This window comes from Colossoma macropomum, unplaced genomic scaffold (genome assembly GCF_904425465.1).
Source record: "Colossoma macropomum unplaced genomic scaffold, Colossoma_macropomum, whole genome shotgun sequence".
In the NCBI taxonomy this organism is placed as follows: domain Eukaryota; kingdom Metazoa; phylum Chordata; class Actinopteri; order Characiformes; family Serrasalmidae; genus Colossoma; species Colossoma macropomum.
The window spans coordinates 43,419,481-43,707,838 of NW_023494791.1; the positions used below are offsets into that span (position 1 = coordinate 43,419,481).

Genomic DNA, 288,358 nt, shown 5'->3' on the forward strand with positions numbered 1-288,358 from the left:
CATAATTTTAAATTTTAATTTGAAGAAAAGGTTTTTCATGATTTAGCTACTTAATTATATTGTGTATATTTTTATATGTATAATATATTTTAAGTAAATATATTAGTAAAGACCTGTGGCATAAAAACATTCCTATGTTTATTGCAATGTCAGTTTGCTTAAATAGTAACGGCTTTTCATTTGTATTGTCTGTGTGCAGTACTAGATAACTGTTCCTGGCCTCCAGCCACAGAGTCTACAGTTTAAAATCAGCCAGCTGGTTTAAAAAGGCCACTGTGGGATCAGCCATTTTCGTTGTTTTGATTTCTGGTGATTCAGTTTGTTATTACATCTCATTTTTAACGCTCATTTGAAAGGCAGTTTGACATATGCTATCTGGAATCCAATTTCCTGCATTTTTGAGAGCGTTTATTTTGCCAGGGGATGGAATGATAATGAATTTTTTTTTAAACCTTTTTCAACCTTACCTTTTACTCTCAGGGAAGCGTCTCCTCGAGCTCCCTGTTACACTGAATGTTTTTGTGTATTTATGATAAAGAATATCGCATGCTGTTAATGCGAAGAGCCAATTTTAACAAATTTGTTTAACTTCCAACCAGTCCATCCAAGCAACTGCACAGTTTCACTCTCCTGATGTCTATTTTGCACATCTCTGATTTGTTGCTCTCCATTTTTACCACATAAATCTGGCCAATTACAATTTATAGCATAATGTTAAAAAACACACTTTGTTTTATAAATGTTATGTTACTGCATATATCGAACAGAAAAGACCAGATACAGCAAACCCAACTTGATCACAGCAGAATTATGTGCACTCGTCCTGTGGAGCTGGTCCAAGTGTAGTCTGATTGTATAAGGCTGGGCTCTTGGCATTTTGGTTCCATTTCAGACAACTGTGTCCCAAGCAGGTAAGTACAATAGGTCTGATGCCACAGGTACAATAGTAAGAGATGAAAAGGTCACTCTCCATTGGGTATTCATCTAAAAAATGGTCAAGGAAAAGGCCAGAGATATAGTCATTAGGAATAAAAACCTTTGCGGTACACAGGAGACAGCAGTGTTGTCTGCCGTGTCCATCCTAAATCTGTCTCTGGACCTTAAAATGAACCTTTAGAAGTTGTGGCTACCTGCATGCTGTAATTTGATATGAAGAAATTCTCACTTGTAGCTCATTGGAATATTGCAAGTTTTGTTGGAAGTGCGGACTCTAGACTTTCAGTCAATATCACATTTGTGTTTGTAAGTGGGAGATATTTTATGATATTTTGAATGTGTTCTGAATGTAAATGTCGATTCTTATTATTACATAATAAACTACACAATCAAATAAGCAGTTACATAATTAAATCTGAAAATTATAACAAAACAAAATTGATGTATATCATCTAAGGATTAATGGTGTGGTCACTAAGAGTCAGTGAAGATTCCTGTCTTCTCACTAAAAGTCAGAACTGAGCAAGTTGAGGAAGAGGAGGGTAAAAGATTAATCATTCTCTACAAAACTACATTGAACTTTGAAAATTAAGAAAAATTTTAAATCACTCTTAAAACTCTTATAACCACACAAACTGAACGAACCTTTTCTATTCCACTCTCACTGGTGAAGGGAAACAGCAGTAAGGGTGCCGTGTTGCTGCACCGTATGGGTTTGGTAGGCCACAGTGGCTACATACTGTGCGGTATCAGGGAGGGTCTGAGCTAGCTGAGCATTTTACTCGATGATAAGTGGGGGTAGTTTGAGTGGGAGGTGAAATTTCATACTGTTTGTTATGATTGTTGACATAAATCGTGCTATAAGCAAAACTCAGATGTTACTGAGCCAAAAAAAGTGACTACACTTTGATCAAATACAAGGGGAAAACAAGAATTTTGTCTTTTAATCGATATAATGAATGATTGAATGATGCTGCATATAACCTGAACTACAAAGGTAGAAAAAGGAGTTCAATTTATCTAATCAGAAAACACCAGATTCAGTGGTGAAAAATCATATGTGGGCCATTTTGACCTGCAGTGTAAATATAGCCAAATAGTGAAACGGCAAACTAATATTTCCTTATTTAATAAGTGCCTCAAACCAGAAGGCTGAATGAATGTTCCATCACTTCTGTCAGTCTGATCCAGTACCGTTACTTCACCCATGGTAAAAGACCACAGTATAAGGTTGGATGAGTCAACATTTTAATCATTGTTTTCATAGAATACTTTTAACGTTTTCACAAGCTAGGAAGAAATATGTCAGATAGCTGAGGAATCTTTTATTTATAATCAAGAACAAGTCCTCTGTTGTAATGGCCGGTATGATGTGGATGTGTAAAAGAATATTCAGCTATTTCTTTTTTTAGATGACCATTTTCCGACTTTCTGTTTGTAAAAAGCACATTCGGGTGTTGCAGCGTAACACTGAGTATACAAAACACCAGGGCTGACTGCTCCTTAAAACAGACCATCTGAAAGCTATGAATTCTAATTGATTTCGCTGTTAAATCCACTTAAATCAGTGTGGATGAAGGGGGAGGCAGGTTAAAGGAGGATTTTAAGGCATGTGACAGCTGAGACGTGTACGTAAGGACAAAACAAGCAAGAAAAAAACGGCTGAAGAGCCGTGATTGGGTTTTAAGCTTAAAAGTCTCGGGCACTTATTTGGAATTGTTTACCACTTCAACAGATGTTAAGTCAATGGCTGGCAATCAGTGGAAGCAGTGCAAGGTTGACATGAATTGTGTAGATCAGCAGAAGATCTGTAACGAGTCAAGTGACAGCCTAACAGTCTAAAGTGCAAAGCAAAATAAGAAAGCCATCCCTAATGTTTTGTATACTCAGTACAAGCCTTGCTGCACATGACAGGCGACAAGCTGCCCTAGGAAATGCCCATCTAGAACTGCTACTACCGTGTCTCCAAAACCTTTATTGCAATTACAACCCATGCTATATTTATAACTCCGTTGCTGTTCAGTGTGGTAACATGGGCGAGGGATACAGAGATAAAACAGAATGCAAAAGATACAAAAATAAGAGCTCTTTTCTTTTAAGCCATTAAACAATAGAACTGTATTTACTTAAATGTCTGTAGAACAGTTTGGGGTACCATTGGGGCAGCAATCATTCCAGATGTAGCCTACTCCTTTAAATGATGTATACATATTTACTTAAAAAAAAAACAACAACATAGCCTTATTCAGTATGATAAGACACAGCAACATCATCTCTAAACTGAAAACCTTCTGTTAAAAACATCCAGTCGCTTTTACGATACATATATTTTTATAACATCTGGATGCCTTCTAAATAATATGGAGTACAATACATTAATTTCTTGTTCAAAAAGCTACACAAACCATAGGAGCATGTCATAAATGCTTCAAGTGTGCAACGACTGAAGTGGTTAACTGCACATGCTTCATGAATGTGTTGCATGACTGTTTCATTGGATACATTTTCAAGTCAAAGGGAACTTCTAAATCAAATCTGCTCCAGATAAATCAATATCAAGATTATTCTAGCAAAATTACACCTTGGTTTGACATATAGACATGATGCAGCCATGATAGATACCCCCTCTGTAACTTTCAGAATAGACTTACAATACAAAAAAAGACTAGAATATACATACAGGACTCTGTCATATTTCATTTGGACTCAGGGGTCCAAGCACAGTCTACTGCGACATTGTAAAGGCAATATGAATGTACACTCTTGAGGACGGATGAGTATCGGGCGGTTTGGCAAGGTGCATGATGGGGTACAATTACAGCAATGGCTTGTAAGAGAGAAGATAAGGGTTTATGTCTGATTAAATCAGAAACAACACTGTCAGTGACTGTTCTGCATAACAGGCTTGGAGGCACTCTGCTCTGCACAGTTCCACAGGTCCAGATACCCAGCGCCACTGCTCAACCGACTCAGGCACTGCAACATACTCTCACTCTCTCTGCCACACGCCTCCCTCAAACTAGGCATTATATGCATTCAAAAACCAACCTCTGCCCATCGCAACAATTCATTAAAGCTCTGACTGCAATCATCCTGTAGGAATACTCATTACACACCGCTGAAATCCTACCCAGCCGAACCTTCCAAGCAGGTCTCGGACGCACTGTGAAAGTGAGCTTTTGATATGTGTTATGCTGAGAGCAAGGAAAAGGATTGATGGTTCTATGTGTCCTGGAAGAGGAGCACGGTCAGGAGTCTTCATTGAAAGCCCAAGTGACAGTGAGGAATAGCGGACAACTCTGCAGCGTGCCACTGAGCTCCTTCTGGGCTTTCTTTGTGTGCCGGTCAATGCGTATCATATCAGTAAGCACACAAAATACGCCAACACAGGTGTGATTCTCCAAAACACACTTAACAAAGCCGCCTGCACGCATCTCAGTTACTGTATTTGAAGCCACTGTAGACCATCTGAATGACCTCTCATCCACCAAACAGCAGCCACTCGAGAACACCCTGTGGTCCCTCCTGGAATGTTGCCTGGAAGACCTCCAATAAATCTCACACTTTCCGCGTTTCTTCTCCCAGTGAAAAAAAAACAAACAAAAAAAAGCAGGGAACAGAGAGAAAACTCAAATACACCGAAATCACTTTGTTTGTTGCGTCAACACAGCATAAACCAAAGCTCCTAAAACCCAGAGCCATAGGAAGAGGGATAGAGAGAGAGGAGACAAAGAGAGAAGGTGAGTACAACGGGTGGACCGGAACAGAGATCAATTTTGTACAAATTGTGAGCGTCCATGTTTTGCCTTTGCCAGGTGGCTACAACTGTGCCGTGGAGGCAGGTATAGGCGTGAGGGTGCAGTGCAGGGAAATGGCCAGCAGCAGCAGTAGAGAGCTAAGGCCCGATGGAGACGCCTGCCGCTCGGAGGAGTTTCCGGAGATGGTGTTGGAGGAGCTGGGGTCGATCTGCAGATCCTGGGAGAAACATGAACAAACTTAGGCAAGAGCATTTATGTTCTCATCAAGTAAGATTAGATCACATTAGAGAATGAATTAACCAACTGTACATGAATTACAGGGCCAGTTATGGATTCCCAGACATGGATTAAGCCTAGCCTGTGACTAAATTGCAAAGCTAGTCGTGAATCGCCATTGAAAATTAATGTCAGTCTAGGCTCAGAGTTAATTAACAATAGCTATGTTTACACGCAAAGATTTTTGCCAATCCAATTGTATTCAATTTACATTTACAGACTCAGACTGAGGTGTTTATATGCACACTCTATTCAACAATTTGATGGAAAATCTTCGTTTACGTGCTCACTACAAGTAATCTGATGCAAAATGATGCACGTGTGGAGTAGCGCTTAGAGTAAACGTTACCATGACAGCGAACATCACGTGAGGTCCAGTCCGAGTGAGATGAGTTTCCAGTTGGCGCGCTTGTGTTTTTAACTGCTTTAAAATTATGTCAGAACCAGGAAAACGTGCTTCACATGTCCTTACTAAAGAAGGCCGAGAGGAAGACGTCGTGTTCTGAGACACATAAGCTGGACGTCCGTCCCACCGCCGTCTTTTAAAGTTCAAAGCATAAACTTCGTCTCCACTGCAGACCAGTTTCTGCTCCGCCATGATGAACGTTATCAACTTTCACTATGACGCGACGCACATGCGCAGAACGTATTTACACGTTCCGATTGGAATGTAATTCAGACGTTTACACAGATATTATTCTTCTATTTAACAGATTATTTAGAGGTTTACCCACCTCGTTCAATCAGATAGAAACTGTATTCTGAATGGCCTCAATCGGACTAGACTATCCCGTTTGAGGTGTTTACCTGGACGTATTCTATTCCGATTGAGCTATTAGTCGGATTATTAACGGATTATTAAGATGCATGTAAACGTGGCTAATGGTGGCATAACAATGTGATCTGAAAAGTTTTTTTCTTAACCAGGTGATTCCTCGCAGGTTAAATCCATTACACAATAAGTACCTGCACATGTAAAGGGGTGTGGCCAGAAACAGTAAAATACTTATACAATCCCAAACAAAAAGTATCCCACATTTAAAATGGTTCCTACAAGACCTGGTTCAGAAGAATCTGAACAAAAAATTATCTAAGACCTTTAAATATAAAACTGGACTTAAAAACATTAAGCGGTCTAAACACCATCTTACTTGTCTCAGGATTTGGGCCAGCTATGAGTTTCTTCAGAGTTAGTGAGCAAGTATGTGTGGGGTGATGATGCGGTATTAACAGTGTACATCTGAAGCCTATATAAAAGGATTCTTTAATTCGGTGATTTGCCTGCTCAAATGCATCCACTAAATCTGGCAATTAACAGATAAGTTAAAGGTTAACTCCACCAATTTTTCAAAATTTCAGCATAAGTAAAAGGCTAAGATGTAAACAAAGTCATTCAGAGTGGTTTGATGTGAATTGCTCTGTTCTAGAGAAACTTACTAAGTCAGAATTGTTCACACTGGTGATGATAGGAACCAGATGTCTGAATAGTTTAATGCCCCTAAAAGCTCAATAACAGAAAGGTGTTACATAAAATGGTTATGAATACGCTGCCTGATGCCTAGAACACTGTTTTACCATAGTTTTGTTTTGCAAAAGTTTTGGCCTAAAACTTTTTGTTCATCCATTCATTGTGAAGGGATACATGCAGGGCATTGTAAGGCAAAACAGTCCCCCAAAACATAATTTTTTAAGATTTTCAACCATTTTGCCATCATAAAAATTACAAATAAAAACTTAGAAGATACGTGTAGGTTTACAAGTGGTTTTGTATAGTGCATAAAAGGGCTATATTTGTGTTGCAGACATTGTGACCCCTTTTTCCTATCACCACCACTGTAAAAAAATCAGAGTCTATAACTTTCTCTACAACAAACCAATTTACATAAAACCACCCTGAATGACTTTGTTTACATCGCAACAACAGAACTGTGCAAATTTTGAAAAACTGGTGGAATTCCCCTTTAAATCAGATATTTTTAAAGAAGGAAGTCAGCAAACTCTGCTGAACACTGGCCCTCCAGGACCACAGCTGAAGAACCCTAATCTATATTTACAGTGCTGTAAACAGCGCTACCATCTGTAATAATGATTAATGCTTGAGGGCTGAATTTAAGATTTTACACGCTGTCATACCACCATTGGACTTACACAGCACTAATGCCCCAAAATCCTATAAATTGACAAACTGTACAACTGAGAATGCATTTTCAGTTGGGAGAAGATGTAAAAATGCCATTCTGTATGTGATATACATTATGCAGGTTCAGATGAGATGAAGAAAGTTCTTTCATGCTGTAATGAAACGTTGGGCTGAAAAAGGGCCGTTACTTTTAAGGCTGTTTGGGCTGCTGCAGCAACACTAAATGTCACTCCGGTGTGTAATGCTGCTTTTATTATGTACAATGACATTTAGTGAACTTTAAAAGGCAAAAGATAAGCAACGCTCACATTTCAGCATCACCCACTACAAAGACCACGAGCACACTGGGCAGGAAGCACACTTGAGGACAAGGTCAAAGGCCAGCTGAAATTCTCCATCGGGTTGCAGTGTCACAATATAACTATTGCGTTGTGTCTGTAATTTTCTGTCACGTTTATTTCCTACAAAAGCCATTGATACACTGTAACAACACTACTGTGGAAGAACATATTTTATGTAGCTAGATCTCTGCTGATGCACGAGACTGGTTTACATCTACCCAGCATGACTTCAGTTTTATTAGAGAGACAGAGTCCACTTACCACACATAACACATCTGTTGTATTGTTGGTCTTCAGCTTCTGAGCCTAGAGACAGAGAGAGAGAAAGAGGAGAGTATTATGGCATGGTAATTTGGCCTTTTACTCAAGATAATGACACGGTCCAGGTGAACTTCAGCAAGTCACTGTCCTAAACCTGGATGACCCAGAAGATGCAGAAGCCTCAAGGCAGGGCTGAGAAAACAGAGGAAAACTAGTGAAACCTGAGGAACCCTAAATGCCATTATCAGACCTGAAGGAAAGTTTTAGGTGCAAATTACTTGAGTGCATTTTCCTGATCGCTCTTGCTGGCACAGCTTTCTGCTGTGGTGTTCTTTTGTTTATTACAGACATTAAAGAAGCGCGGACACAGCCCTGCCTAATGCACCAGGCTAAAACATAGCTTTATCAGCGCCGTCTTAGCCCATTGCTGCTCCCGCCACGCAAATGGAATATGCATTCTCTTAGTGCAGCCTGGTGAGAAGGTGTTTTGGAGGCTGGGATTACATACTACCCTACAAGTTTCTAGAATAGAAGCCAGATCCCAATGATGAATCAAGAACTGCTGCAAACCAAAGGTCTGACTGGCTTTACATGGTGAAACTTTGGTGCAACTGGTCACAGGTTGTGAGTTGCATGAAAAAGAATTCTGTGCAACTTTACAGTTAAACAATTAAAAAATAATGAAAGTAGCTTGTAACACATTTGATCGCTAGTTAGGACATTTTTTCACTAGTTTGCAAGATTGCAGCTAGTATTTTTCATTTGTTGTATCGTTCCATTTATATAAAATCATCTGTGATGTATTATTTAGTGCACATTTGCGTTATTTGTATGATTTGTCCAAATTTTGTAGACACCACATCTAATTAGAAAATTCAGCTCATATAATCTCCCTGAAAAAGCATCGACCGATAGAATGAGATGCTCTGAACAGCTGTGCAGGAGCCTAAACTCACCAAGTCCAATGCTGAGCGTTGGCTATAGGGGTATAAAGTCCCCCAGCAGTGAGATTTAAAGCTGGGGAACTTTGTTCTGTGCACTGACAGACCTCTATCCAATACCATTGGGATGAGTAGGAGTGGTGTTTGTGATCCAGAACTATATATCCAATATCAGTAGCTGAACTCACTAATGCTCTTGTGGCTGAATGCAATCAAATCCTCACAGCAATGATCCAGCATGTGGTGTAAAGCCTTCCCAGAACAGTAGGGGCTGTTACTGCAGCAAATGGGGTGGAAAACTCCCAATTAATACCCTTGATTTCAGGAGAAAAATGGGATGAGCAGGTGTCTACAAACTTTTTGACATACAATGAACATAGTTCATGATACAGCAGGCGAACAAAGTAGTACAAAAAGCTGGTACAAGCAGTTGTTCAAACAGCTGTCATGTTAAACGTACCTCTCTAACAAGCTAGATAATTAAGACAAATAAGCAACTTTATTCCATACAATCATGATTTATTTTCTTACACACAGTGTTTTCATTGAAATCAGTCGAAATGATATTATTTTATGTTTTCATTCTTTGTTTCTGTAATTTCACAGCTCTGGAGTGATGCAGGTAACTTTGTCTAATTTTGTGGTCATTAGTTCAAATCTCTGCAGGAAGCACTCACCCCCTGCTTGCGGACATCATGCGAAAGAGGGAGTTCTGACCTACAGGCTGGAATTAGCAATAAACAAACTGAGGGGGTGGAGGACACTGGATAAAGATCCAACAATACATGTAAGCAATTTCAACTGCTTTTTTAATTAAAAGCTCAACTTAAACTGTATTTTTGATTTGAGATACAAATGTAAGCAAAAGTTTGGGTGCCCCTGGCCAAATTACCCTTTTTTAAGGAAGCACAATCACTGCAGTAATCTGTTTTAATTAATTAATTAATGTATTAATAGTACTTGTATGTGTAAAAGTTTTGGACACCCTATTAAGTAAGTACTTAGTAACATCCCCTTTGGCAGATATCACAACTATGCAAACACTTTTTATAGCCAGCTAGGAGTCTTTCTATTCTTGTTTAACAAATTTTCACTCCCTCTTCTGTGCTGAATGCTTTTAATTCTGCAATTTCTTGGGCTTTCTTGAATGCGCAGCAAATTTAAGACCTAGCCACAGATTTTCAATGATGTGCAAGTCAGGGGACTGTGAGGGTCATTCCAAAAGCTTCAGTCTGCTTTACCTACTTCATAGTGGATTTTGACATATTTTGGATCTGTGTCCTGTTGTAGAACCCAGCCTTTTTCAGCCTCAGTTTCTTGACTGACTGTCTCACATTTGTCTCCAGAATTTACTGCTATTTTGTGAAACCCATCTACCTGTGCAATGTTTCCTGTACCACTGGCTGCCACACCACCCTAAAGCATAACAGATTCACCCCCATGCTTAACAGCTGACAAGTTGTTTGTTTCATCAAATGTTGCTCCTTTTTTGGCCAAACATAACCTTTATGTACATCGAGTTCCATTTGTACTTCATCCAGCAGCACTTGTTTCAAATGCCTCTGGCCTTTCTAATTGTTGCTTTGCATACTTAAGATGTTGACATTTGTGTTAAGGTTGCAGGTCGGGTTTCCTTCTGATGACTCTTCTATGTAGATCATATTTGTCCAAGCAACGCTTCACAGTAGAACAGTGTCATTTAAACCTTCTCACAGGTCTTTTGCTGTCATATGGGGGTTTTGCTTTGCCTTTCTGGCCAGCATATGAGCAGTCCTGTCTGAGAGTTTTCTTGGGTGTCCCAGATGAAGCTGTGACTTCCACAGTTCCCCTTTAACAGTCATTTATTACTGACATGTTGGACAGTGGAAATCGTGAGCTGGAAATGCTTTGATATCTTTTTTATAACATTCCCTGCTTTGTAGGCATCATTTATCTTCATTTTCAGATCCTTAGCCAGCTGCTGAGAGGAGCGCATGCCACCAGCTGACATTTCCTAACAAGTTAATTAAGTTTTGAGACTTTACAACTGAAAGGCTATCCAAACTTTTGCATATGACAGCTGTTTTATTTTTTGTACTTTTTTTTATTTAATTAAAAATAAAATAACAGTGTGATAACATTTGCAGAAAAATGTTGTTTAAAAAAACAGTTTACAGCAGAGGCTGTGTCTATCTTGTCACTTCAAAAATCAACAAAACAAGTAAAAAAGCCTGTGAAATAAGTTACCATTTAATTGTATGTTGACCTAACTTTACATTTTTTATAGTATGCTGGTGGACATATTGTTGAAAGCAGCAGAGCGATTTGGTCTGAAAGAAGATTTAATGAGATATACACATATGCATCTGATGGATGTGAAAAATCTGAAATTGTGTTTAGATTACTTCAAGCCTCAAAACATGTACGCACGCATACAGATGCACAGCAGTGTGTGGCAGCTTGCCGTTCGGTTTGTAAAATCTGGCCGTGAGCTCTGGCTGCATGGCGGCTGTCGTCACTCTCAGGGGAAATGAGTTTTATGCAGATGAGTTAGAGCTGCCCATGGCCCACCCTGCTGAAGCCCTGCAGCCCTACAGCTTCTGCAAGCCCACTGCGTTTGGCACAGGCACAGTGTGTGTGCACAGTTAGCATAAGAGGAATAGTGGTGGTGTAGGAGGCTTGGTGACAGAATAATGAATGGATTCCTCACTGAGTGTGTTAGTAGAACTGAAGCTGGGCAGGAAAGGAAGGAGCCAAAGCTCAGAATGACGAAGCGAAAACTGTTTTAATATTTACAATTTATGATTCACTTCCTCAAAGAGGACTCGCCCCCTCACTTCTTGCCTCTGAATAAAACAAATGGAAACAAACATTCCAATACATCTATGAGTTGGATAATTTTTCACCTGTGAGGAAGACTATATCCTTCCTACGTTTTTCCTGTGCTTTATTTTCTGAAATGTTCTAAAAAATTGGTCCACTTACACCATTTGTGTAGGTTATGTACAAAAACAGTCATAATTAATTCGACCATTTCCAACCCCTCTTTATCTCTTAGAATTAAACAAGCTGTTTATGTTACTGTGATTTTGAGACTGTCATGTCCATGGCCACCATTCTGATTGGCTGACCTGTATTGTGCCTCATTCATAAAGGCTGAAACACTCCTCATAACTTCAGTGTGAATGGGCAGAGTTTAATTGCCACAGGCTAAATAAGTGGATGTATGTAAATGTGTTTATTTTTGTAACACATCAGAAAAAAAAACGGGGTTGTTTTTGCAGTTTTGTGACTGCATGGACAGGAATAAATAGTACCCTTGAAAATCTGACAGTGTTTACAGGCTACTTTTAAAAAAAGCGTGACGAAATATTGATTTTCCATGGTCCCTTTAATAAATGCAAACTGCCTGTGAGTTTGGCTGTGTAGCCGTGACCTAGAGTAGTGACGTTTGTTCATTGTGAGTGAGATCTGTTTGGCCTGCTGTGGGAATCTGCAATCGATGCTCCAGACTGACAGGCTCTTCCCATGAGTCTGCCACAGCTCTCTCTGTCTTTCTGCCCTCTTTCTCTTTCGTTTTCTATCTCACAGCTGCTCCCCCTCAGAGGACTGTATGTAGCAGAAACACAGAAAACTCACTCATTAACTGACTCAGTACACACTCCAGTGCTGTGTCTTTCTCTTCTAAAAGTATGCATCTATGTAATTGTACAGTACTGTGCAAGTCAGAGACCACCTTTCAGTTATTTTATGTCCACTCAAAATCAGCCACTAAGTGCAAATGATTTATTTTTCAGCACCAGGGAAAAAAGCAGAAAACTGCACAGAAGCCTTGACAACAAAACGTAATACCCTTTTTTCTGTCTTTAGTGTGTCCACTCTGCCTTCATTACAGCTTCCATTCTTTTGGAGAGACTTACTTTAAGTTTTCCAAAGAAATCTTCAGTGATATTTTTCCACACCTGTAAAGTTCAGTCTTAGAGGTTGGCTGCACTCGCTGTTTCTCATGATCCAAGTAATCCTAAGCACATTTCATTATGTCTGGTGTGGTGAGTTTATTGTTCTGTGAGCACCAGAAGCTTCTTTGTTTGATATGCATATTTTTTGTCCTTTTCTCGGTAACGGCTTCTTCACAGCTACACATCCTTGCCGACCCATAGAATTGAGTTGTCTTCTCACCGTGGAAGGACGGACAGGTGAAAGTGCTGTCTATCTGATGGGGACAGTTTTGGTGGTCTACCGTAGTTGTAAAGACTTTCATATTCTCTGTATCTTTTAATCATTTTTTAAACTTTTTTCACTTATTTTCCTTTCCTGTTCCTTATGCAAGTGGATTGTCTTATATCTGATATTCACAGAAACATTTTCAGAAGAATGAATATCTTGTACTGAGTGGCTGTTTTGGTTGGAAGTGAAATAAATGAGGGATGGTCTCTGACTTCCACACAGTACAGTACTGTACATATATGTGTTTTGGTGAATGAGTGTTTGTGTGGCGGTGACTGTACATCAAGCATGTGTGATTTTATTTTAAGAATAAGAAACAATCTTGTAACAGCTGTTTATTTTTGCAAGCCTCTCTCAGAAATAGATGAAGTGCTTTAAGCCTTAGAAACTTTGAGGAGCATTTCTTAACCCTATCAAACCGAACATGTTTCCTGCGATCCAGAGACTTTGACAAAAATCCCTTTAACTCATGTAAATCTACTGCCAGAGGAGTTATAATATGTGCGTGTTCATGTTGGTCATAGTAAAATAGATCAGCATCTACAACTAAAGCTTTCTGTGTGTCACTGTTTTCTATCCCTATATAAAAGATGCCAAAGCTTCCTTTATTGGTGTACTGTGATTTGCGTTTTTTTTCTTAATGAGAATGCAAGCTCATTCACAGTGTAATTTTTGATCTGTTTAATTTGAGTAATGATAAAAAGTGACTGAGGTTTGGCCTATAAATCAGGTAGTTTATGACAAAAACTAAACAGTATTGAGAAGTCATATTAAAGGAGAAGAGCAGATTAACCAGCCAAAGAAATAAGCATTTTTTTTTGCCCACAGCACTGTACAAACCATCCCCTGCCCAAACACACCTCCTGTAGCTCATGAAGGCCTTGATAATCAGCAGATAAGCTGGATCAGTTGTTGTTTTTGGGGCAGGGAAAAGCTGAAACCGCAGTGCTGTGAGTCATCAGGAACTGAGTTATTATTGTCCTTGTGTTCTTTTTTTAAATGTAATAACAATTACATAATTTATTACACAGTAGTTACAATACATATTCAGTTTACATTCACTTTACATTCTGTATGGACCGGTTCAAGTATGTACTTTTTCAGTTGATTTTGATGTTGAGTGATGACAAATAAATGGTATAAATGTTAAAGATGGTGTTTCATACTGCAACCAATACTGTACACAACACTAACTTTTCATAAAATAATAATAAAATATCTCTTCTTCTACAAACACAATTTGTAGTATTGACTGAAAGTTTTGAATCTGCACTTAAGGAAAAAAAATCTTTTTGATTCAGTGAGCTATGTGTGAGAAATAATGAATATCAAATTACAATAGTACTGTTACAGTGGTGGTAGAGTGGCTGTGATTGACAACACAGATTTGATTTCTGTGTTTATAACACAGTTATGTAGTATTCGTATCACTTTCTGCACTGAAAATGGCACTTTGAATCTATATTATTAGAATGTGGCAAGTATTTGCTCACAAATTAAACATATCAACACAATTGTTGTTTTTTTTTAATTTGCTTGTTTTTGCCTGAACTGTATTGATGTAAGAAAGGGCTGTTTCTGCAGTTTTCGTTTCTGTGTAGGAACTGTATGGACTGAGGAATAAATAGTATGTTTTGAAACTTTAAAAGTTTGTAGGCTACATTAAAAAAAATGACAAAATACTGATTTTCCATGGTTCTATTAATAAATGCAAACTGTATGTGTTTGGCTGTCTCCTGGAACATGTATTCTAACCAGTATATTCAGGTGGCTTTATTCCAAAAGTATCTGAAGTGCTGAGTGTTGATGTGTTATTAAAGCTTGCATTTAATGCAATGAAATACTGCTTGTCATGCAGTGATAAAATAATGTAGCTTCCTTTTGGCCTGAAAGTGTCATCTGTTTATAAAAACCTGTTTGAAATACCTGCTTTATTTAATTTTAATAATGATTTGACTTACCCTATTTTCATCATGGACCATTTTTTCAGTGTCAAAACACTCAAATACATAAGTGGTTTTAATGTGTTTGGCTAACTCTCTGATAAGCACAGTGACTGACCTGCAGGCTTCCACAGAACTGGTAGAGAGAGTCTTCAGGCTCCAAGACATTGGACAGTCGGTCCCTGTCACGTGCTCTCTGGGACGGGGTGGTTATGGAGGTGGTGGTCTGTACCGGAGGCATGGGCTGCCACACACTCACGTCCGTCCCATTTCCAAACGCCTGGATGGCATTTCCTACAGACACAACAGAGACATATCTTCGGTATAACATATACTACTTTATTCAGTTTCCAGTCAAAGTGGTCATTAAGTACAAGTTATACATTTTTCAATGTCAGAAAAACAACTAAAAAGATACAGTGGGGTTCAAAAGCCTGAGGCCATGTTGAAAACATGGGGCTGTTTTCGACAGAACGTTTTAGATTTTTCTTGAGATTTTTTTTTATTTTTTAAAGCCTCAACAAGTATATCATAACGTTTTTAGTATTTAGTGTCCACACTATTTTTCTACACCTCCAAAGTTCAGTCCTAGAAGTTGGTTGCACTTTCTGCTTTTCAAGATCCAAGTACGAATCTAGGTTTATCAGTCTAACTTATCAGTACAGTTTGGCGTTCTAGTGCAATTTTTATTTGTTAAATTTGCTACACATCCTTTCAGACTCATAGCACTGAGTTGTCTCCTCACAGTGGAAGGATGGACAGAAACACCTGTGGATTTTTTCAGATCTGAAGCAAGAAGGAAGTGCTGTTTATCTCATTTGGACCAGTTTTGGAGGTCTACCAGCTCTTGCACAGTTGTTAAGACTCCCATTTGCTCTATAGCTTTTAATAATTTTTTGAACTCTCGTTTTGGGAACACTTGTTTTTTTCATTTCTTTTGCTTTGACTTTCCCCTTCTTTATGCATATAGATTATTTTATATCTAATCTCCTCAGAAATATCTTCTTAGTCATTTGGATGACCATGAGAGAGAAATTTGCAAGGCAGCTTGTGTAAATATTATTGTCTTTTTGAAGGGGAACATATTATGATACATTATGTCAGTGACTCCTTTGGGAACTTGTTGCTTGCTGCTGGTTTGGAAGGCTGCTGGTTTTGATTGGAAGGCTGGAAGAGTTAATGTGACAGTAGGTACAAGAAAGTAAAGAGCTGACAAATTAAATACTGATATAGTATTTTATGTAATTAGAGGCTTTTATGTAATTGTGTGTTAAATATACATTATTAAATATACATTGTGTTGTTTTTTTTCTGACATTGAAAAATGAATAACTTGTACTTAACAGACTTTGGATAAACAAGTTAAAAACAGAAGAGTAATCACTGACGTTTGCACAGTATTGTACATGCTCAGACAAACAGAAATTAAGATAATGGTTCAAATTTTTGAGATTTGTTGGTATGGGAGAACAACACATTGGTCTGAGGTGCAATAACACATAATCTCAAATTTGCTCCTTTTATCTGCTAGATGTCTTGACATTTTCAAATGTGAGCGATTGTATTACATATATACACCGATCAGGCATAACATTATGACCACCTCCTTGTTTCTACGCTCATTGTCCATTTTATCAGCTCCACTTACTATATAGGTGCACTTTGTAGTTCTACAGTTAGAGACTGTAGTCCATCTGTTTCTCTGCATACTTTGTTAGCCCTCTTTTACCCTGTTCTTCAGTGGTCAGGACCCCCATGGACCCTCACAGAGCAGGTACTATTTGGGTGGTGGATCATTCCCAGCACTGCAGTAACACTGACATGGTGGTGGTGTGTTAATGTGTGTTGCGCTGGTCAGAGTGGATCAGACACAGCAGTGCTGTTGAAGTGTCACTGCTAGACTGAGAATAGTCCATTAACCAAAAATATCCAGCCAACACCGTCCTGTGACCACTGATGAAGGACTAGAGGATGACCAACACAAACTGTGAAGCAGCAGATGAGCTATCGTCTCTGACTTTACATCTACAAGGTGGACTGACAAGGTAGGAGTGTCAAATATAGTGGACAATGAGTGGACACAGTGTTTAAAACTCCAGTGTTTGATCCACTCAGACCAGCGCAACACACACTAACACACCACCATCATGTCAGTGTTACTGCAGTGCTGAGAATGATCCACCACCCAAATAGTACCTGCTCTGTGAGGGTCCATGGGGGTCCTGACCACTGAAGAACAGGGTAAAAGAGGGCTAACAAAGTATGCAGAGAAACAGATGGACTACAGTCTCTAACTGTAGAACTACAAAGTGCACCTATATAGTAAGTGGAGCTGATAAAATGGACAATGAGCTTAGAAACAAGGAGGTGGTCATAATGTTATGCCTGATCGATGTATATATATTTTCCACAGTCCTATAACTGGTTATTCTACAATTGCACTAATCATTGTGAGAGACATTACGGGTGCCGGAGTGACAGAAATAAAGCAAATGTGATGCACTCATTATTAAGGTACATTACACCAGGGGAGTGTTATCTTTTGCCTGGCACTAGGTATCCAAATCAAGGCTGAGGATGAGATTCACTGTGTACATTGTCTTAGTACTATCTTCCTAATGCTTGTTCCTGGACATATGTGTGGAGTGGGTGTCCATTTGCATGTGAACATGGTGCTGTTTCTCCTTTCAGGATTGCTAGAATGTCCTTCTGATATATGAGAAAAAGCAGTCGTTTACCAATATACATATAACCTGCTCCTGCATCTAAGCACGGAGCTGTTTGAATTAGAGGGACAAGCAGAATGAAATGTCTATGGAAACCGTGTCATGCATGTAAATATGTAACCTCTGTCCCTGAAATGTGTCCTGTTTGTGACAAAGTCTGAACGACCAGCCAGTAACCTTCAGCTGGGTAAATACAGCACATGTAAATATTGGGTCATACCCCCTTCCACTTTGATAATTAATCACTGCTGATTGTACAGAACGACACTGAAACTTCGCAGTTTGATTATCGACTGTAAGTTGTCCGTGAACATCAATCATGGATGGAATAATCTGCAACAGGCCTGGTTACTGATTAACGTAATGTTTATTTCAAAGCCTCTGTGCCTATTTCTCCTAGAACATGTGTTTTAACCAGTATACTAAGGGCTTTATTCCAAAAGTATCTGAAGGGCTGTGTGTTGATGTGTTATTAAAGCTTGCATTAATGTACTGAGATACTGTTTCGTCATGCAGTGTTGAAAAATGTAGCTTTCTCTTTGCCTGAAATGGTCATAAGAAGGAAGATCCTTCAGTTATTTAATGTTAATAATGTTTTGATTAAAGGGCCTACTAATATTACAGATATTTCCTAGCCCATAGTAGTAATTTATTATATTTCTGTGTATAGAGGTGTTAGGTGTTGGTGTTTTGTAGGTGTTATTTACATACACAATATTGTTTAGTGAAATAAAGAGTAATACCAGAGTGCACAGTACTCAACTCAGCATTGCCCGCCCTCCCATCCAATCAAAGTCCTTTAATATGGCGTATGATCTGATGCTTAGTCTAATCCAAGGGTGCTTAAACTTTTTGTCTTGGTGGCCAAAGTGCAATGTTTGTCGTGGGCCGAAAGCCAAAACGAAAAAACAATATATAATTTAAAAAGGTAGACTTTTAAAAAATATATCTTGTCACTAAAAAAAATTAAAAAGAAAAAGAAGAAGCCGAACACTCACTTTTTCAAGCCAGTGTTTAGAGGAAAGGTGTTTAATTCAAACACAGTAGAAACACAAGCACTGCAGATAATGCATTTTCCACCTTAAATTAGTTCTACACTGCTGACATTTAAACCACTTTGTTGCCTCCTGAAAACGCACCTCACTGCTGCAGGTTGTAGAATAAAGTCTGGATTCCTGATCCATTACAATGTGCTGTGATCAGACATCCTTAAATAGAATATCTGTTAGGGCCAAAAATAAGACAATTTCCGACATTTTATGTCCTTAAATTTTCAAGTCAACATTAAGATTTTATAAGGCTTTTAAGTATCCGCAGGAATGCTGTGTGAGTGTCTGAATGGCCCAGTAAATTCAGCCAGCGATAATGGAACATGACTCACTAACAGCAAAACAACCAGCTCTGAACGCAGAAATGCAAGCATCTATATTTTAAAGTATACAGAAAAATCACTGGTTATATGACTCCTACATAGCACATTTAACCCTTGTGTGGTGCTGATGTGTTTGTTACTCAGTGGTCTGGTGGACCCACCGCATTTTGTTTTTTTAAATCAATACAGCCACAACAATTTATGTAAAAATACCAGATGTTTAAAATATCACATGTGGCCAGCGTAGGGTTCTCCTTTAGCAGCTGTAGCCAATCAGCAGCCTGTCCATGTTGTCCACCCTCACACACACACACACACACACACATATATACAAACACATACACACACAGACACACACACACAAACAGCAGGCCATGTAGGAGGAGAACAGAGTGAAGGACACAGCACCTCCACACTTTTATTTCCCGTGAACAGTGTGGGGTCCCACAGACCCCAACACCACACAAGGGTTAAACCTGCACAGCCCAGAGTGAGCTCATACAGGCTCTGCATCATCTAAGTAACACTGGGACTTTTTATTCAAAACAATGAGATTCTAGCTGATTATGACCCTTAAAAGTTGCATTTATCATCAGCAGCAACAAAAGCGAAAGTGTATTTTTTAATTGATTATTTCTCACTTGTGCTCTCTCAGAAAATAATCTAATAAACAGTCACTGGTGCAGTACCCCTCACGTCACTGAGGTGGTACCCCTAAAGGTCTTCAGTACCTTTAATTAGGGAATGTAATTGTGCCATATTCCATTGTAGTTATATTATATATACACACACACACACATATATATATATATATATATATACAAATTATATATATAAATATATTAGGTTTGATTTCATGAATTCATGCACCCTGGCTTGACTTCATGCTTTTTATTTATTTACTTCTTTTATTTATTGCTACTGCAAAACTTTAAGAAATGAAAATTTACAAATATGCGCTTTCCCCTGGGAAACTGAAGGTAGTGTACATTTAAAATTTATTTAAGGTGCTAAATAAATTATTGGATTAATTAAATAAATCCATCCAATAAAAAAACATCCTGTACATTTTTTGTGATTTCTTGACATCTAAACAAACACAAAACACTCAGAGATTTTAAATGTTTAACAGAGTGTTAACGTAACTTGTAATTAATTACATAACTACATTTACGTAAATGATACATATCAAATGCATAAAAGAATGACAGTCATAGCATTAGACTCCTGTGTTATGACACACTGAGATTCTCGCTGACTGTTACATATTAATTCAGTGCTGCTGGTGGCCCTGTTTAAACTGCTGTATCACAGAGTACTGGTGCATTACACTCGTCGTAGCTGCAGCAGCAGACAGATAGATGTGTGTGTGGCCCTGCGGGCAGGAGAGAGGTGTGAGGGCCTGAGAGAGGCTCCGTCACCGGCTCTGAAACACTTGCACGTTGACGGCACGGGCCAGGCGCCCCCACACCTGTCAGCACGCTTTAACACTGAGCTCCACTAATGAGACACAAGAGAGAGAGAGACAGACAGAGAGAGAGACACAGAGAGAGCTGTCCATCTTTGTGCCCTCTCAACCACCTTTGTAGGTAGGACCCCACTGAGGTAAAGAGTGAGAGTGTGTGTGTGTGTGTGTGTGTGTGTGTGTGTGTGTGTGTGGCCGTTCTTGTACATTTTCAGGTCAAAAATGCACTGATTTTATAAGAAACACGGCCAGAGAAAAAACGGGACCAACAAATTGGTCTTGACTTTGTACACTCCATTTTAAGAAAAGCTCAATGGCATATTTTGCATGGGCGTGTAAAATGGCTAATGGACATATTTCCAAAATTGGAGTTCAAAAAATTTACTAAAAGAAACAGAGAAAATGGGACTCCTAACAACCATGCAGGACCTGACAGACTACCAGACTTTGCCCATCACATAAACAGCACTTTCATCTTTGAGAGAGGAGAAAATCAAGCTGCTTCCAATCTAAAACTATCTTTTGAGAACAATGGATTGTGAGATACAGAAAATTTAACCAACATCATTTTTGAGGTGTGGAAAAATATCCTTGCAAATTTCTTAGAAAAACTGAAATTAAGTCTCTCAAATAGAATGGACACTGTTATAAAGACAAAGAGTGAACACACTAAATACTGAAAAATCTGATATTATATTTAGCTGCTGAGGCTTCTGTGTAATTATCTGTCAAATATATGTTCTGCTTTTTTCTGACACCGAAAAATGAATAACTTACATGTTCTCCCCGTGTCTGCGTGGGTTTCCTCCGGGTACTCCGGTTTCCTCCCACAGTCCAAAAACATGCAGTCAGGCCAATTGGACATGCTAAAATTGCCCCTAGGTGTGAGTGTGTGTGTGTGAATGTGTATGTCTGTCTGTCTGCCCTGCGATGGACTGCCGACCTGTCCAGGGTGTATCCTGCCTTCCGCCCAATGACAGCTGGGATAGGCTCCAGCACCCCACCGCGACCCAGAAGGATAAGCAGTTTAGATGATGTATGTATGTATGTAGTGGAAATTAAATAAATGGAAGGGTGGTTTCTGATGTCTGCACAATATTGTGTATAAAATACATATGGGACAAAAAACAAGAAACAAAATAAGTTTCTGGATGTGGTTCTGTCCATACTAAGAGCAAGAGACGACTGTGTATATGTGTGTTTGTGTGCGGTACACTGGGTGAGAGAGAAAGTCAGAAAGCAGTGGAGACGGAGGGTAACCCTGTTTAACCTCCAGAGCTGCGTTCTTCAACTCATCCTCCAGGGCCACAGTACAGGCAGAAATAAATCTTGTTTAGCACAGGACCCTCACATACAGGCTGGACCTCCACTCAGTGGTCTAGCATGAGAGCAGGGAGTCAGAAAACTGACCAGGGACTAAACACATCCCTCCTACTCTGCCATTCTAGAGTACACCATTCTCTTGACTCCTGTTTGGTCTTCAGCATTCACTCATATTACCAGTCTCTAACTGCTAGATGCCACCATTAGAGCTGACTCAGAGTATTTGTATCAGGGTGACATGAGCAGAAAATACTGGACTGGATTAAGAAAGAATGTATCTGATCAGATTCTGTAACAAATCTAGCCAGAAATATCACAGAATCGCTTGGCACGTAGAATTAATATTTAATCCTTATTTTAAATAGTCTAATTTTGCATTTGTACTATATGTGATATGTTTAACTGAATAAAACTGAGATTCTAGTCTGAGATTCTAGCTGATTATTAACCCTAAAAACCGAGGTTATTACTGGTGTAGTTAATAGGTGTTAATAAAAAATGGTCTCAGTATCACCAAATAGTCAAGGTTTGAGTATGGCCTTTGGAAAAGAAAAAGTGGTTATCATGCCATGTTTGGCTGCAGAGCCTCATGAGAAGATCAGAGGGGTTTCAGATATCCATTAACAGAGCTGATAAGGCAGATCATGGGCTCAAACAAATGCTGAAGCTCCAGTGCTGATCTTTTTATCTACTCTGCTGAATCCACAGCAGCTCCAAAAGCCTGTCTGATCCCACTGTATTAACAGACCTGATGTTGAGTACAGCTTTAATTAAACGAAGCTGAAATGTGACAGGATGGCTGGGTGGCTGCAGGCAAGGAAGAGAGGAAGCATATAAAAAAAAACTTAAAATGAAATGCAACCAAGGACGTGTAGCTACAGGAAAGTGAACAGGCCTTATAGAGAAGAGCTGGCCGAAACACAAATATACGAACTGACAGGTGGTCGAAAGCAGCTGGAAGCACAGAGAGAAGAATGAAGGGTAGACAAACAACAGCGAGCATGAAGAAGGAAGAAGAAGTGAAAGCTGAGTTAGATCAAATTGCAAGATGCTTGGTAGAAAGAGCGGACAACCAATAGTAGAGAGAGATAGATAGAGTGAGAGACTGCAGATGGTGCTGTTACTCACGCAGGCAGACGTTGTCGGTAAAGAATTCGGTGAATCTGTCACATTCCTCTTTACTGTTGCCGCTGCTGCTGCAGTCACAGAAGGGCGACACGCTGATTTTGGGGGAGCGCAGGTAGTTTGGTGTCATCACTGTACCTGTGAAGGAAAATTATACAACTTAAATTCTGTAATTTGAGCTACTTCTTTCTTAGAACAGCTTGGTTTTAATGCTTCAGATGCATCAGATTTAAAGGAAAAAGTCTTGCCTAAATGTCTCCAGCAATAGTGTAAACTAAATGATTCTTCATTCGCATTGCTCCTGCTGATTTTGAGTGCAGCTCTAATCAAATGCACCTGATTCCACCACTCAGATGCTCCTAAAGGCTTTATTAACTCAATCAGATGTGATACATTAGGAATTTATAAATCACAGTTAACCATAAGGGACTGTTATTAAAAGAGCACAAAGGCCTTTCTCATGTAATACGCGGGAGTAAAACTGCAACCACACTAGAGATTTGCAACTTGTGTCATCTTAGGAAAGAGGCATGACTATGGCGGGAGAGGAAGACTAACCCTCCACTGTGGTGCAGTTGTCAAGCTAGATAACTCACCAAACATAAATAGTAAAAACAAAAAATTAAAAAGTGGCCACAATAAGTACTTGGCATTCATGCCAAATTCACAAATTCAAAGTTCATTGTCAAAATGTATTTTAAACAAGACCGTTGCAAGACTTTTTGGCCAAGTATTCTTTCAAAAAGTGTCCAGTACGTGTCAGATTGTTATGGTTTGAGCAGTTTCTTTACAGACGTCTGCAAGTTTGCATCTAAAAAGCATTTGTAAGTTCGTGATCCCATAAATGAACACAAGCTCACCAACACAATTGTAAGAAAAACAGCACTGGACTTTGCCGCAGTTTCCACCTGCTTGAACAGCTTTCAGGCTTTCTCAACAGAGTCTACCATCAGTTTGATGTTGTGTTAAAAGTATTTTTCTCTGAAACAAATATCATTTTGTTGAACATTTTATGGAGTAATTTAAAGAACTAAGAAAGTTTAACTAATAGTTAAAGTGTCCAAATCCGTTTTGGGGCCACTTTTTATGTGTTTGTTTATAGCCAGGCGGAAATAAATGTGTAAAAGGTTGTGTTTAGACACTGCTAATATTAATGCTTCCTTCATTTTGAAGCTGCTTTATGAAGCTCTGGCTGTTCAAAAATGGGTCAACATGACCAAAGCAGTAGCAGCAGAGCGAGTTTAAGGGGAGCTCAGCCACTTCCTATTTCTACCATTATATCAAAAAACAACTGAACTGTCGAAAACATGCTAGAGGGTGCCTGCCAATGAGTCCTCAGTGAATGGGGGGTAAATGGAGCTAAACGGCTACAAACTAAACGTTTCTAATTTATGTGAAGACAAGAATGATGTATTCTATTAAAAATCATAATGAAAACCTATCAACATCTTTCCATTTTTCTACAGGCTTCCATTTTTCTATGGCTTTTGGGTCATAGGATGTGAGCATTAACGATACTAAGTGCTGATAAAAACGCTGATAATTTTTTTCTGTATAAAAATGATTCAGCATTTACAGCAATTTTGCACAAAATCGCCCTAGAAACCTATTCACTCTGGACTCGCTCGGGAGCGCCCTCTTGTGTCTGGCAATCCTGTAAGATACAACTGACTGACAGTCCTTCTCACTACGTATTTTGCGGTAGCGCTATTTGACAAGGATGGAAACTCATGTTCACCACATCAAGTTTCGCTTCACTCTGGACGCCCGCAATGCAAAAACATTCATCGCTGCCAATTCCACTAAAAATTAATGTAATTTTGCTTGTGGAATTTCCCTGACAAAAGCTAGCATGAGTGTGCCTTAAGAACACCAATGGAATATCCATTGGTTTAGTTTAGTTGCCTAAACTAGATATCAGTAAACATGTGCTGTCTTGAGTTGGTATATCTTTGAAACTTTAAAAATAATGGCTTGCTTCCATATTTTTGGCTCGTAGTGTGGATTATTCTGTTCTGTGTTGTGCTGTTGCTCTATGATTGTTACGCTTGCTCGACCTGATCAGAAAGCTGTGTAGTGGAGGTTTGACTGCTTCCTCCTGTGCAGAGACACAGTCTCCCACTGCTAGAGCAACAGCACGAGTTAATCACTGACTAATACCTGCACTGCTGTGTTCCACTGTCCTTGTCTCCTGTCTCTGTTACAGTGCGCAGAAAGCTTGGAGAGCAGACCCGGACTCATCCCTCTTTTACTTCAAAACAAACAGACGTGGTTTGAAATCCTCTACTTCTTTCTGCCTTCACCATGTATCTGGCAGTGAGCCAGATGCACTGGTTTTGTTTTACTGCAGGTCGGCTCAGAGTTTGCACCAGTTGCTGCGTGCAAGCTCTTCAGCAGCTGCGTTCTGGCAGGATGTGATAGATGAAGCAGGCAAGTTTGTCTCAGTTGATGAGAAAAAGGGACACAAAAGGATTTGTCTGCCTCTATGTCCTCTCTTCGGTTTCCGAACGTGTGCCCTGCAGTTTCCCCCCTTTTTTTTTTTACTTCATTGCTTCCTTTTCTGCGTATTCTATTCTCTTCCCAGTTCTCTGCACCACAGCCTCTGTCTCTCCGCTTTCGCTTTGGCTGCAGGATTTGGCGGCAGATCTAATGGCTGGGAATGATGAAGGATTTTATAACTGCTTCAGTCTCATTGTGTGGACTCGATTGGGGACGAGAGCCTCTAACTGTGCATGTAAATGAAAAGTGGGCATGGGGGAGGAATTGGACACATTACGGTTGTCTGGAAAAGACACAGATTAGTTTAGGAGCAGCAGGAGGTTTATTGCCGGAGCATAGGCAATGGCTTTGGCAGGGCTAGGAACGTTCGCGGATGAGTCGTGCAGCACTACGGTAGTCAAAGTTGAGTAAGGAGAGCGGTCACTAATGAGTTTAACAACAGCAGAGCAGAATGAGCACAGAGAGATTTGCTGTTCAGTTTTAGAGCAGTAGGACTCATTACTGACAGTGCAGCCTGTAGACAGCCTCTCTTACAATTTAGCACTTATATATCTTTGGTGATACATTCTGAGACTTTGTCCCCTTTACCTCATTAAATTCTGCCTTCAGAGTAGCTGGTGAGAGAGCATGTCCATGTTGGTCATAGTAAAATGGGTCAGTGTGTGGAATTGGAGCTTTCTGTGTGCTACCGTGTTTTCCTGGGTCATTGGTTGTCCAGGTGTCACTGGTGTTACCGATCCTCATTGGTGTTACACATGTGAAAGGTAACACCACAGACAGTAACATCGGTGACATTTTTAAGGAAAAATGCATTTTACAAAATGGCTGCTACAGACCATCAAACCACATGTGGTCAGTCATGGAACATCCACTAAAATATGTAATTTAATCCATTTGTATTCTATGTTTTCACGATTACATAAGAAGAAAGTAGGTCACACCAGTGACGTCAACTAAAAGCTTCATATTTCTCAGCGAGCAGTTAGAACAAACTTTTTAAAACATTTTTGAATTCTTTTTTCCTGCTTGTAAACATAGTCACTAAAGGAGCTTTTTATTATTTGAGAAATATGGAAAAATTAAAGTGCCTTTTTATCCATGAGCGATGGAGCACGACTCATTCATGCATTTGTTACAAGCAGAGTTGATTAGCTTAATGTTCTTTTTACCGCCTTTCTAAGAAAACTTTGACTTTTAGATCTACAAGGTGGACCAACAAGGTGTGTCTAATAGAGTGGACAGATAGTGGACACAGTGTTGAAATACTGCAGCAGCACTGCTGTGTCTGATCAACTCGTACCAGCACAACACATACTAACACCACCACCACGTCAGTGTCACTGCAGTGCTGAGCATGATCCACCACCCAAAAAATACCTGCTCTGTGGTGGTCCTGTGGGGGTCCTGACCATTTATGAATGGGGAAAAGGTCGGTTAACAAATTACGCAAAGAAACAGATGGACTACAGTCTATAATTATAGAACTACAAATTGCATGTATATGGTAATTGGAGCTGAAAATAATTCTAGATACAAGGTAGGTGTACCTAATAACGTGAGTATCTCTCTCTCTCTCTCTCTCTCTCTATATATATATATATATATATATATGTACAGAATGTTCACATTCTTCGCTGAATACTGGATGTATACTCAGTCTCACCACTGAGTTTGTAACTCATTATTCCTAGCTAAGAATCAGAACACATGGCATGCTTACCAATGAGCCCAGAGTAGGACAAGAGGCAGTCCGCGTAGTTCTCTTTTAGACAGCCAGACAGAGAGCGGGGCTCAGGCTGACAGTTAGCGAAGAAATCTGCCAGACGAGACCTGAAACACAGACACGTAAAAACATGAGACTTCGTTATCCATCTAGTAATTACTGAAAACTTTAGGATGAGTTTTAACACTCTTGGTCAAATTACCCTTTTAGATGCTTAAATAAACCTGCACAAAAACTTAACAACCAGGGGAAACCTGAAATATTTTATTGAGCACCATAGTAAAAACAAAACTGATCAAAATATAGATAGACCTGTGTCAGTATTGCTTTCTGGCAAGAACAGAGTTAAATGTTGAGTCACATCTGAAGTTGGCTTTGTTTGATTTTTCCAGTTCACCCTAAAAGGAGCAGCAGTTACGTTTCGCCACCTCTACAGACACGTCAGTGTAACTCTAGCAAATTAAAAAGTAAAATGCCAATTTCAGCTCATTTGTCTATCATGTGTCATTTGTCTCATATGTGCGTCTCATGTACTCATGCTTCCAACCATCAGACACTGCTGGAACTGGGAAAATATTGCATTCACGATATCAGTGCCAGCTGGTTCATGGCTTACAGCGGTGAGACTGCAATGCCATCTGATGCCGCTGACTCAGTCAAGTGGCTCCTCAGCCAGGCCACATCACTCTGGTGTCCATGCTAGGCTAAGGCTAACTCTTTTATTGCTAAGGCAATTCTTTTATATTTGCTGCCTGAAAAAACAATATGTACTATTTAAGATTTAATGGACTAGACAAAGGGAGATCAAGAGACGTGGATGAAACATTGCATTGTTTGTACACCACGGTATCAGTAACAAGAAGACAGTGTTCACAGGAGAATTATGGATAAAGTACTAAAAAAGCAGCAGCAAAGTGGAAAAAATCCAGTTCCCCTCAAAACAAGACATAACAGTAGCTGTATGAGAGTGAGAGGGCTAGAACTGTGGAAGGGTCGGAACATGCAGCCCTTGTCCCTCTCACTGGATGTCGGTGATGAAAAGCGCAAAGTACAATCAGCCCATTTTCTTGTTTTTCCTGCGTTTACATTTTTTTATTGTTCAGGTTCATTCTGAGTTACTGAAGGTATTAAATACATTCTGCTGAAGCTTATTTTGTCCATACAGCTATAACAAAATACACTGCTTTTTAAATGGAAACCAAATTTCTCTTAAGGGCCAAATTTGAGCAAATAAGACAAATGTGATTAATTGTGATTAACTATGCAAACTAATATGATTAATCACATTATTATTTTTTTTAAATTATTTATTTAACAGCCCTACTTTTTATTAATCGACTAATCATCCCAGCCCAAGAATAAATTCTCTTTAGCGCAGGTATTCTACACACAAGCTGCAGAATCTCTGTGTAGACTGCTAAATGCATACTCCCACTTTCTGAAGGATCAGAGCAGCACTCCAGTGCTAAGCACAGAGGAGGAGAAGCTGAATTAATGTGATGTGCTGATGCTCCTGACATATGGTGTGGGACTAGTGGGAGACTGATGGTGTCAATCCATCTCCACAAACCCAGAGAAGCCCCAGTGTGCTATACCACCCTCTACCGCCTACAGTAACCTCCAAAACTCATCTGCCTGTAGACTCACTCTGCAAAAACCCTACAGTCACCAGAGAGAAAGAATGAGAAGAAGTTAACTATTGGAGGTACCAAGGGGCAGCAAACCAAATGTCCTCCATTTATTTGTGTGTGTGCTTGCAGAGTGCTGAGCGGTGGGAACAGTTGCAGATGCTCCGATTGAACAGGGTCATTAACTCCCCCCCACACTCAGCCTGGAGACTTCACACTGCTGTGATAGAGCAATGATACATAGAACACTTACACAAACCATATCTAATGAATCCTTAACAAGCCATTTACAGCACTTCGGGGCAGGCTCCAAACCAAGCAAACTAAATTTGGGCTCTGCTGCTTTATTGCTAGACTTCGATAATCACAGTAATTGTCCTAACCGTATATGTTCGGCGTTTTGCGCTAATATGCACTTTATTTCCCAGCAGAAAGGCATCAGCCTCAGAATTAACGCTGGCTGTCCCTGCTGGTGATGCTGTGTAATCACAGGTGGCGTGTTTTGATTTTAAAAGTGTCGTCTCCTCGCGTGAGATATTTGTTAGCACCTCTAAAGCCTCCACTTTACACTGTTTTGTTGTGTTAATATCTACTCATATCAATGCTGCCATGGACTACCACTTGCGGCTAATTTAAGTGTAGCAGCGATTCACAACTTCTCACTGCCAGCTGCATAGAAGAACTGTAACATTGTTTTGAGAGATAAGTATAGTTCTCACAAAAGTGCAAAAGTCAGAGAAAGCACTTATTTATTTAATTTTTTTAGTAAAGATTTCCATTAAGCTATTCATTTTTCAGCAGATATTTCTAAAGGGATATAAAAGATATAAGATAATCCACTTGTATAAGGTAGTGGAAAGTCAAAAGATAATAAGTGAAAAAAAAAGTTTTCAAAACTGGAGTTTATAACATTATCAAAAGAAACAGAGAAAATGAGACTCTAACAACCATGCAACACCTGGTAGATCACCAAAAGTGTCCCCTTCAGATAAACAGTACTTAAAGCTTTCATCTTTGAGAGAGGAGAAAATCAAACTGCTTCAGATCTGAAAAAATCCACATCCATCCTTCCACTGTGTGAAGACGACTCAGTGCTATGGGTCTGAAAGGAGGTGTAGCTGTCAAGAAGCTCTTACTGAGAAAAGAAAATAGACGAAAAAGAAGAAAAACTGCAAATCAAAGAAACTGCTGGTGTTCTCCGAACAATGAACTGACCACCTCAGAGTCCAGACCTCAACATCACTGAAAGTGTTTGGGATTCACTGAGTCATAAGAAGCAGAAAATGCAACCAACTTCTAAGACTGAACTTTGGAGGTGTGGAAAAATAGACTGCATTGACTGATTTCTTTTGAAGAACTGAAAGCAGGTCTCCTGAAAAGAATGGAAGCTGTAATAAAGGTAAAGTATGGACAGTAAATACTAAAAAAAATGATATTATATTTAGTTGTTTAGGCTTGTATAATTCTTTCCTAAATATGTTTTCAGCTGCACAATCACACGGTGCTGAAAAATGAACGACTTTCACTTAATGGCTGTTTGACTGGAAGTTGAATAGATGAATGGTGGTCACAGACTTTTGCATAGTACTGTATTAAACTGAGGGTCTGCGTTTCTCTTTATATTATGTTCTTTGAGATTTTGTAAAACCTGCCAAAGTTTTCTCCTCATCTGTGAACTGCGTGTTTGGGCTTGTGCAGGAGTTGTATTTAAATTCTACATGGGGGGCTATGCACCTAAGATTTTCACTCACTTTCCACCTATGTAAATGTGATGTGACAATAAACGTGATTTGATTTGATTTTGAGTTTCATAAATATCATGCAGGTTTTAAACACTTCAAAAAAGTAAAGAAAAAAAAAATCAGGCTTTGAGATGTCTTTAACTATGTTATATACTTTTGTCTATTTGTATAGATAACTGTATCATACACTGTCAGACATCATGTTGGGAAATCTATTTGAGAGTACTTAACAACTCTACATGGTTTGAGGCAAGCATTATGTACAGTGTTAAGTGATGGATTATAAACTACAGTTACACAACTACAGTTGCGTAAAACAAGATTTTTTACTGAACGATTACTTAAATAAGCAATGCTGACAAGCAAAAAGGGTTGTTATGTGCAGTAACTGTGTCAGAGTGTTGTGCGGTTAAAAGCAGAGAATGGGATTGGACACCTGCAAATGTAGTTGCTCTTGCAGGAGGCTTGCAGTGCCAGGCAGTTGGGTTTCTCTTTGTCCTCATAAGAGCAGGCCGGGACGATGGTCTGGCGGCGGCGCTCGGAACAGGCCGACGTGTCGCCCACGGGGCAGGAGCAGTAGAGCATGCCGTAGCTGTGCTTGGGCGGTACCTTGTCAAAAAACTGGCGTAGGGCCTTGTGGCACTTGCGCTTGTTGCACACCTCGGCTGTGGAGACCCTGCTGGTGCATGGGCTGATGTAGGCCGAGCGGTACTTCTTACATGTGTCGTTCAAGTTGCAGGCTTTGGCCGCGTTCAGGCAGTTGTTCTCCTTAGCCAGCGCTGGCTCCCCTTTAGAGACAGAAAGGAAGGAAGGAGATTACGCTGTGTTTCAGAAAGCAAGACATATGTACATTATTGGCTGATCAATATGTAATTAAAAAACTTCAACTTCAATAAAGAACTTGTTCTGCACAAAAAAAAATGATAATAATACTGAATTGTCCCAGTTTACTAATTTAACCGTCAATTGCCAACTCTGAATTGTCAAGTATGATTGCCTGTTCTTTATCATTTTGAACAAGCTTCTTACAAATATTGGTGCTTTTTCAGCTGGATTTGAATGAATGAATCTAGGGAACCTTAAAGGAATGCTTCAGTAAAAAAATCTAATTTACCCAGCTTTTAGGTTGACAGACTTCCATTATGTTTCAGCTACATTAGCTCCAGTGCAAAACTAAAGAAGTGAACTTCAGACATCAAGTATGTCTCGGCTAACTGGCATGAATTTATCGATATCTCAGAAAATTTTCCCGATTATCTGTACCTGAAAAAATCCACAAATACGAGCCAAAAAAAAACCCCAAAAAAACAAAAAACACTAATGCTTACAAGAAGCTAGTAATCTCATCCGACAAGTCTGAATCACAATAGACTACTGACAGTCAGTAAATCAATGCTTAAATTTTAACATTCAGCTACTTAAAATCAGTATCGTAATATCGGTCAGGCTCTGTGCATGACTTCAGGGTTAAAATTTGAGAGTTAAGCTGCTTAACACACAGAAATGGAAAAACTGAACGAAGAAATGAATTAAATAATTCCACTTTTTCTTTGTTGTCACTAAGAGAAAGTATTAATCCTGAAACTGAGAGAGAGAGTAAGATGTACTTGACACTGTCCAGGGCACTAAGCTTTTCTCTGTCCAGAATCTCTCATTTGAATACACTGGCAGTCCTGACAGCAATATCAACTAATGATCTTTTCTACATGCCTGTCGATACAGGGTAGAGAAAGCTGTGTGGTGTAAACCTGCATTTTTTTGGTAGCATTAAATCAAATAGAGCCCATCCCTTTGGAACCCTGCAGTCTAAAACAAACAATCGGCTTGGCCGAACAGCAGAGTCATCAAAGCCGCCTGCACTGCACTCTTCTCGCCTGTCAGCTCCCGCTAATTGCCGGCTTTCTTACAGATCCTGCCATTAATTACCATTTCTGGAGACTTTTCAGAAAAATGGAGCAACAGCAGCAGTTTGGGCCTTAATGAGGGCCAATTAAAAGCAGAGAGAACAGGTTTGCTGGAGAGTGCGAGAGGAGAGGGTTTATGTGTGTGTGTGCATACAGTATAAGTGCGTGTGAGTATAAGAGTAAGTGAATGTGTGTGTATTTTCAATGCCACTTCTGTGCCAATAAGCTACTTGTCTTGGCTGGAAAGTCCAGAAGAGCTGGCTGATGGAGCGTGCACATTCCTCAGTGTCTCTGGAGGTGATGGGAGATGCGCTTGTTGTCAGTTTGCTCATTTCAGGCCGGCCTAATAGCTGACAGAGCCTGTTCTAGATCAGTCCTTAAAAGCTGTGTGATTAAGTGGATCTGGCATGCCCTGCGCCCTCACTGCACCTTCCTCTCCATGAAAGCAGATGATGAAGGTTAGTGCTGGTCAGGAGCCAGTGCAGTTTTTGGTCCCTAATAAAGAAGGCCTGGATAAGAATGAGAAGAAGTAATCCTGACTTCTTACGCTGCTTACTGTATGATAAGATTCATTAAAATTAACTTGTTGCACATATACATGTGACTTATTGGGAGACCAAGTGCTGGTTTATAAACGTGTCAAAAAAGTATAATCTCTACTGTTTGGACTTCAAGTAAGACAAATAAGGAATGGAAAAAAGAGGATCCTCAATCATAGATGACAGACTTTAGGATTTCATTCCCATATTTAACAACAAAGAATAAGTGAGGGCAGGACAGTGTTCACAAGACCTGAAAAGGCTTTAGGTCTGAAGGCTTCCGCAAGCAACTCGGTACTCGTCCACTTGCGCCTTCTCTCACCGCATTCTGCCAATGCCGGATCTCTCTGCTCAGCACTGGTGCGCATGCCTATGTCATTTCTGGTATGGAAATGAGGGAACCGTATCTGAGGCTGTGAACAATCTGACACGCTGTTTTACTGTTTCTTATTTGTTTTAATGTTACACGGAAGCTTACAATGAGCATAAAACAGACATTTTATGCTTTTATAATTTTCAGAAAGCAAGTCCATTTCAGTAGTCCACTCAAGCTAGAACGTCAGCTCACTCAATCTAAGTAGCAAGCCAGCTACCTTAGAAAGTACATACAAGCTTCTCATAGACATGTAAACTTTATCCAGTCAAACATTCCAAATCTCAAATTTATAAAACCAGATATTTTCATTATTATGTTGAACTGTCATTGATTCAAAGAAGAAAAAGAGCTATTCTTGCCCCTCTCTACCTTTTATGTTTGCTCTGTGCAATGAAGACCATTCTGCTGTTGCCTGATTGGCTAAATGTTATGTAGCAGCCAGACTTATTAAAGTAGAAATCTGCTGAAAGTTTCAAGTGGACACATATCATGATTGTTGCCTCCTCGATTCCTCTGTCCTACCTCCACCAAACCCTGACCTTCAAATCGTTTGCATTCTACCATTCCATCATCTGTGTTTGAAGTATGGCACGTAATGTAATTTCTCCACCTCTTCCCTGAGTTTTTATTGAATGAATAAAGTTGTTGGCGTGCTACTGCAAAAATACCATGAGTGTTAATTAGATCACTGATGTGGTTGAATTTCAATACAGCATTCTCATGCGAAAAGTCCATAAAGGATATCGCCACCGTTGGGAAAAAATCTCACATCTCTAAAAAAGTAACTTTACTGGAGATGGAAGAAAACAAACAAAATGGATACTAGATGGTGTTTAAACTGTGATACCATCAGATCTATTCTGCCCAGTAACAGAAGAGAAAAGACTGAGTGAAGGGCATCTCATTTGAGACTCCTCTGTCCTTGAATCTTATCACTGCATCTCAAGTCCTCAAAGGAAGGAGCCAAGGCACAATGTGAAATCAGCATACACAAAGCGTATGAAAACATGTTAACACACACCTGACAAAGCAAAAAAAACAGCCATAAGCCAACTAAACATTCAGTTGTTAGTTTTTCTGATGGCAGTAGAATTGTGTCTAGCAATCTTAGCACTGATGAAATATGACCGAAGCCACGTTAGGAACAACAGGGAAGCAACTGTGAATGTTTCTCTCATTTGCTTGTGTCTAAAATTTTTCTCCATGGTTTATGTTAAAAGGACATGAATATAAACTATGAGACCTGAAGCAGTTTTCACCATTCTGATTTGCATCATTTACTGAATAGAATGTGTCAGATGTACTTTGAATGGTATCAGTGGTAATACACAAGGCATGCTTTAGTAATTCTCCAACTGAATGTTCCAAACCTTTGCCATGACGTAGATACCGCCTGAACAAAAGTAAAGAAACTTTGGACAAAGGAAGGCTTACAGAAGGGATAAAGAGACAATTGTTTAGACGGTTACTTCCAACAAATGTGCTTAGACATGTAGAAAGTATATGAAATAAGACTGACGAACAACAGGCCTCTTCCCAGTCCCACTAAACTTATCTTTTCAGAAATGTGGCTCAGATGGAGCCTAACTCTTCAGCTGGTCTGGAGTGCTTTACTCTTTTTAGGTTGTCCCATAATTGGAGGCAATATGTTTCTAAGAAATACTGCAACCCAATTAATTTGACAATTCTGGAAGTCTTAAATACATCACTGAGTGCGGTCACTTGTGTTAGCCTAACCAATGTGTTTGAAGTGAAAAAAATGGCAGCTCTATGCCAGGTCTATTTACTGAACTGCTGCAAGGTAAAATGTACAGTGCCCTCCACAAATATTGGCACCCCTGGTAACCATGAGCAAAACGGGCTGTAAAAAGCATTTATTGCTTATCGTTTTCATCTTTTCTTCAAAATATTAATAAAATTGAACCTTTCTTTAAATCAAGCTTAGATTTGTGTTAATATTTTGAATGATCAAAAGTAAAAGCAAAAAAAAATGTTTTTTTACAGGCTGTTTTGCTCATGTTTACCAGAGGAGGCAACATCTGTGGACAGCACTGTATGTTAACCCCTAAAATCCCAGGGTTATTACATACCAAGCCTTACTACTGAGTAAATACAGGAACTTCAGTGCAAATTGGCGAGGCTATTCTTAGGTTATAGAAGTGTGTAATAAAACTTTGAGTCCATGGCCATTTAAGGGGTTAATATGTCAAGCTTCAAACAAAACAGAGATTGTCTTTAACAAGCTTCAATTGTGCCTAAAAGACTGAATGAAACTCCCTACACCGTTGCCCACACAGTGTGAATCATTTCTAAAGAAAGGAGACAATCACCCTTTAATTACATTCACTCTCAGAGCTTCTTCTGGAGATGCTGTGCGCTCACTGTCTGGTCTGGTTCCTCGATGTCTGAAATCATTCTAGCTATTCATTTGTAGGAGTCTTCAACTTTTGCTGCTTGACAGAGAAAATCATTGGGAAACTCTTGTTTTTGATGTGTTTAAAAGAATCGAAATCTCCAAGTTGTGCAGGATTGTTAGGAGTGCATCCACTCCTCTATACAAACTGCATTATTTCGAGCTCCTCATCTACCTGAGCCTTAAATGGTGCCAGTATTGACTTCTCTAAACTCATAACAATGGCCACAGCTTCATAGCTGGAGTCATTTAGCTCTACAAGGTTTTTTTGTCTTGGGTTCTAGCCAGAGCTCAGAACACTTGCAGGATGTGGGTTCTCTAAGCTCAGTGTTAGGGTGATTGAAGATGGATCTACAGAAGTGTCTAAGAGCAGGCTAGCCTCTGCTGTGCCCTTCTCACTTCCTCTGTAATGACTGGCCCCATCCTTTATCACTGACTCTGTGCTACAGTTTCTGTCTTAAGAGAAAAAAAGTTGAAAGGGGATAGAAAAAAACCCCAAAAGAAGCCATAAAATCAGTCGAGGTCATTAACAACTCTTTAATGTCCTTTCGACTGAATGTCTTGTTAAAGTGGCAAAGTCTTGCCAGAGACTGTGTCACAAATAAATGCAGCAGCCCTCTGGCTTGTTGTGTGATTGTAATCCATAGATCTTCAGTCACCACATAATGTGTATGCCTGAGAGGGCTCTTAAGGTTTCCATTAATCTCAGGTTTATTATTTGCACTAAGACACTAAAGCAGCTTGTTCAGTCCTAGCATGCTAAACTGAATGATTTGGTCACTGCAGACACTACTATGTTAGACGTTCATTTACATTAGGACTGTCATTAATTGATGAAACTTGATTAGTCAAGTTAAAATCATGTACACACTGATGAACACACTCATTTTGTTGCTTCCTAGGTAATCATTTCTCAGTAAAGTATTTTGGAATCTTTAAAAGGCTATGTGTGGTTTGTTATTGTTTGATTCAGTCCATTTTATTGTTTGTCCTTTTTAAAAACTGTCCTTTATCATTGCATTGTCCAAATAGTCAATAGTGTATTTGTTTATTATACATGAAAACTTTCTATTGTTCAGTGAACATGCATTCCATGAGAATTGAGAGTTTTTAATCGTGTGTGTATATGGGGGATTGGGATGGGGAGGGGGGGTCTGCTGCCAGCAAAGCGTTTCATAGTCATTATACAGCCAATTTATTTCTAGGAGCCTTTTATCAGAACTAAGATAAAGATAGATCTGTAATGCCTTCCCAAAGATTTGGAGCAGGTTTCCATTAACCTGTTTTTTTGTCAGATGCTACAGCAAACTGATTTGGAAGTAAGCTTCCAAATTAACATTCTGTCTAACTACAGTAATGGGTTTGAACCGTTTTGCATGGTTAATATGTATAAATGATTATTGTTTGCAACCAAGACAGTTATGTGCAACCTAGGATTCATCTGAAATTAATGGCAGTTTTAATAAAACACATTCATATCTATAAGCCGTCATAACCGTTGAGCTGCTAAGGGTCTGTTGACTAATTACATTACAGTAACACAGATGCAAGCGGCAATCGTCGGGGCCAAAGCACAATGTGTCAATATGGAGACTTTTGAGCCAGTGTAGTGTTAACAATAATCTCAATTTATAACCACTGTTCTTGAAAGAAACAAATTTTGTAATAAACTTGGTATGGTGAGCAAGTCAAAATACTTGGAAAGTGCACAATAATGCTTAATTTTTGTTTAGTTAATTTAGTGCCCCTGGAGACTGTGAGTTTAATCCCCTGTGATTCCACAACCATCCATGGCTGGGAGTCCAAGACAGGATTACTAGCCTTGCTTCACTTGGGTCACCAGGATGATCCTCCCACGTCCCCCATCCAATGCAATGCAAGCCAGTGTGGACGTCTGTTAGCTGACAATTGGCAGTTAGTGTTCTCCTCTAAGCGTGTTGAGTCCAATGATGTTGCATAAGCAGCAGTTCAAAAACATGTGGTGATGCCAAAAAACTGTCCAGTCCACAACTGGACTGTTTTTTGGCAGCAGGATGACTGAAAAGTATTCAGCTGCCCCATGAAACATACTGATAAGAGTTAACCCCATAAACTGCAGCCTTATTATTCAGTTATTAAACATATTCTGTAGCTACTATGAAGTGAATATTTAAGTTGTAAGAATAAAGAAATGAAGGATGGAACTATATACAGGTCCGTGCATTGTAAATCATATATTATATTGGGTGCATCAGCAGTATGTATGCTTATGGTGTATAAACATTTATGACAAAAACTTCTTAATTCTCTTGGGAGGTAAATGCCAAACAAAAGCAGGCACAGGAGATCTCCATCTTTTGAGTAATTACCATTCGGGATGCTTACAGAGGTTCATTAACACACTTTACTCGTAACTGTCATTACACACACATTTATAAACTGCCTTCTTAGCCAAGAGCAGATCTCAATCAGAGTGTGAAGCACTGTAACCTTTTGAACTTTAATAGACTGCTGTAAGAGCACACCACACCAGTCCATCTGCTTACTGTCTGGAGAGTAACTCAACACACACAGACACACACACATACAATGGCATCTGCCCAGCCACTTTCAAACAGGCCTTTTCTTTTCCCCCATGCCTCCAATCTCCATCTGTGGGAGCGTGTGTGTGCGTGCTACTGTCCAGACACTAGGGCAGATGGAGCGGGTGAAGAAAGAAACAGAGACCCTCGAGCATTACCAGCAAACCTTGGTGAATCTGATCTGACCAGTCACTGCTGGTCACTGGGGCCCGACTGATAAGAACATTCTGTGGCCAATACTGATATAATTTTTAGGGGGCTAATCGGTTCTGATAACCGATAATAGAGGCAGATATAATTTTGTAATCATTTTACAGATTTTCATTTTATACTCCAATAGGTTTAGTTCTGTGACAATTCCTATGAATCCTGTATTAACAATGCAACATAAATGTGTTCATATATAATGCTCTATATAGCATATGTAGCACCTTATAATGCCTGGCATAAGCCTGTGTAATTGCTCTTAAGTAGTTATAATTACATACATAGCAGTTTCTAAAGAAAGAGCATATGACATCATGAAGTCAGGTTTCATTATGCAATATAAAATACGTGTTTATATAAATGGTGTAAATGTGACATAGCATGTTATGAAACAACTTTTAGTTCAGTGTATTTTTGGTATGTCAAATACAGAATGGTGATTATGTGACAAGTCAGGCTGACTGCAGGCCTGAGCAAATGTTACAAACCTGAATTTATGAAGTTATATATGCTTGCTTTACAGCATTATATGCATGCATTTATAACCACTTAGGATCAATTGCACAATTATGCCTGGCATTGTAAGGCATTATATATATATTAAATAAGGCATTACACATACATTTGTAATGCATTATAGATACAAAAGTCATTACTGAAAAACAGGAATGTAACACGTTACTGTTCCTAAATCCAGTAAAAATCAATTAACCTCTCATTATGTGGCTAGAGTCGCAGGAGATAGGATAAAAATGGCAAAGCGGTCTACAACTTTTAAGGGGTGGAGAGATGCACATTACTACACAATTTCTTGCATGAAAGGACAAGAATGTGACAGTCAAGTACAAACTGACCCAGTCCAGAAACTACTATCCACTACTGTGAACACAAATCTCTTCAAGCACCTGCAAAGGCAACATGCTTACGCAAAGATGGTAGAGAAAGACCCCCAAGCCAGAGTGATGCTGAAGCTGAGTGTATGCTGACCCCAAACAAGCAGTCAAAGCTTGTTTTTTTAACAGGTAATAAAAGCAGATATTAACTGGCTTATTTTTCTGTGAGGCGCTCTTTGGGCTGGTTTCCACCAACTTTGCTGTTGGCTTTGTTTACTTTACCCAAAAAGCACAAAAGAAAGAACTTGTCTACATCCTGCTTATTAGGATAGGGATGTGTGCTGAGGCTGAAGTCAGCTTCTTATTTGCCAGCTTCTTGTTCAGATTTTTCTGTTCAACCTTAAATGGTGCAGCAGGTATTATTATAATGCCTCCGGTGGCAGAATGGAACTGTTGCACGATATAAGGTGGAATAGGAAAATTCAAACAAGAAGCTGGCGAATAAGAAGCTGAATTCAGCTTCGTGACATATGTAATGTTAATATTGTTTAATGTTATGGGCTGTTGTTAACTGGCAATTACAGGAGCGATGCATCTCGGGCGATGTTGTGGAGAAACGCCAAAGCAATGTAACGAATAGTGTAACAAATTACTTTCCACAGGCAGTAAATAATTAATGCAGTATTTGTTTTAAAATCAACAAGTAATGTGTAATATATTACTTTTTTTAATAACAACCCCAACACTGGTTTGTCTTAAGTTGTGCTAACCAACTAATTGATTTTCAGAAAACTCAAAATTTTAAGGCAGCCTGGTAAATTAAAACACTACAGTTTTTTACAGTGTGTGTGTATATATATACACGTCGTAAAAAAAAAGACTTTCTTTCAATTTTTCAAATTTGCTTATCGCCCCAGTGCTACAACCCTGCTGCACAGCCTCCGAAGTGTGTGTCAGAAGATGGCACTGACACACATCTATCAACTGGTGACTCATTGCAATCTACTCCACAACAAACAGCACTACAGCCGTCCCACCATCCACTCACTGACGCCAATGCAGAAAACAAACACTTACAGTCCTGCCAAAGCAACTCTTTCCTCTGTGCCAACACCTACACATCTACTGACATGCTACCTTTACCTATGCTGAGGCCATCCAGCGTGGCGGTATGATATGATCAGAGTGCGTTCTTATGCAGTGTGTCTTCCATTCACAATGCATCCCCAGCTGTCTCTCTCTAAGAGAGACAGGAGAGGAGAGAAAGCGCACAGCCACCTCTCCTGTGTCTGGAGTGGGCTCGTGTCTTCACTGTGTCTATGTGTCTGTGTGTTATGCGCGCAGATGGCTCTGTCTCTCACCGGTGTCGAGCCCATACTGACTGAGGAGCTGAGCCAAATCTACAGAGGATACAATGTCATACCCTACATTCACTCTCTCTCTCTCTCACTCACACACATACATACACACAGAGGTCTTTGCTTTTACACAATAGCAGTGGGGTCATGTAATTAACTACATAATAAGAATTTTCTAAGCCTAATCTTAAACCTAACTCTAACTTTAACCTTAACTAAAAAGAAATGGCTTTGTCTTCTTTAAAAAGTGAAACAGAAATTTGTAAAAAGCAATGAAAATTCAATGAAAAAATTTGACTGAAACCGGAACAAAAATTCAGGATACTAGGCCAAACTCCAAAACAACTCCAAAACAAAAAAAAATGAAAAGAATCTGACAGTAAATAACAGTTTACATAAAAGTAGAAGGGGAAAACCATTGCTTTAAAATCCTAGGTGGTTGCTAAGGTGTTGCTATGTCAGCCAAGGTGGATACTAAGAACTTGCTGGGCAACTGATATGGAATTCCGGGTAGTTCCTAAGTGCTACACTCAAGATGGTTCTTCATAGTTTCTTTAGTAAAGAAAATTTATCTATAAAGAACCATAAACACTCAAAGCAGCTTTTGCATAATTAAAGGGTTCTTTGCATCGTGAAAGCGTTCTTCAGATTGATAGAAAAGTGCTGCAGATGGTCCTATGTAGAACCTTTTTGAAAAGGGTTCTATATAGCACCAAAAAGAGTTCCACTCTTGTTACAAGTCAAAGAATCCCTTTTTTGGTACTATATAGAACCCTTCTTGATAAGAGTGTACTTGGCCACTGCTATGTTATCCTAGGTGGATGCTAATATGTGTATATGTAATTGCTTTGAAATATTGTGTGTGAATTTTTTTTAATCACTATTTTTCTTATCATTAAAATTATCTGTATGGTCAGAGTTTCACACTTTGCTGCAGGCCTATTTAATATTTGCAGGCCATTCTTGACCTTTTTCAGCCAAAAGTTTTTCAATGGCTACAATTTCTGTTCACCCCAAGTAAAAAGCCTTTAACAAAGACAGGACCATTTTTTACTCATTAGCCATGTTTATCTCTGTATCTCTGGTTTCACTACACAGTCAGGACATTTTTTCACACACACACACACACACAAACAAGGCCATCTGGTCATGTTGGTGCAGTCAAACCCCCATGCAGCAGCTTTAGTTTCTTATGCAGCTTCAAATCGATTAGCGTCGCCAGTACCCTCCCTCCCCCAACACTGCCTATTCTCTAATTTTCGATTATCAGGAGAACGTGTCTGAATAATGACCTTGTCTGCTACTGGGGTGAACCAAAATAAAAGGCACTAAAACAGGAGGTCCCAGGACATGCTAAGAGTAGCCATTATGGGGAAAAATTTAACAACAATTTCTGAAGACATTTTCACAATATATATCACAATATTTAGTTTTTGTGAGGTTGTGAACAAACTGGAATGGAGGAAATACACCAGCAAAACAGAAGCACTACAGATATGGCTACATTTCAGTGTTTGCAAAAATAAACTACTGAACAAAATCAAACATTTGGTAAAAATGAGATACAGAATGGGCTGACATCCAAACAACTATTTGTCACTATGTATGTATATTTATGCAGTTACTATAAACTGGTTGTTGTTGTTGTTTACAGGCTGTAATTGGTCTAAATGTGTCTTTTTATAGTATATGAAGTTTATTTTTCTAGACATACTGATGATCCCCACCATATTAATTTATCACAGTGACAATGACATATAGTCGGCCTGTCCACCTCAGGACATGCTTATGATATCAATGTAAAGGGTTGTGTTTCTGCTTTGAACAACATGAAAGTTATTTAAATGAACCATCAGTGTTTCTCATAAATCCGTTCTTATCCGCCAATGAGTTGTCCACCTTTTGATGGAGATGTTGGCTTTCTCTCTCTCCCTCTCTCTCTCTCTTTCTCTCTCTCTCTGATTAAATCTCAATAAACGTCTCACCTGTGGGTTAATGGGAAAATGTGCAGTGAAATGAGGAGCGAATGGGGGCTTTATTTGGCCCCGCCATGTCAGCCGTCATTAGGAGCCGAGTCGAGGGCTCGATTAAGCCGCCATCGTGATTACAACCTGATGCTGCTGAGAGGCACAGTGTGTGTGAGCGTGCATGTGATGTGCCATGTAGTGCTGACATGCTAGACTCTATGGGCCTAATGTACTGATGCTTTTTGCTCAGTTTCAGGCTCAAACCTGATGAATATTGCCTGCATGATGTGTACAAAACACAAAGTTTAAACATAAAATCTATGGCCATGTGCATGGTAAAACGCAACATGCGCTTCCCTTTCTCATCCATATGCATCTGAAGGAGGGCTGTGCAATGTATAAAATATAAAGTGGCATATTCTGCTTAATTTAATGAAGTTTGAGCAACTTGCGGTGGCTGATTTTGCAACTTTTCATTCTTTTAAAATAAGGCAAAATTTGCACCTGGGTCTCAAAAGACATTTTATTGAGAGACTTCCTTTAACAATGGCAGCGGACACAGGGGTTAGACGGAGGCACAAGCATTAAACACGTGCTGAAAGAATATTTACCATCAGAATAAACTGCTTAAACTCTCAGGACCAGATGTACATATATGAGAAGACAAGCTGCAAATATGCCGCACTGTGGCTGCAATATGTGCACACAGTCTGTGTTGTTTCACAGTATTTTCTTAGCCAGAGTAAAATAACACCCCTGTGGAATGTTTTGGTGGAAAAGAATCACTGTCTTCATCACTGAGCTTTTATTTTCTGCTTTGTCTTGAGCTTGTTGACAGCTCCATTATTTCACTGTGGCTTTTAAACCCTGCACCACACCAGCAAGCAGTTAGTGGGCGGGGCTAAAGATAGTTTGCGTAAAAAAAAGTTGCATGCTGAGCTTGATGCACGCCAACAAGAGACAACTATTAAACCTTAGAAGTCTAGAGTTATTGTCGTTTTACTATACTACTTAAATGTAATTATATAGTAATTACAGTTATGTAAAAAGTAATGTTCACTCTACATTTGGTATCAACAGATTCAAGCCTTTTCTGTTTGTTTTAGTGCTAAACAGTGACAAAAACATGGTAAAATATAAAGAAGACTGAGATATTTTCATTTCCATAAAACAAGACTGTACACACAATAATAACTTTAGCAAATGCAAGTCATTCTACTTACAAACACAACTCTTCTAAATCCAGGAAATTTTGACAGAATTTCTCCACTTGTTTTAGCTACAAGAAACAATAAATTAAAAATTACAGCATACTTTATATATCATCAGCGATAACTGACTTCTAAGAGTTAATAACAATTTTCCCATTCAAATGGTCGTTTGCTTGTGTCTGGTTGTGCAAACTGAACACGCACACACACAAACACAGGTAAACTAATTTGGGTCAGGGATGTTGTCTGTCGTGGTAACTGGGTGAAAGAGGTCATGTAGATGTTGATGGTTTTGACTACAGACAATGGCTAATAATTCAGCAAACAGATCCACTCATCTACCGCTCTGCTTCTGTTCTGTGCTAATAACCAGAGAATGGTTTCCTGAGGAAAAGCTTGTGGAAATGAGAGCGGAATGAGGAGCGCAGGCAGGAGCCCCCGGGCCCCATGGGGCGCACTGTGTTCTCTGCAGACGAGGGCGACCGGGGAGTGTGTGCGTGAAAACAATGAGTCTAACAGCTCTGACAACGCCCCGCGTGTAGTCCCAAGCGGCGTAGACTCGGATGATTTGTTTGCATGCGTGTGTTGATGAGTTGATGATACTCTCTTGATGAGTGAGTTTTGGAGAAGTGTGATGTAATGACTGTGACTGTTTCACGATATGATATGAACTGTACGATACCATATTGTACCATGATGATACAAAATATCTTTGATACAAAAGTTTAAAAAAAGGCCAGCATGATTAACACTTCTTCTCACTTTTATGGGTGTTTCTTTTAGCAATGTTTATAATGGATGGAATCTGGTGATCATTTTTTTTTATTATTTTTTGTGTAATGTGTAGTCATCAAGAAACCTTTCACATCAAATTTTTCTTACAGGTTTAAAAGGAGGATGCGATTTTTAACGTGCTGAAACCTTTATATCAAGTCCAGCATGCTTTTTGTTATTAAGCAAACACTCTGAACAGGGGAGAAGTGGATCCATTAAGTAGTAATAGCAACAAAGATGCAAGCACTGGGTATTTTTGAGGCTCAGCTTGGAGCTCTGAGCACTAAAAGGAGCAAGCAGAACAAACTGCAGGAGCCATCACGAGCTCTGAAGAAAAAGTAAACAACGTCTACAGTGTTAATGTTAACGACTTTTTTGTATGCATCAAAATTCATTCTGAAGCGGCTTTATAGGGTTGTGAACCCTCTGGTGGAAACTGAAACTGGCCTAGATATATTGAATATGTGCCTAAATTATACCTGGGGCTTTAAAACTATCAATATATCTATCAATAGTTCTGTTCTGATTTATCGATTTTTTACATTTTCTTATTATCCCAGCCCTGGAGGAAACCATGCCAATGTAAGTGTAATGTCACAGTTGTATTCCATTCACAGCATATGTTGTAAAAATAAAAAAAGGAAACATTAATATGCATGTCGTAACACCCTTAGTAAGAGATGAATGTGGAGATATCTTGGTTCGGTGTTTGGAGGTGGAAGGCACTGCGGCTTTCTTCCTTCTGCTCAGTGCTGCCTTCATGGGCCGTAACTCAGCTTTATTGCCATGATTGCTGGCTTTCAGTGTTACTGTAGATCACACTAGTGCATTTGTGCAGCAGAACTGCGGACATACCTCAGCTTTGAAGTGCCACAAGTATCTCTCTCTTTCTTTTTCTTTCTCTCTCTCCCTATTTCTCAGGGGTACTCATCCTTGTAGTGTCTCCAATACCCAATACTAATTTTCTCTCATTTGCCACTCTCTCTCTCTTTCTCTCCCCCTCTCCCACTAATAATACCTCTCTCTTCATAGTGAAACCGGCATGTGTATGTGTGCATTGCCTGTGTTCTCCTCTCTCAGGGTAGCTTGGCTTTTGAGGAAGGACAGCCGTCATTCTACCGTGTGCAGATATTGCATTACGCAGTGCTGCATTCATGCTCGGGGGATGATTCCTACTTGGCCAGCAAACGGCGGCGGAGAACGAGTAAGGGAAGCCTCCTTTGGGACCAGGACTCGAGGAACCGACAGCAGCATGCCTTTAATAACATATACACACTCTCCCTCCGGCAACTTTCAGCCCAGGCCACAGATTGATGAGGCTACCCGTCCCAAACCTGCCGTGCGTGATGTGGACAGCCTCTCCACGCAGCTCCAGGCCTGTCATGCAGATTTACGCTAGCGGCCCTCCTGTGGCTCAGGGGCCTGAGGCCACGACTACATCAGGAAAAGGGGCTTTAAGGGAATAATTAGTTCTGTGGCTGCTCTTTCTTACACCGAGCTCATAGACTGAGAGCTACATATTTTATTACAGTTCTACTTTACAGTTAATGCCAATGGTTTCGACCAGTGTTTGAACTATTGCAGCATCTGGTATATTGTGTACAAGTTAAGCTAGGTGATATGACAATATGTCATAGTTATCACAATAAAGAACATAACTATACAGTTTTCTAAGAATATCATGGGTATTGACCGTACTTCCACAACACTGACCAACTGTATATTTGACCTAAAAAGAGGTTTAGATGCATGTTATGCTACACGGCATGTGAAATGCTGGAAGTAGAAATTGTGGTTGACAGCAATTTGAAAATGTGTGAACTGTCTGTAAAAAATAAGGTCATACGATTTATACAACACTTAGTGCTTACAGCACAATCTGGTCGAGAAGCGTTTTACCCATGCTGTTATTTGTGATAACAGCATGTTTTTTCACAATAACTGTATCATTTCTTTACAGTTTCTAAGTAACAATTAATCATTACTCCTTTCTACTTGTCTTTAGCACATAAAAAACAGAAAACTACATCACATAACTACTATAAGTGGCTCATTTGGTCAGATTCTAAAGAAAAGTATTACAGCAGGATTACATCAAATTCCAAACCTGTCACTGCTCCTAGTAAGCTTTTCGGTTTGCAGCTGCGACAGAATAACTAAACATGCTAAACAACTAAACTTAGCCAGAAACGAAAATGATTAGATGATTCGGCTGACAAGATGGGCTGTGACATGCTTTACGGACTGGCTGGAACAAAACCACATTTAGGTTAAACTGGCAAGTATTGAAAAAGCTGAGCTGAACCTGATATTGGGATCTGCGATCCATGTGCCAAAATCAAACATCTTCGCTATTATTTTATTGTTTGTTGGCTTTTATTAGCAGCAGCTCGTGCTGAAAGAATGGTATGAGCGCCTATGAAGAGTCAGATGTTAAAACAGGCATATTATGGGGATTATACAGCGCTGATATGCTGAAAAGCATGTTATGATGTTGAATTGAGTCATTTGGTGTGGACCGTCATAAAAAAAATGTTCCCACAAGCAGCAAACTGAACCAGGGCTCACTTTCAAGCGGACTGCAAAAAGAAGCAAGTTTGACAGGTCAACAACGAACAACTTAGGTATGAAAGCACCTTCAACTTGTGCCTGCAACGGAATCACAGCCATGATGTTATTCGCGATTCTCTCCCTCTAGTGTTGTAGTGTACTGTGTCTCATGTCTTCAAGTACCATGGTTTTTGCCATATCGCTTACTCTTACTAATCAAGTCCTGGTAAAACATTTTCCCTGCTTTTTCAAACAACTGCAGGGTCTTTATGTCAGACTAAGGCAGTGATTTGCTATCCTGGTCCTGGAGATCCCCTCTTCAGCACGTTTTTTCCTGCCCTAACACATCTGACCCAACTATTCAGCTACTTAATGCTAATTTAATGGCCGTACCTGAGTTAAAGTAGGTGTGTTAGATCAAGGAAAACACTAACGTAAGCAAATCTCCAAGGCCAAGATTGCTAACCACTGGGCTAGAGTGACAGCCTGAGCTGCTGCTAAAGCTTGGACCACCCTCAAGCATCTTGAACTCATGCATACACACACATACACATCCATCATTCCATCCACCTGTCACTCCTTGTGTCGTATCATTGGTGGTCACAAGTCAAGTCAAAGCGGAGTAGCAACAGTAAGTGAGCCATATGTCAGTCAGACCAGCTTACATGCAAATCCCCTCAGACATGAGGGATCATGTTTACCCAGAGCTCAGACAGGGAGCTGCCTGAGAGCATAAGGGTAAGTAAGTGAGACGTCAGCTCATATGTTACAGCAGAAACACACAGAGGATCACTCCCCCCGCCCCAATCCGTCCTGACACATGCTCAGTTTACACAAATACTGTGATCTTTCTCTCCTGCAAAATATGAAAAGCTTCTTACCAAATGTGTAAAGAGGATTCAGAGGGTTGATTGCATGATTTCAGAGACTCTACAAATGCCACATCAAACACTGAACTTCATATATCATTCACAGCACAGCAGGGACACTAACAGTAGTAGCTGGTGTATCAGGCACAGCAACATTGCAGGAGATTTTACACTCCAACTACAGGGAGATTCACTCGAAAGAGGCCCTGAATATTCTGTTGTAACTCCGGTTAGGATAAAGCAATCTGAACCGAAATAATCTACTACATACCTTTGTGTAATCGATTGCATTACATGTGATGTTGGAAGTGATCTCTGTTTTCTGCCAGACACGTGAAGGGGTATGGGGGTATGCACCCAGACGTTGCAAACGGAGGTTAAACGTTGCGACGGCTGTCCGTCGTCTACTTCATCGCTCCGACACAGAGGCAGCCGGGCTTGTTTGAAGCTCCATATACTGAGGAGCACGTTGTTTCGTTCAGACTGCTTCGCTCTAGTGAGAGGTATTACAGAATATTCAGGGTCTCTTTCGAGTGAATCTCTCTATATATTAGCCAACTTTTTAGATACATCTGTATTACTGGTACACCATGTAAGTGTAATGAGACTAAGCTTATATCTTTTTGCATGCACAATTTGAGCTAGCCATGCTTTAACCTATGAGTGGTAAAGTTTGGTAGTACAGGACTTTAGGACTATTAGCTGAATGTTGAGCAAGTACTTGTTACTTGCTCAACATACAAGTAACAAGTAACACTGACTGCACATAGGTGGGCCTATAGTGGTCCCTTTCCATTAAAGAATAGAGTAGTGCTAATAAACTGTGCAGCAAAAATGGGCCTCTAACTGTAGACAGTAATCGTAAAGTGCATCTATATGTTAGGTGTTACGCAATTCCTGAATTTTCTGGGGTATAGGCAAAGGGCAGACACAATAAACACTGTATTATTCTGATGTTTAGTTGAATAAGTCTGATGTTTCTGTGTATTTGTCTGTTAAAAATATGTTTTCTGAATTTTTCCTGATGCAATATATGTATATATAAGATGAAGCTAATGGGTAGATCTCAGTTTAAACAGGTCATTAAAGAAAGCCTGCCTTCATTTAATCTACTTAATTAGGTGTTTCATTACAAAAACATTCCCTTTTGTAACATAAGGACTGTAATGCACAGTGCACCTGCAGTATCATATATTGTTCACTCAGCGTTACTTCATTCCGGCAATGTAATCTCCCACATCCTATTCTCAGGTTCAGAAACTTAATAACCATTATTGTGTCAGTGTTATATTACTACCTGACATCTCTGACATGCTTTGAAATGACAGCTTTCAATCAAACAGGACAGAGTGGAAATGGAAAGTCTGTTTTAAAAGCTGTGGGTTTTATTACAGGCAGGAACAAGACTAATCTCATGTCATTGTGTTGTAAACCCAATAATGACACATCCATCACACCATCTGTTAGTGATTCTGTGCACAATATTCATAATTACGGTGCAGTAGCGTGTAAGATGTGAAATCAGCTTTGAGCCAGTGTCCTGCAACACAGTTTGGAAGGTGATTAAAATAAAAGCTGCTGGGCATTTCTGACAAAAAAAAGGAGCAGCTGAAAGTTGTTTTCCCCAGTGGCGACATCACTTTTCCGATAGTTTGTGTTTGGAGAAAAAACACTGTCCCTCCTTATAATTGGCCATGGCAGTGCTGAGTAGTATTCACAAAGCACTGTGGACTCTCCTCCTTGATTGATGATGTTCATTTTCTAAGCTGTGTCTTGAACACTTAAAGTGCATATGACCCAGTTCTCTGGGCTATACGTTTTTAATTTAACATCCACTGTGCCAAAGTCTGCCCTGAAGATGGATGACTAGTGCTCCTTGATTCCTGGCAGGTAAAGCACTGCAACACGCTGCACAAACAGTCGGGCTTGGCAGAGAGATTCATGGGCATCGGGAAAAGCTGAGTGTGCCATACTGTAGTAAAGCAGCAGCTTTGCTGGAGATAAACGCAGGTAATATGAAGGCATGCAGATGGAAAGGAAGGGAAAGAGAGAGAGCCTGAGGTCAGGGTAGAGTGAAAAAGTGGAAAAGTAAAATCCAGACAAATCAAGAAGCTTTGTTTCACAGCAGTGTGTGTGTATCTGGTTGACAGAGCAAAGACACTGCAGAAGGAACCAGGGGAATATCACCACTTAGATATCGTATTTAAAGCAGCCTTTCTTCCAAGACAGCCTCTCTTCCTAGCCAACGTTCGCTAGACCTTCTGCAGCTGGGAAATGAGCTGTCGGTGCAATCGCAGTTACGTGACTTGGTGGCTCCGGATAAGGAAGTGAATGCTGCCAAATCTGGCTGAACATTCAGTATAAAATTCTTGGCTGCAAAATGCATCATACAGGGAATTTCAGCTTTCCACACTGAATACGCTCACATTAAGGCTGCAAGATATGGAGAGAATAACAGTACTGCTACATATTTCAACAGCAAGATGACATGCAATGTATTAAAAATCACTGATGAATCAACATTATGACATGGCTAAAGATTGGCCTGCATGATTTTGACCAAATATTTCACTCTGTCAGATTACATAAATACCGTGATTCATCAAGAGGAGGTAGGTGAACGTTACCAAATCTCTGACTAGTGCCAGTATTTGGAATATTCACTACATATAGTAATGTTATCATAGACACTTTAAAATACCTCCAGCATTTTAGTCAAACAAGCTCCAGTTTCACCAGATTTTTAGAACTTTTGTCACCTTCCAAATATGTACTAATATTCAGGCTAATCCAGTAATAGTTCCATAATATTCAGAGTCAGATGTTAAGTTGAAATGTTTACTGAAGGATTCAACATAAAGTTGCAACATACATAGCAAAATAAATTGCCTGAATGTTGGTTGCACGTTTCAAATGTCTGTGCTGTACTGAACTTGTGCTGCATTCATGGACAACAGCAAACCAGATATTCCATTGTTTTCAAAGGAACTGAGATATAAAATTCTGCCACTGCAATCGGCAACTTTCCACAGACTGCAGTGGTTAGCAGAACGCTCTGTCAAGTGTTCAATTTTCCCAACTTTTGATTTCGACTGTAGTGGTGGAATAAACCGGATGTTAATTTTTTTGGCTGCCTTGGACACCAAACATATTGTTGAGTTCCAGATGAACCTAGAATTATACAACAAAAATAAAAGAGTAAAGAGCGTCCTCCTGCCTTTCTCTTAAATAAACTATCTACACTACTAAAGCTATCCTCTAATAATCATCCATTTTTTGCCAGCATCGTGGTCACCATGAAAACATCTGCGTGGCTTCATGCCACTGTCATGATATGATATTGAGCACCTATGAGGTGCTGAATGACGTTTCTTTCAATGCAAACATGTGAACACAGCATCAGTCAGGGAAACTGAATAAAGCTAATATACACCACCGTTAGCTTGGCACTTACATAACATGGCAAATTTCAAGTGCTTTCAGAAATCATAGCGGCCACATTACACAGTCATATAATGATAAGAGCAGCTAGAGCATGGTCATGATAAAAAAAAGTTACAGGTACAGGTTTTAGCATATTCATTACCACCAACACAGAACTGATAAAGGTGGTTTATGTTTAAACATATACAGACAGTTACTCAGACTAAGCCTAGTCCTGGACTGTTTTTGTTTTCAGTGGAAAGTATCATTCAGAATATCATTCAGAATGGAAGCCAACCCTGGCCTAACATTTTTATAAACAAACAAATGCTTAAATCTCAGTCAGCACAGCAAAATATTCAAAAATAAAATTTTAGCCTGGAAAATACATCATACAAAGAATTTCAACTTTCCACAATACACCCAATTATGGCTGCACAATATGAAAAAAACAGTAGAACTATGATTATTATATCAGTACATACTGCAATCGCAATATGCCTTGTAGAATATTATAACACATTTGTGAATCAACAATGTGACAAGGTTAAAGATTGGTCTGCGTTGTTTTGACCAAATAATTTACTTGTATTATTTTGTATTCACATGGGAAAGCGATTGATCAAAATGTTCACAGGACACAACACAAGTTTAAGTGATTAACAAACACTTTATTGTGCAGTCGTAACTCACATGGATTCTTCTGTATTGATGTTGGGTCAAATTCATAATTGCATTTAAGCTTTGTTTTATGACTGCATAGCAACAGGGGTTCCAAAACAGGTCATAGAGGGCCTGCAGAGATTTCCATTTGCTCTGCTCTAGCAAACCTAATTCTGTTCATAAAGGTCTATTTATTGGGAGAAATGCTGCAGTGCTCTGACACCCCCTACAGATGATACGCCAAATGTTTGTTAAATTAATCCAACTGTCGTCACAGAAATGAATCAAATATTAAATTATTGAGTTGGGGTAAAATTCGCCTGAGAGTGTGCTCTCAAGAGAGAGCAACTTCGCTCTCACAGAGACTACGCACAGAGTACTATTCTGCAACAGCCTATTTTCCCCTTTGCATCATGCTGTTCTTTTGAAAGTTAAAAACGGCTCCAGATTCAATTCAGTGTCTCTTTTGTGTCTGACTGTTGTGGCCAAAACAGAATGGATGGGTGGCGTGAAAAAAACAGACCCCTATGACATCCTGTCCTCCATTCTCATGCTGGCCTCTGAGAGGCCCCTGGGCTGGGACGTAAAGGAACACAGCCAGTGAGGTCATTACTACCTAATGAGATTACCTAATGACTTCACAGGGGTTCCAGAGCCATTTGCTGCCAGATTACTTCCCCTGTAATTATTTGGAAACGCCAGGGCGTGTGTGCGTTCTCAATGTTGGGCCAACATTTTAATCACATTGTCTGAACGCTTTGCAGGTCACGGTTAGGCTGGTTTGTGTGAGACCCCTTTGGTCAGCTGGTTAACAGTTAGCCAGTGCTATATGACCTGAGCCATTAAATTGAAGTGGAAGCCTATTCCAAGTATGTGGGATGGGACAATGGGACTTTGTTTACCCTGCAGAGGAGACAAAACAGAAGCTTATTTGATGCTTTTGGCAGACTGTCTGGACTGATAACTGACTGTCAGCAGTGATTAAGCATAAACCAGCAAGCCTAAAATCACGGATGTGACCCATCAAAATATCAATTATAAAACGGGCAAGTCCTGTTCTGAAATCTGATTGGCTGAGTCAAACTCAAAGCCTTTGCCAAATTAGACATATACTCAGTCTTATGAGCGCACACATCAATTCTGTATTAATGCACTGAGAAATTTAGTGTTCCTTGTATGGAACGTGAAGCACAATACTGATAGGTGGGGCCAGGAATCAGCATGCATATGAAGTAAACAGCCCAAAACTGTGTCAACATTAAACACACCCTATGTAAGAACCTGATTTAGTTTAAACTGTGGGGTTGACAACTATAATATGGTCACTACTATATGATTAAAAACTAAAAAACAAAGTATATGGAATATAAAATGATGGGAGACTTAAAGTTCTGTATAAGAAAGCCCTATGAAAAAGTTATCCCCCATTGCTAGTCAAGGTAATAACTAACATAAATGCCATGACCAGCAATAGGTTTAGCTCAATGTAGGTCAGTACTTCAGCTGTCTTCATCCATCCAAGTTTTTATGAAATCTGTTCATCACATCTCGATAATTTTGCACAGCCATCAATGTTTCTCAGAGTACATGGACTTTGTCTTAACGCTTGTAGACGTTTGTCTTTGATATGGTACATCATTGCAGTCATGCTATCATCTAGTCATGTCACAATCAAATAAAAAAAAAATGGCAAGTGAGTAATTGCCTCCAGATTTTTCTGTATTCCCTGAATCTCTGTAGAGCTGTAGCTGTAGCAGATAGATCTAAAATCCTTGCAATCTCTGGATGATGAATGCTGGATTTTTTGCTGATGCATTTTAGGCAAAGTGGCGAGCCTTGACTCATCCTTGCCCCAACCCATCAATTTCAGAATGGGTGTACATATACCAAAAAAAATGAAGTTGATAAGTTAAAACATTATATATCTTGTCTTTGTACTGTTTTCGTTCAAAAAAGGTCAAAGTATATTTATAAATCACTGTTTCCAGTTTTTATATGCATTTTGCCTGCTGTCCCAACTTTTTTGCAACTGGGTTTGTAATTGCAATCAGGAAATTATGTAACAACTGTGACAGGCTTACTACTGTCCTTTCAAAAAGTGGTCCGGAGCACCACTAGTTTTAGCTTCGCACTGCATTTTCAATAAGCCTATCTAGTGGAACCAATTGCCTATTGCACCCTCAGGTGTACAGTTCAAAAATGTTCCTCAGCTTCAATGATGAAATCACTTTCAAATATGCATTGTTTTTACTGGAAATGAATCCGACAGCAGATTTGAGCCAGAGATGTGACGGTGTTTGTCAGGCCTCTGTGGAACTGTGGGTTTTTACTGTGGTCAGGTAGAGCACTCATTAATGCCCATTACACTGAAGGTTACCCAGGACACATCACTTTTATACTACAGCCCCATAAACCACAGTCTGTCCATCTGTCTGACAGCTGCCATCATTCGTATGGCCCAGAGAGAGAAATAGAGTCAGGAAAAGAGAGAGGGTGGACGGCTAGGCCTATATATCATAATGAGACTGCAACATCAAAATCAAAATCCTATCCGTCACACATTCGTACGTTCATATTGAACAAATGAGAAAATCAATAGCAGCATAAAAATATGATGAAAGCATATCAGATCCAAAATGACGAGTGCTACTCATCCTGCCTGAAATAATGATCAGATAGAAAACTAACGGAGCACAGTAAAACTGTTATTGATTGAAACCACAACTAACCAAGTTAGGCCAGTAAGAACAAGACAAGTTCTATGAAACCACTTTTCTTTGTGTTGCTATGGAACTGTGCAAAACTCAGAGACCACCTTTCATTTATTCAGTTTCCAGTCAATATAGCCTTTAAGTACAGGAGATGTTTCTGCTGGGAATAGATATAAGGTAACTCACTTGCATAAGAAAAGGGAAAGTCAAAGGTAAAGTAAAAAAATAAGTAAAAAAGCAGACTTTCCAAAACTGGAGATCAAAACATTTAGGAATCCAAGAAAACTGAAAGCAAATCTTAAGAATAAAAGCTGTAATAAAGGCCACACTTTATTGGGTGGGCACACTAAATACTGAAAAAAGTGATTTTATTTTGTTGTTAAGCCCTCTGTGTAAGTTTTTATTAAATTCAACTTCTTTTTTTTCCTGGCCCTGAAAAATGAATAACTCGTACTTAACGGCCGTTTTGACTCAAAATGAATTCAAATGAAAGGTGACTCTGACTTTGCACAGCACTGTGTATCTGATTCAGTAACATATCCTAGACAAAAGTGTAATTTGTTAGTTTTGTCCATTTAAAACCTGTAAAATACCAGCTCACTAGGATATTCATCATGTGCCTGTCCTTGGCTAGGTTATTGGATTTGGCCAAGGCTTCTGTGGATGTAATTTAGACCCCCTAACTCAGGAACCCCTATGTAGAACTTTGCATTCGGTGTTGAGGACAATCTCAGCATGTCATGATGCATGGTGTCATAAAAAAACAAATGCGGCTATGGTGGCCTCATCATGACTGGAGTTCTACAAGGACACCATCTATCACACACACACACACACACACACCACCACCAGCCCCATTTTTATATTTTTTTATCTGTGAAAGTGTATGTGTGTGGGCTGCCAAAGGTGAAGACAGTGCTCTAAGGGCTTAAATGTTAATTTGAGGTCACTGAATGAATAGAAGGGGTGGTATTCAATGAAAATAGCCCTAGAGAGGCAAAAGACTGCAGCACAATAAGAGGCTGAACTTGGTTATGAATAAAGGGTCAGCAAATCCAGGGAGTGAAAATTCTGTTCAAGGATCTGTACAATCTACTTGCTTTTATAGTCCAGTGCCCTTTTTTTATGTTTATTTCTCCATGTTTCAGTCAAGCTTAAAGAGCTACCACACTGCAGACTTGTGCCACAAACACTCAAAGCTGGAAAGTCACTGGAACTCAAGTCAGTGACTTGGACTGAAGTTGCACTTAACTGACAAGTTGACTAACTTGCGATGTGACTTGGACTCACCCTCAACTGATGGTTTGTGAATCTTATGACTGCCCACCTTAATGTGAAAAATAAATAAAACCATTTATTCTAACTTTATGGCAATGCTGTTCTCCCGCAGCTTCTGATGGCATCAGGTTTGGACTTGAGACTTGTTTGTTTCTTGCAAGCTGACAGTTGTTAAAAAAGGATGTTTACTTTTGTACAAAGAAATGTCAGCAGTTAATAGCGAGACTAAACAAAAATTCTCTACTGAAGACTCGAGATTCGACTGGCCCCCCAGAGTCTTGAGACTTGACTTGGACTCACACCCCAGAGACTTGAGACTTGACTCTGAAGCCACTCGTAAACGTCTTCGGCTGTAATAAAAAACCCTTTTCTTATCTCATCTCTGTTTTCATCCTTTACAACGTAAGGCCGTTAGTGATGGAGATGGACCTCACATAGTCACTACCAACCAGCTGAACGATTGTGGAAAAGTCACAACTATTTTTGCACTTCCCCAATAACAGTACTGATTTCTCCATAACAATTAAGCAACAATATACTGGGCAGCCCTGGCGAGCATCTTCCCATCACATCTGATCCTGTCTGACAGTAAAATCAGACGAAACCATTGTTTTCGGTAAGTGTTAGCGGTGACGGCCCAAGTCCCCATCTACAGAAAGACTTAAAGTGGAGATTAAAGATATAGAAAGAGCTCAAGGCTCAGCTTTGTAGATGCGGAACCAGCACTAAGTGCCAACCCTTGGGAAGCGCATACACATCTTTAGGGTGTTTTAAAACGAGTGTCAGGGCCTTTGATTTGTGCTTAGAGCTAAGTGGTCAGACCTAGTGATGTATATTTAAAGACTAGCCTGGTACTTAGTGGCAGCAAAAGGGGAGAGGGTCTGTATAGACCTGGCGTTGATGGGCTTATTTGTTCTTGATGCACACGCTTTCCTCTTTGCATGGGAACGCAGCACATTTCCTCTGAAGCAGACTGTATGAGGGCAGCAAGTCTAGCTGAGAGTGAGGAATTGACTCTCATAAACAGATCAATAGTCTGGCAGTTCTCATCTGATTGAACACACCACTCGCACATTCAAAGATTACTGTTCACAACAGAAGTGTGATAAGGTCAATTCGTGCTGTTCCACACAATAACTCTTATTAAGCACAACTTAACATGCCACACAACTCACTAAATGTGGATAAAGCATTCAAACTACTAGCACAGTGACAACTGAAGTATTTCAGAAACCCTAAACTCTTAAAAATAAATATTCTTAAATGGTTTTTGGCTTTAGTTGAAGGAAAAACCTTTCACTGATATAGAACTTTTACATTATCATAGGTTCTTTTAAGGTTCTTTACATTTCTGCACATCTCCTTTACAAAAATGGTTCTTTATAGGAATAATTTGGCGAAAAATCAAATCTACACGATTTTCCACTTACCCCAGATAGCTGATCAGCCAAGACATGTCTGGTGTCCAAATTTTGCTTTAGTTTAATGCTGGAGCTACAAGGCTAACATTGCTAACAAGTAATAGAAGTCAACTGTCCACCAAAGCTATTCCATAAATACATCCCCAAAACTTTCAACCTGCTCAAACCACATCCAGATCTTCATTAACGTCTAGCAGACCAGTCAGTGTGGTTTAAGACACAGTATGACTTACCATGAAGTATAAAATGAGCAAAACCTCACCATGTAGCAGAACATAATGGGGTTATGGACAACACGGGTGCTGTGTCGAAATCCAGCTCCTGTTCATATGCACAGATTACCGTTGCAATTTCTGTTGATTCTATTTAACTTATTTTAACTGTTCTTGAATTTTATAAATGATGATATATGTTTATAAAAAGAAACTACAGAAGTTGTGAATGTAATCTAGTCTCCATGTGCCTGTGTGATGTACATGAGTCGGCTTCATTGAGGGAAGCAGAATTCAGCATGTCAGTTGTCTTAAATAGCTGTCTGCGTGTTCAGCTACACGGTAAAGTTTTGTTGTTGTTTTGTTAATTTTTATAATTCACACTAAATCATACGGTTGAGAGAATTTTGGGGGATGGATTTCCAGAAAACATTTGGGTGTCTATTGACTACGTTAGCCTTGTAGTTCCAGCACTAAAACCAAATCTGGACATCAAAAATGTCATGGCTGATCGACTACATCTGGAGTAAGTGGAAAGAGTGTATATTTGACTTTTTCCCAACCCTGAAAGGTTCTCTAGGGATCCAGAAGTGCATTTTTAATGACACTGCTCCAATAAACACTTTAGAGCACTGTTATTTTTAGAGCAAATGATGGCTTTATAACACTGCTTCTCATTTTTGTGGCCAAAGTCTAAATCTATTTGTTCCACCATGCCTTATGGCTCTTCATTGGTTACTGGCACCTCACTGGTCATCTAATTAGAATGCCCTAATCTCTGAAGGTGTCTTATCATTTCTTTCTGTGGTTAAAGCAGCTTGGTTGGAAATTCCACAAGGGACATGTAGCTGAATTCTTCTGTATCCTAGGACTATGTTCCTGCTCCAGTCACCATTCATTCTTGATTGCTTGGGTTGACGGACAGGCAGGCTTGAGTCTTTTAGAATGGGATTATTGATTTTGTGAAGGCTGTCAGGGGTACAGCTCTCTTGGGTCAGGGATGTCACCAGCTTCATCTCAGTATGAAAGCTCCATTTTCTCCAGGAGGTACAGATCTTCTCCATGTTTGCTGGAGGACTCTGACAGGCCTACAGCATTTGAGGACATAACTCTAATGAAGCCCTCCATTCAGGTTCAGGGCGAAACAGCCGGCTTGTGTTTGCAATGATGGGCGAATGTTCTGGGGAGTTTTACTGTGATTTTGTGGGTTTGACACCTCCAGTACGGCACAGTGCTTTTACACCGGGTCAAAGGTCATTTCAGCACACACTCTAGAGTAAACAAACGCAGCTTTCACTCACTCTTCCTCTCCACCTTTCCACATCTGTGTCTGAGGTCATCTGAGGCCACCAACTATGGTTTTTACATGCACTTGTTTGATTTATATAGCATACATGTTTATCAAGTAATATCTAGGGGTGTAAATTATTGACCTCATAATGATTCGATTCAATTTCAAATTAGAAAACGCAAAATTATTTTGTTACAATTTGAAATTATTTAAATGAATACAAATGTACCAAAAAAAAAAAAAACACAAATGTAACAAGCATTTACACAGTAGTGGAATATACAGTACTGTGCAGAAGTCAGAGACCATCCATCATTTATTTAATGTCCAGTCAAAACAGCCATTAAGTATTAAGTTATTCATGCTATGCGCTAGAAAAAAGCAGAAAACATAAATTTAACAGAAAAATTTACAGAAGCACTAATAACTAAATACAATATCTAAGGCTGTAGAAATTAATGCCATAATAATGCATGAACGCAATCTCACTTTAACCAAAAAAATAATAATAATTGTGCCATTAGTGCAGGTTATTTTTGACCCTATGAATCACCCGTAGTTCGAGCTGCAAACTGAATGCACACCACTCTAGCCTTCAAGTGAATCAGATTTCTCTAAACTCTTTGAATTGGTGAATGATGGAGAAAGGCCTCTTAAATGTGAAGTTCCATTTCAAAACTTTGGCAGAACTAAGGCTGGGTGTAGTTACTGCCAGGCTGAGTTAGCCTCCCATATCACATGCAAGCCAAGCACACATCTAACACCAAGAGCGTTAACCCTGCTAATATGCAACAGACCACACTCAACAGTGTTCGGCGGAAAACAACAGACACCCCAACCTCCAGCAAATTAACGGAAGCAATTGCTAAATGGATAGCCACAGCATGCAGGCCAATATACATAGAGGAGGATGAAGGCCTGTGCAACGTAATTCGGATTGCGTCTGACGATTCAATGTATGAGTTCCCCTGAGAGCCACAGCCGTCACAAGCGATATGCGAAAGAGAGGGCAGAACTAGCTAAGGAGTTGGAGCTAACAAGGATGGTCATGCTTTCTGGTGACTACAGGATATCACTGGGGAATCGTAGCTACCTCCATGTTACAGCCCATTATATCAGTAAACAGTAGAAATTGCATTCACATACTTTGACCGTCATGAAAACAAAGGAGAGACATCATGCTGAGGCGTTCTCAGAACACTTTATGGACATAGCAAACCAGTAGAAGCCAGTTCTTTCTTCCTCTTGTTACAATTACACGAACATGTTAAGCAAATTTGTATATTGTGTCCACTATTTTCAATATAACCTCACTGCACTTAAAAATCTTTCATTGGGATAAAACAGATAAAAAAATGAAATAAATTTGTGATTAATTGCAATTAACTACAAAGTCATGCAATTAATCGCAAGTACATATTTTGATTGCTTGAAAGCCTTAATAATATCCTATTTGTCCACTCTTTGCCTTCATTACAGTTTCCATTCTTTTCAGTTTTTTGCATACATTTCTTTGAAAGAAATTTGTCTTAAAAGCTGGTTGCATCTTCTACGTCTAAGTAATCCCAAACACATTCAGTGATGTTAAGGTCTGGACTCTGGGATGGTCAGTCCATTGTTCTGAGAACACCAGCAGCTTCTTTGTTTGATTTGCCAATCTGTCTTTTATTTCCTTTTCTCAGTGAGGCTTCTCGACAGCTACACATCCTTTCAGACCCATGATGTTGAGCTGTCTTCTCATATTGGAAGGATAGACAGAAACAGCTGTGGATTTTTTCAGGCTCTTACACTGTCAGAGAAAAAGGTTCTGTGCAGGTACATTTTTTGGTAATTGAAGTACAAAGAGTGTAAATGTACCCTCGAAGGTACAACAAAGTGAACTGCCTTCTAACATGATTTTACTCTTAAAGATGAAAGCCTTGAGCACTGTTTATTTGCTGGTGACTCTGTGTGTTTGGTGGGCTACATGGTCCTACACAGGTGTAAGGACCCTCCTTTTCTCTCCATATTGTCATTTTTTAAATTTCAGTTTTAGAAATTCCTGTTTTTTTACTTATTTCTGTATGACTTTCCCTTTCATTAAGAAAGTGCACTATCTTATGTCTAATCTCCTCAGCTGTATCTCCTGAAAAATGAAGAAATTTTTGTTTTGGTGGAAATTAAACAAATGAAATGTGGTCTCTGACTCTTGGACAGTACTTTAGGAAAACTACATAAAAAAGAAAACAATACAAAGTTGTTGTTATACATATTTACTTCTTGGCAAAAAAAAAAATATTGCATGCTTTATTATAATTAACTGTAATCGATTCTAACATTCCAACCTCGTGCAACCGAATCAGCTCCAGACTGATGCATTGCGGTGCACTGATGCATTTTTACACCCCTTGTACACTCTCAGAAAAAAGGTACTATACTGTCACTGGGGCAGTATCCCTCTTGTCACTAGGATGGTACCCTCAAGGGTACATCTCAGTACCTTTAGTCAGGGAACATAATTGTACCATAATCCACTGAAATGATATTTTCTAAGTTGTATTAATCCACACACCCCGTCTCGTCTCCAGGCTTTTTATTTTATTGTTCTGTTTTAAAACATTAAGTTATGAAAAGATACAAATATGAACTTTTCACCTGAAAAAACTTATTTAAGGTTCACAATTGGACCTTAAAACCACTGTTGTACCTTTGAGGGAACATTTACATTGTTTGTACCTTCATGAACAAAAACTGTACCTGCAGAGAACCATTTCAACATATATCCCACTGAAGGTTCTTGTGCAGGGTGCCTCCATGATCAACAAAAAATTTCAGATAACCTGTCATATGTTTTATAGAGTTTTCTTTGTGTAAAGAGACTCATTGCAGATTACAGTGTGGATGTGTACGGGTGAGTTTGAGGACAGGGAAAGGGCAGTTCTTTTGATCAGTGGCCATGCTGAGACCGGGAGGTGTGGCGGAAGGCACTCGGACAGGGGAAGAGAGCAGACATTCCGCTCAGAGAGCAGCGTCCACCTCCCACTGCTTTCACTCCCTCAGTCTGGCTCTGGGTTCCTGAACACAACATCAAATACAAGCCAACTTCTTTCTAGCTATTACCCTGCAGGCTGTCTAGGTGTTGGTTATTTTGTACTGCATTTTTTCCAACGTATGTCTAAAATTAGCTCTGCATTTAAGCATTAAGCAGATGATGGCTTGGTTTACATAACACTGACAGAACATCTGTCTTTTCCGAGTGCCATAGTTCTGCCTCGATGAATCAGATTTAAATCAGATCGGCTGGTGTTACAAAGGTCACAGCAGTCCCAGTAAGCAAACGCCATTAGTTGAAAAAGGGTGCTATTTCCTTTTGATGCTGTGCAGATGTAAATGCGGTGAGTCTAGCAGGTGGCTTTGTATACATTATGGCTTTAGTTGTGTTTGAAATGTGGAGCGTGGTGATGGAATATTCCAAGTGCGTAAAAAGCCAGTCAGTCAGTCTGCACCTCGAGCACTACACCACACTCAATTCACTGTTTAGAGAAGCACCTCCAGGTCTGCCTAAAGGTTTGATGGAACAGGTCACAGGGCATGACCCCAGACAGAGAGAGGAAGAGAGCAAGAGAGTGCCATGGGATAATATCCAGATGTTGAGCATTCTTTTCTCTGATAGTGAAGAATGATAGTTCCCATCTTTTTCCCCTCAGGTTGTAAAATGTAGATGAAAAAAGAGTACAACCAGGTGAGGATAACAACAGCCAGCTTTCAATGTTAAGAACAGCACGTGTTCCACAATCCTCAGCCTCTAAAGTGCAAGACTGTTCATCAAGGCTGAACAATATATTATTTGCTAATTTTTCTTTGCAATATTATCCTTCACAATACTGATAACCCATATGTCTGAGCTATTCAGATTCAATTTTTGATCACATAAGTTATGTGAATGTTTGGTCATCATTGTTCCAACAAACCTAAATCATTCTGGTCCAAAATAACGGATGCCAATCTTAAACCACATCAAAGGTTCTCAAATGTGAAAGAGTTATCATATTACAAGGCAGCACAGCTACAATATGTAGCAATATAATCGCAATATAGCATTTTCTCCATATCATGCAGCCCTACTCCTCACATTGCTGACCGATTCCACTACTTTATGAAACTCTGTTGAAAGCAAAATCCCTTGCCCTGCCCACTGACAGCTAGAAGCCAGCAAACACAGGCAAATGATTTGCATCAACAGCTCATATTTAGAAATTCTCTTTTCTCCATCTGGTCCATATGTTGGTTATTTTTCATGATGGGCAGTTCCCATTCTGGTCCTAGAGGAGCCACAGCCAGCAGACATTTTGTTCTATTCCAGCTCCCTGAACACCTGAGCCAGGTAATTGGATCAGGTGTGTTGGGATCTGTAACAGAAAATGGACAGGCTGGGGGTCCTTGAGGATTGGGAGGAGAACCAGTGCCACGGATTTCAACATGTTTGTTGCAGTGCTGCGAAAAGTAAAGTCAATGCTGCCTATTGGTGTAAAAGTACATCATGACTAGGCTCTGACCAATACGTATTTTTTGAGTATCGATGCGACATTGATTTTATGGACCAAAAAATTCTAATTATAGAATCTAACTAACTAATAATACTGGCTGATATGATTTAATTTAGTCAAACAATTAACAAACTCCAATAGTTTTTGTTAGCTTTAGTGCTTCGCTGACTGATGTTTGCCAGTTGTTAACCATGAACAGCTAAATATGAGAAAAACAGTTCAGAAACAGTTCTGAACTGTTTTTCTTATAACCACAGAAATGCACAGTCCCAGGTAATACAGTTGTCACACAAGGGGGCAGAGTTTTGGTTAATATTAATTAGCTTTTACATTTCATCAGTTCTCATCACTGAAAGTTTTTGTTTGTTATAACTTATCATTGTCAAAGCTTACTTTGAACCCATTTTAGCCACATTGTTATTATTGTGTTCAAATTTACCGGTTCAGTTTGTGTTCCTGTGACAGAATGTGGTGACTTTCAACTAAGAAGTCTTTATAATGACCAGCATATGCAATAAAACCATTAAAATATCAGTGCTTTATTTTCACAGATTCCAATATATACCCAACATATGATCCATTGAACCTATTGTGGACCGAATCAAAATGCAAGCTTAGTGAATCACTGATAATCCCAAGTTGTGCTGCCTAGTCACATCTTAGCCCACAGTCAAATCTATGCCTTCAGCCCCATTTGGTTGGACCATGTGTTGTACATTGGCTGGTAAACCTGACAGTTTGGCACTGAGGAAGCCTGGCATAAGCCTTGCTGAAGCCAAGCAGTGACTGTGATGGTAGTGACAGTGCTCTTGGTGATTGCATGCACTGACCCACATGGCTTCAAGCCCACTGTAGGAAGTAGGGGGCAATGGGGGTGTGAGGGTGGGGGGGAGCTGTTAAGGACTGATGATGCCACCACAAGGACTTGTGGTATCTATCCTCTAAGCAATCAGGAGAAGCTCACGGCCGTGCACCTTAATGGAGGAAAAATGGAAACAGATAGTGAGCGTGTTCCCATTACTCTGTGTAACCAGAGAGAAAGAGAGAGAGGGAACGGAGAGAGATTTAAGTGTCTGTTAATCTGTTTGTGTTCCACCTCAGTGCAGACTGATGAGGCTCAAACTGAGCGAGATAAGGAAAGGGGCGAAAGGAAGAGAACACGAAAGAGACGGGGTGGAAAGATGGCGCATTAATCTTATAGACGGAAAACTTCAAGCTTAGAACAATTATCTGATCTCATTGTATCAATATAAGCTCATGTGAACAGCTACATGTGACATTTCGGTGACATTTTACTAGTGTAAACAGGGGTCCAGAGAGCAAATGGACGTGTGTACATACAGGAAAAAAAAAAGTTTAAATTGTTTGTTCCATTTACTAAAAATCACAGGTTCACAAAGTGTGATTTAACATTCTCCCATACAAAACATCTCAGTTTAAGAATCTGAAAGGCTCTTTTTCCAAAGAGTATGACTTTCTGACCAAAGCTTTCAGCTCTAGGGTGCTGTATGATGGAGAAATGGACACAAAGTAAGGGGCCGTGTTTGCTTTCTGCTGTGGGGGAAGGTGATGGGCATGGCGCAGTATGTAGTATTTGAGGCATCGCAAGCCAAAGGCATAAAACACTTGCACTCATTCTACCAAACATATACTTAAATGAATTACTGTGCAGCAGTGCTATTTGGGTAGGAGGTGGAAAAACATCATAACATCGCAAGATTTATGTCATGGTAGGGGGCTTTTTGTTGCCATAGTAACTTGGAATAAAACTACTCTGAAATGGATTTCATATTGGAAATAACCTCAAGCTACCCATAGGCAGATGATCATGACAAGCTACGTATATTATAAATCCACTCTTTTCATCTGAAATTGCATTTCAAAGCGCACTACATGACAAACACAAATCACACGCTATGAAGTACTAATATTGTACAATCAGACCCAGAAAGTGCTCAATATTAGCGCAGTATGGTATGCAAGAAACGAGGTCACTGGAACAAAGCCTGTTATGGGATTTTATTGGAAATCAATGTCTGAATGATTACTTCTGCAGGAACCTACCACTGTAAAGCACATGCTATTGATGTAATGGGGACTTTTTATGCTTTTCCAACTGCGTTTCAATCTCATTTATTAGACAATCAGGGCCAAAATGAACTTTATAGACTGAAAGTTGACTTAAAAAAAAAATGTACAAGCTTAACCTCAAGAGTTGCCAGTCCTCACATTCGAATCATCAAAGACAGAAAAAATGTATCTTTAACCAATTCTATTACACTGTTGAGGCTGTCGAGTGTACTGAGATCTATTATGCAGCCATCACTGTGCACTCCTATTGCAACAATAGTTTCATGAACTGATGTTACCTGAATTGAAGCTCTTTGTTGTTTAGTGTATCTCTACATCAAGTAAGCGCTGCTTCAAAACACTATTTAAAAGAGCCATTTTTGTGTTGAATAATCTATTTATTATAAATAGGCTGTGGAAGTAGTGAGTTTTAACCCCTTTAAATCTTATTACACACTAAGTTGTCTTATTCAGGAGCTACATAGACTACAATTCGAACTGACTGAGTTTATTAGGTTAAAGAAGGGCATAATAAAAGTCTGGACTCGCCTGTAGGTCCTGGCCATTTAAGAAGTTAAAATCAAACATAAAGAAAAATATGATCTCCATGTGAGATGGAACACAGTAAATACAGTAAAACTGATAAGTTCATTGAAGACTAGTAATCTTCTATCTATTAGGGATGAATCTGAATTCGCTGCTGTCGGAACAAAACCTTGTATCTCCAGAAAAGTAACTTTACAGAACAAGGAAAAAACATTCTCAACGTTTAATGGTGGTAAATGGAGAAATAATTTTTTCAAAGTAATTTTGGACCATTTCTGTCGGTCTGTTCATCATGAGATTTTTATCTAACATAAAGTTGCCTTTTTCAAACTATGTCGAAAATGACAAAAATGGAGATATGAGGTTTTGTCCCGACAGCAGCAACTTATTACAATTTTAAATATGCATTCACAAACTGAATAGCAACATACAATCAGCAATATAGCTTCTCTGTCTCTTACTTCAAAACCATGAGATATTCTCTTTTCTCCACAAGAGGGTAGTGAAGAGCCTGTGTCTACGTTTTGGTTTCTTACGCTTCTTATCCATTAGATCCAAAGAGAAAAACATAGAAAGACTACTGCAGCCAGCTAAAGGCTACTGCTCACCAGATGCACCACCCCACAACTATAGCACATTGAAAGCACTGATAAACATTCAAGCTCAGGGTCATTTTACACTGAACTGGTATAGATTTAATGGCTTAAAACTTTCAACATCATTTAGTGATTTTTTTTTAGCTATAAGGTATAAAGTGAGACAAGTTAAGATGTGAGTAGGCTACTAACATTAGCTGAGGTGAAAACAGATGCTTAGCATTTGTCTGTTTATCTTAAAGACTACACTGGCTGCCTCTCTTGGGTATAAATTTCAAGTCACTTCATCTACTGTGGATTTTGGGTCTGTGTTTAATGTAATACAGTAAGATGCTGATTGGCACTTTTTGTGGATGCTTGTATTGTCTGCCTGACGTGTTTGGTGTTTTTTTGGATATAGCCTTACAAATTCGAATATCACATTCGACTGAAATGCCCATCCCTACTAGCTTATTGTATTGTCCCCTTCTGTCCAGTAAAGAAACAAGATGACATCCAGCATTGTTTCAACGAAAGGCGCTTATTACAGTAATTGAGTTAGCTGTGTTTGTCTGATTAAAAAGGAAGCTAACAAAACAATGAACGAATTCACTTTTAACTGTTGCCAGCATGCATAATGGCTCCATGCGCATAAATATTAAAAGCATCCACACATTAATTAAACTCGGAAGGCCTTCGCACAATTATAATTCCCACACAATGGAATTCATTCATTGGCCTACAAAAATAATTAAGCAGCGCCGGATCTCTGGGCCTCAACCTGACGTGAGATTTCCTTTCATTTATTCCGCCGGCCCGTCTCCTAACCTGCGCCTTTTCAGAGAAAACACACTCTATTATTTACCAGCGCAGAGCTAGTCTGCTGCAGAGAGGCAGAGATATGGAGATGACAAATGAGATGAAAAGAAAGAGAGAATGCTAATCATGTGTGAAAAAAGGCAGTGGCACTAGCAAAAGGTTATTATTGGTGAAGATGTTGTAAAGGAGAATATAACGGTTATTTCATGCTGTAATACAACACTGATGTCATGTGTAATCTCATTCTGCCTTGGTGCCCCCTTGGTGGGAGACCTTTTCAGATGTCTTCAGAAGACTTTTCACATGTATGGGTGTGTTACCCCCATGCAGGCATCCTTAGCTTATGACTTTATGGATCAGTAAACAGGCAAGACACACAAGAGCAGAGACCGTATCATGATTACAGAGAATCTCAGAGACTGGTACTAAGAACTTGTACTCAGGCAGGGATAATTTCCACACATCCTTTTCACTCCTATATAAAATTCTACAGGCTTTCTCAGTTAAGTTTTTTCTTGGTTGACCAAAAGGCTTGATTTCCCCCTGACCCCTTCCTATTCATTCCCTCTGGGTAACATGCTTAATAAAGGAACATGGCAACTATGAAAGATTTAGCCAACACTACATCTGCTGTAAACAGTGCCCTCTACACTGGTGCTGCCGTAGTCTCCAGAGTTTTATGGTGTAAAGACTAGGAAAACCTGGACCGTCATTAAATGGAAAGAACAGATTACTCAGACAACAGTAATGACTCGTTAAATGAGCAAGACAACAAGCTAAAATCCACAGTTAGCAAGGGACCTGGCTATCAAGACACATTACCTCAGTTTGGCTTCTTTTCTCTGATATTCTTCAACTGAATTGTATCTTTGATGAAGAAAAGCTTGTTAAACAACTGAGGTAAGAGTCACACTAATGCTAGCTTGGTTGTATCTATTAGCCTATAAATCAGACGCTAGGTGAGTATTCATGACTGGCTGAGCAATGCAAGCATTCCCAGTGGCTGTATGATGTATTTGCTTAATGCATGCTGGGTGTTGTAGTGAGAAAAAATTATGAAGGAAAATACGAAAACGATATAAACTCATGAATTCTGTCATGCTGTTCTCCAGAATACAGCATCACTGTATGACAAATAACATATTAAACTAGTTTTAGGCTGAAATGCTGCTTAATGGAAAAGAAACACAAAACAGTGGGCTACAATTAGTTTGTACCTTAAACGGGAGCTTTCTTTTTACTGTATATATTCATGTACAAGTTTTTATTACACTGCTTACATTTGTTAATTAACAAATTAACAAAGTCAACACCACATTGCTACAAATTGCCTCTATCTATAAAATGCAGCCTAGTCTACTATGTGTTTATAGGTTAATTACGAGGGAAACTAAGCATGGACGCTACAATTTAGCATGATAGTGTCTCACGTAATTATGCTTTTTACGTGGTACATCACATTCGAAGTTGCACTATTAAAGTATTTAAGTATTAAGTAAAACACCATTTGCAGAGTTTACGTTCCAGCTTCCAAACATCTATTAGAAAATCTACAGATTTACAGATTCACTACATGCTAAAAAAATACACTACATGCTTGTTAAAAATAAACAAGAAAATACTTAAATAAAGTAAAACAGTTGACTTTTTACATATTTTATTGATGCTTTTGGCAGGAAATTCCATGTCAAATCACTTAAGAATGGAGGTGTTGGTGCCACAAGAAGACAGAAAGCAATGTCAGCGGCATCAGCCTAGAGGGGACAGCCCTAAAAATTTCATGACAACCACGAAAGTGACATGAGCGTCATATCAGCTCCTGCAAGAGAGCAAGACAAATACGGGGGGTTGATAACAGATCTGGGCCCTGGGTTAGGAGGTCCTGTCTGAGTGCACAAAGTAGCACTGCCAATCTGGTTAATCCCAAATGTATTCTCTGTCCTTTCCCCCAGGTCCAGCTGCATGTACTGAGAGGCACTGGACACGGAGGCGTGCTGAAAACACCAGCCATAGCTTTTAGCTGCCTTATCTGCTTGAGGCACAGTACGATTTCTCCTCAAGGAAATTTTGAAATGATTACACTAGACTGGTGCTTCAAGTTAGAAAGCTGCAGCAGGTAGGCCAGGGACGAAGAATTACACTTTCTGCTATGATGATGATATATTATCATAAGATCTACTTATCTCTTCCTCACTGATGTGTTGTGAGAACAAGAAAAATCCACTTATTAAATCCACTATGTCCTAGAACCCAGCCAATGAACCATTTCCTTGGTCATATACACGTAACTAACAATGGTGCATGAGGTCCTTGTCAACTGTAAACAACTATCATGACCAAATCATATAACTACCAAATAAATCATAAATAGATTTTTGTAATTTTACTATAAAGAATCTAATGTGATGCTCCAATGGTACAAAATACATATAAGCAAATATATCTCAGCCGCCGGAACAAAGCTTTGTATCTCCGAAAAGGTAACTTTACAGGACAAGGAAAAACTTTTACTCAAAGTCAATGGTGAAATATTATTTTGGGCCATTTATGTTGGGCCATTCATCATGAAATTTTGCCAAAATATAAAAGGCAACCACCTTTTGGAGATTATGTCAAAAAATGAAAAATGGAGACACAAGGTTTTGTCTCGACAGCAACGATATACAAAAGTCAGGGCCAAATCTTCATTTATTTAATTTCTAGTCAAAATTGCCATTAAGTACAAGTTCATTCAGTACCATGAAAAAATGTAAAAAGTAAATACTTAACAGAAAATTACACAAAAGCCTCAACAACTAAATATCAAAACTTGCAGTAGTAAGTGTGACCATTTTATCAAAACTTTCATTCTTTCTGGGAGACTTGCTGTCATTTTTTCAAAAAAATCTGCAGGGATATTTTTCCACACATTCAAAGTTCAGTCTTAGAAGCTGGTTGCATTTTCTGTTTCTCACGATCCAGGTAATCCACAATACATTCAGTGATGTTGAAGTCTGGACTCTGGGGTGGCCAGTCCACTGCTCTGAGAACACCAGCAGCTTCTTTGTTTGATTGGCTTCTTTGCTGTCTATTTCCTTTTCTCAATAAGGCTTTTTGACGGCTACAAATCCTTTCAGACCCATAGCATCAAGTTGTCTTTTCACAGTGGAAAGATGGACAAAAACATCTGTGCATTTTTCCTTCTCCTTATGCAAGTGCATTATCTTACATCTAATCTCCTCCAAAATATCTCCTGAGAAATGAATAACTGACTGGAAATCGAACAACTGGCAGGAAATTAAACAAATGAATGGTGGTTTTCTGATTGTTGCACAGTACTATTTACATATAGCTGTTCAAGTGCAGTTCCTTGTGGTTACAAGGACTATCCAAACATCGAAACTCATCGTTAGTGCACTGAACTGTTCTGTACTGTTTTATAGGAGGCTTGCCTGCACTCTTCTACGTTGCTGTCCTATGGGTGTCAGTTAGAATTAAGATAGGGAGAAACTTTAAAACTTACTCACTTAAACAAGGATTAACAGTGTCATTGGTGCAAAGCACTGAACTTATAAAATGCCAAAAGCTATCTGAGTGCTGATAGCTATTTGAGTGCTTCCCCTTATAGAGAACTACCTGTTAAACATGAGTGAGTGAGTGGTCAATGAGTCAGTGAGTGAGTTATAAGCCCATAGTTACAAGTCCATGAGGTGCTCTGCATCTAAAAAGTGCACTTGGCCAAAAATCCTGCCCACAATTGTTGATAGCAACTAATGTATGGAGAAATAAAAAATTACTTAAAAAGCCCAATTGGCCAAAATCCTGTTGCATATTAATGGCTTCTGAAACCTAAAGGAACAGTGTGTTTGAATAGTCAGAAGTCTACGGCAAACAAACACTACTGGCTTAAATGCAAGCAATCCAGTTCAATTCACTGATCCACGGGGGTTCCCAGTATGCACTGGTTAATTCAGGGGCCCTCGGGGTGTTTGTGCCCGCTGTTTGCAGTCTAGGTTGAAAGAGTGGAATAATGGAGAGACTAATTGGAGAAGCCACTCGTCTATGGCCAGCAAAAATAGAGAGAATGGAACAGGTTAGGGGGTACGTTAAAAAGCAGGGAGAAGGGTAAGGAACGCAGAACAGGCAATGATGCCTGAAAAATTAGGCAGTGAATTAAATGAATATATGACTGAGAGAATAACGAAGAAAACGTGCAATCGTGAGCCGAAGGTTGTGTTTCTGTGTCTGTGCCTTTCTTAAGCTGACAACAGCATTGCAGGGTTCATTTTAAATTCATAGTGCTTAATGTTACGAGGCCTCTTAATCCAGAGAAAATCAATGCTTAATAACCTATGAAACTGTACATTTTCTCTTTATCATTGCCAGAGGCCAAGACATGGACCCCATGGGGCTCACCTCTCAATTCTCCCACATTAGCAGTAAAAACCATAAAAAAGCATTAAGCACTCAGGATTTGTGGGGAGAAGGTAATGAGGTGGATGGCCTGCATGGAGACCACTGGGGACAGAAAAGGATCAGACTGGGTTTGACAAATGAAATTAGAGACTTGGGAACATCTCTTTCAGAGACAAATCCATTGCCAGAAACTGTTGTCTGTGTCAGAGAAGAGTATATAAGAGCATGTATCAGTGCTTTTCATAGAAAGTTGGTGGGTGACATTGGTTTTTGGGGGTTCTTTGTTTAGGGGCTACAAGCTAGCTTGCTGTATCTAGTATAGTCTATATCACTCTATAGTGCTGCTGCGTTATGACCACAAGTTGAAATGTAACCCATGTGCTGTACTGTACAAGCCAAGACTACACAATATAACACAAATATTGTATTATGTAGTTTTCTAGCTAGATACATCAGTGAAGCACGCATTAAAAATAATTCACACATGACAATTTACCTTCTTGATCAATCAGCTTAGGGGTTAGTTTGCAATGTGAATAATAAACAGGACCTCCACAGTTTTATAAAGGGTTGTTTAGCACAGTAAAGATTCAACACTCAAATTGCTTTTGTGTGCATCATTGAATGAGATGAAACCCACACCAGCAGGATCTCATAAGCATATATGTTTGTAGATATCAATTTATATGATGGAAAATTAAATGTTTGATGTTCCAAATTGTGTCTACAAAAGTGTATATTAAATAAAACCTCTTCTTTAACTAGGTGAAGACTGAATGGCTCATCAGACAGTTAACAGGCTAAGAAGCTCCCTCAATAGTATTTAGTTAAGCTTTACTTTTCTGTTAAGAATTCACTGTAAAACTTTCAACTAAAGAATAAGCCTCAAACTCTTTGAAAGTCTATGTTTAAGTGGAGCCGGCCTATGTGGGAAGTGAATGTACACCTTTGCTAGCTTGGTGTTAATATAACATTGAACTTCCCATAGAAGCACCTTCACAAACTAGCAATACTGTCTACTTATACTCAGTATACTTATAAAGTGATGATTTCTGCATTTAACATTGCTATATAAAGATATGTGCTGTCATGAGAATGAAATAACTAGCTCAAAGCAGCATTAAAGATATCTAAAAGTTTCTCATAATGGCATTAAAATGGTCAGAATCATCAGCAGATTACTCAGCTACTAATATAATAAACATTGATGGCCTTAGTATGTATGAAAAACAGACCTGAAACATGGAATACGCTCCATGAGCTGCTGGCCACACACAGCCTATATAAAAAGCCACACAGAACATATTGCGAGCACCACAGCAGAAGGGTGGTTACTACTTCTAGTCTAAAATGGGCTTTATGGGCAACCAGTAAATCAGTGCAACGAATGCCAGAATAAGAACAGAAACTTGAATGTAAACAATCAAACACCATGGACAACAATCAGCATGATCTTGCTGTTGTGGTTACAGTGTCAGTTTCCGTTTGCAGAAGACATGGAAAAATTAAATTAATGTTGATGGAATTACTGGCATGGTATGGTGTGGGAAACATTGGTGGATTTCTAGATTTATGCATTTGTACACTCCATTACTTTGAATATAAATCTGTGATATTGTGCATGGTGCTTGCATGTCACCGTGTTGTCCCTGATTTTGCAAATGGCTCAGAAGACGCCAATAAACCATTCCACTCCCAGTGAACGGCTGACCTGTTTCCATGTAAACATGATGGACTGAAGGCTGAATGCAGAATGGATTGGGAGGGTGGTGGCTATGGCTGCCTGAGGATGAATGCCTCCGAGGCTTAGGGTCCTTCATCTCCCTGCTGCAGAGGCACCGGACCCTGACGGCCGCCTTCCTCGGTGCACGCCTATAATTACCCAGCAGAGATGCATATACATGGTTATTGCCTGCAGGGCTGATCTCCAGCAAGCGTGATATTAACTCCAGCAGGTTCCTTCGTCGAACAGGGCTTTATCCCCGAGCTCCGAAGCAGCCAGCCCTGCCCAGGCATCTCCTTAATAACACAGAGGGCTTCTCCTCCACATAGCCGCTGCTGCCTGGCCCTCGCTGCTGAAGAAGTGAAATGGTGCTCGTAAAAAGATTGGGGTTGGGGGGGATCGATGTTCATATGGTTTGGTGTAAGTGTGGGATGAAGGGGTTGTTGAGTACGAGAGTGTGATTCATAGCCAGAGAGAGAGGGAGAGTACCTGAAGGTGTGGTTGAATGCGCATTGTCTGTGTGCAAAATCTCATCAGAAGAACATCACTTTTAAATGTGCACCTTTAAAAAATGCCACTCAGAATAATGATGCATAATGTTATAGCAGCATAAACCTTCAACCACACAGTCAGGGACATGAGCCAAGTCCATGCAGAGAGAGAGAGAGAGAGAGAGAGAGAGAGAGAGAGAGAGAGAGAGAGCGCTGTGCCAGTGATTCAAGTACTATATACCCTAACATCCTGTACCTCTACCATTTCTCAAGAGTTTAGATACTTTCAAAAAACATCTATACACAGCATAATCTTTAACAGCAATCTTTAACAACCTTTGCAGAGACTACTGGTGCTTACTTTACTTTATACTTTATACTTTATGGCCAAGACATTTACCTTTCAGCCATTCAAAAGACTCTCAACAATATATCAACAATCTGATATGTCTCACAAACACTGCCACACTCATAACTCATATAAATGGCTTCTGGCTGAGACACACTCTTCAAAATCTTTTGAATTACAGTGCTAAACAGTTTTAGTAAATAGAATCAATGTCTCTTTGGTTAGCTAATCATCCTCTGAAGTTGTGGTCTCATGCCCATATTAACCCTGGATCTAAGCAATTTTTCCTCTATCGGTAAAATGAGTAGCATTTTTGAAATTACCCCTATTGCATTCTGTGGTAAATTAAAAAGTTCCAAACCCAATATTTTTGGTCTTGTGTACATTTATCCCCTGGATGTCACTGTATCCTCTAAGTTACAAGGTTGTTAAAGAGTCAACATATGAATGGCATGTAAGCTATCACTCCTGTACTGGTTACCTCACCAAACCTACAAGCGTTGTTAAGTGTGGGAGTTAAGTTGCTTTAGCAGCAGTAGCCTACAGTTAGAGTAGCTGGTGTTATAACAGTAACAGTATCTGTAGTATATAGTATTGCAGTCAGCTTACTTCATTATTTCAGTGAGCAGGAATCTTAGCTTGCACCGACTCCTTAATGACCTTGTAATTCAAACAATCCAATGACATTCAGGGGAAAACTGTATGTGTAACAAAATTCATCAGGTTTGGAACATTTCAATCAACACCATTAATTTTCCCCATAGGCCAAACCAGCTTGAGTTCCCTACTACACAGCTTTACACAAACTGTGCAGCAGCAGATGAGCTATCGTCTCTGACTTTATATCTATTTGGTGGACTGTCAAGGTAGGAGTGTCTAATAGAGTGGACAGTGAGTGGACACAGTGTTTAAAAACTCCAGCAGCACTGCTGTGTCTGATCCACTCGTACCAGCGCAACACACACTAACACACCACCACCACGTCAGTGTCACTGCAGTGCTGAGAATGATCCACCACCCAAATAGTACCTGCTCTGTGAGGGTCCATGGGGGTCCTGACCACTGAAGAACAGGGTAAAAGGGGGCTAACAAAGTATGCAGAGAAACAGATGGACTACAGTCTGTAATTGTAGAACTACAAAGTGCACCTATATAGTAAGTGGAGCTGATAAAATGGCCAGTGAGCGTAGAAACAAGGTCATAATGTTATGCCTGATCGGTCTAAATGTAATAACTTACCATCTAATTACATATGTGAAATGTAAAATATAAACAAAATATAATCACTGCAAAGAAAAGCAATAACTACCAAATTCTGGTGGTTAAAATAGCTTCTAGTAATTTTATTTTGTGTAAACAGCACTGTCAGTAAAACACCATACATGTCACTCTTGAAATGTTCTTCACCGCAATGCCTGCAGGGATATCAATCTTAGTAGCTATATTGATCGACATTCAGATCAAGGAGGGCTCAGAGGACTCTGGCGATTTGTGTGTGACTTATGAGCAGTGTTTGGTGTTTGAGAAGTGAGAAAATGTGTGTATGAGGTTAAAAGAGGGAAGGAGATACAGATAAAGAGGAATTTCAGTTGCTTTTGAAATTCATTCTGTTTCTGTTCCAGCACAAATTTGTCCTGTTGCTGTTCGACTAACTCACTTAAATGATCCAGAAACATTCCAGACTGCCTGCATTGCTGAGTCTTACTGCATAAAAATATTCTAAACAGACTGCTCCTCCACAGGCAAAGTGCTACATACCACTGAATACAGATATTAACTCTAAATTTCAATGTTGGCTTCAAAAGAACTATCACAGTGGACTGACGCTCATTCAATTACCACTCAATTCAAGTTCAACTGCAGTTCAATCTCACATTTACCTTTCACCTACAGATAGCTCCTCTCTTCTGTAAACTATCCAAGAAGCTAACAAGTTCTCCTTTCCCATTTCTTTTTATGGCTATGATGTCATCAGTGTCAGCACCAGGTTAAAGTCCCAATTACAGCTGGATCTTATTATAGAGTAGTTTTGTTTGTCACAGTAGGACTGAAGTGATTCCTCAACAAAAAATCAGGAAAAAAAAATCAGGAAAATTTAGCTTTCTGGTACAAACTAGAACATGTAGGTTGCTGGATTTGCTCTCAGAAGCCATTATATCATTTTTAAGATACATATTAGGCACTACTACAAGTTCTGTACTTTCAATGCTGCTTGTTTAGTTAACATCACATCTTAGAGCAGATCTACACCAAAGGCAAAAAGTTTGAAAGCATGCAGTGCTTTTTTTTCATTTCAAAAAATATTTTACATTAAAATCATTTACATTTACAATTTTATTATTTTAGCAATTTACTGGTATTTAACTCTGAGAAGAATTAGTGCTTGTCTAGATTAATCAAACGGTTTGCAGTGCTGTTTACTGATAACAGCTCCTTATGATGCAGTTTGCAGCCCTAAGGAGCATCTGAACAGGGGAATCGCGTGAGTCAACAGCTAAAAAAAAGTCTACGTCACACAAAACATTTTTGGCAAGTTTAGTTAGATCCCTGAGGAAGTTGCTCTCAGTCTGCTTCCAAAAATACTCCGGAGCGGTTTGTTTGTCAAATATGAGTGCAATGTGGACCAAATATGTCTGTACTAGCCAAACACAGACTGTAAACCATTGTTTCTTTGCTGCAGACCTACTTTGGTTTGTGCAACAGATGAATTCCTGACACTGGCTAGACACATAATGGAAAACAAGGCTGGGGCCTCACACATGACCCCATACATCGACTATATTAATTAGTAATATAAGTTTTCACTATACAAGCAGAAAGCCACTTGAGGCTGCATGCTTACAGTGATTTTGGTGATTTCATCCTGATTGGGAAAAGCATGGTAACATGGGCCTCTTGTGGCTTACTGCTTTAGAATATTACAGAGAAATAAGACAAATATGGAACTCTTGAGCTCACTAAAGCTGGAGAACAGTGTGGTTCAGACAGTTCGGTGGATAATATCTAAGTTATTGTCACAAATAAGCATCAGAAAATTTTCCCAATCAGTTTTACCTCATATGACATTTGTTAAAATCGTTTGGGTCAATGTAGGACTGTTAACAATTAATCAGTGGTGGACTACCTGTCATTAAGAATTCAGTCCACTGCATTATTAAATCTAACAACTTTCCATCTTCAGTTAGGCTAGTTCAAATAAAGTGTAAAGTTGTGTATGATTTAAAATTCTACACAAAGGAGCACTATGTAATGGTTGATCATGCAATGCAGCGAAGCAGTGAGATATGAAGCTGCGATATGGAGTCTTGTAGGAGAGCATTTTTACAAAAAAAAAGCTGCTACTGTGACACTGAAATATAATTCCATTAATATAAGTCCATTAATGTACCATGTAAAAAATAAGCATCCAGCCGTGTTGCCAGCGGTGACACATCACAGCCAACCATAACTTTGGTACTTGCAATGGGAACAAAATGACAGAAACAGATATGGTGCTAACAAAAACCTTCAACAGTGAGCAGCTGTTTAACTTTTAGCTTCAGTCAGTTCTGCAGCTTAACAACCGACTGCTGGACTACTCTGACCACAGCGAATTACATGAATTACATGCCACTATGTTGAAACCGGCAAAAGAAATACATCCTGCACAGAGAAAGCTTACCACAAGAGTGGCAAACTGCAACCCTGGAGGGGCAGTGTCCACTGTCCTAAACCCGGCACTTAGCTGCTGAGCTGAATCAGGTGTATTTGAGCAAGAACACCACCAAACTGTTTAGCACTTTGGCCCTCCAGGACTAGAGCTCAAATACCAGTCAGACACACAGCTGAAATAAATGTATGTCAAAGGGAAAAATATGAGCTTTGTATTTTATATGTTACAGGTCTTGCTTGTTTAACATTCATTAATAATTAACTGATAAATGTTCGTCAACGTTAGCAACAATCCATCAAGGAAATTCCTTAATTTTGCAGATATTTTGCAACCCTAGCCTGATGTCAGACACCACATTATGAACGCTAAGCAAACCTGAACTAGACCTCTCTTTAATTAGCCCCAATGTAAAAGCAAAAAAGCAAACTTCTGACACCAAACATGTCTTGGCTGATTGACTATGTTTGGGGAAAAATGGGGTACATTTTTTTAACCATTCCTTTAACTGGTTTGGTCAAGACTAGTGCAATCTATGCTATAATCTAAGAGTAATCAGCCTGGGTTATATTTCATTCCTTTCCTGCATCATTTCCAGTCAAATACACTCTGAACCACGGTACAAGATGCAAAACCTGAAAGCCTGTGTTTAATGATCCTGCTTAATGACCTGGGCTGTAATGATGTTGTTATTGACTGAACTGTGAGAGTGTGTGTGTGTGCCACACTGAGTGACTCAGTGCTTCAGTGGGGTCAGTCCACAGCAGATGGCAAACGGTCACATGACCCATCCATTGCATTCAGTCCGACCCTTTCTGAGGGGAGAACAGGTGCCTTGGCCGATACGCAACTTGAGCCGCCGCTAACGTTTCCACAGACGCATTTACACAGGCGCTCTGCTGCTATACTTCACGGCTGGCTTTTACCAATTAGCTTCACCTGTGTGACTGCCTTCTAGTGTCACATGAGACGGCATATGGGCCATTGTGGCTCGGAAATCCAATTTGCCACAAGATGCCGTGTTTAACAGAATTCTGTTTCCAACAAAATTGTTTAAGCCCTGTGTACGCGGAAAGAACAACAAGTGCAGAGCAGTTGTAGACGTATCAATCAATTAGTGTCCCATTCAGGGGTTAAATTCACTTCTCGCGGTCTGAAATACAAGATGATTTTCTAGTGCTTTATGTGTAACCAATGCATCACATGAATTTGTGATGCAGGAGGGCTGAGTTTGCACACACTCAAGGATTTACACAAACACACTCAAAATTTGAGGTGAAATGCCTCAAAAAGAACATTATGAGCATCTGTTTTGCACAAATGATAAACCAATGGTGTGTTCCAAATGCAGCAACACAATAGCAGTGTCTAAAAGTAAGTTAAACAGAAAAAATAAAACAAAAAAGAATGCATGAACTGAGTGTAATGATAATGTAGAGCTAATAAATGAAACATCAAAGATTGACATCTATCATGACAATTTCTGGTAGCGTTATATTACAGGACATAATCTATCATGATGACTCATGACAGCATATGACATCTTCCATGACATGTTTATGGCATGGCTATGTCAGCGTTATACGGCCCAGCTCAATTAAAGCGTTATTAAAATTTTTATCTCTGCTTCTGAAAGTTTTTTTACTGCAAACGTGTGCTCATTAGACCCTCCTGAGGTTTATGGCTGTTTCATCTCTAAACAATGAACACTTAAGTGTGTTCTAATACCTCCATCATGATCATGAGTTCACTCCCTGGACATGTCATAGCTAACATCACAGAATTGGCAGTTAGTGCTCTCCTCCAAGCACACTGAACTGTCCAATTTGAAAAGATGCAGTGGCTTCACATGTCTCGGAGGAAGCCAGCTTGGTGGCATCGTCTGAAACCTAGCCAGTGGGTGGAATTGGCAAAGACCAAAATTAGGGAATAAAAAAAAAAGAGAGGTGCTTCTGTCATAGTAGCGAAGAGGCTCTCAAATTCTGCTTTTGATGCCTTTGGGAAAACATGAAATATTAAATTTTCAGTATTTTACAGCTTCTAATTTTTAGCATTCTATTTAAAATTGCGTAGTCTTCTAGTTCTCTCTGTTCACTTTTCCAACATGGTGATTATGGCCTTTGCAACATTGTCAATTTTATTACATTAATTCAAAAGCATAATTCCTGTGTTTCGGTTTTGGTCAAGAATTTTCAACTTGATGCATCACTGACCACTGCCCACAATATTTACAAAGGGTAAGCATTATTGTTAGCGTATGTGTTTTATTTGTCTTGGACAAGGCATTCCTGAGGATAGTGATAGACTTAACAATAGCGTTATTTTTCAGCTGTTCATTTTGAAGCTCTCTGCATTTTTATGGTTCTAGTCTTATTATGTTACCCATTCATGCACACTAGTCTGCAGAGTGGAAGACTGCACTGGTGCTGTGTGTAGGTAATGTATCTTTTATCGGTGGCCTTTGTGATGAGTTTATCGTGGAAACTCACATCATGATGATGATACAATTACAATTCATCTCCAGCCCTATAACCAACCACATAAAAAGAACCCAGTCATCAGCCACGTCAGACACACTGAGAGTCCTGAAATTCAATGCAATCCATGATTTGAAAGTTTTCCAAAAGATTTTTACCCAATCACACTGTAAGATATGAAGCATGGCTCTTATGAAGAACCAAAAAAGCTACTTTGCCCACTTTCAGCTTGCTAAACATTAGGGAGTGAGTGAGTGAGTGAGTGAGAGAGTGAGTGAGTTATAAGCCAGGTCCATGAGGGGCCTGGCATCTAAAAACAATAAAATAAAAAAATAAAAAAATCTGCATCCTGAACAGAATTTTCATCTGTTTTCAGTGACCTAAAACACTGAGTGCGTTTACATGCACGCATTGATTATTCAAATGGTCACGTGAACAGCACACTCCGATTTCTTACATTGGAGCAAGGTCTACAAATCTGATTAAGAAATCTGATAAAGAGAGCTGGACTTTAGCTCAGTAATCAGATTTCTCAGTGCATGTAAACTCTTACTCTGATTTCTTTCAGATTTCTCAGTCTGTGGATGTGTAAAAAACAGACGACGGTACCGGAAATAAGCAAGCTGCGTTGCCGCAAGAGCAAAACACTTTTGGAGTGATGCTGATCAGCTACATGTTTGACGAAATGAAGGATTTAAATATTCTTCATCATCTAGATGATGCATGTTCATATTTTCAGGTAAAGTGGCGCGGTGTATCTAAAATAAAAATAATCCGTGGCATGATATTTGAGTTTTATATTATGTTTATGGGCTGGTTGCAAAACAGAAACCCGATTACTGCCTGACTCATGTAAACCCGGAGTTTCCCCAGTATCTGATTACTCAAGTGCATGTAAATGCGTTATGGATTAATGACAAAATCTGATTTTCTGCAATTGGAGTATAAAGCGCATGTAAACGCACTCACTGTTTCCATGTGGACGGGACGTCCAAATCCGTTTTCAAAAAGTACACGTTTGGACAGGGTCTTCACAGCTCAGGTTTCTTCACAGCTTAGGTGTTCTGGGGCAGTAGAGCTCACTCTGTGAGCATAGTGCTTGTGTGATTTGTGGCTGTACTTAAACAGATGGAGATGGGGGCTGGGGTGAGTGGTCTACACATTAAAACAGTGTGGTCACCTTTCATGATGGCACTAAATTCCCACTAACCACAGTCAATTACTTAACTTGCTCCAACTACTGCAAGCTGTGCGCATGTGTCAGCTACAACTCAGTGATATTTCACCTAAACTCAATCATAATTTACACACTCTCCTATACCAACATTAACCCTTAGGAGTACAGATGTTTGCTACACTATGTTAATGTAATCCCATAATTGCATATTTAACAATATACTCTGGCTACAAATACAAATTGGGACTCAGCTGAAAGTTCAGAACAGGGGTCGGCAGCAAAAGAATATTTTATTATTGTTGTGATAAATTATGTCATAATAAACATTTCTATCCAGTCAGTATTTAAAGAACTGTCTGGATGCATGTTTCATTAGTCTTCTTTAATTGGATTTAATGCAGCGTTCAGTCAATGCTGAATAAAGACACTGTACTTTTTGATAGGGTTTTTAAAATGTGACACGTGCATCGTGTCTGTTCCAACTTCTTCACAAAAATATTGTGATACGTAAAAACATCTTGAAGTATCATGTTCTATTTTTCCTATATTGCCCAACTGTAGTGTAGATTCTGTAGAGAATTTCTACACTTGTTTCAATGAGCTATGAGTAAGAAATAATAATAACATTATGTTTTTTGTTATCATGTGTGATAACTGCAGTTTCCAAGGGTTATCTTGCAATATCTAATGCAGAAGCACATTTGAAAGCTAATAAAAAAAATGAAAAGGTAACATTTGCATGAAGCAAGTAGCGTGATTTATCCTGCATCTTTAAATATACAAGAAGACTTCAGGTTATGCCAGAGAGTAGAGTGACTAATAAACACACTAAAAAATATTGCAGAGAAATCTAATAAAGGGGACAAAAAGTAATTAAGCTCCTGGCTGGCGTTTCCTGGTACAAATATTAAACCCAGTTTTGTGTTGTATTTAGTCTGCCAGCCAGCACGCTGCCTAAGCACGGCTACATTTCAGCCTCCACTGCTTCCGTTAAGAGCAGACGGCCGCCTCGCTTTGCATGTAAATCTGTGATTTAAGCGCAGCTCTTCGGTAAAGAGCCAGGGCAAATCCTTTGCTGTCTCCCTGTGGGGATTTGGCCTGTAATACGGGACAGTCCACCATGACTCACTACTTCAGGAAGGGAATAAGAATTAAGAATTAAAGAAAGAAGCCAAGCAAAAAGAGATGTTTAATTTTTATAGAAAAAATTAATAAAAATTCTCCTCTTGTCCTCTCGGTGAAGAGCTGTTCAGGTGCTGAAAGGTGGACGGGTCCACGTGTCTGTTGCTGCGGTGAGTGAACGCACACGCCAGACCTCCGCCAAAGTGTATCTACAGTAGGAGGGTGGCGGCTGAAAGCCAAAAAAACTCCTGCCTGGCGGCAATCAGCGTCTGCGGGGAGCTGTTTGAGGGAAATTGCTTTGCCCGTCACTCAGTCAGCAGAAAGGTGCAGCGACAGGGCAGGCAAGCAGTCTATTGAGCGTCTCTGTGTGTGGCTATAAATGATTTAAGTGGAAAGGCCCCCGTGGGGGGAGCGACAGAACGAACATGCTGCAGCAAAAGGCTTCAGAACGGAGGAACTAAGCGCTAGGAGAGTGCTGGGGTTGGTAACAATAGACAAGAACACACAGATTCACACATGCGTGCGCAATCCAAGCTGTGAAGATGACAAGAAATAATGCAACAAAAACTGGAGTGAATATTACAAAAACTGGGATTTGAGTGAGGATTTAGACAATTTCTGTTAAGCCATTAAATACATACGCAGTCAAAAGATAGAGCAGGCCCAGCGGCATTCTTACATTGATTTGTCTGCTCACAGCTCACTGAGATTGTTTGTTTTCCCACGCTTTCTTCATCACTCCTGATAGTTGCGCAAAAACCTGCATTGTTGGTGAGAATCTTTTTCATCACATCTAGTACAGTTAAGCTGGGCCAACACTACATGTTTTTTTTTTTATTCTAACAGGTTTTAAAAACGGAGAGCATCACACTTAACATCCGACTTGACCTGCACACCAGACAATAAGGCAAAAGGAGGGTACAACACCTAACGAGTTTCAGCTACGAAAAGCGCTCAAAATCCCAGATGTACTGTTATTACGTGTTACAAACAAAGTTTAACTGGACTAGACCTGTTCCAGCTTTTATGTGCTCAGAAACACAAACTGGGATGAATAGGGGGTTGAAACACAGCTATGTTTTACTGCATACTGGCTGCTGATATGAAACTGTGAAGAGAGTGATTATTTGCCTGAACTCCACAAGTAGCTCCTCTGACTCTGTGGCCTGCTGCTCACATGGTGGAGTGCGTGCACGTCTCTCTTCATCTTTTTTTCTTTCTTTTTGCTCTACAATTAGTCACTTGTTGAGTTACATACAAACATATTGGAAAATATCGTAGAGCTTTAAATCACTTCAGAGCTTGGTCGGATGACTACAGAATGCCTCGTTTCTCCTGCCACGCTACCAGATCAACCATGCCATCAATCGCTTCCGATTAAGCTCTCGACTTAAAAAAATTGATTCAGATTGTGAAAATTTGTTTGGAAGGGGTTAAAGTCAGGCTAAAAATTGTGTAGTTTTAGTGTACATTGGGACTAGAGCTTGAAATTCTAGCCCCAAACCAATGGAATCAAATGGGACCTGATTCTTCACACTGAGTTTGGTTAGATTCAGACACTGTTTTGCAAATATTTGCCAGGCAGGATTTCATATTGAGGTTTCTTAGAGTCCCTTTGTAGCCTCTTTCTGAAGGTCCCTTTGAGGCCATTCCACTGGTGGAATAGAAATCAGAAATATCCTAAATCATTATAATAATATATTAAAATATTTTTTCCTGTTATCAGATAAACAAGGACACTAAAGGCTCTCTGTGTACGAAATGTTACTCTGTGTTGCACTGCTAGTGAGCAGAGAGGGTTGAAATCTACAAAAAGACAGGCATGCAGAGATAAAACAGACACTACAAATGCAGCTTTCTTGATCTCATCAATGTCATGTACAACTGCCATAATTAAAACATAATTTAAGGGCAGAAAATACCCTTTTATAAATCTCAACTTGCTTGCTCACCTTTATCGAAGAAAAAAAATGCATAGTTCAACTGAGGGACCTCCAAAACAGGTGAAAACTGTTGTTTATGGCAACTGGGAAAATGTACCAGCGCTCTGTTAAGGCAAGTGGGTTTTGTGGTACTACAGTTCATGAACATAAGTATACAACAGACACTATCATAAGAAACACAGAGCTTTATTTGGTCTATAGTTGGTTGTGGTTGGGTCAGTTTGGGTGCAGTCAGAATTCTGTCAGGCTCAGGTTGATTTCATATGGTCCGATCCAAGCTAGCTTTCAAGGCTAGTTAATCTGATAGCCGTCACTGAAAATGCACCTTAATACAAATACAGTGATTCACTCCTCACCGGTCATACACTAACAGCAGCCCACTCTCTCCTTCTCTCCTGCTCTCTTTGGACTCCTCAGGTTTCAATCAATCAGGATTAGTGAATTATGTATAAGGGACAAGCTGTGAAAGCCTGGTCGCCACCAACATCAGGCACAAGGCCTTAAAATACAATACGAGATGTGGGGACCCAAATTGCATTCCAGATGAGTTTTTCTGTGGGTATTTCAATGAATGAAGGTTTTAATGTAATCCAACAAAAGTAAAAAGATAATGCAAACCAATCTTAAACCAAGTCACATTAACGCGCCACTGCATTTAAACACACTACAAGGTATATCACAATCACAGTATGTGGCAATATAATCACATGACTAGAAGCCGTATGTAGCCGTATCGTAATGACCCATTTGTGTAGAAGGATTTTAGATAAAAAAAACTGGCCTGTTTTGCTGTCTTACTGGTTTCTGAGTGAAATAAAGTCTTTTAATACTTCTTAAGTCTTAAAATATCTGTCATTATTATTGTGAAATTTAAACAAATCTGAAGCTCTTAACTAAGAAAGGAAAATAATGCCTTTCAAGGGAAAGTAGTGTTTTGCTGGCTAGCTAGTTTTCTCTTGGAAGCTAATCGGCTGTGTATTACTCTATCTCACCCCCCTTTTTTAATTACAACTGTTTGCAAAACACACCTCTCAGTCAGTAACAGACGTCTCTAAGTACTGCTTCCTGCGTCGAGCGATGGAAAAACTACTCAGAATAAACCTGGAGTGAGAACAGGAGAAGCAGTAAATTAGTCAACATCATTAGGCTAAGACATGAAAAAAAGTTGCTGGGGAATGTTTAATTCATGGAATTGCTATGTCATCAGCTGATTTTGTTTTCATTTCCTTTCCAAAGCTGAGAAAGTTTGAGGAAGATCACACTAACAGTTCAACGTCAAAACTGTTGCTCATGTAGCTTTAGGTTAGGGTAAACTTGATCTGGGTAGCTTTACTTGCTAACACTCATTTTATATCATGTCTAACAACAGATAACATTACTAAACAATGTTAAAATGAGCTTGTGCGTTAGCTTTAGCATTAGCTCTAGAGCTAACTCATCTGAAAGGGTGAGCTGTCTGTAAAACTTTTCTTATTAGATGTAAAAATCTGAGTTTTCAAATGTACTTTGTGTGCTTCTCATTTGTGCTACTGAACTTGTTAGCACAAGTGCTAAAGGTGCTATCAGGTGTCTTGAGCTGAAAGTTTGACGGCACTGATAAGGAAAGTAGCTAAGTCTTTACTGACCCTTTAAAACACCTGATTAAGGTGTTAAATGCAGAAATAATCAACATGGTGTCACAACAAACAAGCTTCTCATTGTCATGGTAACAACTAATATTGTATTGCTCCACGCATGAGCATAACTTTTTCCATGTACATACATATATAACACTTTCACCAGATTGCAGAGATTATGATAAATAAACATTTCTTTCTTTTGTTTTCTTTGCATCTGCAAACAAAATTGTAAATACGGACTGACAAAAATCTCTGCATAGAACAATGTGGTTCTGGTTCAAACTAGGATTGAGCAAGTGATCAGATTTTGTTTTCAATTACAATTTTGGTCTCAAGTGATTAGTGTGTCGCTTTGCATTGCTCTAATTTTGTCTTGTATTATAAATTCAGTGCGCCCCTTCCTTTTACAGTGGTGCGCTTTCCCACCTCCCTAAAAGCTTAAACTCATCTCATTTATTTTATATCTACCTAAAAGAATACTTCATGTGGTAACAGGTAAATTAACTAGTTTAATTCAACCTATATTTTGAATGAATGATTCAATCAATATAGTTTTTTGTTGAATAAGTTGAATAAAACTAGTTCAATTGTTTGTTACCACATGAAGTAATTTTTTTAGGTAGATCTGACGAGCCACTTTTAGTAGTTTTCAGTGGGTTGTGGAAAGTGCAATATAACATAGTTGATCAAATTTATTTTTATTTATTATTTTATATTACTTATTCAAATGTATTAACATTTATATATTATTTATTTATTTATTTTTTGTTTTTCAGTTGAATAATATTTCAAGTTCAAGGAAATCAACTTAAATAGACAAGTTTTTTAAGTTCAACAACAGCATGATGTTTCCAAATCGTGTTAAATAACCGTGATCTCAATACTGACCAAAATAACCATGATGACGATTTTTCCCATAATCGAGCAGCCGTAGTTCAAAGTGACTCAAAATGATAGGGCAAGTCACATTTCATTCTCACCAAATGCCTGGATTCATCTGGGCTTGTGTCCGTCCCTGTGGTCAACAGGTGGCCTTCATAATGAAGGGAGAATTGAAGCTCTCTGGTAATTTAGTGGTTGAAAAATTTTGGGCATTTTATTGGCCTGAGCAACCCTGTACAGCGTTCCCAAACAAACGCTGGCCAGTACCTCCCTCCCTCCCACCCTCCTGCGCTCACACCCCAATTTCATTACCCCCACCGCCCTGCAGGCTGACCGCCACGCCAGCTTGGATCCCGTTAATGCTCTAAAACTGGAACATAATTTCAAGGTCTCCGGGAATAACCAGCCCGTTCTCTCTCTCACTCTTGCTTGCTCGTTTATTTATTTATTTTTGTGTGGAGTAGTCACCTGCCTTTATTATGCATGCATGAGTGGGGCCGGGGCCGCGCAAATCCTCAGGGCTCTTTTTAGCCCGGGGCTCGCTGACCTGCTTAGCACTTTCATCCCTGCTCTAAGTACCGATCACAAATGGCTGGCGACTTAAATCGACGGCACATGAAAGGGTGGGTGTGGAGCGCACACGTGGTCGAAACAATCCCTCCACCATAAACAGCTTGGAATATTCACATATTCACGCTGGAGCCGCCGCCACTGCACTGTCTGTTATGCTAATAGAATGAATTTAATTTCTGCTTCTACTGTTCTCGCTAAAAATACAAATATTACCAAGCGCGGCCTGTGTGGATATTTGCCTGTCTGGAGGGGCTGTATGCTAATACGGTCGGATATAGTTTTAAATATTCATGGACAGTATAGAGTTCCGCAAAAGTCTGTGATCAAATAAAAAAAGGGTGCTCCATATACATTGTCATCCTCAGGGCTGGATCTGATTGGTATAAATGGAAAAGGAAAGAGGTTAGAGGCGCTAGGTTTGCGTACCTGTGGAAAATGCTCAAGGAATTCAAGATGCAGCTATGCACTTAAACCTGTTAAATAAAGTGGTGTTAAAGATAGCAGTGAATTAGGTGCAAATGAATGTTCTTGAGGGGGAAAAAACAGCTCTGATGCACAGCAGCAGACTTCAACTCAGTACGCACAATAAATCCAGAGGCTGCTTTGTGTCTTATATCCTTAAGTATGTGCTTGATTGAATGATTGAATCAAAACTCCAGTGTGAAACAACGTGAACAATGCCAAATGATAATTGGGGAGAAAAGTTTTAATTAATTTGTGCCTCCTTCTGAACTCTATATGAGAAAAGGCTTCTAGTCATTTTCATGACAAGGAAATGTGTTATTGCAGAGATGCCCAGAATAATACAATGAAACCAAATCTCCCACTCATAAAGTTTTCAGTACAGTTTAATATTAATGGCCAAGTCAGAATGTTTTTTTAAAGCTGAATTAGATGTAAATCAGTCTATACTGCCAAACCATTGGAGATCAGTTTACTCAAGGCTATAAGCGAAAGATAATGTTGTTTCAGCTTTGAATTTTTAATGAAAATAAATAATTTGGCCTCATTTGTTTTTTTGACTCATTCTCATGGGTGATCTATGTTGCCAGCGTTGCCAGCCTGTCACATGTAGATCTGCACCTTTGTGTCTGTTAGCCTCGTGTTCTGAACACTGGACTACCAACGCACTTGTTGCACTGGCTGAGTGGTAAAACAAAACACACAGGGACAAACCCCAAAAACACCCCAACTACGACCTTATTCAACCCAGCATTACTGATGCTATCTGAAAGGAGATGAAAGAAAATGTTCTATTTTAATAATAAGTTCTGGATTCGGTTAGCATTTTAGTGCTGCTAATTTGTGTTACCAAGAAAAATCTAACACCTACTCCGTTTCAAAAACACAAAATAGGTTCTGCTTGTTTTGCTTTGTAGCAAGCTACAAGCAATCCAAATAATTAAATGCAAATATGGAAATTCTGAGGGAAGACAACTTTTACAAAAAAGGCCTCCTTTGCTATTTGCCAGAATGAAAATGCTCAACTGCCACATCTGATTTTTTACTGTAAATAATCTGTAAATAAAACAGAGCTGGAAAGTCTCTGCAATGCACCATTTCATGTCAAACCACTCGGAATGACCTTGTTTTATCGCAACGATTGAATTATGTAGAAATTTTGAAACTGAATTTTCCTTCAGTGGATATTTCCTGAGCCATTAGCCACAGCTAGTGATGCATCGATACATGTTTTTCAGTACTCGGGGATACCGAGTCCGATACCATAACAAATTAAGATTAAATCATTAAAATCTACCTGTTTTTAAATGATATGGATTAGCCAGCTATGCTACATTAGTTACCTTGGATCGCGTAGTGCTGCAGTGGAGAAGAGTGGGTTTTGTTCCACATCAGAAAAGCGCTTCTCTTTCAAAAACAGTTTCTGTAGCACAGTGATAGCAGATGACAGAAATCACATCTGAGGCAAAACGCATCTGAGGAGCTTACTTGTAGAGTTTTACATCTGATGAACTTTGTTTGGCGGGTTGAGCTCTAAATGAATGTCCTCTAAAGCCAGACATACGCTGTGTATTTTATACATCTCCTTTGATGAGTCATAGTAGGAGTTTGAACAGACCATTATGTATGGACAAAGCCTACAATTTATATACTCACTGTACGAAAACGCTCCGTCCATGCTACATAAAACACAGCCCCTACAGACAGCTCTGTCTATGAACAATTTCAAATGAAGCTGTTATTTCAGAAAAACATGCTACACACAGAGTGCTCAGCAAACATGCTGAGAAAGTCAGCAGCGATGCTAACGCCAGGCACTGAAGCTAAAGCCAGGCAGTGATGTACACGGTAGGACAATACAGTCTCTCTACAGCCTGTTTTACAAAGACAGTTTTAAAAAAATCTTTTATACTTCGCAGTTTTGCACAGTGATTCCTTGTAAGAATTCGCCAAGGGAGAATGTTTAAAGTGACCAGTGACTTTGCATCCGACCTCCACAGGGTCAGAAACACTTCGCTGTGTGAGCAGAGCCTCCTTCACTGCCAGCTTGAGTCGTTTGTTTATTAGCACGACAGCATACACTCAGCTTATATCACACGGTATCAACTGGTATTGGAATGTGAAATTTTATGACTACGAGTGCGATATCGGGCCGATACCCAATACCAGTATTGGTAGTGATGCATCCCTAGCCACTGCATTCTGTCCCCACATTCTTACAATGTAAAATGCAGCCATAAAATCAAAAAAGACGTCAATGATAAGTTTCTCAACATTAAAGATTTCGTGTGACATAGTTGTATTCTCTTGTACAGAGCTGATGAAAACAGCCTTATTCACAATTTTTCGCAACATTTCAGTTATTTCCTTGAATTTAATTCTGGCCAAGTTTGGTCATAAGCAATTCCCACCTGCTCTTTAAATCTTCCCTATCATATGGTATCTGTTGTACAGGAGTGTAAAGGCAAATTTGTGTTTCCCTCAAGACACAAATTTGTGAAAAGTATAAAACTGTATCTTTTCAAACTGCTGCTTATGCAAAGTTGTAGGGCAGCTGAACACACTTGGAGCAGTGGAGTGGTCAGCGGCCAGCTCTGCAGTTCTGTAGATGTGAGCTGGAGGATGCCCAGCACCACTGCAGATTGACAAGAGAGAGAAACTAAGCCATCAGGTCCAATTTTGCTCTCTTGGACTCCCAGCTACAGATGGCTTTGGAATCATCGGGATACAGCTGAAGTCCTCGCGATAGGACATAACCCACTTAGCCAGCCCCCAATTGCCATTTCCAAATGGTAACTCTAATGATATGGCCTAGAATGGTCCCTGTTTTCCACTCTAATTAAGCTTAATCAAACACAATCATTTAACCCTTCAGCAGTCGCTGTAACTGTTACTCTAATTTGATGTTAATTATTTGTCATTCGTAGCTCACTGAAACCAGCAGCATAATTCTGCCAAATACAGATTCTAAACATTCACCTTATTCGTGTTTAGAAGGTTTGAAAGGAGATCCTTTATTACGATTTAAGTTTGATAAAATGTCTTTATGTTTTTGTGCTTTGTTGAAGAAACAAACAGAAAGAAAGTTTGAAGTACAAACTCAAATCTGTCTGATGTACATAAACATAATCTTAATTCATTACGCAACTATGTAATTAGTCATGTAATACACACACACACATTTTCTAAACCGCTTATCCTTCTGGGTTGCGGGGGAGCTGGAGCCTATCCCAGTAGTCAATAGCAGAAGGCAGGAAACACCCTGGACAGGTTGCCAGTCCATTGCAAAGAATTTAATAATACAGCAAAACAAAAATAAAAACCCCTTGAACCCTAAGGGTCTACATTTTAATTCCACAATACATTTCAATTGCTTTAATTTAGTAACTACATAACTCAGTTTCTTAATAGTTACAGGGAAATTTCTATTAGTCACTGAATAAATCTCAAAATTATAACTATAAAATAAACCGATGTCTCTAGAGGTTAAAATTTTCTTCACATTTTTGCATAATCAGGACACCAGTAGTCAGCAGAACCTGATTATGGGTCCACACTTTAAAGAGCAACACCAACAGCCTTTTAGCCCCGCCTCCCATCTATGAGCCCCTTCGGGGTTCTGGTGTAACGGTCGCTGGCTATTGTGCCGTAATTATGAGCATTCGTTTTATGGAAAGACGTTACCCAAACAGCACAACATTCGCTAGGTTAGCTAGCATTGATTGTGTTCCTGTACAATGGCCCTTTTTACCAAGAGTCGTGCTTACTTCCAAATTAAGTGTTAGCAGGGTAAAAATCACAGCCACTTTATATAACTACTGTACTGTAGAGCTGTTGTAACTCTGTGTTTAAGCCCTATGGTATGTGGCAATAGCAATATGTTGCCATTGCTGCAATAGTTATATGGAGCGGCCTTGTCCTTTATTCATTACAAATTAGTTTCTTAGTTACAGGGACAATTCTATTAGTCACTGTATGTATATATATATATGTTATATATATATATATATATATATATATATATATATATATATAACAAACCTATGGCTCAAGAGTTTAAAACTTTCTTTACATTTCTGTATAACCAGACATAGTAGTCAGCAGCGTGGGGCACCATATCAGTGATTGTTCAACATGTCAGTGCAGCACAAACAAATCAAACAATAGTGGCTGCTGAGACCTGGGCCAGGGGCGGGAAAATGCCCTTGTTCAGCAGGCCAAAAGGAAAATGTCTCCTCTTCCATCCGCATAGCTCAGAGTCTGCTAAAGGCCATGAATAATTCAAACTCTATGAGTATGGGCTTCACCGAACAAACATAGGGCCAGAATGCTGGTCCTTTCATCTACGCCTCACATTCCATATCATATTATAGAGCTCTGTTTACTCTGAGAAATAGATAGGTTTTCTTCTTTCTACAGTGCAGCGGTCTAGATTTGAGGAAGACTGAATAGCATAGGGCTCAGACCCTTTCAATTAGGGAGAAAATCCTAGTTAGATTTTGGAAATGAACATCCAACCACAGGCATTTAGATCCAAACTTATGCCCCTGTTCTTCGAAAAGAACCTACAGATCATGTGTTGGTACTCTCTAAACAAATACACACTCAGACTTTACAGAAGATTAAAGGCTGGTGGTACATGGTAGGTTATTTCCTCCATGTTTCAGTGCTATGGTCTTTCCAACAGTCCACATAAAAGTGAGCTAGTGCTTCTTCACTGTGAGTGCAGAGTGTAGGGGTCAAACAATGCCCCTGGCCTAGCTGCACAAGCTAACAGTGAATCAGAGCTACAGCGACGTGATCTCCCCTACAGCCATAGCATGTACTAGCAGAGAGAGAGAAAGAGAGAGAGAGAGAGATTGAGAAAGCGCATTTGTATGTAACATTGACCCTTAGAAGTCAAGTTATCACTGTCTTTTTCTCTACTATTCAAATGTAATTACATATGGAAATAAATTCAAGATGTAAATCTTTTAAAATCATTGTTTATAAATGTCTTTTCATAGTCAGTTTAGGTGATTTACTGAACAGATAGCTAAGGTCATATTCCATTGCTAAAGTGGCCCAAATCTGATTTTCTTACCAAATCCGATTTTTTTTGTTTGGCTGTTCACAATATCTTTTAAATGTGACCTGTATGTGACACAGTCGGAACAGATCAGCTCCTAAACTGATCCACATGCGCAAAAGAACAATACTTCACAAGGCTTGTCCAGAGGTAAACAATCATGACGGCCAGCGAACGCCAGTCGCTCCCGGAACCTTTAGTTTTGTCTTCGCCAGCATCACAGGAGCAATTATGAAGTTCCAGTGGTTGACAGCTGGGCTCATCACCCACAATGTGTTCGAGTTCGCCATAAAAAGTGCACGTTATTCGGCCTTGGGCACTACTTTGGTTCGTGTCCTCGGATTCTTTAAACTTTTTTTGACGCTGCAGCCTCGGTCTCCTCCGGCCACGTTCGGTCGTTTCATTTGAAATGTCTTCGAACACGGAGTGGTTGCGGTAAGCAGTAAGTAAAAATTTTTTGGTACAGAAACATCAGTCTAAATGTTTATGAATCTCAGCAGCATGAAATTATGACGAATGTCGAGTTGGATTGACGTAAAAGTCGCATGAATTCCGATCTGGCTGTTCAGACTGAGTTGCATTGCCGCAGATCGGATATGTATCAGATTTCAGTACCACATATGAATTGAATTGAAAATGTCAGATTCAATGCGCTTTTTGCTGTTCACACTGACACATCTGTGTCACATACGGAGAAAGAGATTGGATTTGGGCTACTTTTACCTGCTGTGTAAACGTAGCCTTAGTGGTCCAAGATAAAACTCATTTAAGACTGATGACTCAAAAGTTAATTAAGTTTTTTTTATTTTTTACTAAATTTATATAGATGTACGGTTATTCATATCTTATAGAAATCAGTTAATTCAATTAGCTAGCCTGCTTTCTCTGTTTGTCTCCGTCTCTCAGCTCTAGGACAGCTAAACGAGCAAACCATTTCTCTTTTTTTAAATGTTGTTTTCCATTTTAATACCTCCCATTAATCTATCTTGCTTTAGCCTTTGAAAAAACAGGGGTGACTTGCGAAATACTAGGGGGGTATGGCTGTGTTCAGCCTTGAGCTAATTTACTTGGGACTTGATTTTTCTTATAGCCTAATATTGGGTCCAGTGTTAAGTAAGTAATTGCCATTTCTCCTGGCTTTATGATAAAACATTTTATTTAAAATCAATAATGTGTGTTTAATAATATTTTGAAAAATCCAAGAATCTACAAGAATTCTGGTGACTTTTAAAGTGCCTGGAAATTAATACATCATAACGAGGAAACAAGAATTCAATTTATCCGAGCCTCTGACTCTAACTGTTATCACCTATGGATCACCACTTCAACAGCTTTTGACAGGGATTAAGCATGTCAGAATGGTTTTGGAGGATACAAATTCTCAGTCATACATGCAAACTCCCTTTCATGCTCACTCCCACTCACAATGTCCCACTTCAACATAGTGAGTTATTTACCCAGAATAGCCCAATTGGGGTGTGCTCTCCTGTTTCTACCAGGGTCCTGAGGCTCCGGTGCTTTAGCCCTGCCAGAGGCCCCTCTCCCAGGGGCCATGGTGACTGGGCCGCTCCAGGGACCGCTGCTCGTCCCTCCCTCTGCAAAAAGACTCACTAGATTCAGAGCCTGCACCTCCTGCTTAGTGAAGTGAAAGCTGCTCTGAAGGCAGAAAGATTGTAAGAAAGAAAAATGAATGTCTATGTCTAGGTAGATGCGGCCAATATGAACTGATAATTTTATCACAGTATTTTCACCTATCCAGATAATAACAATATACACCGATCAGGCAAAACATTATGACCACCTCCTTGTTTCTACACTCATTGTCCATTTAATCAGCTCCACTTACTATATAGGTGCACTTTGTAGTTCTACAGTTACAGACTGTAGTCCATCTGTTTCTCTGTATACTTTGTTAGCCCCTTTTACCCTGTTCTTCAGTGGTCAGGACCCCCGTGGACCCTCACAGAGCAGGAACTATTTGGGTGGTGGATCATTCCCAGCACTGCAGTAACACTGATGTGGTGGTGGTGTGTTGGTGTGTGTTGCACTGGTCTGAGTGAATCAGACACAGCAGTGCTGCTGGAGTTTTTAAACACCTCAGTGTCACTGCTGGACCAAGAATAGTCCATTAACCAAAAATCTCCAGCCAACAGCGTCCTGTGTGACCACTGATGAAGGACTGGAGGATGACCAACACAAACTGTGAAGCAGCAGATGAGCTGTCGTCTCTGACTTTACATCTACAGGCTGGACCAACAACGCAGGTGCGTCTAATAGAGTGGACAGTGAGTGGACACAGTATTTAAAAACTCCAGCAACACTGATGTGTCTGATCCACTCATACCAGCACAACACACACTAACACACCACCACCACTACGTCAGTGTTATTGCAGTGCTGAGAATGATCCACCACCCAAATAGTACCTGCTCTGTGAGGGTCCATGGGGTCCTGACTACTGAAGAACAGGGTAAAAAGGGGGCTAACAAAGTATGCAGAGAAACAGATGGACTACAGTCTGTAATTGTAGAACTACAAAGTGCACCTATATAGTAAGTGGAGCTGATAAAATGGACAATGAGCATAGAAACAAGGAGGTGGTCATAATGTTATGCCAGGTGTACATCAAGATAATAACAATAATAATAATAATAATAATAATAATTGTTAGTTGACAATAGGCATGGTGTCCACAGTATGTTAAAATCATGGGACAATGGCTGCCCACATACTTTTATATCAGTCTTCAGCTCAGATGATGCATCTCATTAATGTATGCAACCAGACAACACTACTTTGCTCAAGCTAGACTGCACTCAAAAAAGCTAAATCACTAACTGTAGTCTGAAGGAGTCTGCTCTAGAATGCTTAAACTAGAAGGGCTTAAGTAGGATATAGGAGAGGAGAAGATAGCAGTGTTCAATACAGTAGGAGAAAAGACATGACACAAAGGGTACTGGCAACCAAGATAATCCAAAATGCACAGCAAATGACCCCATGATGCACTGTGGATCATTGGGTTAGTACACTTCAAGATCTCACAAAAGCCAAAGCACAGAATTAGGGGTGGATCAAGCCTTGGAAAAGAGACTGGATGACAGGGATGTTTAGGGAAGACAAAGAAAACGGGAGTATAGTTCTTGGAGCACATTCTCAAAAGGAGACAAATATGCTACAAGGTAAGCTCAAGTGTTTTTCACACACAATACAATTACAATTTCTAAGTCTTTATTCAATAAGGATTATAAAATATATATTAATAAACATGTTTGTAATTTTCAAATGGTGCATGTTAAATCTGTTTCCTGTGAATAAGAATTCTCTGTGGTAGCGCTGCATGTTTACCTAAAAACTGTATGAATATTTTGGGCTGACAATGATGGTGTGCTAGCTAGTGTTTCCCAGCTCTAATTGAAAGAATGAGTGAAAAGGGAGGATAACAGGAGTGTGCAATGGAGCGCTTGATAGCACGGCTGAGGTGAAAGGCTGGAACGGAGCCAGGAACAGCTGGATCCCGAGGTGACTGTTTTGTTTTTGTTGTGCTGTTTGCGTTTCCTGGAAATTTCCACAGCAAAAAAAGCTCTGACTGAAGTCAACAGAGGGCAGAAGAGGATGCTTTCTTAAGAGGAGGCTGATGGCGTGCTGGTTGTGATGGGAACAGGGTTTAATCTTAACATCAAGATTACAGGTATTACCGTCATTTTGCTGAATTATTTATATGTAATTACTTATTTATTTATATAGTTACACAACTGGTTACACAGCTACATACTGAATTACATTTACATTGATGACATTTTTGTACCAACAATCTGCATATTCAACCTTTTCAATCTATTCTGCCATGTTTTATCAAATAATGATGACCAAATAACCCCGAAATGTGTAGTGAAATGTTTTTAAAGCATGTAATGTGACTCGCCCTTTTGTAGGTGACAAAATACCTATATAATTTCCCCAATTTCCCACAGATAGCCCGGACTAAAGGGTCATAATTGTTGTGCCAGATGTTCATGTCAGATTTATGCCACAGGCACTATGCTCAACAACAGTACCAACTATTCTATTAGCAGGCTTTGTTCTTAGCTTGAATGTGGATTGGAACAGGACAACTATTTCTCTAGGTTCAGCCAATTAAAGAAGCCAATTAAAGAAGCCCATTCACTCCATGATTATTACTGTCACAGTAACATCCCATGTAAAATGAATGCAGCTTGAATAGGGTTTAACCATTACATTGCTTCTTGACCTGAAAGTGGTGCACATTAATACTGAAAAGTGAAACTTTCCAGCTCCTCATCTGCTTTGCCTCCTGACTGGCATGCTGAGTGGCACTTGTTGCCCTGGTAATTGTGTAAATTTGCATGCATCTGTCGCAGTTGGCTGGGACTGGAGCTGGCACGAGTGTGGCCCCTGCTGATTCCAGCTGTCAACAGTGTCTATTAACCATGATAAATCACCCCTCCCACCTCTGAATCCAATCAGAAAGCCCTCAGGAGAACTCCACGCTGGTCACCTCATGCTAACCGATTTTTGGACAGTGTAGAGCTAGTGCCAGAACTGAGGGCAACGCGACACATCTGTCTGTGGTATTCTGTTATGAGACTAGAGCTGGGAGATCTAAGTCTGGTGAAGAGAGAACGTTCAGGTGCACAACTTCATAAACCAATCTGCTGTCGCTGAAAGTTTTAAAAGCTGCACATGTAGAAACAGAAGCTCAATGGTTTGATCAAATCGATAAATGAAACTAAAAATGGGAACTGAGCAAACAGTCTCTGAGCTCTGTTTCGGTCTTGTTCTCAGTCCTTTTCTTGCAGCACGTACACACGTAGACATTTAGACACAAACGATCGCTTTTCCTAATAAGTGCGTTTGTTTGATGATGTTGTAATCGAGGGGAATTGCTCTATTACTCTGAGGCTCAGCTTGGCTCAGCATTGTGCTCTAGAGGACTGTAATAAAGCAACATGAATAAATGATGAAGAGGAGAGGGGACGGCCGTAATGCAAACTTTAACAAACTGCAATCTGCACAGTTTTGTTCAAGCACCAACTTTGGACCAAAGAAGAATATGGCTGCACTTTCTGTTTAAATATGCAAATGCTGCTGTTGATCTAAGAGCATCAAATGTATTAGCGTAATACAATGGGACATCTGTATTATGGCAAATACTTACAAAGAATATACAAAAATAGCACGAGAAAAGTACAAGAACAAAACAAAAAAGGAAAGAATGGCACTTCCCACGTCACAGTCCACCTCTGCCTAAAGCAATGGCTTCCAGACTTGGAACCCCTGGCTGTTGATCTGGCCTCACCATCTTTGCTTTCATCTCTCTATGTGGCCTCATCAGGTTCACAGTCAAGGTCAATGTGTATCAGTCTTTCACTTTCCTCTACACTTTCTTTAACTTGCCACATGTTCCTTCTGAGAGCTCCTTTTCCCCCATGCACTGCTAGCGCAAGAGCGTTTGACCTCCAAAACTGCAGTCAGCCAGATGGTGGGCTGGGTGTGGAGGGAGCTGTGGGAAGCCTCAGGTTTTTACAGATAAAGGACGAGCTCTAATGTTGCGCGAGGCCTCATTAACACTGCGCCGCGCTGTGTTAACATCCTAACATTCCCCCGAGGAGCACCTTAACGCTCCATCAAAGCCCTAAATGTTCTCCGCAGATCTACACACTTCATCAATAGCACTTAGCCAATAATAAGGTCTGTGTGAATGGCGGTGAGCCATTTTCTTAGTCCGACGACATGTGGCCCAACGCTCCGTTTACCTTCCTGGCGCTAAAGGACACAACGAGAGGAAATCTTTTGTTTAGTGGCACAAAAACACTTGACATTTCCCTCTGGTTCTGGAACATTGCGCTTGATGATGCAACAGTATACCTGAGCATTAGCAACAGAGGGATTATCCTTTGATCCACTTCAACAGAAGAGCTTGGGTGAAAAAAACGCGGGAGAGAGAAAGGCAGAAATCAATAGTTTCTTGTACGCACAGCCTCAAGTTTCTATTTTAACATGGCTCTGTATTGATTTGCTTTCGCTAGAGATGTCTCCCCAAGCTGCAGCCAGCTCCAGGAGGACAGAGGAGCGTTTACCAGAACAAAAAGCCCAAAATAGAGAAGGGGGGAGCTGGGGAATGATAGCGCCGCACTCTGCAATCGCTAACAGAGCTAATGGTATAAGAAGCCCATTCTCAAGAATGTCTGGACTGTAGTTGCAGACAACACAAAAAAAGACCTTTGTGCGTACAATGAGTGATACTGCCCAGGCAAGCGCCATGACACACAGAGCTGCTACTGTGGAAGCCTGAAACCTCTTCTTTTAAAAAGTTGAACTGATTAGAAGATTATGCCTTCAAACACTGTAGTCTCCTTATCAGTTTAAGCGATGCAAAGTCTGGAAAAAAGATGGGAGAAAGTTGTCAAACTCCTCCTTATCCAGAACAGATAAATTAGCAAATGCACGGCACATTTTTGGTCTTCTCAGTAACAAGGAGTTCCAGATATTCGCAGTCTGAGTTAGATTTGTGCCTTTTCCTCAAAGTGAGTCTACAGAGCTCAATTCACAGTATTCGATTACATCATTAACAATGCCCTGCCGCCATCGTAGTAGGCAACCTGCAACTCAGACACAGCTTGTCTTAACAGTGCTGCTGCAGCTACAAACCTGCAGATGGATGAAGGCCAAACAATATAACCAGAATGGCAAAAGATGGCAAAACAGATGAAAAGATATGCAGACACTTGTCACACAACCTCCACAAACACTGCGAGAAGATTTAGCTTGATTGGTGAACAGGATTCATGTAACCTGCATATCTCTCAAGTTCAGAAAATTTCAATAAATAAGATTTTACAAAAGCTAATAAAAAGGCTACCAAAACTGTCAAAGCTCTTAAACAATGACACATACGCACACTGACCAGCGACTTCATTGCGTACACCTCAATGTACCATGTAGGTGCACTTTGTAGTTCTACAATTACAGACTAGAGTCCATCTGTTTCTCTGCATACTTTTTAGCCTCCTTTAACGATGTTCTTCAGTGATCAAGACCCCCACAGGACCACCACAGAGCAGGTATTATTTAGTGGATCATTCTCAGCACTGCAGTAACACTGACGTGGTGGTGGTGGTGTTAGTGTGAGTTTTGCTGGTACGAGTGGATCAGACACAGCAGTGCTGCTGGAGTATTTAAACACCTCAGTCTCACTGCTGGACTGAGAGTAGTCCACCAACCAAAAATATCCAGCCAACAGCGTCCTGTGGGAAGCTGCTTATGACCACCGATGAAGGACAAGCTAGGATAACACAAACTGTGCAGCAGCAGATGAGCTACTGTCTCTGACTTTACATCTTCAAGGTGGACCAACAAGGTCGGTGTGTCTAATAGAGTAGACAGTAAGTGGACACAATGTTTAAAAACTCCAGCAACACTGCTGTTGCTCTATGGTGGTCGTGTGGGGGTCCTGACCACTGATGAACAGTATGAAAGGAGGGATGCAGAGAAAGCAAATGGACTACAAAGTGCACCTATATAGTAAGTGGAGCCGATAAAATGGACAATGAGTGTAAATACAAAGAGGTGTACTTAATGAAGTGGCCAGTCAGTGTATATATGAAGTTTAAACATCGTCACAGATTTTTAAAGTTGAAACTTTAAAACTGCTTGTTGCAAAGCGTTGTGGTTTTATTCGTGACGTCATCAGCGATTAGTCGACTCGACTTTCTTCACATAACTTTCGACTTGTGCAACCCCTACAGTCTAAAGGGTCCAGACTAGGCTAAGGTGATTTGACTTCATCCCTGCAATGTAAGTAGCCAAAAATATTATTTCTGTGCTGATATGATTATCGGCAACTTACATGTTTAACAGTGCAACAGAAGACGACACTTGTCGGAATAAGCCTTTATAAATGTTTATGCTAGTTGTAATGAAAGGCTTATGTAGGTGTCAATGTTATGTAGGAGTTAAAGTAGGCCTATATTTTAGATATGAACAATATCATATACAGGGAAACTGTGAAAATGAATATCTCTCAACTGCAGTCTAGAACAAAACCACCTAGGTTCCATTAATACCTCACCACAACAGGGCTCCATTCAACAATGTTCAGCAAACCTATTACTATCAGCGTCAACATTTCTAGCTGTCATCAAGACATGATGGGTGCACATGTAACATCATTTTCACTTTCTCACAAGTTCACATCAGCAAGAAACATTTTGGGCTCAGTTGTGCAATGTCAGCAAGAATGAAAATCTTTTGAGAGAGACTCTGTATCTGGAGCTGATTAGCACAACCCTGCTGTAGCGTGAGGTGCTGACGGCCTCTCTGTGCCATGTCAGTGTCGGGATGTGCAGCGGAGAGCCGTGTTGCTGGCCTGGAAGGTTGCCACTACAGATGTTTTCACACACACATGCTGCCCAAGGTTGACACCGCACACACAGGAGAAAGAGGCAGTGCTATGCTCTGGCTGACCCGGGGAAGTCTGGCTCCTACAACTATACGCACATAATAATGAAAGCATCCAGATCAGCATTCCTTACCGTCATACGGCTGAGAAAGAAAAGGAGAAAGAGCAGGTCTTTTTCTTAAAAGGAAATAGTAGTAATGTTTACTTTGGATAAAGCTTTGCCACGGACCACGACACGCTGCTACTATGTCAGACAAACAGTTGTTACAAGAAAAAATAGAGGTTCCAGAGAGGTAGAGAAGCGGCAAAATTATACGGAGGCTCATCTTTATTCATAGTTGTGCTTGCCCAGATTGTTTGATGTCCTCGTCCTTTTCTTACCACCACCCCGTAATTTAGGCAATTTCAGCCCAGCCAACTCAGGCAGTTCAGCAGACTGGCTATTACACTTCGTGTCACATTCTCTTCCAAGCCCCATTTTTCTCAAACGGGGCTACTGAGCGGTAAGTGACAATCGGCTGACGTTACCGATGACTTTATCAACAAACTCCAACAATGCTGCGCTGCAAATCCTCCCCAAAATACTTGTCAATGTTTTTGTTTCAGGAAACGTCTACATTTTCATTACACCTTGTTCAGAATGAATCACGGCCTTGCAGGGGTTTATGTATTTCAGGGGCTGTATTCGCGACTGTGTGGGCAGCGATTCTTCAGCTTTTCCGGCTGAGTGGTTTTAGAGGGGCACGTTACTGAAATGGGCACGTGTAAAATGCGGATGGACAGTGGGTGCTCAAGGGAGCGGCGATGTGAGAGTGAGTTGTATACTGTGGGTTTAAGCTTTCCTTGCTTTCTGCTCTCCTCGTGGAAAGCAGTTAATGGTGTGGTGGTAATACAGAGTCAACTCACATCTGAGAGAAAGAGAGAGAAAGAGAGAGAGGGGGACAGAGGAATGGGCAAAATGGATTCTGACTGGCTTCTACATGGATCAGTGCTTCACTGAAGAAAGCAAACTATGTGTAAAAAGAGGAACTGTTTTATCAAACCTTTAGCAAAAATGTGATGAAAAAAGTTTGGCCAAAAATTAACATTGGCTCACTTTAATTTTGTATAATGCACACTATATATATATATATATATAGATATATATATAATATATATATATATATATATGTACAAAAATTAACAAAAGTATGGATGACTGTGTGATTTAGTCATGGAGTACATGATGTTAATGGTGAGGTATAAGTCTCCATTAGTCTAGCTCTAGTGGAATACTACAAAAACAAACCTCAGACACCAAATATGTCTTGGCTGATCGACTACAACAGGTGTAAGGGAAAAATGACTCATATATCAACTTTCACTGGATCATCCCTTTCATCTGACCAATGTTCATTTCACTTTTCGATTTCTTTATGCATCATTTAATTATTAATTCAAGGACTGCTCTAACAAATTAATAACAGACACAGAAAGCATGTTTTTTTCTGATGGGAAGGTAAAAAGCTTCTACAGGCTTTAAACTACCATCTACACGCTCAGAGGAGAATGCTAAGCATACAGCACTGCTATTGGACAAAGCACATGCACAGTTTGGGTTGCCAGTATCCTAGTAGTGGAAGAGGTGAGCCATAAGAGGTTAGAAAATGACCATATAAAAATGAAATGCTCTCTTAAGTCAACAATAATTCCTATCACTGTCGTTGGAAGAAAACCTTGTATCTCCGAAATGACAGGTTTACAGGAGAAGGAAAAAACCTACTTTACTTTTAAAGTAAGTCAATGGAACCAGACTTTTTTCAAAGTCATTTTAGTTCATTTCTTTTAGTCCATTCATCATGAAATTTACACACAGTGTAAAGGGTAAAAGGTATTTTCAAATTATGTCAAAAACTGAAAAACGTCAAAAATGGAGATACGAGGTTTTATTCCGACAACAGTGCTATGTTCCCTTTTTTGTGTTCATTGCCTTTTCTGAATCCTCTGCACTTTTAACCTCTGTGTGCTTGTCTTTCCTTCAGAAACAGACACAAACAAAAGAGCAGGGATGTCTGAAATAAACCTTGAGCTGAGCCAGGTGAATCAGATCCTACTCAATTCTAAAACTAAATTTAGCCTTTCCATTAATTCACCGCAGCCGTTTACATTTCAGCCTGTTATAGAGCAGAGGTACATATGAGAGTGGAGCACGAGAGCACAGCTGTCAAGTCACTTGATCCATACTAGTCCATCTTCCTACTGACCAACTTGACCTTTAACCCAGGGAACACTCAGATTTGTTTGTTTTACTGGCTCTGTGTCGTGACGTGAATAAGGGGCGAAAGTCTCCACACAGAGAGGAAGCCTCAGAGCATTCAATAAGCCATTTAATTGAGTGGAAAAAACAGACATCAATACAGTACAGAACTCAGTGAGAGACTCAGCAGGCAACAGAGAGGAAAGGAGCATTCATACAGACTCAAAATACTCAAAAACACACTCAAACTCGTACAAACCGAGCCTCACTTTGGTGTGTCATTCACCACCACTCTCAGATTTCAATTTTTCTTCACTTCTGCCATTTTTTGGCTTAAACGTGTTTGACTGGCTTACGCTATTAAAAAATAAAGATGCCTAAAAGGTTTTTTAAGGTGATTCCATAAAAGAACCACTCTTGGTTCCCTGAAGTACCTTTCAACTGATGGTTCTTTAAATCATCATTTTTTGTAAATGAAAGTGTGAAAAATCTTTCTCAGTCTCAAGAACCTCCTCACAATATAAACCTTCTTTAAACTCTCACATTTCATCCACCTATTTTTTAGGGAACCAAATACGACTGGGGGGGTATGATGGCAATACTGTATACCATGGTATGTAAAAACGATGACGATATTTAAAAATGATAACAGTATTTCAAAATTATGACGTGTCTAACGTCTATTCCACGTCTGTACAGATAAACATATTCCAACCATTCCTATTTTAGAGGGCTCACTGATAGGTGGTGCCAACAGAAAAAGGGGGGAAATCAGAGCCAGGAAAACTAAGCATGACAGCAGATCAGCCACACATAGAGAAAAATGTATGAAAACCACTCATTCTCTGCAGACTAAACACAGAACACGTTTGATTTCAGCTTTCACTCCAACAACAGTCACTCGACTTTGCACTCTCCTCTAAACAGGTGTCATTTTAGCATCAGTGAGGCATGTTTGGCCTGCTAACTAAGCTCGATTTTGGCTTACTGACACTCTACTTTTGTTTTCTCAAAAAATTTTATGATCTACATTTGTTTCAACAGACACCAATTTTCAGAATGCAAATTTCAGATCCAAACATCACAGAACAGGTTTAATTTCGTCTTTCTGTCTCTTTAACGGTTGCTCAACTTCACTCTCTCAAATTTGAATTAGTATTTTTAAACATCTAAACTTGTGCCAGTGCTTTAGTTCGCTACAATCAAACGTTTTGCGGTGGGCAAAGTAGGCATGTTTGACAGATGGTTTGACATTTATTGAATGTTGAATGGTAACCATGTAAAGCGAACTACTTTTTTTCACTTTTTTTTCATCTCACTGGTCACCCCAGTAATACTGTATATTGTGTAATTGTTGGAGACGGTCTGAAGGTATTAAAAAAGGGGATGCTGCCTAACACTAGAACCGAACATGGTTCTTCTATAGCATCACTCCACATAACCCTTCTGGCACCTTTATTTTTAAAGGTATGGTTCAGTAAAAAAAGCACAAATTTGTACTTATTACTCAAATGTAGGCAAGATATATTTGGTGTTTGGTGGTCAAGACGATTTTGCTTTTTTTTAAACCTGGAAATTCAGGGCTATCGCTGCTAAAAAAAAACAGTCAATAGTCACCCAAACCAACAAGTCTGTGCAACTTAATGAAGACCTGGAGCAAGTTTGTGCGGGATCGGAGACATTTTGAGGATGTATTTAAGGAAAAGAACTGGGTGACTATTGACTTCTAGTGTTTGTTAGCAACATTAGCCTCGCAGCTCCACTTTTAAAGCAAAGAGGCACATTTTGGACACCACACGTCTTGGTTGTTGTACTGAATCTAGGGTAAGTGGAAAATTGTGTAAATTTGATTTATTTCTTTTTAGGAGTGCAGTTGTGTGTCTTGACTGGGGTGGGCATTTTGACAACATTTGTCATTATCATGATAAATGATGTCACAATACTTCGTCTAAGCATATTATGGATATTGTGATTACTTTAAAACTTTAACATCATGGACCAAATGCATGTTTCATTACAAAGACAGCATTAGTATTAGTGTTTAATTGGATTAAGTGTAGCGCAGCATGTGAAACACTGAAAAAATGACACTTCATTGTACGTATTCAATAATCAAAATAAAACGTTGTGTATTTTCAATGTATTTAAAAAAATTAATCAAACATACTGAGATATTTCTGCATATTATTTTTTCGTATGATTATAGCTTTTCAAACTGCTTAAAATATCACACATGTTTAGAGGTATTTAATTGTACTGTATTTCATAGCTAACACTCCCTCAAATAATCAAAAAAGCAAAACAAACCATAATTTTTTCCCTCTCCCGACGGAGCCATAAACAACAGCAGCGTACGCCAGAGGCCTGGAGCCTCCAGACACCGTGAGTGTGGTGTGCCCTGTCTCTGACTGCGTCTGCCTCGTAAATCCCTTTGTAGGAAAGGGATTGATGCTCCGTGGGGCTGTCTCTTAGCCATGGAGCACAGCCGTCAATCAAAGTAAAGAGCTTTTCAATGGGGAATAAGGAGCAATCTCTGATTCCAAGCACTTTCCCATAAATCTCTATGTTCTCACAGCCGCAGAGAAAGAAAGAGAAAGGTAAAAAATAGAAAGGTGCATGTTATTTTAATTACTGTAGTGTTTACTCCCTGACTCCGGATCCCTTAGGGGAGCTCGAAACAGGCTCTGTGATTCTTTCGCTTTCATTATTTTGATTGACGTGACTTACCAGTGACATTGAATTAGGAGGGTGTAAGTTTTCCCTTCCCTTCACTTCCATGAATGCGAACAAAAGTTGAGGAATTGTTTTGAAAAGTTAAAGCTGGGATCATCCTCCTACTTAGCAGTCGCCAACATAAACATGGGCATGTTTTTCAGCGCCTTTTCAACCCGCTTAAACTGAACCACTGGACTTTGGCACTGATCACTGTAGGACTGAAAGCAACCTGTAATTTTCTGCTTTAAAAACGTTCATTCAATTTATTATAGCTTAAATACTAATAGCACTGCACCCTCAAAAGAATTAGCCCAAAACTGGTTTTCTTACATACAGAAGGGCGACAATCTAAAGGAATTAAGGATAAGACAGAAGGAAATGATATGATACAAAGGTGCGACAATTCTCTGAGTAGAGTAGCAGGTTCCCTTTTTGACTGTCTCAGAATGAAATTTAACTACTACAGATTATTCTATACTACATTAGTTCTAAGGCACCTAGTCTATCTTTGACATAAATCAGATCATTTTACGCTATTCTTTCTGTCCAAACTCAATGAACATGTCAGTTTCTGTCTCTGAGCATATAGACTTTAGGCCCATTTAAATCTCATGCGTCTGTCTCCCTCCCTCTGTCTTCTTCTATCTCTCTCAAGGACAACATTTAGTCTACTTGACATGGCAACTCAAAGCTCCCTCCGTTTGACTTCACTTGGTTCCGTTAAACCTTTGCTATCACCATCTGCTGCGAAGCACCTTAGACAGGGCATCATAACGGGATTCATTGCAACGGTTGGGTTTACTACACAGAGAACAACACTGCCACCTAGAGGCTGACCATAAACGAAACTTTGAGAAGCAACACTCACAGAAGACAGCGTCCCAGATCCCACATCAAAAACAGTTAATAAAACAAACTTGGACTAGGTCATGTCAGCTTCGGTCAATCACCATGCCAAGCTTCCTGTAAGGTGGTAAGGTCACACCGTATTTAACGGTCCACTGACATGCAGAACTATATCTCCCCATGCGAGATCAGACACAGCATGCAGAGGTAGGGGGGGTGGGTAGGGGACACAGAAAAGGATGAGAAGGAAGAGAGCACAAATGAAAGAACGTCCAATAACCAATTAACATCAAATATAAATAGAAGTATGAAATATCAATGACTACTATCCCCGAGTGTGTTTTGCAAGTGGAGCTGTTTGTTGAGAAAAGCTCTAGGCACAAGAATGTAATTTATTAAACAATCCCTGATCCTACCTGAATAGATAGGGGCCAATCGAAATATATCTGAGAGGCGGCTGTTCACAGGCTCGTACGGAGAATCCTCAAGAAAATCATTCCCTGTTGACCAAATAAACAAGCCATTAACTCAAGTAAGTGCAATGCAGATCTCTGTAAAAACACTCAAAACGTGGGACTTGACCATTCATTCTGTGCCGTAAAGTGTCCCTGTTGATTTGCCTGGGGGGAAACTGCTATTTGGGTCACTCATTCACTGCGTTTAGACTCTTATTTAGACAGCCAGTTTCTGGTTGATCGAGCAAGCACAGCAAACCCCCCCCAGTGCTGCAGTCACTCTTAGGGTGATCGTTTGGGTCCGGTTACCTTTAAATGACCACTGTATTTGTTACTTTTACACTGCTGGTGTTTAGTCAACACTGTCGGTGTTAATTTAACACTGTAGGTGTTCATTTGGCGCTGGAGATTTTGCTGTGCATTGACCGCCTCATACTTGAGAGGAATATCAGGGCAAATCAGGACTGAGAGATCAGACTACTTCACACTTGATTAACTCAATAGATGTTCCTTCAGAAAGGCATTTGGAGTGACCCGAGCTGAGGGCAACTTGGGGACATTTTCTGTGTATGTGCTACACAAGTGTCTTGTAAATAAACCTAGCAAATAGCTCAATAACTAAACAGCAAAGTTCACCACCAAATTCCCAGTGCTGAATTAACTCTGTGTCCATTTGGGTCCAGCTGCAGTTAATTGAACGCAATGGGCCAGTTTCCCAGACCCAGATTAGTCCTAAGGCTAAAGTAAATTGAATTTTTAACAGTGAAACACCACTGGCATTGCAATTTAGCCCAAAACTAGACTTAATCAGGGCGCACAAAACCATCAACACAGGGGATTTGTGTTCATCACATCCAGCTAATCTCAGCCATCTAACCATATTCATCTAAACAAGCTGGAGAACAGGTGAAGAGGAAGAAGGCGCACCCTGCAGATGTTGGTAGATTCCCCAGTAAATGCGCAGGCAGTTCTTTTCCTTCTTCATGCCTCTTTTACACCTGCAGTTGTACAGTGGACTCTGCTTCAGCGCATCCAAGGCACTGCGGCATTCGTCCCTGGACTCCAGGCCGGCCAGCACGCTGGAGTTGCTCTCTTTGCCCGCCACGCACTGCCTCATGGTCCGGTATTTGGTGCTGCACGCCGGCTCCTTCAGGCACAGCTCGCTGGCCCTGACGCAGTCCAGCCGGCTGGCGGCAGTGAACATTGGCTCTCCAGCGCACAAGAGCACATCTGTGTGGAGAAACAGTTCAGGAACATGATCCTCAACACCTCAGCAAGCCACCACAATGCAAAAACATAAGCATCACAACTCATCACAACCTTAAAAATAAATCTGTGTGGTAAATAAGTCATTTTTTCCCTCCCCAAATCCCAAGTACCTAAGACTGCGTGCATTTGTCTGCACATGAGGGGATTAAGCAACACTCAAGCTGCTTTAAAGATTAAAATATCAACGCCTGGAGATTTTTAAGCAGCACAAAGAGCTCGCTCTCACTAACAATTACAAACACAGAGCTGTGGAGTCAAGACGTGGCTGGGGAAACAAGGGATGGCACTACAAAGCAGACTGTACCACATTTCACCTCGAGAGCGCTTTGTACAGTCATTACAACGACTTTGAGCACTTTTTGGTGAATAAGATTGTATTTCTGTGCCTGTCTCAATCCACCAGTTACGTGTATTGTTGAATACAATGATGGGATAACTCATCACAAGCAGTATTTAGCTTTCACCAGTTACATTTATTTAGGTTTTACTCCTCGTGTGTGGAAACTTTTGCAAAAGTACACTAAATCGAAGGCTTTTTGTTGCAGCAGTAGCCTGTACTATGCTTCACACTAGTAACTGACATTTCTAAGGCTCTTATAAGGCTCTAATGAACATTTTATGGCATCCTCGCCACTGTAACGTTAATTTATTGTAGTTACCTCAGTCAAATTTACCTCAACAGTTTAGAGTAAGGCTAGGAATATTAAACAGGGCAGTGTTTAATTCACTTATAGTGTTCATTTTGGTCCATATGTGTTAAATAAGTGCTAATTCTGAACTTATTTTAGGAAACACAAGTTAGCCTCTTTTACGAATTGTCCGTTCCACCTTAAATAGTGCAGCAGTTACATTCTGACGCCTCAGGCACTAGAAGGTAAGTGCTGCGCTATTTAAGGTGGAACGGGAAATTCGAAAAGAAGCTGACGAATAGGAAGCCAACTTCAGCCTCATACTTAGCTGTTTTGCTGTGTAGCAGAAATAAACGACTGAAATAACAGAAGTTATACGTCATTTATTCGCTTGAAAACGTTTGTTTAATTTATGTGAAACTTACCGAGCAGTGGCAGGAGGAAACACGCCGTGGCGAACAACATTTCGACTCGAAAGGGCGATTTTTTTTCTTTCTTTTTTCCCCTCAATGTTCGTTTGCAACTTAACCTCACAGCTTCTACCGCCCTGCTTCACTCATCCGCCCGAGCATCGTCACATTAACGCTCCCACTAAATATCTTCCTCCAAAGTACTCCGCGGCCGCGACTGTCCGATTTGGGATGGTCTGCTGGCTGTTATTCATGGGCGGCTAAAGAAAAAATACGGGAGAAACAGACAGAGAACCATAAAAATAAGACAAATAAAACATACAGGACGCTCGAACGGCTCCAAAACTCCGTATCCAAGGAAACCTGCGTTCGAGTGAGCGCGCGACAGCGGTGCTTGTGCGCGGCGCGAGCGCGTTCTTTTTTCCGCACCCGTATTCCGACAAGGCCCGCCCCCGTCAAGCTGGGATTGGCCACAGCGATCTGAGGTTCTGCGCAAGGACTGCCTAGTGCTTGTCCCGCCTCTGCGAAAAGCAGGTGCTAGCCAATCGTAGCGCAGAACGCGGGATGCCAGTAGCCAATCGTTAGCGTAGAAGGCGGGGGCTGGCGGAAAACAGGTGGAGAGTCTCAGTGCGATTAGACAGTGATAGAGCTCCACTTTTCTAACCTTAACTTCTTTTTACACTGACAGAAACATAGCCTGTGTGTGTTTATCTACAGGCTAGAACGTATTGCACACTCTTCCGCTGGCCTTTTGCATGTCTGAGCGCTGGTTTTGGTAGAGAATGGGAATAAATCGCGCCGTCGTGGTCGCGTCTATTGCTTGGGGATGTTAGAAAGGAATTTTGCTATTAGTTTACTTTGCCATGTAATATTAAAAGGGTGAGTTATGTAATAAGCCATTAGGGGCTGTTCAGAAACTTAGCATACATATTCTCCCCTGCGCATTCATGTTAAGCACGCTTTCCTGTGAGGAGGGTTTCCTTAGCTATTTTTCTTATCACAGGTTTTGAAGGTCTTTCACCCTAAATATTACATCTGAGTGCCTAAAATGGCTGTAAAACTTATAAATTGTACATGAAACATTATGCATCTTTGGCACTACATTTTAATGGAATTAAGCTCAATAATAAACAAATAACCTCGATAAACAGATGCAGTAGCGTTTACACACTTAAAAAGGTTTCAAGGGTTCTTTGGTAAAGGCAATGGTTCTGTATAGCAACACAAAGGGTTCTGCTATTGTGACGATGTCAAGCTTGTAACAATAGCAGAACCCTTTTTGGTGCTATATGGAACTACATACAGCACACTCTCCTTCAATCTGAAGAACCATTTCACCACGCAGAGAACCCTTTAAGTCTGAAATGGTTCTAAGTAGAACACATGGCTCAAAATAGAACCATTCCCTTTACTAAAGAACCCTCGAAGAACCCTCTTTTTTAAGATTGTAGCCTAGCAAAATACGCTACAGTGTTGAATTCACGTGCTGTGCCAATTCGGGCACAGATTTTGCTTCAGCAGAAAAAAAAATAGTATCTTAACCTTAACTTTCCTCGCGGAAGTCACGTGCCAGCTGACTAATGACCACAGATATGTCCTAAAACGCCCTTCAGCACTCCAATCAGAAGGCTACTGAGAGGATAAATCTCGGTTTTGCGTGATTTTTGCCGTTTCATGTCAGCTAAGCTGAAGAAAACACGAGGAGCGGATCTGTTAAAGGGGAATGCCACCGAATTCTCAAAATTTCTTCATATTTAAATGAATGTAAGCAAAGTCAGAGTAGTTTGGTGTGAAATGCTGCTTTTTAGAGAAACTTACCGAATCAGAATTACTCACAGTGGTGGTGATAGGAACCAGACGTCTGAAGAGTTTAATGTCTCTAAAAGCTCCCTCACAGAAAGTTATTACATGAAATGATTGTGAATGCGCTACAACAGTTTAATTAAGTATAAAACTTATATTTTTAAAAACATATTAAAATAATTAAAGACCCAAAGTACCCTTTTCCCCAAGATTTAGCCCCGTATAGGTTCACTAATCGTTGTGGATAGTAAATAAAATGGTTATATTTGTGTTGTAGACATTGTGACCCCTGGTTTCTATCACCACTACTGCAAAGAAAGAGTCTGTATGTAGAAATTTGGGAAAACTGGTGGAGTTCCCCTTTCACAGTGTGAGGGAAAAAAATTGTCCAAGATCGCCCTCTACTGGTCTACTGGTGCATTTAGATTCTCTCTCTCTCTCTCTCTCTCTCTCTCTCTCTCTCTCTCTCTCTCTCTTTCTCTCTCTCTCAGTTCACTTAAGAGTTCCTTATGTGCTGCATCGTTATGACAAGCAATGTATCTGTACAGCGTTTGATGAATAATGAAATAGAAATATGTAAGCGTTTTATAACTGTAAAATGAAAAATTGTCCAAACATCAAAAACGCTGCAATAAAAAGAAAAGGAAAAATATAGTAATGTCTAATATAAACTAATAGGATCTCTCTCTTTCTCCCCCTCTCTCCTCTCTCTCTCTCTCTCTCTCTCTCTCTCTCTCTCTCTGGATGGAGGGCGACAGGCTCCATTTAATCCCACTCATGCTAACATTAAAGTGTACAAACTGAAGTCTGTTAAATGCCTATTTGCATATTTAACATATTGAACTTTAACATGGCAAATATAATTTACACACCATTGATTTGCGTGCTTGCGATCTGGATGGCTTTAAGGCAGTTTAACAGTTTCAAATGTTTTACATCATTCAGCCGATCGACTGCAGGCCCGCGGTCAGCTGCCATGTTCTTTAGCTCAAACGCACTTATAAATCAATGTGACTCCATTCTGTTCTAATAGAACTGAGTGGGAGGCCTGCACGCTTCCATTCTTCTTCTCACGCAGGGGTCAGAAAAATTAACCAGAATTTAATAACTAGACTGATTTGTAAGCTTTGGTATTGAGCTTACTGACAATTCTGCTTGTGATTTAAGACTCTGTGTTGGGGGGGCTGGGTGTTGGGGGGGGCTGGGGTTGGGGGGAGGTGTGGGGGGGGGTTAACTGTAAGAAAATATAATATGATGAGTAAGCAGGTTTGTACTGTGAGGCGAAACTGCCGGCTTTAGGAAGGAATGCGACATCAATCCTGAAACATATGGAAAGCCTCAATCAATATTTACTATTAATTTTGCAAATGAATGTCAGAGTGATAAAGTCTCGGTCGCGAACGAGCTGCGTTCACACTTTAATGTGCTTCATGGCCCCAGATCAAAACCATCCCTTCCCACAGTGCTCAGGAAATTGGAGAACGTAAAGAATGATGTGACAAATCCTGACGGAGCAAATGGCACCGAATTAAAATTATTGATTGCTGACGGGGCCTACAAACGTCAAACAATACAGAGGCTGGCAGCTCTAATAGCTCTTTGAAGCAGGCCTGTGAGGAATGACAGGCAGTGTTGTGGAGACGCAGGGAGAATGTGTAGTCCTTCAGACCATGGAGCTGGAGTGAGAGAGTGGGTACGCCATCCCTGCTCCATTTCATACAGAGCATCTGCTCACATTTCACTTACAGCAGCCTGACTTCACTGCTTATCTCACTGAAAATAAAAGCCCTGCATTAATAACACAGCTTCTGTTCATGGTTTTCTGGCCTCAAAACTAGGTAGGCTATTCACAAACATTGTTCCAAAGCATTTTTAATATAGTCCACACAGAGAAAAATAAAACTTTAGATCATATTTATACTGTACTTCTATGTGTACCACAGCTTATGCAATAGTAGCTCCTCACTGCTAGGTACATATGTGTTCTTACATCTGCACTGCAGTTGTGTCGAGTCCAGATTTTTAAAAATCTGACTTTATTGCACCACACTGACTGTAAGTACTTAAAGTATTTCAAATAAACATATTACAAGGCCAAAAATTGCGAAGCTAACAACATAAGAAGTTGTATAAAATTACATGTTTTCTCATTGGTTGATGGAGTGGGTGTTGGGTATCTGGTCCAGTTTTTTTGAGGCCAATTCAAAGGACACTGTGAGCCTATTATGCCAGTCCTGCTCTATTTAATCTGGTCCCCTTTATGTTTTGCACAAGTATTTTGCAATGTAAATAAATGCTGGAATATTTAAATATTAAGTATTGTTTACAATTGTGTATGTCTGTCTGTCTGCCCTGCGATGGACTGGCGACCTGTCCAGGGTGTATCCTGCCTTCCGCCCAATGAAAGCTGGGATAGGCTCCAGCACCCCACCGCGACCCAGAAGGATAAGCGGTTTAGATGATGTATGTATGTATGTATTGTTTACATATTTTTTGTTATTTCTTCCACCAAAACCAAAACAAAAAACTGGCATCATGTTTTTATATAACGGCAGAAACAGAAATTGGTCCAGCTCCCCTTAAACTGACTTTGGCCTAGCCTAGCTACCAGAGCCAGTTTAAGGGGGAACTGGTCACTTCTTATTTCTCCCGTTATATAAAAACATGACTGCAAAATTCCAGAGGGCGCACACGAGCGAGTCCTAAATGAATGGGGGTGAATGAAACTAAACGGTTAAAAACTAAACATTAAAATACTTTCTAAAGACTGGTTCAGGACCTTCCTTTAATTTTGGAACGTAGAAGGATGTGTTTCACTAAAACAACAACAACAAAAACAAACAAACAAACAATCAAAACAATGAAAACTTACCTGTATATTTCTGTTTTTCTACAGCAAATGAGTTTTGGGCAAGATGCTAGCATTACTGCAACTGAGTGCTGATTGGTTGACATTAACGTTACTGAGCGTTGATTGGTTGGTAAGCTGATCATCTTATTGATTCAGTGAAGCACTTTGCGCTCGCTGACTCATTAAGCACAGTTATAAAGTCCTATAACTGGAGTTCAAAAGCTCTCAAGAATGTCAGAGCGGTGTTAAAAATGTATTCAGAAAATAAATGCATTGTTCTACATAAAATAGTTAAGCATTTTCAAACCATGATTTTGCTCAAATGCTCCATATTAACCCATTCATTTTGGACTCGCTCGGGAGCGCCCTCTAGCGTTTCACAAACCCCGGACACATTACTGAGCGGCAGTTCTCCTCTCTACAAATTCTCTGGCCTAGCTACCTTAAAGGTGCACTGTTTGTAAGTATGAACCTTTAGCCAATCCTAGCGCAGGATATCGTATACTACCAGCCAATCAGAAGAGGGGGCGGGATTCGACCAGTCAATCGTAGCACGGGAAGCGGGACCTGAATACGGGTGTGGAAAAAAAATGATCCACTCCTTCTCAACACGAATTAACGTTTACTTTGGATTTTTTCTGACCAAAACCTTTCTTTTGAAACATGAGTCTGGATTCTCTGTTTCAGCAGATTTTACTGACTGAGCAACAGGTGTCAGAGAACACTCGTCAGCTTCATGAAGGTAAACAACGTTAATGTTGAGTAACGTTGTTTTAGTGTGGACTAACGAAAAGCAGGCTAGCTAAGCTACTTAGCTAACCTAGCTAGCGTTAGCTAACGAACGTTTGTCCGAGACACGGATTTGTGGATGAATAAATGTGTTAGAAACGTTACAAAAATAATGACAATTAAATCTTCCAGATACACAAATAGGATAGAGTACTCTCAGATTTTCAGTGTAAAATCAAGTTAACAAACAACACCTTAGTGCTAATGGAGGACAGTGTAAACAAACAGTGAGACAGTGTGTATTTAATTGTAGGTTAAAGGGGAACCCTACCGAATTTTCAAAAAACTCTACATAATGAAATGGTTGCGGTGTGAACAGAGTCGTTCAGAGTGGTCTGACGTGAAACGTCCTAAAGAAACTTACCGCCGTGGTAACCGTGGAGAGAGAGAGTGTTCAAAATGATGGTCTCTCTATCATTTAACTATGAATTGTTCACAGTGGTGCTGATAGAAACCAAACAACTGAAGTGTTTAATGTGTCTGAAAGCTGCATCACAGTAAGCTGTTGTAGGACATAGTTAGATACATGCTGCCTGATGTCTGTCACATTGTTTTATTATATCTTTGTGATGAAGTTTTGGCTTAAAATGTATTTTAATCCATTTAGTTTAACCCATTCATGGCGTAGGGATACATGCAGGATGTTTTGAGGCAAAATAATCCCTAAAGAAACATTTATTTAGGTTTATGACTTTTTAGCATCATCAACATCATCTCTAAAAACTCAGTAGGCACGTGTAGGTTCACTGGATGGTAAATAAAATGGCTGTATTTGTGATGTAGTAGACATGGTGACCCCTGGTTCCTATCACCACCACTGTAAAGAAATCTGAGTCTCTGCGTATGAACCACTTAACACCATACCACTCTAAACGAATCTGCTCACATCTCAAGGACTGAGTTATACAGAAATTGTGAAAAATTGGTGGAATCCCCCTTTAAAAGCTTCATTTTACAGCTAAAATGACAATGTGTTACAATTTTGACATCACAGGTTCAGAGTTCTGTGTACATCTAAGTGAGTCCCTTACCTGATTTTGATATGACCCTGTGATAAGTATTATATTTATCATATTAAGCGAAATCTGTATTCCATTCAGTAAAAGCTGCTATCATCAGGACTCAGGAGAAGATAAAGTGCTTTACTGAAAAGCTGGAAAATGCACTTATTGAACTGGATGAGAAGGTAAAGTACCAGAGATTTAATGTTTTTTCCTTGTTTTCCATATGTTCAATAGGGGCGAGCAGAATGACGATATCGTTATCATAATAAATTACATCACAATACAGTTTTCTGAGCATATTGTGGATATTGTCAGTACTTAAAGAACACTGAATAACTACATGTTTCATTACAAAGTGAGCATAATTAGACATGTTGTAGTGCAGTGCAATATGTAAAACATTGAATAAAAACGATTGGAGTTGTAAGATGACTATTATCATTATATAATATTTTTATATATGGCATTACAGGTTCAATTTGGTCTGTTCCAACTTATTTAATCTCAGAAAACGAAATATTTCGAGGCCTATCATGTATCGGGAAAATGTCTTATTTTTGCCATATCGCACACCTCTAATGTTCAGTGTCCAATGTGGTATGTTATTTATTGAGTATAAAACTATTTTGTATTGTGTGGTGTAATTACCTGTAATCCATAGACATTGCTGCTTCATTACTACATTGTCAGACTGTGTGAGAAATTGATGAAGACTCACGTGTGCCTACACTTTCTACTTTAACACCGTTTTTGTGGACAGTGGCCTCATAAAAGGGTGATTTGTTTCATGATTAGAACACTTAATCTATCTGGAAGGCTTCATTAAAGATGAAGAGGATCGATGGCAAGCGGCACTGCAAAATCAATCGCTAATTTCCGTTGGATTACATTAGTTCAGTTTCAGCCTTTCAAAAAACATTGCATATCATGTTTCATGTGATTACATGAATATACGCTCAGTGGTCACTTTAAGGTGTCTACCCACCATATAAGCTGTGTAAAGCATGAAGCATGACCTAAGTAGACCTCTCGTTAGGTTTGCTTTGTCTTTCTCTTTTAATCAGTGACACCCTGCAGACGGGCAGTGTTTTTTCTGTGGATAGGTGCACTGCAGGTGCATTTACAAGGGAGATGTGCATTATTTGTGAGGACAGGGTTTCATTTCTTGATTCCATTAGTAATAATCATGCTGAATGCTCAAAAAAATCAATGTAAACTAGACATGTGTTCAGGCAGCATCTGAGTGCAATGCTGGTGTCAAAAATACACTCACCGGCCACGTTATTAGATACCCTGTATCGACGCTCACTGTCCATTTTATCAGCTCCACTTACCATAAAGGTGCACTTAGTGGTTCTACAATTACAGACTGTAGTCCATCTGTTTCTCCGTATGATCATTTTATTTTGTGTCTGCTCACTGTCCACTCAATCACACACACCTCCCTTGTTAGACCACCATGTTAGAGACAATAGATCGTCTGTTGCTGCACAGTTTGTGTTAATTATCCTCTAGCCCTTCATCAGTGGTCAGTTTTTGACCACATGATGCTGTTCTCTGGATATTTTTGGTTGGCAGACTATTCTCAGTCCAGCAGTGACTCTGAGCTGGACACCAGCAGTGACACCCAAATAATACCTGCTCAGTGGTGGTCCTGGGGAGGTCGTGACGTCCTCCAGCATTTGCTAAACTGTAGGACTGTATTTATGTGGCTGTCATTGGTTACAAAATTTTCAGGCAAGATTAATAAAGGATCACACAAAAAAATGTGACGGCATATCAAAAGGAAGAACAAAGGTCACTCATAGGTGATGGCTCAGGCTCAGCTAAATCTCTTTTTTTTAACTCCTATCTAAAGCTGCAATAAGCTATTCTATATTATATAGCTGTACCAAATAAAGGGGCCACTTAGTGTATGAATTAAAGTATATTAACTGTTATATTCATTATAAATCTAGCTATGAGTATATTATATGCTCACAGCTAGAGCTGGATATTACTAAAAACACTTCAATATTGATACTAATGCTGTGACCTCAGTACAGATTCCTAAATGATAGTTTGATCGATATGTTTTATATTACAAACTGAAAGTGAGTGTGGCTTAATGGCAAAATGAGTGTGAGATGATGGAAGTGTATTTTACCGACTGCAGACCGATCAATGCTGATATTAATAACATGTATACGGAGGGCATGACATAGGCATACTTATTGGCTCACTGACGCTGGGACCAACTGCTTAGGCCTTACAATTTAAAAGACGCAGAATATTTCAACACTGTAGTACTGAAAAGAGTACTCTGTAGTACTCTTTTTCAAGACTCTAGTCTATCAGTTGGTACCATAAAAGTACTGCAGGTGAATACCCAGCCCTTCTTACAGTCATATAATATGCATTTAATGTTCGTATTATATACTTCCTGCTTCTGTCTGTGATGCTAGACTGAAAGCAATTACCTGAAGTCTTTCACACTTGAGTGACACTGAGGCTTGAATTCACAGGTCATCATTATTCCAATTACAGAGTGACCTACAAACAAAATGATGTGAATGAACACCACACACATCTTTGAGATTTCTCATTGAGTACTGAGGCTATTGGCTCTCCAGGAAGACATCAGTCAGTCTGGATCACTAACGCTTAACCATGCCGGCGAATGGCCAAATGAATTGTCATGTAGTCTAAATATTTAGACATGTGACAAATGGCAAATATCCAGACACCCCTTCTAATTCAGCTGCTTTAAGGTGCACCCATTGCTGACACAGGCTTTCACATACAGCTTGTATAATCTCCAAAGAAAAGCACTGACCAATAGAATGTAATGCCCTGGAGCAGCCGCACATGAGCCTATGATTACCATGCCTAATACCAAGCATCAGCCAGAAGGGTATAAAGACCCCAGCACTGGCTGTGGAGCGGTGGAACTAATGCTCTTGTGGCTGAGTGCAATCAAATTCTCACATGTTCCACATGTGATATAAAGCCTTCCGAGAAGAAAAGATGCTGGGGGGGGGGGCAAACTTCAATACCCTTGATTTCAGAAGAAGCAGGTGTCTACAAACTTAGGGGACATCTGTGTGTCACTCATGGCCATGTTTAAAGACTTCCTGGTGTAACTGGCAGAAGTTATCATAGTAACACAGGATAATTCTGTTGTGACAACAGGCTCAGCTCCAGTCAGAAGCCACTCTGCAGCTGTATCTGATAAAGAAGCGGCAAGAGCAGATAGAGAAGAAAAGAGAGGACTTGCAAAAGCAGCAGAATGACCTCAAACAGGAGCTGGTATGTATACGTGAATGTTAAAATTAGATTTAGCAGTATGTTCTGAATCTCTAAAACCGAAAGTAAGTTGTCATGCGTGTACACTGCCTATCAAACTTTTAGGGACAGCTTGTCTCCTATTGAAGTTGTCTGTTAATTCTGAGTTAAGTAAGAAAACAAAACCTTTGGAGGCATTTTAATGTGAAAAAACTTTACTTTACTAATCCTATGGGCATGTTTATCTTCTACACTCAGCTTTATGTTAATGAAGGTGTCTTCTTTTGTTTAAAGAGCAGGTTTTGCCTAAATAATGATTTGACAGTTTTCAGTTTTCTTTTCCAAAGTATTTGTAAGGCACATGTTGACAGATCTTTTGGCCTAAAATGGTTTAAACACCTGAAAGGTTTAAGTGCTGATGGATAGGGGATAAAGTGAATGAGATAGCGCTGTTACTAATGTTTACATGTGTTATATTATTGTTATCTCACTTATATTACTTGTATGTATTGTGTTCAGTTATTGCAATCCAACAAAGAAAATATGCTCATTTTAAAAAGCTAGGTGTCCCCAAAGTTTTGGCCAGAAGAAAGCACAATTAATTTGGCTAAGAACTTGTTTTATTTATTATTAATAGGTTTGTCATTATAATCATAATAATAATGATTCGTTTTTGTTCTCATTTCTTCAGCCTTTCCTGCATCTCACTTCCTCCACCATCTGCTGAACACACTCTTCCACTTTTTCTTCTCTTTCTCCTCTTTCCCACTGCATGCTTCCGTGGAGCTTCTGCTCTGGCTCTGCTGGTCTTCTCCTGCTCTAAGGTTGTCTCTGTCCTCTTTGGCTCTCTTCTCTTTCCTCCTCTGCTCCTCACAGGTTCTCTCCCTCCATCCCTCCAGCATTGGTCTGCGTGGTTTCTCAGCTTCTGCCTCCACTTCAGCAAACGCCTTTACAAACTTGGCCTCCAGCTGCAGTTGGTGTAAAGACTTGATCCTCTCCAGCTTCTGCTGCCCTCTCTCTCTTTCCTCCTTCGTCCTCCTCCTTTCTTTCTCCACCTCCATTCTGATCTTCTCCATCTCTATCTGACTCTCCCTCCTCATCATCTCTTTCTCTCTCTCCCACTCTCGCATTCTCGCCTGCTCCCTCTTTTTGAATTCAATCTCCATCTTTTCTTTCTGTATCTCCAGCTTTTCATCAACCTCTCTCCTCAGCTCCTCTATCTCCCTCATCCACACTTCCTGACTGTCTTGGTGGACCTTTAACTGTTTTTTATCCTCGTTTCTTTCGCTCCTCATCCACCAGATCATTCTCTTCAGCTCCAGCTTCTCAGCCTCCTCCTCCTGCTTGTATTGCTCCATCCACGTCTTCTCTTTCATCCACTCCTCCTCCATCTTCCTCCTCAATTCCTCCATCTGTTTCCTCTCCTCCATCATGATTCTACTTTCCTTCTCCCGTTCCTTCTCTTTCTCCTCTGCCTTCTTTATGTATTTAGCCATCTCCTTTCTCTCTTCCTCTCTCAAAAATAACGAAATAATAAATAAAAACATCAGTTAAGAAAGAGGGTTAGCTTATACCTTTAGCCAGAGCTGATTCTTTTCCGTACAGTAGGAAGCAAATTGTTTTGCTGTTGTAGTTGATTTTTTAATAGCTTTAATCTCCACAAACCTCTGGCGCTCAGCTAAACACAGAACTGAAGTTCCAGCTCAGCACACACTGTGTACACACAAGTGTCATCCATTGTGATGTCATCAAGTTCTGTTTTCCTTAGTTACTGTTTCTATTTATGTTGCCAAAGTGTCACCCATTATGATGTCATCAACTTAATAGCTTTGATGTATGTATAGTTTTAGTATGTTAACGTAGCTACCCCTAACATCGGCCGTCCCCCAATATCGGCCACTTGCGCGCATTGCGCAATTCCTCTCTCTCTCGCCGCCAATTGCTCAGGCGAAATTCAAAACACATAAGCTTGCGCCTTACAAGGGCATCTAAACTTTATTCTAGCAATAATTCATATCTGAGTATCACTAATCATGTGTGAAAGTATCACTAATAATGTTGTAATTCTGCGTGTACAAAACCGCATGGAACACACAACCCATTTTCATTCCGCGATGGATATTGGTCTGTGTAGAAAGTTAGCTTATCGGTTAGCTTTCTCTTCTCTGAGGTAAAAAAAAAGTTTGCTGCCATCGTCGTGTTACGTATATGGCGTAAGGGTGCCCACAGAGGACAAACTTAACCTCATTGTGAAGCATTGTAAGGCATTGAGTCTGGTAGGAATGATGCGTAAACGCCATTTCTCATTTGACTGGCACAACCAGGTGCGCAGCAAAGAGCTGTGCTCCATACTTAGTTAAACAAGCAAATCAGGCTGAATAATGAAACAATACAATAACATCACATTTTACTAATGAATATATACATAATTTTTATGTTTTTACAATTATGTACGCTGAATTCTAGACTGAAAGATGAGTTATGGAAAACCGGAGGTGAGGTGGCCGATATTGGGGGGCCCCCATCATTCTAGCAATACTAGTGTCAAAGTAAACAAAAACGTTATTATTGAAAAAACTGTTTTCTCATCATGTCAAATGACTCTTGGACATTAATCTACACACGTATCTCTCCCGAAAAACATTGATTTGGGTGAGTAAAGTGCCTTAGTTTATTTACAGTTAGCTTAGATTCCTGATGTTTTGTTTTGAGGTGGCCGATAACAGGGGTACCTACGCTACGTAATATTTATAAATGAATGTTATCAGTATAATTTACTTAATTGAACAGTTAATGAAGTACCTTAATGAGTTAATGAAAACCTTTTCACACAGTATTATTAGTGACTGCTATTTTTATAAATAAATAATAGTGTTGCTATCTGACGGTATACAGTGTCCAATGTAACATTTTTTTTCCCACTGGCCCTCAGGCCAGTACATCAGTGTTTTACTGGCCCTTTGTATGCAATACTATTAAAGATTAGACACCCATCATTTATTTAATTCCATCCAAATCAGCCATAAGAAGTACAGTTTATTCATTTGTCACTAGATGTATCTGAGGAGATGTGTAAGGTAGGTAGCAGTTAAAAAAAAATAGTGAAAAACCAGGATTTCTGAGAAAATAGAGCTTCTAACGTGTGCAGGCCAGAACTGAATGAAAGCTTTCACATTTGAGAGAGAGGAGAAAATCAAGCTCCACTTTTGCTTCAAGTCTGAAAAAATCCACTGTGAGAAGACAACTCAGCGCTATGGGTTTGAAAGGATGTGTAGCTGTCAAGAGCCTCACTGAGAAAAGGAAATTTCACTAGAACACTAGGAACAAGACATCTAAATTGCAGAGTAACTATGTTTTTATAGACTAATGAGTTTACATTGTAATTGGGATTACTTGGATCTTGAGAAACATAAAATGCAACCGAACCTCTGAAGGTGTTACAAGAAGCATGGAAAAATATCTCTGCAAATTTTTGTGACAACTCCCTGCATGAGCCCTTAAGGAGTAACTGAACATCCAGTTTCAGCTGTTCTCTGCCCCCCCCCCTTTCTTTTTAAAAATGCATGGGAAGGGAGAGATGTGTGGGTTAGATTATTGCTATTCTGGGATTTAAAGAGGCGTGACATCAGCACAAAGCTGTGAGAATTCATAACAGCTGCATTTTGATGCAGACTAGAACTAAGATTGTAACGTGCAATATGCATATCTTAGTTTTGAATATCAGTAAATGGAACACACTATAAGAAAAGTACAAAGTGGAATCTAAAGGGATTCTATGGAGTGATGCCATAAAAATATCTGTTTTTTCCCTAAAGATCATTGCAGTGTGTTTGTCTTTGAAAAGCATTTTCATAAATGAGATGAATGAGTGTGAAGAACCTTTTTAAAGTTAAGAACCTGTATATAATATGAAGGTTCCATAGCAATTAAAGGTTTTAACTAGGACTGTACGTCCAACACTTTTTATTTTTTAAGTGTACTTAAAACTGAGTAATGAATACATGCCATAAGGACCCTTAAAGCTGTGGTTGGAAAATTTGCCCGGTGGAAAAGCCAGTTCGCTATGTTGTTAGCTTTGGTATCTTCTTTCCTACAAACTAAATGAAGCAACTGCTCCTTTAACATGATGTCCAGTTGGAAAAAAAGAAAAACACTTAAGTAGCTTATGTTAGCTGGTCACTGAGCTTTATGTTCCCCCCAAAAACTCATCACATCACTGCCCGTACTTGCCTAATTTTTTGCTTTATTCATTCTAATCTGTGATTGCGGATTAAGAAGCCATTAGCACAGTATATCTGTTTAAGCCTTTGGCTTTACTTAAGTGCACCAGTATTGTTTATATGTACCAAGTATAAGGTTTTATCACTAATTGTACTGGGCTTGAAACTAGTAGTGGATGGTATGAGCAAAAATTTATATCACGGTATAATTAATATTACTGATGGATTCGGTTTATATCGTAATATAGTGTGTTCATGTATAGTTTTTCAAATACAACCATTTTGAACGCCAAAGTAAACGTTGACATATTATTCTAGATGCCCCCTCACTTTTAATAAGAACCATATTTTACAACTAAGGGTAAATCTAAATTATTTTTATTGGGCAAAGTAGTATAAACAGAAACGAATATTTTAGACAGATGACCTCTAACCCTAATGAGATTAAGGTGAGTGTGTGTAAAGCCCACAGCGGCTTCTCTGAATGTTGTTTTACGTCCGAAAGTCATTTGTTACATATGACTGTCTTTTGCACTCGAGCTTTAATCTTCAACTGTCAGACGCTACTTACCCCCCAATAAGCCCATTTAGTCTATCAAAACATCCTAGTTATTCTTTTACTGCTGGTAACATTTTCTGATAAGGACATTCGCTGACTTTTTGTCCAATTTTCCCGTTCCACCTTAAATGGCGCAGCAATTACATACTGGCGCCTGAGACTTCATAGTTTAACACTGGCAGGAATTTTTGAAAAGATGATTTAAGATAACAAGATATCCTACTTGGAGTTTTATGCACAGAGCTACCTATAACTATGGGCTAAGGTAGAGCGTGGGTAGCGCAGTTCATCAGAACACCTGGCTGGTCTCTACACTATAGGTTATCTGCATTTATTTGCATACTGGTATAATGGTAATGACAGCAGTAATACCTTAAAAAAGAATTTCAACTGGGATACCGAATGAACCAGTATGTCGCCCACTCCTATTTGAAACACTGCAGGTCAAAACCTGGCCAGACTACCAGTCTTTGAGTTAGACATTATTATGTTAATAGTATGTGCAGGAATAGTGTTTTGAGGGTTATTAACTCTTATTTTGTCATTATTACAAGAAAAGTATAGTAGGGTTCAGCCTGAAAGCAGGGCTGTGCTTTCTCCTCTTCTCCATGTGCACTGAGGCCACTGACAGTACTGTAGGGATTCAGGTGTTGTCACAGGCTTCAACAAATGAGAGAAGCTACAGTAAAGATTAGCCATTGCTCTACCAGGCCAATGATGGGATTCAGCTGCTGCCAAATTATCTGAATTGGGGGAAACTGTATGTTCAGAAAAGGCTGCTTTGTTCAAAAGAAGATGTTTACAGACTGCAGGCACACATTGTTAAAGTGGTGGTTCGGACAGAAATCTTATTCACACAGTTTCCCCCTTACCCCAATTGTAGTGGGACGCTTATACCACTTATCGTTGTATTAACTGTATATGTAAATGATCACACTTTTGTCTCAAAGCTTATCCAATTGTTTAGTGATCTCACATAGATTTGCTTACAGGGCTCTAGACTGTACCATTTTTTCGGAGTGCACAAGTTAAAATTTCACGTGGTCGCATTCAGACGAGTATGATGATCATTGGGCTGTTTAGGTGCCCCTCCGGCATGGGTAAAGGACTTCTTTTCTTCACTGGCTCAGTCGGTCTCTCTACCTGCACTTTCATCATCAGCTACATACAGGCGCACAGCGCACTGATGACGCAATATGCAAAACAATCCAGTTAGCAATCCAATTACTGAGTTCCAAAGATGAAGTGGTCCTGGCAGAATTTGACTCCCAGGTTCGTCATACAGGCATATGAACGCTACAGATTACACTGGTGAATTCGGGTGTTTTTGTGTGTAAATAACCTTCAAAGTAAACAGTAGAACAGGACCTAAAGCCAAACATAGAGACTCACAGTGATTTAATGACATATTATTTAAGAACGAACCGAAGACCTTGGTTGGTGGGGCGGCGCTCAGGGATCTGAACGCCTTTCAGTCATAATGATAAGCATTATGAGAACACAGTTTGCTTTAATGTGTTGATTTGAAACCTGTAGGACCGACTGAAGAGAGAATCTGCGGAGGAGAAAGAGAAATTTATGAGGGAGATCACAGCCTTTAACAATGACTTTAACCTGCTGAAGAAGAGGGATGTTGTGTTCCAAAGCCAGACCAGATCTGAGATACTGAGTCTTCAACTGGAAGCTGACACACTCAAGAAAGGTAATGTTAGATGCTTCCTTTTATTCCTTCTGTACACCATGATTTGTGAGATACAGGCCCAATCCCATTTCACCCCTCACCCCTACCACTTAGCCCTTACCCCTCCATTTTGCACGTTCATGCCTAGCGGTAGGGTGTCCTGATTTTTGTTGAGATTGAGGGGTAGTGCGAAGTGTTAGGCCTACATGGTTCTCAAAACGGAGGTTTTTCAGAGTCACACTCCAAACAGAGTGTTATGAGAACAAAAGAAAAACTGGCAAGTTGGCTGAACAAGAGAGCAAAGAAACCAACATTATCTTAGTTTAATGTTGTTTCAATGTATTTTGGACCTTTTCTTCATAACAAGCATAAAAAATCGCTAATAGTAATAGTATTTGACACTCAAAACAAGGGGTGGGGGTAAAAATAAGAAATGGGATTGGACCATAGTTCCTGCTGTTAGGCCTAAATGTTCATTTTATCAACATAGTGCTCTGATGTGTTTAGAGATGCAGATGATGAGGCAGGAGAATTCATGGCTGGTTTCCATGCAGGCAGAGCAGGGAGCACTGGAGATGGAGCTTCAGGAGGTGCAGTCAAAGCTTGCAGGTAGAGGAGGAAGGAAACAGTATGTCACACTCTGTTGATGCTCAGTGGTGTCAGACTAAATAAACCAAAATAAATAAACTGTATTAGTTGATACTAATGATAAAAAGCAGTAAGTTAGTTAGTATTAGCATAACAGTGGTTGAAATGAAATGATAGCAAAAATGTGGCATGCAAGCTCCAGAAAATTTAACCCAAATTGCGCTAAAAGTATTACTCCTGGAAGTGGTTCCAGACGGATATTAAGCCTGGCACTGGACTACATATTTCTTTCAGTTGAGAATCAGCTCTGGACACTGGCCAGCAGTTTTATATTGGTGCATTACTGTTAAGGTCACTGTGCTTACCATAGTGGCCCCAAAAAGTATTTGGACATTTGTACTTAAAAATGCGTTAAGTTCATTGTGTTAGGAAACACAATGTCAAACCAAGTGACATGTATTTTATACAGACTATTGCAAACTGTAAATTTATTTTTGGCAAGTATTCTTTCAAAAGGTGGCCAGTGTTTTTCTGATTATCATCATTTGAGCGATTTCTTTGTAGGCTACGGCAGGTTTGCATCCAAAATGCCATTATCCCTATAGTTCATGATCCCTACATTGAACACAAGCTCACCAACAACATTGTAAGAGAAATAGCCTTAGACTTCAGTGCTTCCACCTCTTCACAATAGGCTGAGAGCAGTTTGGTTTGGAATTCTTTTCCACACAAAGAGTCTACCCTCAGGTTAATGTTGTGCTAAAAGTGTTTTTTTCTGGAACAAATAACATGTTGTTAAATATTTTATGAAGTAATCTAAAGAACTTTATTGTTGTTTACCAGATAAAGTGTTCAAAATTTGGACGAACTGTATGTTACTGTTCTTTTTCTGTTCTATGTTTTATGTAGAGCTGGAGAGAGAGCTGGATGAGGCACGAGCTCTGTCTGAGTCTCTGAAGGCAGAGAGGCTCACAGCCAGTCAGAAACCACTGACAGACAGCACCTGCCTCAGGTTAGCAGCTAGTTTTTATAGCATCAGGTTTTGATCGGACTTTTCTGTGCTGTGTGTATTTTTCTGTGAATCTCTATAAAAGCTGGTTGGCTGTAAAACCCTCTATATCACTGGATTGCGTGTAGCAATGCAATGCTTGTCTTTTTAGCACATTTCAGTTTTTCCTGCTCCAAAATGCACCCCATCATGCACTCTAGTGCTATATTGGCTTGTGTGGCTATCATGTGTTTGCAGGAACACTGAATTAGCAGAGAAGGCCTGAGGAAAAACTTTAATGAAATGGACCTGGCCTAATATAATACCCATCAGACTGGACATGTGATTTACTTACACCAATCTTTTTTCCTTTGACCCAAGAGTAGCCATTCATTCATCTCTCTGTCCTCTCCACCTCCTTTCACTAAGCGTGTAAATAACACTACATAGGGCCCATCCCTTTAATTAAGCCTTTGATATGGCGCCCACACCATCCGGTCCATAGTCAGGCAAACCTATAAAAAAAACATTCTGAGCAACGTCCGGCCGGTATGCGAAGATCCAGCTTAAAGACAGGGGATCAATAATTAGCCTGTCTTGGGCAGGAAGCTTCCTCTACAGCCATGTAAATCATATGTGTGGGCAGCGTGGAGAATGAGCTGGGTGCTCACACAAATCTCTCTCATTAGTGGCAGGCAGAATTAAAGCCCCTGGATGTGCTGAAGATGGGGCTTCAGGGAGGAAGAGGCTGAACCCAGGATAGGATTATTCCTCCTCTGTGTAATCATTAATCACTCTTAAATGTCTGCCCCTCCACGCGATGCTTCGTTCTTTTCCCCTCTCTGTCTATTGATTGTTTGAAATTGAATGCCTGAAAGCTGAAATGAGAGCCGTCTTTGAAACAGGCATCGGCAGCATGTTAGGCTCGACAAAAAATGGCCGTAGAAGTGCTTTAATTAAAAGTATCGCAGACAGGGACGAAGTTATTTGTCTGAAACGAATGCAAATAGCTCAGTGCTCCCGGTAACCTTTTGTTGTTCTCTGCTGGTGTCAGTAGGATGCAGAGAAACCAATATGGATAAAGCTTTGTCAGGTCAATGATGCTTTATGAGAGTAGGAATATTTTTCTGATTAGTTATTAGACGAACTTTGGCAGCTCGGTTATCTCACTGATTCTCAGGGTGGTCCTGTTATAGGATCCCACCTTTCCAACATGTTGGTTCATCAGACTTTTGCCGCAGTCAACTGTAAGTGCTGTCACTGTCCAGGAGTAACAACAGCTCGGCCGTCGAGCAGTAGGCCACGTAATGTGCCAGTGCTAAAATACACAGCGAGAAAAAATAGTTGTTTGCATTAATTGTGTGCATGAGTAGCTGCACACAAGCCTAAGAGCACCACATGCAGTGCAAGACACAGCTGAAGTGGTTTAAAGCAAAGCACCATTCAACTCTGGAACAGTGGAAATCCTTTCCGTGGAATGATGAATCAAGTGTCACCATGTGTTACGTTCCCCTCAGATGTAGCTGGGGTAGAGAGGAAATAACGTGGCATGTGATGGAAGAAGGAAGGGAAGGACACAAGGACACAGTGCTGCGATTTCAGTCGTTTTTTTTTTTTTTTACTTTGTTTCCCTCTTGCAAAAAGTATATGATACAAGAATAATATTTACAACGAAAGAACAGAAAACATGATACAAAGAGTTGAGCTAATACGCAGAATGAGTGTGGAGTAAAAAGATCAGAGAATCAGTAAACAAGTCTAATCTGCCTAGCCAGGTTTAATCCTCACCAAAATACAGCGGGTGGCACTCGCCCCTTGCCTGTCCACGTATCAGGAGGGAGAGAAAAGCGAGAGAGAGAGTTAGAGAGGGAGTAACATGAGACTACCATTTACAGGCTACATTTTCAAGTCTATAAGGTAGCTGAAGTAGCACAGCTTAACGTTACTGCCAGCGTCATAACTCTCAAGCATGCTGAATACTCCCACACATGACTCCTCTCAGGTGGGTCCTTTTATTTGCCCAGACCCACCCCTCAGCAGACAGCAACAACGCTGATTGGTGACTGGCTGACTGGCCTAGACAGAGCCCGGATCTCAACCTGATCCAACATCTTTGAGATAAAATGCTTCTGTGTATTCAAATGGCAGGCATTATTACCCTGCATCACTACCTGGCCTCACTGGTGCTCTTGTGGCTGAATAAAAGGGAATCCACAAAGTCATATGCACTCACAGGGTTGGGGGAGGTTATTTGAATGTGTAGATATCAGAACTCATCAGAGCATTTGTTGTTCTGCCTTATTCTGGGATTCGAAAAAGGCATCAAACAAGTTAGCGTAAAAGCGTCCATGTTTTTCATATGTAGTTTTTGCCATTATCATAACTTAACAAGTTAACAGAACAGAAAGAGAACAATATACTGAAGAGATTAATTCATATGTAAACTGTATGTTTTGCTTACTTCTTAATTTTAACTAACATTTTTTTCCTATGAACATTTTGAAAGGAAACTTTTTTTTAAAAATTCTAACAAAAATTGACTTTGACGATAAGAGGTGTGCTTAACTAGTTACAAAACTAAACAAAACTACATTTTTCAAGAGGCCCAGCCTGAAATTGGCCTAGAATTAATTACTGAAGTGATTTGAGACCTTTTTCTTTCAGCCTGGGTCCAGGATGTGCATCATTAGCTTTGCAAAGTTGATTGTAATGAAATGGCTTTCAATTTGGAAACCACTTAGAACTACTTAGAACGCACATAGCCTGGAGTAATCTGCACAGAAATTAGACCTTAGAGCAGTGGAAGAATGTAGTCTTACCTAATGGTCACGTTTAATTATTTTCCTGGCTGCATTTTTACTCTGTTGCAGCTAAAGAAGACTGAAACGGGCTATTCTAAAAATGCGGCTATCTATTCTAATATTGGGTCTGCACTTCTTAAGGAATATTCTAATATTTGCTTTGTAGAGCGATGGTAACCTGATGTTTTGTTCCTGACATATTCATATAATAATTTGTATAGTAATCTGTTTGCCTGCACCAACCCCACATACGATAGTACTTAAATACGCTATATATCCAAAAGTTTGGAGACACCTGAATATCAATAGGGAGATTGTCCCCCTTTGCTACAGTATCATCCTCTACTCTTCTGGGAAGGCTTTGTACTAGATGCTGGAACATTGCCGTGAGGATTTGATTGCGTTCAGCCACAGTAGCATTAGTGAGGTCAGGTACTGATATAGGGTGATTAGTTCTGGATCACTCAGACTCCTCCCAAATGTATTGAATGGAGCTCCATCACTCCAGAGAACACAGTGCCACTGCTCCACAGCCCATTGCTGGTGGGCTTTGTGCCCCTTTTGCTGACGCTTGGCATTGGGCATGGAGATCTTAGGCTCAGGTGCAGCCGATCCAGAAACATTGTATTCTGTTGTCAATGCTATTCTTTTGAGATTATACAAGCTGTAGTGCACCTTGAATTCACTAATTAGAAAGGGTGCCTGGATACTTTTGGCCATGCGGTTATGTGCAAAATCAGAGAGCTTTTACTTGTAATTTATTTAAAAGCTCCAGTCAGCACAGACATTAAGTACAAGTTATTCATTCTTCAGCTTCTGGAAAAAAACATATATACATTCAAGAAAATTACACAGAAGCTTCAACAACCAAGCTGCCTTTATTGCAGCTTCAGTTTTTTTGTAGGCTTGCTTTTAGTTTTTCAAAGAAATCTGTAGGGATATTTTTCAACACCTCTTAGGTTCAGTCTTAGAAGCTGGTTGCATTTTTGTTTCTCATGATCTCATGTAGTTAAGTAATCGCATGTTAAGGTCTGGACGCTGGGGTGACCAGTCTATTGTTCTGAGAACATCAGCAGCTTCTTTGTTTGATTTATCTTATATATGATATCCTCTGTAGTATTTCTTGAAAAATGGATAACTTGGCCAATTTAATTTTAATGGCTGGAAATAAAATAAACAGTGTTCTCTGACGTTTACACAGTTCTGTGTACAGTAGATACTGTTTTGACCACTAATTGGCTATACATTCTAGCTAAAATGTAACTAGATCAGATTGAGGTGTAGTCCAGATGTGACAAACTGTGTGTGTGTGTGTTTCTGTGTTTGTGTGTGTGTGTTTCTCTCTCTCTCTGTGTATGTGTGTGTGTGTGTGTGTGTGTTTCTGTGTGTGTTTCTGTGTGTGTGTGTGTGTGTGTGTGTGTGTGTTGTGTCTGTGTGTGTGTGTGTGTGTGGGTGTGTGTGTGTTTCTGTGTGTGTGTGTGTGTTTTTCTCTCTCTCTCTGTGTATGTGTGTGTGTGTGTTTCTGTGTGTGTGTGTGTGTGTGGGTGTGTTTCTGTGTGTGTGGGTGTGTGTGTGTTTCTGTGTGTGTGTGTGTGTGTGTGTGTGTGTGTGTATACACACTCTCTGCAGACTGAAGAAAGAGCTAGAGGCGCATAAGGAAGGAGAGCTGGAGCTGCTTCGTGAGGCCCTCAGCACAGAAATTCAGTTCCTCCGTTTGGTAAACACAGTTTAATTGGTCACAATGTAGAGCAGTGGAGGTTTTTAGTTTCCATTTTGTTATAACAGCAGATTAGAAAGTAGGGCTGCATGATATGGACAGAATACCATATTGTGATTATAGCATACATTAAAAACACTTTTGTGAGTCAATAATGTGACATGATTAAAGACTGGCCTGCATTATTCTCACAAAAAGTATTTGTTTGTTGGATAACGTGAATGCCTTGACTCATCCACACACACAGAAGCAGTGATCTGAAACATTCCATATTGGTCAGAGTTCTCAGGGAGGGCACATTTGCATGTTGTATACCAGTATTGCAAATCCAGTATCACTAAGAATATGTTGTGCAGCCCAGTTAGAAAGTAAACCTTTGACAGTTTTACAAGGTCATGAATGTAGCAGCAGCATTTTAATAGCCGTGTTTATTTGAGCTGATTTTCAATCATTTATGGGCGTTCATAAAATAATAATGACCTTCTCTTGGCAGAAATTATCACAGAAGGGCAGCGTGTGCTGAAATCTGTTTATTCAGACAGATACCTGTGATGTTCAAAGGTAAGTTGAAAGCAGAAAAATCTAGACAGCCTGTTCCATTTTGATGTTTTCTGGTCTGCAGTCCAGACAGCTTGTTATGAAGTTTGATGAAACGTCCACAAAACCTTTAAGTGAAGGTCTAGAGAATGGGCTGTACAATTCATCCCTCATGTGCCTGAGCTCATTTCTCTCTCCCACACAAAATGTCAGGCCGGTATAGCTGCTTCCTGAGTGGAACCTAAGTTTCTGTCATTGTGAATCACTCGTCCACATAGTATTCCTATACATCATTGCTTTGTTGAAATCTGTAGAGACCTCTAGTGGCAGAAGCTAAGATTGACAAGGATTCAGTAACCACCATGACTGACCAAATCGCAATGAGAAGTGCAATTTGTCACGGTCCTGGTCACAAATAACTAGATATTTGTGTGTAGTGTAGAACATTCCTCACTACTAAAGCAAATGCCACCTGATAGGAAAAACAATGCCTTCTCTTGTATTCTTCTTACTGTCATTGTTGTTATTATTAATTTAGTTTTTATGTTGCATTAGTGAAATGATTTACAGTTTTTAAACTGCATCATGTTAAAGTAACTGGCCAGCTAATTAGTGATGCAAAGGACACCATTTTTCAAGTTTGAAATGTGATGCACATTGGATGTTCAGTGTATTCACATCTTACCAGACTATGAGCAATAAGAAATACATCCATATTCACATAACATACACATACATACCATATATCTTTGTTGTTGCTAATATAATCATATGAATAATTTATTTGCAGGCAGCTGTGTCCAAACCTGGAAGGTTTCAGAGACAGTAAGGACATATTTTGTACACAGCACTAATGTAGTAGAACTGAATCTTTTCTTTTTTATTATTATTATTTGGTTATAAATTCGCTATATCTGCATGCTATTAGATTTAGAGAATTGACCGTCTTTAGTACTGTTCTGTCTTTCAGTGCAGTGTCTGTTATTTAAATACAAGTTTTCTGTGTTTTGCCTTTTTCGATGCATGAGCAGGCCATCTAGTGGCCATTATCTAACAGTACATCACATACATTTGTGATTGTGGTTTGGCCTTATAGTGCACATTAAACATCACAGATGCTACTTGTTTATATACTACTGATTTTTGAAAATGCATAATTATTTTGTATTTGACAATTTAAATAGATCAGGCAGCACCAGCACACTGTTGCAAACTTCAAATGCAGATATTCATACCAGTGACAGAAACCAATTTGACCAGGTATAAAACATACAGGTGAGCTGCAGCTAGAGCACTGAACAAACTTACTACTAGAGGGTAGTGCAGGGTATTGGCAGCATCTCAATGCAAACGTCACTATATGATACATTACAACAGTGCTTCATACCCGTTGTACAACACATTTGGTTTTACTACTACAATAATGAATCAATACATAGTGTTCTGGGCTTGTTTACTTTAATGTTTACCTTAAAATTGGTTTCGAAAAAAAAACTACAATAGTAGTACCATGATTAAAATATATAATCTAAATAATATTGGGGGGAGCTTCTAAGGCCTGTTTTACAGTTATGGTTCACTGGAGTGCTGGTCAGAGCAGAGCAGAGTTGATGATGCATGGCTTTCTTCACTTTTAATCACAAGATTAATGGAGAATGTGCGATAGATGGTTCTATATAGAACATTTTGAAAAGGGTGCTATAGAGCACCCAAAATGGTTCTTCTATTGTTACAAGCTTGGCATTGTAACAATAAAAGAACCCTTTTGGGTGCTGTAGAGAACCATTTTTGAAAAGATTCTATATAGAACCATCTATAGCATATTCTATCTTATCAATCTGAAGAACTCTTTCATGACACAAAGAACCCTTTAATCATGCAAAGGGTTCTTTGAGTGTGCATGGTTCTATATAGAACCATTTTCGTTACTAAAGAACCATTGAGGAACCACCTTTTTTTTTAAGAGTGTAGGCTTTACATGTGTGAGCTTGTGACTGTAAAATTAAGAGCAAACAACAAAATGTTTACTCCTGCACCCAGTGCTGAGAACAGAGTGAAACATGTTCTTCTCAAACGCGTTCATACACATAATCATGAAGATAGAGCAGACATGTTGGCCACATACTGGGTGTTATATAGATCGCAGTACTCTCAGGTTTGAATGGAAGATCAGTTTCACTCATTCATACACGCCACATTTAAACGTAGATCTATCACAGCCTTCGCTGTATTGGTACGCATGTCGCCACATGTTTGTCACTGATACATTGGCGTGTCGATATTTTGAATACAGCTCTTATACTTGGTCATGTTGGAGGGTATACATTCGGGACAAGATAGTAATACACACACACACACACACACACACACACACACACACCCTTCTGGGTCGCAGGGGGAGCCAAAGCCTTACTTAGCAGTCATTGGGAGGAAGGCAGGATACACCCTGGACAGGTCACCAGTCCATCGCAGGGCAGACAGACAGACATTTACATTCACACACACAATCACACTTGGGGGCAGTTTAGCATGTCCAGTCGGCCTGACTGCATGTCTTTGGACTGTGGAAGGAAACCAGAGAACCCAGAGGAAACCCACGCAGACACGGGGAGAACACAGTAAGGACCCTGGTCGCCCGGCCGTGGAATCGAACCCTTCTTGCTGTGAGGGACAGTGCTACCCACTGCGCCACAATGCCGCCCAAGAAAGTAATAATGCTAAAATAATAATTAAAATCAAATCAGTAATAGATAAACACAGTTTCACAAGACAAAGCTTAGTAATAAAAGCACAGATATGTGGCAGAGTGCCATATTCACAGTAGCAACGTAGAGAAGAGTGTGAGGGATGAAATGAAAAGCTTTGAAAAAAATTGTAACTAGTTGGGTATTACTTCTATTAGGCCTACTTGTTAGCTCCATTAGCTTTTTTTCTCCCTTGAACATACGTAAACTTCAGGAAATCATATCTTGGCTGATCATTTACATTTGTAGTAAAATGAAGAGCTGTGCATAAACTTTATCTCTGCAAACCTACCTAAAGTATCTACTACAGTCATAAGTAATACTGTAGTAATACTGCCAAGTTCAGACCTTTGATTGACCTAAGCCTAATTCGGACAGTATTAAGCTTATATCGAGTCCACGGTAGTTTCTTATGTTATTTTATTACAGCTCAGATCAGTCGTGTCTGATTTACAATAACATTAGGTATTAGCTTCCTGTGATCACATAAACACTTGCTGTCCAGATGTGAGAGTTTTATCACTGAGGAGACGTGTAAATTTGTTATTACAGACACCCCCATGATGAACTCATCCAATCTGAATAGGGCTTTAACCAGATGCGTATTCATCCCAATATGTCACATTAATTTGGAGTGAAACTGGGCAGACTGAATATGACTAGACTTAGTTTTGAAGACTTATAGATGACTGTCTTACTGAGAGACCCTGAGAGCATAGATGGTCTACAACTACTGCTAAAAGGTGTTACATAGTTCCAGATGTTGGTGTCTACTTTAGATCCAACACTTTTTTTTGAATATTTTGGCAGAATACCTACTGTTAGGCAGTAAAACTCATTAGTTACACATTCTGTAAGTAAACATTTGTGTCTGGGTAGCATAACCACCGTAATATGTAGCCATCTGACTCGTTATGACAGCCAAATTGACTTTAATTCTACCTGGGAAGCTAAACTACTGACTAAATGCTGCCAGCGAGTGGTGGACTCTGTATCACTCTATCTGTGATGACTGTTTTTGCTCATTTTGATAATTGCTTTATATCCTACCAGGTTTTTTCCTCCTAGGATTTGCAGCCAGCAGAGCTGTGTTGGTAAGCGTGACTGTGATAATGCGCTCCTCTTGGGAAAACATGCCATTACAAAAGACTGATGGACTCACTTTCATAGATTTTGTTTCATCAAATTTTACTCAATTACCAGGTTAAATTTGTATTTAAATCATGTGTTTTTGTCACTAATTATTTTGACTAAATTAACATCGACTTTCAGTGGACAGTCCACAATGATTTGTAATTTAGTCGCAGGCCAAGCTTAATCTGTTCAGACAACCAACCTGCTGATTTGCTGACATCCAGTAAAAATGGCTGGTCTGAATACTTATGAAGTCCATTGCTCTGCTCTGCCTTCTGCCACCTGCTTCTGTGCTGGATAATTGCCTGGACACTGTTCAGCTTGGCCAGGTTTCATTAGACGAGGGGTGGGGTGGCGGACGCTTTGCGGAATACGTAAGAATGTAGCACAGCAGAGTCCTGGTATTAGCATTCCACAGGCTCCTGAGAGAACGGCAGTGTCTTGAAAGAAGAGAAAATTACAGGAAGGGTGATCCAGAGGATTCGTCTTTTTGCCCTGGCCCTGTCCAGCACATCAAAAAGCCTGGCTGCTGTTATGGCTTGCCAGGCTACTCGTATTTCTCTTTTATCTGGAAACAAGCGAAAAACATGCTCTTATCTTACATAATATGGGGACGAGTTTTTCTAAGGTTGAAAGGCACAATAATACAAAAAATATATTTGCAGGGCACTGTGGTTCTCGAAGGACTGGGATCGGAAAACATTTGTCCAGATTCGCCGACCACAATCGATCAGACATCAAGAATCATTGTACCCCCTTCAGTATGCACTCCCTCATGGTAAAATAAATTGAAATGAAGCGCTGTCGTCTCACGGCAAGAAGGGCGTGGGTTCAGTTTCCTGGCTGGGTGACCAGGGTCCTTTATGTGTGGAGTTTGCATGCAGTCAGACCAATTGGAGACACCAAAATGCCCCTAGGCAACCTGTCCAGGGTATTTCCCGACTTCTGCCCAGTGACTGCCGGGACAGGCTCCAGCAGCCCCCCATGAGGGTAAGCGGTTTAGAAGATGGATGAAATTTGGGTTCCTTTACAGAAAGGTAATTTAGATTAAAGCTAGCACCAGTACACTTCTGTGTCTTTTAGTTTTCTCTGTATTTATTGTCTATTGTTGATTGTTATTGTATTTTTTTATCATTTTTTTTAATGTTTAGGTATATATACGGTTATTCTACTAGTACACGTGCACTCGTGTCCGTGCCTCAATGTTTATGCACCAGAGAAGTAGCCCGAATGTGTTTCATTACACTGTACCTCCCTATATATAATGACTAAGTTGAATTGAATTAAATTTAATTGAATGGTTGAGAAGGGAGGCACGGTGGCGCAGTGGGTAGCGCTGTCGCCTCACAGCAAGAAGGGCCTGGCTTCGATTCCCGGCCGGGCGACCAGGGTCATTTCTGTGTGGAGTTTGCCTGTTCTCCCCTGCGTGGGTTTCCTCCGGGTACTCCGGTTTCCTCCCACGGTCCAAAGACATGCAGTCAGGCCAATTGGACATGCTAAATTGCCCCTAGGTGTGAGTGTTTGTGTGAATGTGTGTGTCTGTCTGTCTGCCCTGCGATGGACTGGCGACCTGTCCAGGGTGTATCCTGCCTTCCGCCCAATGACAGCTGGTATAGGCTCCAGCACCCCACCGCGACCCAGAAGGATAAGCGGTTTAGAAGATGTATGTATGTATGAAACCTCTCAAGGAAGTATTGGTATTATTTATAGTCATTATCCGACTCTTTTTCCCACTAATCAGTACTTCATTAACTTAAGTCAGATGTGCAGGTGGTGGATTTGAGCATATCTTTGTGATGGCGGCTTTTAAAGTTATGCTGGTGACTGCTAGCTTGTGGATCCTTTTTTTTTTTTTATTTGAGCATCATATTAATGAAAAGCCTTAGGCCTGTTTCGCACAGCCTGACTGCTGTAGCTCGCATGCACTGGCCAGTCGTACATGGAGTGGTCCTTTTTCCAAATGGATAAATAGTCAGATCAGTCTCTCTCTTGAATAAGATATAATTCATAAAAGAGCACAGTACCTGACAGCATTCTGAGTAGTGATTGGGCAACAGTTTCAGGCCTAGTAGATGTACCAGGACATCTGTATGTATGGAATGTTTGACTAGTATTTGGTTTGATGAATTAGATTAAAGACTTTGTGTTTTTTTTTATTTTTATTTTGTTTTCTGTTTCATTTTCATGGCTTATTTCAGTGCTTGTTTCAAGCAGAGCTGTTTTTTACCTGTTCTCTAAATACCGTGCTGCTTCGCTCGCAAAGACCTGTCAACATAAGTGCTGAAAGAAAAGCAAGATGTTCTGCATCACTCACGCTGCGCAGAGGTAGTATGTGTGAAACAGGCCTCAGCCATTGTGAACAAGCTGCTGGGGTTTATTGCTTCTGCACTCTGCTGCTGCACTCACTCTGTCCAAATAAACTGGTTTCTGCTAATCTCTGTCTCGTGCTCAAGTCATTTAATGTTCTTGTTGTATAACGTTTTTGGCCTTGGCCCATCCCGTGTTTCAGAGGTGTACTTTACACCATCTCTGGTCAGTTTGCTCATCTCTTGTCAGGGGATAGAGCTTATTCCCAGATTGTGTGATTGATTAAAACATAATTACAAAACAAAATGTAGGAGATGAAACACCGTTCTTCCCATGGTAGTCCCTCAATTGTTGTTTTAATAACGATGGTGGAGAGCGCTAACACGTCAGTCTAATGTCTCCCTTTGGTGTACAGTTGAGTTGAGATCTGGTGATTCTGAAGGCCTAAGCATATGGTTCACATCATTTTCATACTCATCGAATCTTTTAGCGACTTCGCTTGCCCTCCAGTACAGTTCCAGAGTCTATGCCAAGATGTGCTGAAGCTATTCTGGCAGCTTGTGGTGGCCTAACACCTTACCAAGACACTTTAGGTTGGTTTTCCCAACCTAATATACACCGATCAGGCATAACCCTATGACCACCTCCTTGTTTCTACGCTCATTGTCCATTTTATCAGCTCCACTTACTATATAGGTGCACTTTGTAGTTCTACAGTTACAGACTGTAGTCCATCTGTTTCTCTGCATACTTTGTTAGCCCCCTTTTACCCTGTTCTTCAGTGGTCAGGACCCCCATGGACCCTCACAGAGCAGGTACTATTTGGGCGGTGGATCATTCTCAGCACTGCAGTAACACTGACATGGTAGTGGTGGTGTGTTATTGTGTGTTGCGCTAGTCTGAGTGTATTAGACACAACAGTGCTGCTGCACTCTCCACTCACTGTCCACTCTATTAGACACTCCTTCCTTGTCAGTCCACCTTGTAGATGTAAAGTCAGAGAGGATAGCTCATCTGCTGCTTCACAGTTTGTGTTGGTCATCCTCTAGTCCTTCATCAGTGGTCACAGGACGCTGCCCGCAGGACGCTGTTGGCTGGATATTTTTGGTTAATGGACTATTCTCAGTCCAGCAGTGACATTGAGGACTGCTGTGTTTGATCCACTCAGACCAGCGCAACACACACTAACACACCACCACCACATCAGTGTTACTGCAGTGCTGAGAATGATCCACCACCCAAATAGGACCTGCTCTGTGAGGGTCTGTGGGGGTCCTGACCACTGAAGAACAGGGTAAAAGGGGGCTAACAAAGTATACAGAGAAACAGATGGACTACAGTCTGTAACTGTAGAACTACAAAGTGCACCTATATAGTAAGTGGAGCTGATAAAATGGACAATGAGCGTAGAAACAAGGAGGTGGTCATAATGTTATGCCTGATCGGTGTATATGTAATATATCTTCTCTATAAAGTACTACTCAGTACTCAGTAAGGAGTTCCAGGGATTTGGTGCACAGTAACAGAAGACTGCTACACCAGTAGTAATGCTCTTCATCCTTGGAACTTTCAGTCATAGCTAGAGCACCCAACAGATTTTTCTGTGTAGGGTTTAACTGCCAGTCCACCCCTGTATCTGTCCCACAACATTTCTTTCAATAGTAAGACTAGATTTGTATATAATAGCTGGAGTTACCTTACTCTTAGATGGCAACCTCAGCTAGTTCGAGTCACTGTTGCAGCTGCTTCTCTCTGACACCCAATGGGGCGGATTATTCCGGCACCGCCAGAGCCCGCTGAGACCCGCTGTGATGTTGGATTGCTTTGTTTCTCTGTTGTCTGCGTGTAATTAATGGGGTGTAATCACATCGAGAAACATGACTGATGTGTCACGCTCTCAGAGAAACTCCCCTCCCCTGCAATTAGAGCCATTATACTCGCAGCAATCAAACCTGCCTCTGTAAACAGCAGTGTTTACATTTATCCTGTTGCTTTTAACTGTGTAATTGGGGCAAGGCATCTTCTAATAGCTTTAGATTGTACAAATTGCCAAGTCAAACCTTGTTTCATTGTTAATGGTAACCTCTTGTTTACATGGAGTAACTGTTCTGCCTTGAGTTTAAATGCAAGATAATAAACATGTAGATTAGTAAGCTGCATTTTGAATTGCTGTTATGAGCAAAGCATATCTCGAATTGGTCACCTTAACAAGGTGCATCTCCACCCAAACGATGGCCAGTATTAGTGGCATTGGGTGGTAACAGACTACATGTAATTTTCTATCTTAGAAATTGTTAAATAATTATGTTAGTTATTTTAAGGCTATTTTTAAGGGTCACATTTTTGATTAGACAACTTCATTAAGTCAGTTTGTTAATTCTCAGTTTACTGACTATGCCTATGAGCCTCATATTGTGTTTTTACACTGCATTTTTAGCCATTTTTTGTAATCTGTAATCCAAAAATACAGTTCTTAAGCAGTTTACCCAGTGCTGCTTGTCAGTCTGCTAAACTCCCTGTAGTTCGTATAATGAGACTTTAACATATGGAATTGTTTGAAATCCAATTTATGTGATTTGTAAATAAATCCAATTTGGATAAGGCGAAACAATCTTCAAATCTTACTAAACAAATCCAAAGGTCTGTCATCTCCAGCACAGTTTTCTGAGCTTCTTCAAAATGAAAAATCCCATATAATGCAGAATGTAATTGTTAAACTCTTATTACAGGAAAAAAGACGTCACACACATCTCCCATTCAGAAGAATACACTGGCTGCCTTTGTCATTGCAAACTGATTATATGAAGGTATGACATCATACCCAGCACAAAATGTCTACAAATGTCTGTGTCTACAAAAACGGTTTTAAATATAGATAAATTGTTAGTTGTTAAGTAGTTCATCAATTCTAAAGTTCAGGATCAAAAGTTAATATTTCTAAGTAATATTTGCCAGAAATTAGCTAGTATTTGCTATTTATTTAGTATTTAGCATTTCTTTCCCTCTTTTTTTAGTAAAGTTATAGTTGATTCAAAAAAAAGCTAACATACTTAAATTTTAAACATTCAAGTATACTATGATCATTTACATTGTACGTGGTTGATTAATATTTGTTTCCAAAAATAGTCAAACTAAATGTTTTTCTAAGTGATTTTCTAAGTGATTTCTTCTAGTTTTGCAAATTTGACACACTTTGTTTTACATCTTCAAGTAAAACTTAATATAAGAGAGAAACAACATGAGCAAACACAAAGTACTGTTTTTAAATGATGATTTCATTCATCATTTATTGAAGGTAAAGGATTCTCACATTTGCCAGACAACACCTTGGTGATCCCAAACCTTCTGGAATAATGTTCTGTAGACTGATGAGTCCAAAGTGGAACTTTTTGGAAGACAGGAGTCCCATTACATCTTGCATTAAGGTGACACAGCACTCCACAATAAGAACATCTCACTAACATTCAAACATGGTGGTGGTAGTGTGATGGTGTGGCAGTGCTTTGCTGTCTCAGGGCCTGGGCGACTTGCCATAATCGAAGGAACAATGAATTCTACTGTCTCCCAAAAATCCTGCAGGAGAATGTTCAGTTATCAGCCTGTGATCTGAAGTTATGCACCATGGCAACAAGCTAAAGTTGAAGAGCAAGGTTTTTAAGTGGCCTAGTCAAAATCCTGACTTGAGCCCCATTGAGATATTGTGACATAACTTTAAACAGGCAGTTAAAGCTCAAAAGCCCTTCACTGTGACTGAATTAAAGCATTTCTACAAACCGTGGGCCAAAATTCCTCCACAGCAATGTGAAGACTGACCTCCAGTTTCTTAAGGTGAAGTTAATTAGGTTTAGGAGGTAATTACTTTTTCACATGGATCATGTAGGTGTTGCATTTTTTTTTTTTCTTGACTTAAATTACATTTCGAATGAGGAATGATTAATACATTTTTCCAGTATCATTAAAGAGAGTGATTCCTGGTGATATTTAAATTAATAAAAGACTCCAGATTATAGAAGAGAAATAGAATAAGCTGGGGCAGGAGTTTTCTCCTGAAGATCAAAGGCTGTCGCTTCATCTAATACAGTCAGATGGTCAGAGTTGTAAGGCTAGCTTGCATCTGGACTGTCTGGTTCATCTGCGAGTTGGCCTATGCCTAATTAATCAAGCCCAATAATTAGTTGCATTTTTAAGTTGCACCAAATGAAGCTAACTTTTATGAGATACTCAGCACGCTGCAAATACAGGACTAGTCGAATGTTTTGACACACCTACTTTTTTCACACATTTTAGAGTGATTGTAAAGGTGTCAAACTTCAAGATTGCACATACTGAATTGCTACAATCCGAGATATTGGCCTGTCAGAAAGGACTGTTTAGCTCCACCCTGCCTCACAACGCAGCTGATTGGCTCCAACACAATGGCAAAGACTCACATTCCAGTAATTTTAAATAAAAAATTAGGATGATATGATTAAGGTACTAAATAAGAACTACAGGTTGGGAGAACATTTATCCTGTCATTTGAAGAAAAGGTCAAATTCTGATGTTGATTTTATACGCTGATCACTACTACTACTCTCATTGGTGCTTTCAGGAGTAGGGGCGGGGAAATGGGTGTAACCACTGTGTGAGAGAGCGTGTATGTTCTACGTCCTAAGCTTGTTTACACTGAGAGCCAGGTAGTCATTAAGTCTTGAACCTGTGGTTGTTACACAGCAGTGCTTAATGCAGAAGCCTTGTAATTCAGTTCAAATGTAGCTTTTGTTTACATGTTTTGCCACCACTAACATAATGGGGATTTCAATGTGATGTTAGCAAGTAACATATTCCAGAGACATATTCTTCACTTTGGAATATTTTTTTGGTAACACTTTCTATGAATGTCACCTTTGTAAGCATCTATAAACACATTCATGTTATAATACACTCATAAGACATTTTAAACATAGCTATAAATATTTATAAAAATGCATTATACATTATAGCCATGTTTATTATGCATTATGAATTGTTAACATAATACATTATAAGTACTGATCATAACAAATTATAAGAGCTCATAAGTCATATTTGTCCGCTCTAAGTAAAGTGAAGTGTACTGTACTAAAGCCTCCTCCAGTGTTCAGAGTGAGGCTTCAAGTTGAAGTATTTACTGAAGGATTTACTGAAACACTAAAACATTCACAGTAAAGCACATTACAGGCTTCAAATGTCAGAGTTTAAACTAGTGCTGCCATCAGTGCTTTACCCAATGTGGGAAAGTCAGTGTACACCACCGTTAGCTTGGTGTTTGTCTTTACGCTCTCCAAGCTGGGACTGACTTATTTGGCACTGACATTATAACATGTTATTAACACTATTTATAATGCATTATATTAACAATTCATAATGTATAATAAACATGGTTATACAGTGTAATTCAGTGTAATTATTTTTTATAAATATTTATAACCATGTTTATAATGCCTTATGAATACATTATAACATGTTATAAATGTGTTCATAGATGCTTACAAAGGTGACATTCATAGAAAGTGTTACCGTTTTTTTTTTTGAATGTTTGAACTGCTACTTCTGAAAATTATTGAAGCCTGTCAGCTGTTTTAGTGAGGACGGAGTGTTGCACTTTTAGCTGTTAACACAATGAAGGAGTCTCTGAATGAGCCACAAAGACAGATATTTAATGTTTGCTGTATGTAAAATTACATAGCAGTTTTCACTATTCTGTCAGGAATGTCTGTGTGAATTAAAATCACCACGTAGTTATTACTGTCAGACTGGATAAAAGCTACTCACAGTGCAGATTCATACTGGAAAATAATCAGTGAAATTTAATACATCTTCAGATAGCACTTATCCAACTAGGGCTCTAGATACGTTCTAGCTGTGTTGATTTTATCCACATAGAAGACAGCTATGTGTGAAATGGCCTTGGATGTTGTTATCTCTCAGCTCTTTCTGAAAAGTCTCAATGACCTTCTTCTCTAAGGCCTGGTCGCTCTTAGTCTTCAAACAGTCCTGGTCTTTAGGGAAATAGGCTGAAGGAGCTCCTGAAATCTGGATGTCAGACTCTGCAGGGTGACAGAAAGAAAGGAAAAGAGTCCAAAGTTACTACAGTTGGTGAAAAAGCTGAAGAAATCTCATTGCTATGAATGAGATAATCTAAATTGCAAGCTGTCTTTCTATGTGATATTAATACAAATGTAACCATACTTTTACTGTTACACTTTGTAATGTTACACTATGAATTAAATGGTAGCTTTTTCCACATTTAATATCTTCCTTTCCTTTAACAATTTGATCTCAGTGCTGCTATTGTATTTATTTGATATGTAAATGAAGCAGTCCAACAAAGATGAGCAACCCAAAAAATAAATTGTGATTTACTTCACGCCTCAGTCACATTTTGTTATTCTAAAGAAACAAGTTCCTAAGGCTGCATTCACATTACAAGCCTCATTGCTCAAATCCAATTTTTTCTCAGATCCGATCTCTTTAACATGATGGTTCACACTTGTTTAGGAAAGTGACTCAAATCTGTCATTAATGTGAATGAGCCAGTGTCCTGAAATGACCCTCATGCGCACATCCTACTCAGTAACGTCATTATGCATTATGAACAGCAATCAAACTAACGAGCAGAGCGAGCCTTTACTGCAAAGATAATTTACTTTATACAGCTCTCAGCTGTTCATTATTAGAGCGAGACGAAGGTGAAAAGGGTGAGATGTTGTGCTTTTTTGCCGTTTACAGGCTTTAACTTCTGTTCGGCGCTGCTACCAGAGTAATGCTGAATGATGGTTCATGCAGAGGGGAAAAACCACATGAATTCCGATCTGAGCATCTCATTAAGGCCGCATGGCCACAAATCGGATACGTATCTGATCTAGGACCACATATGAAAGTGACTCAGGTCGGATTTTAATAGATCAGATTTGTGCATCCGTACAGCTCTGAAAACACCAGATCTGAGACACATTAGGGCATGATATCAGATTTGTGCCCGTAATGTGCACGTAGCCTAATAAACCCGTAGTCACGTGAACTGTCTTCTTGAGAAAGGTCCTAAGAAAAAGTCTACATCAGATTCATGACGTGTTCTTAAACCTCAGAACCTTTGTGCTCTTGAGTGTGTGAAGATTCTGTTCTTACCTAAGAACAAATCTCAAATAAGAAAATATTGAGGCATGTCAGAATCTCCGTATGAACTGCATAAGTAGGTTTTTAGAAGATATTTCGGTAACACTTTATATGAATGTCACATTTGTAAGCATCTATAAACACATTCATAACGTAATGCATTCATAAGGCATTATAAACATGGCTATAAATATTTATAAAAATGTATTACACGTTATAGCCATGCTTAGTATGCATTACGAATTGTTAACATAATGCATTATAAGTACTGTTCATAACAAATTATAAGAGCTTGGAAGTCGTATTTGTCCGCTCTAAGTAAAGTGAAGTGTACTGTACTAAAGCCTCCTCCAGTGTTAAGAGTGAGGCTTCAAGTTGAAGTGTTTACTGAAGGATTTACTTTTTTTCACATTACAGGCTTCAAATGTCAGATTTTAAACTAGTGCTGCCATCAGTGTTTTACCCAGTGTGGGAAAGTGAATGTACACCACCGTTAGCTTGGCACTAACTTGACACTGCATATCCAATAGAATGCTAACAATAGATGCTTACACACGTGACATTCATAGAAAGTGTTACCGAAATTTCTTCCTAAGAACAGTTGGCGAATGAGGCCCAATGTTTGTTGTTCAAAATAACCACATTATGCAATGGGATGCTCTCTCAAAGAGATGATCACTGTTTTATTGGTAGGATTTCTGAGGTAATGCATTAGAGGTCAGAGTTACTCTCCACAGGCAGTTGGTACTGCGCCAGATGCGACACTTGAGTGATGAGTCTTGTAGAACCCAAACAGAACTGCCAACTGTATTTGCTGAGCCTTGCCCCACTGAAATAGATCTTGAAGAATGGCGGAGGCACTTCTACAGTTTGAGGGCAAAGGGGAAGGGTCTCAAACTCCCTGGTGTCTATCTGTGCATGTGCCTGCCAACGGGTATTGGCACAAGGTGGCAACTCTGGCAGGGCTGCCAGAACCACGGGTGTAAATGGGCATTTGAGCCACCACTTTTCAAAGCACTGGGGCGACGACCCACCACTTTCTGACTGAGTTCAGTGCGCTTAAATCAGAAAGAAAATATCCGCTCCCTCTCAACTATGCAGTGCTGACAGATAGAAATGTAACAGAAGCTGTAGTTTGGTTTGTTTTGACGTGTGAACACGCTTGAGGAAATGCATTTTTATGAAGGCCCACCCCAAACGAGGGGATTCAACCCCAGAGCACGCTTTCCTCTGTGCACATCAGCACTGTGCTGCTGCCAGAGTAACTCTGAATGATGGTGCATGCAGAGGGGAAAAAAAACATGAATTCCAAACTGAGCGTTCTCATGAAGATCTCATGGCCACGAATCGGATACGTGTCCGATCTAGGACCACATATGAAAGTGGCTCAGGTCGGATTTGAAAAGACCAGATTTGTGTGTCCATACAGTTCTGAAAACACCAGATCTGAGTCACATTAGGGCAAGATATCAGATTTGTGCCACTTCAGCCTGGTAATGTGAATGTAGTGATGTGAACTGTGTTCGGAAAGTGACGTGTGAACACTTCACTCGTATTCAGGACCACAGCAAACACACAAATGGTGGTCTGGCAAAACACTTCTGTGTGCTTCAGTTTGCTGCTTGAAGAAATTTTTATGAGGGGCCACACCAAATGAAGGAATTCAGCACCAGAGCACGCTTTCCTCAGTGCACATCAGCACTGTGCTTCTTTTTAATGTTTTACTATTTACATTGTTGTTGCAGCACAAGCTGCTTTAATAACAGCAGACAAACAATAAACAGTGAAGATATGCTTTCGATTTTGGCACATGGATCGTGGAATGTATTTTTTGCCAAGCATCAGTGACCTGATTGGTTTACCAGGTTTATTATTAGTGCTTTGATTGTTATTCACATCAACGACAAGTGTCTCTGTTTTCTGTTTTTCTGTTTTTATGGTGGTAAGTGTGACAGTAACAGAGCCTCCCTGCGAAATGTCTGTCCAATAAACAAACACCTACTTGTATGTGCCGCTGCAGTGTGAATGTATCTGAGCCAAGTAAAAAAACATACAGTATTACCAAAACTTTGGTGTGAACTTTAGAAAATGAACCGGGTATGAAAACCTGCCTGATGTTTTTCAAAAAGCTAGTAAAGTTTGCCATCTGAAACTGAACCAGGTGAAGCGCAAGGCCGAACAAACACTGTCACTGTTCATCAGGTTTATGGAGATGGGTTATTAGCATGACATAGGCCCAATCCCATTTCACTCCTTGCCCCTGCCACCTAGCCCTAAGCCCTCAGTTTTGCGCGTTCATGCCTAGGGGTAGGGTGTCCCAATTTTCGGTGCTTTGGTGCTGTGTTAGGGCTATGTGGCCCTCCAAATGCAGGTTTTTCTGAGGCTCACTCCAAACAGAGTGTTATGAGAAAAAAAAGCAGCAAGATGGCTTAACAAGTGACCAAAGAAACCAAAGAAGACCAAATATTTTCTCCATTCTGAAATTACGATAACCATTGTTTTATCTTAGCTTAATGTCATTTCAATGTATTATGGTCCTTTTCTTCATAACAAGCATATTGGTATGCTGATGTCTTGGTAGCTAGCTGGCTAAATTTCCTGTTCAACCTTAAATGGTCCATCTCAGGCGTCAGACCTGCTGCACCCTTTTACGGTGGAACAGGAAAATTTGAACAAGAAGCTGGTGAACAGCTGACTTTAGCTTCATATCACTGAAGAATTAGGGGTGGGTGATAATAAATAATTGAAAGCATATGATGCCTAAATGTAACTAAAGCCCAGCAGTGAGGAGCTGAACTTTACCCTCCTCTGCTGTCACTGCAGACTGGCAGGGTCACCTACAGAGCAGCTGCTAATAGCTGTTAATGAAGTAATGTTCGTCTTTATTTGAGGGTCCTATTTCATGGGGAAGATTTCAACCACTACCCCTTGTAACTCAGTTCCAAGGGGTTAGGGTGACACTCGAAAACAAGGGGTAGGGGTAAAAATGAGAAATGGGATTGGTCCTTGGTAGTAGTAGTATGGTAGTTAGTCAGTCAGTGGTCTAGTTGCAGTTTGTCACTCAGTCAGCTATGTTTTTTTAAATAATTGTATTAATTAATTTATTTATGGAAACTATAGGTTTTGGGGGTGTGGCGCCACCCCTGCTCTGTGGAAGCTTTAGGAAGAGTTCTTGACTACATAAACCTTCTGGCAGAAGAAGAAGAGAGGAGTGGGCTGGATGGAAGTGTCCAGAAAGCCACTTACTGTTACAGACGGCCAGCTTGTTCCCACCCACGTATTGTGTTGTCCACTTTTTAGTGGCGGCACTGCATTCTTCATACACCCTCGATCTCCTCAGAAAGGAGAAGTCCTGGCCCTGGAGAATATGAAACAATACTGGCTTACACTCTCAGAACTGTTGTATTAATAACAATAGTGTTCTGTCTGTCCACCCATTTTGATGTACTTTTAAAGAGAATGTATCCTACGTTTTCCTAGTCTTATGTTCTCTTAGGTCCACTTATGTTCTCTGTGGGCTTTTGTGTAGCAAAGACTGTCATAATTCATTTTCAACATAACAGTTTTCCAGCCTCTCTTTATCGCTTTTAAATGAACAGGGCTGGGTTTCCCAAAAACATCTAAGCACAAAGAAGACTTTAATGCTCTGTCTGTCAGTTAAGACATGAAGACCAGGCGTGTCTAGTTTTATCTGCAAAGGGCTGATGTGGCTGCAGGTCTTCAGTCCAAGCAAGCTGAAGTACACCTGATTCTACTTGTTTAATCAGTTGGTCTCAGTCTTCAAACATTTCATCAGGTGACCTCCTGCTTTGCTGGAGTGAAAACCTGCAGCCACACCGGCCCTCTGTGGATAAGATGGGACACCCCCTGATTAAGAGGCTTTAGGGCTCAGTTAGTGTGCCTTTAAGACTGATGTATGTAAATGAAGTCTTTTTTGATTGGCTACCCTGTATTGTGTGTCATTCCAAAAGCAGTTCAGGCTGAAACACTGATACACTCAACACTCACTTTAACATGGGGGCGGGTCTAAATTGCCAAGTTTAATAGGCATATGTATGTAAATGCATTGTTTTTTGTGAAATCACAAACCTATGCATACATTATCAGCTTCATTATTATTGTTATTTATTATTTTGTATTAAAAGTTTTGTAGGTTTAAACAGAATTCTGAATTCAATTCTCAATGCTGTTATGTGTGTGTATAAGCCATCTATGTAGCTCTCAGTCCAAAACGAAAAGGTCTTAGGGCAGAACTGAAAAAGCTACCGGATAGTTACTGTAATTAGTATTTACAGTGCCAGAGATATCAGATAAATAATGTAATTATCATTTACAGCGCCAGTTACCAGATAGTTACTGTAAATAGTGTTTACAGCATCAGAGTTGTCAGATAGTTACTGTAATTCATGTTTACAGCGCCAGAGTTACCAGATAGTTACTGTAATTAGCATTTACAGCACCAGAATTACCAGATAGTTACTGTAATTGGTGTTTACAGCACCAGAATTACCAGATATTTACTGTAATTAGCGTTTACAGCACCAGAATTACCAGATAGTTACTGTAATTACCATTTACAGCGCCAGAGTTACCAGATATTTACTGTAATTAGCGTTTACAGCACCAGAATTACCAGATAGTTACTGTAATTAGCGTTTACAGCACCAGAATTACCAGATATTTACTGTAATTAGCGTTTACAGCGCCAGAGTTACCAGATATTTACTGTAATTAGCGTTTACAGCACCAGAATTACCAGATATTTACTGTAATTAGCGTTTACAGCACCAGAGTTACCACATATTTACTGTAATTAGCGTTTACAGCGCCAGAGTTACCAGATATTTACTGTAATTAGCGTTTACAGCACCAGAGTTACCAGATAGTTACTGTAATTACCATTTACAGCGCCAGAGTTACCAGATAGTTACTGTAATTAATATTTACAGCACCAGAGTTACCAGATACTTACTATTATTAGTATTTACAGCATCAGAGTTACCAGATAGTTACTGTAATTAGTATTTACAACACTCATACTGTAATGTTTGTTTATGATAATGGCATATTGTACTGTAAACTGTTTCTACATCTAAGACATTGGCAGCAGTATATAACTGCAATCAACAGTATCAATCATTTCAATTTTTCAAAAATACAAACAGCTGTTCTTTTAAAAGCGAAGTCTTAATAAAGCCTGGAGTTTAAGAGTTCAAATGATGTTCTTTTCTAAACTCTAGGTTTTCAGTTTTATCAGCGTCCACATGAGGGTGCTGGTGACACATTGCCTCGAGTGTTGGGCTTTATGTGTCAGGTGACTGTTGTGTCATACAGTGTGGGTTCTGTGGGAATTCTGCTCATTAATATTATGTTTTTTCGTACCTCATTGCACATTGGTTTGCAGTAAACCTTCGTTTCAACAGATACACACACCAGTCCTCCTTTACTGGGAATGACTGGAAAAGGACAGTCAGCAGGCATGACCTCTTTACATTCTGCAGATCAGAGAAGCACCACAGGTTACTCAGAAGTGAGAGAGGGACGTTTTAAAAAAGAGAACCGAAGCAGCATTTATTTTTATTTACCTTTTTTCTGCTGTTTCTGTAAAACGTCCGTCAGCCGGCGCAGGTTATCAAGTATAGCTGCAGTCTGACTGTCATTCCACTTGTCAGCAAGCGACTCAAAGCATTCATCCGAGACCTGATTTTGAAAAGAAAGAAACAGTGAGGACAACTTTAGCATCTACTGTGCTTTAGCCATATTTAATAAGATGTGTACAGCAGCGCAGCTACAAACATGAACTGTAACTGTTCATTCTTTCTTTAAGGTCAACTTGAAATCTTAATAGTTCTGTTTTACTTTGTTAGTTCAGGCCATGCCAAGCATGATTCCTCATATCATTTAAAAGATAAATTTTTTGTTTTCCTATAAACTTCCATTCCAAAACATAAAGCATTTTGCCATCCTGAAACATCTTCTGATTTTTGGTTACATCCCCATGCTCTAGCGGTCAGGGAAAAATAATAGTAGCCAATAATATCCCCCCACTCCCACCGTTCCCACCTACCATTGAGAGAAAACACTCAGCTAGACTCCCTCATATCCAGTTTTACCCAGAAATATTTCATGGTGTGGGAGAAAAATGTGTTTTATGATTCACACATTATGATTTATGATTCATGATATTCAGTTTACGTTCTGTAATGAAAGGTTCGCATCTGAACTTCCAGCTTTTTCACTTTGTTTTGATGTTATATGACAAAATCATGGCAAAAATGTGTAGGTTTTCATTCCACAATGCAAGACTATACATTTTTGTATTACTGTTTGAGGTGCCTGTATTTACTCATGAGAAAACAAGGTATACAGTTTAAAACAATTTAGCAATTTTATGTTTTACAGGACTGTAAAATGTGACAGTTTTGCTCTTATTTCACTACCCAAAAAACAGTAAATATTTTGGTGGCAGGGCTGCCAGACAACAGTTAATCAGTGATGGTAAAAATCTGTAAAATTACATTAAGTTCATTTCTTTTAATAAAGTACTGCCTTTTACTGTAATTCAGCCGTTTTAAAATACAGTATATGTATGGTGTATTTACACACATTTAACCTTAATCATATAAACATATTTCTGCTGTTGGAACAAAACCTTATTAAGGTCTTAATTTTTGTCGTTTTTCAGTTTTTGGCGTAATTTGAAAATACCCGTTGTCCTTTATGTTGTGTGTAAATTTCATGATGAATGGACCAAAAGAAACAGCCCAAAATTACTTGGAAAAAAGTCTGGTTCCACTGAATTGCATTAAAAGTAAAGTATGCGTTCTGACAACAGCGATATGTTTAACCTTAAAAAGAAATGGGAATTGACCATTAAATTTTACAGTATTTTGACAGTATTTTTTTTTTGTACTTACATTACAGACAAGTGTGTTGTTCCTTTAGAGGGTAGATAATTAAATATCAAATTTATTCAGTATATACATCCCTAGAACAAGTTCACACATCCTCTACAGGGCACAAACTTAAACATGGCATTTTTCTGCAAATTTTATTACGTAAGGTATTTTACTGAATTTAACATATTGGGAAAAAATAAGACCTAAAACATAAAATGTGACAAAACTTTGGCACACGCCGCTCATTTTTTCCCCAAAATGTTCAATTCAGCATGTAAGCAGTAATTGTGGGTTAAGGTGTACAGAAGTGTGTTCCCTGTTGAGGATGTTTTAATGTACTTTGACTTTGCAAATCAACAAAACCATGTCATTCGACCAGAGGTGACCAAACTTTTGCATTCAACTGTAAAATCACCAATTTGCATGTGTTTATTATCCATAACGCTAACTGTGACCCCTGAAGGTTGAAGTCCAGTTGAAAGGTATTAAATGTGTCGCAGCGCCTGCCTGTTGAAGCACTGTTCTACCTTCAGGTTTTCCAAGACGTGCTCAAAAGACCAGGCCGGGCAGCTGGTTGAGTTGATCGTCTGAGCACCACCTGAGACGAGCACTTCAGAGAACACACACGACAACAATCATCCAGTTTTCACAAAGTGGAGGGTGTTTTACTGCCTTGATATTCAGCTTAGCTGAGAGCCTTTGCAAACCAGAATGTACTCAAAATGCCTGGCTCTTTTTTGGCTTACGGTCACATTCAGCGGCAGTTTCTTACACAAGAGTGAAAAAGTGACATTCAACTCATTGTACATAAATCAAAGTACATGTTGTGGAATTGTGGAGCAGCCTACCTAGCATTAAACAAAGCCATTTCAAAGCCCTCCTCGTCATAGTGGCCGTCATGGTCCTTGTGCTGCGGCGTTTTCTGCAGTTTTTCAGCGTCTAACCTCCTCCTGTTCTGTTTATTAGGTCACTGTATGTGTGTTTGCACTCTTTTACTGGACATATCCATTTGTACGTGATTACGCAAGGCTTTGTTTACTTTGTAGACCTGATTACAACACATGCAAACTCTGACCAGAGGCTGACAGGAATTGTGATTTCACAATAGTAGAAAAATAATTAGCTTGAGGAAAAGCCCAGTTTTCACAATATACCAAATGTACTCTGTCAGCTGAGATATCTTTGGTGTCTGAAGTTTTCTTCTTTAGTTTTGCTCAGGAGGCTAAAACTAATACAGTCTTATTAGCGTCATGCAAATGAAGCTGTCAGGATGGCTGCTAGTGCTGTTTTTAGCTACACTGTGTACTTTTGTCCATTTTTAGAGAGAACTGTGTGCCGTACAGTGTCAGAAACCACATAATCAATCAGTTTATTAGCCATTACTGAACAACTCGACACAGTTTAAGGTGAGTGTGAGATGATTCAGGCCAGAGACGGGGACTCAAGACAGTGACTAGAACTCGATCCGGACTTAAGAGTTACGACTCGAGAAACTTCAGCCTGAAAAAAACACTTGAACAAAGCTGATTTAATTAGGGCTGCCAACCATCATGTGGTAAATGAGGAAAAACTCTCATTTCCAGCCTCACTTGTGTGACTGTCAGTTTTGCTGGGCCAAGCACAGTCATCACCGCAATGCTGTCAGGTTCAATACAGCTTCAAATAACGAGCCTTTCATTATAGAAAAAACCTTCAGTCTGCTGAGCAGAACGAAGTGCTACATACAGTAAATGGCTCGTTTCTAGGAAAGAGACAAAACAGCTTGAAACGACTGGCAGGCGTGTAGTTAGGATAGCAGAGAGCTTGGCTGTTTTAGTTTTTCAGCTGAGTCATAGATCACAATCCTGCAAAACTTAGTAAAACTTTAGCTTGTCTCCACTTCAAGGGGAATTCCACCAATTTTTCAAAATTTCAAAATAATTCAGTCCTTGAGATGTACAGATTGATTCAGAGTGGTTTGATTTCAAGTGGTTCATTGTAGAGAAACTTGCTGAGACTTTTGTTTACTATCCAAAACCACCAGTAAACCTCCATGTGCCTTCTATTTTGCCTTACAACACCCTGCATGTACCCCTCTGCCATGAATGGATTAAAAAATGGATTCAAATACATTTTAAGCCAAAAGTTTATTTAAAAAACTATCATAAAACAATGTCTCAGACATCAGGCAGCTTGTATCTAACCACTTCATGTAATAACGTTCTGTGAGGCAGCTTTAGAGGCATTAACCTCTTCAGACGTCTGGTTTCTATCACCACTACTGTAAAAAATTCTGGTGCTGTTAGTTTCTCTAGAACAGAGCATTTCACACCAAACCACTCTGAATGGCTTTGCTCACATTTCAATCATTTATTTATGTAGAATTTTTGAAAAATCAGTGGAGTTCCACTTCCATTCTAGCCGAGAAGGTGCCAGAGCCAGTGATAAAGGGATGTAACAGAGATTAAACACCCCCCCAAATATGCCCAATTTTTCGAGTGGATACAGATTATAGTGATGAAAGTTCATAGATTATACCAAGTAATATCAGGTAGCTTGACGAATGATTACAGCTGACAAAAGTTTCAACATATCATCAGCTTATTTCACGTAGCACAGGGCGAGGAGAAACTCGGAGTGAGAAAGTCATTACTGTGGTCTTAATTCTTTGGAAAGGAATCAAGTTTTCCGGAGAAGTTATCCTGTTCCTCTTTCCACAAGGCTGAAGTCTTCATCTTCACCAGCTTCTTCTTCAGCTTCTCCATTCCATCTTAAATAATGCAGCAGTTATTTTAATGGTGTGCTGACACCAGGTTGTAACGGCAGCACCATTTAAGGTGGAACTGAACATTTGAATAAGAAGCCAACTTCAGCTTCATCCTCTTTTCCACAGCGTTCTGTGAAAATGATTGTGCTTTGTTTTCTTTTTTGATCTTTGTACTGTTTCTAATCACTGCTTATTGCAAACCTATGAAACCTATGAAGGAAAGGTACAGTGGGTGCAGAGCGGTGCAGCACATATAAACAATGTTTTTGTGACTGGAGTTTGTGCCCACAGTGGCTGGTGAGCAGCGTTGGCGTTGTTGAAAGACTGGTCATTAAACAGACTCTCTCTGCTCAAACTCGGACTCTTTCCTGCTTTACACACGCCTCCGTCAGAATGTTTCTCGAGCCAATTATAAGGTTTCAACGTGTTCAGAGAGTCGAATCCAAGCGTTACGACTCTCAGAGTCATTGGTGATGAGTCAGCCTCGACACAAAGATGTGTTGGAGTCAATGAATCGATTGTTTTGGAATTGACTCTCTACCATTAGGGCATTGCGGGGAATAACCTAACGCTGGGCACAATCTAACACAGACTTTTTATGTTGTTATATAGGGTCAAGCAGCGTGTGCTTGTGGCCACATTACTACATTTCCTAGCCACGGTCTCCCACCAAAAATCAGAGCGATTCATGTGCGTTTTAAAGAGATCTGTGTCAAAGAGTGTTTTCAGTTTTTTCGGTTACTGAGCTGTTTGTGTAAATCACTAAATCCAACCTTATATTACTTTAATCACCATCTTGTTGTCTGTGATGCAGCACCGTTTTAAAGCTGCTGACAAGCTCTCAGCAAGTGCTAGTTAGGCTTAAGTACAGCCTCCTTACCTCGGGATTAGCTGTTACACAGCATTACAACTGAACCACCTTTAGTAAACAAAGACAAAGTAAACTTTGTCTTTTTGATCCATATTTTTACATATATTTTAAGATGGCAAACAAAATATCTGAAAACAGGGACTTTCTTCTACTTTATTAGTATCTTGTAGATGTCAGTGTTTTGATTGTAAATAAGTATGTTAATGAAATTGACATTAACAGTTGGTAAAGCTATAGTTATTGAGAAACTCTGCTGGAAAGTGCTATTTTGCAAATGACAAAAAAAAAAAAAGACAACCGGAGTCGAGGTCTATCAGAAGGCTGTCCCTGTTTGGTCAGAAGTTCAGCCCTGATTGGTCCTAGGGCTGTTTATAATCTAAAATCCCAAATTTATCCAGTCCTGAAGTAGGTTAGGTGTGCAGTTTAAGCTGCCATGGTGACCCTGGTGGTCCAAATGTGATCCACCATTGTGAGAAAATTCAGTAAGCCTTCATTTGGAGTGGTCCTCTGTAGATGACTAATAAACTCTTAACAGAATATCAGTAACACATCAACAACTTATCAGTGAAGTAGCAGCAGTGAAACATCTGAATACACTGTAGTAAATATTTTGTAGATGTTCTGTTGATACTGTTGAACCTGAACCCAAAACCTAACCCTAACCTTAACCTCAACCCAAAACCTTAACCTTAACCCAAAACCTTAACCTCAACCCAAAACCTAATCCTAACCCCCACCCTGGCCCTAATCTTAACCCTAACCTTAACCTCAACCCAAAACCTAATCCTAACCCTCATATGTTTTAGACATGTTACTGAGAGTCTGTTGAGTGTTTGTTTCATCTAAAAGGAGCACTCAGAATAAAGTGTCACTGAAAATCCAGGGTCAGATTAAACTAAGCCTAAAATTAGCTGGCCGAGCAAGAAAGTCCTGCTTTCTGAGACAAGCACCTGCTTTAGTTTAGCTGTAGGGTTTGGGTTGAGGTTGAGGTTAAGGTAAGAGTTAGCATGAGGACTAGAAACACATTTAGTGGTTTGTTCTAAAGTGGACCATCAGATTAAAGCACTGCAGAAATTGCACTCTTGAAGATCTCAAGACTGTCCAAAGCTATCATGCAGCACGCTGTTTTTGTTGGTCTGTGGAAATTCAGCCCAGGCTGAGTGAGTGTTTCTCTGGTTTTCTGACAGCTGCTTGTGTGTGTGTGTGTGTGTGTTTCTGCGTATGTAGGTGGATGAAGCTCTGCTGAGTCTTGGCTTAGTCTGACAGTGGCAGGTGGGGAGGAGCTGACTCTTTTGGCAGGGCTTCTCTCCTAGCGAGACTTCTCCCGAGCATTTCTGTCTGTCACTGCAGTCAGGGACACACAGCACCCTGCCAGAGACACAGCGCATGTGTGTGTGTGTGTGTGTGTGTGTGTGTGTGTGTTTTTAAATATTTAAAACCATTTCCTTTTTCCTTTTTGCTTCTGAGGTTCAACTTAAGGTTAGTGCTGTTTACATTTATAAGATGCACATGGGGCATATTGTAATTACACAGAGGTACTTGGTATATGGAACATATTACATATGGGTACTTGCATACATATAGGCCATACAGTGCTGTGAAAAAGTATTTGCCCCTCTCCTAATTTCTTCTAATTTTGCATATTTGTCAATGTTGCAGATCATCAAACTACTTTTAATATTAAACAATGATCATCCAAGTAAACACAACACACTGTTTTTAAAATATGATTTCATTCATTAAAGAAAAAAAAAGCTGATCAGCCCTTTCTGACTCTATGTGAGAAGTATTTGCCCCCTTAGTTACTAAATTAACCAATTAACCAACTTGAATAGACTGTTAGGTTCAATTTGACTAGCCACACCCAGGCATGGTTACTGCCAGGCCTGTTGAATCTAAACATCACTTAAATAGAACCTGTCTGGCCATGTGAAGCAGGTAGGAAGGTCTAAAGACAGAGGAGAGGAGTGGCCCGCGAGGAGTGGCCCGCGTACCAAAATTTCACCAAGAACACATCAACAACTCATCCAGGAGGTCACAAAAGAATCCAGATGGCCATGGCACCCCCCGATGTGCCACGTCACACATTGTCACATAGAGCGCAGCTAGAATGCCAGCAGTGAGAGCCAGTAAAAGCTGGGTTCAGGTTCATTTTTACACTCTACTCATATAAATAGAATAAAATAAAGCGTTCAGCATCACTTATCATGCTTGGCATCTGTTTACTACCCCTTTACACACAGTTTTTGAGCTGAAAGATATAAAAGGCTAGTAGCGTTAGCTGAGGTAACTTACCATTAGCATTTGTTTTTTTTCATTGAGAAGACTGTTGGAGTTGCCGAGCACCGCTGCACTTTGCCTTTTAGTGCGGGCGCCAGCGAGCGGACCTTTAATAAAAACAAAGGCTTTGAATTTTTGGACAAAACACGGTGTGTCCGGTATGCAGTGGCCTTAACTTGTCCTTGCTAGCGCTCGCCATTGTCACATTGGAGTTGAGAGAATGTTTGTTTTTGGGTCCCCCTCTGTTCGACAGCTCATATTTGCATACAGAGCGCTGAGAGGCTCCAGGGAAATTCTGTAGATCTGAATGTGCAATGAGCGTGTAGTCAGCAGCACAATAAGCAAGTTTTGGAAAGTATAGGAATACTTATAAATAATATATATATATATATATATATATATATATATATATATATATATATATATATATATATATATATATATATATATATACATTTTTTCGGAACAAAACCTCTTCAAAATGATAACTTTACAGGTGGAGGAAAAAACCTTCAAGTCAATGGAACCAGACTTTTTTCCAAGTAATTTTGGGTTGTTTCTTTTGGTCCATTCATCATGAAATGTACACACAATGTAAGGAGTAACAGACATTTTCAAATTATGCCAAAAACTGAAAAATGTAATGACAAAAATGAAGATACAGCACTTAAAGCTCTGAGAGAGAGGAAAAATATTCCTGCAGATTTTTTGAGAAAGTAAAACTGAGTCTCCTGGAAAGAAAGGAAGCTGTAATAAAGGTAAATAATGGACACACTAAATACTGAAAGGAATTATTTTATTGTTAGTTGTTGAGGCTTCTGTGTAATCTTCTGTTAAATATGTGTTTTTGCTTTTTTCCTGCTGTATGTCTTGAAACACATGAAGGGTGGTCTGTGGTGGTCACAGCACTGCAATGTATGCATATAAAAATGTGTTTGTGTGTGTGTGTGAGGGGGGGTATAGAGGGGGGAGGTGCTCTGTCCCAACACCTCCACTTCACCCCCATCTTATTACAGGCAGCCAAAATAAACAGTTTTACTCCATAAAACAATGTAATTTAACCACGACTGCGTCTGTTATGTAAGGGAAAAAAACAGGAGAAATGAATTATTCAGTATGAGGAAGAGGAAGATAGCGAGCTCAATAACAGAAGACAGCTGGAATTGTTTAACTGGATAAAACAGGGGACGTGGCTAAGATTGCATAAAAAATAATGCAGCCATCATCAGAGACGCTCATTATGATTACAGTGAACGTTAGCTTTCACTGGCTAATTATTTGAGCTCAGTGTGCTATTAACTAATCTAAAAGGACAGCTTACCAGAAATCTTCATTTATTCGTGCAGTAATTTGTTGATGAGAGAAGCCTTTTAAGGTGCATCTCAGAGCCTCCTGGTTAAGGTTGTCCTGATTATGTAACAGATGATTATCCATTTAATTGTCAGACTGTCCAAGCAGGCCCACGGCTGTGTTAGAGCGGTTTAATCAGATTTAAATACTAAATCAGCCATTATTTAAGTGGAGAGAGTTCAGACTGCGAGATTTGAATGAATCTGCTTGTAATGCCAAAAGGATTACGAGCAGATGGCTGTGGACAAAAGGACCACCACACTCTTTGGTGCACTTTTCAGTGGATCGTGTCAGGCACAGTGGCAGTGTGTGAATATTTTCTAGCATAACGAGCTGCCATATATTTGACTGCGGCAGCATCGACGAGGGAATCTGAGGAAGGCAGGTTATTTCTGGCTACCGTGTCCATATGTTTTCATCCCATTGGCAGTCACTGTTGTAGTTGGCTGTAAATGTTTTGTCCATCAGAGGATGGAGGCTAATTCCATTAGGCATGTTTCCACCACAGGAAGGTTTTCCAGAACCAGAAAGGTTTTCAGGAATGTGTTTCCACCAAACAAAGCATATTGGTAACGCTTCTGTGATAACTAAACACACACACACACACACATACACACACACACACACACACACACACATACACACACACACACACACACACACACACACACACATACATATATATATATATATATATATATATATATATATACACCGATCAGGTGTAACATTATGACCACCTCCTTGTTTCTAAGCTCATTGTCCATTTTATCAGCTCCACTTACTATATAGGTGCACTTTGTAGTTCTACAGTTACAGACTGTAGTCCATCTGTTTCTCTGCATACTTTGTTAGCCCCCTTTTGCCCTGTTCTTCAGTGGTCAGGACCCCATGGACCCTCACAGAGCAGGTACTATTTGGGTGGTGGATCATTCTCAGCACTGCAGTAACACTGATATGGTGGTGGTGGTGTGTTACTGTGTGTTGTGCTGGTACGAGTGGATCAGACACAGCAGTGCTGCTGGAGTTTTTAAACACTCACTGTCCACTCTATTAGATGTTTTTAAACACTCAGTGTCCACTCTATTAGATGAACCTGCGTTGTTGGTCCACCCTGTAGATGAAAAGCCAGAGACGATAGCTCATCTCTTGCTGTAGAGTATGAGCCAATCATCCTCTAGTCCTTCATCAGCGGTCACAGGGCGCTGTTGACCGGATATTTTTGGTTACTGAGGTGTTTAAACTGTGTCTGATACTTGTTCAAATTTTTCCGTTCCACCTTAAAATTTGCAACAGTTAAGACTGCATTCTGGTGTCTCAGCTTCTTGTTCAGACTTTCCCATTCTGCCTTAAATTGTGCACGCATGCTGTGTAGGCAGTCACTTTCTGGGGAGGGCAAAACAAAATGTGGGGAGGGCCGACGTTTCCACAGGGTGGGACTGACTTCATTCTCGGCTCAGGACACCATTACTCCACTATGTCTTTACACAGAAAATAGTTGTTTGCTGCTATATTAATGTTTAAAATAACGTAAATATCACCTTTAAAGAATAAGTTGGAAGTTGTAACCATAAAGATGCTAGATATGACCAGATTGAAGAACAGGGCTGTGGATGATTCCACAACAACTGAGAAAGCTTGAAACCAATAGAACACTGAGACTGAAGTTATAATAACATTAACATTCAGAGGGCCTCGCTTTTGAAACGTAGTGATCAAATCTCAGATAACTCAATAACTGAATTACAGTGTATTATTGATTCATTATCATTTTATGAGCTAATTGGCAACACCCAGCTATACTTCATGCATAGTATAATAGATGGACTTTGTGTTTCATGAATGGTTCTGCTTTCATACAGTAGCAGAAAGACTTACTGCAAGTTTTCACAAGGATTTTTCTCTGTGTGAAACCCGAGTGCCCTAGAGCTTTACTGAGGTGTGTAATTTTGGTTTGAACCCAAATACAGTTAGAGAACTTTCTGTCCGACCTGTTTTTACCTGACCAAGATTTTAGTTTGAACCCGACCCTAGTCCAACAAAGTTGTGTCTGACCCAAACCACATCATCCAGGTTCAACTCTGAACCTAACCTAAGCCTGAAAATATTCTGTCCGAAACCGACCCAAACCGACCCAACACAGGCAAAATAAATACAGTAGTGCCAGTTAAATTGCCATGTAGTGAAAATAATGACTCCATAACATGTAGATGATTCTGTAACAACTGAGGAAGCTGTGAAACCAACACAACACTGAGACTGAAGTTATAATAACGTTAACATCCAGAAGGCGTCACTTTTGAACCGTAGTGATCAAGTCTCAAGAAAGATAACTCAATAAATGAATTACAGTGTATTATTTATTCATTATGTTATGAACTAGTTGGCAACACCCAGCTATACTTCATACATAGTATAATGGACAGCCTTTGTGTTTCATGAATGGTTCTGCTTTCATACAGTAGCAGAAAGACTTACTGCAAGTTTTCACAAGGATTTTTCTCTGTGTGAAACCCGAGTGCCCTAGAGCTTTACTGAGGCGTGTAATTTTGGTTTGAACCCAAATACAGCTAGAGAACTTTCTGTCTGACCTGACCCAAACGCATGAAGGTTTTATTCTGAACTTGACCTGAGGCCGACAAAATTATGTCCGAACTGGACCCGACCTGAAACACATCAGCAGGGTTTGTCAGGTTAGGGTTGGGTTCGGAAAATGTTCGGAAAATGTCAACCCAACCTGAGCCATGTCAAGGTTTGAGCACTGCAGTAACACTGACGTGGTGGTAGTGTGTTAGTGTGTGTTGTGCTGGTCTGAGTGGATCAGACACAGCAGTGCTGCTGGAGTTTTTAAACACCTCACTGCTGGACTGAGAATAGTCCACCAACCAAAAATCTCCAGCCAACAGCGTCCTGTGTCCAGGATGAAGGACTAGAGGAAGACCAACACAAACTGTGCAGCAGCAGATGAGCTATCGTCTCTGACTTTACATCTACAAGGTGGACTGACAAGGAAGGAGTGTCTAATAGAGTGGACAGTGAGTGGACGCAGTGTTTAAAAACTCCAGCAGCACTGCTGTGTCTGATCCACTCATACCAGCACAACACACACTAACACACCACCACCACGTCAGGGTCACTGCAGTGCTGAGAATGATCCACCACCCAAATAGTACCAAATACCTGCTCTGTGAGGGTCCATGGGGGTCCTGACCACTGAAGAACAGGGTAAAAGGGGGCTAACAAAGTATGCAGAGAAACAGATGGACTACAGTCTGTAACTGTAGAACTACAAAGTGCACCTATATAGTAAGTGGAGCTGATAAAATGGACAATGAGCATAGAAACAAGGAGGTGGCCATAATGTTATGCCTGATCTGTGTATATTTGAGAAATTATGTCCAAACCTGACCAAACTCAGCGAGAGCAGTCAGAGAGATATTTCAAGCGCTAGACTAAACTGAGGCAAAGAATGCGAAGCCCCCACAGAAAGGTGCTACTAATGTAATACAAATATATTACATGTATTTCACAGCTAATACCTGGAACGCTCCTGTTGAAGTTGCTCTCCATGTTCGCTCGATTCCATTGACATTCATCTTTTGAGGATCTATACCACCTTAATATTTATTATGCTCTGCTGTTGAGCTGCGGAAACAAGCAGCACTGCTGTCGAAAGGCCTCGCTTGAGTGAATAGCAGTTCCTGGGCTAATAAATATTCACGCTGCCATGCTACCTAGACATTATTTGTTTCAAATCATGCCTCAAAGGATAGTTTACTCAAACAAATTAAATGGTAATAATGACTTTCCCCCTCTAATTGCTCCCTTCAGTTTGAAGATTAAATGTAGCTGCAAGCAGCAATTGCCGGGACCAAGCACCATATGACAGCATTTGGCCTCGGTGTATTGGGAATAGCGCAGATGATGACGAATTTGGATTGGACCGTGCGCGTTTGTAAGCAGGAGCTCTTTTTGAGAGCTCAATTATCACAATACATTTTGCTGTCATCGTAACATTCATGATAAGTGGTTACGTAAAGCAGGGCAGAATAAATAAATTAGGCACATACATTAGCAGAGAGGTTTGCACAGATGTAGCCAGTAGGTCAAAAGTTTATTATTGTAATTATTCAGATCTGTGTATTGCTGGGGGTTGGCTGGAGAGACCTGGTCCTCTTCTAATGGGCTGTGAAGATCACACGCTACAGTTATTTACGAGGATGCAACTTTAGTCTGAAAAGTGGGGGACCCATGCTGCGAGGCTAAGCTATTCAAATGTGAAACTAGATGAAAAATATACCTGCAGTTAGAGTTAGCGTACTGTTGGATATCGCATGGCTTGTAAATCTATATAAAACAAACAAAAACAAGCCACATTCTTAACAGGAATGATATATTTTCTGACGCATATTCAGTAAATCAGTTGGTAACACTTTCTATGAATGTCACCTTTGTAAGCATCTATAAACACATTCATAACATGTTATAATGCATTCATAAGGCATTATAAACATGGCTATAAATATTTATAAAATGCATTAGACGTTATAGCCATGCTTACTATGCATTATGAATTGTTAACATAATACATTATAAGTACTGATCATAACAAATTATAAGAGCTCATAAGTGGTATTTGTCCGCTCTAAGTAAAGTGAAGCGTACTGTACTAAAGCCTCCTCCAGTGTTAAGAGTGAGGCTTCAAGTTGAAGTATTTACTTAAGGATTTACTGAAACACTAAAACATTCACAATAAAGCACATTACAGGCTTCAAATGTCAGAGTTTAAACTAGAGCTGCCATCAGTGCTTTACCCAATGTGGGAAAGTCAATCTACACCACCGTTAGCTTGGTATTTGTCTTTACTTTACGCTCTCCAAGCTGGGACTGACTTCTTTGGCACTGACAGTAAAACATGTTATCAACACTACTTATAATGCATTATATTAACAATTCATAATGTATAATAAACATGGCTATAAAGTGTAATCCAGTGTAATTCAATTTTATAAATGTTTATAATCATGTTTATAATGCCGTATGAAGGCATTATAACATGTTATAAATGTGTTTATAGATGCTTACAAACATGTCATTCATAGAAAATGTTACCAATCAGTTTCTTGCCTTTTACAGTGGCAGGTCTTCTTTTATTGCTTGTCATCAAAATATATGTTGTTAATGATAAATGTGACAAAGTGAAAAAGAAACAACTATAAATTAATGCAATTGCACGAACCAACCAATCATTATAGTACATGAAATAAATAAGTGTTACGAACAGTTTATAAAGAGCAGGTCAGTGCTTCACTTCTGGAGTCTGTTCCCTTTAATGCACATAAAAACATTTCTGTGCAACGTCATCACAGAGATGTGTGTGAATGTAGGGGGTAGAAGGCACCAGAAAGCTGCACTCTTCATGGCATAAACCAGCAATGGCAAGGAGTTGTTATGCAGTAAAACCTTTTCTCTTGCAAATGACCACAAAGAACATAATTATAGGCATCTAAGGATTTGTGTGCACATGGTTTTTCTTTTGTATAAACACTGTCTGTCTGTCTGTCTGAGATAATTGTATAATGGTCCCTGTGATTGCTGGCCACTTGGACATACAGTGGTACTTGAAACTTTGTCAACCCTTTAGAATTTTCTATATTTCTGTATAAATTTGACCTATAAAAATTTCACACAAGTCTTAATAGTAGATAAAGAGAACCAACTTAAACAAATGAGACAAAAAAATTAAATTCGGTCACTTATTTATTGAGGAAAATAATAAAATATTACATATCTGTGAGTGGCAAAAGTATGGGAACCTTTGCTTTCAGTATCTGCTGTGCCCCCCATGTGCAGCAATAACTGCACCTAAATGCTCCGGTAACTGTTGATTAGTCCTGCACATCGGCTTGGTGGAATAGCCCATTCCTGACATTTTCCTTTAGAATTTGCTGGTATAATTCAGAGTTCATTATTTTATCAATGATGGCAAGCCATCCTGGCCCTAATGCAGCAAAACAGGCCCGAACCATGAAACTACCTCCACCATGTTTTACAGATGGGATAAGGTTTTTGTGCTGGAATGCAGTGTTGTCCTTTTTCCAAACATAATGCTTCTCCTTGTGTCCGGCTAAGTTACCATAGCGGTTTTGCCCCCTGGTTGCGTGCACACCCTGTAATGTTTGTAAAGAGAAATATATGCTGACCTTCATAACTGTGGGTCATCAGTGGGTCATTGTAGCTAATCAGATTCACGTTTTTCATGACATGCAAACTCAAACTCCTCCAAGATTGCATTCTTCACTTATTTACCAAAGCAGTATTTTTGTAGTAGGTAGTATTGCACAGAGTTTTGCTTGCAGTTCATGCTTTTGTTCTGTCTAGGCAGAGAATAATAACACTCTTCTGTGAATAAAACTGTACAAAATCTGAAGACATGGCTGGTCTGGGAGTCAGAAGGCCCATGCCTGATGCAACTAGTGTGCGAAAGCTTTAAGCAACTGTATCTCACTCTGTCTTGTGTAGCTAGATGTAATAGATCTAACTGAAAGTGTAAGAGGGAAGAGGATTGATATGAGGTTCCACCACCCTGTGTACTGAGCCAGACTCTGAGAGAGAAAGACATCTCTCTCCCTGAGCATGTGTGGAGCCCTGGGGCCCATGCCAGCTCACCGTCAAGACAGAAAGCGTAGAATGTGCCGGGTAATATAGCAGAGAGAACGTCAATGCTAATGAGAGACTGAAAGACTGTTTCAGATTAATATTTTAAAAGAAGCTTAAATGCAGCCTCACTCCCTGCGGTGTTGCTGAAGGAGCTCAACCAATCCTGGAAGCTTCAAAAGTCCATATTTTGCTTGAAGACAAACATGATAAACGGAGAGCTTCCTTTCACTTCCATTCAACTTTTAACTCTGAGTATTCAGATGTTATCCCTCGTGATAATAAAAACGTGGAGGGATTCTATATGAAATATTTCTTACTTGTAATCATCAAAACAGTCCTGGAAATTTTTAAAGTGCAGATTCTGAATTTATTAATGCTGTGTTTGTATTTGTAAGTATGAGATAGGATGAGATATTTTATTTTGATTTGAATTTGCTGGAAAGTTATTCTTGTACAAAAACTCTTTCTTTACAGCAGCTGCCTGGGATACCATAGCAATGGCCTGCTAACACTTTAGCAATCATCATGGCTACTAGAGCAGTGCCCTAGCAATGCTTTAGCAACCACTTGGGATACCATAGCAACGGTCTGCTAACATTTTAGCAACCACCATGGCTACTAGAGCAATACCCGGGATACCACATAGATATACATACCTAGATGCCACGTTGGGTCCAGACAGCCATATCAACAGTGCCGCCATTTTAGGGCAGTCAACATCGCTGCTGGACAGCATTCAGTACCAATACATAGCGGCAGTTTAAGGAAGATACTGTCCAAAATTATACTATTTCAAGAATGTTGCTCTCAGAAAATAGGATAGGATTATATAACGGAGGGAACGCAGTGATCCACGCTCAGGTTTGTGTGATGTTTATGTGTAGATATGGCCGTGTGGTTAATGAGGCACAGAGAACCTGTTGATGTGATTGTTTTTCCTCTGGTTTTATATTAAGCTTATTTTATTTAATAGTCTATTCAGGGGATCTTAATGTAGTAGTTATTTATTTACAATGATGGTTAATTCTTTGTAGCTATGTAAGTTATAGCATTCCTTAATCCGTATAGATATTCATAGTAGATTAACATTAGCACCTTACATGAAGCTGAAGTTAGCTTCTTATTCGCCAGCTTCTTCTTCGAATTTTCCCATTCTACCTTAAATGGTGCATCAACCAGCTTCTTGTTTGAATTGTCCCTGTTCCACCTTAAATGGTGTATCAGCCAGCTTCTTGTTTGAATTGTCCCGTTCCACCTTAAATGGTGTATCAGCCAGCTTCTTGTTCGAATTTTCCCATTCCACCTTAAATGGTGCAGCTTCAGGCACCAGAAAGTGCACCATTTAAGGTGGAAGGGGAAAATTTGAACAAGAAGCTGTCGAATATAAAGCCAACTTCAGCTTCGTCCTTCTTACTGTGTTTTGGGGGGTTTATTTATTTTTATGTGTATTAAGATTAGAAGTGATTCACACATTGATGGATTTGCTGATGTGTGTGTGTGTCTGTGTTTCTCGCGCTAAACTCGGTTTTTAACATCAGGTGCTGACTGAATACTTTCCTGCTGGTCCATGCGGCTAATTAGCACGATCAGTTATTAAAGAAATAAAAGCTACCGAGAGCAGTCAGAGCAGACTAGATTAATCTATGTCTGAGGATTATAACAAAACAAATTTGGTGAAATTCGGTTGAGTAATAAGGAAAGTTGTGGCCGATTTAATCCTGAGACTCATCATCTCTCAATACAAGTCAATGTGTTCTTGACCGCTCCAACATGGTGGACGCACAGACATATCGCCTCAGATAGAGAACAACAGGCAACGTGGCATCTAGGTATGTATATCTATGGGATACCATAGCAACAGCCTACTAACACTTTAGCAACCACCATGGCTACTAGAGCAATGCCCTATCAATGCTTTAGCAACCACTATATCAATGCCCTAGTAGCCATACTTCAGCAAGCATCTGGGATACTATGGCATCAAATCCAATTCCAAATTCGCAAACTAGTAAGACCGTTCTCGCACGAGGAAAACTACTCTCGCGTGCACGAAACACTTGCACGAGGAAAAGCATGCTTGCGTGCATGAAGAGAAGTGGACAGATACCCATTTGAGGAGCTTTTAAATTGATTGTGAATGTAATTAATTGTATACTATGTAGTAATACTATGTAATTGTGTAATGATAATCAAATGAAAGTAACAACTTTGCGAGAAGAGAGAATCGGGGGGGAGGTAAGCTTCAGACGCTTATTGCTGAGTTGTAAATTTAATTTACTTTTTATTTAATTTAATAAAAAGTTATTTTTTATTTACTATATCACTTAAATGTAACTCGATAACTATATACATAACTAGAAAAGGAAAAATCAGGAACAAAGTTAGCTTGATAAAGTGAGCTAATAATACATAACAAAAGTTCAAGCTGTTGTAGAAAACTGTTGACCGTTTTTAATAACTTAATTGGGTTAATAATTTCAGGCAGTTGCTCTGGTGGAGCTATAAGTTTGCTACGGTATTCCAGCTTGTTAGCGCATAGCTAAGCCATTGCTATGTTATTCTTAGTGGTTACTGAGGTGTTCCTAGGCCATTCCTATGATGTCTCAAGTGGTTGCTAAAGTGGTAGCAGGCCTTTGCTATGGTATCCTATGGCGTCAAATCAAAGTTTTGTCACTACAGTACCCAGCATGCAACTACTGGGAATTCCCCCTACGGTGATAAAGAAATGCATGGTTAATACAAACACAACGTGATATTCTGCATCCTGCTGGTAATGTTAGCTATGTGGCTAACCGTTAGCCTGTTTGTGGGAACTAAAAATTCAAATGTGCTCCTGAAAATGTTTGTAGTCTTTCAAAAGTTCCTCCCACCTTCCAGAGACTTTATCAGAAGGAGGTTTTTCTAATCTTTTCATTGGAAAATGTCCCTTTTGGGAATGTTCTATCCACTGTAGGCATGTTCAGAACAGTTAATAGCCATGGGTAAAGGTTTTGTTTTGGCCGGAGAACCACTTTAAGATTATATTTATATGTAAAACACATTTTGGACTGCCTAGGCCCAGCATGCATGGTTCCACTAGAGAAAATGTTGAAAATAATCTTGTTTATTTTACAGGTTGGTGATGGTCTGTGCAGTGTTCCACTGATGAAGGTCATAGACACCGAATAGGCTCTATTCGTGTACATACAAACTACCCGTGAACTATATGGCCTTTTGGTGTGGGTCAGTCGAGCACAAAGTCTGTGATAATGAAACAAATCGCCATAAATATAAGCCCCCCCCCTGCCCCCGCCCCTCACACACCACCAGATACACACAGAGTACATTCTATCTCTAATGGGCATATGAGTTATAGGTTTAATTCCAATCTTTACACTGCTATAAATGAAGCCATTTGAATAAACCACAGCGCCTCATAAAAGTGCCAGACAGGAGAGAGAGAGAATCCTGTTAAAATCTCCTCCCTATTAGATTCTGTCTCCTCTTTATGGCCTAAGATGGAAGTGCATGAGTGATCCAATGTGACAGAAAGAGCATTAAAGACACTGCCATGTGTTTTTTTTTTTCTCCTCAGTGAAATGAAGCTGCAAGACAAATACCTTCTTTTTTCTTCCCCCGCTCCCTCCACCCCCCATCTCTACCCTCCCTTTCTTTTCTTTTTACCCCAAAATAGAACGGCTGCTTCGGATTTCGTACCTCGATGAGGTTCTGGTTTCGCCCGGAGTCCTCCGTGATTATTTCATGAATCAAAACAACGAATTCACCCTCGTCTTATTTAGGAAGAAAAGCGCTCCTCTATCTGCAGTAATGTTAAAGAAAGGCATTTTGTTTTTCGCTGCATTAGCACAAGTCGTTCTGGATTGGTTTACTTTGTCTCTGCCTTTTGTGCTCGCCTCTAACTACACTTTAATCATTTCAGATCCAAAGGGATTCAAACTTATTGCAGTTCTTCATCAGCAGGACGTGGCGTAACGTGCTGAACTGGTGCTTTTTTTTTAATACGCGCTACTTCATTTGTAGTCGATTATACCCACGAAATAGACTGAGGGCATTTAGAATGGTGGAGTTAACAGAATACAGAATGAGTGGATGTGTGATACAGTACTGTGTAAAAGTCAGAGACCACCCACCCTTCTGTTTACTTAATGTCCAGTCAAATGGCCATTAAATTACAACCTATCCATTTTTCAGCATCAGGAAAAAAACAGCATTCAATGGAAAATTACACAGAAGCCTCAACAGCTAAATATAATATCAAAATTACCTTTATTACAGCTTCCAGTCTTTTCAGGAGACCTACTTACAATTTTACAAAGAAATCTGCAGGGCTATTTTTTCACACCTCCAAAGTTCAGTTTTAGAAGTTGGTTTAGCATTTTCTGCTTCTCACCATCCGAGTAATCTCAAACACATTCAGTGATGTTCAGTCTCAGGAAAAATGCATGAAACATGTTGATATATTTAGCAGAAACATATATATTCAGCAGAAAATTAGACAAACGTCTGAACAACTGAATATGATATCAAATCTGTCAGTATTTAATTTGTCCACTCTTTACTTTAGTGCACCTGCTGCCACTTCTTCAACCTTCAAACAATCTTTAAACCAACCAACTATGAGCAATGAGTTCCCAAAAGAGTCACTGACATGATACTTCCCTTTAAAGAGACATTAACATTAACACAAGCCAGAGAAAATAGGACTCACAACAACCGTGCAAGACCTGGTAGACCATCAAAACTCATAGGATAAACAGCACTTAAAGCTTTCATCTTTGAGAGAGAGGAATAAATCAAGCTGCTTCAGATCTGAAAACATCCATCCTTCCACTCAGCTCTCACTGAGAAAAGGAGACGAAAATGTAAATGTGTGTGTGAATATATATATATGTATATATGTAAAACATAGTAGATAATTAGTTGGTAAAGCTATTAATTTTCGGTAAAATGCATGATTTTTTTTCCTAAAACTGAAAAAATAGATAATATATAAATAACTTGTATTCAGTGGTTGTTTCGACAGGAAGTAAAATACATGAGGGGTCTCTGATTTTGCATGGTGTGTAATAAGGCTGTCAGGATTTGAAATTTAAATATTCAAATTCAACGAAAGCGCACATCTGAATGTGGAAAATCCCTGTTTGAATGTTAAAAGCTTCCTCTGCTGTGATTCCTAGTAGTTCCAGTATGATTAGTAACATTATCATATCGGTAGCTGCCCAGCTCAGTCACATCGGTTGACAGTTCCCCTCCACGCCAGCAGAGGTCTCACTCTCCTGAGTACTGAGACTCATGCTGACACCTGTTCTAATCAGAAGCCATTTTGTAGGGTGTTTAAGAGGTATTCTGACCGATGTTCTGTGCGAAGTTTTGTTTTCCTTGTGATTCTGACCATTTCTTGTGTGTCTTCTATGGTTGTGACCTTTGCCTTTCTGTTTTGTTGTTGAGCTCTGGATTGTGTTTTTGGACTGTTCGCCTGATTCTATATGATGTCCTGACCAATTTGACCCTGTCTGTTTGTGTTTAACACTCTTCTAATAGTTCAGTAAACCTGCACTTGATTCCAACTACCATTTGGGGAGTTAATCGTTACACTTACAGAGGAACATACCATTGCTGACCGTAACTAAATGAAACAGTGGCTATCTATTTTGGCTACGATTAGAATTTTAAATGTATGGGAATATTTGAAAGCGTCTACCAACATTTTAGCAATTCAGCCATGGAAAATTATGTTATATGTTTACTTTTTATGCAAAATAACAGTAAGAGGCAGAAATATGTTCTCCAGTGAGATAACTGAGTTGAAGAACTTTCATAAACTAAGCTGAATGGTGGAATCAACTGATTACAGCTGCAATAAAACTGAATGAAGCATCAGTTATTTGGCCAAACTGTTGTTCTACAGTGTATTCATTTTTACATATATGATGCATGATGTCTGTTGCTGGCATGCATTCAATACACATCAGAGAGGACCTAGAAGCAGGCCGATATATATGCCAGGCTTACTTTCAAATGCTGCACCAAAGAATCCAACTCCCACTACACACTGGCATCTCTCCAAACAGCAATTAGCTCTTGGACCTCATTAGAAGGCCAATGAACATTTCATGTTTCTTTTTTTAATAATAAATGAAAGTTATCCAGTTACATAGTAAACTGTGGGGAAACTATGAGAAGATAAAAAGCTCCTGGATAAATAATGACCAAGGAAGAAATTCAGGATGACCTCACTTCCATAACAAAATATGCTGTGGGAAAAAGTCTGGTTTTATGTAGGTATGTAATGGACATTTTTACATCCAGTGTGATTTTCAATTCTGAGGTCAGTATTCATTTTTATTCTTTTTTAAACCCAGTTTTGCTCAGGTGAAGGCTAGCACAGGCTCAACACGCGTGGAGGAGAGCACTAACTTTGGATAGCCTTATGCTGAATGAGAGGGAGGGCCAGAACAGGGACAGAACAAGGCCAATTATGCAGTTTTGGACACCCGGTCACTGATGGCTATGGCATCAGCAAGGATCGAACTTGCGAAATAAGTGCATGTGTTCAAGAAACTCTCTCTTTTCTGTTTCTAAACACAAACAATGGCAGCCATGTTAGCTCCAAAAGTAAAACAAGCATTTCACAGGCATTAGGCACAGTCAGTATTTACAGTCGTATTAAAAAACTTGGATGTCCCCAGTCAAACGACTCTTGTTGATTTTCTAAGTGTAAATAAGTTAACGCATCCTCTACAGAGAAAACACTGTGGTATGGTATTATTTCGCTAATTTTAGTGCACAGTTTCTGTTTATTTGCTTATTTTGACGAGTCTAACATGCTGGAAAAAAATCAAATACAAAATATACAAATGTGTTCCCCCAATATGTTCAATTCTGCAAATAAACAGTGCATTTGACTGTAGATAGTGAATCCTGAGAGCCACTGCAGGATTAGTGATGGCACAAAACGTGAATAAATCTGCCCTATTGATTCCAAACTTGTGACTTTTGGTTAGACCTTTTTGTTGCACGTCTTTCAGGATCAGGTCCATTGATTAATCCATTTATTATTGCAGTCTGTCCTCTAGCTCCGAAGAAATAGCTTGTTAGCACCATGTATGGTTCCCATTCTCCTCTTAGATCAATGCAGTGACTCTGTGTGTGCACAGCTGTAATCAGAATCAGTCACCCCATCAGTGGAAAAATAAAGTGTGAATTACATGCGCGGATAAGAGTGGAAAACCGCTCTAATACACACTTGGCAGCCTGTGATAATCATCAAGCTGTTTGCCTCCGTTTAGTTATGATGAATTGTGCTAATACTTTAGCTATTCCCACCTCCATATGACCTGCATCTGTACCAGTGGTTAAATGGACGTGTTTTATTGGCAGCGGTGGTGGGATTGAAGATATTAGTAAATGCATTGCGTAGGAGGCTTGGCAGCATTCTCAGATGAATCATGATGCTCATACAAAAATGCTTTCCAGTGTCTAAAAGTATAGGAGAGTGGGATAGATTCGCTCGGCTGGCTGGAGGCCACCAAATATGTGTGTGAAAATCAGGAGCATATAAGTTATTTCAAAGGAGTGAGAGGAAGCAAAGTTAGGCAGGGTTACTTATTATGAAAGATTGTTAGCTCAATATGAGTTTGAGACATGAAAGAGAAAGATTGAAAAGGAGGCCCACTTAGAGACTGATGCTTAAATGGGATAACATTGCTGTGAGGGTGATGGCATGCAAAGAAAACCTTCATAAATCTTTGCTGGTAATAAGAAGCAGAACGTATCATTATTGCACATGCTGGTATCCTTCTGGTAGTGCTAGGAGGTATTGATAATTCAGTATATCGGCATAAAATGTGGAATCAGATGATATTAAAGTTTGGATTAGTGACAATAATGAACAACCAGATGTGGCCCAGATGTGATTTCATAACGAGGCTGTGCTTCTGAGGAAAAACATTTGGTGCTGAACTGCAGCAAAATCTCTTTTAATGTCTGGATTACTATCGATATCACAATGGATGTGCCAATGGATGTAGCCATTGTGCAAATTCCCGCTGGTATTTGGGTATTTGGTCCCATGTTGGCTGGCTATTCCAGCATTGCCTGACTGCTAACTCACCACAGTAGCACTGATGTTAGCTTCAATGGCAGCTAAATGTTCGCTTTAACGATTCTTCTTTTGGAAATGCTCGTTTCTAGTTTAGTAGTGCTCTCTTCCATATAAGAATTGAGATCTTATACGGCTCCTCTTTAGTCTTTGCCTTGAGAAATGAGTAACAGTTCACTCTTTCCAACAATCTCTTGGGAAACTGGGCCAGTTTTCAGAACCAGTTTGTTACAGCGCCACCCTGAGGCAGACCAGAGCTGCATTGCTAGTTAGTTTAGAATACCAAAGACAGAAGCTTGCTGATTGAGGGTGAAGCAGACTAAACAATGACCTTTCCCTGAATTTGCATTTGAGCATCTATTTTTCTCTAACGGACAGCATAACGTCATAATAAGTTGTCAGGGACCCCCATAATTTTGATTTTGAGACATTTAGAGGGTCCAAGAGGTTGTTCATGGGGTCCCAGGACCCTCGTCTTTCGCACCTTGGATGCAGCGTAAGTTAGCTTGGCTGACAAGTTTCCCCCAAAGACTCCAAATAAGTATGTAGATGTGTGTGGAGAACACATTACATGAGATAAAAATAAGCATTCCCTCTTGTAAAGAAAAACAATGAACTTCTGACCTATGACAAAATTAAATCAAAGTGTTCCTGAAACACTCATTTTGAAGAATGAACATTGCTAATGATAACGTTGATAGCCAGCTTTTTTTGTTTGTCATAGCAATTGTAGTCACAGACCAGAGGTGTGGCCATGCCAGTACCACGCCTTCTGGCCTGCCCAATAATGGAAAGTGAGAGAGTCAACCATCCTTTAGTCAGCCATCATCAGTAAAGCATCAGTCATGCTCTTTGGTAAAAAATCTGCCATCGTGGTAGTTACCAAGCAGTTAGGAGAATCTGATGATGGTGCATAGACATATTCAATTCCAACCACTAGTTAGGACTCCCCCAATCACACGATACCACCAGCGCTAGGGGGCAAAAGGTAGCACAGGCTTCCTCCGAGAGCTGTGAAGTGATACCGCATCTTTTCGAACTGCTGCTAACACATCATTGGACAGCTGGATGCACTTGGAGGAAAGCGCCAACCGCCAGTTCTGTCACGTCAGCTAACAGACGCCTGCGCTAGCTAGCATCGCACTGGGGGGAGTGATGGGGGGGAGAGGCGGGGTCATCCTACCCACCCAGAGAGAGCGAGGCCACTTGTGCTTTCTTGGACTCCTGGCCACGGATGGCTGTAGCATCACCAGGGATCGAACTCATGATCTCCTGATGATTGTGCTGACGCTAAATTTAATAATTAGCATATCCTGCTGTGCTTTGCTCAGCAAACAGGTGAGTGAATGTACACTGGGTCCCTTCAGCAGTGCTGCTCTGTGAGCTACATTATGAAGTTTGGCTATGCGATGGTAAGATGAGTTAACTATCAAAAATGAGTTTATCATGCTTTTTGCTTTTTACAAGTGAATGCATGCATGTGTTGTTTGATACACGGTGCTGTGTGGTTATTTTTCTATGCAACACTAATGGTGTTTGTTCCTATAGTCTGGTAGTTATTAGTTGTAGACCAGCTTTTTACGTAAGCACAAAAGACAAGTCAAGGAAGCAGACAGTTTAAATGGTTTTATGAATACAATCTGATTAGCCTTGAGCCTTTGCCTCTGCCTTTGTATTCCCAACCAGAACCTCCTGTGAACCCTATAAAGGATTTTATGAGTTTTAAAAGAAGAACAGGTCTAGGAATAATTCATTTAAAGATTATAAGCTTACCTCAAAAGGATAAAACGGATCAACTGAAAGTTTTGATTGCACAGTCTGATCCAGATATATTAGTCTTAACAGAAACCTGGCTTAGGCAGCCCATAAGTGATGCAGATGTAGCTGTAAATAACTTCACTCTTTATAGAACTGACAGAGAAGCAAGAGGAGGTGGAATGGCTGTTTTTATAAGAACAAACGTCCAAGCTAAACTACTCATCGCAGTTTCAAAAGAAAAGTGTTTTGATTTCCTTGCTTTGAAGGAACCTCTAGGAAAAAAATTGTATTAGTAGCAATCTGCTGGCTTCCTTCTGCTCCATCATCTGTAACGGATGACATAGCCGATCTTCTCGATCAGGGGTCAGCAACGTACGCCTCCGGAGCCACATGCGGCTCTTTTACTGCCCTGTTGCGGCTCCATAGCAGAATTAGATTTTTAGGTAAAAATGAAATAATCCTCCTTTGCAGTAAAATAAAGCTCTGCTGATCATTGAACTCCATTTTTTTTTTTACAATAAATAGTCTTAAACGCTGGAGTTAATGTAAAACTTCTAATTCACCCTTTAACCCTGAAGATTAGTGCAGGCTGCTGGTCACCATAGCAATGCACACAATAGTCTCACCTAGTTAGTAGTTAATGAAACAGCATAGAGAGAGATTTAAGACGAACATTTATCATTTAGAGGCGAATGGACTTATTTGCATTTATAATCACTCAAGCTGGTTTCCTGATATGTTTGATCAGTTGCGAAGCTGAAGTCGCTTCTCGTTCGCCAGCTTCTTGTTTGAGTTTTCCCGTTCTACCTTAAACGGTGCAGCAGTTACATTCTGGCACCTCAGGCATCACTTAAGGTGGAACGGGAAAAGTCAATTAAGCTGGCGAATGAGAAGTGACTTCAGCCTCGTAAAATGTCGAATATTGAGAGACTTTTCACAAGAAACAATGCCACTTTCGATGAAAAGTTTCCTGTTGGAGATGTGAGAAAAGCAGCTATAGCTGGGCTAAAACTTGAAGTAGAGCAAAGTAAGCCTGCGTTTTCAGCCATATTTCTTAGCCTATACTAGGACATCATCACATACTGAGACATTTACAGCTGAGATGTCACGTCAATAAAATGGACATGAAATGTTGTGACTCCCAAAGTGTTTTGACTTTTATTGAAATGGGACAAAGTGGCTCTTCTTAACATTTGAGGTTGCCGACCACTGATCTAGTGCAACATACTGCTTCAGAAATGCTGGTCTTTCCTGGGAATTTAATCTCAACTGGTTGTCTAATGAATCCAATCATTGAAAAGAAATATGCGGCAGTCTTACACTCACACAGTTAATCACTGAATCAACTCACCTATCTTACTATCAGTCCTGGACTACAGCGATGTAGTTTACAGACATGCGTCCACCAGTTAGACTCAATCCCGCTAGACTCAATCTGTCGCTCTCCTTTGAGATTCATTACTGGAGACCCTCACAACGCTCACCACTGCAGACTGCGTGAAAAAGTTGGTCTTCACTAGCAGCACCACACACTGGCTTATTTTTATTTATAAATCTCTCTGTGGCCATATGGCAGCTTATATCTCGTCTGTGATCTCTATAAATAACGGTAATGGTAATTATCAGACTCAGTCTAGGGACTGGATCACATGTCAGGTACCTGGAGTGAAATGAACACCACCAGTGAAGTGGACTTCACTTCAGGAGTCTCCAGAACTCAGCTCGCTGTTGTCAATCAGTCGTTTTAACCTTTTAATCTCCAGCTACCTTCAGACAGCCTGGAACTGTTTTAGCTAAGCTTTTACCTTTCTCCTTTTTATTTAATTATGCTTTGTATTATTCGTTTGTTTTACTAATTATTTTTTTTAATTATTGACTAATTAAAATCTTATTTTTTATTTGATCTTAATTTTATTACTGTTTATTTCATCTTATTACTTTTTACAACCCTTTTACTTAATTATATTGAAATGTATTAGATGGGTTTAACTACAATAAACTCCTTTTCCATTTTTCCTGTTTAATTTTGTTTGATTTCACTGTTAATTTGTTCATGTAGATCTGTTTCATTTTAGTATAAACGGATTCAATTCCATTTTGATTTCCTTTGCATTGTAAATGCTTGGCTGCTTTGAAAATGAGGGTCATGCTCAGTGTATTTCCAAGTGAAATTAAAGGTTGATTGATTGATTCATTGATTGATTAATAACCCGTAGAGAGGACACCCAAAATTAACGTCATAAAAAAACAGAAAAAACAAAAGAACGTTTACGGCCTGTGTTCTAGGTAATGTTATGCACTGAAAAAAATGATGCATTAATTTATTCTACTCACATACCTCATTTCCTTATGACTAAAATACGTCACATCACAACACAGATTTGTCTTTCCTTCTACTTCTGGCAGTAGTTGTATAGATATAATGTCTTATTCATGCGGAAATGATGGACAGATTTAGTTATGTAGAGATGAAATACAACATAACAGTAATACTACTTTTTTTCTAGCAGTGTGCCACCCAAATAAAATGTCTAAGTCTGGCCTGGCCATCCTGTTGTAAAAGTTCTCTGCCCTTTGCACAGGCTAAAGGAATTTGGGAGCAGGTTTTAGATGGGTGCACTCTTGTTGTCCCAGACATTGTGAGATCACATCTGGCCTTGCGAGACTAGTATCAATGGCCTCTTTTCCCCTGTAGGGCCAAGCTGTGAGCACAGACAGTAACTGTTTTAATGGTATCTTCACACAGACACGGTGTGACTCGAAATGCATACAAACGGCACTCGGCACAGTTTCCTCGACACGGTTAGCTGCTTGTGCCTAGTGACGTAGCTATTTGTTGATTGGTTCTATGTTTATGTCGGTATCGTACCACTTTGTCCTGCGTTATTTCAAAACCGAAAACAAATAAGTTCAGTTCGCTTACACAGACCAAATAAATGAAAGCAGTGCATGATTATCAATCCATCACTCATTAAATCTAACAACAATTGCTAAATGTTAAACAGTGCTGCTAACTAGGAGAGAGGAGCTGGTTACCATTAGTAGTACTATTAGTAATACTAACTAAAGCTTAGTAATACTAACATCTCAGCTCACCACAAAACAGGTTTGACTGAGACTGTCAGAAGTTACTCTGATGCAAATTTAGATGATAACGACAAACCTAAATAAGCAAAGTCCATCAGCTGGTGTTGAGATTAAGAGACCCTTATTAGTCCCACAATGGGGAAATTTCACCTCCGCATTTAACCTATCCATGAAGTGAAACACCACATACACACAGTGAGCACACTTCCCTGGAGCGGTGGGCAGCCCTATCCGCAGCTCCCGGGGAGCAGTTGGGGGTTAGGTGTCTTGCTTAAGGGCACCTCAATCATGTACTGTCGGCTCTTGGGATCGAACCAGTGACTTTCTGGTCACAGAGCCAGTTCCCTAACCTCTAGCCAATGTGTGCTGTGGTGCATCTAGCTGTTGCCGTGTTAGCCATTGCTGAGTCACTCTCGTGTGAATTTTCTCTTTGGAAATTCCTGATTAAGCAGCACATCAGGAAAAGAACTGAGCCAGTGTCTTGTGTCTACACCAGTATAATACTGCAGTTAGAACCTTGTGGCTGTACAGTAGAACAGAGGCCAATAAAAATCTTGGTGTATGCACATGGTCCAAATCTGAACTGTAAAATGTCTAGACATGACCTAGACCTGGCCCCTCTGTGTGCATCCCATTCTAAATCCATAGACAGTAATATGGAGTTGTTCCCTCTTTTGCAGCCATAACAACTTCCCCTTCCTTCTGGGAAGCTGTCTACAAGATTCTGTGGGAATTTTCGCCCATTCATCCAGAAGAGCATTTATGAGGTCAGTCACTGATGTTGGACGAGAGGGTCTGGCTCACAATCTCAGTTCTAGTTCATCCGAAAGGTGTACATAGGGGTTGAAGTCAGGGCTCTGTGCAGGCCAGTCAAGTTCTTCCACACCAAACTCACCTATGTCTTGCCTTCACAGACCTTGCTTTGTGCCCTGGGTCTCAGTCATGCTGGAACAGAAAAGGTTCTTCCCCAAACTGTTCCCACAAAGTTGGAAGCATACAATTGTCCAAAATGTCTTGGTCTGCTGAAGCATTAAGATTTCCCTTCACTGGAACTAAGGGGTCTAGACCAACCCCTGAAACATAACCCCATAGCATCATCCCTCCTCCACCAAACTTTACAGTTGGGACACAGTGCAGTCAGGCAGGTAACGTTCTCCTGGCATTCGCCAAACCCAGACTCGTCCATCAGACTGACAGATAGAGAAGCGTGATTCATCACTCCACAGGTACATATATATATGTATGTATGTGTATATATATAATATATATATATATATATATATATAAACGAAAGTATTAGGATACATCTCCTATTTATTGAGTTCAGGTGTTTCAGCCACACCCACTGCTAACAGGTGGAAAAAATTAAGCACATAGACTTGCCGTCTCGTCCACATAGCGTTCTGGTCCATCCTGATCAGAAATTACATCAATAGTGACCATGGCAACAAACCTGAATCAGGCCAGCCTGCAGATGATGGATATTCGCAGTGTTTCATTTCTTGTGCTGGAGGAGACAGTACGTAGTATAATACAGTACAAAATGTGATAAGATAATTGAAGCCCTTGTTGAAGGACAGCCATAAACTTATATCTGAAACATCTTCATTTTGTGATGGATGCACAATGTATTTTTGCGTATTCAGCCATCATTCAGCCGCCAGCTACTTCGACAACCTCTTGATCTGTCTTAAATTTAATTCAGCTTTGGAGTGCTCTTACGTGGAAAGCATCTTTCTGAATTTATTCCAAGGACTGTGTGTTCTCTCAGACTTTTCAGGGATTAAATCAGGTACGTAAAGTCAGGTGAGACTGTCTGAAGCCTGAAACCTGACATTTTTTGCTTCATTCTTTATATCTTTCTTCTTTTCACCGCATGGAATGTGAAGAGATTGTACTTAGCTCTGGTTGGCTCATGGGAAAGGCCTACCAGTCCATGGCAGTAACTATGGAATGACCTTTTAGCGGCTCAGGAGAAATGGTGTTGAGTCATCTATGGTGCCATAAATTTGTACGTTCAATTCAGTATTTCAGAGCTTCAATAATTCCATTCATAACCTTCCAAGGTTTTCCAAGGACTACTTCCGTTTTACAGCTTAAAGTCCATTCAGTGAACAACATGTATAGTTGAAAGTAGCTCTTCTAAAACATCTCCAGCCAAATTGTTTTGTGCTGTAAGGTATAGAATGCAAGTCTTCCGCTCTTGAGTTGTTAAGAGGGCATTTTACAGCTCCAAACGGCTTCACATCATTATGCTAAGAGGTTCTAAAGCTGACAGCAAGAAGAACAATGGATATGAACCCATTTTCCTCAACTCGATGTTAATGCAAGTTGAATGACAAAGATAAATCTAGACTTCTAGGGTTAAAATACCCATTTTTTGTCATGCTGCTGAAAGGTGTAAAAGCTTTCTGGACTTGGTTTGCTCATAGCGTAGGGGATTTGAGTGCCTAGGCGAGAAAATGTTGTTCAGGGCTCGTTAAGAGGGTCCATAGGTGGTCGACCCCAGAACAGCAGGGTGCTTCTTCTGATGCCTGCTCTGATAAAGAAGCCCAAAGGGAAGAAAGAGAGGTTCTGGAGATCTCTATGCGGGCTCAATGCAGTTATTTTTCTTTACAGTCTTCTTTCTCTTTATCAAAGCTTCACTGCATCTTTTTAAGCCTCATAAGCACGCTTCAGTAGAGCCATGATGCTTTGCCCTAACCCTGTTGAGATGTGAGAAAAGATTGCTCTGTTAGCGCAAACACTGAGTGTGACAGAAGCGTCCAGCATTTCTGCTCGTTTGCACTGCTCTCACGTAGAAATGTGTTAACCAGATAGGAATTGTTCTCTGTCTCGGTGAAAGTGGTTCTTAGACTGAAGAAAAAAGGTGCTGGAATTGGCATTAGATTGATAGTAAAATACATATTTCAGAGAAGCTATGATCTGTGCAAAGCAACATAGGCCACACTGTGTGCACTAGACTTTGATGATGGAATATTCACCCAGTGCATATAGTGGCCAGAGTGCAGTTATGGGATCCGACACAGCCACAATATGATATCACCATGTCTGGAGTCAACTTTCAGTTTACTGCTGTGCATATGAATTGCGCTATGATTCTCAGGGGCGGGGTTTAAAAATGCAGCAAAATAGTGGAGCCCTCAACAAGCTCAGGACAAAAATTGAAAGTTCATTGATGGAGAGAACAATGGGCCTCATTCACCAACTGTTTTTAAGAACTTACGCAGTTTTCACGAAGACTTACACAGTTTTCCACTTGCACAGTTTTCACAAAGATTCTGACATTCACCAGTGTTTTCTTATTTGGGATTTGTTTCAGGGAAAAGAAAAGAATCTACACACACTCAAAAGCACAAAGGTGCGAAAGATTCTGCAGCTGAAGAACAGGTCATGAATCTGACGTCGAATTTTTCTTAGAACCCTTCTCAAGAACACATTTAAGAAAAAACTTAGGAAGATATTGAAGAATGAGGCCCAATGTTCTTTCCCACCAAAGTGTTCTAGAGGGATGTTATTCCTGAAAAAAGTAGAATTTGGGAAACAATAATATGGAATGTCAGTGCTGTTTGGAGGAGTTGTGAGAGTTCTCTGGCTGCCATTTTTAAAAGAAAGTCTCGCAACAACACATTTTTGAGATACTGCTGCTAATTTATGCCTAGTTTTAAAGGCAGAGCAAATTCCACTCAAAACTGGCTGTTGGAACGTCAGTAAATTGTAATCAGTCACACATGCAATATCTCCACCCACTGTTTTCAGGATTCTCTCTCAAATGTTTGTGTATGAGGGACAGCATTTTTCTGTGTATCTTCAGCGTAAACTCCATGTGTAGGCTAATGTACCAGTTTAGTACGTAATATGAAGGGCTTGATTTGAGAGGGGAGGCCACTCCCCAGTCAGAAAAATGGAACAATTTGCCTTTGCTCTTTCCCTTTGGATCAATGTTGTTATATCACCTAAGATATTTGTTATCTCTGTTTTAATTCTGCCATGTCCAAGACCATCCTTTCATTTATTTAATTTCAGTTCATTTTTAAGTGTCAAGAAAGAAGGAGAAAGCCTTAACAACTAAATATAACATCACGTTTTTCAGTATTTAGTGTGTCCACCCTTTTTATTTATTTTTTTTTCTTTGGTAGACTTGCATTCAGATTTTCAAGGGATGTTTTTCCACACCTCCAAAGTTCAGTCTTAGACGTTGGTTACATTTTCTGATTCTCACAATCCAAACATATTCAATGATACTGAGGTCAATTGACAAATGTTCTTCTTTTTTGTCTGTTTCGTTTTCTTAATGAGGGCTTATTCATAGCTACACATCCTTTCAGACCCATAGTGCTGAGTCGTCTTCTCACAGTGGAAGGATGGACAGAAACACCTGTGGATGTTTTCAGATCTGAAGCAGCTTGATTTTCTCCTCTCTCTCAGAGATGAAAGCTTTAAGTGCTGTTTATCTGATTGGGCAGTTTTGGTGTCTAGCAGGTCTTGCGTGGTTGTTAGGAGTCTCATCTTCTCTGTAGCCTTTAATTACTTGTGGTCCTATATATCATGTCTAAATTTCATGATGAATGGACCAAAAGAACTGACCAAAAATTGCTTGGAAAAATGTCTGGTTCCATTGACTTACATTAAAGGTAAAATTTTGATTCAACAACAGCATATATATGTGTATATATGATATTTTGGTATATATGTATATGTATGATATATGTATGATATATGTATAATATTTTGGTTTAAAGACTACAAAACTCCCCTGCTGATGATGTATCTTGAAGAGGGATGAACTTTTGAAAAACAATAAGTGCTTTAAAGTGGACACACGTCCCCACCAGCAGTAGCTACTGCTAGGAAGCCAAATATCACGTCTGTATTTTTTCATTTATTATCAGAACCAGTAATGAGGGATACGATGCTGCAAAATGCTGTATAACATGTCAAACTGGAAGAGTGCATTTCCTAAAGAAAATGAAGTGCGATTGTGCAGCTTAAGCAATTTCAGAATGGTTGCTAAGGTGTTGCCAGGCAGTTGCTGTGATATTTTATATGGTTGCCAGAGTGTTGATGGGTAATTGCTATGGTATCCAAGTGGTTGCTAAGGTTTTGCTAGGTGGTTGCTATGGTATAACAGGTGGTTGCTAAGGTGTTGCTAGGTGGTTGCTATGATATCCCAGGTGGGTGATATGGTGTTGCTAGGCGTTTGGTATGGTATCCTGAGTGGTTGCTATGCGGTTGCTATGGTATCCCAGGTGGTTACTAGGGTGTTGTTAGGCGGGTGCTATGGTATCCCAGGCAGTTGCTAAGGTGTTGCTAGGAGGTTTCTGTGGTATTCAAGGTAGTTGCAAAGGTGTTGATAGGTGGTTGCTATGGTATCACACACTTTGTTAAGGTGTTCCCAGGTGTTTGCTATGGTGTTGCTAGGCACTTGGTATAGTATCCCACATGGTTGCTATGGTATCCCAGGCAGTTGCTAAGGTATTGACAGTTGGTTGCTGTGACATCCCAGGCAGTTGCTAAGGTGTTTGCTTGGTGGTTATGATAACCCAGGCAGTTGCTAAGGTGTTGCTAGGGGAATTTTATAGTATCCAAAGTGGTTGCTAAGGTATTGATAGGTGGTTGCTGTGGCATCCCAGGTGGTTGCTAAGATGTTCGCTTGGTGGTTATGGTATCTCAGGTGGTTGCTGTGGTGTTGCTAGGCACTTGGTATGGTATCCCACATGGTTGCTATGGTACCCCAGGCAGTTGCTAAAGGTATCGATAGGTGGTTGCTGTGGCATCCCAGGCAGCTTGGTGGTTATGGAATCCCAAGCAGTTGCTAAGGTGTTGCTAGGCGGTTGCTATGGTGTCACAGGTGGTTGCTAGGTGGTTGCTATGGTATCCCAGCCAGTTGCTAAGGTGTTGCAAGGTGGTTGCTATGGTGTCTGAGGTGGTTGCAATGGTGTTCCTAGGTACTTGCTATAGTATCCCAGGTGGTTGCTAGATGGTTGTTATGGTATTCTAGCAGACAAAAATCTGGCAGAAAAATAAGAAAAAAAAGAAGAAGAATATAAAACGGATAACAATAGTGTTGTGTGTGACAATAACTAATAATATGTCCTAGTTTTGCAAAGGCAGTTCATACAGTTGATTGTGTTGGCACATTAACATTGCAACCTTCCCCTCCTAGTCTAAGGTCAGGGTTCCCTCTAGCTGAATGACATTACTCAAAGCATATGTGAGCTACTTCATGGCCATTTGGCTATAAAAACATACGTAGAAATTCTCACATGAGCGGACTCGCGCCATAAGCACGCTTCACTCAGCGTTAGCACCGCACGGTTGACGAGCCTATTAAACTCCACGGATTTGGACACTGGCCTGTGTCTGTTTTCTCAGCATGCTCCAGTGCTGTGACGTTCATATTAACATATGACTCAAAAGTACCGGGAGGCATCCTAGCATTCCTTCTCCATATGAAACGTGCGAAGCGGCAAAAGACCATGCAAACGGCGGTGTCAGGGCAGCTTTGGCTCAAAGTAGAGATAGCGAGGAGGGGCCCTGCAGGCGCTGCAACACCGGAGCATCTCGACGGATGCATATTCAAGTTTCTTCCGTCAATACCTTCCTGTTTCCAAATGTCACCCCTGTCCTCTGTGTTTGAACAGCCCTCATCAGAAATGCCATTTCTTCAGGATATGACCTGATTGGCCTTTTTTCCCCTCACACTGCTCTGGATCCCATTTCCCATTTCTTCATTGACAGACTTTCAATTTCTTCACTGACTTTTCACCTCAGTAGAGGAGTGTGGGGTCCAACTGAGTGTGAGGTAAAATGTACTGTTTTTATGTACTTAAGTATAAACGGAATGAGTTTGTGGTCTTTCTCTCATATTCTTATAGCGGTCATCTGCAGATTTTGACTGCTGACAGATACACTATATGGACAGAAGTATTGGGACTCACCCAGCCATGCCTTTATGGACCTTGCTGTGTGCACTGGGGCTCAGTCATGCTGGAACAGAAAAGGTTCTTCCCCAAACTGTTCCCACAAAGTTGGAAGTGTACAATTGTCAAAAATGTCTTGGTCTGCTGAAGCATTAAGATTTCCCTTCACACCTGAGTGTCCAGATACTTTTGTCCATATAGTGTATTTCTCAAGTTTCACCACAAACACTTGTTGTACCATGAAATCAACATTTATTTGGTTATTTGTTAGTCAAAGAATTCACACTGAAGTGATCTTATTCACCCTCCTGGTGCCTGTAGCACTGTTCTGAAGCACAATGAAAGCTAGTCTGGCTAAAGAACAGCATCCACAGGGTGGATTTAACATGGTAATACAACTAAGCTGGTCAAAGTAAATCGTGAGACCAGTGCCTATCCCCACCACCAATTTAAAACAGTTTTTTTGCAGCTAAATAAAATATATTTATTTTTTTTATGTGCTGAAATTTGCTATTTTACTTTGTGGTCAAAAATGTTTTTTTTTTTCTCATCACTCCTTTTCACTAAGTCATGTTTATTTTGAGCATATATTTTTATGTATTTATGTCATGTGCCAAAGTTTGAACACCCTCAGTCAATATACGCTTTGTTGATTTTCTATGTGAAAATAAGTGAACACATCCTCTACAGAGAACAAACATAAATATGACATATGAATTTGTATTTATATGCTGAATTTAACACATTGGAAAAAAATAAAAAGTAAAATATCAAATGTTCCATAACTCTTGCACAGGTCACATTCTCTATTTGAGTAGTGACTCAAATAGTTACTCAAATAGTTTAAAAATGATTTATGATTTTAAAGATAATTTAGTTGATACACACACACACACACACACACATATATATGTATATATATATATATATATATATATATATATATATATATATATATATATATATATATTTATATATTAATTATATTGCTGAATCTGAAAGTTAATAATACAAAGTTTTATTCTATAGATCAGCGAATGAGAAAAATGTGTATGAATGCAGTAATGAGTTTTCAGTGAAGGCTGTACTGGTCATGCCTACATGCCAAGTGATTGTTATATAAAGAAAGAAGCCTTTGACTTGAGCAGAAGGAAAAATGTAATTCAGTGGTTGAGTGACTCATATGGTAGAGGTAGTAACCTTTTATGTGGCTTATTAAAGTGATGTATGGAGTGAGTGTGTTAAGGGTTTTGTAGGATAAGGCTGAATATTTGTCTATTGCCCTAATAAAGTGCCATGTGTAGCAACAAATGTATGCTGAAGCTATAAACCATGACATGGGACCCACTACACTGTGTTTGTAAATAAAACAATGTTATTATTATTACTATTATTTATTTAATAATAATAATAATAATAATAATAATAATAATAATAATGTCATGGTGTTATAATGAAAAGTGTTTTTATATGAGCAAACTATAAAATTGGGCTTTTCTGAACAATAACAGATCATGCAGGACTTTTCACTTTTCAAGTTTCCACCAGTAAACAAGTCATTCAGAGTGGTTTGGTATGAAATAGTGGATTGTAGAGACAGTGATTTACAGTGATGGTGATGGGAACCAGGGGTCACCATTTCTACATTACAAATACAGCCATTTTATTTACCATCCAAAACCACCAGTGAACCTCCACCTGTCTTCTGAATTCTTATATGGAATGTTGATGATGGTTAAATAGTGCCAAATCTGAAAACAAACAGCAACCTGCATGTATGTCTCTGCCATGATGGATTTAAAAAAATCCAACCTGATACCAAACTATTGTAAATCAGTGTTTCAGGCATGCAGCAACATTACCATTTCATGTAGCTGCTCTCTGTGAGACAGCTTTTTAACTCTTCAGACATCTGGTTCCTATCACCACCACTGTAAACGATTCTGCCTTTTTTTAGAATGGTGCATTTCACATCAACTCATTCTGAATGTTTGTTTGATTCTTAATTCAGTGGAATTTCCCTTTAACATTTTACAGAAACAGATAAAAAGCCTTCAAAGCCTTTAAGAAGCCTTAAAAATGCTTCATATCCAGAACCAGTTGGACAGTGTTAAAATATACTTTGTCAGTATCTTCAAGTATTAGCAAGTACAATTCAATGCATTTATTCATTTTAATACCATTTTGAGAAATCGTTAATGCTGCTTTGAGCCAACGCATTTATGACTGCATATATCATTATATAGCATATATATTGTTCAATGCAGAAATCACTGTGTTAAATAATGCAGAAATTCACTTTATAAGTAGTCAGAGTTCCCAGCTGTTGTACTGCTGATTTATGCTGGTGCTTCTATGGAAATTTCAGTGTTTTATTAGCGGCAAGTTAGCAGTGGTGTTCGTTTATCACACAGGGTTTAATACTGCTTTGATTTCATTCTTGTAAAAGGATTTTTTGCAGGATTGTAGAGCCTCTACAGGAGTAGTGGACTGGTGCTTTTGGGACCAATCGCTTGTACAGTTTTCATACAGCTTTCATTCGTTTGCATTAGTATAATAAATGAATGGGAGAATGTTGAGAATGTGTATATTTATACACTCATTGTCCATTTTATCAGCTCCACTTACTATATAGGTGCACTTTGTAGTTCTACAGTTACAGACTGTAGTCCATCTGTTTCTCTGATACTTTGTTAGCCCCCTTTTACCCTGTTCTTCAGTGGTCAGGACCCCCATGGACCCTCACAGCGCAGGTACTATTTGGGTGATGGATCATTCTCAGCACTGCAGTAACACTGATGTGGTGGTGGTGGTGTGTTAATGTGTGTTGTGCTGGTCTGAGTGGATCAGACACAGCAGTGCTGCTGGAGTTTTTAAACACCTCAGTGTCACTGCTGGACTGAGAATAGTCCACCAACCAAAATATCCAGCCAACAGCGTCCTGTGGGCAGCGTCCTGTGACCACTGATGAAGGACTAGAGGATGACCAACACAAACTGTGCAGCAGCAGATGAGCTATCGTCTCTGACTTTACATCTACAAGGTGGACTGACAGGGTAGGAGTGTCTAACAGAGTGGACAGTGAGTGGACACCAGCACAACACACACTAACACACCACCACCACATCAGTGTTACTGCAGGGCTGAGAATGATCCACCACCCAAATAGTACCTGCTCTGTGAGGGTCCATGGGGGTCCTGACCACTGAAGAACACGGTAAAAGGGGGCTAACAAAGTATGCAGAGAAACAGATGGACTACAGTCTGTAATTGTGCCTGCAAAGTGCCTGATCGGTGTATGTATATAATACAATGTGTAAGGACTGTCACTTCCTTTGAACCCTGTATCCATAATGCATTGTGTATATATATATATATATATGTGTGTGTGTGTGTGTGTGTGTGTGTGTAATGTATTATGGATACAGGATTCATAGGAATTGACAATCATTACAATACATTGCAGTAATATTCAGTAAAATATATGCTCACTTTTGGCCAAAACTCTCTGGTTATTTTCAAAAGAAAAAGTAATAAAAAAATGGTTTTTGTTTCTTATTATTGTTTTATTGTCTGCAATCTACTACTGTGTATGTAGTTCCCTCAGTCTCAGTTGTTTATACATTATAAATCTTAAAATCTAATTTTTACCAAACTAAATGAATTAAATCAAATTTGACTTTTCTTGATGCATTCAGTTGCTCTTCAGCTGTTATTCATTTTTTGAATCATATATTGAATCATTGTGATTTCAGAGATGTAGACCCCTAATAATAAGCAGCAAAAAAGAAAACACCTTGGTAGATTCAGAACAAACAGAGTGAGCAAGACATTAATTCAGTCTGAACCTGTTCTTCTTCTTGGCATCGTGTTATGGTGTTGCTCTTGCATTACAAACTCCTCCTTTATTGCTATTCATGCTGCGCAAGTGTTTGTTAAACACGAGAATCTGTGATGGATCCCAGTTCTGTCGGGTTGGCTGAGCTCCTCATGTATGAGCCACATGGAGGACGACTGAGAGCCAACGCAAGCTCATCTGCTCTGCAGGCTGTCCGCCCAAATGGAGGGTCCTCCCGCCACTCATCTACCGAATCAGGACTGTATACATTTACAGTTCATTTTGACTTTATCTGTTTTCCTGTTTGTTGCCATTATCGCACTGTCGCGCTGTTCATCATGCTTACTGTGTGCATCGTGTGACTGATCCCTAACACAAGAGTCACCCAGACTAAATTATATCTGTCAGTCTTGGGAAAGAGAGGCGATCGTTGCTGAAATGTTATCTGGACGAGTGTGACAAGTTCATTTCCCCCCGATTCAATAGTAACCAATGGTTTCTTTGTATTTCCAGGACCAGCCTTGTTGTCACTGGGAGCACAAAAATAGATTGAATTCACATGTTAGCAAAGGCAAGTCATTATTCATTGAAGCGTGTATATGCTTCATTATTCCTTGAATCTATTTTTGGTGTGTTGCTGTGTGTGTAGGCGAACGAGAGAAAGAGAGCAATATTAGTAGATGTAAAGAAACAGAACTAGACATATTTTCTGCCGTCTTCCAGGGAGAGCACACTGTGAATGTCGAAGAGCCTTAATGTTATGGGCTTGCAGACTAGTGGTGGTAGATAATGACAACGGCGTTTTAACCCAAAACCAGAGCTCCCTTGGAGAAAGAAAGAAATGTTTTGAGAAATAAAATCTTTTGCTCTCTTTGGAATTACTTTTTAAATGTGAACGTGTCAGCATTTAGAACTGGACGTGCAACAGCTGTATCATTTGCTCTCAGTGATATTGCACTTGTGAAACAATTGTTCTGCTCCCTTCATCATCCTGCCAAAAGCCATTTGTTCATCCACAAACAGTTTCAGGACTACCACCTTATAAAATACACTGTAGAAAGGTTGCTGGGGCAATAGCTAAAGATTTGCAGAAGGAGTGCCTCAAGGTTCTATACTTGGTCCTATATTGTTTATTCTATTTACCTATTTACTTTCATAAATACTGTCTATAACTGACTACACTGGCTATTTATTATGACTTTCATCATCCTTGTGTTTAAAACACCCAAGCATTAAAATTCCTTCTACAAGCTGAAATTACTCCTTTGTCAAGGTAACTCAAAATACTGAGGATTCGTTATTCTCCGCGACACATGGTATTAATTATGCTGGTTTGTGTTCGTACACCTTGAATGAAACTTAAATGGATTGGACTTGTATGAATACATGAGTATCTGGAATCAAGACAAGATGCCGTCTTCTAGAACACATTGCGATGAAAATTAGATTTTTTCTTCATGGCTGTTTTCCCAGACATGGATTAAGGCTGGTTTTGGAGTAAATTGCCAATTGTGAGTCATCATTGAAAATCCCTTTTAGTCTAGGCTTAAGCTAAATCTGGGTTTGGGAAACCTGCCCTACACTTCTATAGAAAACCTTGTGGGTCACAGATTTTGGCTGTTGTTAGTAGTTAACTCAATATTAAAGAACTAATGTGCTTTAGTGCTGTGTACTGCAAAAGCCTTCTTTTTGAAAGGATAATCATTTTCATGGAGTCCATTGTATCTATGAGAAAAGTAAACGACTGACTCACATTCATATACAAAAGACATTGGCATTCCACCCTTTGATAGTCACTGTTACAGCACAACAATGTTGTAATTTGATATGAATTTCCTCAATCATAGTTCATGAAATGTTGGTTGTACAGCTGTGAAGAAATTTGTTGGCTTATTAAGTCTGCTATGTTCATCATAGAAACAAATGCAAAAATGACTGACAGTGGTGCTTGAAGGTTTGTGAACCCTTTAGAATTTCGTATATTTCTGCATAAATTTGACCTAAAACTTCATCAGATTTTCAAGTCCTACAAGTAGATAAAGAGAACTAAATTGAACAAATGAGACAAAAATATTAGACTTTCATTTATTTTTTCATTTAGATCATTTATTTATTGAGGAAAATGGTCCAATATTACGGATCTGTGAGTGGCAAAAGTATGTGAACCTTTAGGATTAGCAGTTAATTTGAAGGTGAAATTAGATTTAGGTGTTGTCAATCAATGGGATGGCAATCAGGTGTGAGTGACCACCCTGTTTCATTTAAAGAACAGGGATCCATCACAGTCAGCTCTTCACAGGTGGAAGTGTATCATGGCACGAACAAAGGAGACTCCTGAGGACCTCAGAAGAAAAGTTCTCGATGCTCATCAGGCTGGAAACAAAACCATTTTTAAAGAGTTTGGACTCCACCAATCCACAGACAGACAGACTGTGCACAAATGGAGGAAACGCTCCCCTGGAGTGGTCGACCAACAAAGATCTCATCAAGAACAAGCCGTATAATAGTCCGCAAGGTCACAAAGGAACCCAGGGTAACTTCTAAGCAGCTAAAGGCCTGCCTCACAGTGGCTAATGGTAGTGTTCATGAATCCACCAACACTGAACAACAATGGAGTGCATGGCAGTTTTGCAAGAAGAAGCTACTGCTCTCAAAAAGGACATTGCTGCCTGTTTGCAGTTTGCTAAAGATCACATGGACAAGCCAGAAGGCTATTGGAACAGTGTTTTGCAGATGGATGAGACCAGAATAGATCTTTTTGGTTTAAATGAGAGGCATTATGTTTGGAGAGAGGAAAACACTGCATTCAGCATAAAAATATTATCCCATCTGTGAAACATGGTGGTGGTAGTATCATGGTTTGGGCCTGTTTTGCTGCATCTGGGTCAGGATGACTTGCCGTCATTGATTAGAAAATGAACTCTGAATTATACCAGCAAATTCTAAAGGACAATGTCAGGAAATCTGTCCATGAGCTGAAACTTAAGACAACGTGGGTCATGCAGCAAGACAACGACCCTAAGCACACGAGTCGTCCTACCAAAGAATGGTTAAAGAAGAGTAATGTCAATGTTTCAGAATGGCCAAGTCAAAGTCCTGACCTTAATCCTATAGAATTGTTGTGGAAGGACCGGAAGCAAGCGGTTCATGAGAGGAAGCCAACATAACAGAGCTGCTTTTTACAGAGGAAAAGTTCCACCAAGCCGATGTGCAGGACTTCAGCAGTTACTGTAAATGTTTAGTTGCGGTTATCGCTGCACAAGGGGGTCACACCAGATACCAAAAGCAAAGGTTCACATACTTTTGCCACTCACAGATCTGTAATATTGGACCATTTTCCTCAATAAATAAAGGACCAAGTTTAATATTTTTGTGTCATTTGTTTAATTTGGTTCTCTTTTTCTTTGTGTGAAAATCTAATGAAATTGTAGGTCAAATTTATGCAGAAATATGGGAAATTCTAACATCCACAAACTTTCAAGCACCACTGTGAGTACAGACTCGAACCTGTCAATAGAGTATGTAGTTCCTTGCATAACTATGTAATTCATTGTGTAAATGTGTAATTACTTTTAAATAGGACAGAAAAACCACAGTAATAACTCTAAGTATCAGTTTATAAGTAACTCAAAGTTAGATCATTAAGCAGGCCCTGAAATTTCCTCATTAAATGTCATCTGTTTGCCGGTAAACTGCATGAAAAAGCAGCTTTGGTCTCGACAGGACTCCTCACTAAGGTTAAATAAAAAGCAGCTCCTACCACCAGAGGTTCCTGATGTATGTACTCTTGTGGCATGCTCTACCGTGCACTCTAATTGAATCCTTCAGCAGAGCAATGAGAAAAGAGATAACGGTGGTGGCATAAAGATGAGATGTTTACTGATGTTGAGGCATCAGTTTTAAGTTGCTAGAGAGAGACAGAGACTGACTAATTCAACAAGGAGCAGGCCTTCATTTTGTGCGCTTCAGACCCTCTGTGCAGTTTGACATCTGGGCTCTGTGTTAAATAAAGGCCTTTCTCTGGAACATCTGGGCCACAGACAGCACAGATGGGCTTCCTACACCTAGCTGCTTCCTGTCTGCAGGCCCAGCACAGCCTCCTTCCACAGCCTCAGCCTCAGCTGTGTACAGGCCTGCCCTGCGCCCTGGGGGACTCCACATCCCACTACTGCATGCAATGACTTTTTCTGCTCTGGAATACCATGACAGGCAATATTCTACATTTTTGTGTTTTTTTTATCACTTGAAATTCATGTTGGGCTATACACCAAGAAGTCATAATTGATTTTTACAGGACTAATTTCCAGCATTAAACTGTGACTGTTAGATCTAGGCTTTTAGTTTTGACCATAAATGTTAAAAAACACCTCTGTGTAGATTAAGGATAGACATTTGAAGCTTGTAAAACACATATCATGGGTTAATTTAAACTGTTATCAGAAATAAACATGCATTTTATATGTGGTTTATAGTGTTTTATAGTCAGTAAAGAGCCTTAACATGGAGCTACCACTGTTTTCCATTTCTAACAACTGACTAAAACTTGGTTAGACTCGTATTGAAAGTCAGTAACATATCACTGTTATCACTGAAAACCTCGTATCTCGTATATGTTTTTCAGTTTTCGACATAATTTAAAAATACCTGTTGCACTTTACATTTTATGTAGATTTCATTATGAATGGACCAAAGCAAACGGCTCAAAATGACTTGGAAAAAAGTCAGGTTCCGTTGACTTACATTAAAAGTAAAGTATGTTTTTTTCTTCTCCTGTAAAGTTACAATTTTGGAGATATGAGGTTTTCATCCGGCAGTAGCGACATGTAGGACTTCCAGAAAGCCTTGAGTGGCATTTTTTCCCTTACAAAATGAGTCCTATACATTGTAAATCTAAATGATTGGTTGATTTGGGTAATCTGAGACAGTAGGCCTTCTGTGCAGCTCCTGAGGTCCTACCGAATGGGAGAGGTTCCTTAGATGTTTCTACTTAGAAAAAAATCAAGATTTTAACTGTTTTGTTTCCAACTAAGACTAACAATGAAATCAGGGAAATACTACAATGCTTGCAAAGTTTAAATATATCAAGCAGGATGATTCTGTTAAATAAAAATGAACTAAAGATTACAGGTTTACAGCATCAGTTCCCAGAATTCACTAGAAAGCCCTGAGGGTTCCCCTCTGCCATTTTCCAAACTCACTTTGTCCCTTGGGGTTAAACAGACTGTTTTTCTCACTGTACCATCAAGACTGACTTCTGTTCTGATTTCAGCCGCTCCAATAGAATGTCTTTGGAAAGTCGCTGGGACTGCACAACGTTTAATTGTTCTCCATTTCATCTTTCGCTCCAAAAACTCTACAACAGACTGCAGGAACAACACTCCATGTCCCTTCAACAGGACTGCTGTAGATTGAATGGGTGGCTATACATAAATGCACAATGGAGTGACCAAATGTGATCTGATTTTACTTTCTAGTGTACAGAGCATATCAACACATTCATCATTTCCATTTTACTTTTATTAATGTTTTCTCCATTAAGGTATGAATTGACAAGCTTGCCTTGGATGCTTTTGTCAGTCCAGAGTGAAAGAAAGCACTTCGTTTGGAGATCCTTTCATCTGCCGGGCGACACACGACAGATGCGTTTCTGCTTATGTATGGTGCCATGAAAAAAGTATTTGCCCTTCTTGATTTCCTCTATTTTTCGCAGTTTGTCACACTAAATGGTTTTAGATCTTCATCCAAAATGTAATATGAGACAAGGCGAACGCGAATCTGCACAAATCATCATTGCATTTATTGAAGGAAAGGTTTTGCAGTAATTGCCTGGTTATATAACCGGCTGTGCCACCTTTAGCAGCAACATTTGCAATGAAACGCTTTGTATAACTGGAGACTAGTGTAGGTGTGCCTAGTTTAATTGATCCCAATTGTCAAATAAATTTGGTTAATTGAATAACTAAGGGGGCACTTACTTTTTCACACAGTATTGGATAACTTTTTCTTTCAATAAATAAAATGATAATTAAAAAAACTGTATTTGGTGTTTATAAATAGGCAAAAGTAGAAGAAATCTCAGTAACACTTTCTATGAATGTCACCTTTGTAAGCATCTATAAACACATTCATAACATGTTATAATGCATCCATAAGGCATTATAAACATGGCTATAAATATTTATAAAAATGCATCACACGTTATAGCCATGCTTATTATGCATTATGAATTGTTAACATAATACATCATAAGTACTGATCATAACAAATTATAAGAGCACATAAGTTGTATTTATCCGCTCTAAGTAAAGTGAAGTGTACTGTACTAAAGCCTCCTCCTTTAGTGTTAAGAGTGAGGCTACAAGTTGAAGTATTTACTGAAGGATTTACTGAAACACTTCAACATACAAGGTACAGTACCCAATGTGGGAAAGTCAATGTACACCATCGTTAGCTTGGTATTTGTCTTTACTTTACACTCTCCAAGCTGTGACTGACTTCTTTGGCACTGACAGTATAACATTTTATCAACACTACTTATAATGCATTATAGTAACAATTCATAATGTATAATAAACATGGCTATAAAAGGTAATTCATTTTTATAAATGTTTATAATCATGTTTATAATGCCATATGAATGCATTATAACATGCTATAAATGTGTTTATAGTTGCTTACAAATGTGACATTCACAGAAAGTGTTACTGAAATCTCAATATTTTTCACAGCCCTGTAATTGTACACATATATATAGAAACTGCAGTACATCAAACAGTTCATTAAACCCTAATCTTACAGTAATCTTACTGTAGTTGGCTCAACAGGTCCACTCTCGGACCAGTTTCCCGCATTTCCAGGAGTCATACCAAAGTATCGGATAAGGGTGCACAGGAGAAGTGAGTTAGCTGGATAACTGTGTTAGCAGCTAATAAAATAAGCTCAAGCTCGCGGATTTGGCCGGGGTGTACGTAACTGATAAAATGAAAACAGCAGGGGCTTGCATGTGTGTGCTAGCGTGCTAGCATGATGGAGTTTAGAAAGGAATGTTCAGGAGGAGCGTTTGCAGATAATCCCTAAAGTCCCCCGTAAATCAAAGCGCGCTGCCTCATACAGGCCCAGCTTATGTGGTTTCCATTCCCATTTTTTCACCGATAGTTCCCATCAGCTGCTCTGTTGCTGGCTCGTTTTGAATAACCTTGAATTCTCTGCTGTTTCCTTGCTAAGGTGGCCTTTGGTAATTCCAGAGTGCACCTGCAGAATGCAGCTCCATAAAGCCTGACAGATTCAAACGAGGCTTCGCCTGCTCTGACCTCTAGTCCTCCTCTAATAATAAACTCTGTGCCAGTTTTGACATGTTATGATGCATTCCTGCAGCTATGCTAATAACTAGCACAGCTCATAGCAGACATGGGAGCTCGTAAAGTGCGGGTTTTCAAAAACAAACTGACAAGCATGTCAGTCAGACGTGTATCTGAGTGTATCTCTGAGAGAAAATTCGAGCGTGAGGGAGTGTGTGAAGATGGTTCCCATAATTTTGAACGTGTTCGGTGGTTTTAGGCCCAGCGGGAGTCTATTGAGCAGACGCTATAATGATCATCTGGGATAAAAGCAACGTTTCTCACTTGGAGTGCAGCTCGGCAAAAAAGCTAGCAGGGAACAGGATTGCATTTACTTTCAGAACTGCAAATTGTAGACCATTGTATGGAAAGGATTAAGTCTGTTGGGGAGTTTTATTTGGATGGCTGATTTACCGGCAAACTAATACAGAAGAGTTTGAGAGTCTACGGTAGGAAATGTCTTTTATAGATAGTTCAGTTTGGTTAGGGACAGAAAATGGACTTTCACAAACAATTTGCATATGAATGAACCGCTTTGGAAAGAGTTTGCTCAAGATTCAACAATGCTGTTTCCTACATTAGTCTGTATTGACAGGCATAATTTCCAACTGATTTTGGCTGTTAAATTCATATTAACCCTTTGGGGTCCACGAATGCACATGGATATCAAATTTGATGTTTCTGTACATGTTTCTCTCTCTTTGTAATAATAAAGTGCAGAAATATGGTTCAAACATTTGCTGAATCCGCAGTGTCGCCCTTTCCATTCCGTCTTATCACAAGATCACACATCACTCACATCTGGAGTTATGAGGCTATGAAGAGGGGTTGAGAATCATGTCGTCTGCTTCTCACAGTGTGTAATTGGTGGATTTGTGTGTCCATCTACATTTTGTGTGAAACTGACCAAAGGACACTCAGGAAATCACTAAGGACTGACCCATCACATCTGAAACCCTTCATTCTTCATTCAGTCAACATCGAAGACACATTTGAAATGGCGTCCAAAGGGTTTACAGCCGTTGAAGTTGCTGCAGCAGTTTTGGAAAGTAGCAACGAAGATAACAAAGCCCAGAAAATACCCTTAACCCTGTAACATTCCAGGTTTATTTCATACTTCAAAGCAAACTAATGGAGCTTTGAGGTTATAAAGTGTGTGATAAAACTTTGGGTCCACCAGTGGGCCCATGGCTTGTTAAGGGGTTAAACACCCAGAGGGTTTAACCAATATATGGTTTAGTACCAGATACACCAACAGCCTTCTGTTTATGGATGATCATTTTCATGGAGGCCGCTGTATCTATAAATGGGCTGGAAAAGTAAGAAGATGCCCTCCAGTAGCTCTGATATCACTCTACAAATATGTAGGCCTAGTGGTGTGTAATATGGCAAAAATGTAACATGAGGCTTGAAGGCATTGTCATGATACACAATGTAAGTCATTTTATTTAGGATATTTTATGGTTTGTGGAACAGTTGGAACAGATACAATACAGTAGAAAAACACATTGCCACATTTAAAGAAGGCCTTAAAAATATAGTCTAAATGTGTTTTTATTATATTTGCAGTTTTTATTATACTTGCAGTGTTCTTGAGGTATTGACGATACCCACAATACCCTGTGTTAAACATATTGCGATGTATGTTGTATTGTGATATATGTTGTCATATTACCCACCCCTATCTAGGCCTGCCTTTGAAAGCGCAATCAAGATCAGGGTTTCTAACAAAGTGGCCAGTGTGTGGACATTCATATTCACTGTCCAAAGAAAAACAAGAATGTCCAAAATGGTAACTTTTCAGGAGAGGGCAAAAATGTTCTTTACTTTTAATGTAAGGTAATGTGAAGAAATTTAATTCTAAGTAAATTTAGAACGTTTTTATTGGTTAATTCATCATGAAATTTTAATATGATGTAAAGGATAGCCACCATGTTTAAATGATAACTAAAATCTACAAAACTAAAAATCTACAAAAATGGAGATGTGTGCTTTTCTTTGGGCAGTGTTGATATATTTGAAAAAGTCAGAAGTCATTCAGTTTCTCTCTGCATTTCTCAGCTTAAATGTGCAATAAAAGTGGTCCATGAGTGAGCATTAGAGCCTTAACTGGGGCTGAAAATTCGTTTGGAACCTGGAGACAGCCCGAGAACTGCCTGTCTGACCCGACCCAAACCAACCTGATCTGAGCTCCACCCAACCCAAAACACATCATCACATTTTGGATTGGAACCTGATCTCAACCTGACAAAATTATGTCCAGACCTGATCCAACCCAAACATTAAATTTTGAATCAAAACTCGATCCAAGCCTGAGAGAATTTTATTCTAACCCAACCTGAACCACGTCAAGTACTAAGTCTGAACCTGATCCGAACACAACTCAAACCATGTCATCAAGCCTGATCCAAGCCCAACAAAATTTTGTCTGAACCTAAACCCAGCCCAAACAACCAAAACAACTAAGTTTTGGGTCCAAAACTAACCAGATTACAACATAAATCTTTTTGAAACCAACCTGAACCGTCCCATCATCACCCAAAGTGCTAAATAAAACCTGACAGGATATGCCATAGTGTCCACAACAGCCGTCATCATGGACAGATAAAATTACACTACTTTAACATATTTATTCATCAAGAAGTGCTTTCGAACAACATTCCAAAGTTTTTTAGTCTGGATAATCTTTCCATAACAGTGCCCTGCTTTTATATCGCTGCTGTCAGAACAAAACCTTGTATCTCCAAAATGGTAACTTCACAGGAGAAGGAAAAACCTACTTTACTTTTAATGTAAGTCAATGGAACCAGATATTGTTCCAAATAATTCTGGGCTGCTTCTTTTGGTCCATTCATCATGAAATTTACATACAATGTAAAGGGCATCAGGCATTTTCAAATAATGTGAAAAACTGAAAAATAAAAAAATTGAGATACAAGGTTTTGTTTGTTGTTTGTTCCGACAGCAGCGATATTTTGCCCGTCCATTTTCTCACAAACATGGGCCTCATGGATCTCGGTGCTAAATTCATGATGCCAGTTTAAAAACTGTTTTAAATCCATGAAAGTAGAGAGGAAGAATTAAATTACGAAAAAAAAAAACTAAAGCAAGGGGAAATTCAAGGTAAAATCTGGTAAAAGTCGGGATGTAAAAACCCGAATGTGGAATTTGAACCCGACAAGATCTGACACATATTTGAGGAATTGAACCTGGCATAAGCAGTCTGGTCCTATCTGATTCAGGCAAATTTGTCCAAAACTCCCAAATATCCCAAACAAAATGACCCTTCTTCAAAGCAAGAATTTACCAAGGATTTCCCTTATCAATGAATTCAATACATATTTGTGTTGCTCAGATTTCAGATTTAAAAATGCTGTACATCAGTCTTCAGATCAGCCTCTCCTGTGGGGCTCAGTTGATAGTTTTTATGCGTGTTTCTGAATGTTTCCAAGCAGCTGGCTTTAGTTTTAAGATGACACGAGAGTGAATCTACAAATGCACCATAAATATTCATGTCTGTTCTGTGCAAGGTCAGTATGGCAGTTAAACAGGAAGGGAAGCTCTCAGCTGGTTCAAGTTTAACAAGAACAACAGCACTAATGCTAGGCAGAGCTTTAGTGTTTCTTACAAGTGGAATAATTGTGTTTTAATTGAATACAGATAATAGAAACAAATGTTCTTTGTTGACGAATAAGGAACACTTGAATGGAGCTTCGCTGAGAAGGAAGCTACGGTTAGGATAGCAAATGTGATTTCTTTGATGAAAGACTGCGTGGTGAATGTGAGCATGTGAGCATCAGAGTGTGTCTGCTAATGGACATTGACCTCTGTGGCCTCTGATTACCTGGACAATGAGATTAGCTCTCCCTCTGTGGATGAATTAGCCTTTGCCAGGTCGGCCTCTGCGCACAACTCGTGGAGAATTCTACGATGATGAAGCGCGTGTCTCTTGGATGACCTCTTACTGGCAGTATATTCGGAGAGCGACAAGTTTATTAGATTCAGAGCAGGGCTGAATCTATTAGAACAGTAGTTATCAAACAGTGGAACACATACCACCAGGGTAACACATAGTACCCCAGCGGGTACACCACCTCACCCTGGAATTTGGTTGAGAGCTGAAGTATATTTAAAAGAGTAGCTTTATAGAAGAGGGGAAATATGTAGTATCCAAGCTCCAGGTGTAATCTGACGTTGCAGGATTGGAATGTTTAAGTGAAGGGGCCCCTGGTACAAAGGCCCAAGGCACAATGTCCCTTTCCACTTTAGTTCCAGATGAATGAGACTATTCTAAGAAGGACTATATGTTCTGTCTCCTTTGTCCACAACAACCACCCTATATAAGCAGAAGGTTATATTGTTCTGGAGGGGACACTTCAGAATTGACACGGATCCCCTCTGAGGTACTTTATAGTGCTTGATATGATACTGTTTTACTTTGTAATAAACATCTTATACAAGCAAGGCGGTGTCAGCGGAGACTTCTTCATCATCTTCACAGCATCGCTATTTAATAAACAACAGAGCACTTAAAGAAATTCAGTAATAACTGTACACGAGCTTGAGATTTTCATTTGTCAACACATTGTTTGAGGGTTTTAAAAGGCAGTTGTTGTTTATGAAAATGAAAGTGCAAAGAACCGTTTGAGCGCTCTGTTAAATGGTTCTTCTCTATGATGGAAAACCTGTTGTATATGGTTCTTCAAAGAGCTTTTAAAAAGTGATTCTATATGGCACCAAAAGAAAATCTGCTATTATGTCATAGAAGCTTTATTCAGGACTATATGGATGCCCCTTTTTGGTAAAATGTATTTAAATAAAATCAGGTTATGTGTGCTCTTAAAAAACAAGGGTTCTTTCCACGAGGCACTGTGATTGACTCATTTTCACCCTCGCACCAGTTATAATGCGTCAAGTATAAACCTAGCTTTAATCTACACTCTTAAAAAGGATGGTGCTTCACGGGTTCTTTAGTAAAGAAAATGGTTCTATATAGAACCCATGAACACTTGAAGAACCCATTGCATGATTAAAGGCTATGTGCTATAGATGGCTCTATATAGCACCCAAAACTTTACATCATAACAATAGAAGAACCCTTTTGCATGCTATATAGAACCATTCTAAAAAAATGATCTATATAGAACCATCTACAGCACATTCTCCATCAGTCTGAAGAACCTTTTATTGATGCGAAGAACCCTTTAATCATGCAAAGGGTTTTTTGAGTGTTTATGGTTCTATATAGAACCATTTTCTTTATTAAAGAACCCTTGAAGCACCATCTTTTTTGAGTTCAGGCATTCGGACTTTCCTTCAGCCCCTGAAGTCCTAACCAGTAGTAGAGCTTGCTTAGCTATATCTACCTAGAAGAAGCGAAAAGCAATTCCTGATTGGCCAAATTTCAAGATTGTATCATCGTGTTTCCATCCAAAACTTAACAATGACACAAGAGCGGTACTGTAATATATTTGGGATTTAAATGAAAACATGGTTCTATTGAATAAAATTTAATAATAATAATAATAATTATTATTATTGAAAAATTGCAGACATGCATTTTTTAGTTCCCAGAAATCATTGAGCATTTTCTGAAGGCCTAGAAAGCCCTGAGGGTTTCCCTTTGAATATCATCAGATGTAATAGAACAAGACATTTGAGCCTTATTATTTTTAGTTTACCAACAGTGACAATTCTTTTCTCTCCTAGACAAAAAAAAAATAAATAAATAAATAAAAAACAGCTTGGACCTTATTTGGATGTTGCTGCTACAAAATAACAGATGACGTCACCGAGGGCTCTTTCAGCTAATGATCTGTGACCTCCTCTGATGATCTGTGACCGTCTCTGGTGTTTAAAGGTTTGGTTTGACCAGGAGGAGGTACTTGGCCAAAAAAAGTTGAAGAATGACTAGGTAAGAAGTTTGCACTGTGTCATGGGGAAAAGCAGCACTTCTCATTCTTCTGTTAGAGCTCCAGCACGCAGGCTTGCAGTAGTGTGATAAGTCACATTTAAGCAGATATTGCGTGTGGGGTTTGGAGTCTAGTGTCAGGCTCTGCTGTTCTAGCAGACTGTCGCTGCGTTGGGGTGCTGCCACCGCTCAGGCTGAAGCGGAGAGAAGCTCTCTGCTCCCGTCTCCATGGACACAGCGAGCGCCATTCATCACGCTGCCGCAGTGACGCTGCACGCATTTTAATAAAAGCCTCCGTCACCCGCAGCTTTCCCACTCTCGCTTATCTCCTGGCGGGGAGCTTTGGAAAGCCGGCTCTCGGGCCCGTTCCAATGACTGCAAGACTGAAGCCTTCACTACACCGGTTAAGCCGTTTTAAGTTCTGCAAATACTCCTCATATTAGCTGGAGATAAGGCACATTTTGAATGCATCTAAGATGTTTCATATTGTATTCCGTTCCATTGTTATTTTATAGTTTGCCATTTATTTTGCCTTCTTTTTGATAAGCACCACATATACCTAAGTTGACCCACACACCTTACTCGCTCACTAAGAAGCTGAAGTTACTCCACAAGTGGGAGCTGTTAGCTTCCAAATGGCTTTGTGTGCATCATTGTAAGGAAGGAAACTGGTGTGAACCCACACCAGTACGAACGCATGAATGCATGCAAGTCTTGCTTGTATAAATTTACTTCTAAGTAAATTGTCTTGATATTTTAAAATCTGGCAGTTTGAAACACCAAATAATAGGTACACTATATGGCCAAAAGTATGTAGAACCCCCTCCTAATTATTGAGTTCAGGTGTTTCAGCTACACCCATTGCTAGCACTTGTACAAAAATCTGGTGCCAGTCATTGTATATATGGACCATAACCCACTTCTTTTTCTTTCTCAGATGTGAAATGCAAATCAGTGCATCATGAGATGGGCTTTGATAGTACAGGAATTTAACCTTGATGTTCGTTAGAGGAGAAAAGAGAGGATGTGGTAGCAGAAGCCCTCTTGCATACACTAGATAATCACTGTTTAAACCAACATGAGATGTTGTTTTTTTGGTGGTGGAGGTGTTACATCCTGTGTTTGGTTGGTTCTTTTTCTCTGTATCCAGGTTGGTGTTGCTGCATGACTGACGCCCCACTTTTCCCGGCATGTGATTGGCTGTTCCTGTTGGCGCTGACTGTAAAACGCCTTTGGTATTAGTCAGTTGCTGCCCAGTTCAGTTGACAGACCAGTTTTGTTAATTGTGATTTGCTGACCTCCAGGCACATGTGGGCCAGTGAAACTACTTTTGTAATCTACATTTTGTAGATTTCTTTTTTTTTGTTTCCTTTTTTTTTGTCTTATGTTTATACTAATTTTGATGGCTGGATAAACATGCAGATCACCAAATAAATTGTGAGTTATTAATGGAATATTCCTCTTTGTTCTGCTCTGGCGACTGAGCGGACAGTCTTGCTTCCTCTTTGTTGCGTCTTATCCCTAGGAGATGTAACAATAGTCATGCAATCTCATAGCCAAACATTGGCAGAATGAGTCATACTGGAGAGCTCAATGACTTTAACAACAGCTAAAGTCAACAACAGCTTGGTCACGAAATGGTAGACCATGCCAACTCAAAGAGCGATGCTGCTGAGTGCTGAAGTGCTTAGCACAAGTTCCAAACTTCCTAATGCCTCAGCACATGAACTCTGCATTCGAAATAGGGTTCCCATGGCTGAGCAGCTGCACACAAGCCTAAGATCAGTATGTGCAAAGCCAAGCGTCTATGGAGTGGTGTAAAGCATGCCGCCACTGGACTCGGGAGCAGTGTTCTTTTCCCAGATAGGTGGAGGCTGTTATACTCACAAAGGGTGTGGGGGCAACTCCATATTAATGCCAATGGTTTTGAAACAGGGTGTTCAACACACTTAAATAAGTCATGTGTCTACATACTTTTGGCCACATAGTGTAGTTTGATAGGCAAATCTTAGCTACTGTGACATCGTCATAGACCTGATTTCCTGATGGGATGATGGGATATAAAACAGGAAAAGATAAACAAACTATGACCATACTTTTATATCTTAAGAAGTAAATGAAATCTGCCTCTCCACCCACCCCCCGCCCCAGTCCAGGGCCTGTACCAGATTGACCCCTGTGGATGCTGCAGTATGATGGTAACTGTTGAAAAAACATCACTCAGAGTAACAAAATGTTGTGGAGATTACAACAGGCACACTTGTGGAGATGACCACAGGTAAGCAAAGCACAAGGTGCACAATGGAAGAGTGGTGCTTTGCATCAGTAACACTGATCAGTGTGTCATTGTTTCCGTAGATGTGGCGGTCAGTGAATTTTCCCTTTCCAAGTTCAGTCATAATGCACATACACAGACAAACACGCTTAAGCCTGGCTGTGTTTGAGGTAATTGTTGTTGCTATCTGTGTTGTTCTCCTCCTTCTTGCCCGGGCGTCTAAATGATTCTGTCAGTTTGGATCCGATAGGATTAGCATGGAAAGATTCTATGGAGCTATGATGGGAAGTGACACAGTGTGGCATATATCCACAGCACGACACCATGCCGCTTTGATGCTGTGCCAGGCGTCCTCTGCTGCAGCGTGAGATAGAGGGGGAGGGCGGCGTGAGTATGCCAGCATCCCTGCAGATGAACCTAGATCCAGCCCTAGTGTGTGTTAGTGGCGTTCGCACACTGCTGTTTGTTTTTGTATTTGTTCAACAGATAGTTATTTGGATTCGGATATAAAGTGGATTTGAGTACTGAAAAGTGATTATGTTTGCTGACCAGAAGCCATGTAGCTGATATAACTGGTGGAAATATACTGCAACAAATCTGTTTATGTTCAACATTTTTGTGGTAAAAATAATAATAACACACATTTTCTTAACCGCTTATTCTTCTGGGGGGTGCTGGAGCCCATCCCCGGTCATTGGGCGGAAGACAGGACAGGTCGCCAGTCCATTGCAGGGCAGACATATGCAATTTAACATGTCCAGTAGGCCTGACTGCATGTCTAAATTTTATCTAGCTATTCATTTCACTTGCAAAGTTCAGTCTTAGAAGTTGGTTGCACGTTCTACTTTCCATGAACCAAGTAATGGAAAAAAAAGCAACTGAAATACATTCAGTGATACTGAGGCCTGGACTCTGGGGTGGTCAGTCCATTGTTCTGAGAACACCAGCAGCTTCTTTGTTTGATTTGTCAGTTTCCTTTTCTCAGGGCTTCCTTCAGCTACACATCCTTTCAGACCCATAGCGCTGAGTCGTCTTCTCACAGTGGAAGGACGGACAGAAACACCTGTGGATTGTTTCAGATCTGAAGCAGCTTGATTTTCTCCTCTCTCTCGAAGATGAAAGCTTTAAGTATTGTTTGTCCAATGGGGCAGTTCTGGTGGTCTGCCAGGTCTTGCGGGGTCAACTTACTCTATATTTTTTTCTATATCATTTTCAATTATAACAATGTTTTGAAACTCCTTCGACTTTCCCATTTGTTATACAAGACTTATGGTATCTTGAAAAATATATAACTCATACTTAATGGCTGGACATTAAATAAATGAAGGGTGGTCTCTGAACCTCTCATTCAGAAACTTATCTGAGGTTGATCAGGATGCTCATAGTAATTAACTGTAATTTCTTCGAGGGCTCATTTGTGTAATCCAGCCTTTCACAATACCGATATTGCAAAGATCAATATTACAATAATGACTAAACAGTATACTGTGCAGCCCTAGTGCGTATACTTACTGCAGTGGCACAGCCAGTCATATGCACTTAGGGGGTCCTATTTCTGATCAGGAATATCGCTTCAAGGCAGATTCTGAGACGCAATTATGGCAACAATTTTCCTTCCTTAACACATTTTTCTTACTTCTGTCCATTTCACTGATACAAAGCTCCAGTTACTGCATCGGTAAATCAATCGATCAGCCGGTAGCCATTCTTTCAGATTAAAGGCACCCCAGTCTCTTGTGGGGAAAGAGCTGACACCTTCATAAAAGTAGCTATTATCAGGCCTTATTGACTAAACCATTAGCGCTTCTGCTGCTGAAAAACTCACACTGGCCAACATGCGCACGAAGAGGTGGAGAGCCAGGCCTTTGAGGATGAATTGCAGACCAGCATGAATGGGGGCAGATTTATCCTCTGTTAATGGGAAGGGAAAGGAGTGGCGGTGGGTCATGCTATAAAAGAGCCCAAAAGAAAAGAAATGGGCAGGGAGGAAAAGCAGTTGCTGTAGGTCATTATGGTTTATGGGCCCATTCAGACTGTCCATCTGAGGTCCCATGAGTATCTGCGGTGTTAATGATATAAATAATCCTTGTCCAGGTTTATTTTAGTGAACCTTCGTGCTTAATTGGGAACCGGTTGTTTCTGTGTACATTGCAATTGTACTGTAAGTATACACTGACCACCCACTCCTACCATGTACAGCTACTTTGAGATCCACCTACCTTCTAGGTCCATATATGTAGGTGTTAAAGACTGAGCCAAAGTCTGTAGCTTCTACCCCATTCATGATTGGTCAGTTTCTGTCCACAGGACCACTGTTGACCAGATATTATTTGCGTGGTGGACCATTTTCAGCTCAGCAGTGCCACTGACATGGTAGTGACATGGTCACTACGCCAGTGTCACTCCTAAAATGTCCAATCGGTGGTCAGAAACATGTCCAAACAGTGCCATGTTTTTTGTTGTGCTCTCTTTAAAAGTGCCACAAAAGGTTTTTGAGCGTTGCCATAAAACCACATTTGGTCCCATAAAGAACCATATTTGAAAAAGATTGTGAGTTTGAAGAACCTTTTAAATGCTTAAAGAACCACCACATAATGACAAGGTTCTAGGAGCCTTGTGTGAAGATTCTTTAACCTTTAAAATGGGTTTTTAACACACACATTTCATTGCAAAATGGTTCTCCAAAGAACCGTGTCCTTTGTGTGTGACACTGTGCAAAGAACCCTTTTTGGTACATTTATTTTTAACAGTTTAGCCCTAATCAAACATGCAATCTGCCAAAAAAAAAGTACGGCAAAGAGTTTTTTGATGCCATAGAACAACCACCTTTGGTTCTTCAAAGAACCATGTTCAAAAAGATTTGTGTGAAGAACCTTTTAAATGTTCAGAGAACCTTCACATAATTACACCAATTTAAGGGTTGTTCCTTGAACCTTTACATTATGTGGAAATTTCATCTTACACTTCTCATTCACAAAAGCAGTTCTCCTAAGAACCTTCCATTCAAAGGTTCTTTAGGGAACCAAAAGTGGTTATCATATGGCATCATGCAAAGAGCCCTCTTTGGTATCTTCATTTTTAAGAGTGTTCCAATTTAAGGGTTCTTCCCTAGAACTTTACATGATATAGAGGTTCTGTAAACTTTAACAGGGTTCTTCATGCTCACTCATTTCATTTGCAACAACGGTTCTCCAAGGGACAATCTATGTGAAGGTTTCTATGACATCATGTAAAAGCCCTTTAGGCAAATTTTTAAGAGTTTAAAGGTTCTATTCCAGTTTAGGGATTCTTCCTTGAACCTTCAAAATTATGTGGGTTCTTTGAGGTTTAAAAGGGTTCTTTACACTCATTTCCAATAATGATTCTCCAACTCCAATCAGTTGGAAGATTCTTTAAGCACCTTTATTGTATCCATGTATTTGTGGCACCTTTATTAAGAGTGCTAGTGATTTACTTTTACAGCTGCACTGAAAGGAGGGATGTTACATAGATACTGCAGATCCTCAGCTGTCCTCTGGGGGGCAGTGTGGTACAGTGCTGCTATGGGCAAGACTGGCCTAATGCCATTCTCTCCAGGGGTCCAGTCACCGTTTCTCCTCTCCAAACCATGCCCAATTGTTTACCCTCCTCCACACCGAAAAATCATTGAGGAATCGATCACTGAAATATACTGTAAAATCCGTCAGCAAGCATAATGGCTCCTCAGCCCATCCTTTTTCCTTTTTTCTTATATTTCACGTTTTAGAGACCTTTCCTTTTTGTTGTCATATCTGCTATTGTTTTTTTTTATTTTTTGCAATCAGCTCTTTTGCAGAGCCATCAGTCAAAACAGCCTCTGGAGTCTCCACCATCCTCTGCGCTCATAATGCGACGTGCGCTATCTGCGTTTTGAGTGGGCTTGGAGGAAGAGCAGCAGGAAGCCGCTGCACCAGCCACAAGCTCACGCGCACACTCACATTCACCGCACACATAATTAGTTTCCTAATGAGCTCGCTTGGGTCTCTTGTTCTTTTGTACCACCAAGCTCGACCAGTGAACAAATTGGTCAGTTGAAACGTCATTCAGCACCAGCCTGGTTATTGTATGGGCCCCCGCTGAGCTGGTCTTGTCCGGAGACTGTGTGATGTTGGCGTAGGTGGGAGGAATAGGTCAGCCAAAGCATCATCTGTAATGTTCTGCAATGTTTATGTAGGGTTGGAGGAAGTAGCAGCAGCAGGGCTACCATTTCGGATGGTTGTGAGAAATAAATTTGCGGGTGAGCCGAATCTCACTCTCGGGGGGTGGGGGGGTGGGGGTGTATAGACCATAACTGAGGCGTTTGCCTCGTTTAAACAGTACAGTAGGAGAAAAATGGAAGGGGCACCAACTTACTAGTCGACCTGAGCAAATATCTAAACTCATGACACTTGCCTTGGACATAGGAGTAATAATGACCAGCATATCTTTAATATGCTGGCAATTTCTGACATTTTTGCCTTTGATTATTATTGTTCCACATGCAGATTTAGATAACTGTAGTTACTGTTTGCCTAATGCTATATGGTAAGTTAAGCTACTTTCATGTTCCTTGGGTTCCAATCATTGAATCTACATAATACGCTAACATTTACATGTGGAGCATAAATCTGAACTGTCATTTGGGTGGGCCAGGTCGGAAACCCAAATGTTAAGAAGAGCCATTTTGTCCTTTCAACAAAAATCAAACCACTTTGGGAGCGACAACATTTTATATCTATTTTATTGAAGTAACGTTTTACTATCTTGGCTGAAAATATGTCTTAATATGTGCTAGCTAATGTCCTAGTATAGACTAAAAAATATAAACGAAAGTGCAGACTTACTTTGCTCTGCTTTAAGCTTTAGCTCAGCTTTAGATGCTTTTCTCGCATCTCTGGCAGGAAACTTTTCCACAAAAGTCAAAGTTTCTCGTAAGATGTCTCTCAACGTTTAACAAGGCTAAAGTCAGCTTCTCATTCATCAGCTTCTTGTTCGAACTTTCCTGCTCCACCTTAAATAGCATCTGAAGCACCAGAATGTATCTGTTGCACCATTTAAGATGAAACGGGAAAATTCAAACAAGAAGCTGACTTCAGCTTTGCGACTTTTTTAGTGTTTGGCAGTTTCTCATTGCAGATTAAACATATCAGGAAACCAACAGGAGTGCTTATAAATGCAAATAAGTCTGTTCATCTGACCAGCAGTCTGTGCGCTGACCTTCAGGGTCAAAAGTTGGTGAATTAGCAGTTATAGACTAAATTAACTCCTTTATTTAAGACCATTTATTCCTTAAACTGTGTTGAACGATCAGCAGAGCTTTATTTTACTGTAAAGGATGATTATTTTATTTTTACCTAAAAAATCTAATTCTGCTGTGGAGCCACAACAGGGCAGTAAAAGAGCCACATGTTGACGACCCCTGCCCTAGATGTAGTCAATCAGTCAAGATGTGTTTGGTGTCCAAATTTTGCTTCTTTAATTTAACAATAATTGCTAGCATTGCTAACAAACACTAGAAATCAACAGTCACCCAAATCTTTCCCATAAATACATCCCCAAAATTTTTCTGAACTCGATCAAACTGTAGACACACTGGGCCTCATTCACCGAGTTTTTTCTTAACTGTGTCTTTGAGAAAGGTCCTAAGAAAAAGTCTACATCAGATTCATGACGTGTTCTTAAACCACAGAACTGTTAACACTGTTGTGCTTTTGAGTGTGTTGATTCTGTTCTTACCTAAGAACAAATCCCAAGTAAGAAAACATTGGTGAATGTCAGAATCTTCATGAAAACTGCATAAATGGGTTTTAAGCAGACAGCAGGCTCACATTGGGCCTCATTCACCAACCATTCTTAAGAAGAAATTTCGGTAACACTTTCTATGAATGTCACGTTTGTAAGCATCTATAAACACATTTATAACATGTTATAATGCCTTCATATGGCATTATAAACATGATTATAAACATTTAGAAAAATGAATTACGCTTTATAGCCATGTTTATTATACATTATGGATTGTTAATATAATGCATTATAAGTAGTGTTGATAACATGTTATACTGTGAGTGCCAAAGAAGTCAGTCCCAGCTTGGAGAGCGTAAAGTAAAGACAAATACCAAGCTAACGGTGGTGTACATTGACTTTCCCACATTGGATAAAACACTGATGGCAGCTCTAGTTTAAACTCTGACATTTGAAGCCTGTAATGTGCTTTACTGTGAATGTTTTAGTGTTTCAGTAAATCCTTCAGTAAATACTTCAACTTGAAGCCTCACTCTGAACACTGGAGGAGGCTTTAGTACTGCACACTTCACTTTACTTAGAGCAGACAAATACAACTTGTGAGCTCTTATGATTTGTTATGAACAGTACTTATAATGCATTATGTTAACAATTCATAATGCATAATAAGCATGGCTATAATATGTAATGCATTTTTATAAATATTTATAAAGCCTTATGAATGCATTATAACATGTTATGAATGTGTTTATAGATGCTTACAAATGTGACATTCATAGAAAGTGTTACCGAAATTTCTTCTTAAGAACAGTTGGTGAATGAGGCCCAATGTGAGCCTGTTGTATGTTTGAAGACTTAAGACTGATGCTGTGTAAAAGGTCCTCAACTGTCACTGGGGCGGTACCATCAAGTGTACGTCTTTAGTACCTTTAGTCAGGGAACATAATTGCACCATAATCTATTGCAGCCATATTTCCAAGGCTGTATTGACTCCATAAACTCCATCTCATTTCCAGCCTTGATATTTTATTGTTCTATTTTTAAAGCACTGTGTATGAAATGAAACAAATACATACTTCTTCCACTGGGAAAAACTAATAGAAGGTACACAGTTGGACCTTATATCCATTGGTGTACCTTTAAAGGTACATGCACAGTACATGTATCTGCACAGTACCTTTTTTCCTAACACAGCATGTATTTTCTACAGTGTCTGGCATTGTCTGAGGGCTGAAGTGCAATTACCTGCACTGAGCATGCTAAGTCTGCCGTGTAAGCCTGAGGATGATGGGAAACGCCCCCTACACTCATCGTTATTGATCTAGGTATGATAGATGTGTCACCAGACGCAGGATATGTTCCAACTCCTGCAGAGTGTGTACCTGTGAGCACACCCGTGTGTGTGTGTATGTGCATTCGGTGGAATGCTACAGCAGCACGCGTCGTCCATGTACCCGCTGGTGTACGCAGTGTGTGTGCATGGCTGCCTGTTACTGCATCTGCAAGGCACTGCGGGTATGCATGTTGGCAGGAGGTTGTAAGCATGGTGTTCTTTTGAGAAGTGCTTATATGCCAGTTTGGAGTCTTTGTTCCCTCCTATCTACAGTACTGTGCAAAATTCTCCAGTCAAAACAGACACATTATTCGTTTATCAGGAGATGTTTCTGAAGAGATTAGATATCAGATAATCCACTTGGGTAGCAAAGGAGGATAAGTGGAGGAATTTTCAGAACTGGAGTTCAAAAAATGATTAAAAGATACAGAGAAATGGGACTCCTGACAACAACCTGGAGGACCTGGTAGACACCAAAACTGTCCCCATCAGATAAACAGAACCTAAAGCTTTCATCCTTGAGAGAGAGGAGAAAAATCAAGCTGCTTCAGATCTGAAACAATCCACACCCATCCTTCCACTGTGGGTAGATAACTCAGCGCTATGGGTCTGAAAGCATGTGTAGCTGTCCAGAAGCCAAACAAAGAAGCTGCTGGTGTTCTCAGAACAAAGGCCTGCCCACCCCAGAGTCCAGATGTCAGCATCATTCAATGTGTTTGATGATCAGGATTGTGAGATGCAGAAATACAACCAGCTTCTAAGACTGAACTTTAGAGGTGTGAAAAATATCCTTGCAGATTCCTTTGAAAAACTGAAAGTGGCCACAACTTAGTAAGGCATGAGAACAAGATAATTAAGTAGTGGCCATGGCTTAGTAAGGCATGGAAACAAGATCCTAATGCATGGCTGCGACTTAGTAAGGCATGATCTTGTTCCCTCGCCTTACTAAGCAGTGACCATGACTTAATTATCTCATTCCCACGCCTTACTAAGTCACGGCCAGGCATTAGGATCTTGTTCCCACGTGTAAATACGGCATAGCCATGCATTATTTTTATTTATATGGGATGTCACCAGCAGGGCTCTGTAGTATTGACTGAAGTTAAATAAATGAAAGATAGTGTCTTGACTTTTGCACAGCACTGTATTAATAAGGACAAAATTACACAGGAGCATCTTAAAGACTAAAGTTTGTCTGTATTTTTGTCCATTTTTTATAGATAACCATGTGTTATACAGTGTCAGAAACCACATAAGCAAGTCTATTTGAGATGACTTAAGCATGCAGTGCTGCAGCATGTGATGATTTAAGCCCTGTTTACACCTGGCTTTGACAGCTGGTCACTATGACCCGATCGTGGAGATCAGATCATCATTCAATCGAGACACAGCACGTTCATACATGCATCCAGATATGGATCAGATCTCATTTCTCTGTGCTATATTTACATGTTTAAATCCTGTTGGAGTGGCATTGGAGCTGGGCAGCCCAAGTCTATACAGCCTGTGTGTGTTTAATGCTTTAGAAAACATTTTGCAGAGCATTCCAAGCATCAGGGCTAGATTTAGTGATTCTGTGGCCCTAGGCAAATGACAGGAACTGGGCTCCCTGGATGCATTTTCATTTAATGACACAACTGACAACAGTACAGAAATATCTTACCAAATAAAATTGTCTTAAATCTTGTCATTTTGTCTAATATCTCCTATTTTGAGATTTCTCTAAGTATATTAGGTAACACTTTGCTGTAGGGGGCATGGCACCTACACACGCTTGTCATGACAACTGACATAACCTTACATAAATGTTTGTACATGTTTATTCCAATAGGCGTCATTCACTATAAAGGGTACATTTGCCAACTTTGATCAAAGTTAGCTAAAGTAGCTTTAATGACAGTGATGCCTATTGGAATAAGCATTTATAACATTTATGTAGGATTATGTCAGTTGTCATGCCAAGCTTATGCAGATGTAGCCTTATGAACAGTACCCAATATATATTTATATATATGGCTGAGCATCACACACCAGCAGGCTGAGTAGCTGATATTGTGCACCGGTGCCTCATTTCTGCTGTAGAGACTCCCTCAGTGTGTTGGTGTCCTCCTCCCAGGTTACGTTGTGTGCTACCCCGGGCTCAAGAAGGACGCTGGAGGCAGGGTTCAGTGTTGCAGCAGCTATTCTTTAATATTCACTCCAAACTAAACGAACCTAAAACCAAAACCTATGCTACCCACTTTTCAGTGGCTTCTAGCTAGAACTTTCAGTCCTTTGCTCCCTCAAGCTTTTCAGCTCTTTAGTCCTCAGTCTTTCGCTGCTGCTGCTTGTCCCTCTCTCTCTGTTCCCTCTTTGCTTTTTTTTAATAAGCCCCTGAGCCAAGAGGGGACGAGAGCTCGTTGCTCCGCCTCCCTGTCACCACCCTGACTTGGCAGCTTGGCCACCTGGGTCAAATGTAAAGCAAATTAAAGTGGCCTCACTGCAAGACCGGAGGTGGCGCCCCGGAGGTGGGGCTCGGGAATCACGCCATCTCCCGTTCACTCTCTGTTTTTCCCCTCGTCCTCGCTGGGGTTCGTCCCCCGGAGTTCGGGCCCCACCTTCCTGCCGGCTCTTGCGGCTGTCATCGGGGCCTGGGGGACGGGCACATGGCATAATATATACACTGTAAACCCGCATTTTGTTTTAACTCAAATAAATTAAGTCAGTTGTACATAAAACTCAGTTTTATGCTCAACAATTTTAAGTTAAGGGAACGTTTTTGATGATTTTGTACACCCATATGACATTTTTGAGCTGAATTAACTTTTTGCTATTTAGTTTAGTCTGTTGCTATAGCAACTTTGAAACCTCATATTCAAAAAATGACATTTCTGTTGGTTAAATCTGAGTTGGTTGAAAATGTGTGAAAGTGAGTGAAGCTAAGTAAGCTGTGAAATACAGTTACATGTTTGTTTTGTTAACATGATTTTATTAGATAAAATGTATATTTCTTTCCCATTGGCTCCCGGCTCCATCTATTTGCATACTGAGTGTTTCTTTCCCTTTGTTTTACTCACCGTCAGTGAGCTTTCGATCCACCCAGGCTGCCTTTCCTCAGGCAAATGTTTTTTACATATGCTTTACTCAGCTGCCTGATATTGTGTTGCTGGCTAAGAGTGAAGGTTATCATTCTCTTTGCTGATGAGTGGGCATTTGTGTTGGTCAGTGACCATGTTCACAGTGAAGGTTAACCCTTTGGTGTTTGGTAAAGTGATTAATATCATTTAAATAGAAAACATTTCTCAATTGCCTAATGAAACATATAGTTAAATTGCAATTTCAAGATGTTAAATTAAAATAATTAGAATTTATGAGTTGTGCAAACGTATGTTTATGTTAGCCTAACACAAAAATTATAGTTACTCTAACTTAAGTTTTCATTACACATTACTTAATTTTTTTAAAGGCAACCAGTTTCCTCAAATTTTTTAAGTAAGTTCATCTTATCTGGGCTTACAGTGTATATATATATACACACATATATATATATATATATGCTCATTTGGAACTATAACCCTGATTTTTTGTGAAGCTGCTCTGTAATATCGCCTGTAAAAAGTGCAATACAAATAAATTGGAACTGAATCTCTTTTTAAGCTACAGCAAAAGAAAAGAAAGCAAGTTATGTACCTTTTGCTTAGCAGCCACAACTTAAGCACAGTCGAAAGAAAAACATGAAACCAACATTTGAACACACATCTTACAATAATTTGTTTAATGAATGAATGGCAGGTGCGATATTAAAAGTTGTGGGTGGAACTCGCTTGACGTTAAACCCTGAAGGCAGCCAAGCTGCCCGTACTGTGTTTACACATAAAGATCCAACCACAATTCATGCTACCTCGAGATCAGGACAGCGAGACAAAAAAGACCACAAAAGTGGTCTGTGGATACACTAAATCGGAATTTTAACACCAGTGTCAACAGCGACTTAGAATGCATTGTGCACAATGCTAATTGCTGTACATTACGTTAACTATGTCAGCCTTATTACTTCAGTCCAAAATTAAAGAATCAAACTTCTGAAACCAAACATGTGTTGGCTGATCAACTACATATGGGGTAAGGAGGGGAACTTGTTCAACAGACATTCTTTAACCATAATCTCATTTAGAATGAGGACCCTGCTTAAGCTAACATGTCTCTTCATAGTCCTGAAGTATATCGGAGAGTAAAATCAAGGACCCTCATATGTAAATGCTTCTGTTCCATTACCTCCATTAACTTTCCCCCCATTAGTACCCTCTGTTTATGCACTACAGCTCTTAATCGGTTGACGGGCATCTCTTAACTAAATCATCACCAGTCTTGCACATATTGCACAAATATTAGGCTTTATGTTTTGTATTTTGTGCATACTTGTGTGTACTAACATCCCAATTCACCATCCACTCTCCTTATTTATCCCTTAGAAGTCACAAACTATATATATATATGTGTTGGTAAGTAGAAGATGAGACATTTTATTATTGTGTGAATCTGACCACATTGTGTTGAAAGCCTGAATCTGATGAAGAGCTATAGTTGTGTGTACAGTTTTGTATTGTAGAAAGAAAGAAATGTATATCTGATTCTTTATTATGTAATTAAATTTGCTTGAAAAAGTCAATTTACAATTTTTTGTAATCTTATTGTCATTATTATCTCTTATAGACACTCATAGATGTTAATACAGATTCAGATATTTACACAGTAAAGTCACAGTAGCTGAACAGTAGTTACACTCTTATTGTACTCTACTTACACACACCTATACAAAACAGTTATTAGACAATAGTACACTAATTGATTTATTATTTGTTTATTATTATTTATTATTCAGCCATTTTGCATTCACATGTTTGCTGCAATTGAAAATTCTGCCACCACCAGCGGCCTTCTGTTGTTTTCCACCTTAAATAAACATTCTACACTGCAAAAGGTCTCCTCTGATAATCATCCACTTTCGCAGGTACCACGGTCACCATGGCAGCATTTGCATGGCTTCTTGTCGCCTTCAGCCACATACCACTAAGGTGTGGAATGGCTTTTCTTTCAACTCAAACATATGAACGCAGCATAACACACATACACACACAATCCTACCAACCTCCAATGATAAAATACCAATAGCCTAGCCACCACCTGGGATAGCTTAGCAGTGGCAGAACCTTAGCAACCACATGGGATATAATAGCAATGGTCTAGCAACAACTTAGCAACCACCTGGGATAACATTGCAACCAACTAACAACAACTTAGCAACCACCTGGAAAAGCATAGCAATGGCTTAGCAACACCTTAGCAACCATCTGGGATACCACAGCAATGGACTAGGAACCCCTTAGCAACCAGCTATGATAGCATAGCAACAGTCTAGGAACTACTTAGCAACCACATTGAACACCATAGCAATTGTGCAATCATGTAATTGTGTAGTTGCAGTAAATATATAGCAAAACAACAGCAGCAACTCTAGATTTCTAAGAGTTAAGAACCAGTGAAGAATAAATACATCAATTCTTCACGTATTTGAAATGACAGATGCGCTTTCCTCACTTAGCTGACAAAAGTGAAAGTTTGGCCTCTGATAGTTAAAGAAAAGTGCTTGCACGAAAGTGAACCTACAACAGCGAAAATAACTATTGTGTATATAAAGTACAGGATATATGATGCTTACTCAGGTTTGAGCACGAATTTGCATATGGTAGGCCATAAAGTGGTACAGATCGTTTTTTAATGTCCAAAACCCCCCAACCAAGTGCACTCGCATTTAAATATTCATAGTTTATGAACTCACCAAAGAAATAAGGTGCTAGATGAGCAGAGCAGAGGAAAGCAGTATACATCCTCTTACATACGGAGGATGTAAAGTTCAGAGTCGTTAAAATGTAAACAGGCAAGAACAAGTAATGACAAAATGGTCAAGCCTTTTTAAGAGCCATATAAACTGAATTTCTCTTTTCATTTCTCTTTCTTTTACTTGTTTTCATGCATCTTTTATGTTCACACACTTTGGATTTCCACAGTAAATGGGATGTTATGGTTTGACGGTTTCACTGTATGATAATCTGGTTAAAAGTCATGCTATCAAAAAAATTTAAAGAAAGTGGCTACAGTTAAAGTACACATCAGCACTCACATATGCTTTTAATGTAACATTTAGAATGTGACATGCGTGCGGTCAGGATTTGGTGCAATGCCTGGCTGATCAGGTGCATTTAGATACATGGTGAAGTTCATTTTATAGTTTACAGTAGGCCATACTGTGCCCTAAACCAGGGTTTCTCAACCTGTGGACCGTGAAGCACCCTCTAGAGGTCCGCAGGATAAGGGGGACAGATAGTTAGTTCAGCACCAACATTCCCAGATTACCATAGGACAGATCTGCGCCTTTTTCTAACAGGAAAACTAATTATCCAAAGGCTCGACCAAACAGGTAAGTTTTTAGCCTAGACTTAAAGATGGAGGCTGTGTCTGAGTCCCGAACACTGACTGGTAGGTTATTCCAAAACTGGGGGGCTTTGTATGAAAAGGCTCTTCCCCCTGACGTAACTTTATTTATTCTAGGTACTAATAATGAGCAGCACCTTGTGATCTAAGTGGGCGTGTCGGTTGATAATAGGAAATAAGGTCACTGAGGTACTGAGGAGCAAGGCTTAGGTTAACCTATTATTTCTTAACCTATGAAGTCTCTCTTCAGGTGACAGTCGAGATGAGTCGCACTGCATGGGTTCTGTGGCTTCGGTGGTTTCAGGTTTGCTTTTGACTCGCGAGAGTACCCTTCTAGTATTTCTTTCCGACTTGGGTTTATTGCGAAGATGTAAGAGATGATCTAGCTTGATAGCCAGATTAATGAGTTGATCTAAGTTCAAGTTATCATCTTTACATGCAAGTTCTTTCAAAATGTCAGCGTTGAGTCCTTGACGGAACATGTCTAAGAGGGCAGCTTCATTCCAGCCACTACTGGCTGCTAGGGTTGTAAATTCGAATGAGTATTCTACTACTGAGTGACTGCTCTGACTAAGTTTCGACAATAATCCCCCACTAACTTTACCGTTGTATGGGTGGTCAAACACTATCTTGAATTCAGTGAGGAATTGATAATATGACAAACGGTGAATATGTGTCCAGCTGGCCGTAGCCCATTCTAGTGCTTCATCGGCTAGCCTAGAAACAATGAATATCTTGGCCTGATCAGTACTGGCTGGGGAATTTTCAAAGAAAACAGAACACTGGAGTAAAAAAACCTCGGCATTTGTCAGAATCTCCTTCAAATTTATGTGGTTTACTAACCGAGAAAGCTGCATGAGTGTTCGAAACGGGAGCCATAGGAGTAGCGGTGCTGACATCTGGTTCCGTCGGATTTAGACTCTGCAGTTGACTACTCAAGCCCTTAACACTGGCGACTAGCTGGGCCAACTGAGATTGTTGTTCTGCTTGCTGGTGGGCTAGTGAGTCTAATGAGTGAGTCACTCCAGAGAGAACCTGCTGATGTCGGCCGAGGAGTTGTCCTTGCTCCATCAAAGCTTTTTAAAAAGCTTCTGTGTCCACCGTCTGCATGTTAGGTGAGGTATTCTGTAACGTGTCACCAGAAATCAGACGCAAGGAAGGTTTTACTGGTAGATTCAGGGACGTACAACGTAGTCAGAGAACAGGCGTGGGTCAGTTCCAGTTAACACAGCAGAGTCACAATGGTGAACATAACAGACAAGGGCAAATCCAGAAAGTAAGTCAGCAAAACAGGCGATTGGTCAAAAACAGTAATCCAAGAAATCAGGCAAAAGTGCAAAAGGGCAGATCCAAAAAACAGAGTCAAAGAAAAACAAGCAAAAGGTCAAATACACGAAAATATCAACAGGAATAAACGCTCAGTAGTTTCACAGGGAAAGCAACACCTCGCAACTAACACTGGCTAAAGCCTGGGCTTAAAAACTAAACTATCTGAGTCACATGACATAGACACAGCTGAAACATATTAATATTCAGGTGAACGTGAACGCTAATAGGAGCATGAGGACCGGTCAGGAGTCATGTGACTTTGCTATAAAGTCTGGGTATTGGAGTCCAAGTCAGACTCCGGGTGTGAGAGAAGTAGCTCCGCCACGTGATGCCCCAGAGGATTCTGGGAGATGTAGTTCTGGTCCATCTGAGGACTGGCTGAATGCGTGACAGGACAATCTGATATTTTTCAAGCCCTAATTCAGAGGCTATCAATGTGAGCAATTAAGCAAAAAGAAAAAGCTGTTTAAAAAAAACGTGATTTTAGTATGTCTGTGGGCCGCTATGCTTTATAATCATAAACAGGTGGGCCTTGGGGTGGAAAAGGTTGAGAACCCCTGCCCTAAACCACACTGACAAGTCTACACAACCTTAATGATGAGTTAGATGTGGTTAGATTGGTTTTGGAAAAGTATTTACAGAAAAGATTTGGGTGACTATTGATTTCTAGTGTTTGTTAGCAACGTTAGCCTCGTAGCTCCTGTGCTAATCTACAGAAGCAAAGTTTGGACACCAAACCTGCCTTGGCTGAGCGACTACATCTGGAAAATTGTGTCAGTTAAGTTTTTGGCCAAACCATTCATCCATTAGGATGAACAGCAGTCACCCCCCTAAAAAAATACCAAGAGCCATGTGATCAGCCCTGTTTACTCACGCTTGACTCTCCGCTGTGACCGCCTCTTCCTCACATCAGCCCCATTTAAAGCTAACGCAAACTCTGCTGAGAGTCAGCCCTGACTTTGGGCGACTTGACTGCTTTCAAAGTTCAGCGCTTCCCAGGAGAGAACGCTTTCTGTGTGTGTGTGCTTTAGTGCATGTGTGTGTTTGCGAGAGAGAGAGTGCGCGCGAGAGAGAGGGAGAGCACGAGCGAGATGAGAAATAGATTCGCATCTTAAAAGTGACCTGCCAGATTACATAACAACACACTGGACTAGTAAGTGGAAAATAAAATCAATTAATCATCAAACACAGCATCACTTTTAAAAGAACTGCAAACATACTTACATGCATAATGAGCGAGTCTGTGTGGTGCACATCACAAGTAAAACACAGCAGCGCCGCAGTCTTTCTTTGGCTTTTCTTTTTTTAAATCTGCTATTATTTGTCATTTTAATTATCACTTCTTAGCTCCTTTACCTATACAACTGCTACATGTGTCGTGGTAACCTGTGGATATAAAAATAGACTTTATTACTGTTGGAACGTCTCTCCTTTAGTCTCACAGGGAAAACGTTCTCATCTATACGTTTGCATATGGTTGCTGTCCAAAAAGACGTCTCTTTTTTCTTCGTTTTCTAGTTTTTCTTCATTATTTGAGCACAGTCGCTGTCCCTTACCACTGTGGGGAAGTTTTATGATGGACCAATAGAATTGGTTCAAATCACTTGGAATAAAACCTGTTTACTTTAACATACACTATATGGCCAAGACATCCTCTTCCAAAACCATTGGCATTAATATAGAGTCGCATGCCTTTGCTGATAAAACAGCCTCGACTCTTCTGGAAAGCCTTTCCACAAGACTTTGGAGTGGGAATTTGTTCTGATTCGGTCAAACAGGCATTTGTGAGATCAGGCACTAATGTTGGACAAGAAGGCCTGGCTCACGATCAGTGTTCCAATACAACCCAAAGGGGCTGTTGTCAGGACCACTGGAGTTCTTTCACACTAAACTCATCAAACCATGTCTTTATAACCTTGCTTTGTGCATAGGGGCTCTGTCATGCTGGAACAGGAAAGGGTCTTCACCAAACTGCTGCCACAAAGTTGGAAGCATATCATTGTCCAAAATGACTTTGTATCCTGTAGCATCAACATTACCTTCTACTGGAACTAAGGGCCCTGAAAAACAGCCCCAGCTCATTATCCCTCCTCCACCAAACTTTACTGTTGGCACTATGCATTCGGGTAAGTAGTGGTCTCCTGGCATCCACTAAACCCAGATCCGTCAATTAGATTGCCGGATAGTGAAGTGTGATTTGTCTCTCCAGACAACGTTTTCACAATGCTTTACACCACTCCAGCTGACCCTTGCCATTGCGCATAGTGATCATAGTTCTGTGTGCAGCTGCTTGGCCACAAGACTGCACAGCTCTGTGCTTGACTTATTCACCTGTTAGCAATGGGTGTGGCTGAAATGCCTGAATTCAATAATTGGGAGAGGTGTCCACATAAACTATATGGATAAAAATATTGGGACACCTACACATTACACCTACATGAGCTTTTATGACATCCCATTCTAAATCCATGTGCCTTAATATGGATTTGATCTCCCCTTTGCAGCTATAACAGCTGTGCCTGTGGGAAGTTTTGTCCATTCATCCAGAAGAGCATTTGAGAGGTCACAAGGTTCGAAAGGTGTTGGATGGTGTTGAGGTCAGGGCTCTGTGTGGGCCAGTTAAGTTCTTCCACACCAAACTCACCCAGCCAGGCCTTTATGGACCTTGCTTTGTGCACTGGGGCTCAGTCATGCTGGAACAGAAAAGTCTTCGCCAAACTGTTCCCACAAAGTTGGAAGTGTACAATTGTCCAAAATATCTTAATATGTTGAAGCATTAAGATTTCCCTTCACTGGAACTAAGGGTTCTAGACCAGCCCCTGAAAAACAACCCCTTAGCATCATCCCTCCTCCACCAAACTTTACAGTTGGCATGTGGAAGTGTGGTTCATCACATCACAGTCCAGTGGTGGTGCTTTACACCACTCCATCCGACGCTTGGCGTTGTGATTGGTGATGTAAGGCTTGCATGCAGCTGCTCAGCCATGGAAACCTATGCCATGTAGCGCCTGGTGCACAGTTATAAAGTTAACATTTTGGAGATTTTTTTTTGGACAGTGACAATATGGCTGTCTCTGGAGTTACATGGCTAATGTTGCTAATAAGTAACAAGCTTATGCCCTACCAATTAGCTTTAAACAAACTGTATAGCTAAATCATCATAAACTTGGCTTAAACCTAGTTTTTAGGTGATATCTAATAGACGTGTGTGGTTTCTGATGCTGTAGAACTCCCTGCTGTCTGTAAAAATGAACAGTTTGGAAGAGTGGAAAAAAATCTCTTTTGAAATTTCTTTGAAAAACTGAAAGCAAGTCTGCAGAAAAGAATGGGAGCTGTAATAAAGGCATATGATAGATGCAATAAATCTCTGACTTTTGCACAGAACTGTACTTACTTGATGCAGTTTGAGGCAAGGCTATATTTGAGGTAATGGAAAAAATGGTCTGGACTTGATTTTGAACTATTACTGCTAGATTTAGAACTACAGCTCCCACATTTTTTTATTCACTTGCATGAAACTCCATCAGCGCAGAGCAGAAAGTCAGTGGGCTTCCAGCCTCAGGGGCTGAGGTTCCTCAGTGTGAAGCTGAGTAAATGTGAATAGAGGTTATGGGTTAAGTGGAGCGTGCCTCAGCTTCGTTAGCAGAGGAAGCGAGGCTGCAGTACGGGACGACTTGCGCGCTGTAGGTGTGCACAGCTAACAGGCGCTAACACATGGGCTAGCGGCAGAGCAGATCGCCCCAAATTAGCTGAGTCATGCTTTCTCTGAAACCATCTGCCCTGTTCCTCAAAGACGCTCACGTGCTCGCTCGCATGAACGCTGGTTCTCACTCCGACTCGCACTTCCTTGCCTACTCACTCTCTCTCTCTCTCTCTCTCAATCTCTCTTTTTCAATCTCTCTTTCTCTCTGTCCTTCTTGGAATTGGCTTGTAGGGTAAAAATTTATACTTTCAAAGTTAATGTAACAAGATTTCATGCTAATTCATTTTGGACTATATCTGATGTTCCATTCAACATAAAATTTTGACGCAGGGTAATTGGCAGCTGTCAATTTCAAATGATGGAAAAAAATGGAACCACGACAGCAACAATATAAACCGATCAGGCATAACATTATGACCACCTCCTTGTTTCTACGCTCATTGTCCATTTTATCAGCTCCACTTACTATATAGGTGCACTTTGTAGTTCTACAGTTACAGACCGTAGTCCATCTGTTTCTCTGCATACTTTGTTAGCCCCCTTTTACCCTGTTCTTCAGTGGTCAGGACCCCCATGGACCCTCACAGAGCAGGTACTATTTTGTACTATCATTCTCAGCACTGCAGTAACACTGACGTGGTGGTGGTGTGTTAGTGTGTGTTGTGCTGGTCTGAGTGGATCAGACACAGCAGTGCTGCTGGAGTTTTTAAACACCTCAGTGTCTCTGCTGGACTGAGGACAGTTCACCAACCAAAAATATCCAGCCAACAGTGTCCTGTGGGCAGCGTGCTGTGACCACTGATGAAGGACTAGAGGATGACCAATACAAACTGTGCAGCAGCAGATGAGCTATCGTCTCTGACTTTACATCTACAAGGTGGACTGACAAGGAAGGAGTGTCTAATAGAGTGGACAGTGAGTGGTTAAAAACTCCAGCAGCACTGCTGTGTCTGATCCATTCGTACCAGCACAACACACACTAACACACCACCACCACATCAGTGTTACTGCAGTGCTGAGAATGATCCACCACACAAATGGTACCTGCTCTGTGAGGGTCCATGGGGGGTCCTGACCACTGAAGAACAGGGTAAAAGGGGGCTAACAAAGTATACAGAGAAACAGATGGACTACAGTCTGTAACTGTAGAACTACAAAGTGCACCTATATAGTAAGTGGAGCTGATAAAATGGACACCCACCTGTTCCAGACTATTCTAGACCCTTTCCAACATCCATTATAGACTGATCAATTAAATTCAGCATGAATCGGAAAAGAGAATGCGTTTTTCTTCTTTTACAAGACATATTTTTGTGTGGAACAGAATTTTGCAGCAGGAAATAATTGTGTGATATGATTCGCCAGGATTCGATGGGATTGTGAAAAGCAGGCGTTCCAAAACGTAACAAACTTGTGGTCAGCAGAAAAAGGATAAAAATAAATATTAACACATTTTTCCAAAAATGTAGTGACTGTGTACCACAGTTCGAAGTGTCTTTTCAAAACACATGGTTCATTAAGCCTTTTAGCCTCCACGCTGCTTTCACTGTTCTTACATTTTCATAGCAAAAGCAGTTAAGTTCTTCCACACCAAACTCACCCAGCCAGGCCTTTATGGACCTTGCTCTGTGCACTGGGGCTCAGTCATGCTGGAACAGAAAAGTCTTCTCCAAACTGTTCCCACAAAGTTGGAAGCATACAATTGTCCAAAATATCTTAGTATGTTGAAGCATTAAGATTTCCCTTCACTGGAACTAAGGGTTCTAGACCAGCCCCTGAAAAACAACCCCTTAGCATCATCCCTCCTCCACCAAACTTTACAGTTGGCATGCGGAAGTGTGGTTCATCACATCACAGTCCAGTGGTGGTGCTTTACACCACTCCATCCGACGCTTGGCGTTGTGCTTGGCGATGTAAGGCTTGCATGCAGCTGCTCAGCCATGGAAACCCATGCCATGTAGCGCCCGGTTCACAGTTCTCGTAAAGTTAACATGTTTGTGAAAAAAATGACTTGAATGAAACGAGGTTGGATTATCATTAAAATAAACCCATGTATGAGTGTAACTACCTAACATGTGAAGAAGAGATGGACTGCAACTCCTGCCAGATGTTTGAACTACCTTGCTCACGTCAGCATGAACACGTTTTGCCAGCGTAAATGAACCGAAACAACTCTTAGAATTTGTTTTTATTTGCATTTGCTTTTATATTTTCCTTTTTCTACAGAGCCCTGCTGGTGACATCCTGTATAAATAAAAATAATGTGTGGCCACAACTTAGTAAGGCGTGGAAACAAGATAGTTAAGTCGTGGCCACGACTTACTAAGGCGTGGGAACGAGATCCTAATGCGTGGCCACGACATAGTAAGGCACAATCTCGTTACCATGACTTAATTATCTCATTTCCACACCTTACTAAGTCATGGCCATGCATTAGGATCTTGTTCCCATGCCTTACTAAGTCATGGCCATGCATTATTTTTAGCTCTTCATCAGTGGTCAGTTTCTGACTGCAGACCTGCTCTTGTTTGGTCCACTCTCAACCAACATGTGTAAATGTTGGATATAAAAACTTCAGCAGCACCTCTGTGTTCAATACACTCGTACCAGCACCACACACTACCATGTCCATGTTGCTGCTGTGCTGAGAACGTACCACCACCCAAGTAATATCTGGTTGACAGTCGTGGTCAGAAACTGGACAATGATAATTGGAGTGGAGGGGCTGATAAATAATGCGTAAGTGGATGGTCTAACCCTTTTGGATGGTTGTACAGTTATTGGGTGGACCTATAAAGTAGGTGAAGCTAATAAAAGTGGTCACTGAGTGTAGGTACAAGGTAGGTGTTTCCAGTAAAGTGGCCAGAGATGGAATTAGAAAATAGGTGGAGATGAAAGTGGCCAGTGAGTGGACGTACAAGACTGGTGTTTCTAAAGTTGGCGAAGGATACTTTTGAATATGAGTAATTAGCGTTTCCTGTAGATGGATCGTTTATTGCTGCTCAGTCTGTGAGGACTGATCTGTCTGGAATCCAACTCATCGTCCTGTGAGGATGGATAGTGTTCTTGGATCTGACTGAAGGCCAGCCGTGTACCGCACTTCATCTTCCCTGTCCTCCTCCATCCCCTCTGTTTCCCTCCTTCGCTCCTCTCGTCCTCCTCCAGTCTCAGATGCACACAGACATCTGTCCTGTCCTGCACTCGCTCCTTCCTGTCCTCTGTAAGCATTGCTCCTGTCCTTATTATGATGCTGGATGGTCGATAGAGTGATCATGGTGTTCTGGTTCTCTCTCTCTCTCCCTCTCTCCCTCCCTCTCTCTCTCTCTCTCTTTCTCTCTCTCTGGATGTATAGTTTATACTCTGATTCTTTCTCTTGCACTCCCAGTGAGGCTTTTGTGCCCCAGATTTTCTGACTACCACTGTTTCTGGAGCTTGGAGCACTTTCCTCTCCATCTCTCTCTCTCTCTCTCTCTCTCTTTTTCTCTGTCTGTGTGTTTATGTAGAAGTTTTTCATAATGAACTAGCCTACATACAAAATGTGTGCTGTAAACTGAAGTAAGATAATGAATGGCACCTTGAGGAGGAACTGTGGATAATCACTTTCTCCATCCTTCCTTCACTCTCCCAGGGGAAATTCATGCCTAAGGAGGTCTTAGTGGGGGTAGATGTGAGCTAACACATGTGTGTTGGTGCATTCTAGTTTGTTCCGGTATTTCAGCAGCAGACTGATGTGTTAGCATGACTGACAGGCTGCTAAATCTTGGTTTATTTTGGTTAGGAGTGCATAATTGGAATCAGCCAAGATTAGAATTTAGTCCCACTTTACATTGTGCTGATACTAACTGTGTAATTACACATTAACAACACATGCAACAACAGTGTAACTACTGGTGATCACTACTGAGTGTCACAGACGGGTTACAGTAGTGCAGGTTATGTGAATACACATGTGCCAACTTCAGCTTTTACTCTTGTAATTGCACAAGTGCATCTTTATAGTGGCATCAGCATATTTTCTCTTATGTAATTACATGTGTGTAATAGGGTAAACATTTTTACGGTAAAACTTTTCTGATTGTAACAGCACTGTAATTACCTACATTACCATCTGCACAGGATGCCAACTTCCTAGTATTTAGCTAGCTGTAGTAGTTTGTAACATGGTAACGTAGCCAAAGTCATGGCTCTCTGACCATTCTGTAATATCACTTTACTTACACAGCAAGTCATAAATCTAGCATTGAAAATTAAATCAATTGAGCGTATCATCATAACTCAATTAATGAGCTTTGTTTTATTTGTTTATGACAAACAGTTAATATTACCAGCTTGGTGGTACATATACTAGCATGGCAACACTTGGTGTCTATTACCTTTTACTTCTTAATAAGCTAATCATGAACTAATCAGTATTTAGAGGTATTCATCATAAGTTAGTATATTAACATTATTTTCTAACAGACATATGAACCATTACTTTACAATGAGGTAATGAGCTTCTACTTCATAATTAATGATTAATAATTAATAATTAATCATTATTAGGTTATGAAGTAACAGTTATATATGTTATTATATGTGTACTTTGTCTGTGACTTTATCTACCGTTGAATCATAACTGGTAGTGCAAATAAACACTCTATACACTACTATATATATATATATATATATATATATATATATATAGATATATATATAGATATAGATATAGATATACACACAATCTCAAGAAACACTCATATGCTAGAACAGGAGTTATTAGTCTATTAACAGCTTCAAAAATGGCTGCTATATACTATAATAGATTGTATTAATTCATAAACAGCCTCAATAAACATACTTATATGCTTAAATAGGAGTTGTGTTATTAGCTCATAAACAGCCTCAATAAACACTGCACTAGAATATGAGTTTTTGGTACATAGAGCGCGTACACTAGACTGGTAAATAGTCTAGTTTAGTTAATTAATAACCTCAATAAACATTCGTGTAAACCAAAATAGAAAATATTAGTCCATAAAAAACACCTGATAAACACTGCTTTTCACTAGAATAGGAGATATTCAGTTCAGAAACAACCTCAAAACACTCTTATATGCTAGAAGAGGAGGAATTAGTCCATAAACAGCTTCAATAAACACTCCCTGCCATCCTGCCATGACGCCTCCATTTGTGACAGAAGACCCACACTGCAAACAGAACAGGAGGCAAATGACACCAGACAAAGGCAACTTCTACAAAAAAGAATAGCAACCACCTGGGAAAGGAAGGCTAACAAACAACACACTGGTAAAAATGATAATGATAAGGTGGGAGGAGACGTGAAGGCGGAGCCAGGAGCAGCACACTATGACATCACTTTAGATTAGAGGCTGAAAAAATACATTAAAAGTCACTGGTTAACCAGTCAAGTAGTGGCTTATGTGTGTCTTACAAAGCAAAGTTAATATGTTAATTAATGATGAATAACTTTAAATACCTCATTAGTTCTTAGTTAATTAATTATGAAGTAACAGCTAGTAGATGTCATGGATTACCCAAATCTATATATATATAAAAAAAACACTAATTAGAAAGTCTAAAGTGAGCAATAGGCCCAGCCTCAGCCCGAAACCCGATATTTTGTGAGGCAATGGGCTCAGGTCAGGGAGCAGATGTTGGGGTTGGGATTGGGCAAAAAAGTCCTGATGGGTGCATCTGTAGCTTTAGTGTGAGCTGCTGTTTGAGCAGAAGGCTGTATTAGCATAGCTGCTAAATGTTGGTGTTTTTGGTGTGTTCTGGTGTCTGAGCAGCAGATTGATGTTTAATTCACAGTTATATTGCTCAATTTTCGTGTGTGTCGGTGAATTTAGGTGTTTTTCACTATTTGCGTGTGCATCTGAGTAGGCCTGAGTGTGTGTGAGCTCGGAGGCTGTGAGCGCATCACCCGCTCACTCTTCACACTGATCACACCCAGCATTTTCTGGCTGCCAGCCAGAAACTCTCCTACATTAGGAAACGTTTAAAAAATGAGTCAGGAGATTACACTGGAGAGAGAATAGAAGCGAATTGAATCAGCATTGATTTACCTTCCACAAACATCTCCTCCAACATCTCCTCCTCTAATCTCCAGGTGAAAGCAGCAGGGGCTGTTTCTCATATCGCTGATATCGTCTTACGCAAACATACTCATACAGGGACACGCATACAGCCGCCACTGTCTTTCATTAGAAGCTACACAGGAAGGGAACGTCCTTGTTTTATATCCACAGCTGAAGGAATGGACTTTCACTTCCAGGCTTGGGGAAATATTCCGTGCTGACTTCAAAGACCCGTGCAGCAAACAAAGAACACACATTTCGGTCTCCGTGGGCATGTTTTGACTAGGTTTACTGTACAACAACTCCTGCCGGGCGTTAGCGTGCTGTCCTGTGCAGGATCACCTCAACAGCACGTTTGAGAAACTGACAAAGTAAAAGTTACACTTGCAGTATCATAATAAAGCGGACAGAAGTCTAATTTGCACAATTCCCCCAAATATTAGCCAAGACGTGTGAGTGTTACCCTGGGGATGACCGGTAGGCTGGTTGTAGGAGAAGTTAGCCAGCACCCAGAAGGTTATAGATGCAAATTACAGGACTAAGGCTTTGTTCCCTCAGCAGGTAAAAGTGGCCTAAATCTGATCTTTTTCTTTATATGTGACACAGATGTGTTATCTGTGTGTCAGTGTGAACAGACAAACACAGTGAATCTGACATTTTCAATTCCAATTTGAGATGCTTACATATGTGGTCCTGAAATCTGATATGTGTCCGATATGTGGCAATGCGACTCAGTCTGAACAGCCAGATCGGAATTCATGCGAATTTTACGTCAATCCAACTCAACATTCGTCATAATTTCGTGCTGCTGAGACCTCATAAACATTTGGGGTGGTATTTCCGTACAAAAAGTAGAAGAGACTGATCCAAAACCCTCCATGTTCGAAAGAGATTTTGAAAGAAACGGCCGAACGCAGCCGTAGGAGAGCGAGGCTGCAGCGTCAAAGAACAGCTAAAAAGTCTGAAATCAAAGTTTAAAGAATCTGAGGACACGAACCAAAAAAGTTACTGCGCCCTTTTTTACAGCGAGCTCGAACACATGCTGTGTGATAAGCCCAGCTGTCAGTCAGTGAAGCTTCATGATCGCTTCTGTGATGCTGGCGAAGATGAAACTGAAAGCTTCTGGAGTGACTGGCGTTCGTTGGCCGTCGTGATTGTTTACCTCTGGATGAGCCACGTGAAGCAACGTGAAACACTGTTCTTTAGCGCATGTGGGTCAGTTTAGGAGGTCGCATTTAAAAGATATTGTTAACAGCCAATAAAAAAAACAGATTAGTGAGAAAATCAGATTTGGGTCACTTTTACCTGCTGTGTGAATGTAGCCTAAGTGAGTATACCTAGTTGTGCCTTATAGTGGGTGTAGTTAGGCTGCAAAAGGACACATTTCCTTTGTAGGATCAATAACAAACATCATTTTTACATTATAATGATGGCAGACCAGATATTCAGTGTTTTTCAGTGGAGCAGCGACAAAAAGTTCTGCCACAGCCAGTGATCAGTGGATTGTTCCATCAAGAGTTCAGTTTTCACAGCTTTTGTTGTCGGCTGCAGCATTGGAATAAACAGGATGTTGATTTTTTTCCGGAAACACAGACACTGGATGTTCCACTGCACAGTCCAAACATCAACATCAGTGATTCATCAGTAGTCAACATTAGAAACATTGGCAAGCGTTCCAAACACTTTTTAGGACAAATAGTGGCTAAAGCACATGGGCAGGCATGATAGTTATTCCAGTAATGCTATCACCATGGCAACATTTACATAGCTCCATGCTACCTCAGTAGTGCACTGATATGAAACACAGAACAGTTTTATGAACCTATAAACACAGTATTAAAATGCAAGAACCATGAGGAACAATGTAATATGATCAGTTATATGGTAACACTTTATAATAACAGACGCTAATAAGCAGCAACTTTATAGCTGTCTAATAGTCTTTTAGTGAGTATTAATAATTTTATGATCATCAGTAAATGGAACCATTCAAAGTTTTAACCATTTATTTTGAATTTATTTTTAATTGTATTAACCATTTATTTTGAATTGTGCAGTTCAAAATAATCATTAATACGATTGTATAGTCATAGTTTCTTAATGAAGATTGTGATATAATACTCAGTTCATGAATTATGTAACTTTTGCTTCATTGTATAAAACATTTCATTATAATTATGAATAACTGCTTGATAATTATCTATATCATTTTTTCAGTGATTAAGTAGTTTTTACTATGTTGCTACTTTGTGAGACATAAACTTCTTCTTAAAGCTTAATGAATCATTATTAAGTGGTTAATATGTATTTTTTACACATTAATAATCAATCGGACCTTTATTACAAAAGATTTTGTGATATATGTGATTTTAAGATATATTGAATTACATGTTACACTTTAATTATTTGTACTGTATGATGATTGACATGGTAGCATATATTAATGCACAAGCAATAATGACATAATTACACAATTATTACCATTAGCAAATTATTAGATATTGATTAAGTAGCTATTTATTGGGGCCTGTTATTATAAAGTGTTACCAGTAATATAATATTGTCACATTACAATTACCGGTAATTACATGCTAAATAAATGCTAATGTTTGCTGTGTGCTGCAGTTAGCCTTCATGAAATCAAACACTGTAGCATCTTTAGATGTAATTACATGTAATGGTAATGGTGCTGTTTTATTACTGGATATAATCTGTCGTGACGTCTCATTACAGTACATGACATCATGGCTTGTTTATGGCTTGGTTGTGTCCGCTGTTATGTAGCAGCGTTTAAGTAAAGTGTTACCGACATAAAGTCTGCATTCTCATAACTTACGTATCAGTTTCAGAACAGTTACTGAAGGTTTATAGTATTTAATAATACTAATCTTAATAACTGAACAATCAGCCTGGAGTTTAATGGGTTAAGGGGTTGATTCATATGAAGGCGAATGAGCGCTAAATGGATGTGTGTTTTAACAGTCTCTATCATCTTCCTGACTGCGGGAGCAGCCTGTGTCTTTATTATCCCCCTAACCCGGTTTAACCTGCTCCTCTTCCCGCTCCTGCCCTTTCTTTTTGTTCTCCATTTCACTCTCACTCGTCTTTTCTCTGTGACCTCTTGTTGCCTCTCTCTCTGCGGGGTGTCGATTGTAGCGTGCGAGGGGGTTATGGGATGAAAGAGGCTGATGTCATTTGCCCCCCGATGCCTAATTTAGAGAATGCCCGCGGGCTCGTCTCCAAGGAGCCGAGGCCTCGACCCTCCAAGCGTTTTGCTACTTCTGTGAAGCGTACGTGTTCTGCCTTAACACAGCGTTCCGGCTAATGCGGCCGTGTCCGGGAAATCTGGCTCGGCTTTTAGGGAATAGTTTGCTGAAAAAATAGATTTACACAATTTCTCCCTCACCTCAGAGGTCCCCTTCCTACAAAAGTACAGGCAAAATTCAATCTTCAGTACGGCTGCTGCTACTGTTTTTAGCTATGCTATGTCCAGGAGCAGGTTTTAGGGGTGGCTTTAGCCCCCTGTTGCTGCTCTAATGCAGCACTGCTTCTGCTGCGATACCAGAGGTTTACTAATGCAACTTGAAAAGTGGAATGCATGGCTTAGCCAATCATATCAGATCTCGTGAGTTGTAAGCCAGTCATATCAGACCTGGGGGAGGGTCTCTGGTTTTAGTTGCTCTGCAAAGTAACTCAAGTCGGCAGCTGCTGAAGCTGAAGACAGGATTTTAAACATTTTAAACATAAGCATTAGATCTATAGAATCTATAATATACAGAGTGAAACATTACGTAGTTACAGAGTGAAGATACCCATCTACACTATGAGTTTGTGGCAAATTGTGGTCTGTATAGCTGGCTATCGGGTTTTTACTCGGTTGCTTGTTAGCTAGCTAACCTTGGGTTTACATGAGGTAAAGGGGTTAGGCTAATACTAACATTAGCTAGCTGTCCAGCCATCTAGTTTAAGAATTTGAAGAAACTTCTCTTCATTGTGAGAATGTGAAAGAGTGACAGAGACAGAAATCAAGATATTCACAGCTCTTTGTATTCTTTTTGTCATGATTCCTTTCGGCTCTGAGGTCTCCTTGGATTCCATCTCCCAGAACCCCCTGGGGGATCACGTGACTCCTGCCTCACTCTTGTGCGCCAACCATCACTCTAACTGTCCTGAGTATTGATCAGTTTCACCTGTTGTTCATTGATTAGTTTAGTATGAAGCCCAGGCTTGTAGGCTAGGTTCTTTGCGAGGTATTGCTTCTTTTCTCAAGAGCTACTGAGCGTTTCATCTACTTTGTGCGTCTTTCTGGTTCTGACGATTTCGCCCTGTTTTTGACCTGCCTTTTGCCTCACCCCTTTTTGGACTGTTCGCCTGGTAATGTTTGTGTTTTTGTGTTTCTTGCCCTTTTTGGATCTGACCTATGCTCGTTCTTTGACTTTGATTATGGATTGTGTTTTCAGCAGTAAAGCCTCTCATTCAACTTTTACCCACAAGCGTCTGCGTCATTCTGTTGTGTTACACTTTTTTTTATATATTTCCCTTCAGTATTTGGAAACAGTGACACCAGTATTTGCCATATATTGTTCTTTACAGTAAGTCAATGTCAGTCAAAAGGTCACATGCAGTGGTGCTTGTAAGTTTGTAAGCCCTTAAGAATTTTCTATATTTCTGCATAAATTTGACCTAAAACTTCATCAGATTTTCCTAACAGTCCTAATTATAGATAAAGAGAATCAAATTAAACAAATGAGACAAAAAATATTAGACTTGGTCATTTATTTATTGAGGAAAATGATGCAATATTACGTATCTGTGAGTGGCAAAAGTATGTGAACCTTTCCTTTCAGTATCTGGTGTGACCCCCTTGTACAGAAATAACAGCAACCAAACATTTCCGGTAACTGTTGATTAGTCCTGCCCATCGGCTTGGTGGAATTTTAGCCCATTTCTGCGTACAAAACAGCTTCATCTCTGTTATGTTGGTGGGTTTCCTCCCATGAACTGCATGCAAGGAAACCCACCATATGTAATATTGGATCATAAATGCCAAGTCTAATATTTTTGTCACATTTCTTTAATTTGATTCTCTTTATCTACTATTAGGACTGTGAAAATCTGATGAAGTTTTAGGTCAAATTTATGCAGAAATATAGAAAATTCTGAAGGGTTCACAAACTTTCAAGCACCACTGTATATGACCTTTTCACTGACATTAACCTACTGTAAATGACAATATATGGCAAATATGGTTTCCAAGTACTAAAAGGAAATATAAAAACAAAGAATATGAAGAACTGTCAATGATGTTATTCCTGTCTGTCACTCATTTACACTCTCACAATAAAGAGAAGCTTCTTTAAATCTGATGAAGTTTTAGGTCAAATGTATGCGAAAATTTAGAAAATTTTAAAGGGTTCACAAACTTTCTAGCACCACTGTAGTGGATTATGATGCAATTTTATCCTTCAGTGTGTAGATGGAAATTAAGAGGCAACAGCTCCTGTCCGTACCAGTTAAAAGAAACAAAAAAATTGAATTGATTGATCTCTCATTATTTCCTTCTGCTTTTGAGGCTCTGAGTTTAATAAAATAATATATTACTTTATACAGACAGGGAGAGAAAGAAGCTGAAGGAGACTGACAGAGCTGAAGAAGCAGGTCTGATATAGGTTAGTTACCAAAAAGAAAGCAAGGGAGAGCAGTTTAAGCTTTCAATTAAAATTAACACTAAATTTAATTTAACTGAGAAAATATAGGCCTAATATTTATTACTATGACCATGAAATTCTGTCACCTAGCTTATTAAACATGCCTATGGAGCAAAATCACACTCCTTCTGATTGCACCAACTGATCTATAATCTGTGTATTTGAATAATGTATTCAGAACCTGCAGCTTAAAAACGAGGAGATAACACTGCTTGACCTCACTATCTTTGCCTGGTCTATGTCTGTTGTAAGTGGATGGATATAGTGTTATAAGTTATATTAGCTCTGTGCCTAATACAAGCTACAAAGAGACGGATCTGCTGTGTGACAATTTGACCAAATAGACATTTTTAATCTTTTTTCTGGCTGTTGCTACGGTAAAAGTTCATGATCAGGGTTGGGCAGAATACAATGAAAAAGTAGTGATGTCTGAATACTGAATATACTGCCCTGAATGCATTCAGTAATGTATTCCATTACAATACAGAAACGCATTCAGAATACATTTTCTTCAAAAATGTAAAATTCGCTTATCATTTAAATTAACTTGTAAACATTTTTTTCTCACACTGCTTCAGTTCACTGCTACTTGCATTATCACCTTAGCAGGTGTTTGATCATCCTTCTAAAGAGCACAGTATGATTAGTAACTGATCATCACATTGGTTTATCAGTCCACTCAGGCTTTAGCAGAGCTCAGTAACACTGAGATTAATAACTGATCATCACATTGGTTTATGAGTCTACTCAGGCTTTAGCAGAGCTCAGTAACACTGAGATTAATAACTGATCATCACATTGATTTATCAGTCTACTCAGGCTTTAGCAGAGCTCAGTAACACTGAGATTAATAACTGATCATCACATTGATTTATCAGTCTACTCAGGCTTTAGCAGAGCTCAGTAACACTGAGATTAATAACTGATCATCACATTGATTTATCAGTCTACTCAGGCTTTAGCAGAGCTCAGTAACACTGAGATTAATAACTGATCACATTGATTTATCAGTCTACTCAGGCTTTAGCAGAGCTCAGTAACACTGAGATTAATAACTGATCACATTGATTTATCAGTCTACTCAGGCTTTAGCAGAGCTCAGTAACACTGAGATTAATAACTGATCATCACATTGATTTATCAGTCTACTCAGGCTTTAGCAGAGCTCAGTAATACTGAGATTAATAACTGATCACATTGGTTTATCAGTCCACTCAGGCTTTAGCAGAGCTCAGTAACACTGAGATTAATAACTGATCATCACATTGATCTGTCATGATTTAGTACTCAGGCTTTAGCGGGAACTTTAGTGTTTGTAAATAAGTCATTTATTAAGGTTCTCTTTAGAGTTCATCTAGCAAACATGTTTGCTACATGCTGTGCGCTGATTTTAAAAGAATAAATTAGCAATCATTGACAGTGTTTCTTTTTAAGATTGTACGTTTTTAGTGGGTAAATATTCTAAATGCATTCTCCTAAAATGTAAAAAGGAACTGTATAATGAAAACTGCCTTTGTAAAATCTAACTTGGACCAAACACAGATACATAATTTGTGTATTCTAAACATGTATTCCTAATACATGTTACATCCCAACCCTGTTCATGATAAACACATTTTGGGGCCACTAAAAAATTGTCCTTGGGGAACCTGCCACCAGCCCTCCTTAGTGCAGGCTTACCCCCCCCCATGAACCTGTAGTGATGTCCTTTAGTCATTCAGAGTCAGGAACCACGCAAGTAAGTCTATTTGAGAAGTAACAACTTTAACCTTCCTGTTTTCCTCAAATTTACTAACATCTTTTAGTCTTGGGGTCAGTTTGACCCCAGCAATTTAAACGTTCAGGAAATATTAAAGTTCTGGTGGGAATTATGCCCCCCCCCCATATATGTTTACTAAAGGTGGTTCTTGCACTAGTACTGGTATGGTTTTATTAGGTTAGGGCCCTAAAGCAGAGGGACGTTTTTGAAGATTATAAAATATCATGCTACATTGACCTCAATATCACCCAAAACAACCAAATCAGATGTGTGTAATATGTGGATATTTCCTATGCTTGGAGTCAAAGAACGATGTGTGCAAAATGTGTACAAGACATTGAAAACAGATCATGATGTTTATTTTATGTGTACCTAGACGTCCCCATTAAGTTAGGAAAATCCTTAAATATGAAGCAAATAAAAGAATATCCATCGTTTATTTAGTAATGTTGAACATCAAATAGGGTCAAGTTGACCCCAAAGATAATAGGAAGGATAAGCAGTTTAAAACATTTAAGAGTGTGAAGAACCTACTTCTGAGAATCTCTGCATTATGTAAAGGTTCATTACATTCACACATCTTATTTACAAGGTGAAGCTTTCTGATACAGTTACTCAACCTTTAAAGTTAAATCTAAAAAGTGGGAATCTTCGCTGTTTTATTTTTTAATTTGTTGATTTCTTTGCTGTTGTTGAATTTGTCTGATAGATAGAGAGTGTGATCTAACAAAGCCAAGACTGTGATTCTGTTTGTTTCACCATTTTAAATAGGAAAGCACATGCACAAGAATATAAGTCATATATCAGTCACACTTTATAGTTGCTCTGATAAACATATCAATAATGAGGTCTCAACTGATTTAAGTTCTGATTTGAATAAGCTCATGAACTCACTCAGTACATTTTCACACTTATCCCAAATACTTGAGTCTACACCCATTATTGCTGGTTTGCCTTCAAGCATAAGAATTCCATCTGAACTGTGGATTGATTGCACAGTTCCATACACCTCTTTTCTGCATGCAGGTTTGCAAAATGGTAGACACAAGCTTCATCTGTTTGCTGCTTTTTTCCCCCTTGAATACACTCAAACAGCGAACAGCACTTTTTGTCCATAACAATCCTTCTTCACCATCACCAAACCTGAAAAGAGAAGTAGCGTGATAAGTTGAAGCAGTCACAAGTCAAGGCAGGTACAAAATGAACCAATCATATGAGCCCATACATGCTTCCACACACACACAGTGGACTGCACTAGCGTTTCGTGGAAGCAAACCCCAGACCACCGATTTCAGGAGAACCAGAGGTCACTTCTCAGGACCACTCCTGGGCTTGAAAACAGCTTTCACACATGACCAAGCGGTGCTGGGGTCTGGAAAAAACCTTTAGTGTGAAAACACCCTCAGATAAATACACAGTGCACCCAACAAGAAAGGAAATCCTGTGCATACAGCTGTATGCAAAAGTTTAAAGACCGCTGGACAAAATGACATGACCGCATGTCTTTGAACTATGGGAGGAAACATGCGGAGGAAACCCACGCAGATACGGGGAGAACATGCAAACTCCACATAGAAAGGATCCTGGTCACCTGGCCGGGGAATTGAACCCAGTTATGAGGTGGCAACACTACTTACTGCGCCACCGTGCCACTAAATTTTTCCCAATATATTAAATTCATCACATAAGCGGTAATTGTGACAAAACCTGCTAATACCTAGAACTTAAAGAGCTGTAAAAGAAAGTATTACCATTTACAAAAGTGGTTCTCCAAAAAACAGTCCACTGAATTTTTTTAAGGAACCAAAAGAGGATCTTGGTGGCGTTGCAAATTTGACTTTTATTTATTATTAATTAATTAATTAATTAATTATATTATTATATTAATCAATTTTGTCTGCAGGCAGGTTCTACAAACTCGGCCAACATCAGCCACTTTGGTCGCTCTTGTAGCCTCTTAACCTTCAGCTTCAGTGTAGGAGGGTTAAAACGGTCTCAGAAGTCCACTTGTCCCTAGCTTGATTCTTTGCTTTTCCCTCTCAACAACTTGGAGAGGTTTGAACTGGTCACACTTGGACCCAGTTTTCACCATTTGGAACACATTTGGCACCACTTAATGATGAGTTGACATTAGTGTGTCAAGGAATATCAAATAAACACAAATTTGAGCCTTTGGCATTAAGCAAATGAAGAGCTCTTGGGCTGTGACAGAAATTCACCTGATTAAGGGGGTCTGAGCCAGCAATCTCGTCTGAATGCAGTCTGGAAGGAAAGCATGCTAAGCAGCCTTTTGGCATGGATCTTTCTGTCTTCTATTGTCATTGGAATCTAATCAGTCATAGTGCATTATCTGTACAGTAACATCAGGTCTGTGATATTAAATAGAGACTCTGGTGTATATTAGGGTGATGCTGTGCAGATGAAGTGGGAGATTTGAGTTTTTCATGCAACATTATGAGATTGATTTAATTAATCATAACTTAATGTGATGATATGACAAAATTCCAGCTTGAAGATGACTGCTGTTACTGTTTTAAGCTAAATAAAAAAATTTTGTCCAATGTTTTTATAGATAATACAGTGTCATAAAGCATCATTAGCTTTGTACCTCTGGCCAAACATGTCTTGGCACATCAATTAGATTAGTGTGCAAAGGTTTGGACTCACATGTCATGTTAATAATTGCTGTTTTTTAAATTTTTCAATAATAACTTATATAGGTACATCAGGGGTTTGCAGTCTAGGTCCTGCAGAGGATCCACCATCCTGCAGAGTTTGGTTCCAACCCTAATCTGACACACTGATCCAGGTAATGAAGGCCTTCTAGGGTGACTGAATCTTAGAGCCATTTGTGCTGAATCTGACCTTTCGGTAGTGGTAGATCTCCAGGATTGGGCACCACTGGTGTAGATCATTATGGAATCATCTACAGTTCTGTTCATCATTATGAAACTATGAACACATCTAACCAGACATGCAAATCCTTAACTTATCAACCCATAACCACCAAAATAAACAATTGTTCAAATGTTTTTGGTGATTCTAGGATCAGAACCACTAGGATGTAGGACCATCATACCATTTGCTTATCAGAGACAAACTTCTGTTTAAAAACAACAACAACAAAAAATTACTTTTCACTCTTATTTTTAGGGTGCTGAGATTCAATTTATGGGTGCTTGAGCAGGATAAAAACATTTTATTTCCTATTATTCATTATATTTTATTTCCTTTATTTCTTATTTGAATAGGCAGGTTCACCATTCAAGTGAAGGAATGTTTTTGAATTGTACACATGAGGACACAGGCAAGTGGTTCTACAGATAGGCCTGCTGAAAAATGAAGCAACTATCCTACCAACCATGAATGTTTGGGAGCACATTTTGTCTTTTTTCAATAGCGGTGATATCAAAAGCAAACATCTACAAGTGATAAGACATGTTCTCTGAGAGAAAGTGTGTTGCATAGTGGTGTGAGAAGTTCACCCATGGGTGTACAGAATTAAGAAAAGCATGGGGTGGATGGTGATTGAGCCAAAGCCAAAGTCCCAGTTGTGGCTTTTGTGCTCCTTTTAACTTGGGCCAGTAGTGAGTTGTAATTTCTAACTTTAGCATTGAAGAACATAGAACTTTCAGTAGCTCATCATTATATATTCCAGTCATTTCATCAACGTATATAGTAAATAGTTGTATCGTAATGCAGTTATGAGCCCCTCAGTTTAAACAAAATATTGGGTTTGTTTAAAGTTCAATGTGATTTTGGTCCATTTAGTACTCTGTTCCATGATCAATACAAGCAACATTTTTAATATCTTGGTTAATTAATACAGAATTTGGCTGATGTGTACACTTGTGTTTGTTCAAATGCAGCTCAGCCAATCAGATTTCAGAATCAAAACTATCCATTTTATATTTGATATTTTAACAGCGTGCCTCCTTGATCAAAAATTAATTGCTGCCTAATGAAGGCAGGATATTTGTCAAAAAATGGCCAAATTTGCATCCCAACATCTAACATTACAGCTTTGTACAAATGACTAGAAACCTATGATCTTGTACAGTATTATCATCTTAACAGAATCATATTTATACATGTACCTGCTTGGGTTTATATTAATGAAAACACTGATTCCAATCTTTTGAATGGTAGTGTACATTAGGGGAAGCTGGAGAGCTGTGTGAATTTGACTTTGGCTGAACCATCGGCATAAAAGTTCAAACCAGAAAAGATGAAAGCTTTAGTGAATGTTCCTGTCTATGCTGCTCATTAGGCTTAGCCAGTGCATAACAAGCAGCAGACAGGCAGGCTCGTGTTCTTACTTCATGTCTTTGCATGTCAGTAAGCTCATGCTTTCAAGCTTGCTCCCCTACAGTGCTGGATTTGCTCCATCTACCTCCTACCTGCTAGCCTGTGGGGGGGGTGGGGGGTGGGGGGTGGGGGTGGGGGGTAGACTCCTCAGCCTGACATCTCCTCAACCGTCAGGTTGTTTGAAGTCATGAAACACCTACCATACAGAGAAGAAGCCTACGGCGAAACAACGTTGTTTATTATTCCAATTGTTTTACAACTGCTTTAAATAAACATTGCTTTTTTAGACATCTTGATTTTCCCAAGCTGTACTGATGACTGCGGGTGGAGCGTGGATGGAGAAATCCTAGAAAGAAATTTAGAAATGGAGAGCTCCAGAGCAAGTGCAAGGAGAAGAGTAGGAGGACAGGGGAGGGAAGGATAGTTAGACATGGACTGCCTGTCCAGAGTTTGTCATTGAAATTTGAATATTTTCACCTGTAATTGTTTCATTATTCAGTTACTTGCATCAGTGACTATTTTTTTAGCCATTAAATACAAGTTATTCTTTTTTTCAGTGTCAAGAAAATAGCAGAAAACGTATAAGAAGAAACATGCAGAAGCATCAGAGGTCACAAAAAGACAGGTGCTCCTGAGGCATGGGCGCAGCTAACTCAAAATAACAGTTCCATGCTGGGAGTGGCAAAAAACAAAAAATCCATCTGCATTCACAAAGCATGTGCAAAATAAATCCCAGAACAAAGAAATTCCTTCAATAAAAGCTTTTTATACTTTTCCTAATATGGTGTGCCCAGGAATTGCTTTGTTCTGAGATGTATTTTGCACATGCTTTGTGGATGTGGATCATTTTTTTGTTTTTTCCTACTCCCAGCATGGAATTGCTATTTTGTGCAGAAAACATATTTAACCAAAAATGACACAGAAGCCTCAATAACTAAATATAAGGTACAGGTTGTTGTTAAGAGTCTCATTTTCTCTGTAGCTTTTAGCATTTTTTGAACTCCAGTTTGGAAACTCCTGTTGATTTGACTTTCCTCTTCCTTTTGCATGTGGATTATTTTATATCTAATCTCTGCAGAATTATCTCCTTTGGCCTTTTTTGATGCACATAAGAAAGAAACTTGGCAGCTCAGAAAGATTGAGTCATTGCTTGTTTGAGTGTGAGTGTTTATTTGAAGGGGAACGTTCGGCAATGAAGCACCGGGCAAGGTGCTTTGAGTGGCATTCGCATTTCAAGAGGTTCAGAACATCACTAGAGGATGACCAGAGGTCAGGGCGAACCTCCATGAGCACAACCCCTGAAAATGTCCAAGAAATTGGATGAATTGTGTGTCAGGATTGTCAGATCACCATCAAAGTTACTGACATCGTCAGTGTGTCATTTGGAACAATTCAAACAATCATCACGTCCAATTTGAACAGCCTCCTGACTCCAGAGCAGAAGCAGCACCGTGCAGAAGCCTGCAAGGATCTCCATCAACAAGCCCTGGATGTCGATGTTCTATTGCAAATTGTCTGCCTACTTTTCTCAGTCAGGACTTTTTGACAGCTGCACATCCTTCCAGTTTCACAGAGTCAAGTTGTCTTCTCACAGTGGAAGGATGGACAAAAACTCCTGTGGATTTTTTTCAGATCTGAAACAGCTTGATTTTCTCCTCACTCTCAAAGACAAAAGCTCTAAGTGCTGTTTATCTGCTGGTGACAGATTTGGTGTATCAGGTCTTGCAGGTGGTTGTTAGGAGTCCCATTTTCTCTGTAGCTTTCAATTATTTTTTGAACCACAGTTTTGGAAAATCCTGTTTATTTGACTTTTCTCTTCCTTTTGCATGTGGATCATTTTATATCTAATCTTATATGTAATCTTCTTAGAATTATCTCCCTCAGCCTTTTTTGATGCACATGAGAAAGAAATTTGGCAGCTGAGGTAAGTTTGAGTGGTTGCTTGCTTGAATATAAGTGTTTATTTGAATGCGCTGGGCAAGGTGCTCTGAGTGGCATTCGCATTTCAAGAGGGGCAGAACATCACTAGAGGACAACGAGAGGTCAGGGCGACCCTCCATGAGCACAACCCCTGAAAATGTCTAAGAAATTGAACAAATTGTGTGTCAGGATTGTCAGATCACCATCAAAGTTGCTGACATCATCGATGTGTTATTTGGAACAAGTCAGGCAATCATCACATCCAGTTTGAACATACTGCGTTACTGTCTAGCCTCCGGACTCCAGAGCAGAAGCAGCACCGTGTTAAGGTCTGTGAGAATCTCCTTCAGCAGGCCCTGATGTCCAGGATAATCACCCGGAGACGAGAGTTAAATCTATGACCATGACCCAGAGATCAAACAGCAGCCTTCTCAGTGGAAGAGCCTGCAGTCTCCGAGACAGAAGAAGGCACGTCAAGTCAGGAGCTTGACCAAGAGCAGGCTTGTTGTTTTCATCTACATTCATGGGGTTGTGCATTTCGAATTTGTCCCCAGGGTCAAACTGTCAACTCAGACTTCTACTGCATTGAAAAATACACAAGTTTTTGGCTGCATCAACACTGTTGTTGCTACCTACCTGCCCTACTTGCTGGATTTGGCTCCCTGTGACTTCTTTCTCTTCTGCAAAATGAAATGGAAGCTGAACGGTCGCCATTTTGACACAGTGAAGGAGATCCAGCGTGAGTTGCAGATGGTGCTTGACATGCCTACAGAGCGGAACTTCCAGGGAGCGTTCCAAGCATGGCAGGAGCGCTCAGAGCAGGGTCTCGCTGCACAAGGTGACCACTTCAAAGAGTCCAAATTCAAATGAGATATGATTTTTGCTTGTTATTGGCCAGTCACAGAACTGTTTGATCCCAATGTCAGTGAATTCTTTGGGAACTTGTTGCTTGTAAATGGTTTAAGACTGAAAGGATGGAAGAGTTTAAGTGGCTGTAGGTGCACAAAATTAAAGAGTGGAATATGTGTAATGTAATAGATTCATAGATTTGAAATTATGCGTAGTGTTGGAGACTTTTATGTAATTACATGTGTGATATTGTTGTTCTCAATGCAAAAATAGTAAGTCTAAATCAGCATCAGTATGCATTAATATCTTGAAAGCCTTGGTGTCCCCAAACTTTTGACTGGCAGGGTCAAAAGGCCAGTTGAATTTGTCTTAGCTGGATGCTGATGACTGAAGAAGGGTGTCTGTTTCCACCAACGGTCAAGTTAATGAACAAAAAGACAAATTATGAGTGGTAGTGTGGTGTCGCAAGAGGCAGTGAGGTCAAAAAACTTTGGATGAAGTGAAGGTCAGGTGGACGGCAAGAAAAGGACACGCGGAAAACATGTTTTTCTGCAAATTTCCACACCCTCAGAGTCCATCAGACAAAACACTGTCATGAAAAGGTCAGGCAGCGGATTTTGATGTCCATTTTAATTGCCAATGCCTCTGGCTTGTACACTCGCTTCAGCTCCCTTCTTTCCCGACTACCCACTCACAATGAATAAGTAAACAGCGCTTTCAAGCAGCCTGGCTGCCTGATTGCGGATTTAATCTCTCCGAGCCGAGAACTAATGCGTGTTTTCGGCAGCCGTGGCTGGGAGTGCGTTCCTGCGCTCAATGAAAATGGCGAGATGAACTTCTTAGGGAGGAGGAGGAGGAGAGCTGCTGATGGGAAGATCACCTCTCGTAGACGATGCACAGCGAATATTGAAACCGGATTAAAGAGGCGCCATACAATTTCCCTGATTATTGTTCCAGCCTGCCACTTCAGAGGCAGTCTCCGCTCTCTTCTGCTTCACCTTCTTCTTCATGTTTTCCCCCGCTTCCCACACGAGGCCTTATAATTTAATCTTTTGCTTTTCACTTGAGCATGACATGTGGAGTGAAAAGATGATTATGAATTGTTGTGATTAGGAATTACAGGCCCGACCTGCACTTTTGTGCAAATTGGTCATGCGAGGCATGGCTTACGCCTTTAGAATTCAGCTGCCATGGACTTAAAAGAGGAGGCAGGCTGGGACGTTAACAGAAGGGGCTTTTCTGGCTAAGGAGAAGGAAGGAGAGAGGGAAAAGCTGGTTTTCTGTTTTTTTAACCATGTTACAGTATGCAAATATTTGTTTTTATTTTTGTGGGATTTTTTTGTTCATCTGGTGGTGCTTTACAGTCGCGTTCAGCAGTAAGTTCGATCGTAAGTTGGAGTGTAAATCCATCCTAAGCCTTACATTGAGAGTAGTTAGTTTAAAACGAGTGACACAGACAATTTTGGTTGCACCACAGACACTTACGGTACAACTTAACTAGTAGTGCGCAAAGTGATCCTAGATCAAAACACTGTCGCACAAAATGACGTTTCTACTCTGCAGCCAATCAGTAACGCTACTGGACATAAACAAGAAACATTACATGCAGTGGAATCGCTCGTATTTCTTTTTGTGGTACATTTACTTCGCTTAAGTTGTGTTGTAATTCAAGAAGTTGTGCTATAATTCAAAAAGTCACTGTGTTTTACAGTAAAGTGGTGTTTTCAAAGCATCCGTCTCTTGTATGTATGTTTATTCTGTTCTGCAGCTGGAATTGTTTCGCTGTTTAAACTGGGTCCCTCTGCACAATATTTTATTGAATGGTCAGTAATGTTGGCGAAACTGCGTCTAATGTAATCGCTATTTGAATCTGCTGAATGACAGAAAAGTTAGCTATGTTAGGTATATTTTTTAAATAATTTGTTTTGTGTATTCTATGATAATAAGGACAGATAAGGCTGCTTTTACTGCTCTGCACGCAGTTGACTTGTGTACTTGAACAGAGTCGCCCACCAGGTTTTGGAATGACTCTGTAGCAGAAAATCTCAGTTTCCAACACAAAGTAGGACTCAGGGCTCTGTTCCTGTTGTGTGCTGTGTGCAGCTAGGAGGTCTGTGATCTTTTCTATCTCAGATTGACAAAAATGGGTGTGATCTGTCCTGCAAGTTTGCCCATTGATCAAATCGAGCAGCCATTTTAAGTGATTTTTACAGCAGAACTTAAACCTACTATCAGGTATGTGGAAATTTTAAGTTATAACTTAAAGCTACATTGAAACAATGTTACTTAGTGGAACCGGTCAAATTCTAGTAGCTTGTAAACTTAAACATAGTTTACGTTCAAACTAGGCTACGATCAAACTTATGTTCAGCTGGCACGTCTGGCTGCAGAGTTTCAGATCATAAACAGCTCTTGGACCAATCAGGGCTGAGCTTCTGACTAGTCATTACATTTTCACGATGTTTGGGCCACCACCAGGAACTAGCAGAAATGGTTTTAATGGAATCTATGATTATTTTCCGCGGGATGGCACCACAATGTGAAAAGTGTCTCTTTTTAGCAGAGGATTCAGACTACACAGAAATCAAGAGCATAGAGCAATTATTACTCCAGCAATCACTAAGACAGTGTTTCTCTGTACTATTACAAATGCTTTATTTTCTACATTTTACACAAGAATTTGCTGTTCCTGTGGTAACTACAGTGTTTGTAAGGCAGTATAATTATTATTATTATTATTATTATTATTACTCCCCTAGTGACATGATACCACCAGCGCTATGAGGGCGAAAGCTAGCACAGGTTTCCTCTGAGACCTGTGAAGCACCACCGCATCTTTTCAAACTGCCACTAACACAAAATACATAATATCTTAATCGACTTATAGTTCACAGCATTAAAGTTTATAGTTTACCTTCTCTACAGCTTGAAAGTCCTATTAGGCAACAAGGAACTAATCAGACATCAGTGAGTCTGCAGCTGAGGATAATGAGCGGAAGATCCGGCGGGAGGCGGACTTTTGTATGCAAATGTTGGCGTGTAATAAGTTTCTCACGCAGTGTCTCAAGGTGAGCTTGATTTCTTATCAAGATTGCTGGAGTGCTCAGGCGTAGGGCTTTGTTTTGAGAGCAGGATTTTGGAGAGTACAAGTGGGTGCACTCACTCCATAATTCATGGGATGTTCACATCAGATAGCCGATTAAGCCTGGCCAAAATCCCACCAGTTAGCTTTGTGCAGACTGCATGCCTCAATCATCAAACACACTTGCAGCAATCTATGCCCAGCTGTTCAGTAGTAGTATTGTCTGCCTGTCTGTGAATTCTGGTCAAAAGCATATCACCATTTGTCATATGTATTGTTGTATGTGTTTGTATTTATTTTTGTATATTATTTGTTAACTGTTCATCCTAGGCCCATGCCTAGTGATAATGAACCAAATTACCACGGCAACAACCCCATAGTGACAGTAAAAACACATTTTCTGACAGTTTAAATAAACATATTGATTTATTTCATACAATCTGTTCATACTTATATTCCCCCACGTTACTGTAACTAAACTTTTAAACGTGATGTGATGTCCTATATTAACACCACATTAACTCTACCTAACATAGATGAGACTGTTGTAGAAATGCAGCTGCTGAGCTTTGCAGATTGAATGCTCTTTTTTGGGGCACTGTGAGCTGTTGCTACAAGCAGATATCATGCCTGTAAAAAAAAGCCACCTCTGTTATTGTGTACATTTTAGGACATCCACAAAGCACATCAGGTTTCAGACATCAGACAAAACAGCTTTGGGTCTTGGAAAAAACGTGTCACCTCTTATACAATGTGGCATCAGGCCTAATGTCTTAGTGTGCCTCATTAGCTGGAATGATTTTTTTAGTTTATTTGTTAATGACTTGCCTGCATTTTGCTCATCCGCCTATGTTGTGATCTCTTAAAATTCATCCAGCGAAAATACTTTTCACTGGATTTGACTTTTCTTTTCTTAAAGGTGCAGTGTGTAAGATTTAGTGGCATCTAGCAGTGAGATCGCAGATTGCAACCAACTGAATACTCCTCCCTTTCCATGGGTGAAGTAGAATCTACAGTGGCCATCGTGTTTTTGCTTCTTTAATGCAAAGGATTCACCATTCTTTGCTTTTTCTTGCTCTAAATAATAATTATGATCCTCCATTTGTCAAAATTTGGGTTCTCAAACTTCTTAAAATGGTTAGCCAGCACTGGCAACCACTGATTCTTCTTCTTTCTACGTCTTCAGCAAATTCAAATTAAAGCTGTCGCTTCAACGTAAAAAACGCGAAAGGCACTCTCTAGAGTCCAGTGTTTGGTTTGTTCGTTTTGGGCTACCTTAGAAACATGGCGGCGCAACATGACGGCCTCTGTTGGAAGAGGATCTGCTCCTTATGTAGATATAAAGGGTTCATTTTAAGCTAACGAAAGCACAACGATTTACAGTTTCAGGTAGTTGTAGTTTCATACACTAATGAAAACATGGTTTTGTTTACTGTTTTCCATTTCTGCTAATCACTGTCACTGTCACTGGTCCCATAACCTGGATTGGTCGTCGGGGCGCTGTACTGATGAACACATCACCAACTCACCCCGTTGTTGCTGGTCGAGCGATAAGACCTGCGTTTCTGCAATGCTCTTCCCTGTCTATTCAGTTATGTTGTCTGCCCATGTCTTTTGTTGTCTGCCTCATCTCCTTTTCCCTGGCACTGCTCCTTGAAGGATGATCTTCGTATTGCAGCATGTTGTCAGATGGTCTCTCTGATTGCTTCGTTTGTTATACGGTCATTGTAAGAGATGCCAAGAATTTTTCCAGAAACATCTCATTTCTATTGCTTGGATTCTTCTCTGGAGGTCTGCTGTAAGAGTCCATGATTCACAAGCATACAGAAAAATTGATAGAACTAGTGGTTCTAACAGGTTCAACTTTGTTTTGAGGCTGATGCTCCTGTCTCTCCAAATGGGCTTCAGTCTGGCCAGTGCTGTTATAGATTGTGCAGCTCCAGCCAGTATTTCTGTCTTCCTCACTGATAATGGCACCAAGGTACTTAAATTGTTGAAAAATTATAGGGTTCTAAGGGTTGGGAACCATATACAAATCTTGCTTATTAACTGTTATACTGTGGTTATTTTACACATGGTTACAGGAATGAGAGAGTTGTGTTACCAGCACAGATCTAGTTTGTCCATTTACATAAGCACCAGTTTCACCAAGCTAATTTCCTTGTGCATTTCTTGACCAGAGTTCTGATTCTGTGGTTGATACGTCCCCCAAAGTGGCCCAAAGAGCTAATGCATCTTACCGGATATGATTTTGACAGCTAAAACGTCGAGGGGTCCTTTCTTTTCTCCGTTTTTTTCTTATTGCTGGAGGTGAAGGATATGCATCATCAATATGTTTCGCGTTTGCATCCACCACCACGTGCACGCGCGGGTGTGTTTGCTCACAGGAGTGTGAGTGGTGGTGTGTGTCACTGTTGCCATGCTATGATGCACCTCGCTCCGCTCTTCCTCCGCTGCCAGTTCTGCTGCTCCACTGTAATGACGAATGAGTGAGCAATCCCTCGCTCCACACCTCTGCCACGACACACTTCTCCTCCTCCTCCTCTTCCCCCCCTCTCCTCTCGCCTCCCGCGTCTGCCAGGCACGTCCCAGCGCTGCAATAATCCCTCACCAATCTCCGCACACTTCCTAAAATAACCCGCTCCTACGAGAGAGAGAGAGGTAGAGAGAGCATGATGTAGAGAGGGAGATACAGATGGTGGCAAAGACATAAAAGTGTAGAAAGTAAAGGAGAATGTGAAGAATGCAGTATACATGTGTTTTTTTTATGTTTGTCGCTCTTTCTGCAGCTTGTCAGGTCTGAACTTGTTAGCAGACTCTCACTCGCTGTGCCATTAGTTAGATTAAAGCTGTACTGCACACAAACACCTTCCTCTCTGTGCTGACCTGTGTTTTCTGACTATAATGATCTGTCCTCTCACTCGCTACCCAATCATGCGGTTGGTATCCTTGCTGGTCGTCTTCATGCACTGACCCTTTCTCTGCTGATGCACAGCATCTGCCACTTACAGGGGTGGCGCCACACCTCCAACGGTGGTGGGGCAAAATTTGCGGGTTCTAAAAACAAAGAAAAAAAAACAAAAACAAAGTGTGCTAGTAGAAGAGCGAGTGTTAATGGAGCCTGAAATTTTTGTCCAGAACCCAAATACAGCTTGGGAATTTTCTGTCTGAGCCCAAGTCAAAGCTACACACAGCCAGTCCAAACCTGACCCAAGTCTGACAAAATGCTTCATCGTATTTTGAGTCTGAAACTGACCCCCAGGATAACAAAATCTGGTCCAAAACTGACTCAGAACAGCCCATGTTCACACAAAGTGTGGATTAAAACCTGACAGAATAGTGGTGGTTACTGTGTAGTGACAGCAGTAGATAATAGCAATATCACAGACCAAAAAAAAAATAAATAAATAAATCGGCTGACCTCCAACCATTCCTGGGGCAGTAAATCCCATGAATGCAGTGATGCAGATGAAAATACAGAATTAATTAGATCATAACCATTCAGTAAATGTGATGTGATTAGATTTGGCCCCATCATTTGAGCAAGGGAGAAAATAAGGTGGGAGTACATCTTCTAAGGGTCTTCTATTGTTACGATGTCAGGCTTGTTGTAATGGAGCAGGGGTCGGCAATCCAAATGTCAAGAAGAGCCATTTTGTCCTTTCAACAAAAACCAAACCACCTTGGGAGGCCCAACATTTTATGTCCATTTTACCATCTTGGCTGTAAATATGTCTCAGTATGTGCTGATGAACTAGTATAGGCCAGACAATATAAACGAAAACGCAGACTCACTTTGCTCTGCTTTAAGCTTTAGCTTGGCTATAGCCGCTTTTCTCAAAGGATACTTTTCCGCAAAAGTAAAATAGTTCCTTCAATGCTCAATTATTTATGAGCTCCTCATTTGCCAGCTTCTTCTTGGAATTTTCCCATTACACCTTAAACGGTCCCTGAGGCTTCAGAATTTAACTGCTGCACCATTTAAGGTGGAACTGGAGAATTCGAACAAGAAGCTGGCGAATGAGAAACTGCAACTTTGTGACTTTTTAGTGTTTGACAGTTTCTCATTGCAGATTAAGTGTATCAGGAAACCAGCTGGAGTGATTATAACTGCAAATAAGTCCATTTGTCTTCAAATTTTCAATGTTTGTCTTCAGCCTTTCTCCGCCTTTTCATTAGTTGTTGTCTGCATTGCTATGTGACCAGCAGTCTGCACCAATCTTCTGGGTTAAAGGGTGAATAAGCAGATATAGGGTACATTAACTCCAGCGTTTAAGACCATTTATTGTTCAAACGGTGTTAGAACGACCAGCAGAGCTTTATTTTGCTGTAAAGGAGGATTATTTTATTTTTACCTAAAAAATATAATGTTAATTCTAGAGCTGCAAAAGGACAGTAGAAGAGCTTCAAGTGGCTCCGGAACCACATGTTGCCAACCCCTGCAATAGAGGAATTCTTTTTGGTGCTATATAGAACCCTTTTTGAAAAAGTTCTATATAGAATCATCTACAGCTCATTCTCCATCAATCTGAAGAACACTTTCACGATGAAAAGAAACCTTTAATTACACAAAGGGTTCTTTGAGTGTTCTATATAAAGCCACTTTCTTTATTGAAGAACCCTTGAAGAACCATAATTTTTAAGTGGTGTGCATTCAATTTACAGCTAGAACTATGGGTGAACCTGCATTAATAGCACAATTTTTTTCAAAAAGTGTGTTAAAATTAATTTGCTTTAATGCATTAATACTGCATTATCTTCAAAAGCCCTTTGACACACTTTGCACTGAAACATGACTACCTTAACGTGAGCATGTTGTCAAGGATGCGTTGTTAAGGGCGTTCCATCTCTATGACAGAAAACTGGTTGTATATGGTTCTTTAAAACTGCTTCTGTATAGCACCGAAAAAGTTTTTACAAGTCATGAAAGCTTGTGGTACTGTATAGAACCCTTTTGCTTAGTCCTCCCTGCAGTTAACCAAATATCCATTCATTAACTGTTACGTATACTCTGATATCAAAGTTAGTCCGAATGTGTATCCCTAATGGAAAACAAAGATGGGCATTCCTTGGCTTGGTTGAGCCCAAAGCCCACACAGCTGCCTGACGGCTGCCTGGAATGTGTTTCATAAACGTTCTTGAGCACTTCAGTCTGTTAAAACACTGACAATGCATGGCTTTGATGGGTTACATGGGCCCCTAGCATAGAAATACATACCTAGATGCCGCATTGCCTGTTGTTCTCTATCTGAGGCGGTACGTCTGCGCGTCAACCATGTTGGAGCGGTCAAGATCTGCTTGTGAACAAATTCACTTGTACTGAGAAATGATGAGTCTCATGATTAAATCAGCCACAACTTTGTTATTACTCAACCGATTTTCACCAAATTTGTTTTGTTATAATCCTCAGACATTATTAATTAGATTAATCTAGGTTGCATGGACTGCTCTCGGTATCTTTCATTTCTTTAATAATCCTATCCCTATCCCATTTTCTGAGTACAATATTCTTGAAACAATATAATTTTTGCCAACATCTTACTTAAACTGTTGCTCGGTAATGGTGCTAAATGCAGTCCAGCAGCAATGTTGACTGCCTTAAAATGGTGGCACAGTTGACGTGCCTGGCTGGACCCAACACGGCATCTAGGTATGTATATCTATGGCCCCTAGTTTCATGCAGCAGATCTTCAGTATTCAGGGTAACCCATCTTCATGCCATGCATCATTTCCATGTTCCAATCTTGTTTTTAGTAGTGCCCTTGCTTTGGAATGAAGACTTGATATGCTTCTGTGTTTCTCATCTATGGCTTTCTCTCTACAAAGCAATCCCTTTCAGGATTACCTCGGCATCATGAGCCTCCATCGGCGCACCAGCCTTCCAGGAAAACAGGCCGTGGCTTTCTTAAATCCACAAGAGTCCAGAGGGGTCATTACTGCATGAGAAATATCGTCATTCAAACCTAGATGATTGCAAAAAACTTTGGTCTGCTTTGATGGTGCTGCATATGCCAAAAAGTGCAATATGCTTTAAAAAACACTCCTCGGACTTTCTTGCGCAAGAGCCTTAGCCAGCACAAACAAATCGATCCTTAGTAATTGGCTCACTCAAAATTTTCCTCTCTGCAGTTCCTGGCTCTACTGTTTGTAAAACAATATCCCGCTGTTCCTACTGTGGCGTTTTACTTCATTTAGTTGCACAGACTCTTCAGCGTCCTCTATAATGGCACACCTGGGGAGGAGCAGCTCCACACCCAGCTGCGTCCCTCAGAGCCTCAGGCTCAGCACCGGGACTCAGCTGGGGAGGGCAGACAGCTAGGATGTGACTGAGATAGGGAGACGCCACCCTGGGGAGAGAAGTGGACTGAACAGGTGTTGGTGTCCTCTGCCGGTTCTCCTCTGGAGATGGGACAGGCATGGCACACCAGCTTACGCCCTGTCACTACACATCCATGTTCGTAGTCGAGCAGCTCAGCAGGGCCACAGGTGGTCCTACTGCCAGCCGGGACAGGCATGTGAAAACAAGGGCTGACCCCTGTGCCTCCGATTCAACAAGTCACCCAGGCTTTGGAAGTGGCGGTCAGCAATCATGGTGGTGTCTAGATGTGGCACAGTGATCAAGGGATACTTTCCTAGCAGGGAAATGTGAACTTGCTAAATTTTGTGAGTCCAGTCTGGGTTTTGGAGGACTGATGGGACAAGGGCCTGAGAACACAGCTTTCTGAAAATTACAACCTGATAACATTTTTCTATTGGACGGTCAGCTCACTACAGAGATTTCCAGGCAAGTATAAGATAAAATCGCAGATCATCTGTTGAGCTTGTCATACATGGCAAGGGAGGCAGGAGTATTCATAGGCCATTCAGGACAGCCAGAGTATCTAATAATATCTGGCTGCAGAGCCGCAGAGCCACAGTTTCACGCAAGAGGTTTCACTCCCACAGGTTCAAGCCATTGGAGTTCAGCGCATGTGCTGACAATTGTGTTTTTTCTTAGCGAACTTTAAGGTAATCAACATCACAGTCGTTGCATGTGGGTTTCCAATAAATTTGCATTGGGCTAATGTTATATTTTAAACTGTAGGCTAAAACAAACCTTGGTTTGAACACAGACAGAGAATCACAGGGTAAATATCGCACAATCTACGTCTGATGTGGCCTGGGTAAACTAATGGGTTATGTAGACATACAACTAAATCAACTTACCATTAATAGGAGGGCTTTATGTGTACACTTACATTACATGTACAGGAATAAAACTTTACCTTAAGCAGGCTTAAACTGAGCATAATATTAAGCTTTACACTAAAACAAACTTTAGTTTTTGAACTGAACCATTGAAAGAAACCATTAAGTGTTTTTTCTTGGTTTCTGATGGTTTCGTAAAGGTTTCGGCTTATGGTTTAACCGGTTACCAGTGGTTGATTCATATATTGGCGACAGTATCCCTTCCTGAATGGTAATATGTGTGTCGACACATACAACCACCACAAACAGTCACTGTTATAAATAAGCAGACCGGCCGACGCTCGTAACGCTCAACTTCCCTATAAGGACTTTGTTTACATGGCTCAATCATACTGTCCTACTGTGCATGCGTTCCACTGGCCTGAAACCGCTGGCGTGAAACTGCGGGTGTATATCCATGGCTCTGCGGCTCTGCAGTCAGACCCTTCTCAGAGTGTCACTCTGAGATCGCTGCAGAAGTGTTCTCTATGCTGTAACAAAGCCAATTTGAGAAAGGCTTGATAATTAGCCAGGAAGCTGAATCAGGTAAAATGCTAACCTTTGCAAATGCTGGGGTTGATGTTTTCCGTTCTCTAGCACACCTAAATGAGGTGTAATAATGAGTTTGACCAGGTGTGTTATAACACAAAAAACAATGAAACAGGCTCTCCAGCACAAAATTTGTAAGCTGGGCATCATATATCGCTGCTGTCTGAACAAAACCTCGTATCTCCATTTTTGATGTTTTTCAGTTTTTGATAAAGTTTGAAAATACCTGTTGATACCACTTTATATTGTGTATACATTTCATAGTGAATGGATCAAAAGAAACGGCCCAAAATACATACATCATCATCTAAACCGCTTATCCTTCTGGGTCGCGGTGGGGTGCTGCAGCCTATCCCAGCAGTCGGAAGGGCGGAAGGCAGGATACACCCTGGACAGGTCACCAGTCCATCACAGGGCAGACAAACACATTCACACACACCTAGGGGCAATTCAGCATGTCCAATTGGCCTGATTGCATGTTTTTTGGACAGTGGGAGGAAACCAGAGTACCCGGAGGAAACCCACGCAGACACGGGGAGAACAGGCAAACTACACACAGAAATGACCCCGGTCGCCTGGCCGGGAATCGAACCCAGGCCATTCTTGCTGTGAGGCGACAGCTCTACCCACCGCGCCACCATGCCGCCCTGGCCCAAAATGACTTAGAAAAAAGTCTGGTTCCACTGACTTACATTAAAAGTAAAGTATGTTTTTCCTTTTCCTGTAAAGACATCCCTTTGGAGATATAAGGTTTTGTTCTGACAGCAGCGATATGTGAAAGTTTGAAATACGTAATCATCACTACATCTGCTGTAAACATGCCTCTTACAGTGGTGCCTCAGTCAACTCTAAAGTGAGATTTTCTGGTTTAAAGATTAGAAAAATCCCGTTCTGTTGATGTATCTTGAAGGTGGAAGTAAAATGCACATTGCTGGAAGTAAAGTTGAGGTGGATAGTGCATGCTGTTTAATTTATTGATTTATTTTTTTTATTTTGCTAGCTGGTTAATTCTTTTCATGGACTGATTTCATTAACAAAGGGCCACAGATGTATTTATTGGCTTCTAGATCAGAGGCTTGCAGCCATTACTGCTACCACAATGCTTGTGTGGCATATTTGCATTATGCATGCTGGGTATTGTAGTGAGAAAACACTGATGGACAAGAACACTTAAACAATACAGAATCCTGATGCAGCATTTCACTAGGCAGTACTAAAGAACAATATAAATAACATATCAAATGCTCGAATGCCCCTTTTTTAAGAACTTATTGGCCTCACTTAGGTTTTGTTTCTTGGTCTTAGTGGATTCATGTTATCAGGCAAGCTGTCTGAGAATTGAAAACATCTTCATCAGCTCTCATTTTCTTGCTATTTTGTAGTCCAGGAAGAGACCAGGCTCATGTGTGATTTTAAAAAAAGAGCAGTTTTGACTGCCGGTTAAGTGTTTCCTGCTGTACTTGCAAACTCAGCCTGTTTCTCTGCAGCTTTGGGCTACATTTAGACAGGCTAATCATTTCCTCCTATATTCCCACAAGGAATCAGACCTTTTCACTTTCAGTGAGTGCGACATTTGAATGCTTGTTAGCGAATTGACGAAAGTCAAGATTTCTATATACATAAATACAACTAATTACCAACTAATTCAGTCCATGATTGATTTGCTAGATCATTTGCTCATATTGTCATTGAATTCCTGATGATTCATTTTTAGATTATTATCATTTTTCCAGACACAGAACTCATTGCTTATTTTGTACCATCCCAATGTGGAAACATGAAGAAAGCATTTCAGCAGGGTGAGTGGCTTCTGAGCCATGTTTTCCCTGTTGTCCAAAACAAGGGGTGGAGAAGGAAGCTCAGCACCATGGACAGCACCCCTGTTGACTTGGACAACAGCACTGAAGTGTTTATTTTGAGGCAGCAGGTCCGCCAACTGCCACAGTATGTCTTACAAATTTGAGCAAGACATATTTCCAACTGCGTTCCTCAGGACAGGGTGCCATTGTTTTGGCATGAAGTATCTGGCAGACTTGTGGATAGAAAAATAAAGCTGACTCAAACAAGACTACAGCTAGCTTTAGTTGTACTAATGCAATGACCAACTAACTAACAGCTAACGATTTAGTCTGCAAACTTATTCTGCCTTGAACTTAACTCAGTGCCCACTGTACAGATCAAACTGATGTTATGGACAGCAAGTGCTGTCTTTTGCTTTCAGTCTGTTCTCCCTGTTTTTTGATTAATATTGTTGTTGATTTATTTTGAGAATAAAGCTGTTAGTATGGTCAGTTATATAAAGCCTGATACCCTGACAGTTATGTGTCAGCTGTAAGGGGGGCAGGGTGGATTATGATAATTCCCATGACCCTGAAGAGACAGTGGTCCACAAAGATTGTCTTTTTGTTTGCATGTGAATTTTAGTCTTACTGAAAAATCGGGTAACACTTTATTTGGAGTGGTCCTTTAGTAAGATTAGTAAACTTCTAACAGAGTATCAGTAACACATCAACAACATATCAGTGAAGTAGCAGTAGTGAAGCATCTGAATACACTGAAGTAAATATCTTGAAGATATTCTGTTGATACATTAAGTACATTAAGTAGATGTATTGTTAATATGTTACTTTCATTACACAAAACCTAACCCTACCAACCTTACCCAAAGCCTAACCCTAACCCTGGTCCTAATCCTAACCCTGACCTTAACCTCAACCCAAAACCTAATCCGAACCCTCATATGTTTTTTACATGTTACTGAGAGTCAGTTGAGTGTTTGTTTGTGGACCACTCAAACACTGATTCCTAAATGATAATTAAAGACTAGTTTTAGATATGATGCCTGTAGCAATGCAACATGTTTTCTATCACCCAACCAGTGTCACGCATTCGGTCAACTCTCTGGAAGACACGGACTTCATCTCCCAGAATCCTCTGGGAGATCACATGACTGAACATCCGCACTCGGAATCCAGCTCCGGAGAGAACTCCATTGCCCAGAATTCAATGGGGTGTCATGTGACTTTGGACTTTCACCGGCGAACCTATCAGCTCTCTCAATCCCCTGAGTACTAACTATGTTCACTTGTGCATATGATCATATGACAGATAGTTAGCAGTATTTGAGCCCGGGCTTTAGTTTGAATCTTTGTGAGGTATTGTTTCCTAGGAACCTACTGAGCGTGATTTGATTTGATTGTACTCTGTGTTTTGACCTTTGCTTCGTTTGTTCTGTTTTTGACTTTTTGCCTCTTCCCTTGGTACTTTTGCTGTTCTCACGGATCTGTGTTTTGACTTCTGGCCTGTGTTTTTGACTTCGATTTGAGCTGTGCCCTTTTTGCTTACGGTTGGTTTGTTGTTAATAAACCACCTTCATTTTTACATCCGCAAGCGTCTGATTTTCTGTCACGGCGTCACAACCAGTCTGTGAACATTCAGTGGTTTAACCCAGTCATGGTCAATGTCATGCTGCCAAAACAACTTAAATAAATCTTTCAAAAATGACAGGAAAAAAAGTAAAAATGGGGAAAACCGAATGTAAGAATGTGGTGTCTTAATGTGTGTGAGCCGTCTTAATGAAACCCCATGTTTTACTGTTCTAAGTTTTTGTTGTTCTCTTATACATAAATAGTGTAAGATACCTGTTCTTGTGTTGAAATGTTATGTTCTCTTGACCAATGAAAGTTTAACTTTTTGTAAAGTAAAGGTGAAGTACACTCTTTAAAAAATGGGTTCTTCAAGGGATCCTTAGTAAAGACAGTGGTTCTATTTAGAACCGTGGGTTCTATATATAATCATTTCATGCTTACATGTTTTTTTGCATGGTCAAATGGTTCTTCAGATGGATGGAGAATGTGTTGTAATTAGAGATTCTTCTATTGCTAAAAGCTTGACATCATAATAACAGAAGAAACCCTTATTGTTGCCATATAAAACCATACTATATTTCTTCTATATAGAACCCTATACAACACATTCTCCATCAATCTGAACAAACAATTTCATGATGCAAATAAGCATTTAAGCATGAAATTGATCTATATAGAAGCATTGCCTTTACTAAAGAACCCCCTGCTTATGAAGACCATTTACACTACTCCATAAAGACTACAGGTTGCAAGTGTGAAGTGACTTTATTAAAGGCATTCTGATATTCATTGTTGTAGCAGGCAGGGGTCAAAACAGAGGCAGGAAAAGATGCAGATCCGTAATCAGACAAAACAAAGAGAGTAGCAGGAGTCAAAACCAGTGAAAGCCGCACACAAGGAACAGGCTCAGAACTCGGGTAGTGAAGACAGAGACTTTGCAAACACACAGTGGAAACAAAGGAGTACACTATTAGAAAAAAGGTTCTGTGCGGGTACATTTTTCATTCATCGAGGTATAATTTATGTAAATGGTCTCTCAAAGGTACAACAGTGGTATTAAGGTCCAGTTATGTACCTTAAATAAGTTTTTCCCAGGTAAAAAGTACATATTTATACCTTTTCATAACCTAAAGTTGTAAAACAGAACAGTAAAATAAAAAGCCTGGAGATGAGACGGGGTGTGTGGAGTCAATACAACTTAGAATCAATTCAATGGATTATGGTACAAGTATGTTCCCTGACTAAAGGTACTAAGATGTACCACCCCAGTGACAAGAGGGGCACTGCCCCAGTGACCTTTATTTCTGAAAGTGCATATGTAGCAGTCTTAATGAGTCCAAATGGAGCTGCAGGCGTGTGGGAGAGTAGGAGAGTGGGCAGAGCCAGGGAGAGTCCAAGTCAGTCTCCCCAAAGGGTGGAGCCATGACAATGATAAAACGATAAAATGGACAGCTACAGCTTACTTTGTGTCAAACAAATCTGTACAATTGTTAAACACAATAAAACACTTTTACAAATGTTGATTTGCTTTCTCACCCACAAAGATGACTGCCTCTGGTTTTGTAAATGTCATATTTAAATTAAAATATGTTCCATCAACATTATGGAAGAAAACAATACTGCATAGGCAGAACAGGCAGAAATTGCACTGTATGGCTTCTGTTAAAAGAGGTAAAACCAGAATATCATCATTATTCGACAACTGAATTTCTATACCTGGATAAACAAGTATGAATAATGTTTCTGTCCTATACTAGTCAGAAACATAGAATTTTGCTTTGACAGCCAAGATTCACTTTCGAAAAGGAACAAACACAAGAGTTTTAGTCCTTTGTATACACTGTACTGATATGCTGTCACACCGTTTATATTCATATTCACAGCTTACTGCATGCTAAGTAAGTTAGAATTAGGAAACTGTCGCAAAACAAAGAGTAGGGTTAGGAAAATTTGGCACTTTTTAAAGTTTGTACCAGGTTCTGCTATGATAGTGCCTTTGTCAGCACGATCAGTTCTCATTGTTGTGTCTTTGGTGAAAACCAAATATTCTCAAAGTTAACTGGCCCCAAAATCACAAATACTGTTCTGTTATGAGCTCATCTGTGCGAATCTCTCCCTCTCGAGGTCCCTTTATCTCTTGACGTTCATCGGTAGTTTGATATACGCCACGTTTGACCTTTCTTCCCAGCTGACGTGGCCATAATTTGAGGTGATTGTGTGTGTTTTCTCTGCATTGATTGGTCATATTTTCTCCCGTGGCTTCACCCTTAATGGCTCCATTCTTTATGTCGTATTAGAATGGGATGTCTGTATTGTATTGTCGCGGCAATACAGAGATCCCAGCGTGCAGCATAACGGACAGCGGCCTTCAAAACTCGCCGACGGCCTATTTATCTGACTGCGGCTTATGGCCTATTAGAGAAGGACCCCTGTCCGTCCCTCTCCGTCCGTCTCTGTCCTTCTCCTCAGCTGCTGTTGCACTCTTTGTACAGCTTTCTCTTTTTAGTCTGTGCATGTGTGTGTGTCTGTGTTTGTGCTTGTACCACTCTGGGGAGTCGTATTTAAGAAACTCTGGCAAGGGAAACAAGCCAGCTGCTGCAACAGTATTATAATTCCTCAATTTCCCTGTCGAGTCAAAGACAGCGCCAATAATTCTGCCAAGCGTCCCTGCAGTCTGTGTGTGGCTGCAAAATATGTTCAAAACTTTATCTAGCAGCTGAATGCACCACACCTTCTCTCTGCCTCTCTCTCTCCCTCTCTCTCTCTCTGTCTCTCTCTCTCTCTCTCTCTCTGAAAAAATCAGTGATTCTTAGATGCATCACAATTCTCTCTTGAAAGATTCTGAATCGATTCATAAAACATTATAATTGGATTTTTATATTGCAGTTTGGGGGTTTCTCAGAAGAAACCTAGTCAAGTCCAGGTTCTGGTCCATAACTCACCATTACTGAAATTTTGCAGAAAACAACATACAAAATGCACTGTTTTCCACTAAGCTATACTCTTAAACATTATAGTTCTTTAGTAAAGAAAATGGTTCTATATAGAACAATGAACGCTCAAAGAACCCTGTGCTTTAAATAGCTCTTTGGATCATTAAAAGTTTCTTCAGATTGATGGAGATTGTTCTGTAGATGTTTCCATATAGAACCTTTTTGGAAAGGGTTGTATATAGCACCAAAAATGTTCTACTATTATTATTACGATGTCAAGCCTGTAACAATAGAAAACCCCTTTTTGCTGCTATGTAAAACCACTTTCAAGAGTGTTAAGCTTGCTGCAATAACACACATCCTTCCTGAAACTAGCCCCACCCTTCAGAATAAAAGTCTAGGCAACAGAACTGAGAGAACAAATGCAGAGAACAAGCAACCTGCAATAAATTTGCAAACACTTCGTGAACAGTTACCTTATTATTATTTGTAACTAGGAGGAGGAAAAAAAATGTGGAACCTCACTGATGCACTTATGTGTGCAAGCAGAAATTGGTCACAGTTTTCATGTATATGAAGTAAAAGGCCTGAAATCAAAGTAAACATAACCCAAAATAAGAATGTGATGTTAACAACCACTTCAGTAAATTGCTTACAAGCTAATCCAGTCATTTCAGAATTAATTTTAAGTTGAAGAATTACCTGTAAAGCTACAGCTTACAAAGCAAATATATTTGACCTGAAACCAGTCTAATAGCTCAGGGAACACCAGGGTTAGCTTAGCGCAAATATAACCATGAAAATACTTGAAGTGTTAATGAAAATTAGTGATAGTTTGGATAAAGGCATCTTATAAAGTACAGGTTTTTACATTAAAAACTGCTACAAATGAGCATTTTTATGATTATATGACCAAAAATTCAAAGAGTTTTTATGATGTTTTTTCATTATGTTTGGACATCTGTTTTAGTCTGTTACCATGCAGTGTTCATGGGAGAGCTTCTCAACTCCAGTCTTTTTTCTTTTTCTTTTTTTTAATGTTTCATCAACATCCACTGTTTATGATGGAAAATAAACATTATGAGGTATACTGCATACAGTTTGTGACCAAAGTACATAAAATAGTGTATTTTTTAGATTTCAGTTTAAACATATTGAATGGTGAAACAAGCCTATAGACTTAACAAGTGTGCAGAGTGTAGGCCACATTTAAATTCAGCTAAGCTAACATTACTTAATGGCAAATACAAGGGAAAATGATCATATTTGTTGTAGAAATCAAAAATCACAATGCCAGAATCAATCTATATTTGCATCTTAGCACCCTGAATCAAAATCCAATTTAATCTTGAGGTGCCTAGAGATTACTGTATCTAATATAAGCGTGTGCTTGTTGAACATCATATTCCAAAAACATGGGCATTACTAAGATGCTGGTCCACCCCTTCTCTGCTACAACAGCTTTTAGTCTTAAGTAAAGGCCTGGCTTTCTTTCTTTATGTACCTTGCTTTGTACACAGATGCATTGTAATGCTGGCGAAAGAAAGGGCCTTTACTAAACTATTGGTGTGAAGTCAGAAGCATACAGTGCCCTAAAAGGTCATTGTATGCTGAAGCATTAGGATTTCTCTGCACTGGAAGGGCCAAAAGGAAAAACAGCTCCAGGCGATTATTCCTCCTCTACCAAACTTTCCAGTTGGCACTATGCACTTAGGCAGGTAGTGTTCTCCTGGCATCCCAATCAAGGAATCCCAATCCATTCATTTCCCAACAAACAGTTCTTGTGCTGATGTTGCTTCCAGAACTAGTTGGGAGCTTAGTGGTGAACATTGTAGTTGAAGACAGATGATTTTTGATGCACTACAGCTTTCCTGTTATGTGAACCTGTATGGTCTATTGCTTTGTGGCTGAGCTGTTGCTACTTTTAGATGGACCTACTTCACAATTACAGCATTTAGAAAAACTGCCGTCCTATGACAGTGCCCTGACCCATTCTACTGCCAATGTCTGTTTCCCCATAACTTCTACCATTAATATATACTGTGTGTCTATATATATACACACACATACACCAACACTGTGGGAAAGGTACTCCACTTTCAGGAGTGCTTGGACAGAAGAGTAGACATTAATTTGAGCAGGAATAAATCTGTCTGCAGAGGAACAATGAGCAGAACAGCTGCAGGATAAGGCACCAGATGAATGTCTCACTAATTAATTTGTTCCCTCATTTTCAGAGGCAGAAAGGCGAGGTCGTCGTTCTCGTGCCTCGGCCCCTTCAGCGCCAGTCACTTCGCATTCTCGCTCAGCTTGGGGCCCCCCACTCCACCTCGGTTCATAAATGACGAATAATTGAATCCGTCACTGACTTCATTTCCTTAATTAAACGCCCAGGGCTGCCTTTAGCCCCTCGTGAGGCTTTGTGTATTTTTTAACGGTGGAGGCATTGAAGCCTGCGGCATGCTGGGTAAATATCAGCGCGAAGACGTCAGATTGCAGACTCGTTATTGTAGCAGCTTGGCAGCTAGCGTGTCTCGTCCTTCCCGCCACAGCTCTGCAGGGAGGCCTGGTGGCATGCGGGCCCGTGTCGGGGGGAACCGCTCCGCCAGCTACTGGGTGCCATTAAAAATGTATGCATGCCATTTTGGAGCCACTTACAAGAGCCTCAACTATAAGCCACTCATCATGATGTGAAAAGACATAAAAGGACAGGAGCCATATAGTCTTGGTTTGAGTGGAAATATGGACTTTAAAACTTAATGACTAAAGTAAAAATACTGCTATTTCAGATGTTTAATCTACTCTCCTCTGTTAATAACTTGGTGCTTCTTTTATACAGTGATAAGAAACACAGTAGCACACAGTTTCACATGCTGATCCAGTTTACTATGACCAGCGTGGACATCCATGTGCACCACCTACTATCAGGGGAGATTTGAATGCTTCTTTAGTTTATATAAAGCAGTATATTACTGTGATAATCAAGGTCATCTTTTCTAAATATTATAGAGTTTTAGTATTACTGGTACAAAGCATCTTAAACACATTTTAGTCAACAATATAAACAGCTGCTCTTTTAAAAGCTAACAAGCTAACATACTTCTCAAATAATACTCACATTTGAAGTATTTACTAAAGGATTCACTAAAAATGAAATAGGTGCAGTAAAAATATGCTACACAAACTTGTGCTGTATAGTACACCAAAAAGTGTATGTACACCACCGTTAGCTTGGCACTAATATGACCCTGCAAATCCCATAGAGCCTGAATCCCCTAGCTAGCTGAAATTAGCATCATTGTAGCAGTGGTAATCTGATACTTACAAAAAAAAAAGGATATTACAAAGTTTCACCATTAAAGTCTGCTATATAGTGACATATATGTCAACAAATCGTAAGTCTATGAACTCATTTGAATATTCTGTGCTTTATGTTGGTACAGTGCTAGGTATGCCTGCATGCTTTTAGATGGACAGCTAATATTAGCTAGCTAGGCTAACGTTAACTAATTTACCTCTAGTTATGTATAAACTTGTTACATTTACTCACTGATTTAAATGCAGCTCAACTTTTTTTTTACATGTAAATAGCGGAAAACTGAAAAAATAAAATTAAATTGTAGTGGAGATTATGACCCTTTTACGATTTAGGAAAATACTTTTAGTGCCTAGTTTTACAGTAAAGCTGATGATACTGCATGTTTTGATGCATTGTTACAATAGTGTTACAGTAATGTTACAGTGGTCATACAGTAAGATGTTTGATACAGTATAATCTGCCTTTGCTGTAAATGTTTTCCCAGAATTCAATACAGACTGCTGTATGAAAGTCTAAAACACATTTAAAGTGTCTTTCTGGCTTGAACACAGTATATTATTGTTAGTTCCAGAAATTCTTCACAATATCCTTAGTGTGAGAAGCAAGAGCTGCTGAACTCTGAACTATTTGACTTAATCCTGTTCTTCTTTTCTCAGTGAAACTCAGTGCTTGATTGAACAGCGTAACGTAAATTACTTTTTCTAATCCTAAATGCAGAAGAATGATGTGGGGAAAAAAATGCGTACATAATGTAGAAAATCCCCTAAAGGTTCTGCTCTAAGCTAAATGAATATCTTTTAGGCTCATTTGACTTTATAAACTTTATTTTGCTGATGTATGAGGGTGTTGCCGGGTGCAAGATGACTACATCATAAAAATCAAGGTTGAAGTTAAGTACGCGCCAACACATAGCACAAAAACGATTTAGTTTGCGCCAGTGTGCTCCAAATAAGAGAGCATTTAATTTGTTTAATTGCAGTATGTTTGATGGATAATCTCACAGGTGTGACTGGAAAGGCTGGAGTCCTATTTGTCTCCCTCTTACTCTCTTTTTCTCACTTTCCCTCTCCCCTCTGCTGTTCTTCATTTGTAGAAAATGGCATTTGTTACACAGATGTGGCCAATATGGAAATTTGACATCAATTAGATAACAGCAGGAGCACTTGCCAAATTCATTGACGGCACTGCAAAGGCAATTTGAGGCCCATTTGAATTCAGCAGCGAGCCCCTCTAAAGCGGTTCGCTGGGTGCCATGTTTATTTTGGACTCGAGATAGATTTTTGCATGATTAAGAGTGACTTCTGATCTACAGTGGTTCACAGTGAGTAGAATGAACACTGAGCTTTGGCTCCCTCAGACAGGGGGTGTAGGGAAAAGGCAGTTTGCTGACCAGTGGAAGTGCAGCAGTGTTGGGGAAGTTACTCAAAAACAGTGATCCCCTTTAAAATACTAATTACTCCCCTCAAACTGTATTGGATTACTGATTATTTCCTAGAAAAATTAATCTCACTACTCACTACTTTACCTCTGAGTTACTCTCTAAAATCCACCAATCTGTACCAACAGGGAAACTAATACTTTGCTATTGGCAATACTCAAGTGCAACAAAGGGACCTTTTTTGTTGCTGGGTGGGTTACAATTCATTAGCCTTACATTTTTATTTATTGCCATTGTACATGGAGAAACTTGGACCATGCTTGTCTTCATAGTCTTAACAAATATATTCTGTAAATACAGTGGCATTGGTGCAGAATAGGGCAAAGGGGATGTCATGATTCCACCAGAAGAAGTGCTCTTCATTAAACGCCAGGGTTGAAATGCACATACAAAGCACCAAATCCATGGAGAAGATTACCACCAACCACAGGCTTCACCCTGATGATAGACCAACCACCCACACAAAACCTACGAACAACCCACATCCCCAAACACAGAATAGCACAATAAACACATACCACATACCTTTAACTGATGAACAACACAAACAACATTTATGTCCTGTCTTCTGGAGCCTCCCATGAGGCTCCTGGTGTGGCCATCAGCACATCTTACAAACTTTTAGAGGGCAGCGCCAGCCAGTAGTGGGTCACTATAATGTTGCAGTGGTTTCCATTAAATTCAGAGAAAAGATCTTCTTCACGCCAGTGACCTCTAAAGCTCTGCTTGTCCACGTGCTACCACCCATTACTCTTCATTTCTGTCATTAGCTCTTAGCTTGTAACTCGTAACGGTAACACTTGAACTACTTGAAACCTGGTATATAATATTGACATAACCATGCCATAAACATGTCAAATGCTATCGTGGATTGTCATAACATGTCCTTCAGTAATATAACAGTGTCATGTTATCACTACCGACAATTGTCATGACAGATGCCATAATAGACCCCTTCCCTGAGTGGATGAATCTGATGTTTGAGAGCGCACTGAAACAGTATTCAAAGAGACCTCAGTCAAAACATGGTGAAGGACGTGTCTTCTGAGGATGTGAGTAAATTATCTACTCTTGTCATCATATCTTCATCAGTATAATTAGATTTGGCATTTGAGACCTAAACATCGAGCTGGACCTTTTTTTAGAGCCTGCATGGGTGATGTTAGTAACTCTGAAAAATTCAAAATCTGCAAAATCCGACCGACAGCTCTGGCTTTACAGGATGTCTTGCAGCAGAGCACACACACCACATTTTAGCATGTTTTTCTTCTGCTGACACAGCAATGCTACTTTTTCAATTTTTAAATAAAAAAAAAAAAAAATCCCCAATTTTCTCCCCAATTTAGTCATCTCCAGTTCCACCTGCTAGTTAGGAATCCCCCAATGCTATCAACACCAGGAGGGTGAAGGCCAGCACAGGCTTCCTCTGAGACCTGTGAAGCACCACCGCATCTTTTTGAACTGCCGCTCACACAATGTCATTGGACAGCTAAACGCACTCGGAGGAAAGCGCCAACCGCCAGATCTGTTACCTCAGCTAACAGACGCCTGCGCTGACTAGCATGGTGGTGGGGGGGAGAAGTGGGGCCATCCTACCCACCCAGAGAGTAAGGCCAGTTGTGTTCTCTAGGACTCCTGGCCATGGATGGCTGTAGTATCACGAGGGATCGAACTTGCGATCTCCTGATGATAGGGCCAACTCTTAGACATTTGCGCCACTCGGGAGCCCTACTGCTTTCAATTTTAACAAAAAATCTTACATAGTGCAGCTTTAATGGTGAGGTGCACATCTATAAAGCATGTACAGGGTACTGTGAAATTAAATTCTCTTTTGGAAGAGCAAAACAAGATTGTTTTAAGACTAACCATATTTCTTCTTAGCATGGCATTCAATATAACAAACAATCAAACACATTTTTCAAATATGATTTTTAATGGACCATATAGCATTTGACCAGTTATCTACAGCAGTTGGAACTGCATTATGTAAGTTAGCATTGGAGCGTTTGGAGAATCAAAATATTCAAGAAGTACTGTATTCAAGTTTTCCTCAACTAAATATCAGGCTCATAGTTTTGTTGCAGGATTGTTTTTACAGAGGACATTGAAAACCAGCCATAAGAATCCTCATGTTGATAGCAGAGTCATCACATAATAAAAGGAGAGCTGGGCACATTGGCAACATTGTACCTAACAAATGAGAAATAAATTCAATTACATGGCTCAAAATCCAAAACTTGATTTTCAGAAAGCCATACTGCCTCGAGAAATGGAGACACAGCTATTGCGTCAAGCTCCTCCCATTTGGGGAAGAAAAGAATGTTTCAGATTCAGAAAGTTGGTCCTTCCAGCAAATCAAATAACAGGACATGGCAGAATTGACTAGCTCTTTCCTACGGCCAAGCCATATGCTAACACTTTGTGGCTCTGCTCTGTTCAACAGTGAATCCAGAAGTCAGGTCCTTGTCAAGACCACCACCCTCACAAACATTAACCTTAAACGTTCAGAACTTTTTCGTCCTTGCTCATGGCGGCTGTACGGATCCGATATCATAAGATCACGTAAACGGGGGAGCTCCTGTCACCCATCTGAAGATGGACGAGGCTCGTAATTCGCCGTTCTCTGTCGCTGTCAGCACACGGTCATTCATCATCTCTCCGTCCTGACACTCCAAATCGGCTTTGTCAAATTAACCTGATAAATCATCACTCTTGAGCTGTTTTTCGTCATGATTAGGAGATATGAGGCTGAATTCATCAAGCCATCCGCTTGCTGGAGGTATGACTAAAAGAAGGGGTTTTTGGATGAAGATGCAATGATAAGATCTGTGTGGTTTGATTATTTTACAGAGTCTGTCTGCAGTAGTTGCATGTCAAATTAACCTCTTTTTGGGTCTGGTGCTAAGCCATCTGTGAATCCTTCATATTTTTATAAATATGAATAATAGAAATAGCGCTGTTAATGACAGGAGGGCTTGATGAATTGCACTGCCGCGTGCTGAGCCGCTAGGGATGATGGGTGTCAAAGGCAGTGTTTTTGTTCTCTGGTAATTGCTCTCACTCCCCTCCACCATGTTACAACAGATCAATATTTGAATAAATCATAGAGGTATTAACCTGCTCCTCCGCACTCCCCCCAGAGCCTGTCTGCTAGAGGGTTTTCTGAGTGTGTGTGTGTGTTTATGTGAGTGTTGTGGGGCCTGGGGAGAGGTTGAGGGCCAATACCTGTGATGTGTATGTGTTTGTGTTTGTTTTCACACATTTTAAGGAACACAATTGTTATGACTTTGTAGGAAAACCAGTGGTAAAATAGACATCATTAAATATGGGTACTTATCTATGTATACACTCACTGAGCACTTTATTAGGAACACCTGTACACCTACTTATTCAGGCATTTATCTAATTAGCCAGGTGCCAGCTATTCAGTGCACAAAATCATGCAGATATGGGCCAGCAGCTTCAGGTAATGTTCACACCCCAACCATATGAATGTAGAAAAAATGTGATCTTGGTGATTTTGACTGTGGCATGATTGTTGGTGGCAGACAGGCTGGTTTGAGTATTTCTTCAACTGCTGATCTCCTGAGATTTCCATGCACAACAGTCTCTCAGAGTTTATTCAGAATGGTGCAATAAAGAGAAAAAAAACCCATTGAGCGCAGGTCTGCACGGAAATGCCTTGTTGTTTAGAGAGGTCAATGGAGAATGGCCAGACTGACAGAAAGTCTACATTAATTTAGATAACCACTTTGTACAGTTGTGGTGAGCAGAAAAGCATCTCAGAATGCACAACATGATGAACCTTGAGGCGGATGGGCTACAACAGCAGAAGATCACACTGGGCTCCAATTTTGTTTGCCAAGAACAGAGTGCTGAGGCTGCAGTGGGCACAGGCTTACCAAAGCTTGAGAGTTGACGACTGGGACAATGGTCTGATGAATCTCAGCTTCTGCTGAGACACCCAGATGGTAGGGTCAGAATTTGGTGCCTACAGCATGAATCCATGGACCCAACCTGCCTTCTGTGACAACAGTCCAAGGTGGTGGAGGTTGTGTAATAGTTTTCTTGTCACACTTTGAGCCAATCAACCATCAACCATCATTTGAATGCCACAGCCTGTTTTAGTATTGTTGCTGACCATGTGCATCCCTTCATGGCCACAATTTACCCATCTACTAATGGCATGATAATGCACCATATCACAAAGCAAAAGCTGTATCAAACTGGTTTCATGAACATGTGTTGAGTTCAGTGTTTTAGTAGAATGAGAGATTTGAGAGATTGCAATGTATACAAGTTATATTAAGGAATGACTATAAAGACAAAAGATTTCTGACTCTCTGTAGCCCTAGAAAATGGGTAGAATGGGAAAATTGCAGCATCAAAGTGCACCTGAAAAATCTGCAGGAATTGCATGATGCAATCATGCCAACATGGACCAGAATCTCAAATGAATGTTTCCAACATCTTGTGGAATCCATGCCACAAAGAATTGAGACTGGTTTGAGATCAAAAGGAGGCCCCGTATGAGTATAGTGCTCTAACAAAGTGCTAAGTGAGTGTTTATGGCATTGTCACAGAGCAGCTTTACAGAAAATCCAGGTCCCATGAGCGTCACCAGCGGTGACAGTGGCAAGGAAAAACTCTCTACGAGCAAGAGGAAGAAACCTTCACAGGAACCAAGACTCAAAAGGGAAGCCCATCCTCCTCTGGTCCACACCAGACCAGAAACCACCTAAACAATAATACAAGAGCAATATGAATAGAGAATAGGATTTTATCATTATATACAATATCGAATATAGAGAAAAAACACCTCATCACTGGAGAGAAGCATTAAGATTAGTCAGTGATAACAAGTTACTGTAGGAGGCTTATCAGAGTAACAATGGCAAATAGATCTATTAAAAAACAGTCACTGTTATCAGTGGAAACCAGTGACTGCTGTTTGCACGCATTGTAAAAACATTAAATCGATGAAGTTCAGTGACTACTGTGAGAAGCCCATCATGATGATCTGTTGGTATGAATATGAAAAGAGCTCAGTGTATTTTTCGGTAAGTGAAACAAGATGTTTGAGTCCTGAGAATAGTTAGAGTCTGTGCAGGCAGCAGTATCATCAGGAGAATGAGTGGCATGCAGGTGAGGCTTTCTACACAACACTGGACAGCAGGAAGCCCTATGGTGGTCAAACTGGTCCAGAAGGTGGGTGAGTAGAGACACCCGATCAAGGCAGATGAAGCAACAGCATCAGACCACTCAGGATGGGCAGTTGTTCAGCTCGGTAAAGAAACACAAGACTGTTAGTTCTGTTTGGATGACTGAGAACAATATCATTTTAACAGTAGTGACAGGCCAAGCTATTACAGCCTAACTAAAAGGGGACTTTCTCCTGTAAAGTTACTATTTTGGAGATGCATCTTTTTCTTTAGACATCGACAATATAATCATACACACGAGACATATCGTATTTTAATTTTGTGTGAGTGTGTGTGTGTGTGGCTTTGTGCTAATTGTGACCAGCAGCATGCAGAGAAATGAATGACACCTATTTCTCTCCACACTGGCTGCCTACAGGGACAACTCCAATCACAAAGAGAGCCTGCAGCCCTGATAAACATTCAGTTAGCATTCTAGAAAAGGCCTGTGGCAAGAGACAGGCACAGAGTTTCTCACACTAAACACACCCAGGTCACAGTAAAACACTATGGTATAAGGGTGTTCCCACATACAAAAGCATTAATACAGGGCTTGAAAATGTGATGTCATAACTCAGTGCTTTATGGGAGATCCTCCATCATGTAAGGGTTCGTCAGTCCAGGCTGGTTTAGAATAGTTGAAAAACACTAACTGGCATAAACTGAGGTAAATCTGAACAGTGGTTGAGGTAAAACTGGCATTACTGAGGTAAATCTGACAGTGGCTGACGTAAAATTGGCATTAATTGATGTAAATCTGTTGGTGGCTAAGGTACAATTGGCAATAACTGAGATGAATTTAACAGTAGCTGAGGTAAAACCAGCATAAACTGAGGTAAATCTGAACAGTGGTTAAGGTAAAACCAGCATTAACTGAGGTAAATTTGACAGTGGCTGAGGTAAAACCCACATTAACTGAGGTAAATCTGTTAGTGGCTGACAAAATTGGCATTAACTGAGATAAATCTGTTGGTGGCTGAGGTAAAACTGGCATTAACAGAGGTAAATTCATTGGTGACTGAGGTAAAACCAGCATTAACTGAGGTAAATCCATTGCTGACTGAGGCATAAACTGAGATATATTTGACAGTGGCTGAGGTAAAACCGGCATCAACTGAGGTAAATCTGTTGGTGCCTGAGGTAAAACCGACATAAACTGAGATATATTTGACAGTGACTGAGGTAAAACCAGCATTAACTGAGGTAAATCTGTTGGTTGCTGAGGTAAAACCGGCGTTAACTGAGGTAAATCTGTTGGTTGCTGAGGTAAAACCGGCGTTAACTGAGGTAAATCTGTTGGTTGCTGAGGTAAAACCGGCGCTAACTGAGGAAAATCTGCTGGTGGCTTAGGTAAAACCGGTGTCAACTGAGGGTGCCTGAGGTAAAACCGGCATAAACTGAGATATATTTGACAGTGGCTGAGGTAAAACCGGCGTTAACTGAGGAAAATCTGTTGGTGGCTGAGGTAAAACCGGCGTTAACTGAGATATATTTAACAGTGGCTGACGTAAAACCAGCATTAACTGAGGTAAATCTGTCGGTGGCTGAGGTAAAACTGGCTTTAACTGAGGAAAATCTGTTGGTGGCTGAAGTAAAACTGGCTATAACTGAAATAAATCTGCTGGTGGCTCAGGGAAATAAATGTTTGTAAACTGTACATGAGCTTTGAGTAGCTTAAAACTTTAGAACTACTCAAAGGAACAGACACTTAAACCTCACATCAGCTAGGAAAAGTCTGTAAATGAAAGAGGAGGTAACGTTAGCATGTCCAGATCATTATGTTACTCATTGTTTGGGAATTTGTGTGGCTCCAGACTGTCAATAAGGCTAATTTTATCATTATATAGCTGTTTGACATCCCTCAAGGTGGTTAAGATACACTCTCCTTTTATTTGATTTAGTATGAAGCATGACAAGACTGAAAAAACACAATAGAACAGCAACCTCTTTAATCTCTTACAGTACAAGTGAGTATCTGCAGCATGCAAAGAACGAACCCTTTCAACATGGTGAAATGATCCCATAATGCAGCGTGAATGTAGCTTCCCAAGCCCTACTAATACATTACACAATGGGTTTGATTAGAATATTTGATCAAAATAATTCCAAAAATAATTCCAATTCCAAATAATTCCAATTATTTTTTCCTTCCAAAACTAAACTTATTTCATTCTTTCTCTCTGTTTTTGAAGAAATAGCTATGGAAGTACAGGAGAGAGAGAGAGAGTGAGAAACAGAGACAGAAAACGAGACCACAAGTTTAAACTGGCTCCTAGATTTTGTTTGGCCTCGTAAGTTTGTCTGCAAACTGCTGTTGTGGTCTGAATTTCCTATTAATGTTAACACTCCTAAAATGCAGTACAGTGTTACTTTAGTTGGTTCTTTAATCTGATAGTGATAACATGGTTCTATATTAGATTCAACTCTGTGCACTTGGAGCTTGTTTTTATTACAGTGTTTGCAAAGTACTGTAATAAAAGCAATCCTTTTTATTCTTTTTATTTTTATTTTTTGTTGCTCAAACCGCTCAAACATGCAGATGCTGTTAAAAATAATATTTTGTGGATAATTTCAGTGAGAGGTGTCTTATCTAGTTTTATATTTTTTTTAAATATTTTTAGTCATGATCTTTTGATTGAACTTTTGAGTCAATACATTATTATTATTATTATTATTATTATTATTATTATTGTTATTATTGGCACAGTAAATTGTTAGAACTAAATTGTTTCAGTTATATGGCTTCCTGTCAATAATTATACCCACATTCAGAACATGCCTGTTTATTAAGCCACACCCACTTCTGATATGTATCCAAATGCACATAATTTGTCTGTCAAACAACTACAGATAGCAGTGTCTCTCCACCCCTAGCATGTTACTGCTACTCGAAGAGATGGACAAAGTGGGTGTTAGTAAAAGAGGATGGCGTTGACACCAGACTCCCAGCAATCACTCAAACGCTCTTTCGCCAGCAGCTTACTGTTGTCACTTTTTGTGAGACAACTGAAGGAAGAGCGTGAAAAAGCCAGGCTTGCTTGACACCATCTAATTCTAAATGAACTGCAGTCTTCGTCTGAATGCGGAGGCTGAATGAGAGGGACCTTGATGCAAATCAATTAAGCTGAGAAAAGAGAAGCAAATACAGAGAAGATCTTTTGGAATGAACAAAAAAAAAACACAAAACCTAGCAAGCTGTTTAGAAGAGAAGTCTTGCGTACAGTTCAGTAGCTGGCTTGGGGGTAAACTTCTAACTCTTTTGATGTAAGAATTTCAAAAATCATGGTGAAAATGCAAAGTGTTATTGGTAGAAACAGCTTACATAATTATTCTTTAATGAATACATGCTCATTCAATTATTACATAATTATTCACATGTAATTATATGTTAACTACATAGTTACAGAACGAATTACATTAGAGAGAGAGGTTCAAGTCTACACTTCCAGCCTTTTCCATTAGTTCAAGGCCAGAAAATGACAAAAACAGTTACTTTTCAGCTAAAATAAATCACAATCAAACATCTCCTCATTACAAACATGGTATAGATGGACAGTTCAGAATCCACATGCTCAACAGAGGTTTTCTGTATGTTTCAATAAGCAGTGACTGAAAAAATATTGAAATAAGATTGCTACATGCTTTTATCATTGCTGGCAGTATCTGACTGGATTTGGAGATATAATGAAAATATCAAATACAAAAAAATCTAGGATTTGATTACCAGATTATTTTCATTTATTCACTTATTTATTTCAGATTCAGTGTGTTCTACTCAAAAGATAAACATCTTATTAAGAAGTAAACAGTTTACTCTGAATGACATATGTTTGATACCCATATCATGGAGCACTTTCCCACATTGATTTTGCTCAGTGAAGAAGCCGACACAACTGCATACAGATCATAGCTCCCCCTCATATTCTCTTTAATGCATAAATACAATCTCGCCATGAATAATACAACAACATGCTTTTCCTCTTTGGAGAGCTATGAAAATCTGTATGAGGCGCCGTGCCAGATGTGTTGAAAAGTGATTGTTTAAATCTCATTGTTGGGAGGCTAAATCTGCCCCATCTCCCAGTGGGACCGGGACACCATGTTCTGGGCTTGGAAATGGACCATTCAGATGCAACTCGTATTAAAGAAATAATTCCTCGAAAAATCACATTTGCATAACTTTGCCATTACTGTAAATGTGTTTGATGATTTGGATCACACTAAGGCTTGATTACTGCTGTTTAAGTAAACAGCACTTAAACAGAACTTCCCAACAATGTGAAGTAGGCCAAAAGGTCTCAACAAGGTCTCAAACAATGCAGATGTTCTGGAAGGGATGAGAAATAAAGGTACTGAAATATTTCAGTCTGGAAAGAATTACAAACCTCTTTCTAAGGGACTCCAGTGAACCAAAAGGATTATCTCCCAGTGGAGAAAACTTGATTCTCTGGTGGATCTTCCCAGATGTGGCCAGCCTACCAAAATTGTCCAAGATCACAACACAGGAAGTCACAAAAGAACCCATGAAAACATCTGAGGAACTTCAGGTCTCGCTTGCCTCAGATAAGGTCAGCCTTCATGATTTCTCCAGAAGAAAGAAACAGGACAAAAATGTTATCCATGGGAGAGATGTCTGAAGATCTGAAAGCATTTAGTGGATAAATGCACAAAAATAGAGGAAAACAAAAATAATTTTTCTCTACACTGTGGAGATTACATTGTATGACTGCTGCCTTAAAGCCAGTATTTTGTCCATACTTTTGTTGATATTTATACATAACACTGTGTTATAGATCTGGTAAAATAGCAATAAGAATACCCAAGCTGCATGCTCAGTGCTACAGAGTAGTGCAATCAACTGCTGTTTACAAAAAAGAGCTTTGATTGTGAAAATTGTGCTTACACTTGTAGTGATTGAAACATTCACTGGAAAGTACAAATCCTGCCACATGAAACTTTCTTTACAGCCCTGAAACAATTGAGGTGCTACCAAATAGTTGCAGTTTTGTCTCTGAGGGCTTACAGACGTGCATAACTGGTGGGTGCATGATCCACCACCCTGGCCATTTCCCATCACAGTACATATGTAATGATCATAATGGAAATGTGTGCTTTTGGCTGTACTTTTCTAATACACAGGCATTGGTATGGAAGGCTTAGATGTTAGCGATGAGCATTTCTGTTAAAACCGCTGTTTCAGTTTTCAAGGCATTATTTGAAAAATATTCAAGTCCCGCTTACTAACACAATTACAAATGATCATTTATTGCACATCTGGGATACCTTTTGTTTGAAGGTTTTTAAATGTATTAACCATTAATAACATACTGTACTACTATCATATTAATAGTAAAAAATAGTTTCAGAGTGATTACACAGCACAAGCAATTGCCAGATATTGCTAGAGTGTTGCCTTTTGGCTGATATTGTATTTTAGGCAGTTGTTAAGTGGTTGATAGACTGTTGCTAGAACATTGATAGGTGTTGCTAAGTGGTTGCTAAAGTATTCAAGGTGGTTGCTAAGGTGTCATTAGGTGGTTGTTGTAGTGCTGCAGTTGGTTGCTAGGGTGTTGCTAAGTGGTTTCTAAGTATCCAAGGTGGTTGCAAAGGTGTCATTAGGTAGTTGTTGTAGTGTTTCAGCTGGTTGCTAGGGTGTTGCTAAGAGATTCATGTTATTCCAAGTGGTTAGAAGAATGTTGGTGTGTGGTTGTCATGGTATTGGAGGTGGTTGCTAGGGTGTTGTTAAGTGGTTGCTTTGGGATCTCTAGTGGTTACTAGAGGTTTGCTAGGGGGGTGAAATGGTGTTCCATGTGGTTCCTATGGTGTTGCTAAGTGGCTACTAAGGAATTCAAGGTGGTTGCTAAGGTGTTGTTAGGTGGTTGTTGTAGTGCTGCAGTTGGCTGCTAGGGTGTTGCTAAGTGTTTGCTAAGGTATCCAAGGTGGTTGCAAAGGTGTCAATAGGTAGTTGTTATAGTGTTTCAGTTGGTTGCTAGGGTGTTGCTAAGAGATTCATGTTATTCCAAGTGGTTAGAAGAATGTTGGTGTGTGGTTGTCATGGTATTGGAGGTGGTTGCTAGGGTGTTGTTAAGTGGTTGCTTTGGGATCTCTAGTGGTTACTATAGGTTTGCTAGGGGGGTGAAATGGTGTTCCATGTGGTTCCTATGGTGTTGCTAAGTGGCTACTAAGGAATTCAAGGTGGTTGCTAAGGTGTCGTTTGGTGGTTGTTGTAGTGTTGCAGTTGGCTTCTAGGGTGTTGCTAAGTGGTTGCTAAGGTATCCAAGGTGGTTGCTAATGGTGTTCCATGTGGTTCCTACGGTGTTGCTAAGTGGCTACTAAGGAATTCAAGGTGGTTGCTAAGGCGTCATTAGGTGGTTGTTGTAGTGTTGCAGTTGGCTGCTAGGGTGTTGCTAAGTGGTTGCTAAGGTATCCAAGGTGGTTGCAAAGGTGTCATTAGGTAGTTGTTATAGTGTTTCAGTTGGTTGCTAGGGTGTTGCTAAGAGATTCATGTTATTCCAACTGGTTACAAGAGTGTTGGTGTGTGTTTGTCATAGTATTGGAGGTGGTTGCTAGGGTGTTGTTAAGTGGTTGCTTTGGGATCTCTAGTGGTTGCTAGAAGTGTGCTAGGGTGTTGCAATGGTGTTCCAGGTGATTGCTAAGGTATTGTTAGGTGGTTGCTTTGGAATTCCAGGAGGTTTGCTAGGTCGTTACTAAAGTATATCTAGTGATTGCTGTGGTGTTGTATACAGAAAAAGAAGAAGAAGAAAAATCAGACAAACTGAGGTGACTTGTGTTACAGTATCAGTTCAATGCACAGCTGTGTTAAACGAGCACAGGAACAAAAACATATCAAGTTTGAAACACTTTTATCACTGCAGGGGACAAAACAAGTCCCATAGCTTAGACCTGGAGATTCTTATTGGGCATGATGCTGGCTTTAAACTGAATACACATCCTTAGTGGTCTAGAAAGCATACTACACTGTAAGACACAGCCGCCATGCTGCCCTGTGGTTCATCCCTTTTAAACACAGGAGGTCTGCAATGCCTGAAGAACATTATTTGTGGACCAGACAAGGTTACACAAGTCCGGTGGGTGACGTGGACCCAAGCACGTGTAGCACATACATTAAGAAGCCAGAGCACGCCTTGGTCTCCGTGAATCAGCAAGGCTTTGTAACTGAACAGTGGACCTTCATTGAATACATATTGCACAGTGATTGTGGGTTAAAGGGAAACAGCTGCTTAGTATTCAAGTGGCGATGAGTAGGGCGGAGCAACCAGGCGTATGTGATGTGGCAGCTGTGACAGGCTCACATGCCTCACGTGCCTCACATGCATAAGCATAACACACATGCTGCTTCAGCTTGAAAGCACTATAGATCATGCATACACATCAAGGCTGCAAAACATGGACAAAATATCCGTCTGTTGGTACATATTGCATTTGCAATGTATTAAAAGCACAATTGGAACACTTAATGTGACACAGTTAAAGGCTGGCCTACATTATTATGACCAAAATTACTTGTTTGCATTACATAAATTCCATGACTCATCCAAACACCAGCAGAACGCTCATGGAGGGTAGGATGTCTATGAATTGTTAGGATGCATGTAGCACACATTTTTGTTATTGGCTCGAGGGTTAATTTGTGTATTGTAGCTTTCTGTGATGTTAGTATTACAAAACATCCCACTTTATATTTTTTTCTTAAATAATGGCTCTAGAACTATGTAATTACATGTTAATAACACATAGAAAACAACACAAATACTGGTAAAGTACTCGCTATTACAGATGGATTACAGTAGTACAGATAATGTAAATGCACATGTATCAGTTTCACTTTTATTCATTTAATTACACAAGTCTATCTTGATAGCTGCAGCAGCATATTTTCTCTTTTGTAATTACACATAAGACTACTAGTTGCACTACTTTCACAGTTATTTACTGAACCATATTAACAAATATTAGCAAATAACAGTAAAATTACTGTATTCTTTGACTCCACAGTCACCTCACCCACAAGATTATTATGACATAGTGTATTCTGCTGCTTACAGTAAGAAGCTGTTAGAATACAGCAATTTACTTTTTATTTTTTTACATTTTACCAGGCATATGGATATATTTATTAAAACTATATCAATGAATATATTAATTCACCATGTTTTCTACTGTATGTCCACAGAATAACTAAAATGTGTATTTTTAAATTACAATCACACTTTTTTAACCATTTGCTTTGCATTTCAATAATTTGCACAAACATGACCAACAATTATTATCTGGCAACACCATTAAAAATGAGAAAAGAGTGTTGCGAGCACAGCCTCCTCCATGGGAAAAGATTATTACAGGTCATGTCAAGGACACACAACTAGCTAACACTAGCTAGGTCTGTTCACTTAGAATATGTGAACTGAGCCCCTCACAAATTTATGCTATGCTAGTCGTCCCTTAACTCTAGGTTTTCATCTGATATATTTTAACGCTGCATTGTTTGTGCATCTACAACCATCTAAACAATATTTTACCGTGTACCTGTACGATGACACAGCAGCTAAACACACTCGTCTGCAGTGAACTTCAGAAAATGTTACTTAGCTAGCTAGGCTAGGTCAACTGTAATGTCAGTTAACGGTCGTGTTCATGAGCAAACTTAGTGAGGACCTCAATAACCTCAACATGACAGATACTTATGAAGGACACACTATATTAACACACTGACCTTTACAATTAAAACACTGCGGTCAGCTTTAGTAAGTTTAGTGATTATCTGACCGAGTAATGTTATGTGTACTCTGAATATGCGTCGGTTTAAACTAAACTGGCTAGCTGGTTAAGTTTGCTAAGCTAGCTATTTTAAGCCATGCTAAGTCCTCCCTTAACCTCACGTTTTTGCCAATATTTTTCTGTGTAAATGTCATGAATATGTTAGATGTCCATAATGACAAACAATAGACAATATACAATATCCTACCTTGTGAATGTAAGATGACAATTTCCTCAGGTAGTCCAAATCTTCCCAGAGACGAGGTGTAGAAAACGGCTGCCGTCAGCTTGGGAAAAGTTGTGCATGCGCATGCACAGTTTCTACCCCTTGACACAACATAATTATTTTTAATTAATTTTAAGCATGTTTCATATGTTTAGTTTACTAGTTTTCAACATTGCTTATTATTATTTAGTTGAAGCAAAAACACATTTAAATTGAGAAAAACATGCACAATTTTATGTAAAATTTACGAAGGGCCAAGTTCATTTTTTTCAGTGCAGTACTTTGTAGTTTGTATCTCAGACTTGCCACATTTATACCACGAAACTAAGAGAACTGTAATAGAAAGTGTTACCAAAGGGTAAATTCTCAGTAAAAACATGTCGAGCAGCACTGAAGAGTAACTGAGTATACATAAGGAATTAATGCAGTAAAAAAGACAAATATACAGTTGTATGCAAAAATGTCGGCACCCCTGCTAAAATGACGTTTTGCTGATTTTCTAAGTGAAAATAAGTGAGCACATCCTCCACAGAGAACACACTTCTGCGCATATTAATGCACAATTACATTTATTAATGTACGAGTCCTGTTAGAAATCATGCTCTAAAATTCGCAGAAAAATATTTTCTCTTTGAAAATCTACAAAACATATTTCCCTCGGCGTGTTCAAACTTTTCAATATGACTTTAGGTAATATAACAAAGAAACACTAATCAGATTAGTCTTTCTCGGAAAATAAGGAGCTTATTGTAAATCTACATTGCTAATGTGTAAAACGGGGGAATTAGAGTTTTTAAATGCACCCTGAGAAAATGTAAACTTCTGAATGACACAAATGTGGCATATTGATAAATGTTACCAAGGTAGGAAGGTTTTAATTTGACGCAAATGTAGTGACAGTCCATTTTATATTTTAATATATGGCCTTTAATGGGGAAATAATTATGAACTGGATGCTATTAGAATACATTACTGAGATTCTCAAATCTGTTGGATTATAATACGGCTTTAGTCAGGTAATCAGTTACCTGTAATAGAATACGTTTGGAAAGTAACCTTCTCGTCTCTGATAAGGTGAGAACGTAATGAGATCACTGCATCGGCGGGAGGAGAGAGCAGCACTAATGGATGGAAGGACCTGGTGACACTGTAAATATATGTGAGGCTGAGGAAAGACGGCATTTCTTGAATTGAGAGTGGCCGCTTTTTATGAACTACTCTAGAATGCTGGTGATTTGAAGTGGCGCAGTATAAAAATTAATACAGTTATTACATAGTCCATGAATAAGCACAGAGTGAATCTGTATAGCTAATATCCATGACATATAATGGAGAAGTTCATTCATGTTTAGAGACTATATACTAAAATTTCAGTTCAGTTCAGCAATTATTGTCCCACAGCGGTTATTTTTAAATGTTGTTGACCAGTTTATGGGGGCCAGCAGGTTTAGCTGTCCAGAGTAAAAAATGAATGCAAAGTTGTTGGCTAGTTCTTTTCCTCAGCAAACAGCAAGTGACCTTATGTCAGTTTTAAAAAGAAATTCTACCAGTGTAGTTATCTCCTGAAGAATGTTTTTATGCATATTTGCATTCAACCAATATAATTATCTCCTGCTAACTCCTCCTCCATCTCCTCCGCATTAATTTCACTATGTAGTTTAACCTCTTAACAATCCAGGCTTATTACATACAAAGGTTTATTATTCAGGAGCTACAGGGACTTTAATGCAAACTAATGGAGACATTCTTAGGTTATAAAACTGTGTAATAATACTTTGGACCTGCAGGCCCATGGCTTGTTAAGAGGTTTTAACCTCTTAAAATCCCAGGCATATTACATACTAAGGCTTATCATTCAATAACTACAGGGACTTCACTGCAAACTGCCTGAGCTATTTTTGGGTTCCAGAAGCGTGTAATAAAACTTTGGGCCCATTGGTGGACCCTAGCCATGTACGGGGTTAAAGGAAGACTGGCCAAAACGAAAGCTGTAACCATCACTACATCTTGTAAGCACACCTACTTGCCTCTTACTGCATTGCCACAGTTGTCTCTAGACTGAGATATTCCAGTTCAAAGACAAGTAAAACCTTCTGGGAGAAACTTTTGAAAATCTACAACAGCTTAGGGGTGGATTTTTGCAGGCAGAATATTTTTATGTAATAATTTTATTGTTAGCTGTTAGATGCTGAAGAAAGCAGATCTCTTGTTCTGGATGTACAACTGTGGTGACTGTCTTCGATCACCATTACAATGGAGAGAATTCTGTCATTGATTTTGTGCTGAATGAAGAAATTCACTGCTTTCTTTACAATTTTGTTGACCGAGGTAGAACTCACACTCACGCAAGATTGAAAAGGTTATAATTATTAACCTATACATCAGTGGCTTTGTGAGTGGTCAAAGTTGGTGATTCACAATGAGGTTATATTATGTATTTGTACAGTGCATGCTGGGTATTGTAGTGAGAGAACGCTGATGAATGCAAACATGAAAACAATTTAAAATCATGAATTATGTGAGACTCATGAGGTTCAGGAATGCAGTACTACACTACAAAATACTGCACAAAAACATAAAAAGCATTGTGCCACATTTCAATAATGTGGCTACACAAAATTTGTAAAACTTAAACACTTCTCTACTTTGTTCTCTCTCTATGTCTGCTTTGCTTTGCTCTGTTTTAATATAAATGCATTGTAATTTGGAAAAAATAAGGAAAAAAATCTGATGGACTACCAAAAATATATAGTTCATATGAGTGTAATTTATTGTTACATAGTTATTGAGTGAGTACTTTTCCCAATAGTTGCCAATTTGTTTCAAGGCCGGTAACGAGCCACAGAGCTTGTGCAGTGAAGTATCTTGACTTGCCAATCACATGAAAGTTTGTTGAGTGCACTAACGAGGTCCAGGTGGAACAATGCCTACTCAGGCCACCTTTAAAAAGCCCTTAAGTATAGGTCACTGCAAGAAAAAGGCCACACTTAGACAGTTTCCATAGCGCTCCAAATGTCATAAGAAGTGAAGAAAAAGGCCGTTGGCATGCCGGAGGCACGCATGTCATGTGCCAGTGTTGCCAGGCACTATGAAGCGAGACGCTCGGCTGGACCTCAACTGCTGACTGAGGTTTCAGCAAAATGAATCAGGACCTTTCTCATGGTTCAGTCACACTTCAGTCTATGGAAGGGCCACAGTATGGAGGATGAGAGGAGAGAGGCATGCAGATAGATGTATCCAGGAAATTGACACCTGGGGTGGAACCAGCGTAATGGTGTGACTTGGTTTGTGCCATTCAGGAATGATGCAGCTGAACTCCTCTGAGGACATGCTCAGCAGGTGTGCTTTAGCATCAGTGCCCAACTAGGGCTGCAACAGTTAGTCAAAGAATAGCTTGGCATTGACGTTGATTTCTGACAAACTTTCTGAAAACAAAAGCACTCTGTAGTGCTCCATAACATTCATAGGAGACATGCGTTCCAAAAGTTAGGCTGTAGTCAAGGTGGGCTGCATTTCTTGACCGCTGTGTCTAAGATTCTTCAAACACAGCCGAGAAATGCAGCCTACATCCTGACAATTTGAGGACGCTTACAGAGTATCCTTCATGGCCTTCTTCATTATCATTTGCTCACATGTCTGACCTAAAGACCAAAGTCCAAGAAAAATACCAGCAGATGACACTAATGCCTGTTGTTCATATAAGCTGCATTCCAAAAGCTTGTACAGGTTGAAATATAGTTTAGTTTATGTTTAATATTTCTAAAATGTCAGATTAATTACAGTCAGTTTGTGATTGAAGGGTGTACTTAGCCCAATGGGTAGCCAATCCCCGCTATGTAAATTGTACTACATGTTGTATGCCAGTAAAATGTATAATGTTAGTACATTTATAGTGTGCATTAACTGCAGGGTGTGAAATGCACCTGCTTTCAACAAGTCTTTAGCTTGTGGGATGGTATTTAATTACAAACAAATGAATATTCTGCTTGCCAGTTTACTATAATTCATATAAACAGGGAGTATCAAATTTCACACCAACTTCTTTCTGACAACACGACAAATTGATCTTGATAGACTGCTCCATTTTGTATTATGTAATACAAACGCAGGGTTTTTCATATGACAGTGCTACTGAGGACTTGTATTTCTTGGCTGCAGCCTAACTTTTTAATGCAGCTACGCTCATTCTGATAGACTGCACTATGCTACAGGAAGTGTAGAGGGCGATATGGCTTCTGTTTCATTGCATAATCAAATAAAAAATTGCATGTTGCATACATGACACATTGAATGATGAGTAACCCACAAAAGGTATAATAGTTATTTTATTAATAGACCAAATCAGAAAGCTTGTAAACATTTTTTGGCTATACTTCTAGGTGGATAACTCAATGGAAGCAGCTCCTTTTAAAGAGTCGTATGTAAGAACAGAACAGGCTGAACCAAAATGCTGGCATTAATATATTTATTTATTTACTTTTTATTTTTTGTTATTTTGTTGTGTTTGAGACTGTAATGTCAAATGCACCTACATAAATAATGGATGCGTTTTTTTTCCATTTTCCAGCTTTAGCAGGTTAGTTAAGGCTAGATGTGTGGATGTTTCTTCAGTAGATCATGATTATTTGACAAAGAAATTAAGTGAATAAACACTCAGTCATGTTAATTGGCCTGGGAAGAACATAATGGCAACTTGAAAAATAACAGCTTTGCTAATATCAACAATAATGAAATTGGGGCATCCATCAAACTGCAAATATTTAGTGTTACAGAGCATTTTGATATTTCATCTCAAGATTACTAAACACATTCAGTTTTTTTCCAATATCTTAGTTGAATAACGCTCACATAGCTCAGGATTAGTATAAAATCCTGTTTTACCAATGCAGCACTGCCAGCCATATCCACCCAGAAGTAATTTATTTGTTGATTTGTCCTATTAAATAGTAGTAAATAGATTGACTATTGAAATAACTGTGAGTTGGAGACCAGTTTTCAGCCCTGCTCCTGGAGTACCCCTGCCCTGCATTTTAATTTTTTCTCACTCTAATGCAACTGATCCAAGTAATGTGGGTCCTGTTTCTCAAAAGCATCTTCGGGTTAAAAGGAACTTAACTGGAAGAGAGAGTGTTCAGCGTCATGCTCGCTCTACTGTCTAAGAATCATCTTTGTGCTAAGATGCCTTCGGGAAATCCAGCCCTTCTCATTAGCAAGCCCTTTCCTAGTTAAAGCGAAGACGTTAGAGCAGGGAAAACACTAAAATGTGCAGAGGGGTACTTCAGGACCAGGGTTGGAAACCTCTGTTCTATAGGGATGAGATGGGATGTGAATGAAATCATCATTTACTACAAGAGACATGACCAGACCCTACAGCAGGACAACGCCAGGCCACACATAACTGCTATGGCCATGGCATCCCTGGGGAATTCTCATTCGCAGGTGCTGCCTTGGCCTTCCTCGACCTTGACCTTTGTGGGATACCCTGGATTGCAGCATCAGGAGACCCTCTACCTACCAATGGCTGGCAACATGGGTTATTAAGGCTAATCATTTCATTCCTACATTGTTGTACTGTTTTGTTTTGCTGCTGCTTTCATTATCGGCTCTATTTAGGCATTAAAGATTGCAATTTCAGCCTAACAAGAAGTGTCGTGTATAGATTATGAACCCAATCACTGAGATTCCTATCTCTATCCCTATTCTAATCCACCCCCTGTTTAGCATGTCAGTGAATCCTGGCTGTAATGCTGACCTGATTTCCTCTCTGAGGGGAGAGCTCTTAACACACATGCAAATAGATGAATTCCTGATTATTGCCTTTGATTACAGAGGCTTCGCTATCTCGCAAAAACCGCTGTTCAGCTTTACCACCCCCATATGCACAACAAACGTACCGCCACACTTCTTGCTTGTTATCTGTTGCCTCCCGACATAATCAGAGCTTTTACACACTCCTGCTGTCACCCGAGGATGGGCGAGAATGATACCCTTTGGGCGCTGGATGTGTCGGAACAAGTCCAATCAATAGGGGCCTTTGATGAGGCCCTTTATGCTTTTGGAGACGACTTTTGTGATTTAGCGAATTCAAAGAAGGGGTGGGCCTGACCTTGCTCTCGGACGATGCCGTGATGAAAATTGGGAGCGCTGCACACTTGCTGGAAAAGATTGCGTGAAAAATAGAGTTAATGGAAAACACTGTGCTGTTTTCATCACTGCAGCGAAGAGATTAGGATATACAATTGGAAGACTTCTTCATTGCCGTGAGCTCTGGATCAGCAGCGAGTGCCAAAAGAATAATGCGCCTCACATTAGGCTTTGAGCTTCCCATTAGTATGCTGGCTTCTCACCAAAAAGAAAGGCCGACTATGTGCAACTGCACTGAGAACGAAATGCGAGCGAACTTGTGTCCTGTCCTCTCCGGCCTGAAGAAACCTGTTGGCCATGTGCCTCAGGGGTATAAAGCA

At 39.8% G+C, this 288,358-nt stretch overlaps 3 protein-coding genes across 4 annotated transcripts; 1 reads left to right on the plus strand and 2 right to left on the minus strand.

The window, feature by feature from the left end:
• Positions 1–2,170: 2,170 nt before the first annotated feature.
• On the minus strand, positions 2,171–110,823 carry gfra1a (gdnf family receptor alpha 1a). Of its 2 annotated transcripts, XM_036575123.1 has the most exons (10): positions 110,427–110,823; positions 109,031–109,333; positions 108,065–108,148; positions 94,890–95,027; positions 30,842–31,193; positions 27,033–27,142; positions 22,817–22,951; positions 14,921–15,096; positions 7,713–7,757; positions 2,171–4,911 (listed from the first exon to the last, which is right to left on the minus strand). In XM_036575123.1, the coding sequence occupies exons 1-10, from the start codon at positions 110,464–110,466 to the stop codon at positions 4,756–4,758; spliced, it is 1,539 nt and encodes a 512-aa protein (XP_036431016.1). In that variant the 5' UTR covers positions 110,467–110,823; the 3' UTR covers positions 2,171–4,755. The 2 variants fall into 2 exon arrangements, with proteins under 2 accessions (XP_036431016.1, XP_036431017.1); XM_036575124.1 differs by lacking the exon at positions 94,890–95,027.
• A 4,905-nt stretch (positions 110,824–115,728) lies between these two features.
• On the plus strand, positions 115,729–133,199 carry ccdc172 (coiled-coil domain containing 172). Its single transcript, XM_036573514.1, has 8 exons — positions 115,729–115,807; positions 116,955–117,040; positions 120,030–120,146; positions 126,438–126,603; positions 127,090–127,191; positions 128,080–128,182; positions 132,589–132,676; positions 133,170–133,199. Exons 1-8 carry the CDS (start codon positions 115,729–115,731, stop codon positions 133,197–133,199), a joined length of 771 nt encoding a protein of 256 aa, XP_036429407.1.
• An 11,856-nt stretch (positions 133,200–145,055) lies between these two features.
• si:ch1073-126c3.2 (uncharacterized protein LOC555816 homolog) lies at positions 145,056–154,446 on the minus strand. Its single transcript, XM_036575125.1, has 6 exons — positions 154,283–154,446; positions 153,962–154,044; positions 152,121–152,235; positions 151,918–152,030; positions 149,782–149,893; positions 145,056–145,466 (listed from the first exon to the last, which is right to left on the minus strand). Exons 1-6 carry the CDS (start codon positions 154,332–154,334, stop codon positions 145,291–145,293), a joined length of 651 nt encoding a protein of 216 aa, XP_036431018.1. The 5' UTR covers positions 154,335–154,446; the 3' UTR covers positions 145,056–145,290.
• Positions 154,447–288,358: the final 133,912 nt, after the last annotated feature.

What these genes read in the sequence shown, in the direction of transcription:
- si:ch1073-126c3.2 (XM_036575125.1), bottom strand. Translation starts at nt 154,334, where the DNA reads ATGACGGCCACTATGACGAGGAGGGCTTTGAAATGGCTTTGTTTAATG. An exon ending in ATGGCTTTGTTTAATGCTAG is followed by an intron (nt 154,045 to 154,282) that starts GTAGGCTGCTCC and finishes TGTTCTCTGAAG; the next exon opens with TGCTCGTCTCAGGTGGTGCT. An exon ending in ACAGAAACAGCAGAAAAAAG is followed by an intron (nt 152,031 to 152,120) that starts GTAAATAAAAAT and finishes TCTGATCTGCAG; the next exon opens with AATGTAAAGAGGTCATGCCT.
- ccdc172 (XM_036573514.1), top strand. Translation starts at nt 115,729, where the DNA reads ATGAGTCTGGATTCTCTGTTTCAGCAGATTTTACTGACTGAGCAACAG. An exon ending in TTATTGAACTGGATGAGAAG is followed by an intron (nt 117,041 to 120,029) that starts GTAAAGTACCAG and finishes TTGTGACAACAG; the next exon opens with GCTCAGCTCCAGTCAGAAGC. An exon ending in GGTGCAGTCAAAGCTTGCAG is followed by an intron (nt 127,192 to 128,079) that starts GTAGAGGAGGAA and finishes TGTTTTATGTAG; the next exon opens with AGCTGGAGAGAGAGCTGGAT.
- gfra1a (XM_036575123.1), bottom strand. Translation starts at nt 110,466, where the DNA reads ATGTTGTTCGCCACGGCGTGTTTCCTCCTGCCACTGCTCG. An exon ending in TTTCCTCCTGCCACTGCTCG is followed by an intron (nt 109,334 to 110,426) that starts GTAAGTTTCACA and finishes TTCTCCACACAG; the next exon opens with ATGTGCTCTTGTGCGCTGGA. An exon ending in CCCCAATTGGGCTATTCTGG is followed by an intron (nt 31,194 to 94,889) that starts GTAAATAACTCA and finishes CTGTCTCTAAAG; the next exon opens with GGGAGCCAGCGCTGGCTAAG.